At 47.7% G+C, this 243793-nt stretch overlaps 12 protein-coding genes across 40 annotated transcripts; 7 read left to right on the plus strand and 5 right to left on the minus strand.

The window, feature by feature from the left end:
* Window positions 1-23873: 23873 nt before the first annotated feature.
* On the plus strand, window positions 23874-34866 carry LOC136099953 (epoxide hydrolase 1-like). Its single transcript, XM_065834634.2, has 10 exons — window positions 23874-24002; window positions 25244-25267; window positions 26181-26394; window positions 27156-27336; window positions 28120-28350; window positions 28731-28860; window positions 30054-30268; window positions 32978-33086; window positions 33412-33537; window positions 34485-34866. The coding sequence occupies exons 1-10, from the start codon at window positions 23974-23976 to the stop codon at window positions 34684-34686; spliced, it is 1461 nt and encodes a 486-aa protein (XP_065690706.2). The 5' UTR covers window positions 23874-23973; the 3' UTR covers window positions 34687-34866.
* A 987-nt stretch (window positions 34867-35853) lies between these two features.
* MAD2L1BP (MAD2L1 binding protein) lies at window positions 35854-38363 on the minus strand. Its single transcript, XM_065834635.2, has 2 exons — window positions 37775-38363; window positions 35854-37207 (listed from the first exon to the last, which is right to left on the minus strand). The coding sequence occupies exons 1-2, from the start codon at window positions 38123-38125 to the stop codon at window positions 36677-36679; spliced, it is 882 nt and encodes a 293-aa protein (XP_065690707.2). The 5' UTR covers window positions 38126-38363; the 3' UTR covers window positions 35854-36676.
* A 124-nt stretch (window positions 38364-38487) lies between these two features.
* On the plus strand, window positions 38488-50526 carry GTPBP2 (GTP binding protein 2). Of its 2 annotated transcripts, none has more exons than XM_065835032.2 (12): window positions 38488-38604; window positions 41990-42016; window positions 42663-42847; window positions 43153-43261; window positions 43783-43980; window positions 44259-44433; window positions 45063-45282; window positions 45732-45867; window positions 46283-46341; window positions 47248-47419; window positions 47698-47862; window positions 48273-50526. In XM_065835032.2, the coding sequence occupies exons 3-12, from the start codon at window positions 42714-42716 to the stop codon at window positions 48468-48470; spliced, it is 1566 nt and encodes a 521-aa protein (XP_065691104.1). In that variant the 5' UTR covers window positions 38488-38604; window positions 41990-42016; window positions 42663-42713; the 3' UTR covers window positions 48471-50526. The 2 variants fall into 2 exon arrangements, with proteins under 2 accessions (XP_065691104.1, XP_065691103.1); XM_065835031.2 differs by lacking the exon at window positions 38488-38604 and adding an exon at window positions 39396-39658.
* A 2127-nt stretch (window positions 50527-52653) lies between these two features.
* POLH (DNA polymerase eta) lies at window positions 52654-62393 on the minus strand. 2 transcript variants are annotated; one of them, XM_065835873.2, is made up of 10 exons: window positions 62197-62392; window positions 61979-62113; window positions 61685-61896; window positions 61147-61316; window positions 57831-57934; window positions 56692-56811; window positions 55948-56071; window positions 55228-55293; window positions 54406-54569; window positions 52654-53624 (listed from the first exon to the last, which is right to left on the minus strand). In XM_065835873.2, exons 1-10 carry the CDS (start codon window positions 62331-62333, stop codon window positions 52787-52789), a joined length of 2070 nt encoding a protein of 689 aa, XP_065691945.2. In that variant the 5' UTR covers window positions 62334-62392; the 3' UTR covers window positions 52654-52786. The 2 variants fall into 2 exon arrangements, with proteins under 2 accessions (XP_065691945.2, XP_071662242.1); XM_071806141.1 differs by lacking the exon at window positions 55228-55293 and having other exon boundaries at window positions 62197-62393.
* A 146-nt stretch (window positions 62394-62539) lies between these two features.
* XPO5 (exportin 5) lies at window positions 62540-92214 on the plus strand. Of its 5 annotated transcripts, none has more exons than XM_065834054.2 (33): window positions 62540-62720; window positions 63037-63158; window positions 63742-63814; window positions 64398-64535; window positions 64855-65037; window positions 66058-66099; window positions 66966-66992; window positions 67291-67476; window positions 68156-68232; window positions 68653-68752; window positions 70097-70180; window positions 70592-70717; window positions 70956-71046; window positions 72494-72622; window positions 73380-73495; window positions 74428-74583; window positions 75032-75073; window positions 75665-75772; window positions 77106-77305; window positions 77900-77999; window positions 78827-79008; window positions 83833-83933; window positions 85004-85100; window positions 85634-85770; window positions 86390-86487; window positions 86987-87033; window positions 87232-87326; window positions 88183-88245; window positions 88721-88803; window positions 89425-89532; window positions 89713-89850; window positions 90011-90175; window positions 90507-92214. In XM_065834054.2, exons 1-33 carry the CDS (start codon window positions 62616-62618, stop codon window positions 90645-90647), a joined length of 3660 nt encoding a protein of 1219 aa, XP_065690126.1. In that variant the 5' UTR covers window positions 62540-62615; the 3' UTR covers window positions 90648-92214. The 5 variants fall into 5 exon arrangements, with proteins under 5 accessions (XP_065690126.1, XP_071662265.1, XP_071662267.1 ...); XM_065834056.2 differs by having other exon boundaries at window positions 62541-62720; window positions 75683-75772; XM_071806164.1 differs by lacking the exon at window positions 66058-66099.
* Window positions 92215-92431: 217 nt separating this feature from the next.
* POLR1C (RNA polymerase I and III subunit C) lies at window positions 92432-97565 on the minus strand. Of its 3 annotated transcripts, XR_010651159.2 has the most exons (10): window positions 97300-97563; window positions 97140-97211; window positions 96941-97048; window positions 96310-96442; window positions 96079-96198; window positions 95716-95868; window positions 95385-95534; window positions 94718-94834; window positions 94137-94401; window positions 92432-93294 (listed from the first exon to the last, which is right to left on the minus strand). XR_010651159.2 is itself a non-coding variant. In XM_065835068.2 (9 exons), the coding sequence occupies exons 1-9, from the start codon at window positions 97366-97368 to the stop codon at window positions 94283-94285; spliced, it is 1041 nt and encodes a 346-aa protein (XP_065691140.1). In that variant the 5' UTR covers window positions 97369-97522; the 3' UTR covers window positions 94089-94282. The 3 variants fall into 3 exon arrangements, 2 of the variants coding, with proteins under 2 accessions (XP_065691140.1, XP_071662269.1); XM_065835068.2 differs by lacking the exon at window positions 92432-93294 and having other exon boundaries at window positions 94089-94401; window positions 97300-97522; XM_071806168.1 differs by lacking the exons at window positions 92432-93294; window positions 96941-97048 and having other exon boundaries at window positions 94089-94401; window positions 97300-97565.
* Window positions 97566-97665: 100 nt separating this feature from the next.
* Window positions 97666-103529, plus strand: YIPF3 (Yip1 domain family member 3). The gene is made up of 9 exons (XM_065835069.2): window positions 97666-97813; window positions 97909-98115; window positions 98194-98300; window positions 99502-99547; window positions 99964-100056; window positions 100383-100514; window positions 101065-101178; window positions 101643-101766; window positions 103044-103529. The coding sequence occupies exons 1-9, from the start codon at window positions 97739-97741 to the stop codon at window positions 103163-103165; spliced, it is 1020 nt and encodes a 339-aa protein (XP_065691141.1). The 5' UTR covers window positions 97666-97738; the 3' UTR covers window positions 103166-103529.
* Window positions 103530-108069: 4540 nt separating this feature from the next.
* Window positions 108070-114736, plus strand: LRRC73 (leucine rich repeat containing 73). Its single transcript, XM_065834537.2, has 6 exons — window positions 108070-108732; window positions 109215-109375; window positions 110372-110494; window positions 111700-111800; window positions 112456-112639; window positions 114282-114736. The coding sequence occupies exons 1-6, from the start codon at window positions 108461-108463 to the stop codon at window positions 114350-114352; spliced, it is 912 nt and encodes a 303-aa protein (XP_065690609.1). The 5' UTR covers window positions 108070-108460; the 3' UTR covers window positions 114353-114736.
* A 1572-nt stretch (window positions 114737-116308) lies between these two features.
* On the minus strand, window positions 116309-157321 carry TJAP1 (tight junction associated protein 1). Of its 7 annotated transcripts, XM_071806142.1 has the most exons (12): window positions 157162-157321; window positions 156093-156167; window positions 133621-133719; window positions 131984-132037; window positions 129915-130073; window positions 126632-126660; window positions 125334-125495; window positions 124621-124687; window positions 124119-124148; window positions 122789-122896; window positions 121994-122077; window positions 116309-120300 (listed from the first exon to the last, which is right to left on the minus strand). In XM_071806142.1, the coding sequence occupies exons 5-12, from the start codon at window positions 130038-130040 to the stop codon at window positions 118984-118986; spliced, it is 1923 nt and encodes a 640-aa protein (XP_071662243.1). In that variant the 5' UTR covers window positions 130041-130073; window positions 131984-132037; window positions 133621-133719; window positions 156093-156167; window positions 157162-157321; the 3' UTR covers window positions 116309-118983. The 7 variants fall into 7 exon arrangements, with proteins under 7 accessions (XP_071662243.1, XP_071662245.1, XP_071662247.1 ...); XM_071806144.1 differs by lacking the exon at window positions 156093-156167; XM_071806146.1 differs by lacking the exon at window positions 131984-132037.
* An 8441-nt stretch (window positions 157322-165762) lies between these two features.
* Window positions 165763-178598, plus strand: DLK2 (delta like non-canonical Notch ligand 2). 2 transcript variants are annotated; one of them, XM_071806148.1, is made up of 6 exons: window positions 165763-165884; window positions 171117-171218; window positions 172796-172859; window positions 174803-174933; window positions 175611-175755; window positions 176294-178598. In XM_071806148.1, the coding sequence occupies exons 1-6, from the start codon at window positions 165812-165814 to the stop codon at window positions 177069-177071; spliced, it is 1293 nt and encodes a 430-aa protein (XP_071662249.1). In that variant the 5' UTR covers window positions 165763-165811; the 3' UTR covers window positions 177072-178598. The 2 variants fall into 2 exon arrangements, with proteins under 2 accessions (XP_071662249.1, XP_065690617.1); XM_065834545.2 differs by lacking the exon at window positions 165763-165884 and adding an exon at window positions 168811-168951.
* Window positions 178599-179276: 678 nt separating this feature from the next.
* ABCC10 (ATP binding cassette subfamily C member 10) lies at window positions 179277-203282 on the minus strand. Of its 11 annotated transcripts, none has more exons than XM_071806158.1 (22): window positions 203188-203282; window positions 194948-195144; window positions 192635-194003; window positions 191222-191449; window positions 190855-191011; window positions 190005-190144; window positions 189445-189524; window positions 189125-189296; window positions 188045-188143; window positions 187622-187811; window positions 187160-187237; window positions 186577-186768; window positions 186023-186158; window positions 185486-185681; window positions 184358-184701; window positions 184030-184199; window positions 183567-183727; window positions 182894-183147; window positions 182428-182573; window positions 181870-181967; window positions 181580-181692; window positions 179277-179773 (listed from the first exon to the last, which is right to left on the minus strand). In XM_071806158.1, the coding sequence occupies exons 2-22, from the start codon at window positions 195106-195108 to the stop codon at window positions 179638-179640; spliced, it is 4620 nt and encodes a 1539-aa protein (XP_071662259.1). In that variant the 5' UTR covers window positions 195109-195144; window positions 203188-203282; the 3' UTR covers window positions 179277-179637. The 11 variants fall into 11 exon arrangements, with proteins under 11 accessions (XP_071662259.1, XP_071662257.1, XP_071662255.1 ...); XM_071806156.1 differs by lacking the exon at window positions 203188-203282 and adding an exon at window positions 202776-202905; XM_071806154.1 differs by lacking the exon at window positions 203188-203282 and adding an exon at window positions 196417-196801 and having other exon boundaries at window positions 183567-183646.
* Window positions 202699-243232, plus strand: ZNF318 (zinc finger protein 318). 4 transcript variants are annotated; one of them, XR_010651101.2, is made up of 11 exons: window positions 202699-203141; window positions 208254-208399; window positions 226078-226711; window positions 227318-228742; window positions 232357-232456; window positions 233287-233573; window positions 236398-236601; window positions 237084-237183; window positions 238238-238356; window positions 238792-242872; window positions 242989-243232. XR_010651101.2 is itself a non-coding variant. In XM_065833960.2 (10 exons), exons 1-10 carry the CDS (start codon window positions 202770-202772, stop codon window positions 242203-242205), a joined length of 6801 nt encoding a protein of 2266 aa, XP_065690032.2. In that variant the 5' UTR covers window positions 202699-202769; the 3' UTR covers window positions 242206-243232. The 4 variants fall into 4 exon arrangements, 3 of the variants coding, with proteins under 3 accessions (XP_065690032.2, XP_071662250.1, XP_065690033.2); XM_065833960.2 differs by having other exon boundaries at window positions 238792-243232; XM_071806149.1 differs by lacking the exon at window positions 202699-203141 and adding an exon at window positions 209477-209550 and having other exon boundaries at window positions 208319-208399; window positions 238792-243232.
* Window positions 243233-243793: the final 561 nt, after the last annotated feature.

The following is a 243793-nucleotide window of genomic DNA, read 5'->3' on the forward strand; positions in this document are numbered from 1 at the left end:
CATTCCAAGCTGCCCATCATCCTAGTGTCTTGGCACTAGGAGTTAATATGTTCACAAATAACAAATACAGCTTTTTTTTAGACATCCTAAGCAAGGACAGGCACTGCATGAAAGATTGCCAAATTGTTTTGGTGGTTCCCTGGAAGTAGCTTGGTGACAATGATCCCCAGTTTTTGCAAGTTCAGTTTTTAGGACTGACAATCATCTTGTCTCCACAAGCTGCAGTTGCTACAGTGAAATGGTGGTGATGGGATGAGTGTTTCTGGCCAACCGCTTGAGAGCCCAGAGCAGAAGCGAAGAAGTGGATCCAGGGGAACTCTGGGATCAGAACAATTGGCAGATCTCATTATTCTCATTAATTAAAGATTACATTTTCAGAAACATCCTTCTTCTAGTAAGTTTTGCTCTTACCTAGGCAGAGCTTACTCTTGTTGGAGAGATCCGAGTCTCTCCCTTTGCCAGATAGAGATCACTGGCCTCTTCTCATGTCACTTTCCGTAGTGATTGCTGTTTCCAATGCCTTTTTTTTTTAACTTGGGAAAATACTTCCCAGTCTGAAATTTCTGCTCAATCTTAAGCACCTGCTTAGAACTATTAACCTCTAAAAAAGTACAGGAGCCAGAGACCAACTCTGGTGGGGTGGGCAGCTTCAAATGACTGTCTGTGCCCTCAAAGCATCAAACACCCAGAGAGGTGTTCCTCATCTCTGGGGCACTGACTCTTGTCAGCAGAGCTCAGCCATCCACTCAGCAAGCTTTTGGCCTTTGTGTAGATTCACTCTTCCCACCTGCTGCTGAATTACTTTGTTTGAACAACCCAGCTGCGTCATGCTGACACTTACGTGTGCTTTATTTTCCCAGTGATAGAGTGGAGCCAGGTAAAGTAAATCTGAAAACGAGAGAGAAAAAAGGCTCCCTGCACAGCATCTGCTTCAGAGTCTGTCCCTCCACATGCATCGTGTGGCCCTTGCCCAGCCAGCCTTGCAGTTGCACTAACAAAGGAGTTTTCCTCATTTTTACTGCAAAACTGAAAAATATGTTCTTTCTAGTTCTGGAGAAAATGTTACTCCTCTGAAATTTCCAGCCTTTCATTCCTGCCTGCACTCAGTTCTGGGCAGAGATTGACGAAATCTGAGATGACCCAGGAGAGAGAACAGCAGAGACCTCTGCCTAAACTGTTTGAATAGCTAATACCCTTTCCAAATACTGGCACCTGGGAATCCTTTAATGACTTGGATGGTGCTTCGGGTAGACTGAATATCTCCTTTCAGAAACAAAGATTATTATTATTATTTATTTATCTGCCTTAAATCTTACAAGCAGTTAGAAAGTAGGCCTTTCTTGTATTATATTCCCACCCCTATGCTGGATATCGTGAGGCCAAAGTGTGCTCTCATTTACTCTGATTTAACAACAAATGAAAGTCTACGTTGGGGCAGATACTTCAGAATTACATCAAATTTTCAAAGAGCAAAATTTATCCCTATTCATTTAGTAAAATCCTGAAAACACACACACTACCCATTCAGGAAGGAATTATATGTGAAAAAATTGAAATATTAAATGGATGTGTGTATCCAACATACGTATTGAAAAGTTCAGTAATCATTTGTAACTGAGAGAAGGGTTGTCACTGAAAGAAGTAATAGACCACCCTGTAAAATTTATTTTATCCTGTGTTGGGAAATTATTTTATTCAACTGAAACTTTATTGACATTTCTTTATTGACAGAGCCCCAGTAGGATAAATTTTTCCTTGTCTGCTTAGACACTCCTCCTTGATCTAAAGAGAGAATGCAGTCTGTGGTTTCATGGGCATGCATGAAGACTTTTCTTAATAACCTGAAACAGAGTCATAATCCTTTGAAATTCATTTCCTACCTCTCTCCATCTTGCCTTGATTTGTTTATCATTGTCTGCATCACTCCCAAAACCTGATTAACTCTATAAAATCATAATTTGTAGGCTTGAGACACACAGTTCCTTGCAGACTCCAGCCTTTCTTGGTTTGATCTTTTTTCCAGTTCTCTGATCTTTAAAAATGAAATAATTTATAGCAAAAAAAATGAACAAGTAAATGCTGCAACTTTTGGGATTTTCCTTTACATGAGACTGGCTTACAACTGTAAATGGCAATGGTGGAGGGTCACTCCGGATTTGTTCAGCACATAGCAGAGTTAATCCTCACTCCAGTCTCGCTTGTGGTCTTTAGTCTGTGCAGGAACACAAGTAATGTAACATATAATAACGATAATAATGACTAACAGCTTGCTTTCCTGCAATAACTGTTATTTTTGCTTCTACCAGCCTCTACCTCAGAATTTCTTTCAGCCCAGTGGCCCAGCAAGGTCTGGAGGTCATTGTAGATCTGAGACAGGGAAGTTTCCACAACAGCGATAAAAGACACCACATGCCCAAGCCTCCACTGTGAGTTTGTCAATGCAGCAGCACAGTACTATGCCAAAGGAAAATGGGGTGTGTCTCCCACAGTCAGTTGCTTGGGCATTATAGCCACCCACAGGGCAGTTTCATGCTCACAACCTTTGAGATATAGAGGTGCATCTGAACGGCGAGGTCTGGGCCTGCTTTCCAGCTCAGAGACCCAAATGTGCAAGGCAATCATATCCTGCTTGCTTGTCAGGATGCAACCCTGGTGTGTAACTGTCTGTCCTCTCTTCCCTTCCCTCCCCTCCATGCCAGGCTTCCTGGTTTCCATTGGAAAGATAACAGGATTGAGGTCAGGGAAATGGGTGTTGTTGTGGACAGCACAACGTGTGTCTCTTATGGTTCACTTCAGACTAATAGCAACACATCACAAAGCTTGACTTGGGACAGTAGAATCACTGTGGGATGGGCTGTTGCCAACTTCTATACACCTGAGACATGCAGACTTGGACTGCAGTGGTGCTTTTGAACCAAATTGCCTTTCCCAGAGAACCACCACAAGGCAACCTCAAGCACTGTTAGTTTTACAGCTACCACTACCTGCGGGGATGAGTTAAGGTGTAATTCTTTTGGGAGAGAGCTGCTCAGGTCAGTACTGACTGATCTGCATGTCTCACTTTAGGACTTCAGTGAGTGTCTGTGTGTAAAAGCTTAATCAGTTTCAAAATACAAAACAATTTAATATTTCCTTTTCATTTGACCACAGCTTTGGTTTTGCTCCTGTTAACCCAGAATCACACCTTGGCAGCTTGAGATCATTTGTCTTTGAAATTATGGGCCACAGCTGTATGAACTTTGCTAAGGATAGGTGAAAGCTGCAGCCTATTTCAAAACATTATGTACCTGATGTAAGCAGAAATAGGAGTTCAGGTAGGTTGTTAGATGTGTGTATCACTGAGTAGTTAGAAGCATCATGGTGGGAAAAAAAGCTGAAACTGGATCAGGATCTCATCTGTAGAGTATAAATGAGGAGCCAATGGGACAGCAGTTGCAGGAATGGCAGTAGAACAGTTGTGGTAAGGTTGGGTATGATGCTTGATGTTTTGCATGGAGAGGCAAAATTATAAACCAACAATATGAACTTGATGAAAAAGTTAAAGTAGTTGTGAGGTGGCTACATGATCTGAAGAAAATCTGTAAGATAATATCATGGGAGATGATTAGAGAATGACCTGGGCTCTGGTCATTGGGAGTACCTCTCTCCCAAAGAAAGCTCACAGCTGCTCCACATTACTGACTAATGTGGACTCCTAAGGGGAGAGATGCCTCACAAATTACTTGTTGTGAGGCCACAACAGCACAGTTCAAACTCCCAAAGGACTTCTGGTTACAATTATATAACAATGCTGAAGTCTATTGAACTGATTGCTTAAGCCAGAAGTAATCTTGGCTGATGACTAGCTCCCTTGTATGCTGTGGAAATCCTATCTTGTAAACAGTCATAGACTTTCTATGCACCAGAGCAGCCCCTCTGCTCCCTCAGTAGTAAGAACATCAAGGCACTCAGCCCTACCCTAAAAGAATTGGTTTGGGAGAAGGCAGCGTGCAATAAATCCCTTTTCTGTTTAAACAGTATCTCCTTTGGGTGCTATGAACAACTCCTGAATAGTAACACCATCATTTCTCCTCTCTTCCACTGTTTTTAAACTGAGAGATTTAATGCTAGTAGAACCTGAAAGTAGCAAGGGAAGCTTTTGTTTGTGCGTTTAGTAAATATATCTCTTCTAAAAATCGTATTTTACAAGTATTCCTTCTTTACAGGGTAATGAGTGTAGAAAAGACCCAAGGTGAATGAGGAAATCTATCTCTTTCCTAGGTGCTGTGTTCCAGAAACAGATGTGAATTGTGCTCTATGGGTAACTCATGTTGATTTATTTTATCGTTACAGTGGTTGGGGTCAAAAAAATAATGGGTCTAGTGAAGGCAGTTGAGAAAGCAGGCCTGTGAAAGTAGGGAGCAGGCAAGCAGCAAATGAGAATTTCACTGAAATGATTTTGTACAGCAAAAGCTTAGTAAACAGTGCCCTCTATGTTCCACAAAGAAGAATGCATCCCTCTGAACCTTGCTGTTGCAAGAAGTAAGCAAAATTCTGGCTAAGAAGTATGCTGAAGAGATGCCAGCTGTTCAGCCTGGCCTGCCTAATCTTTGTCTGTTTGGAAATCCTGTGCAAGTCAGGACTCCTCCAGCGCAAAATGGAGACCGCAACAAATATTTGAGCATAGACTTTTGTGTCCCTCCAGGGAGATGTAGCAGACATGGACATGCAAGCCTTTGCCAGCAGAAATAAAGAAGGGCTTTGACCATCTGTAGGAGCATCAGAACTGTATCTGCTTCAGATGCTCTTTCTGTTGAAAGGCTTTTGGAATTTGGAGCCTTTACAGGACCCAAATACATCCAGTGAGATCTTCTTTCATTGTACTCCCTATGCCTCTACTAGAATTCAGCCAGCCTTGTCACCAGCTGGAACTGTCTCTCCTAATTTTGGTAGCTACAAGAAGATGGGTCTTTTTGGGGAGCGCTCATGATGGAAAGAAATGCAAAATGCAGAGGTGCCAGGGGCTAAGAGCAGAGTTTTCACACTCCAGGAAAACAGGAGGTTACTGGCCTTGGAAACAACCCTGCCTGGGAAGGATCTGGAGGTAGCCTATTGCCCGATGGTGTGGAGATGTGTGTGGTGGACAGGCTGCTCTCGGCATCGGGGATGGGGCAGCTGCTCTGCCTGGTGCACCCACACAGGTGCTATAGGGGCCTCAGCTCCTCACAGTTCCAGGAACTGGAGGAAGAGGCAGCCAGGAGGAGCAAAGAAAACACAGACTGAATAATCAGGAAAAGAAGATAAACTGTTCTGAGTGGCAGCTGGCCTTTAGAGATCAGGCTGTGTAAATACCCCAAGAGCCTTCTGCATCATCCCTGGGAAGCCAGTCCCCAGAGAGGGACTCAGCTGGATCACCACACCACTCCACACTGGAGGTATGTTTACTTCTGCACAGCCTTCAGTGTTTCCTGTGAGAACATTCCCCTGCTCATAACCAATATATGCTGACCTTTCAACAAGCAATGTTTCCTTTCTGTGTCTATACACATCTGTCCATGCCAGAAAAAGCCTCCAAATAAATTATTTACTGCTCATCCTCTTCCAGGCCCAGAAGACAGAGGTGCAGTCCAGTCCCACTTTTCCCCACTGTCGAGTGGGAAGACAAGCCATCAAGTAACAAGAGTCTTCATTTTGTCTTCCATGCTTAGGTGACATACAATATAGTTTCCATATCTGTCTGTTCTTATACCGGAAGCAGTTTGTATGAAAAACTTACCTGGCGTAATTTTCAGCACCTTATGTACTTACATATCCACACTGATACTGTTGCAGTGGTCAGGATGCATGAGTTTTGGAAGAGGAATGCAGCTTGGCAGCACAGGAACATTTCAGTGCCTGCTGCTGTTAATGTTGCTTCTGGCTGTAGTTGTGCAAACCGTCAGTCAATGAATATTTAACAAAAGATGTCACCAATTTGCCCTTCTAATTGACCCTTGGGTCACTTTTGTGTCTACTATGTCCCTTTCTTTTTGTCCTTTGCTGTGTCTCCCTCTTCTCTCTTTGTCCCTCCCCTGGGTCCCCAGCAATGTGCCTTGTTATCTTCATTCCTGCAATTCAGTTGTACTGGTAGACTTGTCAGTGCTGGAGGCACACACTAGTTTTGGTACTGGCTTTGACATGATTTACAGTGATCTTGGCAAAAGAACTGACCCCAGCCTGGAGCTGTGGGTTTCTTCATGAGGCTCTATACAGGCCCCATGGGGCAGAGATGGCCCAAGGAGAGGAACTCACTATCAAACAGCTGCTTTGTAGAAGCTAAGGTTGAAGCAACACTTAGGTGTCTTCCAGTCCTGCTTGGCGCTTGGGTTGTAGTTGTAGCAGTGAGACCTTTGGTCTTGCGCCAACCAAACCCTTGGGCTCTCTTCCACTGTCCCTAGGCTGCAGTTTTTACCCTCTTCTCCCAGGCTTTTGGTACCTGTCATCACCTAACACCTGGCTCAGCAAAGGACCTGTCTGACAGAAAAACTTTCAGTTACTGATTTACTCTAGGAAATCAATAAATAAGAAACTCTTTCTAGTACAGTCTACACCAACAACTTGTTGAGTGTACTGCAGTGCTATAGGTACACTGGGCTTGCTCCCTGGCACAGCCAACATCCCCGCTCTCAAGAAACAAAATGAAAAATGAGAAGAGACAGCAAGGAAGAAGAGAGAAGTGCTCCATGGCAGGGATCTCCTGTCTCTCCAAAGCACACACATTACTTAGAGTGTTTATTTCATGCAGGCGAAAGGAGGTGGGGATTAACTGTTGTCTTTACAAGCAAGAGACAGGTAGTAGAAACAAACCAGAGAGTGGAAAGCAAGTGTAAAGAAAGAACTTGAATGTTCAGAGAAATAGGCAAAAGGGATGAATCACATGGTGAGTCCTGAGATCTACTTCTGACCTTACTGTCCCACTCCTTAGTTCTCAGTGTCAGTTAAGGATCTGAGTCATCCTCTTGTTTATTGGTTGTTGATGGTGCCCCCAGGCTCTAAATGAGAACAGATAATTATTTGCGTTTACTGCAGTACCAGAGAACTTCTGCTGTGGATCAGAATCTAATTGTTCTAGGAATACAAATAAACACAAAACACAGGAGCAAAGAAAAAAAAAAAGGGGGGGGGGCAAAATCGCTTTCAGTTTAAGTAGTTAAAAGAAAGAGCTGGAGAGAGAAAGCATTATCACCCCCTTTTCATGGATGGGAACTAGAGCATTAAGAGATCAAATAACTTGCCCAAAGTCACAGTGAGGGTGGGCCAGGAAGTGAACCCAATCCCAATCCATCACGACTCCTTGCTTGCAATCCCATCTCTTCTTTGCGTAAGGACTTTGTTTCACCTATGCAGGGAATGTGCTCATTTAGCTACCAGGCAATAGTCTGAAAGGGGGCATAAAACTCCCATTTTTGGATGTAAGCTGTAGTTTTTATGGGGTACAAGAACTAAACTTTGGGATTTCTTTAATAACTGATGCTGCTAATGACTGGCTACTCAAATCTGTGGACCTATGAGAAGGACTCAATCAAATTATTCCTGTGTTTATACTCACTTGCACCTGTGGCTTGCCTAAATCTGACAATTTACAGGAGGCACAATAACGATCTAAATACTAAGGGCAATGTTTTAGGACAGGAAAGCAGGGGAATTAAATACTTGGAACAAAATTCTGATTCGTGGTGTCTATTTTTAATGGAGGGATGGAAAAGACAGCTTGTTTTTCCAGTGGCTGAAGTGGTCATAGCCACTTGTTGTATTGCAGGTGGGCAGCAGGCACACAGCTGGTGGCTCCTGTGAGCCCATCAATTTGCCATTGTCATCACAGCTGCTGGAGATCCATTCCTGCATCCTGCCCTCTGTAAACAGCAGCTCATAACCACAAAGCACTGATCATCTCTGGTCCAGCATCAGCTTAGGGAGCCAGATAGCTGCTTGCTGAAAGCTGCCTCCTGTTTGCTTGCAGACATGTCAATATTTACTGAGTGAGGCTCTACTTTTGCCCAGCTGGAGCATGACAGCTTTGCCACTCTTGCACTCAGTGGCCCTATCTTCCAGCATTAACATCAGGAGGTGATGAGTGACCACGCTGGACTGATACATGAGAAGAGATCTGCAAACAGAGAAGAGCAAACACTTCCTGGGGGGGCTCAGGACACCTGCTGAGAAAAACGTTCCTTTTTTTTGCAAGGATCAGGTAGCATATGATGCTGTGTCAGGTGAGACATGGGAAAGGTGCTGTTGGTGGTGTTGGGGAAGGCCCAGCTGCGAGCAGGGGTGCGCAGGGAGCTGTTAAGGTGTCCCTGCAGGGAAGGCTGGGTGCAATCTCAGAGCTGTAGCTATGTTGCTGGGCTTTCAGCCCAGCCCTGTGAGCGCAACAGCCTGGAGCATGTGGCACAGAGGGAGAAAGGACAGTCCCTGAGATGCAACAGCAGGTCTGACCCCCCCCCTCTCCTGTTTCTGACTCTATAGGAGTTGGGGAAGGCAGGACACAGGATACACATGCAAAGAAGGTACCGTCACAGGCTGCAAGGCGATGAGCTCCATTGCACCGTGACAGCTGCAGTTCCTCAGTTACCAAATGTGTATGAGTGAGCCATTATATGCAAATAGAAATTGAGAGGCCAGTTTCTGCCATTAAGTCTTCAAGCTTAATTCACTGGGATTTCACAGGTGTTTGTGGATACTGTAGTGGTAGGTACATTACAAATAATGGTTTGAATTTGGCTGGAGCTTGCTGGCGTGTTCTGCTCTACATTAGGCAGACAATAGCTCCCAGTGGTGGGGACTGGCTGAAGGGAGAGATCAGTAAACAGTAGAAAGGGCTTAGAGATACTGAGGGAGAATATTCAAAAAAAAGGATAAGCTGTTCAGTTTGGGCTATTTCTTCTTGGTTAGGTTTTTTTCATCCCTCTCCTTCAGGGATGATGGAGAAAGGGGAAAGAGAGTAGATGACTGAAGAGTGAGCCTGTTTGTACTAAGGGACACAGGAGCATAAGTTCTCTAGAAGTTGCCTGAAGCACCTTCAAAAATCCTTCGTAGGTGTCAATATGGGTGGGAGCATTTCTCTGAGCATTTATGAAAAAAGAGTGTGAGCAAGGAGGATGTGAGGAGAGGAAGACCAGCCATTATATGAGCAAGTCGTGGCTTGATACAGCAGTGTGCAGAATAAGAGAGGCAAGGATAGACAGAATATTGAAGAAAAGGCTATGGACAATGAAAGGAAGGCAGGAAAAAGATACAAAAATGGGGAATAATGTGGTTTATGTGCTGAGGAAAACGAGATTTGGCAGCTGAGTTGTGTACAGGGTCAGGCGGTGGCAGTAGCCTGTTCTGGCTTTTCTGATGGCAAGCTTTGTATCACAAATGGTTTAAAGTGGCTTGGGACTAATGACCCAGTGGTTCAGATCTCCTTTCCCATTATGGATTGGATGGTTCATCTCAGTGGGGCTCAGCATCCCACAGTGAAATGTTTATGTCTTATGATCACAGGGAATCATTTAAATGTATTTTTACAGAAAGGTCTCCCCATGAAACAAGCTGCCACAGCAGAAAAGGGTACAAGCAGGGCCATACTCAGTACTATCCTCTGCAGAGCAGTGTAAGGCTGCAAGGATCCCTACCCTGCTACCCTGAGCTAGTAGAGCCTGGGACAGACAGCAGCTGCACCAGGCCACATCCCAGGAGAAGGGTGAACAAGATCAGCCAACATCTGTTCTCCTTTAATCTCTTGTTCATTTATGTTTTGGTATAGTGCTTTTGTGCGTAATGAGTTGCATGCTCTGGCACATCCCCAGCCGCTCTCCTGGATGGTTGTTCCTCAGGCAGACAGTGCTGCTGGGACTGAAGGTTTCTCCAAGGCTGGGATACATCAGGAGATGGTGCAAGCTACAGACTCAAGTGGGTTTCTGATTGCTCAGCTCCTCCTGTCCTAGCAGACTCATCAGGATTCCCAGAGCTCACCAGACCCCATCAGGAAGAGGCTGAACTGTGCAAGTTGGTTCCCCCTCATGTCACTGCTTCCAGTTGTTTTGATTACAGGGGGTTCCTGTCAGGACAACCTCCAGGGCTTCCTTTCACCCACGTCCCATTACACAGTTGGTGTCTGCACCTGCAGGGCCTGTTTGCCTGGAGCCACCAATGCTTTTAACCTCGTGTGTATGCCATTGAACATGCCCAGCTGTGTTAGGCAAAATGGATAGAGGGCAATAATGTAGTAACAGTCTTCCACAAAGGCCTTATGCTTTCTCAGCTTCCACCACTGCATCCAGAAGATCACTGCAGTCCTGGATAGGAGCCCAAGATGGTCTCCTGCTGAAGGAAAGTTGTCAGAGATACTCTGTGGCATCTTTCTCCATTTAACCCTCTGCTGAAGGAACTCATAAAACAGCATCTAGGCCAGCAACATGGAGGGTGAATGCTCCTTGTAATACACAGGATTCAGACAGATTTCAGGAGGGGAGGTGCTTTTCTTGCCAAACAATGTATGAAGTTCTATAAAACTTCCTTCTGCCTTGCTGTCTGATGACCTCCCTGCAACTTCTCTAGGTCAGGAAGCACAGGAGGATAATATTAACGGCCTTCCACCACTGATCCTTTTGAAACATGAGGACCAGGATCCATGCAGATGTTTGTCATCCAGGAAATCACCATCAAGAGGACAGAACTTAGCTGAAGTAGTAGGGCACCAGCTTCTGCATGACAGCACACTGCAATCAGGAACAGTAAGACTGGCAGTATTGCACATGGTAGAGCAGTTCATATGGGAAGGGGATGTCAGGAATATGCAATGGGACAGATACTGGAGGCCCCTGAACTGAGAGCAGCTCCAAAGGATTGTGAAATGACCCTTCTCCATGTCCAGCTGTAAGACAAAGCTGGCTGGATCTATATTCCCAAAACTCAGAGCAAGAGAGGATGAATAAAGTGTGAGGCCCTAAGTGGAGCAGGCTGCTGGCTTCCAGATTTCTCAGACCAACAGCATTTCACGCTGGCTGGTGTGTCTCTGCTTTGGTGCACACATTCTCCTCCTCTTTAAGTCAAAAGAGGAAAAGGTAGGATAATGGCACCCTGCAGCTAAAGTAAAAGAGTGAGAAAACACCTGGAAAGCTGAGCTGCCGCCCTGCTCACACATCCAAGAGGCAGGAGTCAGCCATGGCTGTGACCTCTCAGTGATGCACCAGCAGGTATTTGGTCACTTTTTCCTCTTCCCATCTCTGTGCTAGGGGGACAACGCTGGATTTTCTCACATCTCCTCTCTTAGGCTCTGTGCAACAAGAAGATGCTGTCATGACAGGAGAGCACATATAGCTGTGGAAACCATTGCTGTTCCACAGGTCGCTGTTGAAGGGCTCAACCCTTTTTTTCTGTCACGTTCATAACAGCTTTATTTTCCAGAAGCCAGTGAAAACAGAATATGATGAAATCAAGTAAACCTCTCTGCTTCTCACAGGAAAACAGCCTATGGGCAAGGAAGGATCTTACAAAGCCAAGAAGTAACTGCCAGGAAAAACAAACCAGTTTGCTAGAGGTGACTTCCCCTCCAGCTAGGGGGACCTCTGCCATCAGAGAACAGTTTGTATCTCCCTCTTCATGTCACTGCACAGGTCAAGTACTTGAAGGCATTGCCAAATACCCTTTGCATGTTGCTTTGCAACAGTGAAACCCAAGGGTAGGAGGTCAGTACTGGTCTCCTTTCGCCTTCTTATCCTCAGTTTGGGAACCTGCAGAGGACGCTGGTAAAGAACAGATACATTGCTGGAAAAGCCATGGGTTAATGCCCTCTATAGGAAAGTCACTTTGCTTTTTTTTTTTTCCTAACAATTTCATTTAAGTTTGCAGGATAGAAGCCTGTCTTACAGGCTTACATGCTCTGGATCCCAGCCATTGTGCCATGGAGGCATGAAAGCCTTTTGGGCACAGAGCTGCCCACACCAACTACCCAGAATACAAGAAATTTGTCCTCTTTCCTGGGAACCAGTGGTTCTCAAAACAAGTGAACACTCGCTTGGTTTGCTTTTGCTTGAACAGAGATCCAGGCTTGAATTGGTATTAGAGTGAAAACAAAAAGCTGTTTGCTCTTTGATTATTAATCTTCAACAGGAACCTGGAAACAGCAGGCTGTGAGGATAACACTCTAGCAGGGATGGTGCACTAGTCTGCCTCCAGGTTTGAGGTAGGCTGATGTATTTGAGTGTTGACTTCTTGATCTCAGGGAAAAAATATTGCTGTGAACAGTAGGAAAGGGATCTGGTTAGCCATATTTGCAAACAAGCCCTCAGACAGGAAACAGTAGATTTGCCCTTTTTTTTTTTTTTAAGACCTGCCATCATTGGTACAGTTCAGTCCTATAACAGGACTGTCAGAAGGTTAGGATTTTCTTTCTTAAATAAGAAATCTGGGAAGAGAAGGAGGGGTTTCTGTCTTTCATTTTTTTCTGTTTGGAGTCTGGAGTCAGTTTAGTTATTTGAGCTCATTCTGCTTCCCAAATTTTCAGGCTCCATCACACTTAGGGCATGCCTACCACAGCATCAGTGTTTAATTGCAGCATAGCAACTGAATATAAATTCTAACAATGATGAAGTAACAGCAAGACAGGCTTCCAGGAAGGCCAGTTAAGTCTAGTCAGGGGCTTGAGCAAGCTTGTTGGACCCCGCTGCTGCAGCTTCACTGCTGTTGACATCCCAACTACTTGGAGCTATATGAGTCTCCCTGTGCAGCATTCCCTTCTCCAATTGCATTTTAAATAAGCAACATCTTGTGGATCCTTCTGCAAAGTCCTGGTGTAACTGGGTGCTCTGCACATTGGACAGGTCAAAAATTGCTCCTTTTCCAGGGCTCTCCAGTGGCCCCAAATCACCCTGAAGCCTGCAGCTCCAAACTTTTTAAGAAAATGAGTGCCAAATCCCATGCCACTGAGATGCAAGTCTACAGCTGCTAATCATTTCCCTTCAGGATTAGCTGAGCTTGCTCCATGTCTGCCTAGGGGCCAGGCACGTACAAAAATTCTGGGCGGCTTTCTGCAGTTGCAGGAAGCTCTGTGCAAGGAGCTGATTTTCATGCTGGCATGTTCCAAGGGCTGTTGTGGCCCCATCAGTGGCTAAAGGAGAAACAGAAAGGGAAGAAAGGGAGAATCTGGCATGGAGATGTTTGAATTTGGGTGCCAGGCAGATGATTAACAGCTGACTGAGGGAGAAGTGGGGAAAGAGATGGCTGTCAGCTAGATCAGTGTCACTCAGACTTCACCAGCAAGGGATACTAAGAAGGGAATAGGGCAGGAGAGCTGGGGGTGGTGAGGATTAGTAACTCCAAGACCTGCTCACTCAGTGCCACCAGGGAGGTGGATACCGGGCAGAAGTGCAGACTGGGCTTAGACAAGCAGACAGGAGATGCCACCCCTGTACTGTTCTAGTTTGTAACACCTGCTTTACATGCACTGCTAACCCCAGGCAGGCAAGCAGCTCCTATTAAATGATGGGCCGTGCCTCCACCTTAGCACCATTTTCTTGTGTTGTGCTGACAGGGGTACTTGGAGCCCTTTGAGAGCACTGCCGAAGCTTTTCCCTTCCTGACTAGAGGACAGTTGCTAACCTACCCTTGAATGCCACAGCTTTAGCTCTGCAGCTTAGTTCTGCCTTCAGCACTGGCACAGCATGATCCTGCCAACTATGTATGTTCCCAGGTTGCTAAATCCGCTCTTTGTCCTGAAAAGGCTCGGGCAGCACCAGCACTTGTGGTCCCACAGCTCTGATAGCTTGCTCCATGTATCCAGCTCACCCTGTCCTGTCCTTCTTGGCCCCTTACCAGAATCATAGAATCAATTTGGTTGGAAAAGCCCCTCAGGATCATGGAGTTCAAGCATTAACATAACACTGTCACTAAACCATGTCCCGAAGAACCTCATGTACACATCTTTTAAACACCTCCAGGGATGGTGACTCCACCACTTCCCTGGGCAGCCTGTTCCAATGCCTGACAACCCTTTCCATGAATAAATTTTTCCTAATATCCAATCTAAGGACTCCTTAAACCTCTCTCCCACCTTGTCAGGCAGCTGGGGAGGGCTGTCTGCCCCTCTTCCATCATGGCCATCCCACAGGCCATTAGAGTTGCTCAGTTGTGTCCACACTGCATGGTGCCCAGTTCTCAGTCCCCTTGAGTCCCTCTGGCACAACCATCCCAGCCCACAGCTCACTACTGGTTCATCAGCATGGCCAACACCTCATCCCCCATCATCATAAGGCTCTGCTCTTGTGCTACAGTAGAAAAACCCATGCAGTGAGGAAGCCAAATCTGGACTGCAGAGCATGCAGGACTTCCGTGTCCCTTCTCCAGACCTGTCTAGACGTGTAGGTGGCAGTTCGTGTCAATACTGTAATTCAGTGTTCCCTTCCATGCCTTGTTCTGGACACCAGCTCAGCATTTGCAGGAAGCCTGCCCTCCCCCACCCCACCCAAAAAATAATTCTCCAGAATCAGGGAAAGTGGTGATGTGTCCCATGGGCTGCCTCCAACCACTGTCATGCCTGGTCAAGGGCCCAAACTCCTGATTCCTTGGAAAGGCATGGGAAGGTGGAAAAGCAGCCCTGCTTGAAATCAGTGTTGTTCTAGAGCACCCCAAAAATATGTCATAGGACAGCAGAGAAGAAAGATTCTCTTTGAGACCATATATATTTTGAAAGTTGTGGATGGTGGAGAATAGTTTGAATTTCTTGGGAATTTTGACGCTTTTCCTGGAGGAATGACTTCTCTTTTTCAAAGGATTTCTTACTTCCTGGTACCCCTGTCTTCCTGCCCCCACAACACTCGTATATTTTACTCACTAGTGATCTCCTGATGGTCACATAGACTGAGCTGCTCTTCTTGATCAGAAGTCTCTAATTCTGGCCTGTACTATACTTACCCTGACAGAGCCTTGACCTTTCATTAGAGGATGAGAATATTAATACCTCCAATTCACAGCCCAGTATCTCACAGGTAGGAAAAATACAAGAAGACCAGGCACATTTTCCTTGCCTCATTTCCACCAATTACTCATAGTTCTATCTTCCTTTATTATGCTGAATAATTTCTCTTCACTCTTCAAATATTTGGAGGCCTGGATCCTGCTCCTAATCAATCATCCCTTAGGCAAACTAGATTTTGCTTTTGCAGTGTTTTTCTGCATAGTAACTCCAGCCTCCTAGTCATCTTTGTTTCTGTTCTTTGAGCTGTGTCTCGTTTGTCATGATTTTTCTGGTAATGCGGTTCCTGGAACAGAGTGCAATATTCCAGGTACAGGAGCCCTGCCTGTCCCAATGCATGTGTGATGTTGCCCTCAGGTGGTAACTCCAGAGAGAAGATGCAGCTTTAAAAAAACCTCAGATATCTTCGGGACAGAGATTTGGATCTGCATGGAAGCTGCAGTCTACTCTAACTCTGCATTTTAAGTGTATTTCCCTATTTGGATGCTGCTGGGCTTAAAGAACAGCAGGAAGAATCTCAGCTTGAGTGAGCAACACACAGCTGAATGGGAATCCTAAAACCAGAGGCACAGGAACTAATAGACTTTAATCATCAGCAACTTTATGAATACTAATTTTATTACTACACCTACTTGGTCACATTTTTCACCAATTCTTTGGTCTCAAAATTATATGCATCATAAAATAAGATTTGCTTTCTTTATTACACCAGGTGTTCTGTAACTTCTAAGTTATAATTCATATAAAGTCATGAAAGGTGCTCAGAAAGTGACAAGAGTCTTTATTAAAGGTCAAAATAGAATTTCATTGTGCTTATCTCTCCTTTAACTCAACTATTGACAAAGCTAAGCCATCCTGCTCACTCATTCCCTTTTCCTATCACAGTCTCCACTGTCCCAATGATTATAGTGCTGTTTTATTTTCTGCCTCTTCTACTCTTCTCTGTCCCTTTGTTGTGGAAGTGATCACACCTAACACCAATTTCAAGGTGGAGATACACAGCTGAGGTATTTAGGAATTATTATTAGTATTATTATTATTATTATTATTGTTGTTGTTGTTGTTGTTGTTGTTGTATATACGTTCCTCACCTATTTAATATGTGACATTTTATTTTGGCTTTGCTTTGTTCTGCATTGAACTTCCTCTCTCAACACTGTGCTGTCTACAGAGATGCCTGGAGCTTCCCCCTGAGATCAGCTCTAATTCTGGTGTTTTCTTTTAAATATTAGGTAACGGAAATATTTTTTTCCAGCTTCCCTTAACTTATACTGGCATACAGAAAGCTCCTGCCGCGTATGTAACTTCTGGTTCATTTCTGCTACCACCAAATGCAAACACCCAAATATGCATTTGGTTTAAAAGGAGCAGCCTTTACTAGGGCCTTTTGAAGTTTTTCCCAGTCATTTTGTATCTTACATAGATTTGGCGACCTCACAGAATGCTTCATCCTCTGGATGTGGTGCAGAAGGAAGCTGTGGTCTCACTGATGGCGCTGAAGATTTTGCTATTGAAACCAAAGAAGCTGGACTGGATCATTCTTGTCTGCTGTACATCTCAGCGCTGATCATGTGGGATGCCTTGCAACTCTTGTCAATGCAATACTGCTAAGAAATTGATGTTTTCCTGTGGCTTTTTTCACAATTTCACTTTGGTTCCTTGCTTCCCACAGAACCAATGCTTGTACAATCACTTGGTGTGTCTGTAAGTGTGTTCTCCCAGTTACTTTTTGGTCTGTTTGCTTATTTCAACAACTTCAGCAAGCAGAGATTACAAAAATAGTTCTGAAAGGTGTTTCTACAGGTTTCATGAGAACTGATTGCCTTGGGAAGTGCAGGGGGGGAGTTAATAAACATACCTAAAGAAAACAAAGTCCTAGAACAGTTCAGTTAGAAAGTTTCTGTGTTTGTACTTGCAAAATACAAATTCTTTGTCTTTGCAAATAGTAGCTGTATTTTGCAAATACATGTAGGAGATCAGGCTTTATTAGTTCTACTGCTTGTGGAGCTGCTTTTTAATCTCTGGCAAGGATTCATCCTGCAAGCTGTTGTTGCCAAGTTTTCTTAATAGCCACTTGCAAAGGGCTTTATCCTTGTACCTTTGGGAAGAACCAGTCAGTTACATATGCTGGGATTTTGCTTAGATAAGTCTTTCCAAGAATGCTGTAAAGCTGGAGGAGAAAAAAAAATACACTTACAGATTTGTTGATAGAGTCTTGTTTACCATATTCAGACTGATACCTTAAAATACAATAGCTAATTATTTTCCCAGCTGTATTTGTGGGTCCTCTTATAAGGTTCAAGATGCATAGTAGTATTTTATTTAGAAGAGATGTCTGAAGTGCTGGTATTACGTTATACCCAAATATCCCTGGTTTTCCAGACTAGCTGTTTTTAACGAAAAAAAGAAAATCATATCCTTATGTTAGAAGTTCAGCTGATTCAGTCTTCATTTTCTTAATGCCTCTGGACCTGAGGAGCTTCTTCATGTTACTGTTGTTGTTGTTGTTATACAATGTAGGCATAACAACTAATAATGGACAGTAGGAAAAAGCAGAGAATATTTATTTAGAAAGGAGGCCACAGAATTATTTCCAAATAGCTAGCACAGCTCCCAAAGAGGAAGGAAATAACGCATAAGACCGAGCAGAAAATTTTCCAAATTTTCCAGTGAACTGAACACATAATGAGCCTGATTTCTCAAAAACTATGTGCCCTCTTGCACGTCTCCTCAGGCCTGCAAAGCGGAGCTCACCTGCTGCAGTAGCCCCTTGGCTGCCTCCTGCGCCCATCGCGGGAGCCCTGCGAGTGGCTGATGTCTCTGCAAAACCCATGCTCAGATTTGGGCTTCTCCTTTTGCCTCGGAAGCCCTTCTTTGTCAGAGGTTTGCTCGGCTTCAGGAAGTGGCTATGCAAATGTATGGCAGAGCAACAGGTCAGAGACAACTTGCTCCCCTCCCGCAACGCACCCACCCCTGCAGCCGCTGAGCACTGATGTCCACCAAAAGCAAGCCCAGGAGTTTGCCAGGGTAAGGATGGCCAAAAAGAACTTGGGATCTGGCCCCTGATAACGGTCAGCATTACGGGATCCTCAGCAGTGGTCATTGCTACTGAGAAGGATGGAGATCATTCTCTGCCATTTCTTTTTGCCTCATCCAAACACCATAATTGCTTTTTTAGTTATACTAAATAAATTATCGAGAACAGACACCCCCACACATGCATACTGATTTATCTTCATCCTTTTGTTGAAGATAAGGCCTTTGTTTCTGCCTCCAATGCTTCTGTCACTACACTAATGACAAATGACCCAGGATATTCTTTTCCATAAGATATTTACATCTATATTATCTTAAGACTACTCTCTCCCTCATGTGCCTTTGCTCAGTTGCATCCTTTTTTTTAAATGGTTCTTGCTTTCTTTGTAAAATGATTATTTTACATGTCTTGGAGCAACAGTTGTGGGAATACACACCATGTTCCTAAGACTTTAAGTCAACAAAAACTGCATAACTGTTAGGGTTTTAAAACTGTATCTATACTGATTGTATGGAGTTTCCTTTTGTATAAGAAATTCCTCCTGTCCAGGCTGCTGGGACTTGGGTTAGCAAAGCAAAGTCTGCAAGCCTCTGCCACACTCACCAAAATGCCAGTGATGTGCACAAGCCTGACAGGGCCTTGTCTCCAGGATGAACAGATGAACACTCTTAGTGTGCAGCACAGCAGGAGCTGTATCCCAGAACCCAGAAAGGACCCATACACCCACTTTCCTGTGTGCAGCTGGGTGCACATGTGGGGATCGTCACGTTTTGTGCATCTGGGCTCTGAGCACCCGTTCCCCTTGCCTGCTGTCTGCCTCCTCTCACCGACATCCCCGAGATTATCCCTGGGGTATCAGCGACCTAAATACACTGTTTGGGACTTGAGAGTTGCTTTTGTCTTTTAATGTTGCTGAGTCTCTAAAACCGGCACAGGTAACAAGCTGCCTGTTTCCAAGCAGCTGTTGTGTAACTTTGCTCCCCACCCCCAAAGATGTTGCCTGCCATTTAGTTAATGAGCTCGGTTTCACTGGGAAGTGCCTGAGGGAACCTCTTAGCTCCCTAATTAGCAACAGAAGGGGCCAGTTCTTGCTGGAGGTAGCCCTGAAACATTTGTGAGGTCTCCTGAGAATAAGCGAGGCAGACAAGGGGCCACTTCCAGCTCAGAAAACACTGGTTTTTATTCAGGGTACAGTACAGAGGACTAAAGAGAAGGTGTGTGGGGGAAGGTACTTGGAGAAGAGGATGATGATGGGTTTTCTAGGTAAGAAAAGAGCATTTGTGAAGGGCGAGGAGGAGATTGGAGAGACTGGCCCTGGCCCTCCCAAGCTGTTCATGGCTCCTTGCAGTCTGAGTTTTATATAAGATATGGTGGAGCAGCACAGAAGCCTCGTGGGGTGGTTGCCCGTGGAGGCAAGAGCAAGGTGCTGCTGCCATCTGCTCTCAGGAGTCTGAGCTGGCTCTCGTTAATAAGATTCAAGAATTAACAGCTTGGAAGCTCTTAGGAGCTCAGTGTTTCCTCCAAGGTCATGATCGCTGAGGCTGAGCACAGAGCCTGCCATTCAGGGCTGGAGTAAACTTTGGTGGAAAACAAATCTGCCATCAAACAGCTGGATGTCCTGAGACCTCACCGGGAAGGTGAAAACTTTGCTTACACGTTGCAGGTAGGGTGATGTGCTTGGAGCTATTCCTTAATGTCCAGGACACAGACACACCTGGTAAGACCTCGGTTTTTTCCCATACAATCCCGTTTCTGGGGAGGGCTTTTTTCATACGAAACCTATTGAGAAGAGGTCTTGGCTTGGACCTGTTGGGCCATGGGGACCATTCACCTTCAGAAGTCATGGAGTGAAATACAGCATTCAATACCTTGGGCCTGCAGGACCAAAGATTCAGTCAGGCAGAGGAAAGTCTCTGTAGCCTCAAGGACCTTCCTTAAAAGCAAAGGGAGAATATGGAGTTCAAAGACAAAGACCATGGAGCAAGCAGGAGCCTGAAGAAACACAGGGGAGATCTGAAGCTTCCAGATTTTGCCCTGCCCTGCAACATTACCTGCCAGCATCACATAGGTGGTGGCCACCGACCAAATAAAAAGGAGAAAGCTGATCCCTGATATAAATCAGGAGGCCATATTAGTGAAGATCTGTTACTGAGCACAATTTGCTCTCTAGTAATATTCTTAAGACAGTGACTCTGATTTTGTTCATGAAAAACGAAAATTATGCAGCAAAGCCGTCACACTGTAAGATGAATGGCAGAGCATTGCAGCTGGGCCATAAATCCCAGCAAGGGGCTTGCAATAGCTCTAAAGGCCAGAATAATATTTTCTAAGTTGCTGCAGCATCTCAAGCTGTAAAGGAGCTGTGTTCAAAGTTTTTGTGCTCCACTCTTATGGACCATGAGCCAGCACTGTGCCCTTGTGGCCAGGAAGGCCAATGGCATCCTGGGGTGTATTAAAAGGGGGGTGGTCAGTAGATCGAGAGAGGTCCTCCTTCCCCTCTACTCTGCCCTGGTGAGACCCCATCTGGAGTATTGTGTCCAGTTCTGAGCCCCTCAGTTCAAGAAGGACAGGGAACTGCTGGAGAGGGTCCAGCGTAGGGCAACAAAGATGATGAAGGGAGTGGAGCATCTCCCTTATGAAGAAAGGCTGAGGGAGCTGGGTCTCTTTAGTTTGGAGAAGAGGAGACTAAGGGGGGACCTTATTAATGTCTATAAGTAAATATATATAAAGGGTGAGTGCCATGAGGATGGAGCCAGGCTCTTCTCGGTGGCAAACAATGACAGGACAAGGGGTAATGGGATCAAGCTGGAACAAAAGAGGTTGCACTTAAATTTGAGAAGAAACAACTTCTCAGTGAGGGTGACAGAGCACTGGAACAGGCTGCCCAGGGGGGTTGTGGAGTCTCCTTTCCTGGAGACATTCAGAACCCGCCTGGACATGTTCCTGTGTGACCTCATCTGGGTGTTCCTGCTCCAGCAGGGGGATTGGACTAGATGATCTTCTGAGGTACCTTCCAATCTCAAACATACTGTGATACTGTGATTTCATAACCAGAAGTCACCAGCTTTCCTCCCCATGTCTCAGGTTTCAGTATGAATGGTATTTCTGAGGCTTGGATTATGATTACATGCAATGGGCAGTGAGAAAAAAAAAAAAGAACACAACAACAACAAAACCACAAAAAACATGCAGAAAGTCCAAAGTAGAAGGGGAAAAAAAAAAAAAAGCCCAAATAGAGGGAGAAAAAAGCAAGTATACTGTGAGCGCCTCTTTCCCACTAGAGGGTATCCAGGGTTTGCAGAACTGCTGCTTGGCCTTTGGGTGCTTTGTCCAGCAGCAGGTCAAACTACACCAGAATTAGGGAATGGGCCTGGGAGAGCTGGCAGGTTATGTTGTATTTGGCTCTTCTTGCTCATATCCAGCTGCTAAACAAGCTGAAAAAATACATCATGGTAACATTTCCATGTGCACATTTTGTGTCATTGCTGTAGGGGTGGTCCTGCAGATCAGTGACAAGAGCAAGAAAAAAACACAGGAAAAAAGCTCTCTGTTAATATGTGATTTGTGCAATGGAAACATATGAAATCCTTTTATAAAATGATGCCAGTCATAATGGACTGCAGGATGACAGCAATTGGAAGTTTAGACAGAGAGACAATAGTGAAATATGGTATATGAAATGTTTTCCTCTCTCTTTATTTTTCTTTTTTTTTTCCACATGCCAGAATAGCAGCAGCAAAATCACAGCACTATGACAGAGGCAGAAAACTTTCTAATGGTGCTCTGAGGAGACTTTTTGAAAACAGCTTTGCTAAAACATCTGTCATTAAGGGAACCTGCCCCACTGCAGGGAGATACTATGGGACACTTTTGTAGGTCCTTTCCTGTGGGATTCCCCTTTCCATTTATGTCATATGCATCAAAATCCCGTGGGAGGCAGCCTTGTTGTCTTCGGCAAGCAGTTTCTGCCTGGATTTGTGCATTTTGGCCACTAGAGGTTGTAAGAGACAGAGGGGAAAAAAGCTTGTTTGCCACGGGCAAACAAATCCCAGGGCAGGATTTCCTCTGGGATCCTTTGGTCTCTGTCCGCCAGCAACTCGCACAAAACTCCTGCACATACCCTGCATTTCAGCAGATGGGATCGTGGTATCTCAGCTCTTTCAGATTTATCAGTGGGGTTTTGTTGCCTTTTAGCCCCAGTGTCTTAACGGCCTTGGTGTCCCCTTATATCTTAAGCAAAAGCTGTTCTGATTCTCTCAAGTCTTCTAGACAGAGAGCAGCAATTTGTATCTTTTCTCTGCAGCTTTAACTATCTCTGCTGGCTCTTTTTCCACATTCCTAGTACAGATAATTTCACTCTTAGATGTTTAAGCCAAATTTTCTGCTGCCAGCCTTTGTGCTTTTTCCCAGTGCTTGGTAAGAAATACAGTATTCTCAAGGACTCTTTTATCTGCTGGAGACATCACAACCTGGCATCTTACGGGAGTTCCTGCTACCTTCTGAGTGGGTTGTAATTATTTCTTTTTGTTGCTAATAATTCTCTAGTCTTCTGACTACAGTCCCTCTGCAATCAGGGATACCATCTTCCAAGAGGCCTCAAGAGAGATGTTTTTCTTTGGGAAATAGGACCTTAAAGTTAAGTAACCCCAGACAGACATAACCAGAAATAGCTATGGTGGAGCAATAAATGGAATTTTGACCAAATGAAGGATTTACAAGCTTTTCTTCTTGATGGCTCTTTGCAATAGCGTAGTAGTTGCATATGAACTCATGGAGTGTGAGACCTGGTCACCACAGATCTCACTGGTGATGATACTTCACTTTGGGCGTTGCATGGAGATAGGAATCATTTGCTCTGGCAGTAAAAATGCAGCTGTTTCTGGAGTGAAGCACAGCAAGGACATTGTGCAACCATTTAGGAAGAAGAAACCTTCATCCAGTAAGATTTTACTGACCATGGGGGAAATGCAATCTGCTTCCCTGAATTAAAACAAAGCATTGATTTATGTGTAAAATGAAAAACTTAACTTTTCCTTTTTGTTTTGATTGCTGCAAATCGCAGGTACACATGCAATAGGACCATACCATACAGAGGCTGGAAAGGGCACCTAGAGGTCAGCTCATCCCTTCTGCTGCTCAGAGCAGGTCCAGGTAGGTCAGGTTGCTCAGTGCCTTGTTCCTGTCAAATTTTGAATGCCTCTGAAAATAGAGAACCCACATCCTCTCTGGGCTCCTGGCCCACTGTCTGAATACCTCCATGGTGAACTAATTTATCCTCATATCTAACCAGAATTTCCCTGTTGCAATTTGTATCCTTTTGTCCTTCAGCTCTTGCTCCTCCAGGCTGAGTCTGGGTCCATTTTTCCAGCACTCTCTACTAGGCAGCTGTAGACAGCAGTAAGACCCCAGCCTTTGCCTTCTCCAGGCTGAGCAAGCCCAGGTCCCTCTGTCTCTCCTCATACACCACATGCCCTAGTCCCCTGGCAGATTGGTGGCGCTACACCACCAAGGGTGGGCTCACTCCAGTCTTTAGCAGCAAGGCCAGAACTGGAGATAACACTTCAGATGTGGTCTCACAAGTGCTGAACAGAGCGAAGGATCACTTCATTCAGCCTGCTGGATAACATGCGTGCTATATAGCCCTGTAGGCAGCTGGTCTTTGCTGCAAGGGCACCTTGTTGACTCAGGCTCAGCAGAACACCTCAGGCCGTCTCCCCAGAGTTGCTTTCTTTGCATGGGGCATCCAGCCTGTGCTGGCACACAGGGCTATTCCCGCCCCATGCAGGACTTTGCATTGGCCTTTAACTTAGTTTGCAAGTGCAAACTTAGGCAATAGGTGGCACTAATTGGACGATGTAGCTTGCATTGTCACCAGGAGAGCGTCACTGCCAAAGAGAAAGCCAGAGGAGGAGACACCTGGGTTGCTTTGCTCAGAGCAGCGGCCATTCAAGGAGGAGCAGGCATGTGGCAGGAGTTCCTTCCAAATGCCTGGTGAGATCTCAGCGTGGGGAAGAGGGACTCTGAAAAGAGCTCCCTGGGGCTGGGGTGGGAGAAAGCCCCTCTGGGGTCAACAAGCCGTTGGAGGGTGGCTGCATGTGGCTGAGTTCTCCTGAGCATGAGTGGGGAGGAGGTTTTATTAGGCTGAGCCTTGTTAGCCTTGTTTTGTGTTGCTCAGAGAGCTGCTTCTGGGACATGCTTGCTTTGTTAGCCGTGCAGAGTTTATGTTACTGCCATGATAACTGGTCACTAAACTCCAGGATATAAGTGCAGGGGGATCTTATTTCCTGTTGCATAAGCTGCTCAGTCACCAGAGACCTGGAGCCTGACACTGCTCTTAGAAGCCCTGTTCTTCCTTGTCTGGGAGGGCTTTAAGGAGATACCTCCTTAAAAATCACACATAGGCTGTTTCAGAGATCTTACCAAATTTCCTTGGTGACTGCTGGGGTCTCCAATAGAGGCACTGGGTTCTGCACCACAGGCAGCAATGGAAACCATACTAGGTAAAAAGAGACAGCCAGCAGATGTCATTTTTCATGGAGTTTCGTGTCCTTTTTTTTTTTTTTTTTTTTTTTGCTAGACTTGAGACTGTGCTTTTCTTGCAAGAGAATGTATCAGGCTAAAAAATAACCAAGGGGGATGTTTCATTTATCTTGCAGCCAGATGGGATCTAGAAACTTCGGTATCCAGTCAGGAGTAGTTAGGGGGAGCAAAGGTACAGCAGATCATTGAACTCCGCACAAGGAAAGGTTCCATCGGCCTCTCTTCTGGCCAGCACAACTGCACAACAAGTGTCAACCATGTGGCTGGCAGCAGAATAACCCTTGAGCTTCGAAGTCCCCTGCCAAGGCTGCGCACCTATCGCTGCACAGAAGTCACAATAAACTATTCTCTTGGCTGAAGCAACACAGCTGGTTGTAGTATGAAACACTACAAGGACACCTACCCAGTTGTTTAGTGCCTTTTATCTAAATTGTACGGAAGGAGGGAATATTATGGCAACAAATTATCTAGCTAAAACACAGCTCAGAAACACTGTCTCTTTGTGCAGAGGCACTTGTTCTAAGCCCCTCTCTTTCTGTCGCATCCAAAAAGTAGGAAAAATAATAGCAGATGTTGGGTGCCTCAACAGCTTGTGGTCCATGGCTGCTGGCAGGTGACATTCTTTGCATCGTCGCCTAGACAACACTATCAGACTCTAAGGATCTTCTTTTTTTTTGTTTTCCCTTTTCTAGGGAGAGCCTGTTGTCCAGGATCAGGTGAGTAAAACAGCTCTTCTGGGCTGAATTATCCACTTTTTATTAGCACTTTGGTTGGGGCACAGCATAATCTCTTCCCTATGCTGTATGACAACAACAACCAAATCTTCATTCATGGACCCCTTGCAGCCCACCTGAAATAGCCCCAGACATCTCTACTAATCCCCAAGAGCAGCTGGAGAGCTTGAGGCACAGATCAGAGGGATGGGAAGGTATTTTGGACTGATTGCTCAAGCATTTGAATGGTTTTGAAACATGCTGCATGTCTGTTAAAACCAGCTCGGGTGTCTTAGCTCCCATGCCTCAAGGAAGTCTGAAACTTTGCTGTCTAGAACAGAAATAGGGGCACTCAACAGACAAAGGTGAGACACCCATGGAAAGCTACAGTGGAGGAACAATGTTGCCCTAAAAGATGACTGAATCTATAGAGGAGCTATATATAAAGCACTGCCAAGAAAGGCATGCCCAGCACATCCAGCTCTCCCCAGCAGCTGAAGACCCTTGTCTCTGCTCCTGCTCCTCAACCCATTCTGTCTGTGCAATTTTTATTCCTGGAGGAGTTCAGAGGAGTTCAGCTACTACTATTGCATTCCCTCCAGTACCTGCCTTAAAATAGACCGGCCCATATCTTATTGACCCTTGTACCCCAGGTCACCCTGCTTCACAAATAGAGTGACAAAGAATCCTTGTGATCAGCAAGTCCTTATCATCAAGGACTTGAGGTCTCTAGGAAGCACCGTTAGATGTAACCCTACCCCAGATCTTGTCTGTGACCTCCAAAAATAACAGAAAACCCCATACCCTGCTGACTCTATGGGATTTGTAGGCATTTGTTACTGCTCAGGCCCAACTGATGTGAATACATGCCTCAGCCCTTCTGTTGTTGAACACAAAGAATTTTATGCCTCCCTAGGTCTTTTGAATTTTTTCAGAAGAATGCAGTCCTGGTCCCTGTGGCTGCCCTGGGGGTCGGAGGGATGCTGGTTTGCTGGCTGAGGTCTAGACACAAGACCAAGACTCTTGAAATGGGGGATGGATGGTGGGGCTCAGGTGAAAGACCCCTGAAAGGGAAAGAAGATGAAAGTATCCGTCCCTTCAAGATTGAAACATCTGACAAAGAAATTGAGGTACTGGTGGCTGGGATGTTGGGAGGGGCAGAAAGCTGTGAGATGGAGCTAGTCCATCACCCACCTTACTGCTTCAAGGTGATGCCCTGGGAGCACTTATATACACCAGTGCAGCTACCTAGCACTGATAGATGATGCTCTGGCTTACCGCCCTTTATGAACAGGATTTGAGCTCAGATTCATGATAATGCCCCGTAAAGGCTTTCTGAGACCACAGACCCTCCATGCAACCTGGGGCTGCTCCTGCAGAAATGTCACGCTTTGAGCAGCAGACTTTGACAGTGGGTATGAATGGTGGAGAGTGGTGGAAGGGTGTCAGGACAGCAGTGGCACCAGTGGGGCATGACTCAGTGACTTCCACAGGGGGAAGGGTTGGAAGGGTGAAGGGGGATAGGATCTTGACGGAATTGCATGCCTGTCCCTAATTATCTGGCTAACTAGCAGTGAGCAGCTCAAGTTGAGCTTCATACTCTTCTCCCAGCTAGTGGTGCTGGCAAGTTCCTAGCACCAAAAACCCTAAGGTGAGTTGGCAGCAGGCAGGAGTAGGATCCAATACTCCTGGGTGCTCTAGAGGAATTGGTAACCTATAGAAAAATATATTGCCCTTATAAAGAATTTAGGGGGTCATGCAGAGCACACCACTGCTTCAGGAGGGCTCCTGGTGTCCCAGATAGTGGCACAAAAGCTGGCAGAGCCAGGAGGGCCCGTCCATGCCTGCCCTGGCAGCTGGCCAGCCTCACAAGAAGGGCTCTCCTCCACAGGACCTGCACCATCGCCTGGACCAGGCCCGCTACGCTCCACCACTGGAAGGGGCTGCCTTCCACTATGGCTTCAACTCTAACTACCTGCAGAAGGTGGTGGCCTACTGGAGGAACCAGTTTGACTGGCACAAGCAAGTGGAAATCCTGAACAAATACCCCCATTTCCTAACCACCATTGAAGGTGAGGGGGTCTTTGTATCTTGAGCAGGTCTTGATCTGAAACGCACAGGGAGAAGCAGGGGATTTAAGAGTTCAGTATATTTAAGACAACAGTATGCATAACAGCTTAGTGATACGAGTGAAATATCACTAGTGGAGGCTATATTATTAACAACCTTCTATAGATTAAGACCATTACACAGTGGCAATGAGATTAGGTCTTCTTCAAGATGGGCTGGCTCTGAACCTGTGCTAACTAATTATGAGGATTTCTTCTGCTATTGTCTTGAAGCCACCTTTGAAAATAGCAAAACTTTCCCTGACTCTGAGGCTAGAATTTCCACCACCTCCACCCACTTTATCCAGGTGAGGTTAGCCAGACTTTAGATAAGTGATCTGCAGGTTAAACTTCTATCTTGCACTTACTTTTTCATGTTTGTCTTTTTATCACCCGTGTACTTTGTAATTTTGTCATGTTTTTGCATGTGTCTTACCTGCATTATGCCATTCATTTAAGCACAGCTCTACTCACATGCTGTGAGACTGGTTTCTCAGGATATGGATGCTCAGTGTCCTGTGACCCCAGTATCTGGGGCTGGGATCAATATCTCTGTCTGTATGAACAAGAGGAGACATAGATACAATGCCGGGCTTCCCCTTTTAGCTAGACATCTTCTTGCCATGGGCTGATTGTGTAACTTCTGCTATGAATGCTAATTACAGTTTTGCCACCCTCCTTCAGAGTCCAGAGCAGAAACTGTGATGAAACCAGAGCTTTAATTTATCTGTCTTGGATGTGTGGCAGGGATCAATATCCATTTTATCCACGTGAAGCCCTCCTACGTCCCTCACGGTCGAGCTGTTCAACCTCTGCTGATGGTCCATGGCTGGCCTGGCTCCTTCTATGAGTTCTACAAGATCATCCCTCTGCTCACAGAGCCAGCCAAGCATGGCCTGGCAGAGGGTGACGTGGTATTTGAGGTCATCTGCCCATCCATTCCAGGCTATGGCTTCTCGGAGGCACCACACCAGAAAGGTAAAGATGAAAAAACTCTGTTGGAACCACAAGGTTTTTGGAGAAACACCTCAGCCACCCCAGGTCCCCTGGGCAGTGCAGTTTGTGAATGCAGATGCTTGGCTCTGCACTAACACCCACGTGGCTGAGGCTCTGGGGCTGGCTGTGGAGATTTGGAAGGCAATGGTAACTGGAAGCCAGTTCTGCTTTCCACTTTCTCCACTTTTCACTGGATTTCCACCATCTTGTGTTCACTTTATTACCAAGGAGTTAGGCAGAGCAGCATAGCACACTGTGCCTTAACACAGCAGCATACTCACGTGCCTCTGCCAGGCCATGATCCTTGGTCAGGGGATGAACACTAGGACAAACAGTTCCTCTGTATTTATCTTTACCTACAGGCTTTACCACTGTAGCAGCTGCTCGGATATTTCATAAACTGATGAACAGATTGGGCTTCAAGGAATACTACCTACAAGGAGGAGACTGGGGATCTCCTATTACCATAAACATGGCCCAGATGCTGCCACAGTGAGTAGCAAAGGGAATCAGTGCAGAAAAGCTGCCTCTAGTTCTAGTCTTCTAGTTGCATGGTCTCGGTCCTGCCTTCTGTTTGCCCTGCCTCTCATCTCCTTCTGCTTTGCTTCCTCCAGGGACATCCCCACTCCTGTGCATTCAGTTGTATTCATATGCTTTGCATTGATATTAGCACAGTTCTCACGTGTCCTAAATTTCAGTGCTGTGTGGCTTCTCTTTCATTAGCTGTGGAAGTTAATTCTGCTGCAATTTCATTTGAGACCTCAAGGAGACAGATCATCATTCTAAATCAGGAAGGAGAAAAATTTTAAATTGGCAGGGAGAAAAAAGAGCTCAGCCCTTCAGCAGGTAAATAGTATAACAGAGCATAGGGCTTTCCTACCTAAAATACAGAGTTGAGACTGATCAGAAAAGAAACACAATACCTTCCTTAGAAGATGGCATCACAGATCATTGTTTAGCATTTAATGAAAAGTGGGCATTGCAACCATGCTTAGGTTGGAGAACAGATAAAGTGGAAAGCTCTGAAAGCAGTTAGATTGCAGGCTGAGCAGCTAACTGTTCCCAGTTGCAGTTGTGCTTCATGGCACCCAGAGCACTGTGGCCACATGTGGTACACTCAAGCCTTTCAGAAAATAACCAATGCAGCCTGTTCTCTGCAGAACAGAACAACACAAAATCAACAGCCGGAGCTACCAGGATGGATATGCCACGTGCAGAAACTGCGTACCTAAAGCTAACAGTCTGCCAGTGGTACAGCTGGATGGAGATGGCACCAGTTGTACCATTTCAAACTCCCATAATTTTTTTTTAATCATGATGAACCTAGGGCCTATATGTATTTGGCTCAGTGAAATGCTTCTATCATAGCTCCAGTCAGACTTAAAGAGGGAAAATTCACGCTACAGATGAGGAAGAAAATTTATTATAATGAGGGTGGTAAAATACCAGAACAGGAGGTTGCCCAGAGAGGTGGTAGATGCCCCATCCCTGGAGACATTCAAGGCCAGGCTGGATGGGGCTCTGACCAACCTGATCTAGTTGAAGATGTCCCTGCTCATGGCAGGGGGCGTGGACTGGATGATCTTTGAAGGTCCCTTCCAACCCAAACTATTCTATGATTTTCTAGGAAATTTGGGGACAGAAAATTGCTTGATTAAACCTTCTGTTCATTAACTTAATTTTAGATCCGTGAAAGGGCTTCACCTGAATATGGTCTTCATCGCCATACGAGGTTTGGGAAGGATGATTTCTGTGATGCTTGGGGCTTATGTACCATGGCTCGTAGGCCTCACTAGGGAAGATGTTCGACGTGTGTACCCTTTCGCCCAGAAGAACATATATAATATTCTGCGAGAGTCTGGATACTTACACATCCAAGCCACCAAACCAGACACTGCAGGTAATGAACCTTCTCTATATTGCTTTATGAACATTGTATACTAACTTCTTATGGTATATAAAAACTTATAATTGCACAAAGGCCAACCGTGTTTGAAAACCAATGAGTACTGGTGACTGACTGCAAAACATGGGGACAAAGAACAGGGAAAAAGGTAGTTAAAAGGAACAGGTTAAAAATTATGGAGACTACAAATATCACTTTTCAAGGTCTTTTCAAACAGCATGCCACTTTTATCATGCTCTTGGGGAAAGAACCTCTTTGCAAAACGCCTTTTAAAGTGAAGCACAGGGTCTTGAAATTGAATCTTCTAGACATAAATATGAGTGAAAACAAGAAAAATATAATAAGCAAGTGCAATGTGAAACAGGTAGACAAAGCTTTAACACCTGAAAAGCCAGAAGGCAGATACAGTTAGTGAAGCCAGTAGATAAGGAGTCTGAAGAAAGACATGGCCATCTCAGAAAAATTAATTATTTGCATCAGTCCCCACTAGTGAGGATTATGGAGTGATCCTTTATTGAAATAATCCGTCATCAGGAAAGACAGTGGAGTTGTCTCTGTCTGGTGTCAGATGTGGAGACCATAGAATGAATAGTACCTCATCCTGGCAATTCAGTGAAAAAGAAGAAACTCAAACTGAAATGTCAACTGATGCCTAGTCTGTTGCTTGAACTGACCACAATACCAAAGAAATAAAAGGAGACAAACGAAATACCAGGCTGGGACTTTTGTTATTGTTTTGTTTGGTTTTCTAAGAGCCAAACAGTGAAGGTAGCCCCAGAAAGACAAAGACCAGTATGTTTAGTCTTTGATCAGAAAACCAGAAGAACTGTTTTAAAGAGGAGAATTGATTTACAGGTGGTAAGATCGCAGGGAAATCATTCTTCAAAAGTCAGAGCTCAGGCAGAATCAAAGAGCTGTGGATCCAGTAATGGAACATATTTCAAAAAAAGTTTTGTTGAGGTTCTTCCCCCAGTGTTCTTAAAGAAATTGAACTGCTTCAAGAAAAAAGAAATTAAGTTCATGGATTAATAACTAGTCAACATGAGAATCCAAGCACAGAAATAAGTAAGCAGGTTCCAGGGGAGGGACAGTATGACAAAAATCTGTGCTCACACCTGTACATTTCAACATGGTTCAAATTTCTCAACAGATGAAAGTTAATGTTTAAGTGAAAATTTGGCAGCTTTCCAGGGTTTGGTTTAACCTAGAGATAAGTGCAGAGAGTTGCAAAAACATTTAAGTGACTGTTTGATTAAATGGACCAATAAAAACTGATGTCAACCAAGTCCAAAGCAATTTTTGTAGAGGAATAAAATAACAATGGGCTGTAGTTTGGCTGCTGCCGTATGAGAGAATCCATGAGTCATGGATAGCAATTTGAAATGTCAGCCAGCTCAGAGTTTAAGACAATCTTAGAAACTCTTAAAAAAAGCAAAAAGAGACCAAGACAGAACACTAAATACATTATATTCAGAATCTGTTGCACTCCCATTCACCCTGTTTCATAAATATATTTTAGAATCAGAAGAATACAGGAAGGGGAGAAAAGGAAGACTGAAGTGACCATGCAGCTTCCATACAAGCACTATACATAGCCTAAGACCCTTTAACCTGGAAAAATAAGAGCAGGAATTGTATAGCGCACAAAAATTGTGACATGTAGAAAATGAATGGGGAAAAAATGTTTTCCCTACTCAAGAAATACCTACATTATCAGTTTAAGTTCTCATTAGGCAGGCTTAAAGCAAAGCTAAAGTATTTTTACTCACCACAGGTTGTTGCACCTAAGATGTGGTACAGGTTGAATGACTAATAAGCTACAAACAAGACTGGTATTTCTGAGCATCTAATCTGTGGACATTGAATACAGTGGTTCAGAGGCAGCTTTCAGCCCAGAAAACACTCATCTCCAGACAAGTCATGTGCCATCTGGCACATCTTAGTCTGTCCTGCCATTGCTGGTCAAAGCATTTACATGACTTCGATCTGCAGCGAATCACTCCAGGCTTGCCAGTGCAGGGAAATTATTGTGCCAGTGCACAAACCTACTTTGCGTTAGCTACATCCACTATTAAATTGAGACTGTGTTGCGATCATCTTCTACAAAGTCACTCAGCACTCAAGTCACACTAAAATACACTGGAAAGCAGGCAACACTGACTGTACTGTAAAACTACAGCCTAGGTTTCCCAAGGCAAACCTCTATCCCTACTGAAGTAATCCGTATCCCTGTTGTACTGGTAAGAACACAAATGTGATGTGCCACATACCTGCTGTGTTTATAATGTTAGTGTTCGCCAAAGGTAGGAAGAGATAACAGATACACAACGCTCCACTACTTAAATTAGATTAAAAGTGATGCACAGCACTCAGGGTCCTCGTTATCCATAGTTTATCTGAAATTTATTTTCAGAGTGTAATCCCTTTAGACCTGAATTTGCTCCCTCTGCCACACATTACCAAAAAGCCAACAGGACTTTCCCAGGTTTTTTTTGTATACGAATTGCCTGAGTTTGTAGTGCTGTCAGTTACAGCTGGAATTCCATTGGGGTACAATTTGTCAAGAATAAAATACTACCAGATCTAGTAGAAAACATACAGACCCTCTACAGAACTCTATTTGAAAACTCTGAAAGTTCAGTTTAACTTCTCCCAAGTATTTCAGGCAACTGCAGTCTCTCTCCTGTTCTTCCCCCAAATTAGGTTGTGGGCTGAATGACTCCCCCGTGGGTCTTGCTGCATATATTTTGGAGAAATTCTCTACCTGGACAGATGATTCATTTCTGGATAAAGATGATGGAGCCTTGGAAAGGTAAGAAAACAGATGCTCTTCCACAAGAAGACTCATTAAAAGAGTGAGTAATGATAACTAATGAGGAGACAAGTAAATGACTGGCCAGTCAAGGCTGAATTTTAAGGATGAAAGATTACACATGACAAGTAGTAGTTCAAACTTACAGCAACTGTCTGCAAACTACTGCTTCAGTACTGGCAGTTTTGCTCTGGGCACACGGGTGCTGATTAATTTGCTGCTTCTCTGTGGAGAAAAGAAGGAACAACGGTTCTTCAGGACATGAGGCCAATACAGTATATTGAGAAACCACTTCCAATGAAATTTCTTCTTTCTCTCTCAACAGCAAATACTCTCTTGATGAGCTTTTGACCAATGTGATGATTTATTGGGTGACATCCTCCATTGTGTCCTCAATGCGATTCTACAAGGAGAACATGTCCAAATTCCCTGGTCCAGCTGCTGATCCCAGGTAATGAAGTGGTGGGTGCGAGACAGATTTTCAAATGAGATTGAACAACATTTGTCTGTATAAACATTTAAATCACCTAAACCAGCAAATTTAACTAGTTAAAAAAACAAAACAAGTTCTTATTTTCTTTTGATAAATATAGTTAAGGGTCGCTTTTGTTTTGAACCTATAATTCACTCAAGGTATCTTGTGGCCAATACAATGCAGAAGACTTATCAAAGTATGTTCAGTCTTGTTTGTGTTCAAAATACAGGTCTATATACACTTGTTTAGTGATAAAGTAATCTGCAGCTCAGTTTGGTAAAAACAAAACAGAAAATCATGAGCATCTCTAAGAGAGAAGCTTAAACTGAATTAGGAAGTATATGGCTTACTGGTGGATAAACTAAGAACTATAAATGTAAGCACAAACTTGGGGAAGAAATTTGGAGAGCAGTACTTGAAAGCACCTTCTAACAGCTGCTGGCTTTAAGATCACTATAGGAGAGGCTGACCAGGAAAATGCTACTGAGCATTCTCCAAGTGATTGATTGTACAAATACGAGTCTCTTTCTTTGTAGACTGAATCAGCTTACCTTTTCTCTTGAGAGAGTCATTTCTTACACTGGCACCGTAAATTCTAAAGTAAACATGAGCTAGCTCATTTCTGAATTTCACAAAAAGGTGTGGCATCTTGCCACATATCACAAAACCAGGTAAGCTTAAAAATCTGAGACACTTCAAGATTGAACAGTGGGCAAAAGTGTCTCTAATCTACATATATTCGGGTATAACATTCTTAAATTGAAGGAGATCCAAATACAAGTGAAGCTCTTCACCAGAGTACAGACCACAAAATAGGTTGCTGTGGTGAAACTTTTCCAACTCTGACAGTTATCAAACCCAGAAGGCTTTTGTAGACTTTCCCCAGACTTCTTTCAAAAATGCAGTTAACTTGTATCTTCTAGGCTTGGAGTACATGTTCCTACAGGGATTGCAGCTTTTCCTCAGGAGCTAACACATACACCACGGACCTGGGCAAAGGATGTCTTCAAGAACATAGTCACTTACTCCTACATGCCACGGGGAGGTCATTTTGCTGCCTTTCAGGAACCAAAGCTTCTGGCACAAGACATCATGCACTTTGTCAGAAAGGTGGAACAGCTGTGAACCTGCAGTTTAAATACATAGAAGTTGTTCTGCCACCAACAGAACCTTTACTTTGAGGCATTAAATAAACCCAGTGTAATCACATACAAAAGCCAACATTTTATTTTGATAATGATTATAGTACCAAATTTGTTAATTAAGCTCTAAAGAAAATAAAAAGAGGCATCTTGTCTTCTTTCATTCCTGGCACCATATCATTGCTGCATTCGTAGTTCAAGTATAACAGAATGTGTAAACAGTTTAATGCAGTAACATTGCACTCATTTGGGGAAGAGAGTAGAAAGGAATTGGCCCCCTGTTCCTCAGAACTAAGGCCTCTGTTCAAAAGCTTCTTTAAATACTTGGCTGCCAGCATCTTTAAATATGCATTACAAGCACCTTTGGTGGAAGTGTAAAGGGATTTGATCTCCTGAGCACAAACACTCCTACGTTCAAGTTATACTTCATTCAATGGAGCTGTGATTACATATTCAAGTGTGCAGCTGCACACAAGGCAGCTTTCTTCATTCTAGCAGTTTTTCCCCCCTAGAGCTACCTTTAGCAGTTACCACAGATTGTAAACAGTTGTTAACGGATAATAAGACAGAGACAGCACTCCTAGTGTTCTTCAAGCTCAAAAATATCAATTTCCTCGTAGTTCTATAGTCTCATTCCATTCCAACAGATCAAAGTTAAAATACACACCAAGTGTAGAGGGTTACTTCAACCTTTGACCCATCTTTCAAAGGATTTTTACCACCCCATCATGCAATTTTTGCTAGCAAGAAACTGCAAGCAACCTCACCACTAGTAGGTTCAAGTTTCTCTTCAAGTGGGATAGAGCTATTTGGAGCCATTAAGCTCCTTGCATTACAGACACATACCCAGCTGACTGAAGATAACTACAGCAGATATCTATTTCTCACACACTGCGCTCTAAGGGTGTCTCTCCCTCCTTCCCTCTCCCATTCTGCATTAGACACCAGGCCAGAAGAAAGGGCTCAAGCTCTGCTTTCAAGTAGTACATTCTTACTGAGAACAGGAATTTGACAGGTAGAGATAGTGCTGAACTTGAACACACTCCCCTCACCTCTTCTTCACATTTCAGAAATATTTAGAGTCTAAGACCTTAAGACTTCTAAGAGGTAAAAGTAAGCAAGAATGAAACTTTGTTGTTGTTTTAAGTGAGAGTAAGCTAGCATATCGGGGCAGAAGTCCTAACTTCCTCTGAAGAGGGTTAGAGCAGAAACTGCTTATTTTTCATTTTAACTGTATATCTGATTGTCAGGGCTGTTGGACTAAACGTTAGTGAAAAAGGAATATAGGAGGAAGTGCTTGCCTGTCTCTGCAGGACTGCTCAACCTCTTTTCATCACCACTACAAGACAGTGCTGGGTGCAAGGCCTCCCAGCTGCTGAGAGGTCCCACTGTTTGGATTACTAAGTGACTGAAACTGAGTTATGGGGAAGTCTAATGTTATCAAATAGACAGGCAAACACTTCAGTACTCAAGCCTGATCAGACTGAAGGGAAAGGTCTCCTTTCACAGGAAAAGGGTAGGTAAGAATGGTTATGTCCTTTATACTGAAGGCCAAGCTTATTAATAATCACAAATTATCTAGAGTCCCAAACAAGCAGCCAATACTAGTAATGATTAGCAAAGAAGCAGCCACATTAAAACTCAGGAGAGAGAAGAGCATATCCAGTATTCGCCAGTTCAGTGAATATATGGCAGGAAAGCTTTACTCCCACCACACTAATTCATTTCCTGTGCCACAACTCTGGTCCCTAAAGAATCACTGTGTCTGTGTGCAACTGTGCCTTAAAGGGTATTTGCTTTCAACAACTGAGGAGGTGAAGAGAGGTGAACATGGTTGAGCTATGGGAAGGCAGCAGATGCCCTGAAGACATCCAGATAGAAAAGAATATGCAGTTACATTTGATAAAGTTATTATCACTTAAAGCAGCACCAAAGGTTATTCAATATTCCATTGAAGTTCTACAGAGCACAGGTCATTCATGAAAGCCTTTGAGTGTGACTGGTGCTTGAAACCAGACATAGTCCTCCCAAGTAGAAGTTGCAGGCTGAGGAGGTGAGGCACTTAGGTTGATGCCTCCATCACAGGACAAGTTAACAGTTAGTTTCCTTCCTCGGGTCGGCACTTTATAGTTGAGCTTGGGCCGGAACCAATCAACACCACAATCACGGTGTCCTTGGAGCATCACAACAGTGTCTGTGACAGGGAGAGCCTTAAGTTCGCTGAAGACATCCGCAACGAAGAGCGAGTGAAAGAGCTTGCGAACACAGGATGCAGTTTTCAGGCTCTCCTCAGCACTGCCCTCATAAATACCCTCCAAGTTGAGCTCATAGAGCTCCTTGGGGCTCATGACATTGCCTCCAAGTAGAATTAGAACCCGAGGAACCAGCGTCAAACTAAACATTACTTCCAAGTGCTGGAGCACTCCCTCCAGATCCATCAGCATCTGCTGGCACTTCTTGCTTGCCAGGTCCACAGAGGATGACTTCTTAATCATATCACCACCCTGTAAAACAAAATGAAAAAAGATTAGGACATTTAATTATTGGGACAGTGTTCAGAAATTCAATGAATGCCCAGAGGGTTTTATGATCCTTTTAAGAGATAAAGGTATCCACATACAGAATAAGGAGATCCAAGAGGAACACAAAATGTTTCTCTATAGCTATTCAGTTTGAATATGAATTGCAGCACTGATTAATTACCACAAGAATCAGAAGCCCCATCTTTTAAACATCAGCTATCCCTCCAAAACAACCTAACATTTATTTTTTCTTAGAGTTGTTTGCATAACAAACAAAAGTGACACACTTTGAGCAGAGAGTAGGTCAACAAGAGATAAATAGTAACTTCCTGAGACTCTCAACCACCTGACCTAAAGCTACTAAAGCTATTTTTTTAAGTGAAGTTCTGATAACACTTAAGGCTACAGCTACAAGCCCTTCACTGCAGACCCAGTTAACAGGTTAAAACACGAATCACTGAGCTAAAGTAGTGAGCTGACTGGCAAAACTCCAGCGGCGCGGCCGCCTCCGGACCCAGGGCTCTCCCGGCTCCCTCCCGGCTCCCTCACCTGCGCCGCCCGCCGGCAGAAGTAGACGAGCTGCTCGTAGGGCAGCGGGAGCTGGTGACGCTGGTGCAGAACGTGCTTGAGGAGCTCGCAGGCGAAGCGGCAGCAGCTCTCCCGGTTGACAGCGCCCGGGAACACCACGGACACCGAGGGGCAGGCCGCCGCCAGCCCGCTCCGCCGAGGCCTCATCCCGCCGCCGCGATCGAGAGTTGGCGGCGCCTCAACTATGAGGAGCGGGGACGCGGGAGAGACCGCTCGGGTGGGAGCGGGAACCACCGTAACTTCAAGAGCCGCCATTTTCTGGCCAACGGTAGGTGACCAGCTGGGATTTGAATGGCCGCCGCGGGGCACCATGGGAGTGGGCCCGTGTGGCGCAGCTTCCGGCGGCGCAGGCGCCGTGTTTGGTGATGGGGAGCGGGGTGTTCGCCCTGCCGTTCGCCCCGCCCCGAGGAGGTGCTGCGGGCAGCCCGGTCTTGGGGTGTGGAGCGTGCTGACACCACCCTGCCGCTGCTCCTGCCCCAGGCTTGGTAGCCTGGAAGCGCAGGAGCCGTTGCTCCGGTGCTCGGTGGTGTTAACGGCCGCCGCAAGTCCGGGTGCCTTGAGCTGCGGCTGCCTCCTTGTAGGGCTGCCCAGGGGGCTCCGGAAAACAGGTCAACTGGTTCCCCCCAGCTACGTGCTGGGGCCCGGCCAGCGCACTCCCGCGAAGTCCGCGGTAGTGAGGAGGCAAAGCCTAGCCGGCCGCCGCTGAGCTTCCTCCGCCCGGTAGCCCTGTTGGCTCCGGTCCCTGGCAGAGGAACCGCCTTCGCCCCGCGGCGGGGAGGCGGGGGCGTGCGGTGAGTGGGAGCTGCTGTGTTTGGAAACAACGTGGACGCAGCCCCATTGGGTGCAGCCTCCAAAACACGGCGAGGGGCGGGCGGTCCCTGCCGGCGGGTGGCGGGAGGAGCCGCTCCCCGGCGAGCTGACTTTACAACAGCCTCGGCTGCCTGTTGAAAGCGCCAGACAGTGTAAAAGCTTTACAAACACTAGTCGAGCGTAGCCCCCTTCCCCGGGGGTGCGGCGGAGAAAAACGAGGCTTCGTGATGGTGGTACTGGAGACTGGCAAAGCACTCGGTGGGGGGCGCGGGGCACGGCAGGAGAGGCTTTTGCTGTTGCCCCCCGTCAGCAGGAGCGTAAGGCGTCCTTGGGGACAGCTACGCACCGGGCTGCTGCCGCCGTGTAGTTACGAGGTGCCTCCAATGCCAAACACCTTTACAAACACTCCGGCTCCCCGACGCCAGTCAGAACGGGTGCAGATAGTTCGCTGTCACTGAACAGGGGACCTGGAGCTCTGCTCCGTCGCAAAGCCTGTGAGGCGCCCAAGGAGAAGCCCGCGGGCACCGGCAGATCCCGGAGGGCAGGGCCGGGAGTGCGGCGTTAGTCGCCGCGGCCGCCAGGCGGCGCTCCACCCACCGGACTCCAACTCCCGCCCACCCTCGCGGAGGGAGCCCGTACGGAGCGAGCGGGTTGCGCCGCGGGGCACGCCGGGAGCGATAGTTCCGGGCGGGCGCGCTGGGAGCTGTAGGCGGGCGGGACTCGGTTTCCCGTGGCGCCGCGCGGCGGTTTCTGACGCGGGTGCCGGGGCAGCGGGGCCGGGGAGGGGAGCCCGGGCAGGGAGCGGGTGCCGAGCGGGCGCCGCACCGGGGCGGCGGGGCCGCGCCGCTCGCCATGGACTCCCGGGTGTCGGAGCTGTTCGGGGGCTGCTGCCGGCCGGCGGGCGGCGGGGCGGGCGGGGCGCTGCGGGGTCGCGGGGGGCCCGCGCCCAGCGGTGGCGGCGGCTCGAAAGCGAAGAAGAAGAACGGGCGGAGTCGGGGGGGGAAGGCCAACAACCCGCCGTACCTGCCACCCGAGGTGAGCTTCCCCCGGCCGGGCCCATGGTCGCTGCGTCCCGTCAGCCGCGGAGGGGGGGGTCCCCGCGCCGCGGAGGCCCGAGTCGCTCCTGTCAGGGCCCGGGGACGGGGGCGCCGCCGTTGCGGGGCTGGAGGGGGCGGAGGGAAGGTCGCCCCCGAGCGGCTCAGTGAGACGTGGGCTCGCTGCCCCGCACCCTGGCAGGTTTGGTCGCGGGTCAGACTGGGGAGGCTTGTGAAAAGGCTCCGTCGAGGGTCCGGGCGATGTTGCTGCAGGGCCGAGCCAGGGTCGGGCTGCCTGGCAGGGGGCTCTGCAGCCGGCAGCCCCGGGAGTGGGGTGCCCTCCTGCCCCGGTCTCTGTACTCGGGTTTGACGTGGCAGCGCTCAGTGTTTGTGCCCCCAGTGCCAGAGAACTCCCTGCACGGTCCACCAAACCCTGCCCATCAGTAGCATCTCACTGCCTGGCATTCATCTGTGGGTGCTTTACTGTCAGGGAACTAAAGAGCTTTGGAAATAAAGCTTTGCTCAACTTGTAGTCGCAAGCGTCCTGTTCGCATCTCTCCCTGAGAGCTGATCTGGTGGGTATAAGTCCCTTCCCAGCTGCCAAACTCATTGACATAGCTCAGCAGGTTCTAGTGATTCCCTTCCCAGCTAATTTGGCAATTGTTTTCTTACATAGAAATGCAGACGGTACTGACGGAGTGCAACACGTTTGCCTCTTGAAGCAGGAAAAAATGTCATTGGTAGTAAGTGGGTTTGTTGATCAGGCAGTTGGCACCATTCTAATACGGCTTCCACTATGGGGCATTACATTGCCCCGGAGTCGATTGCTTGGCTCCACTCGGTGAGCTTTCTGTAAAATGTATAATAATCTGTGCTGGAGGGAGCAATTCCTCCACAAGGTAGGGCTGCGACACTTGGCAAGAAGGGAAAACAGTGCTTTGTTACTGTTAGATCTCCATGAGCAGGATTGTCGCTGGCAGCTGCCATTTAGTTTTTGTTCCTTTCAGCTGGAGGCTGGACAGCCCCCTGTGGTTTCAGCACAGCTTCCTCTCCCCAGCTACCCTGTGCAGTATGTGGCCTGGCAAGTCTAGTCTTGTTGCTTCTCTAGTCTCAGCTGACTTGAAAGAGACCCACCCCCTTATTTAGAGGACAGTGAAATATGTGAATGCAGTGTTCCTCCTAGAGCTGAAAAGCTGGCAGATGGTAAGAGAGGAAAGCCTTCTGCAAGTACCCTTTTCTCATTGCATAGCTCTGGTGCCTGAGAGCTGAGCTGACAATTCAGAACTTCCCTCTGTTGGCCTTTTGCCACCCTAAACACTGCTGTGGTTAGGAGCTGAGCTGTAAGGCAAGGAGAAGGCTGTTGCCTCTCCTGACATGCAAACTGGTGTCTGGAGGAATAGGAAGTGCTTAGTGTTGGTAGCTCGATTTAGTCTGTCACAGTACTTGGCTTCCTGCAGGCTCCAGCCCTTTCTCAGTGGTCCTTAGACTGAATCAGTGGGAAAGTTATTTCAATATGTTCTCTTCAGAAGCTGAAGCCTGTTGTAGTTGGAGTGGGCTTGACGAGTACCTGGGCCTTTCTGGTTTGGGCTGTGACAATCCGTTCTGGCTCCAGCCCTTCCTGGCAAAGTTCTCCTGAGCACGTTGTGCACAGCCAGCCACAATCAGGTCTGGGTCTCCAGAACTGCCAAGCCAGTGACCAGCTTACTGGACTTGAAAGAAGTCAGTAGCTTGCTTCTTTATGTTTGTAGTCCTTCTCTCTTGCAGAGAGAAGATATGCAAGTATATTAGAAGATGTCAATGAAAAAATAATTGAGTGAGGGTATCAATGTGTGGGAGAGGAGACAGCAACTTTTGATCCCTGTCCCCTGATTCTGTGCACATTAAGTGGATGGAAGCTGCTGGATAGGGTGGGAGTAGGATGCTGTGGGTGACAGTATAGGTCATGGATGGGTGACGGGGGAGACTTCTGATCATCTGCTGGCCTGTGCCTTTTTGAAACTGGAACTCTCTCTCTGTGACTGTTAGATGGCCCTATTCTTTACTGACAGTAAAACCCCCAAAAGCAGTATTACCCCTTGTGTCTCTCTCTAGTTTTATCCTCTGGTTTTCATCATGTGAGATGCAAACAGCAGAAACAAACCTAAAGTAAGTTCCAGTTGAGCATAGGAATGAATGGCAGAAGAGGCTGTGACCTAACACAGTGTATTTCTGCCATTTTTCCTCTCTCTGAAACTGCCAGCATGAGCTGTAGAGTATCTGGGCAGCTGATGCCTATAGCAGTTCCTGCTGGCACAACATCTAACCTTTCTGTCTTGTTTAATTCTCTGACCAGGCAGAAGATGGAAACATCGAGTACAAGGTGAGCCTTTTGAGGTTGCAAAAGGAGGTCTTCCTCCCAGAGGGTTATTTTGCAGTGAGTAACTTCACTGTCACAAGACAGCACATGGGGAGCATGTCCGAGGAAGGTACAGAAATGTGGACACTGTACTAAGGAACTCTTGGTCATCTTTCATGCCTCTGTGCCTAGTAATACCCCATATGATGAGCTGCAAGAGTTTCATCACAGTACTCATTTTTAGGAAACTGTTTTAGGAGACGAGACCTACTGTGTTTTTACTGAAATCTTCTTCCTTTCAAAAGAGAGCTGCACGTGTCCCTGATAATAATTTTTCACTTTCTTGTGGCTGTTCTGCCCTTTGCAGTTACTTGGCTCCTGTGTCACAGATAGGTCCCACAGCACTTTCTTTACCCCCCCAGCAGGCAGCGTACAGATCCCTTTGGCAAGGTGCAGACAAGTTCTGCTACAATATGTATGCACATTTGTGAAACCCTTTCTCACCTGTCCTGCGGCTTCTGTGCAGACACTGACTTGGGCTGTGTTTTCTAGAGGTGGGTCAGAGTTGGGGGCATTGCTTCATGGTGTGGGGTTAGGGAGTTGCTGGCTTGAGCAATGGGATTCCCTCAGCATCCAGGCTGTGGCTATAACTACCGCCTCTGTTAAACAGCTAAAGCTAGTGAATCCCTCACAATATCGCTTTGAGCACCTGGTGACACAGATGAAGTGGCGACTACAAGAAGGCCGAGGTGAAGCCGTCTATCAGATCGGCGTGGAGGACAATGGGCTGCTGGTGGGCCTCTCAGAGGAAGAGATGCGTGCCTCGCTCAAGACACTGCGCCGTATGGCAGAGAAGTACGTGTTCCCTTTCATCTGCAGGACCCAAAGGCATAAACAGCCTCCAGTAGAGAGGCTCGGCCCCAGGATTTCCCTGAGGAGCCAGTGGCTCCATTCTACAAGCCCTTGTATGACTGAAATTCCCTCATTGTGAGGCTCTGGAAATAGGAAGGCAATTATAGGGCTTTTGGCTGGAAACTGGAGGCTCCTTCCCTGCTATCCCCAGCTTTCATCCCATTCACTTTGCCAGCTGTTATTCTAGAGGCACAAGAGCTGCTGAGTACAGGCGTGTGTCTCACTCCTTCCTTTTGTGTTTTTGGCAGGGTTGGAGCTGACATTACAGTGCTACGGGAGAGGGAAGTCGATTACGACAGTGACGTTCCAAGGAAGATAACGGAGGTGCTTGTCCGAAAGGTGCCTGACAACCAGCAGGTAGGGACCTGTGACTTGGCTGTCCTTTCCTGCTGGAGACTTGGAGGCTTCATACAAGCAGCTTCCTTTGGGGATGGGAGCCCAAACCCTAGAGGCACTTTGTCATCTGCCCATAGCAGATGCTTTAAAGAGATGCCAGAGGGAGACTTGATAATGCTTTTCATCTCCAAGATTGTGGTTGAGGAAGATACCAGTAGGGCAGATTGCCTGGATTAGAGGTGAAAAATTATTTCACTTCTACAGCAACAGTTCTGATGCAGGCCAGCGTGCAAACAAGGAAGGATTTAGAGTTCTTGCTGCAGCAAATCACCTTTTTTTCTGTTATCAAAGCCTGATGTGTCACATCACAACTCCTGGGCAGTGTTTTGATGGTAGTAAGAGCAGAATCTAAGCAAGATTACACTGCACAGTGTCCATCATGGAGAAAAGCTCTCTGAGGCACATCTCCACTGCTATGTAGTTTTCATGCACACCCAGCACAGCAATGGTTAAGTTTTGTGATTTCTCTGTTCTTCCTGTAGTTCTTAGACCTGCGAGTAGCTGTGCTGGGGAATGTGGACTCAGGGAAGTCAACCCTGTTGGGTGTCCTAACACAAGGAGAGCTGGACAATGGGCGGGGCAGAGCACGCCTCAACCTCTTCCGGCACCTCCATGAAATCCAATCAGGAAGAACATCAAGCATCAGCTTTGAGATCCTCGGCTTCAACAGCAAAGGAGAGGTGAGAGAGTGCGCTGCTGAACTCAAAAAGCTGGAGAACAGGACTGCCTTCCTGTTACAACTGTGGGTGGGACACAAGGCAAGAGAGGTGGTACAGCTCAGTGTCCCTTTAGCTGAACCTGAATGCTATTTGCCTGTTTGCAACAGAAGTTGTTTCTTGCACCCATGGTGAATGATCTCTCCTCACTAATTCTGAGGTCAAAGTGGATAGGTAAGAGCTGGCTTTTCTTCACTTGCCTGCTGGGGCTCCTTCTCTCACCAAGTCCTTATGTTCTTCAGGTGGTGAATTACAGTGACTCCCGAACAGCAGAAGAGATCTGTGAGAGTTCTTCCAAAATGATCACTTTCATTGACCTGGCTGGTCACCACAAGTATCTGAAAACAACCATCTTTGGCCTCACCAGCTACTGCCCAGACTTTGCTATGCTGGTGGTTAGTGCCAACACTGGCATTGGTGAGTGTTGCCTTGTCTGTGTGGATTGACAGCAGTGGAGAATGGAGGGAGTGGGTCCTTGTTAGTTGGGAACAGTTGTCAGAAAAAAAATATTAGTTTGGAAGCATCTTTCAAGTTTTTGTAAGCCTTTGAGTGCCTGGGAGGGGAACAGAGCTGGGATCCTCTTACCAGCTGTAGACCTCATTAAACTGTACCCTGGGCAGAGAGGCTTCGTTTGGAATTTGAGGCAGTGCTAGGAAAAACAAAACTAAACTAAACAAAAACTTTGACATATTCTTAGGGATGCTGAATCCTAAAGCCTTGTAAGAAGGCAGTTGGAGTTCTCCCACATCTTTCCTTGACATTTTTGTGGCTGTTTTCTGGCAAACTCTTGCCCAAGAATGAAAACTACTGCATCTTTCTGAAGCAAACAGATCAGTCACAAAAATTCTTGGTGGTTTTTGTTTTTCTGGACTGATGTTTGGTTTTGTTTAAAGTAATAATTTTGCTTTTTCATTACCTGATGAACTATGCAGTTAGGGTAAAATCTCTTGAGTGGGCGTGTGGGAGAGCCAGGAGACATAGCTGTGCCAAATACAAGCAACAGTGGTGACTGCGAGTGCACCTACACTCTCACTTGTCTCCTGCAGCAGGCACAACGCGAGAGCACTTGGGCTTGGCCATGGCCCTCAAGGTCCCCTTCTTCATTGTCATCAGCAAAGTTGACTTGTGTTCAAAAGCCACTGTGGAACGGACAGTGAAGCAGCTGGAAAGAATCCTGAAGCAGCCAGGCTGCAACAAGCTCCCCCTGCTTGTGAACTCAGATGACGATGCTGTTACAGCAGCACAGCAGTTTGCACAGTCTCCCAAGTAAGGGACCACTCCTTTCTTCTGCTGGGAGCAGGCAATTCAGATGGGGCTGCTGTGTGGAGCTGGGGAAGGTGGACCATGGTGGGGGCAACCACATCTTGAACATCTTGGATTCTCATGAGGTTTCCTACCCTTGCTTTGTCCGAGAAGGCATTTTCACCTCCCAGGCCTTTTTCTGTGCTCTAGGAGCAGAAGATGCCCAAGGCTGCACTGGAGTTACTTCTCCATGATAGAAGTGTGGGTTGGCAGGGGACTGGTGCCTTGACCAACCACGGAGCCATGGGTTACTGCAGAGCTGTACCTAGCCCTAGTACCTGTGCACTCCTGCTCTGGAAATTTATCTTTGTAGTCTCTTTCTTCTTGCTGGATTGGGTCGATCCAGAGTTCCAGCTACATTATGCAGCTCTGCTCTGGCCTTCTGCTTATTTCTGTCTATTTCTCTCTGACAGCATCACCCCAATCTTCACACTGTCCAGTGTTTCTGGGGAGAACCTGGATCTCTTAAAAGTCTTCCTCAACATCCTCCCTCCGCTTACCAACAGTAAAGAGCAGGAAGAACTAATGCAGCAACTCACAGAGTTTCAGGTACGTAAGTATAGTTTGCTTCTAGTTCTGGTACTGCACTCATTGCTGTGACGTGTGACAAACATCCTAGGGCTCTAGAAACTGTGGGAAGGGATGTGGTGACTCTGGGAGACTATTGGGAGACATTAAAGAGAGGACTCACTCCTTGTAAAAAGCCTCTTAGGCTGGGCTCTCTCCTAACCAAGGGATGCCCATGTCAGAGATAAGATTGTTTCTCTGGTTGCCACTTAAAAGGCAGAGGTTCCTCTAATGGGCAGATAGTGGGAGCTGGCAAAACCTCTGAGATGGTGTCAACACCATCTGATGACCAGCAGAGAGCTCACCTCCCTCCACACAAGTGGCAAGCACCTTGTTCTCATTCTGGAGTGCTGTTTCACAGCGGTCTGAGCAGGTTCTTCTTGTTGCTTTGCTGCAGGTCGATGAAATTTATACTGTGCCAGAGGTGGGGACTGTTGTGGGAGGAACTCTGTCGAGGTAAGTGAGGCCACAAGAGTGGGTGTGAATGGTGGCTGGAGTTGCCACAAGGTTAGAGTCACCAACCGCAGATGGACGCAGTGCGAGGCTCAGTCCTGACTGCTGCCAGGTGACTGACCAGGTGAGGGCAAAGCCCTCCAGGGTATTGAGTGGTGCCATAAGCAAACCATTGGCCATGTGGTAGCAAGCAGGGACTCTGCTCTAAATTTGCTGGATTAGGAATGGGACCTGTAGCGTGCTGAAGGAAGGCGTGCTGGCACCCAGAGTTGGCAGAGGTTATCCATGATCCCAAGGCGTTGCTTTCCTCCTTGCTTAAGCAGGGGTAGGAAATGTAAAGACCAAGTCCTCTGATGCCAGCAGAGGTTAACTGCATGCTACCCCACGAGAAGGCATGTCATAGAATCATAGAATGGATTGATGTGGTAGGGACCTTAAACATCATCTAGTTCCAATCCCCCTGCCATGGGCAAGGACACCTTCCACTAGATCAGGTTGCTCAAAGCCCCATCCAGCCTGGCCTTGAACACTTCCAGAGATGGGGCATCCACATATGTCCCTCAGTGTTTGGGAGTGATCAGAGCAGTTTGGCTACCAGCACATGCACACAAAGCAGGTGTCAGCTGCAGTCTCTCCAGCAGAAACAATGCAGTGTGGCAGAGCACTGGTGACAGAATGGCCCCTGTCTGAGGGATACCCAGTGTTCTTAGGAGTGATAGTGTGACTTTTGCTCCTGCTGTAGGAAATCCCTCTTCCCACCAGCTATGCATACCTGTTAGTTAATCCTGAGTAAAAGTCCAAGGACACTCAGCTCCTTGGCCCTAGGGAGCTTGTGCAGGTTGATATTGGAGGGTGAAATTTCTTCCTTGTCTCTTGATGAACTCTGTCCTGCTCCTCTGCCCTGGGCAGTGGGATCTGCCGAGAAGGGGAGAACCTGGTGGTTGGTCCCACTGACGATGGGAAGTTCCTTCGGCTGAAAGTGTGCAGTATCCAACGCAACCGCTCAGCCTGCCGTGTGCTGCGGGCTGGGCAGGCAGCCACACTGGCCCTCGGACCCTTCGACCGCTCCCTGCTGCGCAAGGTGAGTCCTGCTGTTGGCAGGTTGCTTGCTGGTCTGATGGGCAAGACTGGAGGCTTCCCTGGAGATCCCCAATTGATAGGGTGGGAACAAAGTAGAGACTTTTGCAGGAAACTTACTGGAAGGAGAGGAAACAGCCAGGCTATGAAGTGGGATGAGTACAAGGCTGAGAATGGGATGCAAGCCCAAGTCGCAGAGTGGAGATGTGTTTGTGGTTTGGGGGGCTGTGCAGAAGCAAGGGCACTGGCCCTAACTGGTCTGAGCTTTGGGTTGTTGTGCAGGGCATGGTCATGGTGAGCCCAGAAATGAACCCCACCATCTGCTCAGTGTTTGAAGCCGAGATCGTGCTTTTGTTCCATGCCACGACTTTCCGGAAGGGGTTTCAAGTGACGGTGCACGTGGGGAATGTGCGACAGACTGCTATTGTAGAGAAGATCCATGGAAAGGTAGGCATAGGAATAAAGGGGAGGAGGGTGGACCTCCCTGTGGGGCCCGTTGGGTAAAGCTAGGGGCTACTAGTACCTTGAGTAGCTCTGTCCCTTCCTAGGAGCATGCTCCACCCCTTTATCCTGCCCATTTGGTTGTTTTTCCTCCGAACATGTTAAAGAATTCCCTCATCACAAAACAAGCTGCATGATGGACTACAGCAAACCTGTGAAGGGAGGTGAACTCTCCATTCTCCAGATCTTGTGTCTTCCTGTCTGCCCCTATGCATACAATAATGGGAAGAGCTCAAGGAACACAGTCTGAGGGAGGCAACCTGCTCATTTGCCTCATCTTCTTAGCATCCACATGTACCTCCCCTGCATGCATCAATATGGTAGATCGGTCTAAGCTCTCCTCTTTTTCTCTTCAGGACAAGCTGCGGACAGGAGAGAAGGCAGTCGTCCGTTTCAGGTTCATCAAGCATCCTGAATACTTGAAGATCGGAGCCAAGCTGCTTTTCCGTGAAGGAGTCACCAAAGGCATTGGGCACGTCACTGACCTCCAAGCCATCACCACCAAAGAAAACGGCCTGGAGGAGTCCCTGGGGCCTGGACAGCTGAGCTTCTGACTACGACTAGGTCAGAGAGATCTCCACTTACCAGCAACCTGGGAGAAGGATGGAAGCTCCCATGGCTCTCTGAACAATGCCTGGAGCTGCTGCTTTCCCATTCTAGCATGGGTGTCCCTCCTCCACGTTGTGAGATGGAGCCTGAGAGAGTTTCTTGCATTCAGTGCCGTACATGGAGCGAGTTAAGCATGTTCTCCGCATTGCCTGCAGCTTTTGTTACCCTGCCCTCTTTCAGAAGAGAGCAGAGGCACCTGCAGACCTGGGCAGGCAACTTCTGGCTTTGTTTACTGTTTGAAAATTACTGGTTGGGAGGAGCAGAACCCTTGAAGACTAGCAGTGAAGGGATGTTTTGCCATCTCCGACGCAAGATCTGGTTCCATTTCTGCTCTCTGAGCACTGGGTTGATAACAGTCCTTTCTTGAGTTATCCTGCAGCACATCCCTCTGGGCAGGGGATGGAAGAGGCCCTGCTACCCACAGCAGGAACTTGGTTGAAACTCTCAAAATGCATTCAGGATGCTTTTTAACCATTTTAATCTTGGTTTGTGTGTTGGTTTTGCATTACTCCAATCTGAGTGTCTTACTGTTGGACAAGTGTCCTGTTCCCCACTCACACATACACACTCCTTCAGCACCCCGCTTTCTGACTCCTCGGAAGCTGTGGCTGCTCCGAGTGGCACAGCTTCCCACTGTAACGGCACAAAGGCAGAGTTTGTACTCGCATCTGTTCCTTGCAGCACCTGGTCAGGTGGCTGTTCTGTGGAGCAGAGTGGGGCCTGGGCCTGTGCTGGCCTGGGCAGGTTGTTTCCATGGATGTTTGGCTGACAGTGTCACCTGCATGGTAGCAGCAGTGGTTTGCAGTAGGCTCCCTGCTGTGGCTGTCCCAGGGCCCAGCCCAGCTTGCACCTCGCACGCTTGCCTTAACGTGTGAGGAGGACAGTCTGCGTTACTGACACAACACCAGGCGACTTCTGATGTTTAGATGTGATTTGACAGTGGCGTGATTTTATTTCTGTTTCTCCTTGAGGAAGACTTATTTTTCTTTCCCATGCCACTGGGGTTTGTTGTCAGCGGAAAACTGATTTTGCCGGCAAGGACTCTGTGCACAAAGAGCGGAGCACATTTGTCTCCTGCTCACTGTCATGCAGCTCCCCTGTGGGACTGTTACTCCAGGCCGCTCATATCCTGGAGTGTGCAGCAGGGGCTATACAGCTGTACATACGCTTTTGTTTGTATTGTTGACTGTTAGACCAAATGTGTCTGCTCTGTGCAACATGGCATGGTGGCCTGCCAGCCCTAACCAAAGAAAAGGGCAAGGGCCTGTGATAGCACTTGGACACCCAAACAGCCCTTCTGCTGTCCTGAAAGCAAGTTCTGCTTCTGGGTAGCTGACGCGGGCAGTGCCTGTGGGGCCGCGCAGCCTGTGCTCATCTGCGAATGTCTCGAAGCAGTGCCACTCCACTGCGCTGGGCTCCAGTAGCTGCACCCTGCGAAGAGCATGCTAAGGTGTGGGGAAGGCTGTGAAATGGTGGTGTATATGAAGGGATTCAGAGGCAGCTCAGGAGTGACCTGTCTCTTGTGGGAAGCATTGACCCAGCTGAAAATTGAAAATCTGTTTCTTCCGTATTGTCCCAGCAGTGAAAAGGAGCCATTGGCTCAGGGTCGCTGTTCAAGCAGGATCACTCTTTCTTTCCATCCTGACAGTGGTCTGGGTGTTACAGTGACATTTTCTTTCACCCATGCCTGCAAGAGCGACAGGCCCAGCTGCCAGCAAGCTCTTCCCTTTGGTGCTAGTGGGTCACAAAGCAAGCTGTCTGGGGGGTGCAAACTGCAGCAGCCCTGGTGTTTTGTGCCCCAAAATGGGCATGGGGTTCTGTGACCTCTGAAATAGCTGATGGCTGGTCTCACCTCATCCCTGCCATCTGTGGCATGACTGTTCTTGGTGCCATGCTCTTCATAATTGCTGTTTTGTTGTCTTTAATTTTTCTAGTGCTTGGGGTTGTCCATGTTCCCCAAGCATCTATATATAAATGTACAGAATAAAGATGTTTTATTGAGCTTGCTGGCTGAGTTGTACAATGAGTGAAGGCAGAGCTGTGCTCTTACCCTGCTGCCCTTGGAGCAGGGTCATGGTTAGAGATGGCTGCCCTTCACCCCCTTCCTAAGCTTCCTGCATTCAGCGCTATAAATACCATCCTCTGGTGTGGAAGGAATGCATGCACGCGGCTGTTTACAACAGGGCTCTCCCGGCTTATCTGAGCAAGCCTGAGTGTGCAGCCTGGGGTGACAGGCAGCCACGTCACCCTGAGCACAGCACTTGGGGCTGTTGTAGGCAGAACAGGCTGTGGTGAGTGCTTCCTCACAGCCACAAATTCCCCCAGGCCTAATTAAAGGGATGCTTTTTAGGGCACACATCTAAGTGGTGGTTTGGTTTTAAAATAGCTTCAACCTTATCAAGGGGTCTGCAACTGCCTTCTCTCCCTGAGAACAGGTCATTCCCTTGGGACAAGCAGAGGCAGAACAGCTTCCCTGTGGAGGTGACTTGTGCCACTGAAGGGATTTGCTTGTTCTCAACTTGGTTTTGTGTCAGGTAGTGGCATCTGCAGGGTCCAGTCCTGCCAGACACCTAGGAAATGAGACATGCTGCTGTCACAGGAGCATGAGGCAACCCTGCCAGACTGGTTTCTATTTCTCTTTACGTGAGGACTTTGGGAAATTTGTCACTTTACAACATGAAGACTGTCATTAATGGGAGTGACTCTGTAATTTCTTCCTCTGCTGATTACCAGCAGAGCTGCATGCACCAGAATGAGCTTCTTGTGCTTCCTGGAATCTCACAACAACTGTGTTGTCAAGTACTAGATGCCGCCTGACAGCAACATAGCAGCTTCCCAGCACAGCTTGTCTGCTGACAGGAGAGCAACTCAACACCTACAAGGAGGATGGCACAGTTCAGGAAAGAAGGGGAAACAGCACATGCAAATGCAACTGCATTTTGCATCATTATTTGTTGCCTGAAAGGCTCTCACCCCCCTGCTCAGGGAGGGGAAGTGTGCAGCTGATGAAACACTCTGTAAAGCACGTTTCCAAACTCCACCCAGCGCTGCCTTGACGTGGCAGGTTCCTCCACACACATACACCACCCACACCACTCCCCCAGTCCTAAAGCTGAGTTCAAATCTTTGGCAGCAGCACTTCTGGAAAGAGGCCAGCAGGTTGCAGGCAGTGGTGTATTAGGGAGCTGAGCCCTGCCAGGCAGCTGAGGGCAAGCTCCTCTCTTGCCCTGGAGCCAGTCTCATACCTCTATGATATTCTGCTTTGTTGGCTCTGTTGAACATTGTGGAGCACTGGGGTAGTGACTCTGATGTCAACTGTGGCCCAGAGAGCTGAAGAAGTTATTCAGCAGAGCACAATCAAAACAGATACCTGTCATCAAGTTGCATGCTGTATCACCAGGAGTCTGGGAAGGAGGAAAAATGTGGTTGTACATGCTGTAATAGAGTAAAGCTTTCACAGAGGGCTGTGTGACATCCCTTCTCTAAGGACTCCAGCAGTAGACTGTTTATGTATCAATAGCAATTATCAGGAACTAGTGTTGCAATTTCAATAAGCCCACCAACAAGCATGCTGCTGCAGCTCCAGCTTCCTCAGATCTCATTTGACAGGAGCAGCCTTTTGCATGCACTCCAGAGCTGTTGATAAGCATCATGCTAAAACCTGCTACACAGAGGGAACTGCCAGACTGTCTGTAACAAAAACCTTGAGGCCAAGAGTGGGATAAAAATCAGTGTCTACCAGGTAGAGTGGGGAGAAGAAACCACAGGGCCTGTAAGTTATACAGTAAGGGCAAGGCCTGCAATTGCAGCCAGAGGAGAACCACCATGAGATGAAGTCTTCATACTGAGTGACTGGATAGGGGTTCAAGCCTAGACTTGGCTGGAGATTCCCTTGGATAAGCCACATACATAAAAAGCAGGATACACTGCCCATTTTTACAGCAGAAACAGAAAGCTGTAGGAACAGAATTACTATATGCTATAGAAATATCCATGGCAGGAGCTATAGGCAAGAGTACGATGCAGCTGCTGGTAGCATCAAGCAGGCAAAGGCAGGCTCGCTGCCAGCAGCTAAACTGAGTACATCCCACATCGCATGCAATTCAAGACTTCCACTTCTTCTTAGACTTGGGGTAAAGATAATTTATTTGTTTTTTCTGCATTAAAACCTGACAGGCAGTATAAAAACTTCTGAATGTATTTAAAAACACTGATTCTTTAAAAACACTGATTATCTAAAAACTCCTAGCATGGCTGGGAGTTAAGGAGGTAAACGCTTAAAGAAAAAATCTAAAGTTCTTGTCACACCTTCTCCAGGGCATTTTGCACTAGATCCTGCTGGAGTCTTGGGCTTGTTCTTTGCCTTGGCAGGAGACCTGAGAGCTGCTGCTGAAGCTGTGGGAGCACTGGGCTCCAGGAAGGAGCTTTGCAGCTCCAGAGCGAAGTGGTAGTCCATGTGCTCTGGGAACTCCCACACCAGCACGAGCTGGCCGCACTTCTCACAGTGCTGCTGGTCCCCTGGAGAGGCAGGAGGGAGCAGGGCAAGTTCTGGAGAGGGTGGTAAATTCTGGTCACTTCCCTCCATAGCTGGCTCTAATTTCAGAAAGGTCATGGAGCCGGGTGGAGTTGAGGGTGTTTGCACAGCGTCAGACAGCAACTTCTCACAGGGAAGCCTCTTGTAAGGAGAAGTAGGGCTCCCATCTCTGGGACTCTGCTTCACAGGGGATTCCAGGTCATGCTGCACAGAGGTAAGTCCAATGCCATCTGTCTCTTGGTGCTCTGGTGAGCTGGGCACAGGTGGCTCTGCAGCAGTAGCGGCAGGTAGGCTGGTTGCTGCCACTGTCTGTGACTGCTGCCTTTCTGCCGCCTTTTGGAAGAATGACTCAATAGCGTTAGCTGGCTTCTGCCTAAGCTCTTTGCTTGGACTCCTGAAGAACTTGACCCTGGGCCTCTTAGAAGATGTGCTGTTTTGGCTGGCAGTGGCAGTGCCATCAGGCTGGGCATCACTTGTCAGGAAGGTGGCGATGCCTGCAGAGAGGAGCGTGGCAGGCTCTGAGAACTTGTTTGCTGAGAGAAGCACTGATATGAGCGGTGGAGACCTGCAAAGAACACACCAACATCAACTCAGACACCAGCCTGGGAAGCAAGAAGTCTTTCAAGGTAAGACTTTAAGCAACATAAAATGTTAACAGATAGGGGAATTGCACTCTGGGTATCTGGCAAGGGATGAGAGAGATGCTTCCTCTGACAAAATGTTAGTATTGCTATCTCCAGAACAGTCTCACCAACACAGCAGGCTGCATTCGGCAGAGCAGAAAACCTCTTCACAGAACAGCATTTCCCAAAGGAATGGGCGCTGGAGCAGGGGCAGCCAGCTGCCAGCCTGGACTTTGAGTCCACCACAGGCTGGAGCTACTGTGAGACTCCCAGGCAAGGTGAGAGGGCCTTAGGGGAGCAGCAGCCTTGTCAGAGCCTAACAGACAGGACTTCCATGCCTTAGCTATGTCTCAGCCTCACTGCAGAGCAGGAGGAAGGAAGTAACATTGAGTACAGGAGCTGTGCACCTTAGTGATCCTTCCTGCCCCAATGGCCTCCTCCCAAAAAGCACCTTTGTCCTTAGGGGAGGAGAACAAGGTGTCACTAGTTTCTCCAGCCCAGGAAGGCAAAGACTGCCTCGCTCCACCTGGGCACCCCGCTGCCAGTAGTAATCAGCTCCAAGTATGGAACTGAGAAGGGTCTGGCCAGATGTGGGACGAGGTGGCTTTTCTTAACAGTCAGCATAACACTATCATTCCTTTCTGTGAGGTCCCTTGGCTCATCCTGCACCCCCTGCAGCAGAGCAACCCCCAATCATGACACAAACACCCCTTCTACACTCACCAGGCTGCCTGGTGAGCCCCAGCCATGTTGCAGGTTTGGATGAGGGCAAAGGCATCACTGCAAATCTTCTGGGCATCATAGCGCGTCAGAGCACAAAGGCGTGACACCCGGGTGTCTCCCTCCATGCGGATGACCACCATTAGCTGCTTGGCCACTCGGTGGTTCTGCAGAGAGAAGAGGTAGTTGTGTTTCAAGCTACACGAGCAGGAAGGGCCAAGGAGATGGTCTTGCTGCCCAGAACCTTGTGCTATCAGCTACCACCTCCCAATGATGCTATGTGACAAGTGGCAGCTTGTCCTGCCTGGCCTGATGACATACAGGACAGCAAGTGCTTGTGCCACGCAGGATGGAAAGCAGTTAGTCCTTGTTTTCCTCAAAAGACAGCTGTGCACCTTTTTATGCCCTCCCTGCAGTGATGAAGCTTGCAGACAAACCTCACCCTGGTCTGCAGTCTGCTATCTGGATTTGAGCATATCGCTTCCTCTCCTAGCCCACAGCACAGGCAGAGCTACATCAGCAAAGGGCTTGCAAGAGAGATGAAGGTGTGGTGGCTTTCAGGTCCCTGCATCCTAAAGCATGGGACAAGGACCACCCTTAGCCCTGCTGTGTTCTGGGACAAAACCATCCTTCCTGGCCAGGCTCCTGCACACCTCTTTTTTGAGGTACCTCAACACTAAGGCACACATCTCAGGGCAAGCAGATTTTCTTCCCAACCACACTCCACCCTCAGCTTCCTGCAAACAGCTCTCAGTGCAAACATGCTGTGTGGTTTCCTGAAGGCCAGTGGGGAAAAGGCTGTCCCCCTGCCACCCTCCTCCTTACCTGGCTCCTGTCCTTGATCAGTCTGGATTCCAGTTCCAAGGCCAGCTGCAGGAGCCAGTGTTGCACCTGGACAAGACAGTGGTAACGGACAGGTTGGGCCTCTGCTCCCAGTACTGCCCCCAGCCCAGAGCAACACTCAGTGCATGGGGCAATGCTAGAGAGGGATCAGACTGGAATGGACACAGACTATCACAAGGCCTCATGTCTTGAGTACTCCTGGAGAAATTGGCCCAGGTGAGGATTCAACACTGGAGGGAGGGCACTGTAGATACCACACAAGTCCTGCAGCATTAGTGCTAGATTTTGCCAAGTAATCTGGGCCCCCTGCCCTGGATCTCTCTTGGTGTCTCCCTACAGCTCTGTGGGAACCTCTCCCAAGCTAACAGGTAAGGTGCACTCTCCCTCTTTCTTTGGGTTAGCTAACTTCTTTCTAGCAACCAAGCCCCTGAATCTTGGCACCATGAATACCTTTTGAACAATACAAGCCCACAGTTTCCCTCATGGAAATTACACCAAGGTTGGACCTCTTTGTGCAGGAGTTTGTCAATGCATTTCTGTCAAACGGGGATTTCCCCAAATCACCTCCTTGCACTGAGCCCCTAGGCTGAATTTCAGGACACCGTGGCACAGAAAATCAGCAGTTCTGCAAGCTAGTCTCAGCTTCTAGTGTTCTCTTCAGTGGAAAGGCCAAGCCTTGTGCTAGATGTAGGCTTCTTCTACCTCCTTCTGTGTGGCCAGGGCTGTCCTCCCAGGGAAGTTCTTGCTGCAGCCAATGGACTGAGGCAGGTACCGGTTTTTGACAGGTTCATCTTCAATTCCTCTGCACAAGTCATACAGCCAAGACCTGAAAGCCACAGAGGAAGCAGGAGGTGAAGGCAGCCGCAGACAGGCAGGCATAACTGGGCAGCAAGTCAGCCTTCTGCTGAGCCATGCTTTCAGCTCTGTGCACGCTGTGACTCTTCCTCTCATCCCCAGCTCTGCAGTTGCAGCCGCAGCTGAACAGGCAGGCTTCCTTCAGGCCACAACTGCCTGTCAGCGCAACTCCTCTGCCTCTTCTCCTGAAGTGGCAAGAGTTCAGCAGTCTGCAGGGCACCTCAGACGCTGCCCTGGGCCCAGAAGTGGTGTTTCAGGCTCCAGTCCAGCCTTATAATTTCCCCTGTAATGAGGCTGGCTGGCCTGCCTGCTTCCGAGCCTGCAGGGAGCCCTTCCACGGCTTGGCCCATCTTTACGCACTGTGGAGGAAGGCAGAGGAGCTGGCTGACAGACAAAACATTATCCTGTGGAGGGTGCCTGGCAGCAGACAAGACTGGAAACCTGTTTGTGGGCCTGCCAGACCAATGCTTCTCAAAGATGTCACTCAAGCTTTACCTTCCAGCCATCCTAATCACAGCAGAACAACCTGTGACCAAAAGGAAGTCTTAGTTCCTGCCAAGAGCCAAGTTGTGGTGAGTGGTTTATCATTACCCAGTTTTGTCTCCAAAGTGAGTCTGGAGCTCTGTCTCACTGAACCGTGTCAGCTCCCCGATGTATTCCACTCCCAGGATGTCTGTGATGGCAGTGCCAAGCTTGCCTCCCAGGTTACGGCTACAGCAGAGAAAGAGAGAAAAATAGAGAACACAAATGAAGTATCACGTGGAGATTATGCCAAATTTTTATGCAGCAGCTCCCCCTAGTTCAGGAGTGCTAGAAGCAGTCAGAAAATAGTAGGACAAAAGGGAGCACCTGGTGGTACATAACAGCTCTTTTGCTTGTGGTAAGGCACATAGGAGTTGCAGTGGGAACTGCTCCTTGGCTCACTCAGTTTCAGTGCATCTCCCTCAGCTCCATCTTGATCTCAAGCCACGCTCTGAAAAATGGCTCACAGGCTCCCTGCTTCCTCCTACACAGACAGGACCATTCTCCACCCATCTCCTCATCCTGAGAGAGACACTGAAGGCAGAGAGCAGGACCAGGGATCCATTCCTCTGGAGCAGCGGTGCTGGCAACTCTTCCTCACACCAGGGAAAGTACTTGGGCACAGTGCAGATGTTCAAAACCAAAGTACATCTGCTGTCTGAGAGCACAGCTCTGCCGCTCACACTGGGGCACAGCTGCAGCCTCCTTCCCCACAGTTACTCCAGCTTACACCTGCGGACCCCAGCGGTCATCCTGAGCACAGCTCTACTGAGGGAAGGGCTGCCCAGAGGATGTTAGTGGCCTCTTCCATGGGGGTCCCTTCACTGGCAGGCTGCAGCTCACCCTGAACTGCCACTCACAGCTGTGAGGGATTACTGGCAGGACTTCCTCTCCCTTTCTTGCAAGCATTGATGAGCAGTTACCTGTGGAGCTGAAAGCCTTTACTGGCTGCTATCAATTAGCATCAAATTGCTCTCTGCTGAGTTGGCCAGGAGCAGTTTCCTACCCCCAAGTCACTTTAGTTCTGCTCACACAAGCAATGATGACAAACCAAGAGATGCAAGTACCACAACAAACAGGGCTCTCTTCCTGATAAAAATCTGGATTGCAGAAGCACAGCACCAGCACTTCAAATATGTGCTCTTGCCACAGAGCAGCTCAGCCTGAGCCCCAAGCTGCACAAAAGCTGGCAGCTCCCCAGTACTTACATGCTGCTGACGGGCAGTTGGCTGAAGAGCTGCGGGACAAATCGTGAAGATATGAGTGTCTGGCGGTTGGGCTTGTTTAACCCACAGGCCAGTTTTGCCAGTGTCTGTAACACAGAGGAGAGCGGAAACCCATTATTACAAACTCTGCACCGACTCTATTGTGGCTCAACCTAACAGCTCATGCTATATCACCTCTAAAGGCTGCCTTTGGAATAGCTGCAAGAAAGGACATGCAGGTTGCACCATTGCTTGCCCCCAGGTACCACCCACCTTGGGACCTGGCACAGACTGGCTGGGTGCTCTGAAAGCACTGCTGCTTCCAGACTTCTGGTTCTGCAATGGGCTGGACTCCCACTCCAGGCAGCTTGGGGGTCTATCACCTGCTCTGGTTGGATTAGTTTTCATCAGGCAAGCATGCTAGAGCTTCCTGTAATCCTCCCCAGGCTACTTCTCTCACTATGTCTTGCTCCTTCATCTTCTGTGTTTGTCTTGCTTTTCTCTATGTCACTATTTTAATCTTCTCTCCTCCACAGCAGGATAAAGCTGCAAAAGCGAATCTGCAAAATACAGAAATGCTGGCCTGGAAGGAATTCTCTAGCCTATCTGCTATATAGCCTCCCCTTCCACTCTAATCTACAGTATCAAGAATACACAGATCAGTGTGAAATAAATTTAGCTGTGTGTTTTGTTCTTTTTTAAACAAATCTAATAACTCCCTCTTTCACTGCTTTACCTCCCATAACTAAGGAAAATTTCCTTCCTGCCTGTTGAGCTATGATCTTTATTAACAGCCTGTTTTACAGGCTTACATGCATTCCCACTCTTTTCTACATAAAGTAGATACCTTTCCTTCAACTTTTCATATCTAGCCATTTTCCGGATGTCTAGTTATTGTTGCTCTTGTTTCACTGGAGATTTTTCTAAGTTTACCCACACTGTTCATAAAGTCAAGTGCTGCAAGCTCAACCAATCACTGATTTCACAGGGAGAAATAATTTACTTTTTCTGACACCTTCTCCAATTTGCACATGCTGAAACAGGACTGGCTATTTTTACCAGAGCACTCACATTACTGACTCATCCTGCTGCTTGGCCACAAGTAACTCCAGGCTACATCTTGACTTACTGTGACTTAGCCAAAAGCCTGCTGGTTGCTTTTTTCCTATAAACCACTAAAACAGTCAGTGAGGAGCATAAGAAGCACTGCTTAGTGATTTTAGTCTGTTTCTGGGCTTCTGTAAGCCCAGAGTTTTCATCTCCAGTTTCACCTCCCAGAACTCTCACAGCCTGAGCCCTTAGCCCCATCTGTGCTTAGCATCACCTGAATACCTATAGCTGTTCCCTCTCTATAGGCTTCCTTGAAAATATTGGCTTTAAATGCATCTCAGACAGACTCCCCCAGGATCCCACTCTAAACATCCCGATTTCAGTGTAAGCCACTGAGCAAAATTATTATGGAAAACAATAATGTTTTCTTCAGCTAGACACACACCTTTCAGACAACCTCAATCATGTCGTGTTTTGCTAGGGTTTCATCTTCAGCTTATGCAACTCAGAGTGAAGTGCATTAGAAACCTTAAGGTAAATACCTCACATCTGCAGTTTCCTGTGTACATTAGGCCACTCACACTGTCAAGGGGTGACATAAATGAGCTGGGCACAAGTGGTTCTTGATAAAACCATGGTGTTGTCTGATTTATTTAGTCTCATTTATCAGCTGGGTTCCTGGTGGACTCTGAACAAGTTAGCTCACTAGGAAGAAAAGTCCCTCAGGAGAGTTTTCTTAAGGAAAAAAATAGAGCTCAAATCAGGTAACTTCCACCTTGAGTTTTAGGCAACGGTGGCTGTAGCAAGAGAATGGTTTTTAATTCCCAGTGACTTGGAGGAAGAATACCAGTTTGGTGCACCGAGGTGAGTTGGGTTGCTTTTCCTCTTTCTGGTCAGTCAGTCTTTACCCCCGTTTGCTATATTTTGGGTGATGCTCAGCCAGCTGCTGAGAGCAGCCACAGGAGCACTTCGTGCATGACAACAGCTGCAGAAACAAATGGACTTTGATGCTGCAGCTATATAGAGTGGTTTGCTGAGAGCACCTTACTACCTGTTTTGTTCTTTGCAAAAGGGGCTCATCTGCACAGTTATGACTTCAAAAATGCAGGCTCTGACCAAAACAGGAATAGGATAAAGACTAAATGGATGCTTTGGATCTTAAGGGAGACACATTTCATCTTAGATTGCTGCAGAAACAACTGCAATGATTACCAGCAATACACCGGTACCAGAGCTAGTTCTGCACAGGATCACCTTGAGCAGACTGTGATGCAGAGACAGCTGAGGAAGATCACTGGTATAGAAATTTCGAGTGAAAGGGATGTTCAACTTGCTTTTTTGTCCCTCTAACCAATAATAACAGAGAACATTCCTGCTATCCCTACAGCTTCTCCCAGCTTCCATTAAGTTTCTATGCCAGCATTCTTAATTCTTTGTTTTAAAAGAAGCAAGGAAATTATGATGTACTGTGCTATCCCTGAAGAACTGTATATCTATACTAGCAAGCACAATGCAGAGATTACCACATCAGAAGCCTACATATGGCTGTGCAGAACATACTACAGTGCTTCCACAGCCAGTTAACCTCTATAGGTACCAATCTTTTCTGCAAAGGTTGAAATAAGTGCTAGGTGCTCTCAGTAAACCACTCTGCATTTCACCCAGCAGGAAACCCTCTATAGCTGCAGCATCAAAGTCCGTTTGTTTCTGCAGCTGCTGTCATGCACGAAGTGCTCCTGTGGCTGCTCTCAGCAGCTGGCTGAGCATCACCCCAAATATAGCAAACAGGGGGGTAAAGACTGATCACAAAGCGGAAAAGCAACCCAACTCACTTCAGTGCCACCAAACTAGTATTCTTTTTGTCCAATTTGCTGGGAATTTTTGTCACTAAAACTATTCCCTGGCTACAGCCACCGTTGCCTAAAACTTGGGGTAGTGGTGATCTGTTTTAAGTTCTATTTTTTCCCTGAAGAAAACTGTCTGCAGGGACTTAAAACCTTTATCTTCCTAGTGAGCTAACTTGTTAGAGTACACCAGGAACCCAGATAGTAAATTAATTAAACACTGACTGCATAAGTCACATCTCTGGGAAAAGATTTCTTCCCCTTCCCAGATGTCCTATAATTTCCTTGAAAGTGTGCTCACATATGGATGCATTCCCTGCTCAGCTCATCTTGCATAGGACATAGAAGAGTACATGGAAGACCATCTACAGCACGTTCTGATTCTGCTGCTCAGAAGAAGTCAAGCTGATATATTGCACACATACCTTATTGTGTGAAATCCCAGCTGAACACCTGAATCCAGTGGCTGCTTCCACAGCCACCCTAATTTCTTCCACAATTACTGCACCCATAGTGAGCTGCAGGTCAGGACAGTTGGGGTTATCAAAAGACAATGACGCCAGCCACTCCTGCAGGCCACGTTGCCGCAGCTCCTCTGGAAAAGGGACACAAAGGGGATCAACATTGGCATTTCTCGCTGAGCCCAGCAAAGGGACTCGCAGCATCAGGGAGCCACGGGAAACAGCCACATGCTGCTCTATCTGCATGCCAACAGCCAGGATGAAAAGCAGGAACCCTAAAAGCCATTCAGCAGGAAAAACAGAGACCCCATTTACTGCGCTTTCACTTCAGGGGACACACAGCACCCCATCATCTGTCGATGTACAGGGAGCAAGAATAACGGAGCCGGGGAAGGACGGCGTAGGGGGAGCAACACCGCCTTGTGTGGCCCCAAGCAAAAGCCGTTTGCGCCGCCGTACGTAAGGCGACCGAAGCGCCGCGGGTCGCCCGTTTGGTGCGTACCCTTTCCGCCGGGCTGGGGACCGGGGTCGTCGGGCAGCCCCTGCACGAAGGTGGTGGGCAGCAGGGCGGCCGCCAAGGGGCGCCCCCGCAGCGCCCGCAGCCGCTCCCGCGCGCTGCCCGTCAGGTCCAGGTACGCCTCGTCGATGCTGGCCCGCTCGATGGTGGCGAAGCGCGACAGCACCTGCATCACCTCCGTGCTGGCCTCCCGGTACCTGCCGGGCGGCGGGCACAGCCTTCAGGCGCCACCCCGCGCAAAGGCGACCCCCGCCGCCCCCCATCCGCCGGCCCACTCACCGGGTGAGATCAGCCTTGCCCCGCGCCTGGGGCACCCGCGCCAGCGCCAGCTCGGGGCACAGCGCCCGCGCCTCCGACGCCCACATCCCGCGGGTCACGCCGAAGGCACGCGCCTCGTAGCTCACCGCGATGATCCTGCAAAGACACGGGCGGCGGCTGCAGGGAGGGCGCGGCCGCGAGCGGAGGGGACCGCGGCCCGGGACGCCGCCGGCACCTACCCGCCGCCCTGCCACTCTTTGTACTGCACCACGGCGCAGGGGCGGCCGCGCAGCTGCGGGTCGAGGCGCTGCTCCACCTGCATGAAGAAGCAGTCCATGTCCACCAGGGCCACCACGCGCTCCCGGCCCCGCGACATGCCCCAACCAGCGCCGCCGCCACCTCCCGCCCGACTGCCCGACCATGGGCCCCGCCCCGCCGGCTCCTGGGAGCGCATCCCCGCGCGGGGCACGCCGGGAGTTGCAGTTCTCCGGGGGAAGGTTCGCCGTGGCGGCGCGCGGCGCACGCGCGCTCCCCGCCGGCTCCTTCCCCGCGGCACATGCGCAGAGGCGCCGCGGTGCCGCGCGTGCGCCGCGTGCCGGCTGCCCCCTCCTCTCACCCGTCGGTGGCCGGTGGCGCGGGCCTGGCCGGCGCCGCCGCCATGTCCGCCGAGCAGGTGAGCAGTCTCTGCGAGCAGCTGGTGAAGGCGGTGACGGTGATCATGGACCCGGCCTCCACGCAGCGATACCGCCTGGAGGCGCTAAAGGTACCCGGGCCGGGGAGGGGAGGCGAGGCGCTGGGCTCCGGCCACGCGGGTGCCCTGTCCGCACGGCCCCGGGGCCCGCTCGGGCGCGACGGGTGATGGGGGATGTCCGGGCGGCTCCCGAGGCGCTGGAAGCCGTCGGGAAGCAGGGGAGGGCGGCAGGAGCTGTTCCTGTGCGGCGCCGAGGGGGCCGGGCGAATCTCTCTGGCGGGCCCCTCAGGAGCCGGGGCTGGGTCCCCCTCCCCAGCGCCCCGTTACCGGCCGCCCCGTGCCCGCCCCATGTTTTAACCGCGTGTGCCTGTCCGCGGTTCTTTCCCAGTTCTGCGAGGAGTTCAAGGAGAAGTGTCCCATCTGCGTGCCCTGCGGGCTGAAGCTCGCGGAGAAGACGCAGACGGCCATCGTCCGGCACTTCGGCCTGCAGATCCTGGAGCATGTGGTCAAGTACGGTCCCCTGTCCCGGGGAAGGGTGCCGGCCCCTGGCCATGCAGCCCCTGGCGCGGGCTCTGTGCCCCCTCGGGGCTTTCCACTTCAGGGAGGCACGGTCAGGACACAGAGAATTTGTTCTGCAGCACAGGACGGCTGCAGTCCTACTCTGTGCTGCTTTCTAAAAATGATTGGGAAGGTTAATTCACTGAGCTCCAGGACACATTGACATCGCAACATGTAAATAAGCACACAGGGTTATCAGTAGGTCTTTGCAGCATTCTCCATCGTTAGCCTCATGCTAACAAAGAGGCTTTGTAGTAGTTCAGTTCTGAGACTCTGCTCTCTCTGCCGCCTCTATAGACCTGGTGCTTTGTGCTTTTGCTGCTGCTTCTCATGTCTGTTGGCCTCAGTGGTGCATGCTGGTTTGCCATCAGCAGTTTTTTAACTCAACCCTTTCATTAAAGGATTGGGCACTGGCAAAGTCAGTGAGCTATAGTGTTTCTAGTGTAGGTGAAGAAGTGATAATTCATTGGGAAGTCAAGAGATCTTTATGAATGTTTTGACTTGGTGTCTTTTTTTTTTTTTAACTTTTGAGCAGGTTCCGCTGGAACAATATGCCTCGCCTAGAAAAAGTTTATCTAAAGAACAATGTTATGGGCCTCATATCCAATGTAAGTACCTATTACCCCATACTGTTTTCTGAAGCACAGTTCTTTCACTTGGAGTTAGAAAGAAGGAGTGAAAAAGAAAAAACGACTCCAGTTAGTTAGCAGAGAGGACCTAAATTCAATTCTGCATTTCATTACTTTCTTGCTATGCATCCCTGGTTGTTCCAGTGCCTTTCTCTGTCTTGTAGTCAGGTTGATGACCATGTCGTCTCACAGGGAAGGAAGTTGTGGGGCTTGTATAACATATATAAGGTACTTTTGCTTTTCTTAGGAGGAAATTCAGTAAATATGGATGTTCTTGTCTTTTGCAAGAATACTGAAGTCATTATATTAGTTGTGTTTTCTCTGTCATTGTGCTTGTGACCAAGTAACCTTTTGAGGAAAATCCTTTTAGTTCCTGGAGTTTGCTGGCTACGGGTGCTTGGGAGGATAGGACTGTCATCCCAGGTAGCTGGGATGAACTACCCAATGTTGGTTCTGTTTTTTATGTTGTATTTGGAATATTTGCAACCACTGTGCCTCCTGGGTGAGAATTATAAATGTCTGATGTCTGTGGGTTTGTGTAACTGCCCCTTTCTTATCACAGGGAACTCAAAGTATTCTAGAGGAGGAAAGTCACATTAAGGGTGTTCTGTCTCGCATTGTGGTGGAGATGATCAAGCGTGAATGGCCTCAGCACTGGCCTGACATGCTAAAGGAGCTGGATACTCTCTCCAAGCAAGGGGTATGAAACATGTCTGTCTGTTCTCTTCTGCTTGCACATATTGTGGGTTTCAGTGTTCCATCATCCTGAGGAAAGCCTGGCTGACTGATTCATGGTCAGCTGAAACAGGCTGATGATGGACTCAAAAATCCTTGTAAAATTAAGTTACTCTAGCAGATTATTTTAGCAGAGAGAGAATGCCATGCTCTTGTCTTGTTTTCCCAAGATGTGACCTGTATCTTCATGCATGCTCATTTTCTCTCTGCACCTCTGAGCTGTCCTCTAGTGATTTTAATGTTTGAACTGTGCTGATGGAGTGTATTTCATTCTGGAACATCAGGAAACTCAGACAGAACTGGTGATGTTCATCCTCCTACGTTTGGCGGAGGATGTGGTGACTTTTCAAACTCTGCCTACCCAGCGGCGACGAGATATCCAGCAAACCCTCACCCAGAACATGGAGAAGATCTTCAGCTTCCTACTAACTACCCTGCAGCAGAACGTAAATAAGTACAGACGCATGGTAAGAGCCCCCTTTCCTTGGGTTCAGTGAGTGCTGGAGGTGTTTAGGAACTGGGGTATGACTCGTGAGTTGTTGGGGAAGCAAGTACAGAAACTGTGTGAAATCCGTCGCTGTTGCAGGGAGGCGGGGATTTGCTGTGGCTTGGGGAGCTGGTGCTGATCAGAGAGACTGATCACACCAGGTTGGCAGGGTTAGTGTTGATAGTTTGGATTTGCTAGTGTAAATGGCTTGCGTGGGTGCGTGACTTGTCTGTGCTGTTGGAATGCTCCACTGACACTAGGGGTGTACGGCTCAGCAAAAGAAGGGTGTGGTTGTGGCAGAAATGGGTAGATTTGGGGTCATTTATGCAGCACTCAGCAGTAAAGAGATGCCGTCCTGGGGTCGCATCTGCTCTCTTACGCTGCCGTAGTGTCTTTGTCGTGATGCACCGAAACACATGAGATTTTGATGTCTCAGCATTGCATCTGGGCCTCTCTGGTCGTTTTCTCCAAGAGCTCAGGTCAGGAAACCCTTTTTTGTCAAGTTGTGGTAAGGAATGCTCTTCCTTTTTGTGTAAAGAGACTTCTTTCCTGAATTCTTACAGAGAGTCAGAGATGTGCGGGTTGGTCAAGGTGGAAGGTGAAGGCAAGTCGCTACCCCCTCTCTTCCTGTGCGAAGGAAGTGGATTTGAGAGTGAACCAAAACTGAGAAATCAATGTAGAAATAAGTTGCTTAGGTGTATCTCTTGTTCCTTTTTTTCTGTGAATTAAAATCCAGATTTAGACTAAATGTGAAACTGGGAGGCAAAAAAAAAAACATCTCCTGCCTGACTTCTGTTCATTTTCCTGACGCACTGGCAGGCTGAACAAAGCCACCTGTAGAGCAGACAGTTCTCTGTGCAGTTTATGGTGGTGGGTGGGAGACCCTAGTGCATTTTGTAGTCTGGTTGAAATGCATTTCCAGGTAAGGTTTGAATTGCAATGCTTGAGGCTCTGAAGTGTGGCTGCTTCTGCTAACAGTGGAATCTTTCTGATTGGCAAGGTTGGAGCACCCCAGGAACAAGAAGCCCTCACCACTCCACAGGTTAGCGGATCTTTGGGATGTTTGTGCACAGGGTAAATTCTGAGGGTTGGGTGTTCAGTTACCTGTCTGCACACTGAGACTGGGGGAGATGATGGACACTTCCCCAAGACCACGATAGTCTGCAGTGCTAATAAGTATGCAGTTCTGGTGTGCTGGCTCAGTTATTAGATGTCTGGGACACAACCAGATCAACTTTAAACTACTGTACTGATACACTGATGCACAGAATTTCCAAACCAAAGCCTTGCAACAGAAAGAAACACTTGCGATGTCTTTGCATCTGAAAAACAAATCAAACCTGAGTGTCTGAGGACTTTTTTTATAATACCAGCAATGCACTGCTTGCACCAAGTGTTTGGAGCTGGGAGTCAAGCTGTAAGCTCTTGCCTCGGCTCTCGCTCCAGCTGCCTTTCTGAACATGGACAAACCATTTTCAGACATCAATCTCAGGACATAAAAGCCACCAGCATCTTTCACAGTCTGGCTTTTGGATGCAAGATGCTTTTTAAGGTCAAAACCTTCTTCCCTGGAAGCTTCCAGGAAGCAAAGAAATGGCTTTCCTTCTCGTCGCCTGTCTCCCTGGTGTCTGCTGACTGAAGTGTCATCTTTTGGATGAGAAGGAAATTGTGGCTTAACTTGCAATTCCAAGTCCTGGTGTCTTACCTGTCAGGGTGCTGCTGAGGTGGTTATGATGGCTGCAGCAATGTCATGAGCAGCAGACTCTGTTGCAGCCTCTGTCACTAGGGAGCTACTCTGTGAAGCTGCTGCTTTCTGCCTGCATTCTGGAGAATAAGCATGTCCAGCAGTGGCTGGGTGCAAGTGTGTGCTGCAGCTGCTCACCCACCATCTCTTGTTTTCTTTTGCAGAAAACTGATCTGGCTCAGGAGACAAAGGTGAGTGGAGCTATGCGGGACTTAGTGCATTAATGATTCGTAAGACTAAGACTGCTTAGAATTAGGCTTTTCCCAGGCTTCGGAGTCTATTACCTGCAGTTCTCATTTACAGATGGATTTGTTCACCCATAATACAAACTCCTTGAGAAGAGAGAAGTGAGAGGTGGCAGCAGAAGGGTCCAAGTCTCTCACTCTCTCAGGGTGGTTCCTGGTACTGTTCTCCTAGGGAGTGGATGGCTTTAGATGGGAATTTGTGTTTCTCTGTGGCTCTGACCTCTTGCCTCCTCTCTGTTTGCAGGCCCAGGCAAACTGCCGCGTGGGTATAGCAGCACTCAACACATTGGCTGGCTACATTGACTGGGTGGCCCTGAGCCACGTCACAGCAGACAACTGCAAGCTCTTGGAGATGTTGTGTCTGCTCCTAAATGAGCCTGAGCTCCAAATAGGAGCAGCAGAGTGTCTTCTGATTGCTGTCAGCAGGAAAGTGAGTTCCTCCTCAGCTCCTCTGGCTCCTCTTTGTTTTCCTCCTATTCTCCTGTATAAATCTTCAGATCAAGCAGTGATATATTTGCACTTTTATTTAAGAAACAAAATTCAAATTTGACCACTTATGTGAATGATGTTGAGCATGAATGTCATGCCAGCACAATACATACAGCAGTTGTTGGAACCTTCTCCAACTTCTGTGCTCACTTCTCCTCGCAGTTTCGAAGTTGGAGGTGCCCATTGACTTTTTCCCCCACTTTCTACAACTGTGAAGTGGCAAATATTGTCACCAGCTGTGTCATCTGGCAGCTCAGAGAAATGACAGCACAATCTAAACAGGTGATTTCACCATTATGTTCACAAGCAGCTTAGTGTCAAAGCTGAGTATTTAGCAGCTGGCTTTAACTAGCCACTGTGCTCTGAAGAAGAGTTATTGTCTCAGGGTCAGTTTTTTGGTTTAAAGTTTCTGTGTTGAGATTGCTTGGGGAAATTTCTTGAGATCAGGAATACCTTAGATTTTTTTTGACAAGTTTTTTCTGAAATGATTTGTGGACTGTAAGCCGCTCCCCAGATGTAAGGACAACTGGAGATCTCCTGATTTCACTTGCAGATGGAAATAAATAGTTATGTAGGTGGGAATAAATAGTTGTGTTCTAATTGGCGTATTTTGCATGTAGGGTAAGCTGGAGGATCGAAAGCCTCTGATGGTCTTGTTTGGAGACGTTGCCATGCACTACATTCTCTCCGCTGCCCAGTGAGTACCATCCTGCTGCTGTAATTTCACACACAACTGCATACAAATGTCTTCACAGATGTGATTTGCAGAAGATATTGCTGCTTAACTGCAGGAAGCTGGGGCTGGGTTAGGAGAGAACAAAACCACCATGTATTTTGTAAAACCTGAAAAACTGCAAGTTTTTTCAAATTCCTTAATTAAAGGACAAGGTGGTGTAAATATCCCAGCTTCCCCAGCTTTCTTTTTAGCCTGAAACTGATCAGGAGGGACTCTTCCAGAGATTTTAGATGCTAGTAAAGCAGTACTACTTGATAATAGCAAAGAAAATTCCACTGCAATAAAATCAAATTGCTCTAGTCTCTTTTTATCTACAAGATAGATAGCAGTGTGCCTACAGCGTAACTGTGATCCTGTTTTTTTCTTTCCCCTCGCTCCCAGGACAGCAGATGGAGAAGGCCTGGTGGAGAAGCACTATGTTTTCTTGAAGAGACTTTGCCAAGTTTTGTGCGCATTGGGCAGCCAGCTATGTGCGTTGCTAGTAAGTCTGTGCTAATACCAGCAGCAACCCTGACAAGGCTAGTTTTTAGGGCTTGGGGATGAGGCAACCCTGATTTAGGGTAGGACCAGGGTTCTCTCTGCACATTTGGTAGCTACGAGGTTCTCTCCACACATTTGGGAAAGGCAGAAATGTCTCTGCTTGCAAGTGGGGTAACGGTATCTTGCCAGCTCATAAGAATGTAGAATGGAGGGACCCTGACTGATTTCAGACCTCCACTGTCATCAAGAATTATCTCCTATGACCTCTGTAAAATGCTGACGCTTCATTGAAAATTGCTCAAGTTGATTGCTGTCTGCTGCTACAGAAAAACTACTTCAGGAAATTCCTGCTGTGTTGGAAGCCTTTAAATTTCCCTGTTAAAAATAACATAAAGAGTATACCTGTTTGTTCTACCAAGATTCCTTCAAGCTGAAGGAAGGAACAGGATTTGTTCTGCTGTTGATTTTTCCAATGCTTTGTATCAATGCTGAGGTGAAGATGCACACTGATACTTTGCATACTGTGCTGGTTGCTGAATTCCCGCTCCCTCCATTCAGCACAGTGCTTCTGCCAGGCGAGGTTTAGGTTGAACATTGGGAAAAGGTTCTTCCCCCAGAGGGTGGTGGAGCACTGGAACAGGCTCCCCAGGGAGGTGTCATGGCCCCAAGCCTCACAGTGTTCAAGAAGAGACTGGACAACACCTTCAGACACATGGTGTGAACTGTGGGGTTGTCCTGTGCAGGGACAGGAGTTGGACTCGATGATCCTTGTGGGTCCCTTCCGACTCAGGACATTCTATGATTCAATTATATGGTTACTGAAGTGCAGTAAAACCTTGAATTTATGGCTCCAGGCAAGACCTGTTTTCCTAACAAACTTCCCAGAAAGTTATTAGTAAGAGATATCCATGCATTAAATGCACAGAACATTTGGAGGAATAGGAGTGAAATAATCTGGGTGTACTTGTGAAATTCTGCAGTCATTGATTCTTCCACTTCGATACTGCTGAGTGGACTTGACCCAGTAGGAGTAAAATTGTGCCTCATGGCAGCAGCAGCAGTTACTAGTTTTATTTTAATGGAACTCCAGTGTCTGAGAAGTCACCCTTTTCAATGAGGATGTGCTGTCTCCAGCACCCCCAGGCTGATCACCAGACTTGTTACTCCTTAGGCTATACTGCTGTGAGGAAAAAATCAGTTTTTCGCTTTTTTTTTTTTTTTTTTGTCTTGGCTCCTTTATCATCTGTGGCCTTGGATGTAGTGTTCCTGCGTTACCCAGAAACACACAAGTTGTGAACACAGCATGACGTGGTTTGTATTTTGTCTGAAATTGTCTTCCTAACAGGGCTCAGAGTGTGATGTGGAAACCCCAGCCAACTTTGGAAAATACCTCGATGCATTTTTAGCCTTCACAACTCATCCCAGCCAGGTATGTAAAGGACTGGAAGTCTCATGTATGTCTATGTAAGAATGTGCGTATGCAGAATTGCGCTAACCTGCCAGAGACTGCAGAACTTCAGCTGCCTAATATTGCTCTCCAGGCTCTCCATTTCAGCTGAAGACGTGGAAAGCAAAGTGTTTTTTCCTCCATTATCGCCCCATTAGGAACTGTGCCTGATACATAGGTGCTGAGTAGAAAGTGCAGAATTTGTGATCAGCCCTAGTATTTAGCCTGAGACTTTTGGCATTCTGGAAGTTTAGCTTGTGCCTGCAGGGTGCCTTGGCCTGGCCTGAACAGTTGGTGTGGTTTGCTATTGCCTTCTGGTAGAAAAACTTAGTGGTGGAGATTCCAGTACTGAAATCCTTCTCTGTTCCCCTGTTTTTCCTCTTCTCTCCCCAGTTTCTGCGCTCTTCCACCCAGATCACATGGGGAGCCCTCTTTCGGCATGAAGTTCTGTCTCACAACCCCTTGTTGCTGGCCATGATCCCCAAGTACCTCCGTGCGTCTATGACCAACCTAGTGAAGGTATGGGGTTGCTGCAGCCAGGGGAGTGTGAGAAGGGGCCAAGGTGAACATGGCCTGTGGATCATGGGGGAGAAACTACATTTTTATTGTGTCTGCCAGAGAAATGATCCCCAGGCTGCTGAGCAAACAGCTCTGTCACAGCACTGTCTGCTCCTTGCCATCAATCTTCATCTCCTTGGAGCTGGTGTTAGGTGTGATAGGTGACCTCCCTTCCTGACCTTGTCTGCTCTGTCTCCAGGTGGGCTTTCCCTCTAAAACAGACAGCCCCAGTTGTGAATACTCCCGCTTTGATTTTGACAGTGATGAGGACTTCAATGCCTTCTTCAACTGTAAGTTCCCGTGACCCTGCGTGGAAGCTGTTGTCTGTGCCTTTTCTCTTATTTTCACTTGCTGCCTGAGCATGGAGCCTACCATGTTGGCTTGCAGCTTCCATTTCTGTCTTGGCTCTTTCAGTCTGGATCTTGGAGTTAAATTACTTCAGGATTTTCCTGTGATAGCTCAGGAGTTTCATTTTACTTACATTTGCTATTATTTTCCTTGCTGGCCAGGTAGGTGGCCAAGTAGCATTTGCTACCTAGTGTCGAAGAAAATGCTCCTTTTGGTCACGTAGGGGAGGAAATTAAACAGCCTGGAGTTCTGCTCAGGTTAGGAGAGGAAGGCAGCTTACAAGACTTCAAGTGTCATTCCAGAAATCTGTGTTGGCCCTGCTAAGAAGCCCCAGTACCAACAGTAAAAGTTGAGCAATTCAAATAGACAAATTTAACCATGGTCTTAAACCAGCAAACTAGGAAACCCTGAGTATTAAGTTTTTTTTTCTTTCTTTTTGTATTTTACTTCTCAAAAACTGAGGTGGCTTCTCAGTGGGTGGCATAGTTTAGTACTCACTTGGTGGCTGAGAGGATATATTTAATAAATTACTGAAATTATTAGTTTTTGCATTTATGTTTGAAGATATTAGGTGTTACTTTGTTATTGCTTATTAGGTAGTTAATTTTTTACTTATTGTAATGAATCTATTTGAATGGAAATAGAAAAGTAGCTAAATGCATAAAGCCAGAATTTGAAATAGTTTTAGGGAGTTAAATGATATGGAAATCATTACAGATATCAGAAAATAAAATGGTTTTGAAACACAAAATAAAATTACTTGATAAAACAACTTTTTTAAAGAATGCAGGTTGTATCTGTAGTCAGCAGAGCTGATTATTTTGTATGATCACGTACTGGAATATTTTAGAACAAAGGAAATTCCTGTTCTGTCCTTCGCGCTTCGTATCTTTGAAATTGAATACAACACTTTTGGGTTTTTTGAGTTCACTTTAGTTAGTTAGTCTAGAATCTGAACTAGGTTAAGTTGAATAATCCAGAAGAAGTGTATTTAGCTGAAGGAAGTGGTAGTTATACTGTTTTTCTGTCTCAGTATCTCAAGATGCTTTGTAAGCAGCAAACATATAGTTTGAAGAATTTCTAAAATGATAAATAGAGGTTTAATTGTAGTAAATCTGGCTTTACCGTAGATTTTCATAATTTATATTGCATTTTAATTGCACTTCTTTTTATGTTAATCCATAATTTTTTAGTCAATTTAAATTGCTTTTAAAAGTTGCCCATCCTGTTACACCTAGTTTACTGACTGTATGTCTGAGCTTACTACACAGCTATTGCCAGAGCAACAGTCCATAATGTTCCCAGGTCTGCAAAGCTGCAGGTGAGCTTTTGGAAAAGGAGCTTTTGTAACACCAGCTTGTTGCATGGTGTCTGATTTTTTCACTGCAGCTTTCCGAGCCCAGCAAGGAGAGGTGATGAGGATGGCTTGTCGTCTGGACCCTCGAACGGGCTTCCAAATGGCTGGTGAATGGCTGAAGTACCAGCTGACAACTCCTGTTGATACTGGACCTATGAACTGTAAGTTACCTGAAAAAAAAAAAAGCATATGAGGCTTGTTCTTTAATTCAAGCCAACAAGAAACTTTTTTGCCTTTTTTTTTTTTTTTTTTTTTTTTTTTAAGGGGGAGCCAGGACTCAACACTAAGTTTTCAGGCTTTTAAGGTCTTTGCAAATTAAAAGCAAATCAAACCCACCCCACCCCAAATTTAACCCTTTGCAGTCTATATATGGAATAACCAAGGTAAAGCCACTGGCTCCTCTTTTCCCTCTCCCAGATCTCTGCAAAACAGATGGAGCTGTCACTCTGATGCAATTTTACAATTATCTGGGCTTTGTTATCTCCATAACGTAGTTTCTTTTTGTCCGGGGAAGTCTGCCAGTCTGACAAATCCCTTTGTCAGTGACCTTCCTTTCCTCCCATGAAGGAAGGCCACTTGGAGCTCTGCAGAGTCACACTGAGGGCAGTCTTGCCTGCAGTGCTGAGTCTGGGCATGTGGTATCCCTCCTTTTCTTTTCTGTTCTGTGATTTGCTGATATTACTCCCCGTAGTATCTCAAAGATCAGACGTATGTCTCAGGAGCCCTCACTTGAATGAGGCAAATCACACAGGAGTACTTTAGTTGCTCCCAGGGCATCCCTGCTAGGCATTTGCAGGGAGAGCTGCCTGACCAGAACACTTGTGAATGCTGAGGTGTTACAGTGCGGGTGCTTGTCAGACGGGTGTTGTGCATGCAAGGAGGAGCATGGTGAGAGCTCCAGTGTTCTCTTCCTTTCAGCTAGGACAGGCGAAGGTCTCTGCTCCATCTTCTCTCCATCCTTTGCACAGTGGGATGCCATGACCTTCTTCTCAGAGAGTGTCATCAGCCAGATGTTTCGAACCCTGGATAAAGACGTATGTGTACCAGATGCTCATGCCTGCTCTCCTGGCTTATTCTGGGTTGACACGAGTGGGTTTTTTCAGCTATGTTGTCCTTGAAAAGGCTGTAATAACTGGTTACCTCCATGCAAAAACCCAGATGGTTTGTTGAGTGATTCTTACGAGGAGTAGTGACCCTTCTTTAGAGGGGACCAAACTCATACTGGCTTACTCTGTCAGGCATGTCTTGGTTCTGGATGCTATGCCATGAGAAGTCACAGGAGAGCACTCAGGTGGCATGCTTTGACATAGTGCCTTGCTAGAGGACAAGAGGACAGCTTAAGCACCCATTTCCTAAGTTTATACTTCAAATTTTATTTTTAACTTTTAACTAAATGAAAGAAACTCATGCTCAGGGAGTGCAAGGTCAGAAGTTATTTCCTTCTGCTTTTTGTTCAGCAACAGGCAAATCAGAAGGAAAGCATTTTCTTTCTCAGCCTAATGCAGACTAGCTTGATTATTTTTATTAGATTAGGCTGCTCATGCACTTGAGTTCATCATTCTAATCACAGTAAAATAATTGTGTGGATTGATACAGTTGGCTAAGCATAGAATCTGTTGGACAGAGTCAAGAGAATTGGGAGCCAAACTGAGAGGAAAATGGCCTTTCCCAGAGGTGCAAGCAATATTATGGGGGCTTGAGACTGGCATCTCAAAATCACCCTACCAAACAATGACAATGCTGATGTCCTTTTTCCCTTCAGCAAGTGCACGTAGCGCACAGTTAAACCGAGGTTTCTACTGCTTTTCTTTCTCTTTGAGAACAGCTGTGTTCAGCTGAGAGGCCTGATATGAGCAGCAGCTCTGTGGCCTGGCTCTAGGAGCTGGAGGATGAGTACTATAGGCTGAAGTACTGAGTGTTGCGTCCTTTCTTCTTTCCTTCTGCTTTCCCTTTTCTGCATCTGTAGGACATCCCAGTGAATGATGGCATAGATCTGCTGCAGCTTGTCCTTAATTTTGAAACAAAGGATCCTCTCATCCTGTCCTGTGTGCTCACCAATGTCTCTGCTCTCTTCCCATTTGTCACTTACCGACCAGAATACTTACCACAAGTGCTTTCCAAGGTAGGTACTTGCAGACCATGCAAAAATCAAGGAGGCATTGTATCAATCAATCAAGGCCCATGTATTACACTGAACTTCAGGAGTTAATCCTCTAGGTGTTACTGTCAGGGAAGGACTATTCTTCATTGGAATGACTCTTTTTTCATGATGGGGAAAACTGAGACTGAGTCTGGTTCAAGAAGAAACCATGTCAAATAACACAAATTTTGCAGTTCCTAGCCTTAAATCTGAACATTAAGTGCACACTCTGGCCAGTAAACACCATGTTTTGTTTCAGGGCCTCACTGTGTTGATGATTCATCTGTCAACTTAGTCAATGGTTCTTCACTGACTTTAATGAAATTGCACTAAAGTCTTATGATCTGTTCCTTGAGCTCAGAACACATAGGAGTGCTAGATATTTACAAATGACATGTGGTTTTTGATTTTTCCTCACTTTTTTTCACAGCTGTTTGCTTCAGTTACCTTTGAAGTTATAGAAGAAAGTAAGGTATGTCTGAATTACTCTCTACTAATAAGCTGTAATAATTGGATCAAATCCTATTCTGTTTGAGAGCATGCTGAGTCTGAAGACTCCGATGTAGTAGTGTTCTCAAGTATAGGGCTGGGAAGTCTAGATAGAACTGATCTATTCTTGGCTGACATAACCTAAAAAGCTTTGGCTCACATACTTAGGCAGCCACAGATGTGGTGTAAGGCCAGTTCACTTAGTCCCAAAGTTTATGCTGGCCTTCTTGAGAGTGAAATCCCTTTGCTATCTTTGGGTGCTCTTCAGTGGGTGGTATATGTGGCTGTGAAGGATGGCTGTAAAGCTGCCAGCTACCTAGGGAGTGCTTGGAGTCTTGAAATAGGGAGTAAGCTCCATGGCATCCACTCCCTTTGAACACAGCTTGCTTGAACGTGGGTTGCTTGGGTTGGCTACTGCTCCAGAGGAAATTTGATTATTGCATGTTTTTTTGGGGTGAGGGGTGTGGAAATGCATTTTTGATCTGTACTCAACAGTGCAGAAAACTGTGTTTAATGCATTTGTTTCTTGAAGATACCCTGCGCTTGTCTGAACTTTTGTTTTATTGCATTGAAGTTTGTTATGTCTGTCCAGGCTCCTAGAACTCGAGCAGTGAAGAATGTAAGAAGGCATGCATGCTCCTCAATCATAAAGATGTGTCGGGATTACCCTCAGCTTGTCCTGGTATGTAAATTCAACTCCATCATGAAGAGTCTTGCCTCAGTTTCAGCTAGATTTTGTGGGATCTTCAGCTTCCTTGGCTACAGCCTCTTTTTCTTCCAAGAAATATTCCTGCTGTGTAAATGGCAGCATTTTATTCCATGCACCTCCCTTCTTTTCCCCTGCCCCTGAAAAATTTTTTTTCTCATGATTTGAATTGTAAAGTGCTGAGTTAAATTCAAAAGGGATGAGGAGGAGGATACAAGCAGCACTAGATTTGTTTTATTGGAATGTTTGCTGCATTTCCAGTTTGTCACTTGTGGTGGTCTCAACTGATTCCTAAGCTGTAGACATTAGCAATGACTAATCTCCAGATGTTCTTCTGTTACTTAACAGAATGTAGGAGCAAGGGAAGAGTATCTGTTTTCTGGATTAGCTTGAGAAAATCAGAAAAAAAACAAACACATTTTAAATCCATGAGTCGGTGTTTTGTTTGGTTTTGCCGAACTGAACAATCTGCATGCAACATGTGTAGCTCTGAACTGCTTTCTTTAGTGGTGCTTATGTGGAGAGGCTCTAGGATTATTGGAGCACCATTGGACATTGCTAGTTTAAACAAAGACATTTTTTGAGGATACTAATTAAGGTAATTTAGTGCTTCCAGTCTGCATTCTGCAATAGCTGCTAAGAACTAGCGTGTTTGTCTCTGTCCGACTCTACTTGTCCTTGAGCTACAGTTCTCTCTTTCCCATGGGCAGCCAGACATCTTCACTGGAAGAGCCAGGGGCCCAGATCTGCCCCAAAATATGTTCAGATGACTTTGCTGAATGATGATTGCTAATGCTTATACAAAGTTAAAGAAAAACATTGTTGCAGCTAGAGTGGGGAGAAATTCAGCTGTTCCTGTGGAGATAATGATAACCATAGGAATCGTTATTAACATAGTTGTGAGCAAAGAGGTGGAACAGTCCTAAGTCTGGCACTTGAGAGCTAAATGAGCAAGGTCCTTTCTGTGGGCAAATAAAAGCACCAGCACTATTTTGAAGTGTGACACTGCCGTAAGGGATATGACTGCCTAGAAGAGAGGGATTTCCTCTGCTTATTTCAGTCACTCTGCAGGCTAAAGTAAACTGGATGCAGGATGATGATAGAGGGGTGGGGAAGAAAAGCAGTTCTTTTAGACTGAACTTTCACAGAAACTTGAGACTGAGAAGGCAATGGCTATGTAGAGAAAAGGTAACTTAGACATGCTCCTCCAGCTGTTCCATGTAGTACAGTACTCCCTACCTCTGCTTCCCCCGGTGGCCCTCCTCCACACCAAATGCATGACATTCTTCCACCTGGATGTGTTTTCTAGCCAAACTTTGAGATGTTGTACAACCACGTGAAGCAGCTGCTCTCCAATGAGCTACTTCTGACACAGATGGAGAAATGTGCTCTTATGGAGGCCCTTGTCCTCATCAGCAACCAGTTCAAGGACTATGAGCGGCAAAAAGCTTTCCTGGAGGAGCTCATGGCTCCTGTTGCTGGCTTGTGGCTCTCCCCAGAGATGCAAAGGTATGGGTCATTGTTCTGAGCTTTGAACTGGAGATGTTGCAGAGGTAATATTGTGCCCAATAAGGAAACATGCAAACCAAATGAGGGTGATGGGGCACCTCGTCACCTCCTGTGCTCTGGGCAGTCATGGTAATAGCTCTCCTGCATTTCAGAAACTGCCAACTGAGTTTAAATGCTGTTTGTTGAAAATCGCTGGGTAGGAGTTGTTTAAGATGATAGAGGAACACTTCCAATAATCGTCAAAGCATTTGCAGAAAATTAGAAATAAAAGATGTTTTAGCTCATCTTCAGGACCAGCTAGGAAGCTGACCTCTCCTTACTAAAGCTGAGGTGTCCTGCAGCATGCACAAGAGTTTTACCAGCAAGGCTGTCTTCATAAGAGATTCAAAGGTTTTAGGTCCCCCTGGCCCAAGAGAACTGGAGAGGTTTGGAGAGCGCACATGTCTCTCTTTTATTATGTTCCCATGTATAGTGTAGACTAGCTTGTCTCTCTAGCCTGCTGTACTTGTTAAGATGTTTAATGCCAGTGCAACGCTCTACTCAAATTCCCTGGTACAAACAATATTCTTTGTTGCTGTCTTTTGCTGCTGCCAGAGTCCTCTCGGATCCTGAAGCCTTTATCTCCTATGTGGGTGCAGACAACAAAATTGCCGATCCAGTCTTGGAAGATCCTAGTGGCCTGAACCGCTCTAGAGTGAGTATCATTACTAGAAGAGGTGTAATCCTTAGCGAGAATACACTTCCCTTCTTCCATCCCACATTGCTGTTGTGGTTACACACAAGATCTCTTCTGAACATCTGCTTCTTCAGGGTGCGGATCAGCAGAATAACAGGATGGCTTTTGCCTCTTTAAGCTATAGTAGTGAGCATGTAGGCCATGCAAAACCATATTATTCAGCAGAGTGAAGCACACTGTTCCCTACTCTTGATGTGGCAAAGTTTAGTTTTGGAGAAGCAATTGGTTCACATGATTTTTGGAAACAGGTGCAGTGAATTGTGCTTTTTGAGCCAGGCGGTAGTGAAAGCGTCATGCTGAGACTACAGCATGGAGTATAATTAAAATTAATCCTAGGAGATTTGTGTTGTTCAAGTTGTTAGTGAAATGTCTTCGCTTCTTGGGCAGACTGCAAATGGAGTTGCTATCTTTAGGTCTCTAAAAGACACTGAAATGCAGTCCACAGAGCTGCACTTGTAATTTGGAGCTAATGCAGTTTGACCACTGTGTCATCACAGATCTCTGTATCTGTCCAGTGCATGAAGGACATGAGGAACTGATGGTGCAGACCCTTCCTCTTTGGAGGGTAACCTGCATGGTTGCTTGCGTACTCATGAGACAGTATGCATTGATTGTTTGCTGTATTTTATTGGCAGCAAACCTGCCAGAGTTTGTTCCTATCACCAGATTAGGCTCAGTGTAGAGCGTTCTCTTTGAGATGGGATGATGATGGGGTTTCTCTGACAACCTGTTTATTAAAGTTTTGCTCTGGCTGAGAAGCACTCTCTCCACATCTCTTGCTGCAGATAAGCTTTTGTGTGTACACCATTCTGGGAGTTGTGAAACGAGCTCGTTGGCCTGCTGATACTGAAGAGGCGAAAGCTGGAGGATTCCTGGTGGGATACACACCCAGTGGAAATCCAATCTACCGTAATCCCTGCACTGAGCAGGTCCTGAAGCTTTTTGACAATTTACTCGCACTTATAAGGTGGGTCAAGTTGACTTGAAATCATTTATGTTGACTTAAGAATCTCTGAAAGCCAAACTGTGATAATGCTCAGAGCATGTTCTCCCAGTGGAGCCAGAGGGAACACAGGCTGGTGCAGGTGCCCAAGTACTGTTCTTGACTGTTCACAGTGGGGAATGGCACTGGGCAAACTGAAGCCTTCTGAATGTTCGTTGGCCTGGCCTACAGGAGGCCATAAAAGCCAATGGGAGTTTGGGCTGGGGTTGTCTCCTCCACCTCCACTGCTATAAATCTGCCACCCAGTTAATCGTTTCTCAACTAACATCTCTGCTCTGCCTTCAGCCCCCTGCAAGGCCACCGCTCCAGTCACCACCAGGGCAGTCCCAGCTCTCATTGCATCCTGTTTGCATTGTTCTGTCGTCAGTGTTAAATTAGGCTGGTTTTGCTGGACATGAACACCCCTTACTGAAGCGCTGTCTGCTACTGAAATCTGTGGATGCATACTCTCAGGCTGTCGCTACCTTGCAGTGCCTCTCTGCACATCACTGGTGTTGTGTACATGTGGGGCAGCCAGAGGAGGGAGCAAGAGAAGGCGGGAAAAGGGAATCCTGAATAACTCAGTTCCTAGAATTATTATGGAGAAATCTGTCTCATGGTAACTGCTGGCACTGAGATGTTGCCAGGCTGATGGGGCAATTTTGTAAGATAATGCTACATGTTAAGTACGTGAAAGCTTGAGGCTCTGTCCTTGGCAGGAGCCAAGGAGCTGTTGGGATAGAGCATTGTCAGACCCACTTAGACTTTTCAGCTCCCAGGTCTGTGAGGAAAAGCACCCTGTTACTCAAGCTCTGTACAGTCAGGTATGTTTGGTAGTCACTGAGCTCAGGACTATGCTGCTTCTAGTGAGAAGCAACATGCTGGACTGTTACGACAAGCACATGCTGTCTTGCCCACTGTCACTGTGCTTCTCATTGCCAAGCTCTGTAGCACACCAGGTGGTACTCTGACCCGTGAGCAGGGTTGGACCATCTTGTTATGGCTCTGGACCTGTGCTTGAAGTGGTTTTGCCTTTTATCCTGGAAGGCTGAAGGTCCTGTTGATGAGGTTTTGAGAGAGGTTGGGTCGAGAAGAGTTGGCTGAGTAGAGGTAGCCTCATGTCATTTCTTCCAGAGCCTGGAATGTGCTCCATATTGTGGAAGAGCAACTAAACCAGTTCCCAAGGTCTGAACAGGCTGTAACGGATACACTTGTTGCTTGTGCAATTGCTGTTCTTGCCAGAACTTACGCTTTCTTAAAAACACTTGGGATTTCTGTTATAACAAGCCTAGGAAACTATTGTCAAACTGTCACTACCTGTAAAGACGCAGAAATTCTGTGTCTGCTTGTTTACCACCTCCAGGAAAATGCATGAGCTGTGTTCTGTTGCCAGTTCTTCCTCATCTACATAAAGGAAGCGTCTTCCTGGCTGGTTTTGGAGATAATGTGTCCGTGGTGTTTGAGCATCTCCCCTGCAGAACAGAATATTTTCTGATAATGTGGTAGTAACATACATGGAGTGGCCTGTACTTCACTCAGAGGCATCCAGACTTTTCTTAAGGCTGGATGCTCCAACAAGAACCAATGAATGATGTATTAAGAGCAGTAGATCGTCCACTTCATACCTTTCTTGGCTGCTGCTGTAGAGGCCTCTTTGTCTGACAACTGCAGGCTCATAGTCTTTCAGTGCAAACGTTGATGCTTATGTCTTTCTGGAGAAGTTGGACCTTGTGCTATGGAGCTTCTGGTGTGGTTTTTTGCTGGCTTTTAGTGCCTTTTCCATGTGCTGCTTCCTCAGGTCCTCTTTAATATGGATTACACAAGAGAATATGGAATCTGTAGCAGCTTGTCAGCAGGCAGGAAAACTGCCTGTGTTGAGGATGCCTTTAGCAACATAGTTGTGTTACTGTGCGGAGAGGATGCTTTTCTTAGCCCTGTGCCATTAGGCAGCTTTCTGTGGGGTTGAGCAAGGTCCATTGCTGCTCATGTGCTTATGCAGAAAGCAGATGTGGAAGTCCCCCCAGATGGTGTTACTGTGTGAGCAGATCTGCAAGCAGCAGCCACATGGGTCTTACTGAGCAGCTGAACTGAACACCAAGTCAGGCACCAGTATGCAAAAAAAACAAAGGGTGTTAGCAGTTAAGCTGGATGTTGTGTGGTGACATTCTGCTGTGTTTGCAGACAGAAGCAGTGGAAATTGCTAAGCCACTGGGTCTTTGCCAGGTTAAGTAGCTCGAGGGTGCGTTGTGGATGAGACCAAAGAGCTGAGAGGAATGAGAAGGAGTCGAGGTAAGAAGGAAAAATAAGGTAGTTTTGAGTGGCATAGACTGCATGGTGTTTTCCCTGCCAGCCTATATTTTTGTGCCTACCCATGTTTGTGTTGGTAGCTATATGTACTGAATGATTTTGAGGTTGCTTTGTTAACCACTGCTTGGAGTTTTTGAGTGATGATACTTCTGTCCTCTGCGGTACCTCATTTCATCTAGGTGCTTTCTAGGTTCTGGCTTAAATTGTTGTGTCCTGAATTCAAACCCAAGTCACAGTCTCCTGCCACCTTTAGATTAAGGCACATTTCTAGAGTCAGTAGCTGCATGAATTGATTAGCACAGCACCTTTATTGTGCTGGGATTTACTCATGTTTTGTTAGAAATGGACTGGTCAGGCTCAGCAAATGCTTTGCACAGACAAAGGCCTTATTGGAACTCCTCTTGATGAGAAGCTGACATTACCAAGGCATTAATGCCAGTGAAAGAATTGTTGGATAGACATGGATGCTGTAGACATTTTCAGGGTAGATGGCTCCAGCTTTAGGTCAAGATTCTTTAAGCTATCCTAAAGGACTCATCTTCTGGCTTTCAAGCCTATCTCTTCAGGCATCAGACACTCCTTCCAGCAGAGCTGTGACCGTCACTGAAAAATACACTCCCCCAAGTTCTGCCATATCCTTTGCTTGTCTGTTCTAAGGCATAAATGTCTCTTGAATTTGATTTTTCCATGTTCTCCAGTGCGTGGGTTGCCCAGGCGTGCTGTTCACTGCTGAGAGTCTCAGCTGGAACGTGCCTAGGGGCTACATCTTCATCATATATGAGAGCTCTTGGATACTTTTTTAACTCCTGTGGGGTGCAGCTGATTAGCCATTTTCCCTTCATTACCACTGGGACTTTGCTACAGGATTAAGGGAGATCAGCCTGTGATTGAACATCTGTTCTCCCAGCTGTCAAACTTGAGAAAATGCTTCAAGGGCTCTGAAACAATGAAGGACAGGACCGCAGCTTCAAGGTGTGACTGTCTGACCCAGCCTGCTGGGATTAGAGCAGTGGGATTTCAAGGTTCACCCCTGCAATTGCACGGTCCCCATTGGCTCCATTGCCCTTCTGCCCAGCATGAGGCAAACCCAGCATTGGCATGGAGCAGGCAGGAGACATGCAAGAGGAGATTATTTTAGTAGCTAGGTTTCAGGATAGCTTCAAGCAGAAATACAGTTTTTTGAGTCAGTGGAACAAACTTTTGTGGTGGATGGGCTGCTCCTCAGCCCTGCTTGGAAAAGTGAAACCAGTTTATGCCCCTTTTGAGGCCTGTTGCACAGTGTTAGATCCAGCCCAGAATGAGAGTATGAGTCATTAAGAAGTCATTTGTGTAGCTTTTTCTTATGAAACTTATATACTTGCCTTCCTCACGTGCAGTGAGCAGGGAAGTATTTAACACTTGCAGAGAGGAATGGGATAGTTGCTGTTTTGGAGCTCACCCAAACTCTCTGCAAACTCAGGCAGACATCACTGCATCAGGGTTGCCAGGACTGTGAACAGAGGCCATAAAAAAAAAAAAAGAAAACAAGAAAAATTAATAAATCATTAAGACATGAGTGAAAGCTGAGACTCTGGAGAACATACCGAGGTCTTTCCATGCTCCCTTCCCCCAGCCATTCCCATGTACCCCCCTGCTTTGGGAAACGCTGCTTTAGGGGGAGATACTGAGTTGCCCTTGATCACCTCTAGCAGCAGGTACAATGGCATTGCAGTTTTGGAGGAGGCTGCAGGATTTGTGCTGAGTGCAGCTGGCGACACCCAGAGTGGAGGTCTGAGGTCTCAAAGGAGAGAGGTAGGTGAGAGAGACACCCCCTGCGAAGTCCAGCTCTGAGTGTCACTACCCTGGCTTAGAGGGGACCCATTTTGGCCTGGATGGCAAGAACCGGCCACCCGTGGCTGAATTGGTATCCCTGGTGGAGAGCTGACCGTGGTTGTCCAGGGGGCACATGTGTCTGCCATGAGTAACATCTGATTGGACTGATGTTCTCCCTAGAGTCCCTCCAATGCCACCTGCCATTCTGGGGACTGTGACCCATCCCTGGGGAGCAGTGTGTGCATTTTGGAGCTGAAACAGCCCCTCCCTCTGCAGGCGCCTTAGGTGCAGAAGATCTTTTGAGATTACACAATCCTCATCTTGTCAGTTTTTTAAATACATTCTCTGATCCCTTTGGCCAAGCTAATAAGCTGTTGCCAGCATCAACTGGAGAACTGCTGGGAGTTTTTACTGCCAGTACTTGCAAGGGGTGGGGTGAACCTCGAATACGTGGAAGGGGCAGCCAGGAAATTCAGGACATGAGATGGAGTCACTCCATGTCTCTGTCACGTCAGCTTCCCCAATATTTTTGCAGGTGGGGAAGGGGGATCCCATGCACACGTGCTTGGTCTCACCTTCCTTATCATCTGCCTCAGAGGAGCTGTTCACAAGCTGAAGGAGAGGATCCCACTGTCAAGGGCAAAAGGAATTGACCCACATGAGTATAAACCAAGTGCTCTTCTGTTTCAGGACTCACAACAATCTCTACATGCCAGAGATGGTGGCTAGGCTGGGGGAAACATTTGCAAAGGCCTTAGACATGCTGGAGGTGGAGAAGAATGCCATCCTAGGTAAGGGGCTTCTCTTCAGGAGGAATGTGTGGGTGGATTCTCAGAGGTATTTGAGGTGTAGTGGTCTATCAGTAGCAGTGGAAGTGAAGAAGGGTTGGAGAGCCAGCTTCTTCATAGTATTTGCAGTTCAGCTGTGATTTGAAAAGAAGGGTAAATAAGTTATTGGTCTCAGACAAATTGGTTTCTTCTGCATTAAATGAAGGGTACCATACCAAACTGCCTATCCCAGCTGGGTGGTGTTCTCTGCTGCGTGGCATTTCAGGCTGGAGAGACGGGGGGGTGGTGTAGAATTAGTGCTCAGCAGGATTCCTGAGTGCTGGTACAGAGACCTGTGCTGGAGATCAAGAGCCAAGTCCTCCAGTATGGCCCTGTCATTTGTTTCCACATGGTTATTAGAAAGGCTTTTGGAACCATCTTAGAACAGCTTTGAGCTTGTGAACACAGAAGCCTTTCCAGCCAAAGCAGAAGTGTGTGGCCTTGTGGATGAAGTGTGGACCGTGACTCTGGAAACTGGGGTTTAATTACAGGTTCTGACAGGCAGTGAAGTATTTCAGGGAAGTTGCTTTGTCTTTCTGATCTCCATTTCCTATCGGTCAGTGCTTTCTTTATCTGTTTCCTGGGACCTATAAACTCTCTGAACCACTTGTATACAGCAGCAGGGCCTTTATCTCTGCTCTACAATTTCAAATATCATAGTTCAGCAGTAGCATGTGTCCTGAAAGAGGTGAATACAAATCTGAAGGGGTGGGCTACTAGAGGAGCTGTGCAACTGTCAGCTTTGCCTCTGACTAGATTCTGATAGCTCCAGTAAGTTTTGCTTTGGAGAAATGAGGGGACTGTAACAACCTTAGTGGGAACACCTCTGCTCTGGCTACAACCAACCTGAACTTGGTTGACCTCTGAGGGGAGGTTCTGCCCCAGGGTTGCTGCACCTCTTCCCATCTGGCTGCATGTTGCTCTTGCCAGGCACTTCCCTCTCTGCCATCAGGCTGGCTGGTGCCTGCCCAGCACATTCTGAAGGTGCACTATGCTTTCTCATTAATATAGCTGAAGCTTATTCCTTCCCACAGGTCTCCCTCAGCCTCTGCTGGAGCTTTACGACTCTCCTGTTTACAAAACGGTCTTAGAAAGGATGCAGGGCTTCTTTTGTACCCTCTACGACAACTGGTAAGAGCACCAGATATGCCCCACACAATCCAGCATTGCACAGCTGGGGCAGTAGGCTGTTGCTGGTTGCTGACTTCTTCTAGAGTTAGACTTTTCTGTGAGCTGTGTCCTGTAATATCCAAGTATGAATTGCAGTGGTGAACTATAATCAGTTGTTGTAACCTACCACATACACATGTAACACAGTCACTGGGAAAAGGACCTCAAAATGTGGATCTGATTTTAGCTCTTCTGCAGTTAGGTAGTCAGATTGGAGCACTTACCTGATATCCTGACCTAATTTGTCTATTTGCCAGTTTTAATTATGTGTTAGGATACATAAGCACTTGAAAATGCATTTTAGTGCTTGAATACTTAATTCATTGTCCAGGTATCCCAAAAAAAAAAAAAAGAGAGATTGTTTAAATTCCTCTGTATATTTAAGAACATGGCAACCATCTAATCTCAAGATGATAGTGCTTGCAGCCTTTGCAGGCCAGAGGCATGGTACCTGTTATCTAGCAGACTTGCAACTAACTTGTTTTTTGTTAAAGTTTCCATATCCTGGGAAATGCAGGCCCCTCCATGCAACAAGATTTCTACACCGTTGATTGTCTCGCCACCCAGCTCCTCAGCTCAGCTTTCACCAACCTCAACAACATTCCTGATTACAGACTGCGTCCCATGCTCCGTATCCTTCCATCACCAACTCAGGCCAGCTAGGGAGGTTTTGAGCATGTAAACTGAAAATGCAGTGTCTTCTGAGCATCATTTTCAGTATGGCCAAGCCAAAGAAGGGTGATTGAGGAGGTGAACAAATGAATACACCTGGTGTGGATGAGGTGTGAGTCTAAGATGGCATGAGCAGAAACAACAGTGCATGGATCAGAGAGAATAAATGCGAGGATTTATGTGGTCCTGAAGGCACCAGGAGAGATGGGTAGTACCTACTAGGGGGCAAAGGGGCTTGGATAGTGTAGGAGCTTGGCAGTACGGTGTCTGACTAGACTTTGTGTTTGTGTAGGAGACCATCTAGGGTTTCCAGCCTGCTTTCCAGAGCTGGACATTCAGCTTCATAGCTAGAAAATGGGCACTAAGCGCCCTCAGCTGAACTGCCAGGGGAAGGGGTTGAATATCTTCTCTGCTTGCTATGTAGAGATGCCAGTAGTTAATTTAGGGCTGTGAGAAAATGGGCTTTGAGGTGTCTGTTGCTTGACTTCCCAGTGGATCAGCTGGTTTGGGCGGTGTGCTGCAGTCTCCCTAGCAGCTGGCCATATGTGGTGGGTCTCTTCCTTAGCTGGTCTGTGCAGGTGTGTTTGTGAAGCCCTTGGTACTCTCTTGCCCTCCGGAATACTACGAAACCTTTGTCTGCCCCATGCTGGGACCACTCTTTACCTATCTGCACATGGTAAGAAAACAGCTTGTTTCATGCCTGTTCCTTGGCAGCCCAGACTCCATGTAGCAACTGGCAGCAACATGTGAGAACATCTGTCTCTCCAAAGCCAGCGGAGACAAGTGCAGAGCCTCGATGCTTAATCATTTTGATGTTGTTTAGGAGGCTTTTGCGGTGTATGGAACCCTGGCTGTTGCACAGCACTCCTTGCTGTGAATTCAGACCTGTGGATATCAGCTCCTCAACCTTCAGCCCTGAGAATTTTTGTGGTTTTTTTTTTTTGCCAGTGTTCCCTCATTTTCCTGACAGCTCACTCCGATTTCTGCAGCCAGCACAGTCACAGCATCTTTAGCACAGTTGGTAGCAGTTTTTGTCCTATTCAAAATGGGGCTTGGCAAGCACTGTATTTAAAGTTCTTGCGCTTCTATCAGCAGCCATCGCTTGGTCATCTTTACATGGGTGTCCAGCATGGCTCCTTAGGAAGGTATTGAATCTTCCCTTTTGTCTTGAACAGAGGTTGTCTCAGAAATGGCAGGTGATCAACCAGCGAAGCACGCTCTGGTAAGCTTTCACCCCTTGATATGAAAGAGGGAAATGAGGAGTGGGATAGAGCTCAGGCCCTTTGCCCAGGGAACAGCCCTGCCAGCAGAAGTCTGGAAAAGACTGTGTTTACCCTGATTGTGACTCACTCCCTGTGCTCGGGCAGAGGGGATACTTTAACACACTGACTCCCTTCACATTAAAACCTGTTCTCCTCAGTGAGGATGATGCTGCAGATGACAACCCCGAGTCTCAGGAGATGCTTGAGGAACAGCTGGTCAGGCTGCTGACTCGAGAAGTCATGGATCTCATCAGTAAGTGAAATCAAGCTAGGTCCCCTGGGATGTTTGGGAAGTTTGCCTGGAGAGGACAACAGGAATTTCCAATATGCAGTAAAATTTTACTATAATGGCCAGTAGTATTTAACATAATCCTTAGAAACCAGGTGTGAAACAGTTAAGCTTGCCAAAATCTTAGCTAAAACCTAGTAAAAGATCAATTAAAAACCTTCAAAAGGGTGTTTTCTTTCTTTCCTTTAGCACTCCACGGTTTTGGTACTTTACTTTTAGGAGTCCCGTCCTCCTTTGGAATCTGGGCTCTCCTTTTCCATGCCCTGGAGTGCAGTACGGGACATTGATTTGTGGACAACCTCAGTGTAGAGCAGTTTAGGTGCTGGCAATTGCCATGTCTCTAGTGAGACAGAAGGGAAGAGTCCCCTCCCCCAGGCAATCTCTTTGTGTTCCCTTTCTCCAACATAGTGTTTTTACCAGTGTTGCATTGAGCAGAGAGGCTGGGAAAATTGACTCTTCATAGAGATTACAGGTCCTCAACCTTCTATCTCCTTTCTTGATTTGCCTCGTTGCCTTAAGATGCTGCTCTTCTCAGGTCCTAGGCTTCAAACGGGTTTGCATGTTCATGGTTCTCAGTAGTCTGAAGCAGCCATCATGCAGCAGGTTCAACTGTGGGAGGATGCTGTGGGTGGGGTGTTTCAGCCTTCCAGGTAGTGCAGTATTTGGCTTTTTTACGGGGCTTTCAGATTCTTCATATACTGGGTAAGAGCTGGGGGAGCTTGAAGCAGCTGTGAGCCCATCAGAGTCTGTAGGATAATCTGCATGTTCTGAAGTAGCATCTTCCCTTTTCTGCTCTTCTGACCTGCAACTGTTTTTGCAGCTGTTTGCTGTGTTTCCAAGAAAGGTGTTGACCATAACACTACTGCTGCTGTAGATGGAGATGGTGAGTAAATGCCCACCTTTGCCTCTCCTCCTCCCCTTGGTGTGTGCAAGCACTTTCCCATTTCTTAAGAGGGCGAGGCTGGTCTCTTGTTGGAAGTTCTGTGTGAGGGGTATAGGTGTGGTACAAAACTTTCAGCTTTGTTCTGGCCAGTGTGTCTGGGGGCCACAGAAAAGCCACGTCTAGCCTAGGAACAAATGTGCTGTAGGGTTCACAGGTAGCATGTTGGAGCAGCTGATTCCTCAGGTATCAAGAAGAGGGGGATGTGCAGAGTCTTCCTGAGAGCTTGGAGGAAGCTACTTGGGTGCCCTTCCTGCGCCCACAAAGGGTGGGGGCTTTCTGCATGGAGAGAGAGATGTTCCAGCAAGCTGTGCCAGCATACTTATTCTGTGTGCTGTCTCCTCGCTGCCAGCTTAGTTCTCGCTGTGTCTCCCTCAGGATGCTGTGTTCACAGTGCTGCCTTTTCTCTGCTCTGCAGATGATGAGGCGATGGTCACAGAGGTGACTCCCCCTGCCAGTGCAGAGCTCACCGAGCTTGGAAAGTGTCTGACGAAGCAGGAGGTAAGAGCACACACTCTGACTTCTTCCATCCTTTCTTTGTACTCCTTATCACACCAGCCAGCTGCCGCTACAAAGATGCAGGCCGCTGGGGCATCACCAGTGTGACAATCTTCTCTCATGAACATACATGATTTTTAAGGACAGCCCTGCACATTCAGCCCCCAAGGTGCTCCCTGGCTCTGCCTCCATCCTGGGTGCCCATCTTCATGAGGAAGAACTTCACTCAGCAGCTTTTTTTTTTCTGTAAAATCTGCCAGATTTAACACAACCCACTATGCACAGTACCTTCATCCTGATATCTCTGTACTCCTCCTCTCCTGTGGGCACCTCAGCAGCTCTGGCATAAGCTTTTGCACTGACTTGAGAGTAGCAGCTGATGGGAGTCCCTGGGTAATGAAGAGAGCGGGTTTGCCTGATGTTGGTTCCTTATGGCTATGATGGTGCCCACTGGGTGCCTTTGAGCACCTTCATCTGGGGCAGCAGCAGCATGCAGGATTCTCAGAAGACAGCCCTGAGGAGCTGCTGCAGCGTCCCTGGATTGCTGCTTGGCTCCCTTCAGGTATGAACCTTGGAGATGGGCAATAGTTCCTCTGACTGGTTTCCCTCTCTACTCTTTTTCAGGATGTTTGCACTGCAGTGCTGATCACTGCCTTCACATCCCTCTCCTGGAAGGACACCTTGTCCTGCCAAAGAACCACAACACAGCTTTGCTGGCCTCTGCTCAAACAGGTACCTCTGGGAGGAAAAAGGGATTAGTTCCGACAGGGTTGGGAGAGGAAGCTCTGAATGTTGTGAGAAGCACAACTGCTTCACTCCTGGGCACCTTCTCTCTCAGGAAGACCGAGCTGCTGCAGAAGGGCAGTCAGGCATCAGTATCCTGCCTCCATGCTGACACTGCCTCTTCCCCAGGTGCTTCCAGGAAACCTCCTGCCTGATGCTGTGTCCTGGTTTTTCATAAGTGTGCTGAAGGGCTTACAGATACACGGGCAGCACGATGGCTGCATGGCAGCTCTTGTCCACCTGGCTTTCCAGATCTACGAGGCCTTGGTGAGAAATTCTGCTCTTTGTCCAGATGCCAGGTTGGCTGGGGAGTGGTAGAAAACTAATCTCATGCCTGCTTGGGTAGGGGCAGAAGATCTGATGGCCCCCCAGGGAGGGCAGGGCTGCTCTTCCAGCAGAGCCTTTTGAACTGTATTTCTCCTTGCAGCGCCCTCGCTACACTGAGCTGAAGGCAGTGATGGAGCAGATCCCAGACATCCACAGGGACTCTTTGGAGCAGTTTGATTCAAAGCTTCTCAACCCAACACCACAAAAGGTGGCAGACAAGCGCCGGAAGGATCATTTCAAGCGCCTCATCGCAGGTTGCATCGAGGTAGGTGATAGGAAAATGAACTTGTTTCATTTCACACCTCTATCCTGCAGAAGTCTGCTAGGTGGCTGCTGGACTGTTGTGAGGATGGTGGCATTGGAGTCTGGTACACTAAGTTAAAAGCTGGGGAGCTGGTGCACAGGTGGTTACCCCAATGCCCTAGCACTTGGGAAGGACCAGGCCTGAGATTTCCAAAAATGCATGTAAGGGGTGTGGGCCTCAGGATTGCTCAGAATCTGAGGTCTGCCTCTGATCTGCAACCAGGCTGCCTCTGAGCTGAGTCTGGAGGTATGAAGGCAGTAATGACTGATGCCCATCTGTCTGTCCCCTGCAGAAGCCCCTTGGGGAGCAGTTCCGCAAGGAAGTTCATATCCGGAACCTCCCATCTCTCTTCAAAAAGGTGAAGCCATTACTGGGGACGGATATGCTAGAAAATGAAGATGGAGAGGGCCTCACTGCACTCTTTGAGCCCTGAGCCTGGGATGCTGCAACCATCTCCTCACCTACCTTATATTTTGTCTCTCCTGGTAGTAAGCACATTAGATTCTCCTTGTCATTGCCTCCACAAGCGTTCATCTGAATAAAGACCCTTACGGGTCCTGTCCCGTTCTCCTCCCTACACTGGGACGGGGCCTGTGGTGGCATTTGAACCAGTCTATTAAGCTTTCCCTGATTCCTTCCCCTGCCCTCCATTGGATGAGCGTCTTCAGACCTCTGCTTCTCTGCAAGGTGGGAGCTGAGCCCATAGACTCTGTTAGGTAAAGCCTGGTCATCCTGCAGCCTTGGGTCACTCTTGCTCCACTTCTTCATCCCTTGAGGTTTAGGATTAACTCAAAAGGCAGAGTAGTGCACCAGGTGAAAAGGGGCTACTCTAATCTTCCTCTGGGTGCTAGTAGCCAGGCTTTGCAGGGAACGCATCAGACACTCCTGTCATGCCTATCAACACCAGTCCCCAGCGGACTGGTATTCTGATGAATCTGTTTCCCTCCAGGATGCTGAGCCTTGGGCTGAGGGCTGTGTGCCAGGTAGCCTAGTAGTGCTCTAGGATCTCCCTTGAGATCAGCCTTTTTAAGGTGCAGCTGCTCTCTAGAAGGAGGCAGACACTGTCATACCTATATATACATATATATGTATATATAAATGATCATACAGCTTGTTCTACCCAGAGCCAAATGGAAGGCTTTTACTTAATGCCAGCCTTTCTTGGACATCTCTCAGGGGGAGCAGGACAGATTTTTTTTTTTTTTTTTTAATTATTTTTTCTTTTTGCCATGCCCTGTAGACTAGAATGTCGCCAGCACAGGGTACACAAAATCTGGACCAATATCTGAAGCACCTGCAAACCAAAAGGGATCTCCTCACCCTGTTGCTGTGGAGGTGACAGTAGCCCATGTTTTTACCCAGTCTGGTACTCCTTGGAGAATTGCATGGTGGGGCAGGAGGGGTGGGGTTTATACTGCAGTTTACAGCGGGGAGCCAGGTCAGAAACCGGGTTTTAGATGAGGTGGGACTCTACCAAACCACTCCAGTCTGCAAAGCTGGTTCTTACATGACAACTGGTTCGCTCACTCTATCTTAGTGTTAGTCCAGGAGCTGGGAGGGTCTGTCCAGAGCTAGCTGGCAGTTTTGCCATCCAGGAGACAGAGCAAGTAATAAATGGTGGCAGGTGGAGAAGGTGGTATCTCCACTTGGACAGACTGGACAGAAAAGCTGGGGTTGGGAGGGGTGGGAGTGCAGAAAGGAAGAGCAGGCCTTGAGAATCCACTCACCCTCCTGCCCCTGCTGTTCCACCAGCACCCTCCACTTTCCTCCTGGCCTAAACTTTTTTAACCTCTGAGCTAACATGGCTCCTGGCTCTAGCACAGGCTGGGTGTATTTATTGTGTTGTGAGATTTTTAACATTCTGTGACTTCATGCTAGACACAAGGGGGTTTTTTTAAATGGTTTTTAGAACCTTTTTTTGTAGGAATGTTTAAATCCGAAGCTGTCTCTGAACTGGTTGTTACACCTCTGAATGTCAGTAAAGCTATTCCAGTTTCATACCCATGGTGTCATGTTTAATTTTTATTATTTGTTGCAGTAAGATCTGAGACCTCTGCTGTGCCCAGGCTGGCGTCCTAAGGATTGTTCAGCTCTTTAGAAATCCTAAGGATTCCAGCTACCAAAAAAAGAGCACCTTTGCTGGTAGTCAACATACATGATCAGGGAGGGTATGAACTGTTCCAGGCTACATAATTAAATCCAACAGCAAGGGGGAAATGGCATTTTAAAGTGTTTATATGTCACTCACAGCTGGTTTATATTAATTCCACAACAGCAGCTAGATTCCAGTTTACAGCCTGCCAGGTACATGTTGTCAAAGCAAAAAGGCATGTCTATTCCAGGGTCTGACCCATAAGCAATACAGGAAATATGCAAAGCCATAGCACAGAAAGGTGCATATGCTACTAAAGTAGTCTCCAAGCACAACCCCAACTACTGCTAGGAGGAACAATGTCCTGTGATAGTACTGGAGTTCAGCCGTACCTCCCTCACCTGACTTTTTCATTAACACAGGTAGGTGATGTAGTGATTGCCTTCTGTCTGTCCCCCTCACCTGATAAAGGTTGCACAAAAGGTCTCTCTTACAACAACAGCAGAAGCCTTTAAAGAGGTGGGCCTGAGCAACAAGGTTTTTGTTACAAAACCTTTCTCCAAGGCCCCAGCTGTAATCCAGCTCAGCACAGAAGCTGCTTCAGCTTGTTTAAACTGAAAGGATCCAGTCAGAAGTTTCTATCTCTCAAATGGGATTAACACCTAAAGGATGTTTACAGTATAAATAAATATAGCCTGGTGAAACAGATAGAGAACAAGTATGATTTGCTGCACTATATTCAAGCACTGTAGTGAGGATTGACTTAAGCAACTGGGACGCACCAGTACTCCCAGTCATTCTCTGAAGTTCCAGTTCCTTCATCAGTTTGTCCAGGGACTTTCACAAGCCAAGACGTACCCAGTGCTAACAGAAGTGCTCATCACTGAGACTAACTTCCAAGTTCTCCCAGGCTTCCCAAGCCTTTGATTGTCACTTGCCCTCCACCATTCAGTTCTGCTTCAAGGTCAGCCCAAAGTACATTCAGTCACTGAAAGGGAGAACAGAGCAGTCACATCTAACACCTGGGAAGACATCGCTTACCTTCAGCTATTTTAAAACGGACAGTCAGTCCTTACAGAGTATGTTTTTAAACTCCACCTTTGTTCAGAGAAGCCTAGTAGTGTATCGTAGAATCATCAAATGGTTTGGGCTGGAAGGGACGAAGCCCATCTAGTCCAACCCCCTGCCGTAGGCAGCAACATCTTTCAGTAGGTCAGGTTGCTCAAAGCCCCATCCAACCTGACCTGCAATACTTCCAGGGGTGGTGCATCCACAACTTCTTTAGGCATCCTGTTCCACCATCTCACTACCACCCTCATTGTAAAAGAAGGCTTATGTCCAATTTAAGTCTTCAGTTTAAAACCATTGCCCCTTGTCTTGTTACTACAGGCCCTGGGAAGAAGTCTTTCTCCATGCTCTCTTTCTATATTGAAAGGCCACAGTAAGGTCTCCTGGAGCCTTCTCCAGGCTGAACAACCCCAACTCTCAGCCTTTCTTTGTAGGAGAGGTGTCCCAGCCCTCCAACAGTACAGCCTTTTATCTACCACATAAACTACCCCAGAGCTGGTTTGAGACACCTGTAATTCAGTCCTACAGTGATACCGACTTGTTAAATCTCCCTGACCTGCTGCAAAGTGCTCTACTACGCTGCCATATCAGTCCTTTTCCACATATCGCATGCAATCTAAAATAAATGCTATTATTCATCTTTGGACCTGCTGCCACTTTGTTCTCTGTGTACAATGGTCTCACAATTGTGAACAGCACAGAAGGAAACAGCTGTAAAGAAAAGTTTTTATTTTAGTGCATCTCCTCATTGAGGCTCCTTACCAAGAGAAAACAAATTCAGAGATGGTCCTAGGACTTTTAACAAGCCCATCTCAAACCTCTTGCCTTTGGAAGAGGCATCACCCCTGCAGGCAGTGCAGGAAGCCCAGAACAGCAGTGCGGGGATATGCTTCCCAGCTACAGCCTGGTCACTCCAGAGGCACAGAGTCCAGCTCATTCAGGAAGCGCTGACACTTTCCCATCAGGATCTTGATGGCTTCACTCACCAGCACATCAGGAGGCAAGATGCCCGTCGACTCCACTGAAACTGCACAGAGACACCAGTCAGCACAGCCACTATGCAGCTTCAGCCTACAGCTGGCTCCAGCATTCCTGTCCCTTGTTTTCCCTTACACCACACTTCTGACAAGCTAGATCTTCACAGCCAGAGGAGAAGTTACATTTGCCAGCAGGAAGCACAAACACATTCAATCCCAAAGCAAGAGCAAGCCACAACCTCAGTAGCTACCCACTGGAACACAAATGTATGAAGGCTGATGATGCGAATGGAAAGAGGGAGGCAGAGACCCAGTTTGCACAAACCACTGCAGGGCTCTATGTTCTGTGGAAAATGGGGCACTCACAGATGTAATGGTTTCGCACTCTTGCCAGGCGCACAAGGTTTTTCAGATTCTCGTGACGGAAAACTTCTCTGCTGAACGTGTCTAACCGTGCATTGGCTACTCTTGCCACCTTTTTTCCTAAAGGAAAAAAAGATGAAACGAGAAGGGTTCCTGCAGCAGCAGGTGCTGTTACCCTTCAAACATGCACTCCCCATCAGCAAAGGCAGCAAAACCACAAATACAGAGAATTAGCACATCCCCAATGTGAAAATCCAACCGGTCAGAACTGGTCTTCTTGAATAGTTCCAACCAAAACACAAAGCTTGTACGTATCCTTGGGCAGGACACAAGAAGCCTTCTCCACACTTAGCTGCTGTAAAGAGCAAGCTCACCACCCAACCGCACAGACAACTGAACAGTACTGGAAGCTACAGTCAGCAGCTGCAGGGCTCTGCAGACAGGCACCCGGTGCCTCAGCATTTCAGGGAGAACTCAGTTCAGCCCCCAACACATCTGCATGTGACAGCCGCTCATCCGTAAAACCAGGCTCAGAATAGCATGAATGGTTTCCGATCGGCCAGACAACATCACAACGTGGTTTTGTCTCTAGAAGGTTTGGCTCTACTCTCTAATCAGTCTCTGCTAAGGCTTGTAAGGAAAAAGGCACTTCTGAGCAGGAAAAAAGTACCCTTGATTTTCTGGATCTCAATGACTCCAGGGGAAAAGCATTTCTGCAATGTCTCAGCTGCTTCATCCTCAATAGGCTGCAGAAGAGTAATGTCAGGAAGCAGTCGATAACTAGCCGTGGCCACAGGAGAAAACTTGGCATGATCTTTACCTGCGTGAAGAGTTAAAAGTTAAGGATGAGGGCAGACCGCGGGGAATGAGAGTGCAAGGATGCGGGGGCCTAAAGTTTCAGGGGGAAAGCCAGTTCTCCACCCTTCACCTTCTTCATACAGCTGTGCCCTAGTCCACGCACTCACACTCCTCCTCCCGCTGCCCCAGGACCCATAACTCACCTATACCCTTGACACAGTGCATAAGCACATCTATTTCCTGGCCAGGTCGCAACAGTGCAATGAGGATGTCATCATGAACAGGTCGGAAGTCAGCATCTGGAAAGAGGTCTGTCTGATTCCCCAGGGGCACCCACGTCATATGTTTACTGTACACTGCAAAGAGAATCCACAAGCATCAGCCAACTGCTGGCTCAAAACAGGTTGCTGACCTGTACAGGACTGAAGATGGCAAACAGTAAGTTTAGCAGAATGAGGTAACTGGCTTCCTCTGCTCAAAGGGCTGAGAGAACACACCAAATCCTGTCTCTCAAGACCAAAAAAAGAAAAAAAAACCACAGTGCTTATTTTTAGGAGAGACCTTACCTTTGTGATTGAAATATAATTCATTAGGATCAGATGATTCCTTGGCTGCCTGAGGGTTTCGGCTGCATTTTATTTTCAGCTGGAACTGCAAAGTATCAATTTCTGTGCCTTCTTCATCTCCTGGGAAGGGGAGAACAGCATGAGGCTCTACAGAATCACATTTCTGCTCAGTCTACATGACCCTGCTTTGCAGGAAACCTTCAATATTTCTGTTTGATCCAAAACTCTTACCTTGATTTCTATATTCAAAAAGTCGAGGGTCAGCCCGAATAGGGATGAGACCCAAGCGATGAGCCAGAATTTCATCCTGTACAATAGATGTGTTGTTGTACACAAAGACTTTCTCTACAGCCATCGTTGGTACCTCAGAGAGACAACGGATCAAGTCAGTATAAGATGACATTTGAACTAATGCCAACAGAATATCCATCTAGAGTGTCCCTTCTATCCCATAATCACCTTACAGACTCTTCAGTGGTATTTCTAACAAACCAGGATACCCAATATACCCTTGCAACCCATAATATACCCCATTCCCTGTGGGTTTTTTTTAAACAAATGATCACGAGGACTGAAGGGCAGGCTGATCCACACACACCACCAAGAGCACCTTTAAGAGCAACCAGCACTACCGCTCACGCTAAGTCCTCAGCGCTCTCTGAGCTCCCGGCACACCTGCTGAACCAATTCGCATTTCTCTTCTAAACACAGACACTACCTGGAAGGGCTGACACAGGTCAGACCCTCCCCGTTCTCCACCACTCAAGCACCCCCGCTCCTAGGCCAGCACCCCAAGGCCTTCCCCTCAGCTCCCCGGCGAGCCGTGGTCCCTCTGTCCCCGCCCGGCCGCCCGCAGCGGTACCTCGGCCAGCAGGATGCGGCGGAAAGCGTTGGCGATGGCGGCGTCGATGCCCACCATGTCGAACTCCAGCGCGCCCTCCTCCTCGCGGATTATGTCCACGCGGAACGCCTGCACGGGCCACGCGCCGCGGGTCACGCCGGGCGCCACACGTGGGACCCGAGTCCCCCCCCACCGCCACGCGCCGGCAGCGCTCACCCACCTCTTCGAAGCGCCGCTGGTCCCAGGCGTCCTCGTAGCCAGGGTAGTTGCCGGGGAAGTCGGTGGTGTGGACCTGCGAGGAGGCGAACAGGTGGGGCCGTGATGGGGGTCGGGGCCGCGAGTGGGGAGCCAGGCGCTCTCCCGCATCCCGCCCCACTCACGTTGCGGACGCCGAACTCGCCCAGCACCACGCGGTCCCGCATCGTGTCCGTGATCCCCTCAGCCGCCATGGCCGCCACCACCGCCCGCGGGGCGTGACGGGGGCGGTGCTCCCCGCCACGTGACGGGCTTCCGCCAGCCCACGCGTGGCAGTCACCGCGCCCGGGGAGGGTGGCGCTCCCCCGCTGCCACCGGCCGGCCCGGAGCGCCTGCCCCAGCGCATTGCTCACAACTGCCTCGCCATCCCCTCTCGCTGGCCACCCGTCCGCCTATCCCGCCGTGCCCTTCCCCGTCCTGCGCCACACACAAGATGGCGGCGGCACCCATCCGCCCTCACGCAGCCTCGCGAGAGTTGGGAACCCTCCGCCGGAACGTCACATCCGGTTGCTCCGCCGCTGGGGAGCGGTGGCGGCCAGCGCGGCGCGGCCCGGACCGGGCAACATGTCTGCGCCGGCGGCGGGCGGCGGCAGGAGCGGCGCCGCCGCCGACTGGGGCGGCTTCGAGGACAATATGCAGGTGGGGCCAGGCCGGGCCAAGGGTGGTGGCGGTGGTGCTGCGGCGCCGGGCCGGGCCGAGCCGAGTGGGCGCTGACGCTGTCTGCCCCGGTGCAGGGTGGCGGCTCCGCCGTCATTGACATGGAGAACATGGACGACACGTCGGGCTCCAGCTTCGAGGACATGGGGGAGATGCACCAGCGCATGAAGGAGGAGGAGGAAGACGAGGCGGAGGGCGAGGCGGGGGCCGCCGAGGAGGAGGACGGGGAGTTCCTGGGCATGAAGGGGTTGCGGGGGCAGCTGGGCCGGCAGGTGGCTGACCAGGTGAGTGAGGCCTCCGGCCGCCCCAGCCCTGGGGGGCCCCCACCGGCACTCCCGCTGCCAGCTCCCTTCTCTCTGCAGATGTGGCAGGTGGGGAAGAGACAAGCTTCCCGGGCCTTCAGCCTCTACGCCAACATCGACATCCTCAGGCCCTACTTTGACGTGGAGCCTGTCCAAGTTCGTGCCAGGTGAGCAGGGTCTGGCTCGGTACAACCGTGTCCTGGGTGCATCATGCACAGCATTGCCAGAGGGCAAGGGAGGTGGTTGTCCCGCTCTGCTCCACACTGATGTGGCCTCACCTGGAGCACTGTGTACAGTTCTGGGTGCCACAGTATAAAAAAATAAAGCTACTGGGGAGTGTCTAGAGGAGGGCCAAGTAGTTGGTGAAGGGTTTGGAGAGGAAGCCGTATGAGTAGCAGCTAAGGTCACTTGGTTTGTTCAGCCTGGAGGAGATGGAGGGAGACCTCATCGTGGTCTACAGCTTCCTCACAAGGGGAGGAGAAGGGGCAGGCACCGAACTCTTCTCCTTAGTCACCAATGACAGAATCCAAGGGAATGGCAGGAAGATGTGCCAGGGGAGGTTTAGGTTGGATGTTAGGAAAATGTTCTTTCTCTAGAGGGTGGTGGAGCACTGGAGCAGGCTTCCCAGGGACATGTCACAGCCCCAGCCCTGACAGTGTTCAAGAAGAAACTGGACAACACCCTCAGACACATGGTGTGAACTGTGGAGTTGTCCTGTGCAGGGACAGGAGTTGCACTCAGTGAGCCTTGTGGGTCCCTTCCAACTTGGAACGCTGTATGGTTCTGTGATCTCCACCACGGAGCATGGGGGAACAGGGAGCTGGCCGCTTCTTGCTGGTGAGAGACTGGCTGTCTCCCCAAAGCGAGCAAGCTGGGGTGTGCTGCTTTGTTGCAGTGTCTTCAATGATGTCCCCCTGGTGGACTGGCCACCCTGTTACCCAGCATTGCTGCTCTGGGCAGAAAAAAGGGCTTTGGGGCATCTTCAGCCTTTTACTAGTCAGCCATGTTATGGAGTTTCTGTTGGGTTTGCAATAGAGTTGCATATGAAAAGGCAAAGTTTTGTCAGGCTGGAAGAAGAAAGGTGCCTTTCCTTCCTGCTGTTCTGTCAACGGTCTGTTATCCCTGAGTGGGTCTCTAAATGTTTTAATTTAATCCCCCCTGGCAAAGTTAACCTGTTGACAGTAATGTTTTTCTACTTTAGTTACCTTATGTGACCCTTTAGAAGGAATCTCTGTCCCCCAAGGCCTGTGGTCTCAGCAGAAAACGGTGATCACAGGCATATGGGATGTTTTACTTCTGAAGCATTTTGTTAACCATCCTTTTGTCCTCCCTACTGCTGATGTCATTCCTTGCTTTGCTGTGATGCAGATTGCTGGAGTCTATGATTCCTGTGAAGATGATTAATTTTCCACAGGTGAGTTCCCATTTGCTGAATCAGACTTTGTGGCCCAAGTGAGTGTCCCACAGATACTTTGTAAAACTTAAGTTCTTACTAACATGATTTAATTGAGTTTGTTAGGCGTTCATCTCCCTGAACATGTCAGTAAACCCTTTTCTGTGGTTGTTCCAAACCCCATTCTGCTACCTTTAGTACTGGTACAGTTCTAGACCTCTAGATTTCACTTATCCCATTTCTGCATCCTGTTTAACACCAGTTTGACTCCTCATCATGCAAACCCTATTCTGCCTGGCTTCTGCCAGCAATGGCTGTTACTTCTCAGGTGGACAGTTGATAAACATAATCCAAAGCACTTCTCATATTGCTTGGGGAGGGCAGCCTGGTGTTCAGGAGCACTAACCAAACCTTCCCTGATCTGTCTTCTCTTGTAGAAGATTGCAGGCGAGCTTTATGGACCCCTCATGCTGGTTTTCACGCTGGTGGCCATCCTTTTGCATGGGATGAAGACCTCAGACACCATCATTGTACGTCAGGTCTCAGTGATAAATTGTGGTTTGACTGGGGCTCTGGATTGCTATAAGAATTCTAGGAAGAGAGAGGAAACCTCTTCCATGACTGAATAGTATCTTGCTGAAAAAAAGATTGATTTGAGGAAGAGCCTGTTTGTTTGGGGGTGGGAGGAAGCATGCTCCAGAAAGTCTTGATGGTGGGGTGAAGGTCACATGGCACCCTGGATGCTGCTAGCCGTGTATTTGATAATGCCTGGAAAGGCTCTTGGAACTCTCCGTGGTGGAATTTGGGTGCCAAGTCACTTCTTTGAGTCTTCCTCATCCTGATGCTATCTTCACAGAGGGAAGGCACACTGATGGGCACGGCAATTGGCACCTGCTTCGGCTACTGGCTGGGCGTCTCCTCTTTCATGTATTTCCTGGCATATCTGTGCAATGCCCAAATCACAATGGTGCAGATGCTGTCGCTGTTGGTATGTACAGATGGGGTTGTCCCAAGGTGTGGGTTGGCTTCATGAGGTGTTCCAGCATGAGGGTGTCCTGTGATCTTTTCCCAGAGAATAGGAAAAGTCCTTGTAAATCGGTGTTCCCAGGTGGACAGCACTGGGACAGCCTGGAATTCCAGGATGCTCTCCTGACCTGCCTCAGCTCAGGCACAGCAGTAGCTAAAGGAGGCAGTTCTTTTGTGCAGGTCTCCTACTTTGCACTCCCTGATTTGAGAACGTGATGTTAAAAAAAAACCAAAACAGAAGATTCCAATCTCTCTGGCGTCAGAAGCTCTTTCCACTGTTTCCCAAGTTGTTGCAATCTCTGATATCCCTGTGAATCCTTCAGACAGATTATCTGGGTGTGAGCTGCTGCTACAATTGCTGTGCCAGTTGACTTCTGGGCATCGAATGAGTGGTGTGTGAAATGTTGCCTTAGTGAAGCGTTGAAGGAATATGCTGCTTGTGCTCTGATCAATGTCCCTTTGTGTGGGGTGTCTGCATGTCCCTTGTGACATGAAGATTTTTGTTTTGTCAGGGCTATGGCCTTTTTGGACACTGCATCACTCTCTTTGTCACCTATAATATCCACTTCCACTCCCTCTTCTACATCTTCTGGTTGGGTGTTGGTGGACTCTCTACACTACGAATGGTAAGAGACAGGCAGCCCGGGGCCCTCCTATTCTGGGGACAAAAAGGGAGGGAAGCATTGTTTGCTTTCTGTTCCTTGAGCTAGGCAGTGCATTTCACAAAGAGTCAGGCTGCCGTGAAGAGCAGCCTGATACTCTGGGGTCATTTGGCCACTGGTGTGTGGAGGTGACACTTGGCTTAATATCTTCACACATTCTGACAGCTGCAGGTTTGCTCCTTTGCAGCACCAGCTGCTGTGGAAAGCCATGCCTGAGGATCCAGAACTCTTGACAAGACTGGGCAAGGCTCACCTACATGAAACAAAGTCAGATTACTCTGAATTTGGTGATGCAAACTGCAAGAAAGGGTCTGAGCAGTGTTTCCCCTGGCTCTTGCTACTTGGCCCATCCTCGTGTGTGCTCCTGACTGCAATGCCAGTGGCACAGGTAGCAGCTACCTTGTCTCTAATTTCCACCTCTCTCCTAGGTTGCTGTGTTGGTGTCACGCACCGTGGGGCACACCCAGCGGCTCATCCTGTGTGGGACCCTTGCTGCTCTGCATATGCTTTTCCTCCTCTATCTGCACTTTGCTTATCACAAGGTGGTAGAAGGTAAGCAAGGGAGATATGAAGACATATTCTGTTCTTTCTGAAAGGATGGACAGTTTGGATCTGATCTGAGCGCATCTGTGCCATTTGCAACCCAAGTGAGACCAGCACTAGCTTTATTAGAAGAAGCTGTCAAAGTATGGCAGCAGGTAGATGTGGGGTAGTCTCTGTGCACTGAGTTTTAGTACTTACAGTACTTAAGACCTAAGTTGTGAGGTAGAAAGCTTGTTCTTTCCCCACAAATTAAGTGTTACAGCACTGGCTGTTCTTGCATGCAGATTTCCAGTCCCTTCCTGAATCTTGCTGAAGTCAGATTGCTTTTCTCTGATCAGGAAATACGTCATAAGTCTTTCGCCTACTTTGTGTAACATGTTTGTAACATTTTTTTTTAATCTTGTCTTGTACAACACTGATAGCAGAAGCTGCATCTTCCCCAGTTGGTGCTGTTTACCAGGCTCTACATATTCAGGTCCCCTTTTTTTAAAAAAAAAAGCAAGCCCTTTTCTAAGTTTAGGCAGCCAGATCTGTTCATGGTATTGCAGCTGGGGTTACAGCACAGCAAGAAGTCCTTTTAGATGTAAATACTGTTCTTTCCTGGATCTGTTCTTATGGTGGAGATTCTGAGCCCTGAGTTGCATCTTTTCAGCAGATTAAATAGAAAATTGCTTGGAGTATATATTATCCTTCAAGGATCTCCAAGACTAATTATCAGTCTTAAGAAGGTCATTGACAGGAACTACAAGACACTTTCATCAGTACGCGTGTTTCCTGACAAACGGGCTATGCTCCCATTGCAGTGACAAAAATTCCACATTGCACCCCAAGCTGCAGTTCCTGATGTGAGTCTGCAAGTGTATCTCGGGATTGAAGCAAAGAGTTTGTCTAAGAGCAGGGTCTGTGCTGGGATGAGGTGGGAAGATAATTTTATCAAGCTGCCCCAGCAGAGCAGCATCCCTACCAATGTCTGCATTTGCATCAGAGGGCAGGGGCCTGGATTTGGTACCCTCAAAGTGAAAGGGTCTGTGTTCCTCTCGAGAACATGCAGTTTCCCTGCCCCAAGGACAAGCTCTGATCTATATCATGTAGTCTGTGGATGGAGGTGTTTATTGCTATTCATTTTTTGGGCCTAGATGTCTCCTCCCATTGGCTCCAAATGCTTTACATATCTTGGGTCCTGCCACCATCACCCATTACCTGACCAGAAAGAAAAGCAAGCAGAGACATGCCATCTGCATCTGAACTAACCCTTGCCACTTTCCCCTTTTCTCTGTTCCTTGCAGGCATCCTGGACACATTGGAAGGACCCAACATGCCACCCTTTCAGAGAGTTGCCAGAGACATTCCAGTTGTTTCCAATGCTGTACTGAACACAACGGCCAAAGCTGTTGCATTGACCCTGTAGTTTCACAGGCTTGGACTTGCTTCCTTCACTACTTTTGGGGCTGCATAGGGCCATCATAGCCTGCTGCCTCTTAGGAACTGGACAGCACAGCAGGAAGAAGACTTAGTTTTGTTTTTCTGGACCTGTCCTTTGGGTTGCAGTTTTGGGCAGCTGAGTGGACTGCACGTCACTCAGAAGAACCACGCTCATCTCCCACCCAGGTTGGGGCTGTCAGGAGTAGAGTGGTTCTGTTGCCTGCATGTTTAGCTGGGATTTCCCAGCACAGTTGTCCCTTACCCGTATTTCCGCTTGCTGATGTAACCCCAGGGCTATCTGCCCTGTTCCTGTCCTGAAGAGGGAAGAAGTAAATTGATGTTGGTGCTGAGTGATGTCTTATGTTTGAGCCTACTTGAGTAATGGGAAAGTGGTGTTTGGTCTCTATGCCTTTATCTGATCTGTTCTAGACTCAAAGCAGGATTCTTTGTAATCTTCTGCTGTCCTACTTCAAATGTTTTGTAATATGTGGCCTGTCTTGGGCCCCTTTTCCATAGCCCAAAAGGTACAGAACTTTGATTTCTCTGGAGATTTCCAGGACCAGCATGATGTTTAACTACATTCTCTTCCTTGTCACGTTCCAGATGGATCACACTCTTTCCACTTGGTCCAAGCTGCTACCTCACCTCACTGTCTCTTCTCCTGTCCCATGCTTCCACAACACCTATTGTTCTTATCACTCTTCTGCCTGTGTTGCACTGTGGGACAGTAGTTCTGACTGCAGGGACAGTGTGTTTGTGCATGGTCTTCTGTGGATATTTCTGCTGAAGAGGCCAGTTCACCTCAGCTCGCCCTCATGCAGCTTGCTCTCATGTCTCCCAGCTGTGGGTCTGTCGCCCCCTTACTCTGAGCAGGAATGGCATCCTGCTCCCCCAGACACACAGGCTGTTGTGTACTGTCTGGCTTTTCAAGCTGAGTCTAGACCTTATTTCTGAAAGGACTCCTGGAGCCTTGGGAGTCTCTGGCAAACTTTTCTCCAGTGTTTCCCTTAAACAAGAGGAGAAACAAGGGAATGTACACAATAACAGAGTTGACACATTTCTCTCCAGCATACTGATGCAGGAAAGCTCCAGCAAGGATGGGGCAGCAGAGCAGCCCAGCCTAGGTTTACTTGCACTGCAGTAACTCACAGGTGTGTAGTGCAGATGGAGCCTTCCCTCGCTGCTCTAACTTGTACTGGTCCAATAATGGAAAGCTGTGAGCTAGTATTTCGCTTTCACCTTCTTTCTCTTCTCGCTATAGTTCTGGATGACTGGGGGAGAGGAACCATTCCTCATAGAAGTTCATCCTTAAGCTCAGACTGGAAAAAAATAGTTTCCTGTCTTGATGTACCCACAAGTTATCTGTGCACGAGGCAGAGAGCATGTCAGAACAACACTCTTTGGCCCCTTGATTATGTTAGTGGGGGAGGATGCAGCTGTAGTGGCATTAGGACTAGAGCCAAGGTGCAATGAAAGATAGTGCCAGCTACTGTCAGCAGGCGGGACATCTGCTTCAGTTAAAACAAAAATGTCCCTGGATGGGACTTGCACATTTTCACAGACCTACTTTCCACTGCTTATCCCTCAGTTCATAATTTCTTCCCCTTCCAAAAGCAAGAAGCTTGTCTGCTAACAAACACATATGTAGTAGACATGTTCTTTCTTCTCCTACCCACAGCCACTTGCACCTTGGGAAGCTTATTTTGGCTAAAGAACACCACTCAGAGCAATTTGGGAGAATCATTTTGAGCTGGTAGTCTCTCACATTTTTTGGACCAAATGAATCACTTTAAGCTCCCAAAATTTCCATTACTTTCCAGCTTGGCAAAATGGAAGTGTTAGTTTGTAATGCTGCACAACTCTGGTATTTCCCTCTTTATAACGCCACGGGAGGTTGGTTTCTAATTTTCGCGTCTTGCCCTGGCAGCCTAGAATGGGTTTGTTTCTCTTGGTGCAAATTTTCCAAGCACAGGCAGAGGGAAAGGGAAGGAGAAAGAGACAATTGTCACTAGAATTAGTCCAGCCAAGAAGAAATGTCATTCTGTGCCAAACACCATCACTGCTGCTCTACAGACACTGCAAGAGAAGGGCTGTACTCCCCTCCCACACCTAGCTAAATCAGAGGGATGAAGCTGCACCCTGTGTTTTCACCCAAAGCATGGGAGAGAGCAGTAAGCAAATGCTTCATGCTTCCCCTCTGCAGCTTGTGTGTCATGTCAGCTGGGGACAGATGACCAGGGTGACAACCAACCACCCCCTTGGGAGCTGTGGGGCTTGCTCTGCTCTGGTTCTTCAGCACTGATTAATTCTCTGTGCAGCAGCAGCTGGAAGCTGAATTGCTCTGTACTGCCAGAAATTCAGCACTTGGCTGAGAGCTTCAGCATCCCTTTTGCTGACAGAGAGGGATGCACTTTTGCAGGGGAATGCATGCATGCTGCAGTTCCAGAGAGCATGATAATCACACAGCCCTAGTAAAGTCCTTGTGGAAGGGCACCTCTCAGTGCTTACTCAAGTCCTCTAGTTATCAGGACAAATCTTACAGCCCTATCATGCCAGACTATCTCTGCCTTTGTTTCCTGCCATGGCTCTTGCAGCAAATCTAAATTAATTTTCTCCCTCCTCCCTTGCAGCAGATCTGAAATAATTCCCCCCACCACCTCCCCCTTTTGAGGAAGGGTAGATTTGTGAGAACTGTGTAAGCCCCTTTTTATTAAAGCTGAAATAAACATATGAAGCTATCAGATTGAAAAGAGGAAGATAAAATGTATATTGAAGTATCTATGACCTCCTTTTCTCCTCTGCAGTAACTGGGAGTCCAACCCTACTTACAGTCCATCCTTGTTGCACTGTCACCTTAGTTGTGTTTTCGATTCCAGGCAGGCTGTTTCTTCTCCCATTCCTGTGTCTAGTCTCACTCGAGCTGCTCCTCATCCACTGTTTTTCTCTGTTTATGTGTTTGCTCTTGACAGCACCAGTCTAGAGTCAAGTCTCATTCCTTGTACCCCCAGCAGGTAAGCAATAAACTACCTTCCTCATACCTGCTGGGTAACTACACATGGCAAGGAAGCAATATCTAGTTCTCCATAAAATACCACTGCCAAATTCCCCTCTGCATAGCTCTTAATTAGGTTTAGTGAATCAAAGCTCTAACCATTAGCTCCTGTGCCACTTTTCCCAACATATTTGAGCATAAAGCAAGGTAAGATGCTTGTCTCCTCAATGTGCTCTTGCTCCTTACGACAGGCAGTGAAGATTCCAGCACCATGGCATCTTCATCAGCGCTTCAGGGCTGCTGCTGCTGTCAATTGAAGTGGGACATGTCCCAGGGGGTCTTCACTAAACACCTCTCTAAAAATAGCCTGTTTAATGAAGCATGGGTTTATTAGTGCCTGGAGGTAACTGTGAGGTGAAACTGAGTGCAGTCTTACTGTCAACCTATACAAATCAGCAGCTGGTATTTCCTTGGTCACTCCCTTGCCTACCACTCTGACATCCAGCCTCTGCCCCTCGCAGCCTTGCAATAAGTAAGATCCAGTTCTCACCTGTACCATGTAACCTGACCTTAGAGATCAGTTGTTCCTCTGTTGAAAGCCATCACCTGTACTACTGCTCATTGCACACAGCTGCTGCTCACATCCCAGTGCAGATGTGTTGCCAGGGCAGTGGTCTGGTCTTGGCACTGCTTGAAGGTACAGTATCAAGCCCATGCATCCCTGTGCAACAGGGAAACAGAGAGGTGTGTAGACAGCTCTAGAGAACAGTAAAGGATTACTCAGAGGGCATGGTGACGCCTACACTATAAATAGATGATGCAGCCAAAGTCTTAAAGCTGACATGTGAGTACAGCTTCTTCTCTGTAGCTCCCTTTGTCTCTTCCAGGACCTAACATGCAGCCCTGAGCTCAGGTGACCTGCTCCTCCATTTCAGTGGAGGAGAATTGCTTCACATCCCCCCGCTCCATCCTATTTTTCCCCTCAGTTTCCATCACCTCTCTCCTACCCGGCCTGCAAACCAAGCAGAGGAGCCTGCGTTTGACCCTGAGTTACCCACTGGACTGGAATTCACTTCAGCACTGCTATATGCAGCAGCTAGATTAGTTACGTGCAGAAAGCTGCCTACTTAGGCGGTTTAACCTAATTTCCACTTCACTGGCTTTGTTTTTCAGCTCAGTGGAGTTGAAAATGCAGAGGCCCTGCTTCCTATTTCTCTCCAAGTACAGGATTACCCAACAGGGGGAGAGAGGGGACAATTCCCTCTGATCCATACCCACGATTAAGCGAGGCAAACCCCTCTTGCCGCAGGTCAGGCTGAGAGTGAAGCCTGCAGCACTTCCCCACTCTCCTCCACCTTTCACCAGCTGCGTTCCAGCACCAGGTCCACAAGCCCTGGGCCATGAGTAGCAGTTACACTGACCTCAGCTGAAAGCCATAGGTCCAGGCTTGAGGTGTTGTGGGTTCAAGCACAGTTATCACCTAAGCTGGCGGAAGACTGCTGCCCCTCACACCAAGAACGCCATGGACCAGTGGCTTCAGCCCCTTCCCCAGGCAGGAGTGGGGTGGCAAGGACAGCCCTTCCCAGGGGCTTCTCCCACCCACCCACCCTCTCCTCCTGTAATCCTCAATGTCAGGGATGCAGCTGCCACCAGCCTTGCCTCGCCATCGCCTCAGGGTGCCGGGCAGGACACAGCGAACACCGGCTTCACCCCTCACGGGCTTCGAGCGGCACCGGAGCCCAATATGGCGAGAGGGGAGGCCGGGTGGGGTGGGAAGTCCGTCCCCGCACGCAACATTCCGTGAAGAGGCGGCCCCGCCCGGCGGGAGGCCGAGGGGAGGGTGGCGGCGGAGCCCGCCCCGGGCGGGAGGAGGGCCTGGAGCGGTGCCGGGGAGGAGGCGGGGCGGCCCGGCAGGTGCGGGCGGGGCGGGGAGCGGCGGCGCTGCCCGGCACCCGCCTGGCGCTGCTGGTGCGGCGCGGCCCCGCGGAGCTCAGAGCCCGGCGCCGGACTGGATTAGCCCCCACCAATGACTCCCCCAGGTCTCCCCGCCCGCGGAGGGGCGGTGGCCCCGCCGGGTGAAGCGGGGCGGCCCGGCGACTGCCGGTGAGGCTGGGCGGTGACGCCCCCGGGACCACAGCGGGCCGGGACTGCCCGGCGGCAGCGGCGGCGGCGGCGGCGTTGGCGCCCGCCCCGGCCCGCAGCGCTCAGCGCGGCTTCCCCCCCGGCGTCCAGCCGCCGCGACGGGATCGGCGGACGGCGGCAGGCGGCTGCTCCCCGAACGGGGGGAAGATGCTGCCGGGGTCCATCCAGATCTCTGGGGAGACGCTGTCGGGGGCGGAGATCCGGGACATCTGCGAGAGCCTGCGGGAGAACTCGGTGCGGCTGCTGTCCCTGCGCGGCTGCCAGCTCTCTGAGCGCGACTTCGGGCACGTCTGCCGGGGGGCGGCCGAGTCTCGCTCCCTGGCCCAGCTCAACCTCAACCTGGGCATCGTCTCCAACATCAACCGCGTCAAGCAGCTGGCCGAGGCCCTGAAGACAAACCGCTCCGTCCAGTCCCTATTGTGAGTACAGCAGGGCATGAGGCTGCGGGGGTGCCTGTCCGTCCGTCTCCCCCGCCCCCCCGGGCGGGGACGGGTCTTTTGGGGGTTTGCAGGTCCGGGCCAGCCCCTGAATTTAAATCTTGTCGGAGGAAAAACGCCCTTGAGGCTGCAGAGAGTCATCCCTCGCCCTTCACCCGGCTCGGGGGAGCCACCTCTGCCCCCACCACCTGGGCACGGCCATGGCTTTCCCTCCTGACCTCTCCAACCGGGGCTCCTCCGGTGGCAGGGGCTGCCCCTGCCCCGCTGGCATCCCCTGCACCCCCTCACCCGGCTGGGAGAGAAGGGCTTCTGTAGCAGCCGGGTGACCCTCACAGCGGAGGCTTCCCAGCGCTTTTTCCCCTCATGATTTGTCATACACCCCATTTTTTCTCCTCCCTCCCTGCTGGGTTGGTTTAGCCACCAGGAAGAAGGCTGCTCGGTAATTTTCCCTTTTACCTGCACAGCCTCCATGGGAGCCCCCTGACAGATGCAGGCTTGGCCCTCCTCAACCCTGCTCTCTCCATCCACCCCTCGCTGGTGGCTCTGGATCTAGGAGACTGCATGCTGGGCGATGAAGGCATCAACCTTATCTGTGGGCTCCTGCCACCTGATGGGGCCAAGTCTGGTAAGCACCAGGGGCTGTGGGCTGCACAATGACCAGTGAAGCTTCACGTGGAGCAAATGCATGCAGCATAAATCCTCAGCCCTAGAGGAGGCAGGCTTTCTAGCTTGTCTGGGCTGAGGAATTTCTTTCCCCGACTTAGTTAAGCAGAAATCCAAGCAACAGAGGAGTGCTTCTCTTGAGCAGGCATGGGTTTTACGCTATTGATCTGTCCTGCTGGCAGTTTAGAGCTCAGGGACCAACAGGTTGCTTCTGTTTCATGACAGGAGCATTTGAAACTGGAGGAGGGGACTGCTTGGACTTTGAATTTATTATTTTGCATTTGTGTGTTGATAATGGCAGTGGATAAATACATGGTGTGTCCCCACCTTAGCACTTTGCTTTATTGTCGGTCCCTGCTTGTGGGTGCTCTGAGTGTGGAGTTGCAGATGATCTTTGCAGATGATCTTTGGTGGTCAGAGGCCAATGGGCCAGTTAAGCTGAGAGATGGCATGTGCTGAGGTAACACCACCCATCTCTCCTGACTCTCCAAGTGCTTTCCACCTCTCCCCAGCACCTTCTCCTCCGTGTGCACACAGTGACACTGATGCTGTTATCTCTGCCGGCCCACCCCCCCACCCAGGTGCAGGCTGCAGAGCCTACTGTCCCCATTATCCTCCCTCCAACCTGTCACTGTCTGCCACCCCATTCTCCTGGTCAGTCACCTTGCATACCACTTACTTGTTTCCATTGTGTTTGCTATTTAGAGTAAGCAGGACATCATAGGCTAGGAGAGCAGAGAAAAGGGGTAGTCACAGCATGGGCAAATGAAGGGCTACTGCTGAATACTGAAATATTTCATTGATGAGTGAAAGATGTTGACAGTTGTCAGAGCAAACCAAACCTTTTAAGCCTTCAGAGTACAGGGGATATGACTCAAAACTGCTCTGATTAGCTGGACTAGTTCCCCTGGGACTGCTTTGGTGACCCTAAGGCTCTGGTTTGGCTTCTCTCCTCCAGGCCTCAAAGAGCTGACGCTGAGCGCCAACCCAGGCGTCACAAGCAAAGGCTGGGGACGCCTGGCCATTGCAGTGGCTCACAGCTCACAGCTCCGTGTGCTGAACCTGGACTACAACCCCCTAGGTAAGCTGGGGGGCCAGGGAGCAGGAGCAGGGGATGCTGCACTCCTGCCTCTCAGTGTTTGTGCAATTTGTGTTTATAGGTGGCTGGGGGCTGAGCTCTAGAGAGGCAGTAAAGCTTCACCAGTAGGATGGGGCAGTTTCTTGCATGGGTCCCTTCTGATCCCCAGCAGTGAGTTTGTCCTGCCAGGTGCCTTCGGATGTGGGGAAAGCCAGCCTTCCCACGCGCCCTGATGGGGAGGTGCAGAAAGGAGGTTGTACCTTGCCCACTCCATCGCCTTTGTTGTCACATTTGGCCCTCCATGTCTCCCCTGTTCCTGAAGCCCTGGGCACCCATGCTGGCTTGGCAGATGCAGTGTGTCCCTACGCTCCCTCCTTCCTCTTCCTGATGGAGCAGGGAGGAGGAGGAGAAGAGCCTGGCACTGGTTGTCATGGAAACCAACTCTCTCCAGCTCTGCTGCAAGGTGGTGAGGAGACCAGGCCATGCCTCCCCTGAGCATCAGCTGGGCGCTCCCTTCTTCACCCAGTCTGGAAACGGAGCCTCCCCCAAGCCCTGTCTGTCTGACCAGGTACCTCCTCTTGGGCACAAAAGACCTCAGAGTGTTACCTGACAGTAGTCTGTATTTTTCCAAAAAAGAGGTGTCACAGTTATACAGTATCTTGGCATTCTCTGGGGAATGTCAGGTGAACATGGTGGAGTTCTGCCTCTTCACCAGCATCTCTCTTTAATGCTCCTGGTCCTGCTGCATCCATCCCCAAACGTCTGCCCCCTTTCCAGGGTGGCAGTCTGTCAGCTGGTGCGAGGTCCTCTTTCTGGCTCCAAGCTTCCCCTAGAGTGGTGTATTTGGCTCCTTATTCTGTGTCTGTGATGTCTTACAGGGACTGTTTAAAGGCCCCCACATCCTTGAGTAGGAAGGAGATTTGCGAACACATAATTCCTCGGGGAATAAAATCAATTTCACTGTGTTCCTTCATGTTCCCCCTGATTATTAGTGACTGCTCCCATAACCACAAAATGGTGCACCTTTACCTTGTCTCACTTCTCAGTTAACAGCTTCCCTCCCCCTCCAGGTAACTGAGATCTGGAGGTTGCCTCATGGCAGAAATACTGAGAGGATGTTTCTGTGACAGCCGCAGGCCCCTGAGGGCATGTGGTATTACATGGAGGAAGGCAAGCACTGTTGACAGCCCTGGTTGCTTCTCCCACAGGTGACCAGGTAGCAGGGATGCTTGCTGTGGCTGTGGCCTCCAGTCGAACCCTTGAAGTTCTGGACTTGGAGGGAACAGGACTTACCAACCAGTCAGCCCAGGTATGAGAGCCTACAATTATGTTGCAGCATCACTGACGTTGAGGTCCTGGCTGTCTATAGAGGCCCTAGGACGTGTACCTGCTTCTATCTCCATCCCTGGATCCGCATGGACCTGCTCCTCTCCCTGCACCCAGGGGTGCTGTTGTTTTTCTCTGGCCCATTGCATTCAGCCACAGGAGGAGCTCGTAAGCCACAGTTCTGACGCAGGGCTCCTGGATCTCTCTAAAGTCAGAAGGGAGAAACGTGGATCTAGTTGTAGTTTGGTTTCCTTGGGAGAAGTAAGAGGTCAGGCTCGCGATTGAGGATCAGAGCTCTGTGGACAGGGAGGGGCCAAGGCTTGATAGCACAGGGTCTCTTCTCAGAGCTCCAGAGCTCAGAGGTAAAGAGGGGACTAGCCTGGGTACGTGGAAGCAACAGGGTGGAGAGCAGTCTCCTCCTTAGATAGAGCCAGGAAATCCAGGCTCAGCTCTTCCCATAGAAAGATGGGAAGCCCTCAGACTCTCAGCCTGGCCAAGGGAGGTAAAAGCCAAGGGAAAGCAGAAGTAAGAAGAGGAGGGCTTGAGTTTTCAGGGAGACAGAGCTTTGACCCTCTTACTGCTCAACCTAGCTGCTGTTTGTGCTGCTTGTCAGCCCATTTATCTCACTCTCTGCCCAGACCTTGCTGGACATGGTAGAGAATTACCCCACAGCCCTACGGACACTCATCCTGGCGGAGAACAACATTAGTCCTGAGCTGCAGCAGCAGATCTCTGACCTGCTCTCAGAGGGTGAAGAAGAGGAGGAGACAGAAGCTCGCGAAGTCACAGCCAGGGAGAAGAACCCTTGGATCTGCCAGAACAGTAAGGACCTGGGCTGCTGGTGGGGACTGACAGGCAGGAATAGCGGTGTTTGGGGTGTTTCCAGTGCCACTAGTCTCTCATGGTGTGGTTGGTGAATGGTTTCTGTCCCTCCTCATGATCCAGACAGCCTCCAGACGCGACCTTCACATTGCCGTGGAATAGTGTTGGGCTGAGCTGCGTTTGGAAAGGCAGCCTCCAAGGGCAATGCAGCTGCTGCAGGGTGGAAGCGGTACCTCAGAGGCCTTTTCCCTGATGCTGCAGGAACAAAATCTTTGTCCAAAGTCTTAAAACTCAAGGGCAAGAGCGGTAAAGATCTCTGGGGCCTTTGCCAGATATCCTAGCCAAAACTCATGTCATTCCTCACTGCTTCCAGAAAATCCTGCAATCTGCACAGCATCAGCTATTCCTCTCTCTGTCACAAACATGTGAGGGATTAGCCAGGTACCAAAGCCTGTGTAGGCAGGAAAAGCAAAAACAAAAAAGGTATATTATGGAGATAGCAGTAGCCTGTTGTGTATTGTTGGTATTTATGATGTTGTATATTGTCATACCCACCTTGTGATTCTGCTGGTTTGGGGATTTGGTTTGTGGTTTGTTTATTTTGTTTGTTGGTTGTTTTTTTTTTGTTTGTTTGGTTTGTTTGTGTTTTTGTTTTGTTTGGTTTGTTTGTGGTTTTTTTTGTTTTGTTTTTTTTTTTTTAGTTGTCCTTCCCTTTTTCCAGTTCCAATATCAGACTAGCAGCAAAGAAGCACAACCACTGCCTGGGCCTCAAAACATCTGGATCCTTATTTATTAGAGTCATAAAAATCCTTTACTGACATCTCTGGCTAAGTTTCGGATCCAGTTCCGAGAAATTGGTCCCCAAAATAGAGATCCCACTCAGCAGTTTTGAGTACGTAGGACTCTGGCTCTGAAGCATGCAGACACTAAAGATCTCCCCCACTCACATCCAGGAAAAAGCAAATTTTTCTCTGTTTACAAAGGCTTCTGAATGGGAAACTGGTACCCTGCTGAGTTTACTTGCTATGCATGGCCATCCTCCTTGCAGCTGATTCACTTGGTGTGGGGAAGCTCGCAGCATTCCTGGCCAGTTCTCTGTGCTGTTGCAGAGCAAGCAAGCTGCCCTCACCTTCCTGAGGCAGGCAGGGGAGGGCTGCACAAACCCTCTATTCATGCAGCACAGAAAGTCAGGATTTCCAGGCCTCCTCTGCCCTAAAATGGCTGCTTGCCCCCTGTGTTCCCTGCTCTGGGGTTTGGTTGGCTTGCAGCCTGCCAGCCCATCCCACCTGGACACTGTGGCTGTAGCTGAAAACGCTTCGTGAATGCAGATTTAAAGGTGTGCGCAGGGCTGGGTAAGGGCAGCACAACCACTGTCACCTGCAAGTGTACATGGGGAGGGTTCAGAGCTGATGCTGTTCTTGACAGCCAAGATAACAAGCACAGAACCCCACTCTGGCCTCTTGCTGCTGTCTCTGCCTTCCCTCCTCCCCAAACATCAATTCTGTTCTGCTACGTGGCCAGAGTAGACCTCGTTACTGTTTAATCTCACAACCACCCTGCAGTGCTCACCTCTGGATCTGCAGCACAGCTCCATGCTCTCTGCCAGCCCGAACAGCTCATGGTTTTCTTCCTCTCACCACAGATTCCAGCTCCCAGATGGTCCTGATGACGTCAGGTCTCGGTGACAGCCTCTTAGCAGAAACAGAAATGTAGCTGGGCTACCCCCTGCTTCTGCCGAGAAGAGGACCATGCTCGCTGGGGGAGCGTGAGTCTGCCAGCCCCCCTGCCTTTGGCGGGCTGCTCCAGTCACCTTCTCACGCATTTCACGTCCCGTTGATGCCTCCCTTGGCTGAGTGCTGGAGCCTGGTCTGAGCGAATCTCTACACGCGTCTCTGTGTTTGTCACACGCCCTGTCAGCCGCTTGTGATTGTCCAGTCGCTGCATGTGTCGCTCACGCTGCCCTGCCTCCCCCCACACCCGGCTGTGCCCACAGGGCACAGGCTGTATTTATTCAGATGTGTATAAGAGATGTTCTTTCTATGGCTTGTACTGCTGGCGCGATGAGAGTTTTATAAACGTCACAGACGCTGCACCACTCGTGGCAGCGTGAGCCTCCCTCACTCCCCTCCCGCGATGGGGCAGGCGCCGCTGGGTAGAGGCAGCTGCCTGGAGCAGGCAGGAGCTGTGCTGGGGCTCGGGTCCCGGCAGAGGGCAGCAGCCCCCTGCTTTGCTGCCCGCCCGCATCTTGCGGGGGCAGGTTCTCCCTGGTCCTGGAGGTTGGTCGGTCATAGCCAAATGTGTTGGTCTCCAGGCCTCCACCCTGCCCAGGAGGGAGAGGGCTGCACTAGGGCCCATCTGCAGGGACCTTGGCACCAGCCCTGCACCCTCGAGTGAAGGCTTCAGCCCGCACCAGTGCTGCAGGTTTCACTGCTCGGCCAAGCGCCCTTTGCCAGAGGTAGGCAAGAAGATCGTGTTTCAAGGCTTGGATTAGGCTGGAAAATTAAATTGCGGCAGCAGCTGCTACTCAAGGGAACACAGAATAAAATCTTTAATTATGGGAACAATGAAACAAGAAACTCTTCCTGTGCTACACTTTGTATACACCTAGGTCAGAAGGGCAGAGGCAGCATAACTTGGGAGATGGAGGGAATTTCATCACAGCCCTCTGACCTTTGCAGCATCACTCAACATGATAAGGAAACACTTCCAAGTGTCCATATTGATATCCTACAGGAACTCCCTCTCTCATACTTGGAAGACTTCCTGTCAGGGGTGTCTTATCAACCTGTTCTCCCTCCTTACACAAATTAAAAAACCACAAAATACTGACACTAGAATTGTAAAACTCTTATAGACTCCAGAGAGGAGCAATGTTACGTGTTCCTACATAACTCAGTTTCTGAAATGGAGAACTAAAACTCTCACACACTTGTGAGAGCTGGGGCTTCAAGAAAACCAACAACTATTAAAGGGATTAGCTACATCTCATCCTAGATCAGCACATGGAGGTCTGTGCCAAGGCAGGCCAGCCAGCAAAATACTTGAAATGAGGTAGGCAGCATTTACGATGTAACACAGAGTGGTTATAGCACAACAGGCTCCACTGTAGAGGTTTTCACAGAACAAGCCTCGCCTTTACAGCCTTAAATTAACATGAAAATTGCACGCAGGATTTAATCAGGCAACTCCAGGAAACATTAATAAACAATCTGCCTGATTTTTAAGCCCCTGTCAGCTTGAGTCAAAAGTGCCACAAGTGCTCCTATGAATGGCAGATTCTGGTGTGCAGGCTTGGTCTGAGCTGACCATCTGCATTCAGACCCAGAGGGCAGTTTCCAGAGCTTGGATACAATTACAGATGTAAAACACCGCTCATCCCACATATCACTCCATGACTGCGCCTCTTCTCCAACACAGACGACTTAATTCACACAAACACCTTGAACCAGGCTGCTGCTAAAGTGGGCACTCGCGATCACCAGTGAATTCAGAGCCCCCTGGAAAGCTTAGAGGGCACAAGACCACTCTCCCTGGAAGAGTTAATGGGTGGCACATGCAGTTCAGCAAACTTGGGACATTGTACCATGAGAGGCTCTGCTCCCTGACATGCTCGGGATTGCTCTGGTCTGGGTCCTAACCAACTGAGAGAACACTATAGCCACTGCCACATACTTTTAAAATAGTTTATTTCTGCTCTTAAAATATACATCAGTTTGAAAATTTCAGAAAAAAAACACCTTAGTTACAGATTAACAGTCTGGAGTTGGGACACTGAAAGTAGGGTCAGCTCAAGGCCCCAGAGCCAACACTGCTGGAGGTGAGCAGGAGTGCAGAGGGCAGGCACCGTGCCCATCAGGAGGCAGCTCTGCTCCTCTTGAGGCCACCACTCCCCCTGAGCCTCTGCCAGCAGCCTGATGCTGTGAAGCAGAAGCATCTGGTGAGGCACTGGGCACGCCTCTACCACCCCTCCATTTCTCCACGGTTTTACTTTTAAGCCTACCTTGACCAAAAGCAGATGGAAGCTGGCTCTGCCCAGCACCATCAGCACCAGCTACTCCAGCAAGAGAAAGTCTTGTCCCCTGACCAGCACACCAGATTCAGGGGAGATGGGGTGGAGCCCTGAGGGGCAATGCCTCTCCCACTGCCCAAGTGGCTGTGCTGTCCCACAGGCAGCCCACCAGCAGCCTCAGAGCCAGAGCACCTCACTCAGTGAGCATCTGCTCCCAGGTGATGTCCATGAGGCAGGAGCGGGCAGCTGCTGCAGATGCAAGCCCTCAGCAACACTGCAGAACAGAAGAAATGCAGCAGTGGAGTGGCTGATGAAAGCAAATGCAGGGACCCCACCACCATGCTCAGGACAGGGGAGACAAACATCCTGCAGGCTCAGAGGTGGCTCCTGCTCTCAGCACCAGCCTGTTTGCAAAGGTATCAAGCAAAATACTGTAGTGAAATACTGAGTCCCACCTTGCTGCCAGAAGGTGGCAACCAGCTCCACAACTGTTTGAGGTGGGAAACAAGGCAAGCGTGTAGGTGGCAGCTCCAGCCACAGTACATAAAGCTACCTACACAGCCACCAGAAAGGCCTGCAGCTCCCTTTCATGGGCCCTGCAGCCTCCAGGCTCGAGCTGAAGCCCCAGCTGCAAGCCCTGTGCAGAGATGGGTTTGGAGAGGGAAGCAGGGCCCCCAGGCAGCTCTTGGCTGCACATCTTGCTGTAAGCACATGAACGGGAGCTCCCTCCCAGACAGGGGGCTGCTCTCCTACAGCCCAGTGAAGAGCCCTCATTGAGAAAGGTGGGAGGACAATACAAACCCAACTCAAAAACCAGACAGCAGGCTAGGGACAGCCAGTGGGGCTTGAGGGGGGCACGGCGCAGGGAACTAGGCTATTCTCTGCCTTGCATCCCCACAGGAGCCAAGAAACACCAGACAGACAAGGGCACAGGACAAAACTAAAACAGGACACTTGGGCTTTTTAAGCCCTCAAAAAAAATACCTACATCTACAGACCTCTGCCCATCCCTCCCCCCTAAGACACCAAGCACACAAGACTGAGAAGAAAAGTCACACAATAGCACACTACACTAGGAAAAACACACAGAGAGGACCTACCCAGGTGGGGAGGCCCCAGAGCGAGCCTGGAGCTCCCCAAGAGAAGGGGGTGTGAGGAGACCCTGGCAAAGGGCTGCTGCCAAGCCGTGAGGTAGTGCGTCTGGAGGGAGCAGCGCCTCAACGCGCTGCCCTTGCATCCCTGCCGGCCCTGCACAGAAAAGCCCAGCAGCATCCTTCACACCTTGCTCGCCTGAGGTGAGACCTTGTTCTTGAGTCTGGAGGGGTTGCTGCAGGCAGGAGGGCCAGGATCAGAGGTAAGTGCAGCTCTGAGAGCTGAACCACCTCAACACACCCTCAACGCAGGCATCAGACTGGCTGCCAACAGCTGTGTCTGTTTATGCAGGGTGGGGAGAAAGAAAACACAATACACCCCAAAACCAAAGGCTTGGAAAGAAGAAAGAAGCCCACCCAAGAGCAAAGCATCAGCACCGTTCAAACAAAACAACAGCACAGGGAGCAGGGGAAGAGGTGTGAGGGAGGAGACACACAAACACAAATCCCAGTGCCTCACAGGCAGTGCCTCCCCAAACCACATCATCAGATGGCACCTGTGCCCCATGCCACAGCACCCCTGCGTTGCCTCAGTGGGGGCTGGGAGCAGGAACGAAGCAATGGGGACCTGCAGAGGCAGATTTTGGAGAACCACCCAGAGGGCAACTGGGGAAAACAAAACCCAGCAGGAAAATGAGACATCAGCAATTCCGGCACATCCCCAGAGCCATGCAGCCATCCCCTGGGAGAGTCCTCCTGCCCCACTAACAGCCCCTGGGGGCTCCCAGGGAATCAGACACCACCATGCAGGCATGCTGCTCTGTTGGCACATGTTAAAAGAGAGCAGAGCAGCTACGGGCAATCATTGTGAGAGCACCCAGGGCCTCAGGTACCTGAGTGGGAAGGGGGAAGGAAGATGCGAGCGTAAAGAGGCACAGGCACCAGGACGAGGGGTACCAAGAACGAGCTCTGGTACAGGCACCACTGTGAGGCTGTGAAGAGAGCTGCAAGTGTGCTGGGGCAGTGGGCATGCTTCTGCACAGTGTGTATGCTAGTACTGTGGGTCTGAGGTGCCAGAGAAGGGGGACCCCAGCTCTTTCAGGTAGCAAAAGAAGAGAATAAATATAAAATTTTAGAGCAGAGCCCCCCCCAGAAGAGGGTACTAAGGGAGGTTTCTCCCTCAGAAGGTGGAGAGATGGAGGCATTCCACAGCTCTGCAGTGTGTGGCTGCTTCTTGCCCTGCCTCAGCTGAGAAGGTTGCCCTGCTCCTGGGCCTGCGTCAGACTGTCCTTGCGATGTAAGTGGTGGACCCCCATCCTCTTGGGGCTGCGGTGTGGCCGACTGAAGGGAGGCTTGACCCTGCCTTCTCCACTTTCCTCTTGGGCACCTCCTTGGTTGCTCTCCTTGCTTCCCTGGAGCAACATTTCTCTCTCCTCGGCTGGGCTCTCAGGCAAGCCAAGGTCCACATAGTCCTTGTGCTTCTCTGGTGAGGGGGTTCCAGGCTCAGCAGCGCCTCCACCACTTTCCTGCAACAGCTTCTGGGCTTCATCCTGGGAGAAATCTGTACCATAGTCTGAGGAGAAATGGCTCCTGCGGGCTCTAGACTCTGTGCTGTCTGTGTCCACACTTGACTCCCGGCTCACAGTCCAGCTGCAGCTCTGCGCAGACTCCTCACCATCGGAGTAAGCCGAGGCTGCCCTACCCAGCTCCTGCATGGAGCGGCTGAACCTCTTCTGGAGGTCGGGGGCTGTGTCACGGCTGAAAGCCGTGCGGTTCATCAGCACCCGCTCTGAGGTGGGAGGTGCCTTGTCCACAAACATACGCTGCCAGTTGGCCAGCAGGTCCTCCTCAGAGCTAGCAGAGCTGGCGAAGGCGCTCGGGATTTGGGGAGGGCTGCTGAAGGGGCTGCTCTGTGAAGAGCCGTGAGCCCTGGCTGTTTTGGGGGACTGCTGACAGGAACAGCTGGAGGTCGAATGGCGCCCTTCCGAGGCGGGGCTGTTGGGGAGCGTCCGGTGCTTGTCGCAGCTCTCATCTTCGCTCTGTACCAGGCTGAGGGAGATGGCCTGGCGCGTAGCATATGTACAGTTGGGCAGGGGGCTGTTCTTTGGGATCCTTACCTTGTCCTCAGAGAACTCAATCACTTTGCGCCCAGGGTACATAGGATGGGGAGGCGAGGGTGTAGGATATGGGCTTAGCTTCTCGAAGGCAGGCACCTCCTCTGCCACACTTTCCACGCTGCTCTGCGGCTTGCAACCACCATTCTGCTGTTTCCCCACATCTCCTCCCTCCTTCCTCACCTGTCCTGCGCTGTTGCAGGCATCAGGAGGGGCTCCACTCATGTCCACATGCACAAAGACATCCTCAGCCATGGGACAGCTGCCGCTGCTAGACTTGGCTGAATTCAGAACCAGAGATTCTGGTTTCTCCAAGACTCTGGCAATGACTGAGGTGGGTACAACATCAGATGGAGCCAAGGTGTGGGTTGCCTCTTGACCAGGGCCTGCAGACTCCTGTGTGCTGTGCAAATGCTTATTGACCATGTCCTGCAGCTCATAGGGAAGCTAAGGAGAAGAAAAGAGACATTAGAATGGTGGTGCACACAAGCCATCTAGTTCCAAATAATCTGCCTTTTCCAATCAACCTTCATGGTTACACTTTGTACTCCTTATCTTGACCCTAACATTCACCTACCTTGCCTGAGAAGGGTTTATCTTTCCAAAGCAAACCTGCCCCACGAGGGACTAACAAGGCTCTCTAGCTGTCACAGCACTCATGTTCCTAGGCGGTGGCTCAGAGGCCACGTTTCACGAAGAAAACAAGAAAAGACAACACACATGCTCAGTCCCCCATGCCTGTGAGCTGAGAGACAAGGACCAGCCAGCGCGAGCTAGGAAGGGGTCTATTGATCTGTGGAAAATTAGCTGGTGGTTGCACTGAAGTGACTCAACAGCCCTCAGTGCTGGGATCAGCAGTGCTCCCCAAATGTGGTAATTGCAGCCGTGCTGCCTTGGCAGCTTGCCTGCTGACCAGAATCGATGCTTTCCCTTTTTCCCACCAACTCCACCACCTCATCCCACTTCCTTGCTCTGTCCATTTCAGAGAGGCAAACAAGGGCTTTACTACCATAGCCCCAGGACTGAGGTCTCAACAGAGGGTAAGCACTGTTCCTTGTCCTGCAAATGGGCACTCCTGCTCTCCTCATCACCCTGCCAAGCTGCCCTCACCATGGTCACCACACCCATGCACGGCACGAAGTAGAGAACAGAGCTCCACAAGCCACTCAGTGGCACAGCAAAGTCTGTCCCACCACAACCAGAAGGAAACTGCATCCAAGGCTGGGGACACAAGCCAACCTGCACGACAACAGCTGGCTGTGAGGCAGACTGCACAGCTGCTCAGCACCACCCCCCTCCAGTGACAGCTACATGGGACGCGGCGCTCTGGGGGGCAGAATTCAAAGCTCCAGGGAGGGGAGACAGCTGGGAGGGAGGTCAAGGTTACCCCAGCAGTAACTGATACACGGACCTCAAGAGTGCTAATTTGAGACACAATGGGGGAGGGTGACATATTGGTCATCTGCTAAGTTAAAAAAGAAAAGTACATGGTTTTGCTTAGAGGAACATTAGGCAGGATGGAGACTAAGGGTATGGCAAAGAGAGAGCTGGGGTAAGGACCTGAAGGACACTTCCAACCAAAGAAGTGATTCACTGATGTGAAAAACTAAACTCCATCTTTGCTCATCCTGAAGGCAGGATGAGCTGAACATACCCCACAAGGGGGAGTATGAGATGGTACCAACTTCTCCCATTCAAGAAGCCTAAAATACATCCTGAATGCTGCCTCCCACATTTCTCCTCAAAGTAAGAAGTGAAGCAAGGCCAGACTACTGCTGTTTGACTCCTTATCAGGCAGCATGGCCCTTCTATGTGGCCAGGTGAGGAATAGAAGAGGACAGAGCAGGGTAAGAGAGAGGTCTGTCTTCCTGCCAGCTCCCATCAGGCACCCAGCAGGCTATCAAATTCAAGGTTATTGTGCTTTTTATAACAGCTCCTGGCTGAGCTGTGAAATAGAGCTGGCGTGAAAGAGGAGATGGCAGAGGCTCTGTGCTGCCTTCTCAGTGGGAGTGGGAACAGGAGCCCCCCCAGACCTCTATCTGAGGCTGAAGGATGAGAGGCCGACAGCCCTGTAGAGAATGCAAGATGCAGGCAGAGACTATAAGCCCTTCTTCCCCACCTCAGCAGGACTGCTACTCACATCGGCAAATTTGTGGTTCCTGAAGTGGGACTTGTTACACTTGAGCAGCTGTACCGCAAGGTTACAGTCCTGTCGATAGCGTTCCTGCAAGAAAGGGCACAGGTGTGCAACAGTGTCAGACTGGCCTGGTCTCTTACTCGAAAAGGTGCCACCTGACCGAACAGAAGCAGGAGGAGACATCTAATGAATCACTCATGAATGCACCTGCTATTCCCTTCTCCCCACATCCCAGTGTATTTTCTTACAACTCAGCCAAGGTCTCTCTTTCAAATCCAGCCCTTGCTCCAGACATATACCCTGTCAGGGTATCACCCCTTCTCCCTCTGGGGATTTTAATACTCTCCAACAGTCCCACCATATTTGCCATCCCATCCCAGAGCTCTCAGACACACCTGAAGACACTGCCTGATGTCAGGCATCTTGCAGACAGACAGGCTGGAGGGAGTTGAGAGCAGTTAACAGAAACAAGCACTGGATCCAAGAACTTCTACAGTAATGGTGTAGAAAAGGCATCAGCTCCCTCTCAGCTCTAGAGTAAATGACCCCTTGTTGCTACAGCCTGGACTCAGGTCAGACTCTAAGCTCAAAAGAGCAAATACATCAAACTTGAAGATCAGGTCTTCCTTGCTCAACCCCTCAGACCCTTTTCTGTTTGTCTGTCCCTACTGTTGTGTACAGCTCCCATACTTTCATACACACTGAAGTCATTCACATGTTCCTTTACACTAATGACTTTGAACAAGAGGGAAAGCCCATACCTCACACTTCCACAGACATTTTCAGACTGACACTTACATTGAGTTCCTCCAGCTTATTGATGGTGGTTTTGGCATCAAGCAATTTATTAGTGAGCTCTACAATCTCCCAGTCCAGCGTCTTGCGGTCCATCTCTGCCTTTTTAATCTGGGATGCAAGAACACCAGGTGTAAACCTCTGCAGCCCAGAAGAACCTGGCTTCCCCACCCACCTCAGCCCAAGCATAGCACAATGACATGTTTAGCTGGGATACAAAAACTTTCAGACAGACAGACGAGGGGGACAGCCTGGTTCTTCACCAAGTGAGTGACTCCAAAGGCCAAATGGAGCCAGTCACTCTGCGAGTTAGAGACAACAGGTTGAGTTTGAACCTCCTTAAAGAAGTACCTCTTCTTGCAGCAGAACAATGTTTCCTCTCTACCCTGGTTCACATAGTGCCAGGTGGAAAGCTAGTGGGTTTCAGTGATCAGTTCCATCCTGTCACTGGCAGAAAAGATCTCTGAGCTTGCCCTGCTTCTCTGAGGCAACAGAACGAGAACACTGCCCATAAAGATCCAGCAGTCAACACTGAATGGACAAAATGTTATATTGGCAGGGAGAAGCACCATCCTAAAAGAGTTTAAGCCTTGCTCTAGTAAGAAAAAGGACCTGTGTATATTTATCTGGAGCTCAGTTAATGCTCTCTCTAAAGCAGGCAATCTTGCCTCTTTAGACTCTGTAACAGTTCAGGTATAGGGCCAACAGAGACCCAGATGTAACAACAGAGAGGGAAACAGCTCAGAAGAACCAAGCCACTCCCGTCTCAAGAAGTTCTTCCAACACTGCCCAAGGGTGCTCTGAGGCTGTGGCCATCAGGGCCCAGCTGTGCATCAGGGGTACAGCACAGCAACACACAAAGGGTTAGCAAAGGACAACGCTTCCCACATACATAGTCTCTTCAGGCACCAGCACAATAGTATTAACCCAAGAAATTCAAGCACTAGAACCAAAGAAATCTCATCCTGGGCTTCATGGAGGTAATCAGCATCTCAGCTGTTCAACTTGCCTGCTCACAGCCCAGAAGGGGAAGGAAAGGGAGCAAACAAGGCTCACAGCCATCCACATCTTGTGCAGTGCCACAGCTTATGGGCACCACTTCCCAACACACCATGCTCCGGCAGGCCCAGAGTCAAGCACTCTTGAGCTGGAGCACTGCAAGCTGCGACCTGCTGCATCTGCGGGCAGCTGCTGGATACCAGGTGAGCCCTTGGCTGGACGAGGGCTGGGGCCCCTCCATCTGGGATAGTGTGTGTGGGGCTGACAATGAAACCAACAGGCTGAAACATGTAAAGAGGAGAAAGAAAAAAACACACAAACGAAAAGACGCAACTGCAAAAATCCAGCTTTGGCTGAGAGAGGCCTGAGAGGTGAGTGCGCCCAGCGTGTGCCAGCAGCAGCGTGGGGAGGAGAAAGAGAAAGAGGGGGGGGGGGGGAGGGAGAGAAAAGAAACAGCCATGAGTGTTATGAATGCACACAACAGACATACACGCACATTGGCTCTGCTCTGACCGCCCCCATCCTCCCAGGATGACCACCCCAAGACCAGCTGACACATCCCTGGCACTTTGAGAGGGACTGAAGCAACACGACGGAATACCATGCAGTTATGTTGTGGGGAACCAAAGCTCATGTGCACGACCAAGTAGGGGCTCAGTAAATCAGGAAAACACTTAATGACATCAGCTGGAACAGCGAGTAGATGGCCATGGCCAGAATCTCACGCCTCACCCACTGCCACTTCTGCTGGGTAAAGCCAGGGCCCCTTCCCCCATCTGTTAGGACACATGGGTCTCTTCCACCTCTTCTCTGTAGTGACATAATAGGCCACTTACCAGGGCGTGCAGCTTCTCCTCCAGGTCTTGGTTGGTTCTCTGGGAAGCAGTGTAGCTGTTCTGCAACCTACAGAAACAAGATTGTATACAAGGGAATGGATCTCAGGCATCTACTCAAGTCCCCTTCATAGGTGCCAAGCAAATCACAAACTCCACAACTCCAGAAAGACCGGTACTAAGACAACCAGCCATACCAGCTATGCCTCACCTCTGCCACATAATGGCCTTCAGATCCCAGGTTACTGGAGGCAAGATGAGGTTGGCTGCATGAAAGGATCTTGCAGGGAAGGGTGTGAATGACTTTGGAGGACTCCTCTGAGCTATGGCACATACAAGCATGTGACCAGTGACTGGCACTGGTTTTTAACTGAGGTACTTCTCAAGTAAAGTGGTGATGTATTTTCTTACAGTCATCAGTGGCTCTTTTTGCACATATGGGGTAACCATCTCAGCTCAATCCTGCCTTACACCCAACAGGTGAAAAATCCCCTGCTGTTGTCAGCCCCTCACGCTGACAGCATTCCTACACCATACCCTGGAAGAACTAATGGCTGCAGAGACTGTAACTCCCCTACAGTCTGGGGGTGCACCTTTCTGAGGATGCAGCATGCCTTTGATTTACACAACAGGGCACGGCCTGCTCATGCCAGCTGAGGGAGTCCTTGGTGAGAAGGATCTCTCCAACTCTACCCCTCTCATTTTCTTTTTCATACCTACGGAACTTGTCCTTGAATTTCTCCAGCTCCTCACGGTTCTGGCCCAGCTCCATCTCCAGGTAGTCCTGACCTGACTCCAGCTCTCTCTCCATTGCCTCCATTTTGTTAGTCACATACGTCAGCCGTCGGCGCAGCTCCTCATTCTCATGCTGCAGTAGCCTGGGGCACACGGGAACAAGGTACCACTGAGTGCACAAGGGGTGCTCCACACCAGCACCCCCACCTCACTACCCTGCTCTCAGGCCCAAGACCCCACACAGGGAACCCAGGGAGTTAGGAACCAAAATGGCAGGAGACTCCGGCACAGGCAGCGAGAGGTAGATCTATGTCAGGAGAGGGAGACTCAAAGTCTCCTGGAGCAGGGGCAGAGCAGCACAAGCCAGCTGGCCAGCCATGGCTCCCAGCACCCTCTCAGGTTACAGTGCCTGGATAAAGCCCGCTTGCCAGATGAGATGCGCATCTACAGTGTCCCTCACTGGTGAATGAAACTCACTCAATAATTTATACCAGTCCAGGTTAGAAGAGTTGAAGGCAAAAAGTGTAAAATCATCTTCTCCTCCCCTGAAACTGTTCAAAAGCCCTCACGCCTTTAATACATGGTGGAAAGAGGATTTGATAAAGCCTTAAGCCCAGAAGCAGAGGTGGTGGGGTGCATTTACAGATGTGATCACAGCTGCCAGTCAACACCATTCCAACACAAACTGCTCCATTACTCCCCAGCCAGGACATGCCTGGTGGTCAGAGGGATTTCCTGTTTTTTTTCATTCCTTTGTACTCAGTTGTTCAGAGAAAGCTGGGGACACAGCTTCCCTCTGGCAGTGTAAGCTTTCTCCTCACTCTGGCTTGGACCTCAGTGCTAGCAGCTGTCTGTGTCCTGCACCACCACTGGCAAAGGGCTCAGCTCTCACCCTCAGTCAGCAGCAGCCCTCTGCACACTGCTTCTGGTGGCTTACACTGAAATAGTGGCAACAACAAGAAGGGTTTAAAAAAAGCACTCCTCTCTCCACCTGCATTAGACTTCATCTCCTACTTTCTTTCACACCCACCAACTCCTCTGCTTGCAACTGCACCGGGGGCCTATGTTTCCTCCTGCTCCAGAGGGAGAGACATGCAAGGCAGAGATTAGCAAGGCCCAGAGTAAATCTCTGCCCACACGGTCCCAAAAAGATTGAAGATCTAAGAGAAGCCTGCAGGGCCAGTCAGCTTTGCTCTGCAGGTGGCACAGGTAGGATGTGAGGAATCAGCACCCACACAGTTGCAGTATGACAGGCAAAAAGGGGGAGGAGGACACTTACTTCATCCTTTCTGCATCCGTCAAGGGTTCCTGCACAGGGAAGAAAACAGCTGTGAGATACTTTCAGAGGAGGAGCTGGTCTCTCACACTGTCCTAAAGGGCAGATTCGTGTTTGCTAGACCCTACCTGTGACTGCTCCTCACCCGCTATGACAGGTCATATTAGGCAAGGTTAGGGCTGCTAGAATCTGTACACAGTGCACAGCTGTCTGATACCAAGGCAGACTGTGTGCTCTGCTTCAGGGCAGAAGAGCTAGACTAGAAACCATCACACAAGTTAGCTAACTTTACTTTCCCACAGTGCAATCTCAGCATCTCTTGTTAACACTGTCACCTCAACTGGTGTTTCAGCTTCCTCCACATGCAGAGTTAGTGGGTAGCAGGAATCTCACAGGCCAGAGACACTGAGGTTTAAATTGTCACCACAGCAATCAAAACACCCATGAAGCCCCACAAAAGAACAAGAGAGAATAATTTGGGAGCTGAAAAATGTGTCTACCATTTACACCACCCACATTGTGCTGTGAAAAAGGTTTCTTTCTGCTGACCTGAAACCAGCCACTGCAACTATTCTAGGACACCAGAAGAAACACCAAAGGTCAGAAAAGCCTGGAAAAGAAATGAATGTTCTGGGCAAGATCCCCAGAGACGGCTAGAGCAGGGACCTGCAGAACAAGGAGACACAGCACAGTGACAAGAGCACACAGCTCAGCTATCCTTACTGCCTTTGCAATCTCCACGTTTAACCTGTGAGATGGCTGCCACCTGCCAGCATGGCTGGGAGAGATTTAATTAGCACTACAAGCAACTGTATTTTCAGTGAAAGCCCAAGACTGTGATCATTCTCACAAAGTCCAAGCTGCCCATGGGTTATTTTTGGTGCTTGGTACCAGCAGCACTGCACAAACCCGAAGTGCTCCCATGCTTCAGATTAGGGGTGTCAGACTCATTTTCACCGGGGGCCACATCAGCCTCACGGTTGCCTTCAAAGGGCCAAACATAATTTTTTTTACGTTTATACAGTACAGTCCTAAAATTCAGCTGAATGGACCTGTACTGTAAAAAAAAAAAATTACATTTGGCCCTTTGAAGGCAACCACGAGGCTGATGTGGTGCCCGGTTAAAATGAGTCCAACACCCCTGCTTTAGGCTGTCCATTAGGTGTCACAGCCAGCTCTGGGCTAAGAAGCCATGCCACAGACAGTTGTGGATGAGGCAACCAACCACCCCAGAGTTGGCCCTAAGACGTCACAGCGCTGCTTGCTTCATCAATTCACACTTTAAAGGAATGGTCCTTATCACCTGCATACATCTGCCTGTGCCTAAAGGCAAAGCATCAATCCATTCTTTCTTACATCCTGACCTCACATGGCAATCGGCTAATTCATGCAGAATTATCTAGCAACTGCCTCCTCTAACCCCACAAATACACATTCAGCAGACACTAGGGACCAGGCAAAGGGGATAATGACATTCCTATCAAAACGAGGCGATGGCCCCAAATCAGGCTGGAGAAAAGAGAAGAAGGCTTACAAAGACCTTAAACAGCCATCATACAAAGATCCTGTATCCCAAGACAGACAGGCACAGGGCACACACAAAGTCCAGGGAGCATCCCAACACCTCCTGACAACACAACAGAGCTGTCTGCTTGCTGCCTCACAGCCTGGAGGGTCTCCAACCTGCCTGGGAAGTCTGCAGTGGGGAGAACAGCACCAGCTCCTGCCGTCCTAACTCCTGGAGCCAATGGGAAGCTGATTTCTCCCAGGAAGATACACCAAACTTGTAGCATAGCCATGAGTGGCGCCCACAAGAGAGCAGCTTCTGGCGACTAAACACCCACAGCATCAGGTCTGGGGGCCTGCTCTCACTCTCCCCACTGGCATTACAGACTAGATGAGATCCAGGTGGGGGCTTTGGCCTTTGTGAGACCCCTGTCTGCAAGCCGGCAGCCCTGGCACCTACCTTGTTGAGTGCCAGGCTGAAGGAAGGGGAGGATCTAGGTGGGGCAGGCCCCTCCTCCCGACTCCTGCGTGTTGGAGTGGAGAAGGATCCTTTCTCTGGGTAGTTCAGCTCCACTGTACGCTTCTGCCCACGTTTAGCACACAGATGGTGTGGCTGTAATAGCCGTGAACAGGGACTGCTTTCATCCCTTCTGCCCTCTGCACTGCTTTTCCATGGAGACAGTGAGTGCTGCTGCCCAGAGGATGTCCCTGCAAACCCCAGCTCTGTCAGCTGCTGCAGCTCATACTGATCTACTACTCTCCTCTCCGAGGAAAGGAGTTTTTCCTTACTGTCCTTCCTCCCAAGGACAGGTTTCTTTCTTAGTCTGGAAGCTCTGTCAGCCTCCCCAGCACACTTTCTCTGGCACGAAGCCACTCCCTGTCCCTCACATTTCTTTTCTGCTTTTCTTCTGCTTGAGCAGGAGGATCTTTCAGTTGCATGCTTGGTTTTGACCCCTTGCAGGTGACCTTTCCCTTGGCCTTCTGGCATGGAGCTCCTGGACAAGACGGGAGAGTTCTGGTCTTGTTCTGCTCCCCTGGTCTCTCCCAGTGAGCGCAAGCGGATGGGACTCAGCACCCGCCGGGTAATCTCATCCAAGAATTTGGAGAACTGCAGTTTTTCCTCTGTGATCTTCTCCCTGCGCTTGACAGAGTCAGCGGCACTGCTGTTGCTGTGCTCTAGTGAGTGCTTCTCCCTGTGGTTGAGGCAGAGCTGAGGATCACTTTCCTTGCATGAGCCACGGCCACGGGGAAGTGTCTCTACTGAGCGGGACTTGCGTAAGCTCTCGGGGCATGGGCCTGTCATGTTGGTCTGCTTCAGGATCCCTTTGAGAGGTAGGTGTGGAGAGGATGCCCGAAACTTCCTTGGTGTCAGGACTTCAGGAGGCTCTTTAAACATAAGTGAACGTTCCAGGCTTCTGCTCTTGAAAGAGCAAGTGGGATGGTGTCTTTCATCTTCAGACACCACAACTGTATCCATGCTACGGCTCACAAATTTGCTGAGGTGCCCACGACCGCGGTTTGGGCATCGCTTCCCACTTCGCTGCCCCATCTTCCCACCACGTGGAAGTGCTGGTGAGACAGTCTGGCTCTTGACGTTCAACTCTGCTCTGCACCCTGTCACTTCCTTCTCACTGCTGGACTCCAGGGACCACGATGAGGAGAAGTTCAGGTTGCAAACCTCAAACCCCTCTGCCTGCTTGAGCTGGCCTGCCTTGGTGTAACTAAACCCTGTTTGCAGCTGCAATGGTGTTAAGCCCTTTGCCACCCGGCAAGCCGTTACCTGACTCTGCTCGGCCAAGATCACTCCGTCCTGGTCGTCACGAATGATGGGTACCTCATGGCGGATCTCGCGATGCTGCGGGGGTGCCTTGCGGTAAGGCTTCTTCGATGGAGCTGTGCTCGACATCCTCCCACCTGCGTGGCTCTGAAAGCGGGTTACCTACCAACAGCAGAAAGTGCACAGAAGAGAGAGTCACGGGTGCTCCATTGAACCCTAGCAGTGACCCAGCAGGAATTCGGCTCCTCTGGAGTCTCAGAGCAGGTCCCCATGCAGAGTGATAATAGAGCAGGGAAAGGATGTGGCCACAAGCCTTGAGTGGTAGCTGCAGGAGAGGGAGCAAAGTAAGAGGTAGCTGTGTCCTTCTCCCAGCCAGTGAGAGCAGAGGGCTGGCACATCCTCTCCCCCCCTCTACACACGCTCACTCACGTAGTTCGTGTGTGTCCAGATTATATATAGCAAACGAGAACAGATCTCACAGCAGCATATTGATTAGGCTCTTTAGGAAAGGCCTTTTCCAATATGGAAACTGCAAGCCTCACAGGCACCAGTGACAGCTGGAGCAGGAGTTATTGATCATGTGCTGTCACTGTCAGCAGGGACTATGTGGGAGGAGACTCCAGCCATTAAAGAGCTCAAACCCAGAAGTTTCTGGCTTACACTGGAATCGCAATGGAGCAGACCACAGGAGGATTGTCAGAAGGAGGTACCATACCATTACAACTGCTCAGTCTGTCACAAAAGACAAATACCACCCACAAGTCACAGGTGGCATCAAATTAGGGAGCAATGCCATTGAGTTTGGTCTGTAAGGCCAGATTTTGCAACATGTAGCAGTAACGCCAGCAGGAAGACCAGACTAGTCCCTTTACCCCAGCTGTGCTAGGCAGGATTCTTCCTGCTGCAGGAGCAGTAGCGGTACAAGAGCAGAAAACAAGGCAGAAGGAAAGCAGTTATCTTGTACAAATGGAATAATCTCCTTCCTTTCCACCACTTTGGGACTGCAGCAGAGGGCAGAAAGACTTCTTCCCAGGCAGCCAGTTTTTCAGCCGCCTCATTGTACATAGGACAAGAAGTCTCGCAGATGCCACGTAGTCCCTGCAGAGCCCGACACCAGACTTCCCCCAATGACAACATATGCATCATTCATAGTCCCCCTATAGTTGGGGTAAGCAGCCATTTCTCATTCGCCTTTCCTTTCCTGGATCCTAACACTGATCAAACTCAGCATCTCTGCAATCCTCAGTGCCTGACCTGCAGCACTTCCAAGTGCAGGACCTGCATTAACTCAGATCACCCTCTCCCCTCTTCTATAGGCAGAGCCATTTGACTCCCATTCACTTACCTTCAAGGTAGTCAATGGATATCACTGGGCTGGTGACCTAGCAGACTTCATTTGCTTTGTGTTTTGGCCAGTGGAGTTTTGCATGTTGTCTAAATGGAGCTCCAAGAATTCTCTCCAACTCTTATCCACTCTTTCCTAGCTGCATCGTTTTGACACTTAAAACTGAGTCGCCTGGGAGGACTGGCAAGTGTGAGGTGTCTGCACCAAGCACAGAGTGCCTCCAAGCAACACCAGACTTTGCACTTCACAGGAACATTTGCAAGCTGTCCTCCACTCTGCTGAAAACACAAGCTCACAAAAGTTTCTCATGCCTTTCCACAGACATGAACAACTTCCTAGGACTAACCTGTAAATCTCCACCATCAGAATGCTGGAAACTTCTCCCAGCTGCAGTCATTCCCTCAAGGTCCCTTCTCCTAAGAAGACTCAAGTAGGTGAAGAGATCCCTAATACTTCAGAAAAATCACATCCAGCATAACAAATGCACATTTCCACTGCATCCCCAAGCAAAACAGATGGGTTTGACTTGCTGGAAAGACATTTCTCTACTTCAAAGAGGAATGCTGAAATCCTGACCAGAAGCAGCTTTGTCAACACCCCACTAAACAACAGGTGATCTAGGGGACCCTTTTGTCAATTCCAGCCAGGCTAAGGACAGGAGATGCATGTGGTTATATCCCAAGCTGAAATGATGATTTCTCTAGCCCATGAAGAGCTGAGCACTTACCAGCTTGGGCTCAAATTCGAAGCCTCATGAAGCAGGGACACTCACTCAGATGCCCTGAAGAAGAGAAACAAATAGCTTAGCATCCACCAAAACAGCCAGTTTGAAATCTCACCCCATAAATATGTAAGGCATAGGGAATGTTTATAACCAAAGACAACTGGATGGTACTCTCACTCTAGGTACCTGCCTCAACCCACATCAGATCTTCTGAAAGTAAATGAAATTAGCTTGGGATAGTTGGGCCACATAGCCCGGCAAGAGCTGGAAAGGCACCTGGCAAGGACATGTTCAAGGCACTGAGGCAACTGAGACCACACACTCAAAATTCATGAAGCAATAGCATCAAGGGAACCTTGGTTCCAGGAAGGACTAAACAAACCTCCTGTGAAATGGGAGCCTCCCAACAAATCTTCCCTGCTACCACCACGGGATGCTAACTGTGAAGCCTTTGGTACAGAAGCTTGGTAATGCTAACAATTACCTCATCCATTCTTTTAAGTCTATGCTTCTCACCTACAAATGAGCTGGCAATTATCAGACTCTTGTTTGAGCCAAAACATTCCACCCTTGTACCTACAGCTGTGATAACCCATACCTCTACAAGAGGAAGGCAAGCTACTCTCTGACTTCCAGCAAGCAGCATACCATGCTCTACCTTGCCGCTCATATGTTTCTTTGAAATAGTGTCCAGCCAACTAGGGATCCAACACAAGTTCAGAAACAACCTTCCTCTCTGTCCAAAGCCTAGGGTACCCATCACTACAAGAAGAGAGCTGAGCTGATCTGGGAGCCAGCTGTTAGAGCGTAGCTCTGTGGCCACCACTGCCACTGGCATGAGAGACCACAGTGGAGCCTCCCCTTCCCTGGTGCACTTTTGCTGCTGTGCTGCTTTTTCCCAGTCAATGGCACCAAGCCCTGGGAGGTGGGACAGGCCTGCAGGGTGTGGAGCAGTTGTACACACACAGGGAGAGCCAGATTGAAGGTGAATGGAACAGGTAGGCAACCAGGGCCACGCAAACTCAAGGTTTGCCAAAACAAACTGAAGAGGTGCCCTAGCGCTGGCCCTGCCCCAACAAGCTGTCTGGCCCCTTTCCTTACTACAACGCTACAGTCGGGTCTCAACTAGCACAGGAAAAAACAGCTTCATAACAGCATAACTGCTCTGCGGGGCAAACTGTAAAGTATGGGGGGAGAAAGAGAAAGAAAGGGAGAGTGTACGCCTCCAGGAAGGACCAGACCAGGACCAGACCAGCATAGTTTGAATCTGCTTTTCCATCAACTCCTATCAGGAGCTGGTTCAGCGTCAAGGCAAAACCACCAGCCATATGGCCTGGCAGACAAGCAGAGGCTTCCAGGAACAGCTGCATCCATGGGTCCACACATGTTTCCATTGCAGAGGTGTTCAAAACAAACACGCCAAAGGCCTCCCTCTTTCTCACCACACAGTTCCTCAGGCTCAGACAGGACTGTCCTGCTTCCTACCCCAGAGCCAGGAATTATGCTACCCGCCATCTCATCCCCACCTACCTGGAAAAGATACCAGGATTTGAAACCTACCCTCAAGATCTGAGAATTTCCAGAAACACTTAAATAATCACAGTGCCTCCAGGCAATTTTCCCCTCAAACAAGGACTTACAGATTCAAACTGACGACGTGTCCAAACATTTCTGGCCGCTCGCTCGTCTGCAAATCAGCTTCCTCTTGTCAGCATCCAGCAGCATCTGGCCAACAGCTCCTGAAACATGAGAAAGGAAACTTGATGTCAGTCACCTATCAGCACAACACATGGAAACAGCCTGGCTTGCGCAAAGCAACCCACAGCCAGGAGTCAGCAGCAAACTGCTGCACCATGAGGCTACTACCTCATGCCAGGACCCCCCATTGAAATAAGCTCCTTGTCTTCACTGTCTCCCTGAAAAGGAAGGTCTTTTAACCATCTCTCCACTGAGCAGGATGCCTGTGCAGACCAGTAACTGACCTCTGAAAGGCAGCTGTTTTTTCTAGTTGGCTCCAGGGGTCACTGCTTCCCCACCTGCATTCCTGTCCAACATCGGGAATCCAGCTTCTGTCATTCTGCTCCAACCACCATGCCACAGCAAAGTTGGTTATTTTTTCTACAGAATTCCCTGTCCTGATCAGCACAGTTAAGCCTTCCTTGCCTAGAATACCTGAGCATCCTTTGCTACCACAGAGAGAGAATTCCAAGGTGGCTCAATTCACCTCTGTTCAGAGCACTCTCTGCAGGCACTCTCTGCAGGACAGACCTTGTGCTCCAAGGCAGAAAAGGATATAGGTAATATCCAGAAATAGAATCAGGCACTAATTCTGCTCACCATGCTATTCACAAGCCTGTCTTTGAAGGAGCTTGCTCTAGAGTCCACATTCTGACTACCCTGGAGAAGCTCAGCTTTAGCCTGAAGCTACAAGTAGGAGGTAGCTCTTGAGCTATTCTAATTAGCACTGTAATACAAGAGGAAACTTAACCTCCTGGTTCCTTTTATCTACTCTTTCCATCTCTCATCAGTAATGTTCCTTAACATTTACAGTCCTCTTCCTTGCAGGCTAGTGTCTGCAGTAGCTCCAATTCTACTGTCTTCTGGCTACTACCCACTGTAGTTCCAGCTTCATTTCTGAGCTCAGTGACAGTTACAGCTTCACTGGAATGGCTCATTGACAGCTACGAGGCTTGGGCTGACACTCATCAGCATCAGCAACAGTCACATCTTCCAGTCAAACAGACATGAACACACAAAGGGTCAGAAGGCTGCAGTGTAAACATAAGAATTTGTCTTGTTAATGAAAAAAGCTGAGGATTCCTCCACCCCTTCACAAAGATGAAACACACACAACCTCTTTCCTCTTCACTGTGAGAGTGCAGTGACAGTGACAGAGCACAGCTGCACAGGCAGCATGGAAGCTTGACTCTAGCTGTTTTTTACCAGAGAGCATCCCTCAGTGCAAAACCCACTTGCAGAGTAGCTATGTTTCTATGAGAGCCAAGAAACGCAAAACCTTCACCATACACCAAAACAGACGTGATTTAGCACAGAATTGCTTAAGACTATTCTGTACAGGGCCACACAACTAACAGTCACTTGGCACGCATGCAAAACCACAACACTCCCTGTTAGCATCACTTTGTCTCCAGTAACAAGAAGGAGGTCCATAGCATACAAAAAAAGGTCCCAAAAGGAACCCTTTGGAAAAAAAGAGGGAAAGCACTGAATAAAAAAAAAAAATTAAAAAACACAAAACAATAACATTTGTAGGCACCTACTGTCTTTCTGATACTTGGCAAGTCCCTTGAGGCCTGAGGTACCTAATACTTAGCTTTGGTTCTAGGATGCACCCAGTCCCTGCCTGCTTGCTGTTGCAGGGCATGTTCAGCTGCTGCAAAGAGGGAGAAGACTTGCAGGGTTTTCCTCATCATCACCTTCTCTTGCATTGCCGTTTCTGACCTTACAAAGCAGCCTGCTCACCAGAATTCACAGTCAGCAGTCTCCCCTCCTCAGCAGAGATGTGGTAATTATGTTGCAGAGAATGTTTCTTATTTCAGGCACTGTGTCATCTTTCCATCCTTTTCCTCTTAAAAGCAGCATTTCTTTAACCTTGCTTTTAATTCAGAAAGATAAACTTGTATGACATGGAAATGACATTCCATAACACAATCACCATCACATTTGTTTCTAATGCGACACTACAGAAACATTCATTGGCTATCACAGAGTCAACATACTCCAAAAAACTCCAAATGCAATACTGACATGTAAAAAAAAAAAAAAACACGCTGCTGCTACTGTCCTGTGCCCCATATCTGATCACCACAGCTAACCTAGGGTTTTCAGTCTGTATGGGCCAACCTATACTCCAAATGCACATCCAACATAAGACATTGGCACATCCCACTTTAGGAGGCAACAATGTCTCTTCTCTAGCATCATGAGAAGCAAACACAAGACAGACTTGTCCAGTTGCCTTCCCGTGCTAATGGACAGAGGCACCTTCAGCCTCCACATGTCTTAAACCAGACTACATGAGGAGTTGCTGCAGTAAACCCAATCAAGACAACTGACCAGCAAGATGGATGATGCAATAACTGCATCAAGAGGTCTTGTCCAGGGCAGACCAGCAAACTGTGTGAAGCTAAAAGCAGCACCTGTAGACTGCTGACACTGATTACTATGGAAAAGGACTGCAAGGCTATTAAAGGACATTTTAACATTTAATGAGATCTTTTCATTCAGAGAAGGCATCTCAATTAAAAGCACATTTAGATCCATTATGCTGCTGGTTACTTTGAAGCTCATTTTAAAATAAAAAGATGACAGCTCCTAGTGCAGAAACTCACATCTCAGTTCTGCTTGTATGTTAACGCTCACAATTCAGATCTGAGTAATAGCATTATAGTGACTCTTGGATTAAAATTGAGTTTCAGGAGGATTATTGCTCATTCCTGATTTTCCATACCAATTAACCTTGACTGTTAGGCAAAAACCTCTGTTCCCTGCATGGGAACAATTCCAAGAGCTATCAAGAAAAAGGGATCACGCTATAGCTGTTGAACAAGAGTCCCTGTAACAAGCCCTACTTAACACCTAATATATTTCCAAAGAAAATGAAATGCCTACACTTTACAGTCTTACATAGTTCTTGTTGAATGTAAATACCACCGGACATATCATGTGTTTGTCATACCCATCACGCCCTGTGGAAGTCTCTTAAAAGCAATCAGAATTGCACTTCTCTTGCAGTCCTGCTCCCTCCTTTCACAATACAAAGATCTCAGTCCCCCTAATTCTGTTGCATTCCATATCCTTAAGTATGCATTTTATTCTCTAGTTTCTTTGCTGTGTTAAAAGTGGCTTAGTTTCCATAACTCTTTTATAAAAGCCAGGACAGATTGGCATTGCCCAAGAAACATAACCATTGCTAACGTGTAACTGGAATAGAATACAACAGCTGATTAACATCTGAACAGGAACAGGACAGGAAGCAAAGGACCCAAATCCAATCCCCAGAAGGAATGTTAATGGAGAATAAAAATACCCAGGGGAGATTTGATCAGGAAATGAACACTCGTTTTCTAATGCATATAAAAGCATAGAACCACCTTTAATGGCTACATCTGAAATTGCACAAGGACCAGATCAGCAAAAGGTCATTTGCCAAGTTACCTTTAGCACTGACAGCTACACTGGGGACTAATGACAGCTTCTTATCCAGAAACACTGATACATCAAAAGCCTGTTTAATTTGTTCAGTGATCCTGTTAGCTTGATCTCTTCAATTTGTTCAGTGATCCTTTCAACTCTCACAAGGTGGTTTAGGCTACAAGCTTCTAGAGCCTGCTTGTCTTTGCAACTTGGGTTTCATGTCCTTCCTCAAACTGTCTTCTTACCTGTGTACTTTTAAGATCTTTCATTGGAAGAATTTTGGAGCATGTTTCTCAGATACTTAAAGAAGTATACAAAGCCATTAGAAAACAACTCATGGAGATTAGAAGAACTCTCAAAAGTTCTTGAAAATAACTGTCAGGGCTCTGCTAGAAAAAGCAAATCTTGATGCTCTAACAACATGTGTCTGGCAAAAAGCTGGTAGATCATGAAGAAAATTGGGAGCCATGGCCTTAAACTTTCACAAACACAAGGTAGGGAATGGCTACAGCAAACAAACATTTGAAGAGAAGGAGAAGGAGAAGGAGAAGGAGAAGGAGAAGGAGAAGGAGAAGGAGAAGGAGAAGGAGAAGGAGAAGGAGAAGGAGAAGGAGAAGGAGAAGGAGAAGGAGAAGGAGAAGGAGAAGGAGAAGGAGAAGGAGAAGGAGAAGGAGAAGGAGAAGGAGAAGGAGAAGGAGAAGGAGAAGGAGAAGGAGAAGGAGAAGGAGAAGGAGAAGGAGAAGGAGAAGGAGGAAGTGGGTGAACGTTTCTGTATAAAATCAACATGTAGGAATTCCCTTCCCAGACTACTGTCAGCTCCTGCGCTATGTAGGAGGGGAAGGAAAAAAAAAAATCATACATTACCTTCCTAGAGCATAAAATCAAAAGGCTTTAACTAGGACAAGATAGAAACAGCTTAAATTCTTCAAACACTGAAAAGCAAACTCTCAGCCCCGTAAGTATTCCCTAAGTTACATATAAACCCCAGCAATTCATATCAACAGTCCTCTTGTTTCAGCAAACTACAGCCTCCACTTCCTCAGTGCCAGGGACTGAGTGTCACTAAGCCGTCTCTCTAGCAGAGAATATAGCACTGCTAGAGAATGCTCCATTACTGCAACCTATATACTTGCCTCAATACGCCCTACAAAATATCCCCTCTGTCTGTGAATTGCAGTGATGCACAGATGGCTAACACACTATGCAGTACCTACACAGCCAGACAATGGAGCAGAGCACATTATTTGCATTATTTACAGAGGACAGATGGACAAGTTGTTGCAGTGACCCAGCCTACAGAGCATCTGCAATGCTGAGGAGGGGCAAAGTCAAGCCCTGATGCTTGCAGGTGCTGGCAAAAGCAAATTTCAAGAAATGAAATGGCTGTTTACAGCAGCCAGCTTTATTCTGAAATGCTACCACACCAACCATGCTTGCAGAGTAATTCACGTGCCAGCTTTGTTCCCACAGAGCCTTCACCCACAAGCAGAAAACACAAGATGTATTGACTAGATTTATCCTTTTCGACAAGAAAGAGAGTGGACATCTGCAGTACTTACATAGTAACTCCTCCTTACTTGGCCATGAGTTTTGTAAGTATGTAAGTCACCGTACAAACTGAGGTACATACTGGAGGGAGACACTAACTGGGAAACTATCAAAATTGGGTGAAATTTCTTTCAAGATCTGCCTATCTGTAGAAAAGTCCAGCTCAAACCTCTTCAGCCATCTGAATCTTTTGAAACATTAAACATTTGCAAAAGTTTTGAGATGTTGCTTTCACTGCTTACACAGCACTTTTATTGGCAGGTTGAGGAGGAACTTTAACATTTCAGGGGTCTCACATCTGTTTTATACAAGAAAAAGCCTAATTTACAAGGAGGAGTAATCTACTTCAATCAAACATGATGACTAAGAACGACCTAGTTGTACAAAGGCTTGCGATGATCAGTTTGCCCATCCTCCACCAACATGCACCACAAGAGGCTCTTTCATCCCATGATCACATGGCTACAGCCAAACATGACATACTGTTCAGCAAGTAATAAAATGGATCAGCTTTTTCCCCAAGGTCTTGTCTACATATACACTGTACAAAATTAAATTGACTTAGAAAATAATATAAAGCAGTATAACCCTCCCGGGTAAATGTTCCTAATTCAGTTTAAGAGCACTTTACATTGAATCAACTTAAGTTAAATAGATAGATACAAGACAGAAACTAAATTAAGGATGCCTATACAAGAATGCTGCACTAATATAATCACAGCTGTTTCTAATCCGATTAAGTTAAATCAGTACAACTTCCCTGCAATGGCAAAATCCTTACCAATATTGAAGTTAACCCTTTTTTACTCTTTTCTACTTTCAAATAAGGTTTTGCTGGGTTTTGTGTTTGTGGTTTTTTTCTTTCCAAAAAACCCAGAGTGACATCTCTCTCTCAGATTCTATATAAGCTAACCACAGTACACAAAGTATAATAAGGTATTAAAGGTACTGATATTTATGTGACTTTAAAGTTCACTACTCCTATGCCAATTAAACATAATAATAATAATAATAATGCTCAGACTAGCATGGCATAACATTTTCTCTACTCTCCCCAAGCAAGGGCAGAAGGGTGACCACAAATGCTTGTGCTGTATCCTGTTTTCCATACACCCATACAGCTTTTGTTTGCTGATGTCCAACACACCTGCAACAGTTGGGACACCAGGAAGGCAATGTTCCACACTCACTCATTCCTAAGGGTATGGCTCACCAACAGCTTATCTGAGCAAACTGGAGTGTGGAGTTACAACACATTATCTAACTGTCCCCAGGCATGGCCTTACTACTGCCCTTCTTCCACCAAAATATGAAGTCTTCTTGCTAACTGTGGGGTAAGCACATACACAAAACAAACCTGAGGTCACAGACCTAACATGCTACAAATCCACACTCTAAAATCACATTTCACCTCCTCACAGTTCCCAAATCATTTCCCCTTGAAATGTATTTGTCAAAATTAAATTCCAGCAATTCCAAAATTACTGTTTTTTCCCCATTCCTCATTCAAAACTATTTGAACTGTTCCTCCCAAATATCAAGACTTAATTTATCTTCATTCTTTTAGCACTCTCACTTTAATCTCTACCTGCTTCTTCAATCAGGTCTCTTCATGCTCACTCCAACCTTCCTCACATACACTCCAGCAACACAACCATCACCTTCTCCTCACCGTTGCCTTCTACTGCCATCTCTGCATTACCATATACAGAACTAACTTCCTCTTCAGTACAAGTTTTCCATGCTCAGCACAGAAAGACAATAGCAAGAATCTTCTCAGAGCCCCCTGCAGAGAACTAAATCCTTCACACTCAATTGTGCCACAACTCTGAACACATTGGTGAGCTGTTACTTTTGCTGAGCACCAGGAGCAGCCACAAAATCAACCAGAGTTGTAAGTCCTTTTAATTTAGTACTTTTTGGAAAGAGCTATTTTGAAGACCTGATAACATGGACTGTAGGTACACACAAAAGTTCAGTTGCTAAGGGAGCCACACATCCACATTTTCTATTTTACGAGATTTAAATTTCAATTCTCAAAGGGCTGCAGGCACACTTTTGTAATAAACTGTTCGGTCTTGAGTCTCAGATTCACACTGGTAGCTTCCAGCAATTATAAGGTTATGTGGCCCCACACCAACTCTAGGATTCATGCTCACCACAAATACATGCAAGGAGGAAGGCAGGAACAATTTCCATTCCATGGGTAAAGAAACTGAGGCACTAGGGAGAAAAAAAACCACAACAGTTTTGTGCACTGTTTTTGCATGAAACTTCATGTTAAAGAGCCTCAGCTGTCATAAGAAAGGAACTGCAGGACAATTCAGCAAGACACAAGACTTATTTCTTGTACCTAAAACAAGAGTGACCTGGGATAGAAAAGAGAAGAAAAGTGTGCATGAGCTAAACACCTACCTGACAGCAACTGAGGTGAATAGCCTGCAATTCTTTACAAGTACAAATAAAGCAGCAACCCTGATCCAGTAGTAGGAGAACAATATTTGTACTATACTCAATTCTCTCTGCTTTAATCCCAGCAAGAATCGTTTTGGTTTAATTAGCTTTTCCCTAGCAGATGGTCAGATGTGAGAGGCAGAGAATGGTACAGGCTTAACTGTCGGGTGATTGTGCAGCTGCATCTGTAGCTGAACAGTTAAGCATGTCCAGGAGTCCAGCTGTAGTTTGCACGACACAGTCCGTCTCTGCCATTAGACAAATGTCAGCTTTCTCTTTCTCCAGATTATATATCAGTCAGAGGCACTACCCAAAGGCAGGCAAACAACTAACATGCAGTCTCACCACCATCCCCTTTCTCAGACAAAACCCCCAAACCTTAATCAACTGAAAGTCCCTCTTTCTTTGGTGACAGAAGCACATTCAGAAGCATTGCCATGGAAACCTGAGCCATGCTCTGTGCTATTCATCAGAGATTTTCTAGCACAGAAATATTTTATGATCTTTATAGCACTCAACACAGACTTACAGACTCCAGTATTGTGCGAGGACAGCAGTGGGTCATTCTTCAACCAAGTTGCCTGATCCTCGCTTCACCTACAGTGAGCAATAGTTTGTTATAAGCTGGCAGGGAAAAGCAGTGTAGCACTGAGAGAAACAGAAGTGATCTCAGAGGAACAAACCTGTCCAGCCAAAGGGAGAAAATTGAAAAGGGTTCACAGGTTCATGGTCTTTTCCCAAAGCTGACCAAATCCCACCACTTTCCCTTCCTGGAAGTTACAAGTGATGTTGCTACTGACTCCTTTGCAAAGCAGGATCCCTACCAGGCACAGATGTCTTCTGCTTAAGTCACAGCCCTTGCTTACTCTGGAGACCACATCAAATATTCCCCATCAACTTCCACTCAGCCTCTGCACCCAGGCATAATGTGGAGTGTTAGAGCACCCACACCTACACGCTAGCAGCAGTTGTCTCAACAGGCCACAAAGGCAGAACAAGGAAAGGAGACAGCTTTCAAAAACATGCTTTGGGCCCAGCAGATGCAGAGCCTGAGCCAAGGGCAGGAACAGGCACAAAACTTGTCTGAACTCTGTAAACAATAGAGAAGCATGGCTCCTGAAGCAGAATGTAACCCTGGAGCTTCTTCTCTCTTTTTTGTGGTGTGGCCCTGTAGTTGATCTGGCCTCAGTTTACCTCATTGGTGGTGGTGTTTTTTTTTTTTGTTGCGTTCTTTTTTAGTTTAGTTTTGGTTTGGTTTTTTGTTTTTAATGATTTTCTTAGTCTTCAGCACCACTGAACTGCCAAGAGATTTTATTCTGAGAGTTCAGTAACAGAAATACAACGCAGTTTAATCCAGTTTAGGAAAAGCAAACAGATCCACCCACCTGTCTTTCACTGGTGACTTGTATAAAGCACGCAACTGGCTATGGCTCTTCTCTCCCCATTCACCTGGGCACCAGTCAGTCCTTTTAACAGCAGGATCCTACCCACAGCAGAGGGGACCCACACCTCCAGCCCCTGCCCTACAAGCTGTACATGAGGAGGCTGCCTGTCACCAGCAGTCACAGGCTGGACTGCTTGTCCTTCTGTATGTGCTGTATTGTACCTCCCAGGTTCACCTTCCTCCTTTGGGGGGGATAACCAAAGACATTCCACCTGAGACCAAGCAGGGTTGTTTCAGCTCTTCCCTCAGATACAACATCTCCTCAGACAGAGTCAGAGCTCTCACCAACCATCTCCTTCCACATTTGTCATTATTGCTAGACCCACTGGTTTTCTTCAGCTGGAGCTAATAATGAGAATAAGTTGTCTCAAGGGGCAATTGCAGCGAAGGCTCAGCACTTTAGTGTTACCACAAGGTCAGGCTGTCCAGACTAGTACTACATCCCCTGCCTGCCATTGCTCTCGTAAAACTGAAATGCCAGGCCTTTATCACTGTTATCCTTTGAGACACCATAAGGCCGTTAATTATTCTGAAGTTAAGGAAAAACAACTCCTTTTTAGCAGTGAAGACAAGCTCCTCAACTCCACACGGTTCCTCCCTGCAGACCCCCTGTAAGTAAGCTCTGTGCAGCTCCTTCAGAGCACAAGCTAGGAATGAGAGATAGTCCACCCACAAGTGAAGTCACCTATCCTCAAAGGAGCTCTAACCGAGAGCAGAGGATGATCGGACCCAGATATTCTAAAGAAAGCAAGCCATCACATTCCAGGTACTTTTTTTTTTTAAATTCTTTTTTGGTCAAGTGTCAGATTAAACCACTCAAAGAGCTAGCAGATCACTGCTCATCTAAGGGCAAAAAGACTATGGAGAAATGCCAGCGTATAGGCAGGCAGATGTTGCAAACAGAGGGTGTTTGTCCAGTGCCGGCAGCAAGCTGTTCGCTCACGCCTTCAGCTTCATGCAGCTGCATGAGCTCAGCTCTACAGAGCCTGTGACTCTGACATAAGGAATGTCTCAACTGGAGAAACACCACATCTGCTGCAGGCTCAAGGTGCCCCGGGAGCAGGGCAATTCCAAATTTCACTGTCCAGCCATAGCCCCTGCTTTCTGCTCCCTGTCCCACCAGGGGGAGATCTAGCTGCTCGGTGAGGGTTACTGCTCTTAGCTGGAGGAGCACGTCTCCCTGGCTGAGGTGTTTGGGACCGAACACAGAAGCACATCGACCTTGGTTTCTACACAGTCCTGAAGGCCAGCAATAAATCAAAACAAGGAACTGGTCATTTTCCCTCCACAACATATTAACACTCACTGACAGGATAGAAACAGGCCAAGAATCAGCCCTCCTTACTCCTCAGCCAATGTCACACCAGTTTCATTCCAGCTCCCTTACTCCCTTCCTGGCAATCAGAAAGTGACAGCAGAAGCAGCATTTAATCCTAAACAAGAACTCCATTTTTGCAGCCGTAGCCTGTATCGCATGACAAAGTTGGAACACCGAATGATTATACACGCTTAGATGTTCTATCAGTAACATTCCACATAACCCATTTTTAGACTTACTTATATTTTGCTACACCTCATGTTGCCACAGGGCATATTCTTCACTTTGGCACTGCAGAACAGAGGAAGGAAAATGAAGGTTCAGGTAACACACTTTCTTGTCAACACCCAAGCCCTAAAAGTCAGGTACGGAGTCAGTGGCAACGAGTTTGAAACAAAATGCACATTTTACATGAAACCGATACAGAAGAGAGCCCAAATAGAGTAATTTCCAACCATCTCACAATGGTAAGAGTCTCTTGCAACAAGTAACATTTCCCAATCACGTATCAATGAAATCCTGCTTTGTAAGAGAGTGTGGCATGGACCAGTCTGGTAACAGCAGCTCTGCAGCAACTGATCCAGAGACTGTGGCAAGAGCTAAAAGGCAAAAACTATGCTCTAAAGACAGAGCACTTCCGAAAGCCAAATCTTTCATGCCTGCTACTGTCTAAAGATGGCAGTAAGGAGGTCTTCTGCAGAAGACTAACTTTAAAATGGAAATGACTGGCAGGTCACAGAATTTCAGGCTACTAGAAATTGCCAGAAGGGAAAGTTCAAGCCCCAAATATCAAAGTAAACTGGGTAATGGAGTGAACAGCCCAGGACTTACCCAAGACACAGAAGATGTTCTCCCTCAAGCCTTGCCTATGGGCTGCCCGTACCGACACGGTCAAAACGGACCACATTTCCCTGCGCCAGGCAAATGAAGGACTTACATAAAGAGGACAAGGATGGCTTGCATAATAGGGACACAGAAAACTAGTGACCATTTCTCACAGACATCATGTCAAGGATCCCAAAATAATGCATCTGCATCCTGATCTGCCATCCTTCACCAAGCTTCATGCCCTCATCTCTTGAGGTACCAGCCAGAAAAAGGAAGCTTTTCCAGAAGAAGCTGGAGCAGTTCAGCTGCAGCACATACAGGTAAAAACATTTGCCCACTGTGCTGGTTTTGGCTGGGACAGCTGACCCCAACTGATCAAAGGGATATTCCATACTGTATGACATCACACTCAGCATATAAAGCAGGGGGAAGAAGAAGGATGTTCAGACTTATGGTGTTTGTCTTCCCAAGTAACCGTTACGCAAGACAGAGCCCGGCTTTCCTAGAGATGGCTGAACACCCACCTGCTGATGGGAAGGAAGGAATGAATGAATCCCTTGTTTTGCTTTGCTCATGTGTGTAGCTTTTGCTTTTAAACTGTACTTATCTCAACCCACGAGTTTTCTCACTTTTACTCTTCTGATTCTCTCCCCCAGCCCACCAGGGGGAGTGAGTGAGCAGCTGCATGGTGCTTAGTTACCAGCTGGGGTTAAACCACGACACCCACCAACTGCGGGCAACACTCCTGCCCGGGTTATATCCAGGTTCCATTCCATCTCCAGGCAGACATCTCATGTACTGAGCAGAGCTTGATGGCAAGAGCCACTCAATCACCTACTGATTGCCAAGGTCACAAATGCTGCAGGGGGGGGATGAGCCAACCTTAATTGTCCTTATCGGTGTAAATTAAACCCTACAACACACCCAAGCAAACAACCAGTTCCTTTGGAGGAGCAAGCATGAGTTATTTTGCTGCAGCTATAAAGGAAACATTGCTGCTAGGACATGCCCCTGGAGTGACTGTGCTGCTCAGCTCTCCCGCTGCATTCCTGGGGTTGTTTAGCATGGACTCAGCTCCAGCCTTTCCACAAGTAAGAAGTCTGAACCCTGAATGCCATCTGCAAACCCAGCCAGACTCCACCTCCTGCATGCCTGCAGGCCACCAGGTGTGGCCAGGAATGGCACAAGCTACACACTAAACACACCTTTGATGTGGAGCTGAAAGCATGTAGCTCGGGGGCATGAACAGCACGCCGCCCGCCGCCGTGCTGACTCCCAGTGCAGGAATGTGGCTGCAACCACAGGCCAAGGAAGGCAAACACATTGCATTCCTCACGAGGCAGGGAAGGAAAACAAGCAGCAAGCCCGCACACCCACAGTGCTGACACCCGCCACGCTCCCCATGCACGCCAGCTCTGCCACTGCCAGGACCCCAACAACAGCTTCAGCCTCAAACTCAGTTGTGGGAGAGTCCTCGAGTTCTCCAGGCAACTACCTGGGCTATAGGGCAAGAGAAACAGAGCGAGGCAGGAGAGTTATCAACTGGGCATGCAAGCTACAGGGAGGAGAAGAGCTACCACAATGGCTGGGAAGTAACCATGTCCCAAGGCAGGAACAGCTCTGTGCAGTAGCCTGGGAAGGGAATTTCCCCAATTTTTCCTGTAAGACAAGGGGCAAATGTGTCACTGAGATGACTTGAGCTAAGGGGGCAGAGCTGAATAAGAAGCTGACTTTGGGCATCAGGGTGCTTGGAAGGATCCAGGCCTTTTTCCAGCCCCAGGAAACCACTCTACCTTGAGTCAAGCAACTGCTCTGAGATGCAGGCACTTCCTCATTACGCAAAAATCCTTCTGTAAACACTGTCCCCACTGCCCACAGAAACAGATCTGATCTTCATTATACATTATTCTCCCCCTACAGCACTGACATCTGGTCACTTACATGATCAAGAGAAGAGAGACTCAATGTACAAAAACGCAAGACATCACATAACCTCTCACCTCAGAATCTCGCTATTCTAGTCTCACAGAGATTCTGTGCTCTAGTCAGAAAAAAACACTACTCCTCCTTCATGCGGAACTCCTTCAAATCCCAAAGCTCTTCAAAGAATTCACAGTTCTGAAACACAAAGTTACTCTGAAGGGAAAAAGATGAGGATGTGTCTGGAGGTGAAGTTGTCAGCGGCATTCTCAAGCCCATGAAAAGACGGTTGTATTGCAAACCCCCCACATTCTGAAACTGCGCTTACTTTGTGCAATACAACTAAACATCAACCCACTCCTAAAAACACATTGTCCAGTGCTAAGGGCCAGCTGTGAGACTTGATAGCCAGTGTTCTCTCAGAGCCAAGCAGGAAACCAATACTGTCACTAACAGAATATACTGCACTTGAATCTACACCAATGCCCCCAAGGCGGCCAAAAAAAGAGCTTCTATCTGCTGTGCTTCACGGAGTAGCTTCCGAACTTCAGCAAAGCACAGAGATGTCAGAAAGGAACACAAATTCATAAGGCAAAACACATATTTCCTTCTACTTTCCAAGAAGCAAACAGCACACACACGGAGGGAGCCCTGTGCTGTCACCACACAAAACAGTGTCAGCAAATTCTGAGAGCACTGTCGAAGGGCTGAAGTGCTGTCATCTCTACGAAACCTGAAAGGGGAAAGGTCAGTGTAGCTACAAGCTCAGAAACGTGCCAACGTATCTAGCAAGCTGCCGGAGCAGGGATGGTTTATAAGGCCCAGCTGTTCCACACCCCACATGTGCATTTCAAAGCCCTCACTGAGGGGAATGGTCTGGTATTAGGTAACAAAACCAGACCAGATTAGGTCCAGTAGACTTTCCCATGCTCATTAAAATTCAAGGCCTCAAGCTACCTATTCCCCTCTTAGCCAGTAAGGTGAACTGCTGCAGTAGCTCCAGTACTTGGAGGAAAGAGGCGTGAAAGGCCAGATTTACCAACAGATTTATATCCAAATACATAAATAGAAGCCTGACAGGATTTACAAAAGCACCCAAACAGATTAGGTGCCTAAATCACTGCATGCAGGAAAAATGGCTTCTCCAGTTCTAACCACTCCATACCTCTCCAACCCCAGCCACCACAAGAAAACACATCTCAGAGGGGATGGAAGCCCCTGCTGCTCTACAGGTTGCCAAGGGCCATCACTGTGTAACCCACCTCAATGGTGACAGCACCCAAGCTCCCACAAGTCTCAAGTGTGCAACCTGCAATGGCTGCGGCTCTCACAGAACACAAGTCTGCCCGTTTCCCGGAACAGGAGCTGTCCCTTCAGCCTCTCCTCTCCCTTCCCCCACTACATCTTTATTTTTCATAGACTTAATACCGTTTCAAGGCACAACCCTCATCCTGCCACCGGTGGGCGGGTGAGTGGGGGAAAGGGGCCCTTTATAATTGTAGTGTTGCAATCTGCCAGCCCGTCCAGGCAGCCTGTTCCCGCCTGCACTGTATTAAATACCTTATAACTGATTACACCCCCATGGGGCATGATTAGCAGTCTTCAGAGAACAAAGTCTACTTTCATAAGAATAAGAACAGACACGTACTGCTAACCTACTACACAGCTGGGCAGGTGAGGGAACAGGGGAAAAAAGGAGGGGCAGTGTAGAAGAGTTAACTGTACTGCTAACTCTCTTATTTCCTTCTCTTCCCTATTCCAGCGTTTCTGAGTTGAGATTTCCACTGCTCTGGCTTGTTGCCTTCAGACCTACCCCAGGAGATTCGGGTAACATAAGCTCATGAACAAACTGCCGCCCATGGAAGTTGGGCAAAGTCCTAACCTGGAGAGGTAAGACCCTGAGGCAAGCAGAGCAAGCTTTGCTCTGGGTGACAGCAATTCCTTAACACAGTTCCCAGGAAAAGGGAAGGGTGAATTCCAACAGTGGCATCAAAAACAAGGAAAAGGAGGGAAAGCTCAAAATACAGTCACATACCTATGCCCCTCTCTAACCTTCATTTGTATCTGGAAAAGCCTATGTATAAGCAGCAAATCATCTAATATTCAATCTGGAGGTTGACAGCTCTCCAGAACACAGTGATTTTTTTTTTCTTGTGGGGAGAGAGGCAGCGAACAGGAGGAAAGCCCTCCCCCTCTGAGATAGATAATAGGGATCCCCAAGCATACACAGTCCATATGCATTGCCGCAACAAAGAACCAGCCTGATGGAAACTTAGCCAATCTGACATGACCTAAAACTCATTAGCAGGTGCCTTCCAAATCTCAAATGCCCACACAAACAGCCACAAACATATTTGGTGCTATCTGGCCTCCACCTCAGCAAAGCACAAGGAATCAAACAGAATGTACAGCCTTTCACCAAAAGTAATAAGAAAAATGGAGGCAACTGCTAGGCTCAAAAAAGCCAAGGATGAGTCCTTCCTCTCCCCCAGTCTACAACAGAGGAGAGCTGAGCAGAACAGGAAGCTCCAGGAAAACAGTCTTATATCAGAGCGATGCCTATGCAGCAGCTTCAAAAACATAGTAAGATCCCTTCTAATAGTGTCATTTTGGAAATAAGTCACTTGCTTTACCCAGAGCCTACCAGCTTTGCCCATGGCCCTATGGATGCTCGTGGTATGGTCCGGAAGGACTTGTGTTGAGCTGATGCATGTAGAAGGGGGTGCCTTGCTGACACATTCCACCCAGATTCTTACCCAACCCACCCAATAAAGGACTAGTTGATGGAGGCACCAATCCAGCTAAAAATGGTCTACTTGTATTACTTGTATCTGCTTTCCCCAGCAGCGTATAGGAGGTATCTGAACTGTACTGTCTAGTCTCATTTGTACAGCAAAATCTGTATATTCTCTATATTACAGAAAGACCTGAAGGTACCAACTGACTTTAGGCTCTGATGTACTCGGCACCAGTGTAAAAGCATCAATACATTTAGAGTTATCAAACAGATTGTGCTTCCAGGGTTTGGGCAAATAGGACATTTCACTATAAACACAAGTTAGTCATTAGAAGCTCACAGAGGTAATTTAAATTATCGCAGCTAGCACAAAAATAATTTTACTTTGGGAGCTGAAGTTGCAAAGCTCTAGTAAATCCAAGTGACACAGTACAACTTTTTATAAAAGCTGAAAATTAGCTGTGAAGCCCCAGATGGCCTTGTATATAATTTGATTCTGCTACCCTGATTCTGCTAGCAAAAGGGAAACCACTCTTCATACTGTAAAAAAAAAAAAAAAAACAGACCCAAAACCTGTCAGCCTTCGGCTCCTAGGAGACAGGAGTACTCTGCTTGAATTTTGTGCGTATATATGTCCACATGTAAAATATATCGAAATAATAAATATATAATATTAAAAAAAAAAAAAACCCAAAACGTACAGCTAACAATGAATGGTTCAACCCCCACCCCATGCTGAGCAGCTACCCATCAGGCATCTGAGCTCAAGTTGGAGCACTGCAATCCAATGCTCTCCCCCGGCTGCTGTACCCTCACAGATACCCTGCACCCGCCTCCCATTCCCAGAGTAAATTGCCTTCCAATGCAGAGAAGCACTCGCGCTATGCCAATACCGGTATTCACCACCAGGACAAGGGACCCTAATTTAGCCCCGCACGGGCCCTCTGCAAACTGCTAATCCCCAATACGCAGCTGTTTTTCAAATGTATGGGCATGAGCAAACCGTAAACGATTTATGGCGCGTGGCAGGAAGGCTCCTGGCTCCCTGTGTAGGCAGGGTTTTGGGACAAGATCATGCTTGGACTAATGTTTATATTGCAAGTTGTCAGTCAGATAGTAAATCATCCTTGGAGCTGCATAGTAATACAGCTCTCCCCATCCAGCTGGAGCCTTGATGACAATGAATTCTGTTGTAGCCATTTCAGATACACCTGGGGACCTATTTACGAAGGCATCATCTAATCAAGCTAAAATGGATACACTTATAAGTAGACTCTACAGAAATTATGCAGCCCAGCAAAGGTGATTTGCCTCTAGAAAAATCAATCCAACTGGTGCAAGAAGTTTCCCAAAAATGTCACTCTGTACTAGCCCTAGAAGAATTGGATTCAGTGTCTACACAGACAACTATCCAAGTGTACTGCTAGTAAAATGCAGTTACCTGAGAAAATTCTTCCGAGCATAGTATTTACATAACCATAGTGCAAGCAGAGCTTTGAAATTCAATTCTAAAAGTTCAGTTAATATATTTTGCACACTTCAGTGCATGAGATGCTTTCTGCTCAGAAAATTAAAGCCACTTAAAGGTAGGATGTGAATTTGAAGTCCATTCTCAAAAAAGTTCCTTAAAACAACTTTAAACAAATAACCTGCCATTTTTCATTATTTTATTTTCCCCCATTTGGAAGGGCTGTGTACAATACATTGGGTATGGATCTTCTACAGGTAATAGAAAAGTGGGAAGAGTTTTCAATAACAACAACAAAAAAGATTAAAAAAAACCACACAAGAAAAAAACAGAACAGTAGAATTAACTGCAACCACTTTTCAGTCGTGTGAGCCAGACCAGACTTCAACCCATCTCCCTAGAATATTTGTAACCTTCCCATTGGACAGCAGCAGAGTCCTCACTAACAAAGAGCAAAGCTGCAGGATGAAATTATTTAAGAAACAATGAGGCAAGGCATCTTTGGGAATTGTACAGAGCTTGTGCAGCAAGACGTAACCAGGTCTAAATGCAGTTACCCTAAGTAGCATACGCTAAAATAATGGTCAAAAACCTTACTGCCACAACGATTATCTAATTATTGTCTCAGGAAAATAACTTATATTACTTTGAAACAAATGCTATAAAGTAAAACTTGCCTAAGGCTTTCTATGAGCCTAAGTGTAATTCCCCAATAGTCAGTGAAACTACCTCATCTGTCCCTTTTGATTTGAGAGCCATTAATGCATGAGTGTTACGCTAATGCACTGCACAACCAAGACTTTAAACACAAAAGAAAATCCAGTTACAACTCCTATAACATTGCGAAAGCCAGTTTTATCTCAGAGTCAAAATACAAATATAGAACACAACCAAAGACACAGTGGTCACTGTTGGACTTTCAGTTCTGAATTTTTTGACCCCTAGTAATTAGAAATTTAAACCAGTTCTCCTGTCACTAGCAGCAAGTCAGATCCTCTGTGCCTAAAAGCCAGCCTAAGCCTCGCAGGAAACCTTACTTTCCAATCCTGACCCATTTTACTTTCACAGCATCACAAAACTTCTATGAGAGTCAGTAACCCTTTACTCAAAGCCATTACGCCTGCCACAAGAGTTATGTTGTGCCCTAAAGCACATGTTGTTCCCAGAACAGCCCATAGGGAGGGTATCCCTACAGATGTCTTGAGATTGATATGAGCTCCTCCTAGCTCTGAAAATCTCCCCCCTAACTTTCCCTCAGGAGTTCCCCTTGCATTTAGGCAAATGTATACATTTTCTATGTATCTCCATACCACTGCCACTTACCTTTATTAGCCTATCCATTAAACCACGTTTATGCCTACTTGACCAAGCAGCACTGATGACTCTTTTGATCCTCAACACAGACTGGACCTGACCTCAGGACACAGACTATGTCTCCCCAGACATTAGGATGTTGAGATTCACATGACAACATACTGGATCTCACTTGAACAGCCTTAAAGCCCTTCCTTTAAGCCACCTTCCAGACTAAAGTCCACTACAAGGCTGCAACGTGGAGAGGTCAAACTCCACACGTTCTTTTCCCTCTTACAAGCAAAGGCGAGAAGCACAAACAGCTTTGTCTGACCACTCAGCATGAAGAGACAATACTTTTATGTCTTTGCATTCATGAATAAGACAGTCCTTGTCTATGGACTGCATTACCTTTCCTCTCCACCAGCTTTAAACCCTCAACTACCAGGCCTAATCAGAGCAGCTGGAGTGCTTTGTGGGTTTGTGTTCTGGTTGGTGGTTTTCATTTTTTTTTTCCCCTAATGCAGTTCTCACAAAAAGAAAGGTTAATGGGGAACCCAATATAGCAAATAAGAGTGATTCAACACCTTGCTTCTAACACAGGCCAGTGCAAGGTGGTTTAGAAGACGGAACAAGAAGCCTCAGTGGACAATTATGGAACAAACTGCCCTTTCGTCAAACCTTTACCTGTTAAGAGATTGGGTTATGTCTGAAAAATACACCTTCTAAAACAAGTTCTTTAGCTAAAGCAAGTCTGAACATTTCCACTCATCAGTGCTTGATCTTTTCTGAATCCCGCTCAGTTCTTAGCCTCAGTGCTATTATGTGGTAGTGAATTTCCACAGATTAGACATCATGTGAAAATACTTTAAAATCATTATTCAGGTTGATGCCTATCAGTTTCACTGAATTGCGTTCACCTCAACTGAAGAACACATTCCAGTTCCTTCATCTCTATACAACAGTCTTCCTCAGGCTTGGCACCCAGCATTGTTAAAAAGCAGAGGAAAACTGAGCTCACCCAAATGATGCTTATCCTGCATTCCAACCATCGCAATGCTGTTCTCACGCTCCTACATGGTCTTCCACGCCATTTCCTTCCTAAGCACAGCTCCCAGGAGGACACTCCAGAGAGGATGACTCATGTCATTCTAAATATGAGACAGCCTGCAAGCTGCTACTCTTTGTCCTCTCTGTCCGAGCATATTAGCTATAAGTTAGGAACATTCTGACAACAAAAAGAACAATTTCCAAGTCTGGAACAAACGAGGGTGCAAAAAGGAGAAAATATTAATTTAAGTCAAAAAGGTTCAGCCAGATGAGGCGTTACAAGCTGTAGAAACAAGCAAACAGCACCTGGGAAGGGAAAAAAAGGGGGGGAGCGGGTCCCAAAGTTTCCACTTGCCTTAAACAAGACTTGCACTCTATAGCAAATTTACCATGCTACAGAATACACAGGACACTGGATCACACACGTGCTTGCTTTATTTTGAAGTCACCGCTTGCAATATCCTTTTCACCTCTCCTCCACCAAGTGTTACCAAAGCATTCAACATCACAGTATCCAAGCATCTTATAGACACTTATGGGCTATTCCTCAAATCCCAAATAAGATGGGCATTAATCGTATTTTGCAACCAAAGAAGAGCAACAGTAGTGATCTGAGCATGTTCACACAATACAATTGTGGCAGAAATTAGGCACCCTACATTGCAGATCAGAATTGACTGCAGTGTCATCCTTCCTTTCCAACCAGCTGTAAAAGTACTTCAGTTTTAAAAAGTAACATTCTTCATACTACAGTTACAGATCCAGCCAATCTAGACCTAAGGAAAAGCCCTCAGGTAGGGGAACTGGCAGGGAAACAGGATGGATGATTTTGTGTCCTAAGGCATCAGCCCTGTTTGCACAGATTACGCACATATTTCCTTTGCAGTCCCGTGTAAAATGAAATTCAGAGAGCATGATATTCACTCAGTTACTAGTGACTTGGAGTACACACAGCTAGCACAAATGCCACAGAACTCACTCTCTCCATAACTTAAGGCATCATACAAAAAGGGGATTCTTCACAATCAAAGCCTTCAAGCAAGGAGATGAACAGACTCAGCTTCAGGACCTTGAATTTACTCTCAAAGCATCAACCAAGCCGAACAGCCAAGAAAATCTGCTCTATTATGACAATTCCAGTTCCTGACAGCCCAAATCAAAAGAGCAAAGATGAGTCAAAAGGTGTCAAGCTAGATCTCCATTTCTTCGTGAAGGAAGAAATGTATCACATGCAGACTCATTTGAGACTTCTACACATCGTATTTCTCCCAGCAACATGAAAAGTGGAGAGCTATTAGCCACTACTGCATTACTCTTGTCACACTGTGCTGTAAAAGCTAGGCCCCTGAAAATAAGTACACAACACGGTTAATTCTTTATGATCTAACCTCCAGAACTATTTGACAGCACTATGCTGTACCAGTTTTCAGTGGATCCTCCATAAAATATAGCAGATATTTTAGCAGGTTAGGGAGCTCACCTTCAGAAAAATCATCAGTCTCCATGACTCACAAGCATCAAGTCTACTTCAACAACTACAAAAGAATACAGTCGCATTTTACTGAAACTTGTTTATCTTGCTATTGTTCAAATAGTTTGGCTTTCTTCACCTTTTTAAAAGCACTTTATATGCTACACCAGCTGCCACAAGTTCTTTCTCCAAGCCAGCTCTGGTACCATTAACGTCAACAAAATGACCAAAAATCAGTCATTCCATCTGACTTTATTTGTCCTGTTCTGGTACAAAATGGGACAGATCTGCAAAGGGCTATACCTCTTTCAAAGCTCCAGTCTATTTTCCCTGCATACTATGCCACATGATTGTACTTAGAGTGGATGGCAGAGGTAAGATTTCTGGGTCTGAAAGCTGCAAAGCAAGTAACTTCACAGCAGCCAACATCTTAAAACAGACTGGAAAAGAATGTAAGGTCATCTTTGGTTCAGAAGGCTGGTTTGAGGACGCAACGTGTCTTGGCATGTAACTCACCCCCTCCTGACCCAATGCCTTGTTAATATTAAAGATTAAGATAGCCATGGGCTGCACTTTGGAACTCTGCTGGCCCTGCTAAAATGCATTCCCATGATTTCAAGAGCACTGGCTGCCTGGGAAGGAATGAAAAGCCAAAACCTCCTGATATCACAGCTAAGGCCTGCTAGCTTAAATGTTGATTTAACATCCAGAAGCTGAAACACACTGTATGCAAAGCACTGTTGGGATGCATATGCTTTCTGCAGTGATTCAGTAAGAAGTGAAGAAAAGAGAAAGAAGTTTTACTAGAAGTGATCTGACAAGTAAAAGAAAGGCATGACCAAATCACCAGCTGCTGGGTACCAAATGGCTGTCCCCCTAACTGGATCTCCACAGTGAGTTCAGGAGAGGACAGAAACACCAGCAGTACACTTGCACTGCCCATCAGGGGATCAGTTAAAATACAGGTGGAAAAAACAACGCGGTAGAAGAAATAACAGAACAGAGAATCACTAGAATTACCTAACTTTGGCACCCCCATTCTTGCAAAAGCTGGATCATCAGAAAAGATTTCATTGGAATCCTGGCTACATAGACCTCTTGTAATCACACAGAGAACACAGCTACTTCAGCACTGACATAACAGACTTTAGACTGCTTCTCTGGATGGCATGTAAAGAGCACTGGCTTACATTTTTAACTGAACTTTTCTTTCCAGGAGCTCTTACTGAATTTTTCAGGGTCACTTCCATTTCACTGATGCCCCTGGCCTCTCAATTTAGGCAACACAGGTATGTGACAATGCAGAGAACAGCACAGAGAGGGACAGTTTTTCAGGTATGTGGTTCACATATTCTCAAAAAATACAAGTGTGGGGACCAGAAGAACAATCTGACTCAGCATCAGCTCATTCTTGGCTTCCTTACCTGTCATCTGACGCTTCAACAAGGATTCATTGCTTCCCTTTATATAGGCCCTTTATCCCAGTTCCTTCTCTGAATCTGTAAAACAGAGATGCATACCTCTGAAAAGCTTTCGCTGGCACAGAACTACCTATATTTGATGGATGATTCTTTTCAGCGGACAACATCCACCTGGCATCTCTCAGATCTAGGTCATTCCCAGCCTTGCCAGACTCGCATATCATTTGCATACCCTGATGCCTACCAATGCAACCTCCTGCCCATCTGAAAATCTGCTTATTAGCACTCAGTCTTTTACTCTGCTCCATACAGTATGCTGAGGCCCAGAGCCAGTTCAGTATTTATTGTTCACCATTTTTTCTTTAAAGTCCCCTCATGTGTCCCAGGGATCACTCACTAATTCTATAGTATGAAGCATCTCTTGCACTAGTGAGGGTCTCAAGGCTGGTAGAGAATTTCCCATTCCCCGGGCCAGGTTTGGCACCAGGGGAGTGCTGCTCCCTCCCTTCCAACTCTGCCTCTGTCAGTCATACTCTGGTTCTTTAACACACGCATGCCGGCCCAGACTTGTTCCACTTTGCAGCTCCTACTCCAGCATCGCTCCCTGCACAGATCCTGCTTTCTCATCCCCCACACCACCAACCTCTCCACCACACAAGGCTACACCCTGAGTGGACCAAGCTCAGCCTGCTGCTTCCGTGCCCACTCTGCTCCACAGGGAGGGAGAGCTCCCTAACGCCTTGATGGCCGAGGCGGTGGCATTATCACCCTCCCGCACGGGGACGGCCCCTTCCTCGGGACCGAGGCTGTGGTTCCCCCACGCTCACGCACCCAGCCTCCCGCCCCGCCTGGCTGAATCCCCCTGCCCACGGTGCGACTCGCCCGGACCCGCTGTCCTCCGGGGACGCGACACGTTTCGGCCTTGGGCCACACAGGGGGACAGGGAAACCCTCCGCTCGAAGCCCGCCCAGGAAGGCCCGGGAGCGCAGGGGGCCCCGCCCGGGCCCGGGCTCAGTCCCCAGTCGATCGCGTTCCCCGCTCCCCACCCCCGGGGCCCCAGCCCGGCTCTGACCCGGTCGGGCTCGGCTCCACCCGGGGTCCCAGTGACTTTGCGGCCGGTTCTGCCCCGGTTCGGCCCCGCCTTGGGCCCGCCCCAAACTTTGCCCCCGCTCGGCCCGGCCCCACGCTCTCGCTTCAGGCCGCCATTTTGCCGCGGGGCACGCCGGGTAATCCGGCGGAATCCCCACGCCGCAGCGCCGCTACGTCACCGGGCAGCACGGGAGGGGGCGGGGCCAGACGCATGGCGGGCGCACGACGCGTCTCCCGGTCACCGCGGCAACGCGAGGGGAGGGCCGGGGCGGGGCGAGCCGTTGGGGACAGGGGCAACTGGACGAGACCAACGGGACTGCGCGGGGGGGGGTCAGGACGAGCGAACCCGAGTGTCGTCGGGAAGTGGGGGATGAGGACAGGAGGGGTCGAAGCGGGTGGTGCTTCTCCGGCGGCGCTGCCGACCGGGCGCGGTTAACGCCTGCGGTCTGGTGGGTTTCGGGGCCGTGGTAGCAAGGGATGGGTGGCAGCTTCGGGCAGGTCCGCGTTTATCTGGGAAAACCTTGCCGACCTGTTTCGGGTACTTCCTTGACAGGCCCCATGGCGAGGCCTCCCCCCGTGCTCCCCGGGAACAGGGGGTTCCCCCGAGGCTCTGCCGGTGGAGATGCGGTCAGTCTATGAGGCTTTGTGTGGACGCTCGTGTTCAATAAATCTCCCTGAGGAGACAAGCCAGCTCAAAAAGTGCCACCGAGGGCACAGCACAATGATCATCGAGTCCAACTCCTGTCCCTGCACAGGACAACCCCACAGTTCACACTATGTGTCTGAAAGTGTTCTCCAGTCTCTTCTTGAACACTGTCAGGCTTGGGGCTGTGACACCTCCCTGGGAGCCTGTTCCAGTGCTCCAGCACCTTCTGGGTGAAGAACCTTTTCCTAATGTCCAACCTAAACCTCCCCTGGCACATCTTCCTGACATTCCCTCGAGATCTGTCATTGGTTGCCAAAGAGAAGGGTTTGGCACCTACCCTTCTTCCTGCCCTTGTGAGGAAGCTGTAGCTGCTATGCAGTCTCCCCTCTGTCTCCTCCAGGCTAAACAAACCAAGTGACGTTAGCCGCTCCTAGAATCATAGAATCATTTTTGTTGGAAGAGACCCTCAGGATCATCAAGTCCAACCTTAACCTAACTCTAGCACTATACCATGTCCCTAAGAACCTCGTCTAAACGCCTTTTAAACCCCTCCAGGGATGGTTACTCCACAACTTCCCTGGGCAGCCTGTTCCAATGCCTGACAAACCTTTCTGTGAATAATTTTTTCTAATCCAATCTGAACCTTCTAATATCCAGTCTGAACCTTATACAGCTTCCACTCTAAAGCCTTCACCAACTTCATGGCCTTTCTCTGGACACAGGGTGAGTCAGCAGGCTGTTAGCTGCCTTTCACTGCATGGCTCTGGCAGAGGCCTCTCGGCTGGCTGGGCAAGGATGTGGAACCCACCCCTGCTCCTGCCCATGCATTTGCTTCTGGAGGCTCCATCAGAACAGCCAAGCTACAGCCCTTGGTCACCTCGCAGGCTACCTCCGAGGTTACACAGTTGAGAGCAGACCTTGAAAAGAGGCAGCTCAACCCATGGGTTGATGAAGAGGACAGAAAATAAATAGTACAGACTGGTCATGGCAATTAGAACCTCTAAGTGTGCTCAGGACCCCGGGATGGGCTCACAGTAACTGCCTTCTTCAGGTCTTTGCCAACCAGGATAATTCACTGGGGGCCAATGTCCGGGATCAGCTCCTTCCCCTTGTTATGTACCTGAGTTTCTGAGAAACATCCTGACAGGCTGGGGCATATCACAGCCTGTCGCTAGGAAAGTACAACCCCATCCATGGGGCCAGGTGGAGAAGGAGAGGGGAAGAGTAGCAAATGGAAAAATCCACCTAAAAACCCCAAGGACAACTTCCAGCTTCTTAAAGGAGCCAAATTGCCCCTTTATTCCACTCTGCACTCACATGAGTACTTTGTCCATTGCCTCTCATGTCTGGTGCATAGACTTACCCTCTGCTCCCCTTCGCTATTATAGTTTCCTTCACAAACTTCTGAGTTGATTATTCACATGATAAATAATGAAGCCTAGTCCAGAGGAAATTTACATAGTCGAGAAAAGTCCTGATAGCATTTGGATGATGTTCCTTGCTGTACTACATTTATGAAGCATCCAGGTAATAGCAGGCTCACAGCTCTGCAAACTCTGCCCAAATGGTCCCCTCTCTTACACAATAAAAGACAGGTGCTCAGCAGGACCCCACTTCTGCGACCTTGGGAATATTGTGCAAAAACGTCTGCTGCGCACCCAACAAGTGCTGTCTGCACCATGCCACGCATCAGCCAGGGATATTTCAAGAAAGCCTTTGGTACTTGTGCCCCCATAAATTCTCCAAATCCTCCCTGTGCTGGAGTCAGATAACAAGCAGAAGGACAATGGCTCCAAGAATCCAGGCTGCCCATCTGCTCTGCACTTCCAGATTCTTGCTTCCACAGAGTCAGCTGATGAAATTTTCATAGCAGATGAGGTTTCTCATTTCCACCAGGCCCTGGTGCCTTGGAGCTTGCACAGTTGTGGTCTGTTCAGGTTTCCGTGGGTGTGCACTGATGGCAGCAATGATTAGAGTTCTTGCTTTCTTTTGGTGACCTGTCAGTGTAGAATCTTCATGCTTTTTGCAAGTCTAGGTGAAATAAGCCCCAAAGGAGGGAGGAAATTTGATTTTCAGATATCAGCATTTACTGCTTCCATTAAACTCAACTCTTGTTCAAATCTGATCTCAAGGTCAGACAGTCAAAGGGAGACAGGAACTGAACTCAGGATGCATGAACACCAGTCACCTGTTCTGAGCACCAAAACCCACTCTTCCCTCAGATCTCAAAGACCTTAATTCCCAGTCCCTCTCCCTTTCCACACACATCCACCCTGCCTTTTCCTGTATCCAGTATGCTTGTGAGCTGGACTCACCACTGCCATGAGCCCAGAGATGTGACCTGATGCAGAAGCATGACGTTAGGTTACATTATATTCATTTATATAACACCATTAATACCAAAGTGCTGCTCCCTGCTAGAGCCAGTTGCTCGCTAAAGCCTCTGTAGTTCAATTAACAAACACCAGGTAATCTAACACTTGACTCCCAATAATCCTTTTATTTTAAGGGGCCTCTGGCGGATGTAAAGCCCTCAACAAACAGTCCTGGAAGTACATTTGAGATTCTCTCAAATACCAGCTGAATTTATGACCCTTAGTGAAGAGCAGGGAAGAATCTCTTCAAAATACTTTCCAGCTGGCAGCACTTTATATAGACCCCTGTAACTGTATAAAAGGAACCCCCGGAGGGGCAGGTGCCACCCTGTGGAGGGACCAATCCCTTCAAAGTGCTTGCAGTCTTGGCTAGCGAAGTAGATGCCAGAAATAATGTCTTCCCACCAGAAGAAGGCAGTGCAGGCTTGGTTGTCTCCCAGGTCAAGCAAGGAAGATGGCAAATGCCAGACCACCCTTTGGTGGCTGACTCAGAAGCTGTCACCTGTGAGAGTTGTGTGAAATACCATTCCCCCAGCTTGGATGCCACAGTCCTGAAGGGACTCTTAGCAAACACTCGCTACCTCTGCTACTTCTCTGACTGCAGCTGCACAGAGGATTCCCCAGTAGACCTCAGCCAGGAAACCCTCAGAGGCAGAAGAGGTTTCATGTATGGGCTGAGCCCATCAAAACCAAAAAAGCTGAGACATATTTTGAGCAGAGCTTGCACTCTGGGATATGCTGGTACAAGAGGGCCCAAAACCAACAGCATCTCAGGAACAATAAGATTAGAGAAGCACAGCCAACCAGGGACAGCCAAGCAAGTCTGCAGATGCAGAATTGGACAGCCAAACACATCCTGCCAGAATGCCTGGAGCATGCACCTATGAGAAAAATACAACCCATCAGTAAAGCAGTTGCTAACAACACGCATGTGTACAATTCAGTCCATCTCGCCACACAAGAGTGAGTGTTGGGGCTCAATTTTAACATGAAGATGCAACCGTCAAAAAACTCCTGGAGTTTTTTCACAGGGAAACATTCTGCTGTCAGGATCCCCAGCAACAACAGCTGAATAAGAGAGCTGTACTGACCCATGCCAACCCAAAGTGCTGTTTGATGGGGCTGCCTAAAGGCACCCATTGCATTTGGGATATAATTTTGCTGGGTACTGCACAGAAAGACAAGCAGATACAATATCCTGCCCCCGAGGCTTGAATCTCTGAATCTCTTCAATCTGTCTGCCAATACAGGATGGAGGATGAGGGCAGAACTGGAGAACAATGACAGAAACCCACTGTTGCAGTACCCTGGTGCTTGGCACGGCTCTGAGGTTTCACGCCATCGTGGGGTTTGAGCAGAAAGGGATGCACAGCTCACAGTGGTATTTCAGATGTACATAGAGGCACTTGCGCCCAACCTGTATACTTGTTTAATACATTGCATATCAACACTTCCCCATTACAACTGCTGCTTATGCATGTTTTTTATATGTATAAAATTAGAATAAAATAAATAGATATCAGTGACCCCTACTGGCCATTTCTAACTGGTCATAAAAGAGTACAGCAACACCTGAATCTCGCCTCTTGCCCTGTCCCTGGTGCAGTGTTTTCTTGTGGGGCAGGGAACACAGAGCCTAGCAGCACTGAAGTTATACTCTCTGCACTTGCTTTGTGCCAGCTGCATCACTCCCAGGGGCAGGCAGCAGAAATTGGGTCCTTCTGGCCTCAAATATTTGGTTGTGGCATCCCACTCATCTCTCTGCTCACCGCCAGCTCCATGACACACCCAGTGAACCGATCCCACCTCCTGCACTGAGCCCTGCACAGGTGCCTCTCAATCTTACTCTGCTTGGCTCCAGGGCTCTCCAAGGGACCAGGTACTGGGCTGTGACCTTAAACAGGGTGTTCTGGCAGAAAAAGCCAGTTCCTGGTTGACACCCACACCGCGGTTACCACTGCTCCCCAGGGTGAGCTCCTTGTAGCAGTTGCACTCCAGCACTGCACAGCTTCTCCTCCCAGCAGCCTCGCCCAAGCCCCACCGATGCTTCCTTTTAAAGCCTTCCCCCAAAACGGGTGCTAAATCCAGCATGGGTGCTGCTGTGCAACAGAGTCCCATGCCGGCAGTTTAGCCTGGTGAAGGAGCGGAGAGACGTGGCACATGCGCCTGATGGGCAGGACGGCTGCTCTGATGCACAGCAAAAGCCCACGGGAGACAAAGGCTGGAGGCACGTTTTCAGCCTCAGACTGAGTCTCCAGGGGATCTGCCTCCCTTCCCCTTTGTCAAAACTTGTTTAGCTTGTCATGCTAATGAAGCGTTTGAAATGAACCGAGTTAAAAGTATGTGGAGAGGAAGGGGGAGGATGTCTCCACTGAGGACATGGAGAGGTGGCAGAGGGGTTAAGCATGATGCTGGTAGATAGGGCTTCATCCAGGTGTGGGGCAGAGTGCTCACCCACACATGAGAGGAGGACACTGCACACCAGGGTGTCAGGGACAGCATTTCACCAGGGTGCACAAATGGAGGAAGGTAGGACCTGATTCCCCAAGCTCACCGAGGGCAGAGCAAGGATTCGCAGGCTCTTTCAGGTACAGGCACGTGACGGTGTGTTGTCTCTCGAGGAGCCTTTCTGCGTGCCTGGCGCGTGTTTCCAGCTCTCAGAGACTTTTTTTGTGTGTGAAATTTGCCGCACTGCTCTCTCTGTGCAGCTCTCATTGTTTATAGGGATGGGTCCAGGCAGGCTGGGAAGGAATTACCTTTCCCTAGGACACACTTGGTGCTTGGCTGAGCACACTGCTTCCCTGCTTCACGGGAGCTGCTGAAGGCCAAGGAGCCAGTCAGTCTGCAATTAGCCTCCCCCGCCAACTCTGGTCCACAGCCCCTGGGGCTACTAATTACAGACTCCTCTGCGCCCAGGGTTCAAGCCTTTCTAAGCACAGGCCATAGTTTCTTAAAATGACCTTGAAATTCACTGCAACAGGCTATCCTGCCAGGTTTCTCTGCAAACGCCAAGATATGTCAACCTCTGTAAATACCCAGGAGCAAGCTCAGAGGCAAGCACCGAGGAAGTGCAAAACATTTGCTTCAGGAGGCTCCCATTAAATGCTTGCATGCTCCCAGTGAAATGAGGAGGTTTCATTGCTAGAGCTGCCAGCTGGAAAGGGAAAGGGAGAGGAGCATGGCTGAAGGTGGGTTTCGAAGCAACCCCAGGTGTGTGCCAGCAAACGGAAAGCCTGGCAGACATCTTCCCGCTCCAGTCCTTCCAGACCTCTTCCCGGCAGCAGGAGGTGGGAGGGGGAATGGGTACAACCCCTGAAGTCTGTGCCCTTGGGAGAGCCCTGACATTAGCTGTCAAGCACGTAAGGGGAAGCCAGAAATCACAGGGCAAAACAAGATCCTACACCTTCTTAATGAACTCATGGTGGTTTTTTGAAGGGGAATTACTCAATTTTTTTGAGTTGTGGGGACACAAGGTAAAACATCTTTTCTCTAGCCACCTTCCATATGTACTTCTGTCTCTTTCCCTCTCTCTTCAAGTCTGATTCCTCTTGCCTCCAGTATTTAAAATTTATTTTGTTCTGGTTTGTTTTTTTCCTGATGGCTCTGTCCTGTCTTGGATAGAAGTACTGAAGGTGAACTCAGCAAATCTGTATCTGAAAATAATGTGCAACTTAGGCTTACTTTTCCAGCTCCTTGCAGCAGGTTTGGAAGCTGCCAGGTACTGAACTCAAATCCACTACAACGACACATGCACTCTCCTGCACCCGAAGGATCTGTTTTAGTGGAGCAGCCCAGCAGACAGATTTTAGGTAATCCAACAGAATAGCTGCCTGGAGCCCAGCGCAGATAGCAGCAGCCCAGATGGTGAGGGACTCCCCACAGCTGGCTTGGAGTGGAGGAGCTGGCAGTCAGGGGCATGGATGGAAGCAAACACTTGGCTCTCAACACATGGGAATCACCTCTCCAGGACATCTCACAGGCACCATTGGAGCATCCATACAGTCCATCCCCTCTTGGTCTTGGTGATGAGAAATATGTCAGGCCACCCCTCTGTCCAGTGGGTATATGTGGATGATGCCTCCTTGTGCCCAGCATCCTCCTCTCCCAGAGCCAGGTCTGCGTGGCTCAACCGAAGGTACAAACATTGCTTTGCAGAAAATTACTGAAGAATCTGCCCTTGTGGAAAGCTGTTCCTTACTCCATGGCTCATCTTCAGTGCCCTGGAGCAAGAGGGTTTACAGCTCTTTGGAGTTTGTTCCTATCTACATAAATGTCTTGTCATTTTTTAAATGAATGCCTTTTCTTGTTACCCAGTGGCAATGAGTCCCCTGGATCATCAGTGTTCAGGATAAATATGATCCTTCCTGTCATTCTTTTTGACTGCACTTATTTCTGATTTTGCTCTGTGTCTTGGCAGACTGCAAAGGATGCAAATAAAGGAGGCTCGTACCAAGCCTAGACAGTGTTCCCAGGGACGCCAGGGTCATGGGGAATGTGACACTGGGCTTGGGCAGCATTCCTGGAGGCTTTGGGAAAACACAAAACACATCCTGGGATAGCCCAGGGTAGCTACCCTTAATGCATTACTGCAACAGAGGAGGGTGAAGCCCAGAGCAGCTCCCACTGAGGCACCCCTTGCAGAGCCACCAGGCTAAGGGAATTAGGTACTTCCCTCCCCAGTGCCATCTCTGGTGGCCTTAACCACCAGACCTAGGAAGGTTTGAAGGACTTTTAGAGGCTAAACTGTACTTTTGCCATCAGAGAGTGAAACGTACGGCAGGGCGACACAGGATGGATTCATCCAGACCACATCTTGGCCTTTTCTCCATCAGTCCCCAGATCTGCTACCAGTCCCGCTGTTGAGTGTATGAATTGTTGTCTCTCAACCCAGCCACGCTCCACAGAGTGGCAGATCATCAAGAGGGTGCAAACTGGGAGGGAAGAGCCAAGAGGTTTTCCACCTTCGACCTTCACCCTCTCCCTTACTTCTCTTTCGCCCACCCCCTCCACTTCCCCACTGCAGGCACAAACACCTACTGCCCATGGAAGCTATTTCTAAGCAATCCCGGGCATCTGGGGAATGAAGCTTTGAACAAATATCGGAGCGTGCGTGTGTAGTGAGCACACACACACACACATACGCACAGCCACGGTGCTGCCGCAGAGTCAAATATAGACCTTGGGGAAGGGGAAACAATGGCCGGGGTTGGGTTACATGGCTGCAGGGCCAGCGAGCTGCTGATGTTTGTTGTGGGCTGGGGTGGAATGGGAAAAGCAAGGGGGGTTGGTATGGGGGAGAACATTTGTTTTAACACAGAGCCCCTGGGCTGGTGGCATGCGTAAGGCAGAGAGGATGACCTGAAGTGAGAGCTGTGGGAGAGGGTGATCATTTGAGTTGGCAGCTCAGAGGTGTTTGAGGTCTTTCTCCAGCTGGTTTGTGCGGCTCCTCTGCCTCCCTCAAGGGATTAGAGTGGGCAGGAAGGGGTGAGTTTCTCCAGGCTTCTGCACAGGGAAGAGTTTCTCTCTCTCCTTGCTCTGGGGAAGGCTCCTCTGTGGAGGAGAAGAGGCAACATCACCTGTTACCTCAGCCCAGCATCTGCTCCTTGCCCCTGATGTCCGGCTGCCTCCAAGGTGCAGGTTCCAGACATCGGAAGAAAGGGAAGCAGCTCCAGCTGGTTTTGACAGGTAATTCCTCCCTCTGGCTGGGAGCGGTGATGGTGCATTGGGAGGAGGGCAGGGGAGGGAGCCTGCGGCTGCCACACATTGAGGGGGAGACTGTGGTGACAGGTCATTCTTGTTCTCACTCCAGGTCCCTGCTTTGTGGGATTTCCTTCAGTAGACAGAAAAGCAGTGGAGGGACTCTTATGGCTAGGAAAATATCCTTCCTAATTCTGACCCAGCAGCTGTTCCATCCGAGACGCCTCTAGGGATGGTATGGCAGGGATCAGAGCCCAGTAGAGCAGGGTCTAAGCCAAGTCCAGGAATCTCCTCCCCAATGCCTATTTCTTGGGTCTGCAAGTACATCTCCTCTGCTTGAATCACCCTGGGCACCTCAGGGACTGCCAGGGCAAGCCTGGGAGTCAGGAATGTGCCCAGGGACAGGACAGGAGCCCTTTAGTGCTGAGGAAGGAGCACACCCAAGGTCTGCAGTGCTTGGGGTTCCCTTCTGGTCCATTCTCCCTCCTCTGTACCCACCTTTTTTACTCCATTCCATCCCTGCCTGCTTCTGTCTGTGATACTCACATGCAAAACCAAACCTCAAACTCCAAACCTCATTTCCTCAAATATGCCCATTTCACCCCCTGTGAAATCCCAGCCTGGTTTCCATTCCACATTCCACTGCCTCAGTGTTCAAATCTCCAGCAACCAACTTTACCTCCTCTGCCCTGACAGCCCTCACTCCACGCCATGGGTCTCACTTCTGAGAAAAGCGGCACTCAGAGAACCGTGTGTCCTGCTCCACTGACTGCAACCTAATCCTGTGTCCCTCTGCCACAGCGCTCATGTTGTGGATACAGATACTTACAGATATCAACATGTGCAGGGACCACTCTGCAAGCATTCTTTTACCTGCTCATTAAAATGCACACACAGCATCCAGGGGGTTTTCTTAAGCATGTTTAACCAAGTGAGGGTTAAGAGCACCCAGGCACTGTTGTACAATGGCGTTGCAGAACAGTATGGTCAGGACCAGGGCAGATCCCACAGAAGAATGCGAGAGCAGGTGAGGGTGTTGCAGGAGTTAATGTTGTATCTGAGACAGTTGGTGTAAGCAGTAGGATTGCAAGGTGGAGGTGAGGGTGAGGCTGTGCAGCCTACGCTCAATGTTGGAGGTGTCACCAGTAAAATATCGGCCTTCAATCATGTCTGGCAGGGCAAAGAGTGCAAGACAGGGTGTTTGTGCGGGTCAGAGGAGAAAGGTGGATTCTCCCAGGTCCTGGAGCAGCAGTGGCTGAAGGAGGGGCTGTCTGCTTTTTATACAAGCACCAGGAGCTTTACCCTCAGCCTCCTTCTCTCCCTTTTGCTGCAAGCCCTGGATATGATATGAACTAAGACCTCAGAAGCAGGCTGAACTTGACATGAAGGAATGGGGGGACAAATAGATGGGACCGCAGGAAGCATCTCAGAACAGAGCTGGTGCATACCTGTCCCATAAGTATCCAAGAAGCTGACAAAGCAGCCTGAGCAGCAGGAGGTTTGGACCTCTCTGGCCCTCAGGGACCCTGGAGCAGTTGTGTAGGGTGATGGAGGTAGAGGGAGGCAGGCAAGGAAAGGAACGGTGCTCCTGGCCAACAGGAGAGCAGGAAAGAGGCAGGAAGAAGGCAGCTCCTGCAACAGTGGGCATGGTGGGAGGCTCCCATCTTATTGCTCAGTAGGGTTGTGTTGTCCAGACCTGCCGAGGACGGAGCAAGCAGGGGTCCACAGCCAGAGCCAGCAGAGAGCTGGGCTTTGATGGGGATGCTAGTTGTTGAGCTGTCCTGGGACACCGGGGCCTGCAGTGCCACCCACAGCTGCTGCAGGGTGCATGGTGCTGATGGGGCTGTCAGGAATCACAGTGGGCCAGGGGGACTGGAGAAGGTGAGAATAGGAATGGGGTGAGCTTTGTCTGGTGAGATGAGGAGATAGAATGTGGAAGCATCCCATATAAGTGCCAGGAGCATGTAGTTCTTCTTCATTCCTAGCAAAACTTGTGGGGAACAGGGATAGAAGACAGCTGGCTGAACTGAATTTGTAATCCCATTAAGGATTGCTGGGACCTTTGAAGGTGACAGATACGGTCTTGTTAAGTAGCAGAAAGTCTGTGCAGGATGAGGAGTGGGCAGATGTTGCTCCTGATGACATGACAGCCTAGCACCTCTCCCAGGGTCATCTTGCTGTTCACCAAGGTGCTGATGTCCACGGCTATGAGCAGCAGCGAGAGAGATGCTGGGGACCACAGCTTCACTGGATGGCTTATTTCTTGTGGGATTACTGCCCCACGTTGCACCTCTGCTTTAGGATGGGGCTTCTTAACCCTACAGTTTGCCAGAAGAGGTGTGTTAAGTGGCCCCTTAAGCTGTCAGGGAGGGGCTGCAGGAGGCGTTTTTGCTTATTTTGGGTGATCTGAGCCAAGTGAGGGCTTGGATCATCCCGCATCTATTTCTGAGAGAGGACTGGGCTGTGAGGTGTAGGTGCCTCACGGGAGGCCCCCAGCAGCGGGCGGGGGCCGAGCCTTGCCCCTACCCACGCGTGTGTGTGCAACCGCGAGGGGGTCGAGTGCTGCAGCCCCCCGAGCCCTGGATGGGAGTCTCCCCAGCAGGGCCGCGCCCCGAGGGGGCACCCCCAGTACGGGGCTCCCCTCCGACTCTACGAACCGATCGTGGGGGACTGGACCGGTGACCCCTCGCAAATGCAGCCCCCGCGGAGCGGGCGGGCCCGCGTGGGGCTGTGCCGCGCCCCCCCCCGCCCCCCGGCGGCGGGAGCAGGGCAGGGGTGAGCGGGCAGGGCGGGCCGGGCCGGGGGCTGCCTGCGGTTTGGGGCGGCGGGAGGCGGGATGTCCCGGGGAGGGAGCGGGGATGTGCAGGCACACGCAGCCGCTGGCAGGCGGCCGGGGCTGCACGGCGGCGGCGGCGGGCGGAGCGGCGCGGCACACGCGGCGGCGGCAGCTCCCTCCGCAGCCCCGCGCCTCCCAGCCCCGCCGCCGCCGCGCCGGGCATGGCCGCCCCCCGCCGCCGCGCCTCGCGATAGCCTCACGACCCGCCGCGTCGCCGAGGTGAGCAGGGGGACTGGAGAATGGGAACAGAGCGCAGCGGGGACCCGCAGCCCCCTCCGGGGCCCCCCTCCGCCGCCGCAGCCGCCCTGGCCGCAGGGGGACCGGCGGGGCCGTGGCGGTGCGGGGCTCCGTGGAGCGTCCTCTCCTGCCGGTCGGGAGGTGGGGGAAAGGCGGGCACCCCCTCGGCCGTGTCTCTCTGGGTTTTGGGGTGGTCTCGGCGCCGCGGGAAGGGTGCGGGCAGGAGGGGCGAGCCGCAGCGGCGCGACATCCTCTGTGTCCCCACCCCTGCCCCTAGACCCCCAGTCTGATGGGGTCCCTGCTAGCCCCAAGTCTAGAGAGCAGTGCCCGATAGCTCCCCTTCTGAGGTTGTCCCTGGTAGCCCCCAGCTGTACGAAGGTGCCTCATACCTCCGAGGGCAGGTTAATAGCTCCTACGGAGGTCCCTAACGTCCCGCAGCCGGGGTAGGTTGGTAGCCCCCAGCCCGGCCAAGCCGTAGAGAAGGAGTAGGACAGACTGAGCTCCCTCCCCTGTGTCTCTGTGACCCAGAGCCAGGCCTGCCCTGGTGCTGGTCACACCTCCCTTGGACACCAGCTGCCCCCCAGGATGCGTCCTGCACATTTCCAGGGTCCAAGGTGACCCCTGGGTGAGCGCTGGGAGCAGCACCCCTGAAACGGCTACACCAGGAGGTCTGAGAGCCTGCACCTCAAGTGAGGGGGCTGTGAGGAGCTGTGAGGGAAACAACCTTTGCAATGACATGTGGTCAGAGGCTGAGCTTCTCACAGCCCTGAAAGAACAGAACACTGACCTCTCAGCCCTAAATTATTTCATAAGTTTCATAGGAATTGCTTCACTCTCCCCTGAAATGCAGCAGCTCTTTGCCACTGCCCAGCATTTTGGGACAGGAGGCGAAGGAGGGTCCTGTGAGCATGGTGACAAGGGGGCCATGTGGAGGGAGTTTGCAGCGGTTCACACTGAGGTTTGGCTGGAGCGGTGACAGTAACACCCGGTAGCCCCTCTGAAAATGCTGCATCCTTTTGAAGATCATGGTTTGTTTGCTGGAGAGATGCTTTGAGATACATCATTTCTTTTTGTGGGATATTTTGTCTGGTCCATGCAGGTGAAGTCCTTAGCAGGGACCCCAAAACCTCTTCCTGCAATGCATGACTACATGTGGGTGGTAGGACTTCTCTCTCCATCTGAGTAGTCTTTCATGCAACTATTGACTCAATGCTACCTTCCCAAGCTAAAGAGTCAAGCTGAGCATGGAATGGACCCTGTCCATTACACCCACGCAGATTAATGGAGTCTGCCCCATACCTTCATCACTCTTGTAGCAGAACTGTTTAACCCCTCCCATCTCATTATAGTAATATATTTATGATATCACCCTCGAATTTCCTGCCCTTAATAACCCCAGAAGGCTGGGAGGGAATTAAGTGTTTTTAGAAAGCATTTGATGTTACTTCAAGAGGGCAGGAGGCGGTCGGAAAATAGATGGGTGCAGGAACCCTGGGCTGACAGGGCTCTCTGCAGGACAGCCGAGGAAAAGGACCGTACCTAGCGAGAGGTACATGTTTGCCTTTCCTAGCTGGGGCTACAGCTGAGGTTTAGTGCCTATCACTTCACTCCCTTAGAGTGAAAGCTGCTGCCATTTACCACCTGCTCATCTGCTAGATCTACTGGACTCCTTGCCCTCCTGAAGGGCTTGAAAAGCAGCCCAGGTGCTGTAAAAAGACTCAGCCCATCTATTTCTTTGAACAGACACTGCAGGGATCTGAAAGATTAATCTTCTCAGACCTAGGGAGAAAAAATGAAGGTCCCCACAGCTGGATTGGTGTTTCTAGAGGCTTCTGCTCTCTTGACAGCAGCTAGCAGGGTCAGGGGCTCTGAGATGCAGAGTAACAGCCTGAGCTATTACACACTCAGGATTGAGTGTGCTCTGTTCTCCTGTAGGTGCATTTTAAAGGGCTTTTTGATTCTTAGTGCTCCAACGTTGCCTTAGAGGACGGAGCCTGGAAGGACAGAGAAGAGTGAGGTGACAAGTCCGTACAAAACTGAATGTTTAAACTCAAAACTGCCAGGTAGCAGAGAGGAAGGGATGCGTGAAATGAAGCTGCTGTGTGAGCCAGGGGATTTTTCTGAGCTTGCTCTTTTTCAATCTGTAGGTGTTCATCTCGGTGGGGCCACACTGACCATGCTCAGGAGCTTGTGTCTCCAGCTCATGTCCTTGGTTTGGATCCTCTTGGCCCATCACCAGCTTGCCCAAGGTGAGTCTTTGTAGACATGGGTCCTTCTGTCTTAATCCATCTTTCCAAACCTGTCCTTGGCACTGCTGAAGTCTCCTCAGTTCTCCATGCAAAATAGAGCTGGACTTATCTGGAAGACCAGAAAATGCTGCTCAATCATCTGGCAGCTGCAGAAACCCCTGCTTTGGTGCCCATGGGGGTGGTGGTGCCTGAGCAGACTGAAAGTTAGGGGCCCTGCTGCTCTATCTCTTGCAGTTAGGGCGAATGAGTCACTGAGCTGATGAGCCCGTTCAAAGGGACATAGTGAGGGGGAAAAAAGATCCCAAAACTGAATAGCTAATCCTGGATCTTGTGAGACAAAATCTCTTCCCAAAGATTAGTTTGCTCTCCCCCTGCTCTGGATAAGCAATTAATTCCCAAAGCCATCTGCCAGGAGAGACGGTTACAAATAGGAAAAATGACAATATCCAGGCTTGGGCTGAGCAGTCCCAGGATCCTGCTCTAGCTCTGTCATGGCTTGTTTTGGGAGGCCCTTATCCCAAGCTGCCTCACTGCAGCAAAAACATGTGCATGTAGATGAGGGATTTCTCCCCCTGCTTGCTCCCTAGGCAGTGCATTGCACGATTTGGGTAAAGCCTGAGCACACCTCTGGGCACAAAGGCTTTAACCTACCCTGATCCAGGATGGAGGATCTCAGGAAAGAGCGTTGATCTCTTGAGCCTGGCCTGGGATCATGCTGGACTGCTAGAGAAACCCCTTGTCTCCTGACATTTGCCCTGGCTCTTCTGCCCATGCAGCTGGAGCAAGCCAGCTCCCTGTGGGGCTAAGATGCAAGCCGGTGATGGGGGAGAGGGGAAGATGGAGATGAATGGGGGTACCTGGCTGGAGAAAGCAAGCCAGTACTGAGAGAGGTATGAGAAGTGGCACGATGAGGCCGTGGCTCAGTTACAGCTTCTGCAGCCTTTAAATAAATAAACAGAACTGGATACTTGGCCCTTTGTGATGCCCATTCCTGCCTCCCCGTGATGGAGGGGGAGTGCTGGCAGCTGGGTCCTGGTGGAGGGCAGGACCCCCACCAGAACTCTCCATGCCAATAGCTGTCCCTGGGCCTGAGGGCATCTTGGGAGATAAAGAGGGTCCATCCTCAGTCCCTTTCTGCCACTTGCAGTAGCTGGTCTTGAGCTTTCCCACTGTGCTTGTCACACAGTCATGGGATTAGGGTCCCAGGTGAGTCAGGCCCTATTGCACAGGTTGCCTTAATGCACAGGCAACCCCAGCTTTTGCCCAGAAGGGCCCAAAGTCTAAAGGAGGCTGCAGGAGAAGGGGTGGGAGGGATGATCAGAGACCAGGTAGTTTTAAAGTGGGGTCCCATTTCTCAAAAAGGGCAGTGTTATCATTGCTTGGGTGACTGCAAAATCTTCATCTTGTGTGGCAACCAGCCATTGAAAGGAAGGTCCCCCACCTTACAGTTCTGGGGCATGGCAGGCTGAGTGCTTAGGAAGGAAAAAATAAAGCCGTGAGCCAGCAGGACTGTGTGCAGATCTGGAGTCATTTACGGTCTCTGCTTAACCTAACTCCGCCTGTCTCCTGCCTTGTAGGTGATGACTGCAGCGAGCGCTGTAATCTCGCCCATGGCGGCTGTGACCAGGATGGGAAGTGCAGGTACTTGTCTGTGGCTCCCGGCTCCTGCTGCCCCTGGCCATAGCTGCTCTCCCTCCCTTGATGCTGCATCCTCAGTGCCTGCATCCCTGCCCCAAGCTGAAGCACCGGGAGTTGACTCTGCTCCCTTTTTACCCAGTGGGAGATTTTGATCACTCAGCCCCTTGCAGATCCCCTCCAGCCTTTGCTCCAGTGCTTCCAGGGTCCGCCCCACTGTGCACTGACCAATGTCATTCTGCTGAGCCCTTTTTGTCTAGAAGGGAGCATGGGACAGCCCTGCCATGCCTGACTGATGGAAGGGAGCCTTCAGGCTCAGATATGATGGAGAAAGTCATCAGGCAGCAGTGCGGGCCTGGGGGACAGCCAGCATGCTTGGCCTCCTTGCTGTTTAAGGTGGGGATGTTCTCCCTGGGGGTGTGGAAAAGAACTGCTGATGTGCATGTAGATGTCTGAGGGCATCTAGGGTCCTCTCTGAGAAGCCTGGGCTGCATGGGGATCTCCATGTGTTTTCATAAAGGGTTTGCCAGCAAGTTGGGGCCACCTCTGTCCCACAGCAGGAGTGCACACGTGTTCCCACGTGTCCCATCTCCAGCTGGTGCCCAGTTCCTGCAGGGGCAAGGCTCAGAGCCTGACCTTGTACTTCAGCCCAAGAAGCAGCCCTGTGGCTGCCCTGGGATGCCACAGCCCTGGACGCTGCCTCTTGTCCCACCACAGGGCTGCCCAGAGTCACTGTCCCACAGGGCGGCCCTGGGAGGAGCAGGCTGCTACGGGCTGGCCTGGACACCTGTGTTGTAAGGGGACAAACTGCCCACCACTGCCCTGTCCCCCACTGGGACATGCTCAGTCCCCTTTCATAGCACAGCCCCCAGCATCACACCACGCCTGGGCCATTCGTTCTTGCCTAATGGAGCAGACATGACAGTGGTGACCATAACCACATTGACTGCTGCATCAGGAGCATTCAGCTCTGTTTTTGCTGGGTCCTTGGTTGCAGCTGCAAGGAGCTTGCTCCTCCCTGAGCCCTTTCAGTGGCTGTGGCTGGTTGGGGGAGCTGAGTGCTGCAAAGTCCTGGCCAGAGTTGCTACACCTCCCTATGGGGCAGACAGCCCAGCTGCAGGTTTCTCTGGTGAAGGCATATGTGAGTTGCGGCTCCAGATTTCAGATGTTCAGCCGCTTGGCAGTACCCCATTGAAATAATCTCCAACTCAGGGAGACTTGGCTGTTCTCACCTTGCTGTCACTTGCTTTCCCCCTTGGAGCTGGCAGGTCTGAGGGAAGCCTCTAGACCAACACGGTTTGGCTTTACTTGGCCATCAACACTGCCCTGCTCTTCTGCGGCCAGGAGGCATGGTGTCCACTGCGGATTTTCCCACCACACTGCCCTTGTGAGCTGGCTGATAAGCCTGCTCCATATGCCAGCCACAGCAAGCAAGGTTTTGCAGCTGGATTATGGTTCACTTCAGACAAAAAAAGACACACGTTATAATGCAAAGGGGTGCAATGAAACATGTGGGTCTTGGGGGCCTCTTGTCCCTTTCCCTCAGGGAGTTCAGAGTTAGGGATGGGGCTTTTCTCTGCCCATCAGAGTGGCTGTGCAATGGGGAAGGTGCAGCAATTGCTGAGCTATAGCAGTGGTATATACAGAGTGGTTCGTTGAGATGAGCAGTGGGATGTGGGCAGTAAAAGCAAAGCTTCTGAGCTCCGATTCTGCCCCTGACCCTCCCTGGCTGCAGAGGATGAGTCTGCTCCCGCTCTGTCCACTTGCTTCCTTGGGAAGAGGAGATACCAGCACTGACCTCTGGAGAAGGGAGCCAGTAGGTTCATGGGGGGCTTTGGGAGGGTTTCCCAGCACCACTGTACCTGTGGCAAGACTGCATGGCAAGCTTTGAGCTTTTTTGCTGCCCCTGCTTGGGTTTTATCATGCTGCCATGCCCTGTCCTCCTGCAGGTGTGATCCAGGCTGGGAGGGCGAGTACTGCGAGGACTGTGTGCGAATGCCGGGGTGTCTCCATGGGACTTGCCACCAGCCTTGGCAGTGCATCTGTCACCCTGGCTGGGCTGGGAAGTTCTGTGACAAAGGTGAGTCATGCGCAGGACACGCCAGCCTCTGGTGTTGAAGACAGAAGCTCAGTACACCCTGCATGGCTGACTGAGCCGGCACAGCCAGAAGCCACCTGGGTGATGCCTCCTGGGCCGCTCAGGAGATGAGATGTTGCCCAGCTACTGCAGCTGGGATGATCCCCTTCCTACAGAAGAGATAAGGCTGCTGGCACCCGCTCCCCGACTGCATGGCAAGAGCTGCCATGATACGGGCCAGCTTCAGGAGTTGGAGCAGATTAATTCATTGCCTTTCCACTCCGTGCCGGTGCTCCAAGCAGCACCTCCAGCTTCCCCTGGGTCTTCCTGCCCTCAGCAGGTGGCCAGTGGACTCCCCTCCTCCGGCTGCCCTCCGATGCAGCTCCTCTGTGCCACAAGGTCTGCACTGGCTGAACAGACGGTGCGCACAACATCTTCACACTGAGCAAATTTGCAGGACAATTTGCTTTCTCTGCACCCCCTAGTCTGTGCATTTGTGGGCTGTAGCTGGGAGGCACCAAGTAGGTGCTGCACTTCTATTGCTGCAAGTGCCCATTGGCAGGGAAGCAGAAGCTCCTGCCATTTCTCCATCCCCACTGGGTTGGATGGGCTGTGTGGGAACTGAATTGGCCACATCGCCCCTCATTTTGGCTAATTCCCACCTTTTTCTTTCCCCTCAGACATACACATCTGCGAACGCCAGTCCCCATGCCAGAACGGGGCTCAGTGCATCTACGACCGAGATGGGGAATATTCCTGCCTGTGTCCAGAAGGCTTCCATGGGAAGGACTGTGGGATGAAGACAGGGCCATGTGAGAAGGCAGGGTGAGACATGGCAGTGGGACCAGTGAGATTACAGACAGCATTAGCTTTGGGTCACACGCTGCCAAGCGGTGGCTCAGCTTGGCTCATTATCCGTGGATTCCCATGTGCTAATGGATTTAAGCCAAAACCATCTTTGGCTTTGGTTTAGCTGTGTGCACTGCACAGTCCCACTGGGACAAGGTCTTTGTTGCAATTTGAACAGATTTCCATCCCTTACTGCTGTAGATGTGATGAGGTGACACCTGTCATGGCTTTGGGGAGAATCAGGAAGGCACATTTCCTCTTTAGATTTGGCTGAAGACCCTCCCTGGTGGGTGGTGGACCTGTGCAGAGCCACAGCCTTTGAGGAGGTCCCACAGCCTCTCATTAGGAGATATGGAAACTCTTGCCCAGTCTTCTCCTTGAGATAGCTGCCCCATGGTGAGAGCTGGTGCTGGACCAACTGGCCATGCGAGCAGCTGTGTATTTACCTTCCTAGGATGGGGGATCTTCTGCTCGATCTCCAGGGCCATGACCTGTCCTTGCTCTCTCCACTCAGGTCTCCATGCAAGAATGGGGGGCAGTGTCAAGATGACAACGGCTTTGCCAGCAACTTCACCTGCCGGTGCCTTGCTGGCTTTGTGGGGGCTCTCTGTGAGAACGATGTGGATGACTGTCTGATGCGTCCCTGTGCCAACGGTGCTACCTGCCACGATGGGATCAACCGCTTCACCTGCCAGTGCCAGGTGGGCTTTGAAGGACGTTTCTGCACCATCAACATCAACGACTGCGCCAGCCAGCCGTGCAAAAATGGGGCAAAGTGCTACGACCGCATCAATGACTATGACTGCTTGTGTCCCGACCGTTTTACTGGCAAAACCTGCGAGATCCCTGTCCCTGCGCCCACCTGGGCTCCCCACTACTACCCTGCGAACCATGAGAACGGTGGGGTGGTGAAAAGCACCACCAGCGAGACGCCAGGGGTGACACAGCCAGAGCCTGTCAGGACTGTGGTCACGGGGCGGCGTGTGGCCAACCACAGTGAGAAAGAGCCGGGGGGAGGGTTATTGAAAATCTCTGTGAAGGAGGTGGTGACCCAAAGGGACTCAGGACTGAGTGAAGCCCAGCTGGTGATGGTGCTGGTGTTTGGGGTGCTGACAGCAGCATTGGTCCTCATCACTGTCCTGCTAATGCTGAGGAACTGGCACAGGGGTCGTCAGAGGTCGAACTGGTGCCAAAGCCCTTCGCAGGCTGCAAGGAAACTCCAAGATCAGGAATGTCAGGTGGGCATGCTCAACACCATTCTCATTGAGCCCAGGAAGACAACGGAGCTGTGAGCTGTGGGGACTTGGAGCTGGGCCCTGGCAGGTCGTTGTGCTGGCAAACCGCTCGAACTGCACCCTGGGGAGTGGCGCCGGCACAAGCCGGGCGGCGGAGAACGGCTCCCAGGGCAGCAAAAACATCAAAGAAAGTCCAGGGTGTCAAGCATTGGTGCAGTGGCCCCACCTGGGTCTGAGCTGTCTCCTGCCTAGCCGGTGCAGCCGGCACCCATGGGCATCCAAAATCAGGGCTGCATTGGGCCAGCCATGCAGGGGAGCGGCCATTGTGGCAGCCCACACCGTGCAGAATCAGCACTACCTGACACGCGCTGACGTGAGCTCTCAAAACGGGACGGGTGGTGCTGGAGGAGGGCAGAGCCTTTGTGCAAGCCCATATTCTGCCAGGCCCTGTGTAACTCCTCTCTGTGACTACTGGAAGGGTCTTTGTCCTCATTTCCACTGGTGTTGGGATGTTTCTTCTGGGGCCTTCAAAACGGTTGTGGCCACAGGGGTCTCTGTGCCCTGGTACTGGATGGAGTGGCTCCTGGCTGTTTCTAGAGGCTGCAGTTTCAGATGCCATGTCCTTAAGGAGCAAGGAGATACCTTCACTCCCTGGCCTTGTGATTCTGTGAGCCAGTTTGAAGAGACTCTGGAGATCATTTGGGGTCTCCTCATGCCCTTCTTCTGCCCTGGTTGATGCCCCCTCCTCTTACTGTCAAACTTGGCATTACAAACACATTCTGTACTTTCCTCCTGATGATCCAGGGGTCTTCTCCCCCAGCTTACCGAGCCATCCTTTCTGGCCTGGTCACAAATGACAAAGCTCTTTCCCCTCTCCAGTGTGCACTTCTGCTTCGTTGTTTGCTGATGGGGAGGAGCACAGCCTGCTCCCCTCTGGGGTCCTCAGGGCTTTAGCTGGTTGTTCTCATATGTGAAACTGGAGATGGACAAGACTGGAGATGTGCTGCAGCTGGTTCAGGAGCAATACAAGATCCAGATGCTCCTTTCCTCTCCCAGTCACTTCGAGGCAGACAGCTGGGACTAACCTCAAATCAACCATTCTAGTGTTTCTTGATAAAACAAAGGCTGAGCTCCGCACAGTGGATGTGAGGAAAGGCTACCGAGCCTGGGATGACCATAGGAAGCAGACCTGGTACTGCCTGCTCCAGCATTTCTAAAACACAGCTACGAGGCAGTAGATGGCCAAGTCACCTCACCTTTGTACTAGGTCTGCTCCTGCCTGTGCTGGCCCAGTGTGCAGCAATCAGTGTGTCTCTGCCAGGGCCAGGGTTTTCTATGCCTCCTTCTGGGCACAGAGGGCTAAGCAGTGGGGTAAAAACCCTGCAACCCAACCCCTGCTACTGGCCTGTAGGGTTGCGGAGCTGAGTTCAAGATGGTGTGAAGGGAGCAGACAGAGAGAGGAGTGAGCACTCAGCCAGGAGGGAGAACTGGGAGAGGGGACTGGGGCTTCATCAGAAAGATTATTTTTTTAAATACATGGATGATGTACCTTTATCAAATAAAACAAATATAAGCCGAGAAAAAGTGTATCAGAGAATCATAAAATAACTTAGTTTGGAAGGGACCTCTGGACACCAACCTCCTGCTCTCAGCAGTTCCAATTAGATCAGGTTGCTCAGCTACTTGTTCTGGATGAGTATCTCCATCACTTCCCTCAAAAATACAAAGCCAGACTGTGGCTCAGGACTTGTTCTGCCCCATGCTCTGGCTGCAGGGGTGGAGATGGCTCTCGCAGCCTCAAGGAGGAGTGGGACCTGCCTCAGGACAGTATAGCAAAGGTATGCACCTGCTAGGTGTTGCCTCAGTGCTGGGGAGAAGGAGAAAGTCCAAGACTGTGTCCAAGGGTGCCCATGGGAAGAGCAATCTGATCCTAAAACTGAAAGCAGCTGTGGGTTTGTGCAGCTGGGTGCAGGGCGGGAGGCACAGAGAATTTCCCTTGTAAAAGTGGTCTTAAACTAGCCTTAGAGGCCTTTAGTGTAACCACATTCTGGCCCTTCAGGGGAAGGCCTTCTCCACTGTAAAGTGGAGGAAAAGTAGCAAGGTCCCTGGGTGCAACCTCCTGGGCTTGGAAAGGTCACTGCCCTCTGAAAGCAGGACAGAGCATCTAGGGGTTGTCTTTGTGCAGAGAGGGCACCACTCTTGTATCTCACAATGAAGTCTGTGTCTGGGGGAAAAAGGGGACAGAAATCTGAATAACAGAACTTCACAAGGATGTTTACACTTTATTTTAAATTGCATATGTGACACTAAGTCAGGAGTCACTGATTCTTCAGTGAGCAGAAAAGCCCTCTGTAATCTCAAAGGGCAGCCTTGGAGGGCAGCAGTATCCTACCAGCCAGGCTTGCATGGCCCTAAACACCAGGTCCCATCTTCCCTACTGAAGGAAGGGCCACAGTGCCATGCTCCTGTCCCTGAAGACACACAATTGATGGTGCAGGCAGGTATAACCCCTGCCCTCACCTCAGCTGCTCCTGGCCCTGCAGGGACAGTGCTGGCAGCTGGGGCAAGAGGAAGGCCAGCCACAGAGCTAGGAGAGCTGCCTGGGCTCAGCCTAGGAGGGAGGTCACTGCTGTGCACTGTGCAGGAGGTGCTGGAACAAAGAGCCATCTTTCTGGCTTAGACGAGTGGGTGAATCCAGCTCTGCCACTCTCCCAGCTTGCATCACTAGCACACGGTCTGAGTCCAAGATGGTGTTCAGCCTGTGGAGAGCAAACAGCAGGACACACATTAATGGATCTGAGGAGAAACCCAGATACTGCTTCCCCTGCTGTCAAGGGGAGGCCCAAGACATGCCCAGCAGCAGGATTTGCAGAACTTCTCCCTGTGCACTTGTAACACACTGCAGTCCAGCTCCCCAGACTCTTGTCTCTGCACACTGCTGAAACATACCACACCTCTTAGGAGAGCACAGTGATGCCTTCCAGTTGCTGGGCATGGCATGGCACCAGCACAGAGGGAAGCTCTGTGGTGGGAGAGCTCAGGGCACACCAGTTTCTGGGGTTGCACAAGATGTCTCCATTCACACAGGAGAGTTGTTGAGTTGCTTCTGTTTGCCCTGACATTTTCCCACTTGCCACCTTCTGAGGGCAGCAGAAATGGACTTATCATCAGCTGCCATTCCCCAGCAGTCTGGCATCTTTGTTTATGCTGCCACCACTAGTGGATTTGTAGTTTCCAGAATGCCAACCACAGCAGCCACAGCACATGTATATGCCCAGTTCTGCCCAGACTGCTAGCATTCATCCCCAAAAGAGCGCCAGACTGCAGCACTGGAAGTGACTTGGTGGGGCAAGGGACAAGTACTGAGTCACTTGCCATCCTAGAATTCACCCATCCAATTAAAGGTTCAGCTGAAGCTGGGTAGCATGGAAGAAGCATGGGTACAAAACAACCTCATCACCACCTCTCCCTCCATCCCAGTGGAAGAGGGGCTGGGACAATCTCCAACTCAGTTTTGCTGTCTTGCCTTCTGCCACTCCTTCCTCTGCTGGCTCTCCAGTCTAATTACTCCTGCATCACAGGTGGCCTACCCCACCCAATGCAAACACACACCTCAGCCCACACTGCCCTTACCTTTCTACTCTATTTATGCATAACATCCCTAGTGCAGGAACCACATTCCCTTCACCCTCCTGCCTCACTCCTATCTGATGTATTTAAAAGACCCACTGGATTCACTTGCCTGCCTGTCATCCATCACTCCCACTTCTGTGCAGGACAGCGGCCCCTGCCATCTGCTCATTTTTGTGGTAACCTTTGTGCTTTGAAAACACCCTCCATACAACTGCATAACCCTCCTCAAAATTCTCTTCCACTCAGCAAGAGTGGGAGTACTGCCTAATACTAACCCGTCCCTTCTCAGTGTTTTTCTCTCCTCCCTCTGCCTGTACCCATCTACTGCCTCCACTCTTACAATAAATCACTCAGCTGTGGGGTGAACACTGCTGCCCTGTCCTGCCTGGGCCATGTCTAGCATGCCAGCATTGGGTGCAGGCTGGGACCAAAACTCAAGAGTTTTGGAAAACAACCGTTGTGCGTTCTTCCTCCCCTGGCCAAGAGCTGGCTGCAGCCCCTTGCTGCTGGCTGTCCTGCAGTGCCCTCTACTGAGGCAGAGATACCCACTCCTCCCCAGTCTCCATGCTGCTCTTTCCCGTAGGATAGTTCTCCATTGCTCTTTGCCCTAATTGGGCAGAACCACATGGTCTGATTCAATCCCCTGGTCCCAGTAGACAGTGCCCAGGAAGAGCCATCTGCCATAGAATATGGTGTCTTGCCCTTTGCTGTCCTCCAGTTTCTAGGTACAATGTTTTCACAGCCTTCCTCCCAGCACCCAGGGGCTAATAAAACAGGAAAGGCAAATAGGCAAGATCCAGCCTTTTGCACTTGAAAAGCCTCATCACAGAGACCTCCCTTGCTCAGCTCAAGGCCAAGGCATGGCAGGCACAGCCACTACTCATTGTGAGTGATGGGATGAATTTGGGCACAGAGTGCTGCTTCCTCTGTACCTGTGAGCAATTGTCAAAACGGTTTTGTCAGCAAAGCGCTGGCGGATGGTTTGCTGCAGCAGCTGGTCTGTCTTCTGATCCACGCTGGCTGTGGCCTCATCGATGCACAGCACCTGCCAGTGACAGAAAGTGAAGGGAGCTCCCACGAACCACAGGGGAGACCCCAATTCCTGCCTACGGACAGCTGGAGATGGTAGCACAGGTTTGTCTGTTCCCACTACACCCCAACTCTGGAGCACGACCATCAGAAGTTCACCTCCCCCTCGGTCTGATGGAGGCAGCGCACTCACCTTGGCCCGCGTCAGGAGGGCTCTTGCCAGACACACCAGCTGCCTCTGTCCCACGGACAGGCTCTTTCCCCTTTCTCCCAGCTTGCTGTCCAGTCCACCTGCAGAAGTAAAGCTCAGAAGTCATCCCACCTGGCTCTGCACAGAGTCCCCAAATGTCCTCCCCAGTCTGGGGTTTTTCCAGTAGCACTCAAAATCCTAATCCTGCTCAGGCCCAGGCCTTGGGAGCTGGAGCGTTTCTGCTCAGAGACAATGAGTGGCACAGAGATGACACACTCCCCTAGGACTAGAGGTTGGCTTCTCTCTCAGGCTCTGCTCTAACATCTACCAGGGTCTGGTCTCATCAGCAAGATCCCACCACTCAATCCACCACCTGCCAGTCTCATGCCACTAAAACTCAGGGAATCCCACTGACCTGTTCCCACCCTAGTCCTAGCATGGCTTCACCTAATCAACTCCCTGCTGCATCCACCTGGTCCTTCTTCCTCAGCTCCCTGACTGAGCTGAGGCCTCTCCCAATACCAGGGACCACCACTTTCTCTTCACTGGGTTCAGACTCACCCATCTGAGTAACGGCATCCCGCAGGTGGCACTGCTCTAACACCTCATGGAGCTCAGCATCTGTCCATTTTCCCTGGGGGTCCAGGTTGTCTCGGATTGAGCCACTGAACAAAAATGGATCCTGCGGGATGATGGCCAGCCTAGATCTGCAAGAAACGAGAGCTGACTGCTCCTGGGGTTTGTGCTGCAGAAAAGTAAAAGCCTTTTCTTTTTCCCTGGGGTGGGGTGTCTTGGCTTGTTGCTTATCTTGGAGGCACAGAGCCATGGGTCACATATCCAATCTGTTTTCCTTAGCACAGCTGTTCAGAAACAACTGACCACCTTGTAAGAAGCTGCCACAATAAAACAAGAGGGTGCCATGACAGTAAGTCCTTTACTCCTCACTCTTCCCTTTGACATCCAACCACTGACAGTTCTCAGCCTCCAGGACCCCCAGTGGCCCTCCACTCTGTCTGGCTCTCCGTACCTCAGCTCCTCCAAGCCCACCAGCTGGCTGTCAACACCATCCAGGAGAATTCGGCCTGATTTCAGCTCCAGCATGCGGAAAAGGGCCAAGAAAAGAGTAGATTTTCCAGATCCTGTGCGACCCACAATCCCCACCTTCTCTCCAGGGTAAACAGTGAAGCTCACGCCATCGAGTGCATTGGGCAGGCCTGCTCGGTAGACCAGGACCACCTGCTGGAACTCCACAAGTCCCTGGCTTGGCCAGTCTACAGCAACCTAAGAGGGATACCAGGATAAGACATGGTATGACCGTGACCCACTGTCATCTTCAGCCTCACCTTCCCACACACCAAGTCCCATCCATCCCTTCTGATGGTTGCTTGGCTTCTGAACAGACCCAGTGCACAGCCCAGCTCCATCTGCAGCCCACTTGTAGGCTTATTTTTCTCTCACACCTTGGACACAGGACCTGTTCTGCACTCTCACCCTTTCACACTATTCCAGACTTCACTGACTCCTGCCAGAGTTTCATCCCCTGCAGGGGAGGTACTGGTAAAGGATGAGTGATTAAGGTCGTTTCTGTGGGTGAGGGTCCTCCACCCATCCACTGGAACCCTGTGATCTCCCCAGGAAGCAAGTGCAGGGCACAGATCCAGAAGATGGGCCAGTTCTGGAGAATATATTTGAGCTTTTACCTGGATCAGTTTATTCTGGGACTCCATGGGGATGTCTGTGGTGTATTCCTCTGTCCGCTCCACACTCACCATCATGGTCTCTGTCAGAGTGAAGCTGGAAATGAGGCCTGAGAGCAGGTTTGTGAAAGACAGAGCATATGAGAGTGCAAGGCCCACTACTCCTGTGAGGACAAAAGTATAAGCAAGAACATTACTGGCAGAGAAGGAGATGGGATCTTGGAGGCAGGACAAACTAACAAGGGAGAAGTCAGCACTCCGGAATCTGGGATCCCACTCTAGGATGGGACACACAGGAAAAGAGACAGGAGCCGAAGTACTACACTGTGTGTGACTTGCAGAGGGAGAGGAGCAGGAGCCCTGGATCCCACCCTGGTGTAGGGAGATGTGCAGCCCTGGACTAGGAGAGGAGGGGCCCCTAGGCCACAGCCTAAGAGCAGGCATATAACAATCCCTGGCAGCCCACCTGGATTTCCCAGTTGCTTCTGGTGCTGGATGATGGCAAATCCTGCGATAGTGGTAATCACAGCAACCCCAATCATCTGCAGGCGGATGTCCAGCCACTGCACCGCTGTGTTGCTGGCAAACAGGCAGCGCTGGTTCTGCTCCAGACGCAGCTGATTCTCCAACTCAAACCTGGCAGGTGTACAACAGAGGTTCGCACCACTCAACCTCCATTCCTGCTGCCCCACACCAGAGGCATTCCTGCCACCCTATAGCAGCCTCATATCAGGAAGATCCCGGTCTATAAAGCCAAAGCTCTGGCTCTGTGGGTGCCCTTTCTTTCCACTCACCTCTGTGTTGCCCGCATGGCTCTGATGCTGCTCAGTCCCGAGAGAGTCTCTGAGAAGTGAGTGTAAATGGGAGACAGGGTGACACTGTGAAGGCGCTTGAGCTCCCGGGATGTGTGACGGTAATAGCGCTGGATGGAGAAGTAGAGGGCAGCCAGAGGGAGTAAGACCAGACCAGTCCAAGGGAGGCCGTAGGTGATTATCACCAGCATGCCCAGGAGCCCGTACATGTTGGCCAGGAAGATGTTGAGGACAAATGGCAGGCTGTCATCCACGCAGTACAGGTCTGAGGAGAAGCGGTTCAGGATCCGGCCTGCTGGTGTGGTGTCAAAGAAGGTGACTGTGGCCTGGCAACAAGGGAACCAGAAAGTAAGAGCCAGTCAGTTGTGACAAGATCCAGCCACAGAACAGTGCCCAGGAGAGTAGCACTAATGTGAACAGATAAGGCCACAAAGGGGTGGCCACCAGAACCCCCTTCCTTTCCTCATCTGGAGAAGAAATCTCAGACTCCAAAGCCAGCATCCACTCACAGCCAAACAACTCGTGCTATTCTCATGGTAAAAGGAATAAGCCCTTCTGTGGCAAATGGCAGGCAGCTAACAAGACACCAGTCACTCAGATTCCATACTAGCCCACCAGCACGATCCTCTAATCCTAGCCTCCAATCCTATCTTCTAACCCTCTAATCCTAACTCTAGGACCCAAGGAAGCCCAAATCCTAAAGAAAGTTAACTGATACATGCCAGCATTGGCCCTAAATCTTGCTGAATGACTCCTTTCCGTCTCATCTGAATCTGAGCTCATGACCCTACAAAAGCTACTTTGATTCAATAGGCCTTCATCTTGGCTATATATCTAAGCCTAATGAGTGAACAGATGCAGACAGCAGCTGTAAAAGACCCCTCCATGGAATGAAACAAGCCTTACAGGACACAGTTTAAACCCCTGTTCACTGTCCCCTTGTGCTGGCTATGGTGCAGTCCTTTCTGGATGTAGTCCTACAGGGAGCTCATCAGCTAATACAAACAGAAACCCTAATCCACCTCGTGAACCCTTACTCCCAACTGTAAGAACGTCAGGGCAGAGTGACTCACAGGAGCCCCAGCCTGCCCTGGACTTTCTGACTTTTACCTTTAGAGCCCTCTGGAGCAGTCGGTTGTGAATGACAGTGGCAGCACGGATAGTGCCGTAAGCAAAGAGAAAGGCTCGAAGAATGGTGAAGAGGGAGTTGGCCACTGCAATGCTCCCATAAACTGTCAGGTAGAAATTCACATCTAGTGAGCCATTGGAAGGGACTGGGGTGGTGTCCAGAGCTTGCATGGGGGAGCTGGAACACAGAAGGAGAGAGGTCGTGAATCTGCCGAGGTCTCCATGACAGTAAACTCACAGGTCATGAGAACTCAGGAGCCTATTCAAGGGGAAACTAGGACACTTCAACTTGATACTCCCATGAGAGACACCCCTTTGGCATACTGGGACAAACACTGATCACTATGCAGCTAGGAGTTTTCCATCAGCCCTTTAGGCACCTCATCAGGTCAGATCCCCTGCAGCATGGTCGTCAGTTTACCTTGCTTTCAACAAAGATCTTCACAGGAAATACACTAAGGGCAAAATGGAAGTGTGTCTCCACCTTCCTTTGGCATCTTCTGACCAGCATTCACTTACACAAGCCCAACAATGGAGAAGAGAAGCAGCTCTGGTGAAGGTGAGGAAGCTGAGCAGACCATCATAGAGCTATTTGCTGTCTGGGATATGCTGGAGATCCAATGTGACAGCCACCAATCTGAGACATTTCTGGATGCTACAGAGAAAGACAGACTGCATAAAGAGGGATTCAAGTTTTGAATCAGCAAATATGAAGCAGAAAAGCTGGAGGGGAAGCTGCTAGACAGGCTTTGTTATTGTGTCACTGTCCAGTCTCGTCTTCCCCTGCCTTCATTCTCCACTGTTAGTCCTAGGGCAGGAGCAACAACACCCTTGAGCTGCAGCAGTGACAGGGCACTGCTAGAGAAGCAGACACGTGACTGCAGCAGTGAGACACCAGATCCTGTTCCCACACATGCCCCCTCCCAACAGCACTACTTTGGGGATGAGAAAAGGCATCTTCCTGCTGCAGGGAGAGCTATTAAGCCCAGTCTCTTCCCCTGGACTCCACACAACCAGGGAACGAGAGAACAGGAATGGCTAAAGGGAGATGTGCTGCTGGGCCGCTGCCTCACCTTGCATCAGGAGCAGTGAGAAGAGGATGGATAATGCCAAGCAGCTGCCCACTGACAGCCAATATGTCTTGTACACCTGAAAAGCCACTGCCCCTTCTTTCTTCTCTTCCTCCTTGTGGATGAGATGATTGCTTTGGGTTGATTCTTCTGCCTCTGTCTCTACAGCCTCTTCTTGGCCCTGTTCATCAGGGGCTGTGGGAATGGAGGCAAAAGCAAAGGTCAGTGAAATGTAAGTTCCGCCTGCAGCTGTTCCTTGTGAATTGAGCAAGCCTAGGCTATGAAGGAGACTTTTCTTCCTTCCTCTCTCCAGTTTCAAGTCAGGTGCACCAATCCTGGCATACCTTCATCCAAAGCTGAACCAGAAGTGGAACAAAAGATTCAAATACTGCTCCAGACCAATACCCAACAATATATGAGTCTCCTCTCCCTCTGTGCACACGCTACCCACAGATCAGCACTGCCACAGCAGAGCAAGGTGGTGGGAGCTCTGCTCTGAGGCCTGCAGCCATCAGGTACAGGTTCTGTCTGGGTGCTCAGCTGGGCTGTGCTGCCCCAAACACCCTCAAGCTTGCCAGATATGGACCTTTATCCTTCTGCCTCTTGTCCATATTCTTGAACTTGGGGAAGGCTTCCACGAGTGGTAGGATATCAGCTGGTGTGCCTGTGAAGAGAGACATGCAAATGCTTCAGAGCACGTGAGGAACAGATGCCACTACTCACTGCCTCTTGCTATGAAATGGTCCAGTTTTGTTCTCATAACATCCCCTATTTTCTCTCACAGCACCTGCACTCTTGAAGGACCTGCTCCAAACAACCAGCTATGGCCTTCTGCCTTAACAGCTCCCAGCCTCAAGGTCTGTCCTGTTTCATCTGTGCATCTGCATATTCCCTTCCAATGCATCTTTGCCCACATCCAATGTCCTCAAGCTCTTTATCATCAGCTTTGCTGCTAGTTAATCCTACTCCCTTATGTTTATCTTTGCTCAAGCCATTCCAAAACTGGCACACAGGCACAAATGAATGCCTGAGAAGACAGCCAGTGTACCTGTCTTAATTATCCTGCCATTGTCTATCAACAACAAGGCATCAGCCTTATCCAAAAACTCCGTCCTGTGGGTGCAAAGGATCCTGGTCTTGTGTTTGAGAACTCCAAGAATGCATTTCCGCATAAGATGGTTGGCTACATCTGCATCGACAGCAGCCAGGGGATCATCAAGGAGGTAAAGCTCTTTCTCCTGAGAGGGAGACAAAAGAGAAGGATACAGGTGCTGGCCCTGCCACAGCACACAGTGCTGCAGAGAAAAGTGCAAGTGCCTCTGTATGGCACACCACCAGCACCTTTAGGCCAGCATGACATGGTTTAAGACATGCTGCCAGAGCACACTGTACATCTGGAGGCTTCCAGCTTCTTTACATCTGACTTGGCAGTGGGCACAATCTGCCACAGCATGACTGCTTTGCTATTTACCTGGTATATGGCTCTGGCAAGGGCTATTCGAGCCTTCTGTCCCGCACTGAGTGTGACACCGTTTTCACCCACCTCTGTCTGGTCACCTGCTGGTAAAATCTGAAACATTGAAGAAAATCCATTCAGAAGGGACAGGAAACTACTGGGGACTCAAAACCAGAGCACTGGGGCCCCTCTCCTTCCTCTGGCAGTAATTCCTTAGGGTCACACTACCAAAAATTAAACAATGCAACAGTCTATACACTAGTTCTGCAGGCAAGTGGCAAGCTTGGCATTTATGCAACTGAACTTTCCTGCACTCCAGAACAGGGTGGCCACATCTGAACTACCCACTGAGAGCAACTTCTGGTCTAACTCTGAAATTGCACTGGGGAATTTTCTGGAAGAGCAAGAGCTGTGCCTGCACCAAAGTCATGCCAGGGCCCATCCAAGCAGTTTAGCAGTAAAAACTACAAAGTTCCAGTCGCTGGAGTTTCCTCTTGATTTGATAGCATAGGCATAGTCTACTACTACTCAAATAATATCTTGCCTTTACAGAGTATTCATAGCTCCTGCCAAAACAAACAAGAGCTCCTAGTGCTTGGCACTTCAAAGAATCAGGCATCAGGTTATAAACTGGTAGGAGGCAGCTGGCTTCCTACCATATGTAACAGTCAGGTTTACTGGTTAATACAGCCATAAGCCTCAAAGCCAGAATATCTGTATTACTGACAGGACAACCATAGATTAAGCCCTTCCGAATCCCAGGGATGTTCCTTCTGATCAAAAAAAGCATCAGCTGCTGATGGGTTCTGCTTGAAAAGCTCAGCAGTCATCAGCTCTGGAAGAACATCTCCTTTCCCCAGGATCAAGAACTTTTGGCTCAGCAGCGGAAGAAACCACCCAAAGTGCTACCAGAGTGACTTCACACCTTGAAGAACCATGGAGCCAGGTATGGTCTGGGACTGGTAATCAGAGTAATGCTGCGTGATTGGGACATTGGACAAGCAATCTGTAGCCTCAAAGAATGAGAACTGCTACCTGGCTGGATACAAAAGCCAGCCAAGAAGGCCCAGGTAGGTTTACACTTTAAGCACTCACATTCAGGTCCTCAGTGAGGGCACAGGCCTCCACCACCTCCTTGTACAGCCTGGCATCATATTCCCGCCCAAAAAGGATGTTCTCACGGACAGTGGTAAACTGTATCCAAGGCTCCTGAGTGGCCAGACCAAATCCTTGCTCCAGATCACAAACATACACTCGTCCACCTTGTCTGCAAGCACACCAGAAGTGGGTGGAAAGTGCAACAAAGGAGAACTGTTGGCAGACCAAAATGGCCTACAAATAGTGATAATACTGGATAGCCCCTGCCTGCTGTGGCATGGAAGGACCAGGCAGGGAGAAGTCTTTGGGGTACTTACTTAATGAGCTCTCCAGTGATGGCTGAAATCAGGGAACTTTTGCCAGAGCCCACCTTGCCAACAACCCCCAGGAGCATCCCCTGCAAAGCGAAATGAAAAGGAGCAACCTGATGCGCTAATACTGTATGGTTTGTCCAGATTTTTGGAGCCACTCACAGCCTGTAAGAAAGCTGACTGCTGTCTTAAACTAGGGCTATCTCACAGGTTCAGCAGCAGAGCTGGGTACAGTAGTTGTGTAAACCAGACTCCTGATGTGGCAGGACACAAGTCTGTAAGAAGTGTTAACTCTGGAGCCCAGCTGTGTTCCCTGCCCAGCCCTCTGCCGCAACAGTGGTGAAAAGCAGCGGGTGCTGGTTCACCTCGTCTGCAAGCCATGCCTTGACCTCCTCCAGTATCCTTCAGCTGTGAGAGATGTGATGGGTGCCCTGTGCCCCTTGACCAAGACAAGATTTTGATGCAGGGCTCATAAGACAAGGAAAACATGAAAACATGCCACCCTTGGTCCATTATTTGGTTTCTCTAGTGCCATTCTTCTCCATTACTCCTGCGTCCTTGCTCACCTTTCTCACTGACAGGTTCTCAATATGCAGTTCCAGAGTGCCTGTGGGTAAGGGCTGCTTGGTGCTTTCCTCCTCAACTGGAGCCCATGAGAAGGCTGCACATTGCATCTCCACGGCAGCAGCAGCACCTGAAGGGCTATCTGCAAGGGAAAAGCCGCACAGCATTGTACTACTATGAGAAGGACATCAAATGAAAGGCATCTGGCAGCACAAGTACTATCAGCTTTGTTCCCAAATGGATGAGACATGGACAGGACACCACTATGATGCCCTGGACCCAAGTATAGAATAAGATGCTTGCCTTCTGACTTGCTCCAAAACTTATATCTCCTTTCCTCCAACCCTTCTGTCTCTAGCTCCCACCAGACACACATGGTGACCTGCTGGCTGTCAGGGAGACACTATCAAGATAACCTGGTTTTATTATTGCTGAAGGTGAAAGAATGGCAGGGAGCTAGCAAAAGGCAAGGGGAGAAGGGAGCCCTGATGGCCCAGGAGAGAGGCACCCGCTCAAGCCTTTCTGCCAGACAAAACCAAGGCTGTTGATGGCTTCAGTGTCAGAGGAACTTTGGATAGAGGAGGGAGCAGTTTCTTCTAAAGGGACACTAATGGCAAGGCTCTGTGGTGACAAGCAATGGCCTATGGTTGATAAAGAGGAATGTTATTGTCTTGTCTCCTGTTTTCCACAGAAATGAAGTGCCTTCACTCTGCCTCTGACAATCAAATGTCTTGAAGCATGGGGTGACAGCCACCTGCCCTCCAGTACTGCCCCTAGGCCTCATGCCTCAGCTCTCTGCTCTCAGTGCCCCCTGCCCAGGGTCTGAAGCCCAGCAGCATCCTTCTCCATTACCTAGGGCATAATAAGCTTCCAGGTCCTGGTCCATGAGTTCAAGGAAACGCTGAATTCGATCCAAGGAAACTTTGGCTTCCAAGGTCCCATTCAACACCCATGGGAAGCTGTTGAGGGGAAGAATGAGCATCCCAACAAGGGCCAATGCCGTGAACACCTGCATGGTTAAGGAAACAGCCATGAACTGGAGGCAGTAACTCCCTTGCACCTTGTATTCTACAAACAGCTTCACCAGTGAGAGCCCGAAGAGCTGTGGGGAAACACAGGTTGGGTTCATTTCTCAGAGAAAATGCCTCAGGACTGCAGCCCCAATGCAACTTGTCCTTGGCAAAAGACAAGGCTGAAGCTCTCCCTACTACCTACTTACCTTTGTGGCAGTGAGCTGGTGACCCAACAGGACATAGGTGATGAAGATGGCAATGGAGACAACAACAGGCAGTGCTGCCCACAGATAAACACACACAGCATCCAAATACTTGATGGCTCGTAACTTCCGCAGCTCTTTCACCCGGCAGGCATTTATCCTGGTGCTGAAGTGTTTTTCCCAGGTGTAAAACTTAATCACACGAATGCCACGCAGGAACTCTGCCATTAGCTGCAGGCAAAGAGGAAAAGCACACAAAGCAAACAGTGACTGCCTAGTTTGCAGCTACCTCCTGCTAAGGGCCAGGCTAGAGGTACCAGGAACCATTTACTGCTAACAAAGACATACAATCAAGTGGTAGCTACTGGGAACTTCGCTCTTACTCATCCCATCAGCTTCCTCAGCCATGTGTGACATGTATGGCTCAGGAAAAGGCAAAATATTATACTACTTCCCAAATGAAGGATGTGCAACACAGATGAAGGCATGTGTGGAATTACTAACTCCAGCCTGGATGTCATTTACCTGATTTGGTCTGGCAGCGCCTTGAGATAATAACACCTGAGTCTCAGGCCTGGTGCTGCCAAGACACAACTAGTCTGTGTCCAGATCCTGGTTGGCTCACAGCCAGCAGCTCCGGTGTCCCTGCATCATGCTGCTCTCTCCTTCCTGCTCTCAGATCAGCATGTGCAGAGGAAGCCAAGATGTGTCTGTATCCAACATGAAAGAAAACTAACAAGAGGCAGTTCACTCAGCAAATGAGCCTTACAATAGTTGGAGAAAGTCCAGCATACCCCATACAACTAGATACCCCATACACAAGACACATTTTCTGTTGCAAAATGTTTTTAAAGCTCTTAACACTTCTGACATGGAGTTGGTGAAGGAAAGTGGTATCCCCTCACCAAGGCTAAAAGGTGGGAATCAAATGTTTGACACATGGCAAGGAGAGAGATGGCACTGCCAATACGCAAAAGGCAGTGGAAAAGACGACTGAGGGTGCCAAGCCTGGAATGATATAAAACCACTATGTCCGTGGTCATTACCTTTGTCCAGACTGCAAGCCATCCCACTACTGATAGTACTACTGGAGCAATAGGATGGAAGCATCTCTAGACGGAGTCATCAGGAGTCCTACCTTAACTACTACACACAGAAATGCGCAAGGGAACCTAAATTAGTCCAAGGGACAAGACAAGCACTAGAGGTTCACTATCTTGTGGGTAATGAAACTGCATCACCCTGAGACACTTTTGAACTCTGTGTGTGTCTGTGTGCCCCCTCTAGTATTCTTCCCAACAGCTGTAATTCAATGAATCTGCTTTGGATAATGACAAGCAGCCAAAAAGCCAATATTGTAGGGACAAATGGGGAGAAAATACAGTGACAAACTCAGAACCACCAGCTGCCCCTCACCTTGACTCGTGAGTCCTTGTGCTTCAGCATCTCCTTGTTGTTCATCATGATGCAGTTAGCTACGACCTTGTTGATGGGCACAAGCAGCAGTGTTAGGACCAAGCCTCCCAACGAGGCAATCCCCACTTGCTGGTAGAGCAGGTAGAAGGTAATGGCAAACTGGAAAGGCAGGCTCCACACCTCATGGAAGCTGAGGCAGAAGTTGACCAGTCTACTGGTGTCCATGCTCATGAAGTTGACAATTTCCCCCACAGTGAAGCGGGAAAGGCTGGAGCTGCTGACACGCAGAGCCTTGCGGTAGATGGCAGAGATGACAGCTGCCCGCACCATCAGTGCCACTTTGTTCACCTCGTAGCTGAACTGGTTCCGCAAAAGAGCACCCAGGAAGGAGCCAGCGAAGAGCCCAAGGGCATAGAGCACCCCATGGCTCAGGGGCTCCTGCCGTGACTCCATGAAGTTTACCAGCAGGTTGAGAAGAAGAGGACCTGAGAAACCCAACAGGTTGCCAGCCAGCTTGAGAAGTCCAAGGGAGTAGAAATGAAGCCCAAAGACTGCATGAAGGACTGATGAGAGTCGCACGGCCTCCTGGGCACGGTGTGAGCTGTCTGGGGCATCACTACCCACATCGCTTCCAGCAATGATTGGGCTAGTAAGGGACACTGTCTCTTCCTCTGCTTGGTGCTGAGCTGCCTTCTTGTACCAGCAAGCATAGAACTGATCACAGACCCTGGCAGCCTGGAGCTGACGAGGAAGGACATAGACATCCTGTGGCTGCTTCAGCTTCCATTGATAGCCACGTTTCATAAGAGGGTTCATCCAAACATAAAAGAAGCGTGAGAGCCAGCTCTCACCATCTTCTGCCACTCTCTGCTGATCAGGCACTGGGATCCCTGTCTCTGAGACAACCTGGTCTTCTTGCCAGGAGCGACTGATGGAGAGGAAGTCTTGCCTGCCAGTGGTGGGTAAGAAGTAGCCAATCATATACACGAGCAGACAGGCCAGCTGCAGACAGAGAATGGCAAACCTGGAGGAGGCAGCAGGGTGGGCAGGGGACCAAGCTGTCCCACTTTGGCAGTACCACATCAGTGTGATAATGAAGGAAGGTAGGGATAAGAGAACGAGGAGAGCCAGGGCCACAGGACCCCTGGTAGAGCTGTGAATGGACCTGAAGAGAATGAGAAGTGCGAGGCCATGCACAAGCCACGTCAGGGCAGCAGTGCCATTTGCCAGCACTTCCAGGTATACAGGGCCCAGCTCCTGCTGAGAAATTGTGGCTGGGATGGTATCAGCAAGGAACAGACCAGCAAGTACGAAGGAGGCAGTGATTCTGCATCCCCAGCCTGGCCTGCAAGGCACCCCGGAGCCAGATCTAGAGGAGGAAAGAGCAGAGAAGAAATTTACACCTGAAATTCCATCAGCTCTCAGTCAGTACTCTCCTTTCTTCCTCCCCTCTTCACCACTTTATCTGTTCACGCTTACTTAACCTCCTGGATTCACCTCCCTAGATCTGTAACCTCTTCAGACTGCAGGCATTGCTAAAATACATCAGGTCAATATAGCCCAGTTTCTGATCAAAACCAGAGATTCAGATACCACCAAATGATAGCATTTCTCTACAGAAATTTGTTTGCAAACTGTGGTATTTGTGGTCAAATCAGACTCCAATCCTTGAGGATTTAAAAAAAAAAAAGAAAAAGAAATTAACCTCTTCAGCATGAATTCTGCAGGATCAAATTCTGTGTGTCACATCTCTTATCCTTGATTTCTCTTATTTTGTGATATTTTGTCCAGAAATATTATCTTTATCGCTGTTGGTTCTAGTGATGCTGTGTAGGTAAAGTCCATAGTCTATTGCCCAACAAAGTATTTCATTATCACTCGATTCATTATCATTTGTGGCTTTCAGTATTACTGAACACTGCCATGTTTACAAATTTCAGAAGAGGGTAAACAGAAAAACAATTTTTGGTTTCTCTGAACCCTTTACTTCCTTGTATACATCTTCCATGCCACTTTGGATTGATATTCTCTCCCAGAAGATTCCCAGTTTTCCCAATCCCCATTCACTGAAATCTTTTGCATGATTTTATGTGATTCTCTGTTCTTTCTGGATTCCTTTCTGCAATGGATGGACCAGGGCTATACACCCTACTCCGAATTAGGATGGATGCTGACAAATATAACAGCATTATATTATTGTGTCCTTCTTTAATTACATATTTAGCACATTAGAGGAAGATCTAATTTCCAACCTTTCCAGCCCACCTCCAGTCCTGCACAATTATCAAGAGCTAGACAAGTTAGTTGCCATACCTTGGAGTGCCAAGGAAGCAGGCACTGACCACTGCAAGGATCATATGAGGAATCACATTTAATGTCAGCTGATTAAAGCAATGGCCAACACCGCCATGAACCCACACAGGGAGTGGATCTTCTGGGCTGGTCCCACACAAGTCAGCCAGGATGTTCTCCATCTTTTGCTGGTAACTGAATGTGAGAGATGGGAGCTCCTATGGTAGAAAAGAAAAAAACAGCATGAGGTACAAAGCAAAAAATCTACAGCCCCAGTCTGACAGGAACCGCGAAAAGAAGTGAATACAGGGCTAGAACCAACTGCCTGGGTCACATAGTCCAGGCCCTGCTGTTATGCACCTGCTGTCACATCATCTACTTTACAAAATTATCAAGATCCACCTTAAAAGAAATAGTTGTTTGTCCTTTTTAAGCCACCCTGAGACCTCGATGCTCTGGGCATTTGAAGCTTTCTGCTTATTTCCAGGATGATATCTTCTCAGGCCAGTTTATCCTTTGAAACTAACATCAGGAAGCATTTGACTTTCTAATGATCGTTCTGAAAAATATTTCGAGTTGCTTCGACAATAATCTACCACATGTACTTCCATCTTCAAAACAGTTCTCCCAGTGGTACTCGTTCAGACAGCGTGCAGGACTAACACTCCTAAGCAAAGCTGGGGGCACCCCCAATCCACATGGCAGCGGGGAACCGGCAGGGCTCAGTCCTTGCCTGCGAAGGCCTCGGCTTTACAGACACTTGTTCACAACAGCTGCTCCCATCTCCAGCCCAGGGCCGGCTGAGAGCCACAGGAGCCGGAGGGAATGGGCCCTAGCATGGCGGCCCGCGCCGGTCCAGCGCTGGGTGCCGGGCAGCCCTGGCTGCGGCCCAGCGCGCGAACCGCCCCGCGGGGCCACGGGGCAGGCAGAGGGGCCGAGACACGGCCCGCAGCGGGCGGGACCCCCCCGGCCACGCCCAACGGGGCGACAGACAGCGGCTCCATCACCCCCCCAGGACGAATCTTGGCCCCTGCCCCCCGCCGTACCTCGGCTCGCTCCGCCCGCCGCCTCCGCGCCCCTCCCCCCCCGCAGAAGGAGGCGGGCGCAGGGCCGACCCCTGCAGGGCGGGAGGACGCGTTGCAGCTCTGGCACCGGGACGGGAGGGTTCGGCGGGCAGCGCGGTGCTCAGGGGCCTGGGGCCAAGCATCAGCCGGCGGGCCGCGAAACTGGGAGACCGCTCAGACCAGGCCATGTGGATCAGGGAGGCGGCTCGGAGGCGGGAGCACCCAGGGCCCGGTCGCTTTTATGGGTACAACATTCATTGCTTGTTGATACTCCTACACGAGCACTTTGCCAACAATAGATGAGTAAAGGCAAAGCACCAGAACTCTCCCAACACAGTAACACTAAAACCACATAAAAGCAACATAATTGTTAACCAAATACAACCATCTGAGTAACACAAGCTAAACAAATCCACTGAGTTTTACCTGTATTGTGCTCAGTGACTGTGTTTGTCTGGAGTGTGAACATACATGTATGCACAGCATCTCCAAGTGTGACACTCAGTCTTTACTCCAAGAGCATGTTTCATTGGGTGGTGAGTAAATGTTCAACTTCCCAGCTGAGAGGACACGAACCCGAGAGGACATCCAGCCTCATCCCCACCACACTGCCTGGCAAATTTAGTTGCTACTTGATTTTATAGCAGATGATCCAGATACTTCAGTATGTTCTCTTGCCAGGCAAAATCAGCATATCCCTGTAAATAATTGATCACAGATAGAAAACTTTACTTTCAACACACAGCTCCTCAGAGATACAATAAAGCTTTCTCTGAGCTTGGAAGTGTTATCAGTGGGGTGCTGAGGAAGGAAAATACCAGTAACATTCCTGTCTGGGAAAACAGAGCTATGTGGCTCAGGGAAACAGCAAAGATAAGAGCAATAGCTTGGAGGCCACAGCACCCTCACAATTACAGCTTCCTTGAAAGGTCCAGGAGGATAGAGTGGCTTTCCTAAATCTATATATGAATACATATATATATTTCTCCTTGTTTAAATCTTATCTCTGAGGATTCTGTTTTCTCACAGCCCTGAAAGTAATCTTTCTCTGTGTCAGAGCTGCAAGGCTGCCTTTTCCAGACCAAGTAGCTACTCATAGTGTATACTGTGTATTTGGCCAGCCTGCTCTTTCTCCAAAGGTCATCCAAAGGTTACTAGAATAAACTTTCCCATAGAGGCCGTGATAAAAAGTTTTATGTCCTGTCTGGTCAAGGAAACTTCCCTTCAAAAAATGCTGTGTAAGCTGCAAACTATTAAGACAGAAAGTAAGGGATATGTGAGGCTGGAGCATGGGCTGTACACACGTGAAACTTTAATATTTCATGGTTCTGATGTCTTATTTACTCCCAATGAAAACAAAAAACAAACAAGCAACTACTTCTCCTGACTTATTAAGACACCAGAGAAGTTCTCAGATATCAGGACAAAGATCATCCTCTCTCCCTTGAGTGAATCTCTCTCAGAGCTTTTCTGTTTCAGCCATATTGCATTCTAACATTCTCCTTTTCCATGTGCTGCATTCTCCTTGCTCATCTCTCCAAACCTCTTCATGTTGAAAATCCCAAACTTTTCTGCTTCAGCTGAAAGACGGATAGCTTACATATGCCACAAATCCCTTTTTGCTCCAGGTAGCATTATCCACACTCTCATAGGGAAAAAAAAAAAACAACAAACCAAAACCCAACATAAAAGGTATTAAAAAAGGGAACCCTAGGAGAATACACATCCATGCTAACCGATCTGAAACCACTGGTGCCTGTTCTGCATAAGTACATTTAAATAGGAGCAAGGCAAGAATCTAAATAGGTGTTTTGCCTTTTTGTGCTTCCTTTTGGCTATTTCCCTTCTCTCTGAATATTGCTGCCTGTGACATTTACTGTTATGTATTTGACTGATTTAAGATGTGCGACACATGGAGTACAGGCTCATGGGTATATTGCTTACAAAGTACCTAATGTACTATAAATAATCATACACCTGACATTTATCAAAAAATCAGAGCACTCAACATGGAAAAAAAAAACACATCAGGTTTAATTTAATCCACCCCCACAGGCCAATGCAGGCCAGATTTTATTCACTGTCTATTATCCAGAGTTGTTTAATGCTCTAGATTGATCTACCCACAGGAAGGAAGAGCTATCTGGCAAAGGGAAATGGCCTCCCCCTCTTCTTACCAGTTTATTTTGTAACAGATTACTTAATACCCCTCCCAGGACTCTGAATGAGTGTAGGCAGCATGCCTATTCCACTTCTCAGCTAAAAGTAAATATTGAGCTAAAACAGAAGCCAGCCTAGGCAAGCCTTAAATTCAGTAATATCAACCTTGTAATTATAGATGTAAAATCTCTGAAAGCAATTGTGTGTTTGGATGCATTTTCTGTGGTCCCAGCCAGGGCTCTGCTATCAGCTGAACCATCCTCAAATTCCATGACATCATGACCAAGGAAGGCTTGATTACTTGGCTCAGTCCAAAATTCTTCATGAACAGGCTGCTTTGCCTGGACCTGAAGACACAACATTATGCTCCGTTTTCCAGGAAAAAATTAACGCAAAGTTCAGAAGATAGAGGAATATCTTCCATTGCACCTTCTCACAAGAACAGTCATTTTGGCACAAAAACCACAGGAATTGTCTTTGTTCTTACTAGCAGCCTAGCCATTTAACATTAGGAGTGCTGCATGGCTGTCACATGTTCCCTGTGATGGTTGCAATCTGCCCTGGGCCACTGGAGCACCTGGACAGCCTGGCAAACAGGGCATGTGGGGGAAAACAATCCCCATTGTGCAAGTGTAGTGAGACGAGAAGCTAAAGGCACTCCCTGAGTGCTCTTGGAGCTCCTACTGTATGGGAAAAGATGCCCTTCCGCATGAGAAAGGTAACAACAATCCACTCCTGCTGGCAACCTAATGCACCTGCTACCTGGATTGTAGCCTAAGTGGGATGGTGCAGAACCAGATGATCTGGAAGTTCTAGACATAGATAAATGGTGGAAAACACCATAAATTAACTCATCCTAAGCATGGCCAGAGCGGAAATGTACTGACTAAAGTCAATGATCTCATGACCCTATAAACAGTGATCCCAAGTGAGACTTGTTGAGCTCTCTAGGGTGGCAGCAGGCTGTCACCTCCCATCTCCTTCTGGGTGGGACACCCCCAGAGTCACCACATGATGAAATGATGCCACAAAGCCTTCAGGCAAAGACAGATTTATTGAGACCCAAAAATCACACATTGAGAATGCCAAGGCATTAAAGTAAATAATTTGCTTATTTCAAAAGGGAAATTTTTACACCGGTACACCTCCACATATATTTAATTATCCATGGATTAATGTGCCATGTGTGTTCACATATATTCAAGTATCCATGGATTAATGTGCACAAGCATGCATGTTTTATACATCTGTATGTATTTTTATTCATATATCTGTGTCCATGTCTACATGATCTGATTTCTCTCCTTGTAAGTATACTGTGACCCTTGTCATTTTCAAATCTGTAATCATGTTGCTGTTTCATTATAACAAATCCCACTGAACTGTTTTAAATCACTTTGTCAATCAGTTGTTGATTAGGAGTTATTAGAAATCATATCTTAAACTTGTGATCTACTTCAATAAATCCTAAACTGTTGCTAAATCAAAGCCATGTAAAAATTCATTCTGCACCATTCCTTGGATCTAGTCTCAAGTCAGATGTAAGAAGGTAAAAACTTATAATTAAGGTATTATGTTCTTCTCTGTTACTGTACTGCTTTTTAACCTAACAATCCAACCTGAATAAACTTCAATTCTGATTTCTGTTTACTTGTTCATGTTGAGCTACTGCTAACTTCTTCCGTTCTTTCCCAATGTAATTTGCTCCTACGACCTTCTTACTTAGGCCTAATGAGAATTCAGAGACACCTTATTAGCCCAGCATTGCCTTCAGCATCCAATTAGCTAAAATCTCTCCAAGCAGCAGCTAATTGCAAGTTCAAAGATGAGCTCAGGAATTCCAAGGAGGAGTCTGGGAGCTGAACTTGCAGCAGAGCAGACTGACTGGCACCTCCTTTGTCCAGTGAGAGTCTGGATCACCAGTCGCAGGAGTATTACAAAAACCTCTGCAAGGCAGGTAAGGACTCTGCCTGACTTTTTCAATCCCTAAGACAAACTGTAGCACTTCCTCTTGAAAAGGCATGAAAACTCTCAACTTGCTCTACACCACTGGGCCCAACTTTCAGTACTGATTTTAGGAATACTTTAACTGAATACCAGTATGGGTGCTCAGTCCCTTTAAAACCAGGCCTGTGATTGAAAGATGACACTACAGCTAGCACAGCATGAGTTTATAAACTGCAATTGTAAAGAAATGCTCAGTAAGATGACAGGGTGCCACAAAATGCTAATGAACACTCATCAGCCAAGTATTTCTCTCCAACAAATGGAATTTTTCTCTTCTGAACTCAATACCACAGCATGTTTGTTGTGTGATTTGTTTTTACCATTCCTCCCTTGAGCAGTTTACTTACTTGTGTGCAGATACATGTTTTAATGAACTTGCTGATTAGTTATTGGTATCTGGATTCCTCCACCTTCCAAATGCCACTGAAACCTACCACCAGAATGTCTCCTATAGACCTCTTTGGGATACAAGGCAATAAGAACTTTAAAAATATTTTCATGTCCTGGCATTTTGCAGAGCTTTTACACATTCTGTGCATACCTTCATATAAAACTCTGACAGAAGAAAAATTGCTGGGTTTCTTGGATTTCTGGCTTTGTACTCTTGACTGTTTTGAAACCAAACTGTGGTTTAAAACTATTTTTTTAAACTGAAGTAAAGAAAGCAACAGCATGAAAGAGATGTCGCAAACCAAAACAAGTCCATTCTCTTCCTCTTGCTAGGCTGTTTTTGCTTATTTCACTTGGTGAAACTGAGCACTTGATACAGATGCCTGACACTAATGCATGAAAATGTTTTTCCTTTTAATGAAAAACACATTATAGTATACTCCTTATAGTGATAAAATACTTGGATGTGACCTACAATACAAAACTAGAGAGGAAACTCCTAGATACACGTCAGTTTTGGAGTTATCGTAAAGCTCAACTCTGCCTGAGTGTCACCAAGTCTACTGCTTAGGGTAGCTAGCTGGAACAGGTTGAGTATCCATTGCCTCCACCGTCACTAGATTTTGCTCCCACCACAAGCAGATCCACAGTCTGCTGCGAATCTTCAAAGATGAAATTCTTATCCCATGATACCTGTAATTGAATTAAGGTCACTGATGAACATTATCAGCCTTAGGAGAGAAGGGGAGGAGTGGACAATGGTAACAGAAAATCAGATAGTCTTTATATAGCTTGTGCTTATTTTGATTATTGGTATAACTGAGCATGTTTCCTGAGCCTGTGTAGCAGTGCACTCAAAAAATGTCAAGGTGGGGCAGTTAGTTTTAATACACAATTGTACCCAACCACTCTCAGCAGAAATACCTTATTATAGTATCACATGGACCCCAACCCATCAGCCTGCTGCTCTTTGTTGCCACCGCTATACGTAGTATGCTTCAAATAGTGTGTTATGTTCCAGCAAATACATTCGCAAAAAAGGCAACCTTTCATCTAACTCCACAAAAATGGACTCTTTCTTCAAATACAAGACCTCAGATGTCATCTAGCTAGTAAAAAAAATTTATATATCTAACACATGAAACTTCTCCCAGTTCCTAAACAAGACATAAAGGCTCAGGAATTTGTGAAATGAAGAATTTTATCAGAACCTTCATTTCTCTGCATTCATTTCTTCCTACTGCTAGCCCATTTCAACAAATTGAAAACACTCCTTCTCCTCCTCTCTGGAGAGAGCCCCCAGCATGAAGTAAACACAAAGTTTCATGCTTCACCCTTGAGAATTGAAACTGTCATCCCCACCTGCCTGCACTAAGCACGGTCACTAGCAGGTGCTGAGGTGAAGGGAGGAAAGAGTTGGGAAGAGACTCCTCTCTTAGCATGGCATCGCAGTTCCTGGCAGCCACGGCAATGAAATTTTTTCAGAAATTCCCAGAGCTGGGGTCTGGGGCTCAAAGCATCACCTCACCGAGCAGCCAAGGACTACGTTTGAACACGCCGCTGCTTAAGGACAACACCCAAACCAAATAACCTCCACAGAATAGTGCGGGAAAAACAACCACCAAACCCACAAAGCACTGTTGCTTTTGGCTTCAACTTGGAGGCTGCTGGCACACGAAGCTGCGGCAAAGCTGCAAGGCCCCACTGCCTCGGTGTCTCCCCTCGGCCTCTCAGGCGAAGCCCCTTCTCTCCCTCCCCACCGCCTTCGCCCCGCGCCCGCTGTCCCGACCGCAAGGGCTCCCGTTGAGGCGGGACGGCGCTGCGGAAAACCCTGGTGGAGAGGCGAACGGGATGGAGGAGCAGTCGCCTCCGCGCACCCGAGCGTGTCCCCCTCAGTGCCATGGGGGACCCAGATGGGGGAGCGGCAGCAGTACCATCCACCTCCCGCTGGGCTGCGGGCCGCCCCGCCGCACGTGACCGCAGCCCGGCAGCCGCCATTTTGTGCGGGCGTCCCCAAGCAACGCCTCCCGCCCCCCGGCCCCCCTCACCCCGCCCCTTCGCCGGGCCGGGGGTGCCGCGCTCGGGAGCGCGCATAGGGAGAGTCGGCGGCGCGCAGGCGCGGGGCGCCGAGGAGGGGGTGTGTGGGGGGAGCAGTCGCGGGGGGGGGCCGGGTCAGACGAGCTGGGGCGCCCGCGCAGGCCGCCGGGACCCCCGGCGCCATCATGTACCGCTCCAGCAGCGGCCGCTCCGGCCCCTCGTCCTCCTCTTACTCCCACCGGCTGAAAGACGGCAGCTCGTCGGGGTCCCGCGCCTCCCGCTCCAGCACATCGGGGCCGGGGCCAGGCCGCGGCCGGCTTCCCCCGCCGCTGCCCGCCGCCGCCGCCTCGCCGCCGCGCTCCGCTTCGCCCCGTCCCCCGCCGCGTCGCCACCGCTCTCCGTCAGGCCACCGCTCCCCGTCTGGTCACCGCGGCGTCTCCCGCAGATCCCCGTCACCGCACCGCAGCAGGAGGTTGCCATCGCCGCCGGGAGGACCGGGGCCCGGGGGGACACGGGGCCGCTCGGGGAGCGAGCACGGAGACGGCAGCAGCAGCTGGGTAACTACCGCCGGGCGCTACCGGGGGCTCGGTGCGGGGCTCTCACCCTCCCGTAGGGGCTGTCAGATCGCAGGGGGGTCCCGGCCGCCTCCGCGGCTCCCGGCGACGGCGGCCACCAGCCCCCGCGCCTTGACTGGGGTGTCTGTCCCGGCAGCGGCCGCCCCTCGGCGGTGCCCCAGATCCCGGCGGTGCCTTGGGGACAGCGGGGCCCGGGCCCCAAACTTGGCGCGGTGGGGGGCTGGCAGAACTGCAGGGGTCCCGGGGTCTCCCTGTGCGGAGAGAGGAGGACAGTTCCTACCCCCAGCCCCTTGAGCAAATGGAAATAAATCCATCGATTTCCATTGAAGTAATTTATTTTCTTAAGTTTCCGTTACATTTTTATTTCTTTCTTATCAGCTAGAGCCATTTTAGATAAGGCTCAAAGACGATGCTATCTTTTGGTAAGGCAAAGGATGTAGCTAGTCATTTTCCTCCATTTAACACAGATTTGTGTTATTGTACAAATATCGTTTAATTCATGGGAACTTTTTTTCATAGGGTGTTGAATGAGTACTTTGTCTGAGTTCTTCCTGCTGTCATGGGCATACAAAAGAGACTCTGTTACAGATTTATATCTTTGAGAGGTATTATTTGATAGGTGCTGCTTTGTAGTTGGAACTGTGCACAAGGTGTTCCAGTCTTCTCACTCAGGCTTGGCAAAATCTCATTTGGGCACATGAAACTCTGGTTTGGCGTCTAGAGGGATATCGTCTTGGAGACACCTTCATACTAAATCAAAGTGTATGGACATTCGCTCACCTAGGGTTTCTCTTGTTAATCCTTGGTGCAGTGATTATCTTGTCTGATAACAGTTACCTGTGGTATGTAATAGGTTCATTGTGCGATTGTATTGTGCTGAAAGAAGAGATTTTCATACGGGGGTATTATTTTAAGCTATGGTTCCATGGTCACTCAATCCAGCATGTGTACAATTAAAAAGAATGGTACACTCACTTTTTCCTCTCACTTTGCAGTATGTTCTGCCCCCCTCCCTTGTGCTCACACTTGGATTTGTGAAGTTGCACGGTGTGCTGATTTGAGGACACGATGTGACTGAAAGTCAATCCAACAAAAATATTTTGTCTGCTGTGATTTATTGCATGATGGGTCCCCAAGAGAGAATGAGGATTGCCCTTTCTCATGGCAATACAGGTTGTTATTCGATTTTGTTGGAGTTGTAGCTGTAGAAGAGATCACAGGTGATTGTAGTGAAGGTAAAATTTCAAGTATTGTTGGTGATTGTTATTTAAAGGTGAGGTGTCCTGAAGATCTGGTACGATAATGTTATATTTGACAGTTAAGCCAAGCCAGGGTGACAAGTTTGCCTCTGGCCATTTGTTTTTAGGCTATACTTCACTGTTCTCTCAGTCCTGCAAGTTGTCTGTGGAGTAGCCTTGTAAATTGCATTGCTAGTAAGAACCCGATTGAAAATCAGTAATTTTTTAAAAGGAGATAATTTTAAATTTGATTAATGTCAGTTTGTGTTGTGGCTCAATAGACAGTTAAATGGTCACAACTGAGGGGATGACAAACTGGGATGCAGGAGCAGAACTTTCTTAAACCGACTTCACCATCACTCAATCTGTTCTTTCACTAAATCCATGATAGGCTGTGAACCTGTGCCGGCTGTAACAAAACTTCCAGTGCTGAATGTGTTGGTGGTTCAGACTTGGAGAAATTTGAACTAGGAGTTTTTGACTGGAAGCCTCCCACTTGTCCTGAAGGGTGGGGAGGACACCACCAAAACCCCCCACTTTACACAAACATTATTCTTGACAAATGCTATTCTTCCAGTATTATTTTGCACCCTTCTGGCTCAAGTTACAGGAGTCCTCTCAGCAAATTGTTGCAGATTCTTGATGTTTTTCTTGCCTATTCTAATTTCAGAGGATTGAAAAATTAATAATGAAATAAATTAGACTTTAGCAAGTTAGCTAGCGCTGAACTGTTGGGCCAAATAGGTTGTTTGTTTATTTACGAGAATATTACTGTATTTAAGGAAAAACGTTCTCTAGGAAGTAGCTCTTACAATAAGAGGGATCTTGAGACAGTGTGTTGTGCTGTCTCTTGCATGTGCTGAAGGCCATTATAAGCAAGTCTTGGAGTGTATATTGTGCACATTTTTTCCATGGAAGTTTTTATCCATGAAAAAGTGTTTGACCAACACTAGTTCTCCTTTAAAAGTGATGTTATAAAGCATACAATGCATATACAGGTTAATTTTACTTTTAAAAGTACTGTTTACAAAATTAGCATAAATTAGAAAAATATAAAAGGTGGGATTATGCTGGTGTTTTCCAAACAGTGGAACTAAGTGTGATCAAAACAAAGCAAACAGCAGATATGTTGGATCAACATGATTGGGTGAAGTTTTAATGAAGTTTTCAGATTAATTTGATTTTAAGGTCTTCTCTTCAGCAGTTTGAAGATATAAAGTGTGGAAGTATGGGGACTTACACAAATGTGTTATTAGTGGCATTTTGGAGCTGTGACTGAAAGGAGATGAATTAAACAGAAGATTCGGGAAGGGGAATGTAAGCTGCAAGAAGGAAGGAGGACTTGGAAGAGTCGAGTTTATATATAACGATGGAAGATGTAGGATGTGGAATGAAAACACTGATTGGACGGGCGCATGTGGTTGAAATGCAGAAAAGTTTTGAGTACGAGCTCTAAGTTATTGTCTCTACCCTTCATATGAATTGGAGTATGGAAGGAACAGACTTAGAGGTTTCTTACTACCTTTTCTTGATTCTGGGAGCTGTGAGTATTTGTATGGGGTTTTGTGTTTGTTTGTGGTTTTGTTGTTGGTTTGGTTTGGTGTTTGTTTGTGAGATGGAGTGCGTGCTTTCCCAGGTTATTTCCATTGTTGCCCGTTTTTTTGATGCATAACTGGGATGCTGACTGCTCGCGGAGCTGTGTATTGGACATTGTAAGTATGGATGGTGTTAGTTTCTTAGTAGCTGGGGAAAACAGCGGGAATTGGAAGAGCATGTAGTGACAGCAAAGGTTTGGGATGAGTATTGAAAAATGTAATGGAGTAGAGGAAGGCCAGGGCTGTAAAGTGAGAGATTTTGACGGACTTTATTTGTTCTTGCAAGGCTGACACCTGCTGCTTTTATTTGTCCCTGATGACCTGCATGCTTGTGCTTTTCGTAGTTTCTCTCAGCTTCCTTGCTTCCTTGTAAGAAAATTGGCTGAAATTAGACGACTGGAGTATGTTGAGTCAACAGATAAAGAAGAAAAGAAAAGCTGCTATGCAACCTGTGCATTAATATGGCAGTGATAACTGCAGTTTAGGCACGAGAACAGGAAGGGAGTAATATGCAGTGTGGTGCATAGATAGGAATGACTAGCGGTGGTGTTCTGTGCTCCAAATGAAAAAGCTGTTAAAACTGGAATTGCTCAAACTGAAAAAAAGGAAAAAAAAATGAAGATCAATTATGTACTGCTGTTCAATTATGTACTGCTGTCTCTAGCTAATCTGTGTGTTAGTCATAGGCAATTCTAACATCCTAAACTTTCTAAATGTAAAGTATTTCTTTCCTTTGCCCAGAAGTTTGTTCTGAGATGTAATCATCACTTCTCTGTCTCCAACTCCTGGAGATGATTGTCATGTATGTGCCCAACTTGCCAACAGTCTTGATGGCAAGAAGATGCCCTTCAAGAGGCAGCCCTCAAAAGTCAATGTTACACTGGGCACATGTGAGCCTTCAGAGTGTTTGTATGAGGCATATGCACCTTGTATATGCTGGATGTCAGCCAGGCTGTTGCAGGACTGGATTGTGCTATTCAGCACAGTTGGTCTTAGAAGTAATTAAAATGTGTTCTGATAAATGCCAGTATTCAGATTAATGGAGCAAAACAGAAATCACTAATATTTGACCTTAGGACAAGGTTATGTGCATCATGAATTCTAGTGCAAGTTTGTTTTGCGATTAGATTTTGTTCAGGCAAATTTGTGAGGTAATTCTTTTGCTTTCTTGTTGGAGATTACGTACTGCTCTTGTGGACTGAGTTGAATGTGCTGCATCTTCTCAGGATGGATGCAGTCAACATAGTGCACCTGCTGCTTGCTACTGCAGATTTCAGCAGTGAAAGCAGTATGCAGTGCATGACTGGTTTGACAGAACTGAAGCTGGTTCATTGCTTCCTGTTAGGCAGAATCTAAACTATGTTGGTTTAAAAAAGTAAATCAGATATCTCTGTCTTCAGGTAGTCTCATCTGTTTCTTATGGAACTCCTCTTACTTTGATCGTTCCTGTACTTTAGTGCCATATTCTGGAATGATGTGAGGCATAACTAGTTAAGCATAACTTACACTAATGACATTTCCTGTGTTGAGTGTGTGTCCAGAGGAAGGTCTGTGCAGAGGCAGTTAGCTCAGGCCTTCTCTGCTATAGTCTTTTCAAAGGTGACTTTATTTAGCTCTGATTTAGCTCTACCAGTACTAACAACAGTGGGAATTCTATTATAGGAGGTGTTTCTATAGTCACTGGCATTTTTAGTATTATCTTGTGTTTATCTGCTGGAAGCAGCGCAAGGTGAGGAAAACTGTTGTGACCACGACTGCTTGAAAAATTTTGTTTACACTGGTTTACACTTTGGTTCGTGTTGTTACTGAAGCTGGAAAGGGCCAGAAATTGAGACACTTTTATTAATAAATTTCTGGCACCGTTTTTAAAGCAATGTTTGTTTAGCTGCTTGTGCTCTGTAAAGAAAGGAAGACAGCAGCAAATCTGGGACTTATTAAGCTTCTCTCTGTTTTTCCACCTTCCAAAATGGTGCTTTATGAAGTTTATTTTTGAGTTGGAAATTTCCCTTCTAGATAATGTAAATATAGAGTGTGGTTTTGGCAGCTGAGATAAGGAAGAAAATGCAGTCAATCCCCTTCCCTTTCTTTAGTAACTGAAGACAATTGAAATATTTGGAGCAATTGTTCTTCTAGTTTGATTTTTTTAATTAAGCTGTCCACCCCAAGTCTCATATGGTAAACAGAACATAGTCATTTGACTTTCTGTAGCTGAGTTTAAAGTTCGGTGATTGATGGGCTTGCACTCTTTCTTCAATTTACAGAGACGTTCACCGAGTCTCCGCTTTGAGTCTTCACTGGAACAGAGTTTGCGGATTACTGTTGGTAATGACCGGTATTGCATTGGCACACCAGAACGAAGGAGGCTGCCTGATAGACTGGGCTCACCAATTGATAACCTGAGTGACAGGTATGGTCTTCTGCAGATGGGGATTCAAGTGTGTGAAACAGTAAGAATGTGGGAATGGTGGTACTGGGTGAGACCAAACATCTAATTAGCCCAGTGAGTTCCTAAGAAATGAGGGTAAGAGGGCAAGCATGTAGTGATGCTTCCCTGGAATATATCCCCAGCCTCCAGCAACTTGTGGTGCAGTGGATTCCTGAACAAAAATCACTGCCTGTGTTCATAGTAACTCTAAACAGATTTTTCTTCTCTAATTTTTGTCAACTGCTTCTGAAACTCTCATAAGCTGAAAGTGCCCAGAGGCAGCTGCTTCATTTGACATTTCACAGCTTCAGCCACCTTCTTCTGTTTCCTGTGAACCTACCTAGTCCTGAATGAAAGGAAGGTTATGGATAGCATAAGGCTTTAGCTTCATTTATTGGGATGAATAATCTACTTTCCCAATTTTTGAGAATAGTCCAGAAGAAAACTCTACTGTAGCTTGGAGAAAAGAAAAACTACTGTAAAAACACTGCAGAAGAGAGGTGAACATAGTCAGACATCAGACAACATCAGTCTCTCATACATGATAAAATAAGAATTATTAGAATTAGAATTCTTAGGGTCTCTTGATGGAATTTGGTGAGAAGTAAGTACTAGTAAATACTGTTTGGGAATCTTTGTTTTCAGGAGGAGAACAGGTATAATCTGACAAAAGAAGTAAAATCGGAAGACTTAGTGCAAAGAAAATTATTTTCTTTGTCTGGAATTGCAAAGTTAAAGATGGCCATAGTTTGTGCCCCAGCGCAGACAATTGCAGTTTCAGGTCAGGGATAGGCATCCAGCACAAAAAAAACCCCACCCTGTCATGACTTCAATTTTTTATGCAAATATCCCCAACAGTTTAAAAAAAAAAAAAAGAAAAATAAAATAAAAAGAGAGAAGTGAGCAGAACAAGTCAATTTCCTGTCTTTCTCAAGTGTAAGGTTAAGTTTCAGCAGGTGCGGAAAACCAACCGAATGTTTAGTTTTCAGTACTGTCATTTTTAGGGCTTTACCTCAGTTCTCCTGGGATGAATGTTCGATTTGTAAATCCCCTGTGCAGCTTACCGTCGTCTGAATGAAATGAGTGCGTGTGCCCAGGGAGAGTACAGTGGTTGGAGGAGAAGGAAATGGCAGGTAGGTGAACTGGCATGCTCTGGCAAATTAAGAACACGCAGCGCAGGGGGTGTGTTTCTCCCATTACTTCCTTTTCTCCAGTGGGGTTTTATATTTAACCTGTTTTGTGGTTATGATACATGGTTAGAAGTAACATCAGGCACAGTGGAGTTTATTTTAACCTAAGTGTGGAGATGATGAAAAACTTTCACTTTATCTCAGTTACAGGACCCAAAGATGTAAAAAAATGGTCAGAATAGGATCCTGAGAAGGTGTAAAAAACAACAAATGAATCAGAATGAGAATAAGAGAAAGTGAGACCATGTAGACTTCAGATTTTAAGTGACTTCCCATATATTTGTAGTGTGGGTATGCCAGAACTCCATGTGGTTACCTTTACTTTTTTTTTCTTTGGGTCTAATCTGTTTGTGCTGACTGGACTTGTCTGAGTGGTGCCCACTGCCCACTTATTGTGAATCATCACTGGGTTTTATATTTAGCATATCACATTCTTATTTAGCATATGGTATATTCTCATTCTCATTTTTAAGAAAAGTAAGAAATAGAGTGTTTTCTGAAGATGGCTCTTCAAATTTCAAAGTAATTGGAGCAAATAATTCTTAATGTTGTTGTTCTCAGCTACTTTCACTAACTACTCAGAGATTTCAAGCAATCACTTTTTCAAATTATTCTCTGTAATTTCATGGAATCATAGAATGGTTTGAATTACAAGGGACCTCAAAGATCTTCAAGTTCCACCCCCACTGCCATGAGCAGGGACACCTTCCACTAGACCAGGTTGCTCAAAGCCCCATTCAGCCTGGCCTTGAACACTTCCAGGGATGGGGCATCCACAGCTTCTCTGGGCAGCCTGTTCCAGTGCCTCCCCACCCTCATGGTGAAGAATTTCTTCCTTATATCTAATCTAAATCTACCCTCTTTCAGTTTAAAGCCATTAGCCCTTGTCCTATCCCTGTATGCCTTTGTAAAAAGTCCCTTTCCAGCTTTCTTGTAGGTCCCCTTTAGGCACTGAAAGGCTGCTCTAAGGTCTCCCTGGAGCCTTCTCTTCTCCAAGCTGAACAGCCCCAACTCTCTCAACCTGTCTTCACGGGAGAAGTGCTCCAACCCTCTGACCATCTTAGCCTTCCTCTGGACTCGTTTCAGCAGGTCCGTGTCTTTCTTGTACTGGGGACCCCAGAGCTGAATGCAAAACTCTTGGTGGGGTCTCATGAAAGTGGAGCAGAAGGGGAGAATTACCTCCCTTGATCTGCTGGTCACACTTCTTTTGATGCAGCCCAGGATACAGTTGGCTTTTGGGGCTGCAAGCACACATTGCCGGATTATGTTGAGCTCATCAACCAAAACCCCCAAGTCTTTCTCCTCAGTGCTGCTTTCAGTCCGTTTTCTGCCCAGCCTGTATTTGTGTTTGGGATTGCCCTGGCCCATGTGCAGGACCGTGCACTTAAGCTATCAAGCCTGTCAGCGTCCCTCTGAATAACATCCCTTCTCTCCAGTATGTCGACCACACCACACAGCTTGGTGTCATTGACAAACCTGGTGAGGGTGCACTCAGTCCCACTGTCCATGTTGGTGACAAAGATGTTAAACAGTGCCAGTCCCAATACAGATGCCTGAGGAATGCCTCTTGTCGCTGGTCTCCACATGAACGTGAAGCCTTTGACTGCAACTCTGAGTGCAATCATCCAGCCAATTTCTTATTGACTAAGTGGTCCATCTGTCAAATCCATGTCTCTCCGATTTAGAGACAAAGATGTCAGGCAGGGCAGTGTCAATGCTTTGCACAAGTTCAGGTAGATGATGTCTCTTGCTCTTCCCTTACATACCAGTGCTGTAACTTCATCATAGAAGGCCACCAGATTTGTCAGGCATGATTTGCCCTTGGTGAAGCCATGTTGGATGTCACCCATCACCTCCTTATGTTCTGTGTGCCTTAGCATAGTTTCCAGGAGAATCTGCTACATTATCTTGCTGGGCACAGAAGTCAGACTGACGGGACTGTAGTTCATTGCTTTTTTCCTTTTTAAAAAGTGGGGTTTATGTTTCCCCTTTTCCAGTTGGTGGGAACTTCACTGGACTGCTGTAACTTCTCAAATCTGCTGAATAGTGGCTTAGCAACTTCATCTGTCTGTTTGCTCAGGACTCACAGTGCATCTCATCAAGTCCCATGGGCTTGTGCACCTTCAGGTTCCTTAGATGGTCTCAACCTGATCTTCTTCTACAGTGGATGGTTCTTTATTCTCCCAGTCCCTGCCTTTGCCTTCTGCAACTTGGGTGATGTGGCTAAAGCACTTGGAGCTTGGGGCAAAAGCTTGGAACAAAAAAAGTCATTGAGTACCTCCATCTTCTACATATCCTGGGTAACCAGGTCCCTTGTTTCCTTCTGAGAGGGCCCACATTTTCCTTAGTCTTCCTTTTATCATCAGTGTACCTATAGAAACTTGTCTTTTTGCTCTTGATGTCCCTGGCCAGATTTAATTCTATCAGGGCTTTAGCTTTCCTAACCTGATCCCTGGCTGCTCAGACAGTTTGTCTGTATTCCTCACAGATTAATTGTCCTTGCTTCCACCCTCTGTAGGCTTCCCTTTTGTGTTTGACTTTGTCCAGGAGCACCTTGTTCATCCATGCAGGCCTCCTAGTGTTTTTGCCTGACTTCCTCTTTGTTGGCATGCATCGATCCTGAGGTTGGAGGAGATGATCCTGGAATATAAACCAGCTTTCTTGGGCGCTCTTGCCGCCAGGGCTTTATCCTATGGTACTCTACAAAGCAGATCCCCGGAGGGGCCAGAGTCTGCTCTCCTGAAGTCCAGGGTAATGAGCTTGCCGGGTACCCTCCTTGCTGCCCTAAGGATCTTGAAATCCACCATTTCATATTCGCTGCAGCCTGAGCTGCTCTTGAGCTTCACATTCCTCACCAACTCCTCCTCCTTGAGAATGAAGTTATCATCAAGGCATTCCAGGAACCTCCTGGATTGCTTATGCCCTGCTGTGTTGTCCCTCCAACAGATAGCAAGGTGGATCAGGGGTTGTGAATGAGAGGCTGCTCCTGTCTGTCTATAGAAGGCCTCATCCACTTGCTTTTCCTGGTTGGGTGGAAGACCACCACTGTAATGTCATTTGTCCCTGCCCTCTCTTTAATCCTGACCCATAAACTCTCGGTTGACTCCTCATCCATCCCCAGGCAGGGAGCATCATGCACTCCAGCCGGTCATTGACATAGAGGGAGACACATCCTCCTTGTTTCTCTTGCCTGTCCTTCCTAAAGAGCCTTTATCCTTCCATTCCAGCACTCCGGTCATAGCAGTTATCCCACCACATCTCCAAGATGCCAACGAGATCATAGCCCTGCAGGCATGCACACGTCTCTAACTCCTCTTGATTATTCCCTGTCCTGTGTGAGTTTGCATAGAGGCATTTCAGTTGGGCCCCAGATGAAGCTGACTTACTGACTGGAGTGGCTGGAATTCCTTTGTGCTGCTCTTCAGGTGCTCTCCTGCTGACCTGTTTTTTTGCAGGACCATGGGATGGTAGAGAGATTCATTAGCCTATAAAGGAAATAAAATACCAAAGGATGGAAATCAAGGATGCTTTTGGATTCTCCTGCAGCAATGGATTTTCAGGATGTCCCAGGAGGATTTCTTAAGGTCTGTGTCCACATTCAGATCCATCCTAAAGCATCTGTAAGAATTTGCCCCGAGTTTCTAGGGCAGCTGGCCTCCTGCACATGTTTAAGTAAGCATACTGAATACTTCTGGTCTGTGACTTCAAAGTCACCTAAGCAGCTTCGGTCTTCAACAGATAGTATTTTTTTGTCTTCCAGAATCTCAGTCTGTCAATATATCTTATGCCTCTCCCTGTCTTCCATCTCTCCTTCTGTCAGTATTTTTAGGACATTCTACTACTATCTGAGTTGGCATAAGCTATACAGAGCATCCCACTAATTCTTCTGAGGTTAATGCAAAAGGTTAGAGCACATCACTGCACAGACCTCCGTCTGTGTTAAGCTGAGCTCTGAAATAGGTTTTTTTTGGCATAATATCAAGAGTGACAGTTGGCTTGAGCATGAGCGGCTCATCTGACTTCCTATTCAAAGACTGTCTGTTAAGGTGGAGTCCTATTGGTTGCTGACAGTAAAATACCTTTTTTTTTTTTTCTGTTTCTGTGTATGTGAAGAAAGTGCCAAGTAAGTAAACTTACTTTAAACTAGTTGTAGTTCTCTGAGGCATTATGTGTATGTAATCTATGGTCTGTTCTCCTGTGAAACTGCAGATTCCAGTAAATCATGGATTCTGTGTTGGTGAAGGAACTGGGATGGTCACAGTGGTACCACCTTGTGTCCTCTCTCATGGATGCAATAGCCTGTAGTGGACATTGCTGACTAAAAGCACCCAGACCAGTTAAGAGGGATGTATCTCTGTTGGACTGTATTTACAGAAAACATATTTCAAAGAATCCTAGTTTATGTAAGGCAAATAATCCTTTTCCTCACACCTATATTTAATCTTTGGGTTTAAAATCTGCATCTTAGCTGTTCAGAGTGTATTTGGAACATCTTTCTAGTTTTAAGTATAGTAGGTTTGCTGTTCCTTTCTTTCCAAAGTATAATTAAATATTCCTGTTGCTTTGTTACTGCAGTCAGAGCATTTGAATTGTAAATGACACCTGGCAAGCATGCATACACATTATTTGCCAAAAAATCAGCTGAAAGTGTATGGTGAAATACATCTGTTACCCGCCAGGTGTGTTCATGCAGTTTGTACAGGTTTAACAGGCTCTCATAAGAGGTGACACTGAGTTACATGTACCCTTATGTAGGCTGTTAACAGCAACATTAATGTATGAATTTTAATTCTAGCTACTTTTTAGATATTTTGGTGCTTTTGGACAAGGTGGATATGTGTAGTTTGCTGGAAACTGGAAAGATGCCATCTAATACTGTGGGTACTGGTGTATGCCGTGCTTGTCTTATAAGATGCGTTGGACTCATAAAGCATCTAATAACATATGAAATGCTTTGCAACGATGCTGGTTAGAGGTAAAGTGAAGTTTTGTGTTGGTTTTGTTCTTAAATATGTGTATGTAAATTATGAAAATACCCAAGAAAAAGATGCTGTCTGTTTATGTCTGTTATTCTTTAGTCTGGTGAGTTTAAAAACTCGGGCTACAATTTATCTGCAAATTTTTTTGAACATGTCATCTGGCTTGACTTGTTTTGTCCCATCTCAGATCTATGGAGGGACTTTTCTCCATAGGAGGAGGTGATTTTTGAGGATTCAGGCAACAATACATAGTTTATCTAAGGTTGATGTCTCAATCACTTGGGCAAGGCATTTCTCTAGTGTTTCCGTCCCATTGATTTAACTTAAGGAGCATATTTGCTTCCAGTTCCTGGAGGATCTTGTGGTATTTTTGAAATACCTGTGAGTAAAAACAGGGGCTGGTGTGGTTTGTTTCTGCCTGATCTAAAGAACAGTCCCAGAGAAGTTTTTAGGGGTGAGGAAAAAGGCCTTAGTTAAAATGGTGGTTGTAATTGGAGATGTGTACAGGAATCGGTCCAAAAGAAGATACTCCAAGAGATGTAGCTAGTTATTCTGGTGGTGTGCCAGTTGCACATCCACTGTATGTAATAATGCAGAGGCTGGCACAAAGGAATTATACTGTGAGGTTGATGCAAAAGGAATTGTGGTTTTTGCATTGTTGAAATTTGCTGTTTGATATTGGAATACATTCTTAAATAAATGTGGTTATGATATACATCATTTTAATGCATTTTTCTCGCTTTATGGTTTTTTGCTATTCACCTGTTGCTGTTTATTTTATATTTATGTTAGACTATGGGAAAGATGTTAGACAAAAAGCAAATTCGAGTGATTTTCTTATGTTTTAAAATGGGTTGTAAAGCAGTGAAGACAACTCACAACATCAACACCACATTTGGCCCAGGAACTGCTAACGAACATAGAGTGCAATGGTGGGTCAAGAAGTTTTGCAAAGGAGACGAGAACCTTGAAGATAAGGAGCGTAGTGACCGGCCAGCGGAAGTTGCCAACAACCAGTGGAGAGCAATCTTACAACTACATGAGAAGTTGCTGAAGAACCCCGTATCGACCATTCTATGGTCGTTCAGCAATTAAAACACATTGGAAAGGTGAAAAAGCTCAATGACTGTGTGCCTCATGAGCCAACCAAAAATAAAAAAAAATCATCATTTTGAATTGTCGTCTTCTCTTACTCTACACAACAACAATGAATCATTTCTCGATCGGATTGTGACATGCGACAAAAAGTGGATTTTATGTGACAACCAACAATGACCAGCTCAGTGTCTGGACTGAGAACCTCCAAAGCACTTCCCAAAGCCAAACTTGCACTAAAAAAAGGTCATGGTTAGTGTTTGGTAGTCTGCTGCTGGTCTCATCCACTACAGCTCTCCAAATCCCAGTGAAACCATTTCATCTGAGAAGTCTGCTCAGGAAATCAATGAGATACACCAAAAACTGCAACACCTGCAGGTGGCATTGGTCAGCAGAAAGGGCCAAATTCTTCTCCACGACAGCACCCGACTGCACATCACACAACCAACGCTCCAAAAGTCAAACAAATTGGACTACAAAGTTTTCCCCCAACCACCATATTCAGCTGACCTCTTACCAACTGACTACCACTTCTTCAAGCTCTTCAACAACTTTTTGCAGAGAAAACGCTTCCACAACTAGGAGGAGGCAGAAAACGCTTTCCAAGAGTTCGTCAAATTCCGAAACATGAATTTTTTTGCTACAGGAATAAGGAAACTTATTTCTCATTGGCAAAAATGTGTTGATTGTAGTGGTTCCTGTTTTGATTAATGAAGATGTGTCTGAGCCTAGTTACAATTATTTCAAATTCACACTGCAAAACCGCAGTTACTTTTGCACCAACTTGTATTACATTTACTATCCCTGGTTCATAGATACTCTATAAAAAAGTAGTAGTAGTTCATATGATTAGTGACAGTCCTGTCTACAGATCTGTTGCAATAGAAAATGTTGCTAGAATTTGTGATCCTTGTTCACAGCTGAAGATAAAAAGATGCAAAGGTGGTTGCATTTACCAGTGTGAAACTGAATTATACCGTGAATAATTCAAGTGGAAGAGGAGAGTTTATAGATCATGGAAGGAGGGGCTGGTCACTTGGGGAGAATATAAGGCTGTTGGCAGAGGGTGTAGGGAGGGAATTAGGAAAGCTAAGGCCTCCTTAGAAGTAAACCTGTTGAGAGGGGTCAAGGACAACAGAAAGAACTTTTTCAAATATGTGACAGATAAAACTAACACCGGAGGCAATGTAGGCCCACTGATGAACGAGGTGGGTGCCCTGGTGACAGAAGATACAGAGAAGGCAGAGTTACTGAATGCCGTCTTTGTCTCTCTATACTCTGCCGGAGGCTGTCCTGAGGAGCCCCGTACTGCTGAGGCCCCAGAGGAAGGCAGGACAATGTAGGAGTTTGCCTCGGTTGATGAGGACTGGGTTAGGGAGCAATTAGGCAATCTGGACATCCATAAATCCATGGGTCCAGATGGGATGCACCCGTGGGTGCTGAGGGAGCTGGCTGAGGTCATTGCTAGACCGCTCTCCATCATCTTTGCCAAGTCTTGGGAAACGGGAGAGGTGCCTGAGGACTGGAGGAAAGCAACTGTCACTCCAGTCTTCAAAAAGTTCAGGAAGGAGGACCTGGGTAACTATAGACCGGTCAGCCTCACCTCCATCCCTGGGAAACTGGTAGAACGAGTTATCCTTGGTGCCATCTCAAGGCATATCAGGGATAAGAGGGTCATTAGGGGCTGGCAACATGGCTTCACCAAGGGGAAGTCATGCTTGACCAACCTCATTGACTTTGATGAAGACATAACAAGATGGATGGATGATGGCAGAGTGGTGGATGTGGTCTACGTTGTCTTCGGTAAGGCATTTGACACGGTCTCCCACAGCATCCTTAGAGCTAAATTGAGGGAGTGCGGTCTGGATGACTGAGTAGTGAGGTGGACTGCGAACTGGCAGAAGGAAAGAAGCCAGAGAGTCGTGGTCAATGGGGTGGAGTCTGGTTGGACTCAGGGGTCAGTCCTGGGGCCTGTATTATTCAATATATTCATCAATGATTTGGATGAGGGAATAGAGTGCACTATCAGCAAGTTTGCTGATGACACCAAGCTAGGAGGAGTGGCTGACACTCCAGAAGGCTGTGCTACCATCCAGCGAGACCCGGACAGGCTGGAGATTTGGGCGGGGAAAAATGCGGCGATTAGGAATGACGCATACCAGGACGCAGACAGAAATTCACGCAGAGGCAGAGATCTTGTTCAGGAAGGAGCGCAGAGCCTGGCCAAGCAGAGAGCTGACTTAGGCCTAGGCTTAGGCTAACTTATTTATTCACCATTTACAATTTTATAGGACTAAGATGTTTACAAAAGGTGTTTTTCCACTAATTGTTTTTAAAAACACACTAAACTCATGTGATGTTTGTCTCACTTGTTTTTCCACTCATTCACAGACCAGGCCCAAGGACATTCACACATCCCAGACACTTGGGGGCGGTTATCCGGCCCGAGATACCATTCTCACGAGTCTGGGCTATAACTTTTTACAATTATGAGAAAGATACTTCTAAGTAATCTGTCGAAGGCCTTTTATATATTATTATGTTAGTATTATGTCTTTGACCGTCCGGAGGGTCATGTTAGTACTGATCTTCCTTTATCATCCAGGTGGCTGGAACCACACATCTTGTTTTCCCACATTTTACTTTCTAACATTTCCCCCTTTTTTGTTTTAAACATCAGGTGCAGTAAGGACCCTGGCTTTGTTCTTTTTTGCATTCTGTATCATTCTCCAGATGATTCGGAGGACTACAAGAAAAAACATCACACAAGCATATCCAATTCCCACAAAAAACGCATATAATGATACTACACATATTTAGCACTTTGATAACAGAAAATACATTTTTAGATGCATGTGCATGTAGTCACTCACAAGAAACAAAACTAGAGGCCTTTTACTTCAGGGTACTCACGAGAAATAGTCACTCACTCAAATAAAGAAGTGAGGTGTCATTAATCCCAGGAAGGTTCCTTAGGTGGTGTTCCTGTCTAAGGAAAGGACTCCAGTTCACAGACCTGCAGCTCCGAGAAGACCACTCAAAGGGGGTCTTCGGTGGGAGCCCCGTTTCATTGTTTGGCCAGATATGGCTGTGGGCATTACAACATAGTCCAGAAGCTTCTCAGCTAGTCTGGGCACCTGCTTTGTTAAGGACCCTGTCAACTGACTGAGGGTCCCACCCCTCCTGACCTATCAGTTGGTAGAGGTGAATTTTATTGACAACACCTTGGTACCATTCTAGGTGTATATATGTGGAGACAGGCACAGTGGGGCACAGAAGGTGCTAAAGAGCCATCAACCTCCTCATTGAAAGCTCCAGATTTCAGGGGAGTGTGTACTGCCTCACAATCCAGCCTGTGACCACAGTCATCTGACAAACTACTTTGGAGTGGTGGTACAGTCACCTCTTGCCTCCAAAGTCAAAAGGGGGCATTCTGTTGGTGAGTTTTAATGCCCACTGTGGATCGTCATACCTTATGTGTCATTTTCTTGTTGCAAATCAACCTACAATAGAACAGAATAATACAAAATACAACAATTACAGTTATTAACAAATATTGGAGAAAGTTGGTTAGCCATACTAATAAGGAAAACAAATGCATTGAAAGTTTTTCACCAGTTAGTCCCTCGTCCAAATAATGTAAATCTGTGTCATTCTGATACGCTAGTGACTCTTCCTTTGGTCTCTTCTGTTTCTTTGTTGCCCTCTCCTACAGGGACAGATGCTGTATCGCTGGCATTAGGTCCTGCATCATGTTTGTCCAACTCGTAGAAAGGTTTAACATATTTTGCAGGAAGCCACTTTGATCCTGTTGGAAGAAGAACACAAGCATACCCCTTTCCCCAGGTGATTAGTTCTACAGGCCCTTGCCACTGACTGTTGTGCGGGGGATCCTGGTATAAAACCTTTGGTCTCTGAGGTAGTGAATCTGGAACACAGAAGTGTTTTTCCACTGCTGCGATAGAGGAGGGAGGCATAGTACGATTCAAAAAAATTCAAAGTATATGTTGCATTGTCTAATTGTTCTTGAGGTGTCATATTCCCCCTTTTTTGTTTTAGTAACATCTGTTTCAATGTGGAATGTGCTCGTTCAATGATAGCCTGTCCAGTGGGAGAATGTGGATACCTGTGACATGTGAAACACCCCATTGCTGTAAAAAATATTGTGTGGATCTAGCGGTATCCAGGACTGTTGTCAGTTTTAATCTGTTGTGGCACTCCCAGCACAGCAAAACAGTGGGTCCAGTGACACTGAACATCTCTGCTTTTCTCACTTGTATGCGCAGATGCACAAAGCATGCCTGAAAAAGTATCTATAGAAACATGTACATATTTCAAATGGCCAAAAAATGAAACATGTATAACCTCAGACTGCCAGATGTCATTAACTGAGAGTCCGCGAGGGTTAACTCCAAGGGAGGGCGAGCTTGTAATCAGACCTTGACATTCCGGGCAAGAGCGCACTATGTCTCTCACTTGCTCGAGGGTGAGACCAAACACCATTTTTAAGACAGCAGCATTCTGATGGCAGAAAGCATGTGAAGCCCTGGCAGACTGGAAATGGACTGTAGCTACAGTATAAGAATCCGCAATTGTATTGCCTTCAGTTATGGGACCTGGTAAAGTTGTATGAGAGCATATATGAGTAAAAAACAGTGGGTGTTTGCGAAGCTGTAATGCAGTTTGCAATGATACAAACGTATAAAAAAGTTGCTGTTGTGAGATTTCTTTAAGAAAAGTGGAGGGGATACGCTGTAGAACCTTGACTACGTACTCAGAACCACAAACCAAATTTAGAGGTTCCTCCCTAAAAAGCTCTAAGGCATGCAAAACTGCACCAAGTTCCACTAATTGGGTTGAGCCTTCAACAATTTTAACAGAATAATGCCAATCATTACCTTCACGCCAGACCACTACAGCTTTATGAGACTTCCCTGAACCATCAACAAAAACTGTGCGAGCATTTGGAATAGGACCGAATACAAGTACGGTCTGTGGTCTGATATCGAAGACATGCAGATTTTAAAGCAATTTACATTTAGGCATGCTAAAAGCTATGCTGTTAAGAAAATCAGCTAGCACAATTTGCAAGGACAGAGATTGTGAATAAAAGAGTCGAAATCTGCTTTCACAAGAGGTGCATATATGACAGATGGATCACGGCCTACTAAAGCCTGAATCCATTCTCTGCCTTTTTTGATCAGAGTAACAATCAATTCCAGGGGCTCAGTAATAGTTTTACGAAAAGAATTGGGAAAAAAAATCCATTCCAAGTGTATCAGTCTGTTTGTATTCTCATCATGCTGTCCTGCAATAGCCACAGGCTGTTTCTATGTTGTAGCTATAAATAGACAAATCTGCAAGTCCAATCGAATACAGCCAGTTTGTAAGGTTGTCAAATTTATTCCTCAAAGTTTCTAACTCCATTTTGACTGTCATATTTATTGGATATTGTTTTCCCTTACCGGATCGAAGTCCTGTTTCAGTTCTGTCAGTGTAGTGTTTGCTTTACCGATACTTTGGTTGCCCATACTAGTGGAAATACAGCATCCAAAATTTCCTTGGAGATTTCTCACTTGCAGCAAGCACATCTGCACCATCCAAGCAGCTTCTTGTGGGACACGCAACTAAACAGAATTCTCAGAAAACGTTATTTGAGATTACAATTTACTTAACAAATCTTGACCCAAAAGAGGTATAGGGCTTTCTGGCAAATAGAAGAATTCAGCTGTTAAAACCTTGTTCCAAATTTAGCATTCAATTGATTTCAAAAAATGGTCTTTCTTTCTTTCCCACATTCTCTAAAACTATCACGGTGAATTTACTAAGAAGTCATTTACAACTAGTTACCACAGAATAAGGCTATTAACAAATTTTTGGTTTAATTTCCCAGTTACATTAGAACTATGAATCCGCTAGGGATGCCTTTAAATTTCACCCTCAGACTGCTCCATTCAGCATTACAACATTGCTGCAGGGAGGGGGGAGAGGAAACCCCCCCCTTTCACGTTTTAAAAGTGGGCAGCCAGGTTTTTCTTTTTTTTTTTTTTTTTCTTCTTGCTGCAGTTTAGATACAGGCAAGGCCACGCAGGTGGCGTTAATTGCTGGTGCTAAGTGGGAGCTACCAGGCAGCTAAGTTTATCTTGCAGCTAAGACACAGGCCTGGAATGTTCAAAACAGTACAGCACAGGCCTGGGATATTTTGCTTTTTTTATTTTCCCATTTCATTCCAGCCATAATACACTCTATATACAATTCTAATTAGCTGAGCAATAGTTACATTCCTCAGCCCCATTTACTGTTTGCAATGTCTTACAGATGTCAATAAACAGCATATTAATTATCAATCGGTTACTTTAATTTTCCTAGATCCAAATCAGGTCATGTTCTAGCAACTTTTAAATACAACCTCCTCTGAGTTCGCATTCATCATAGCATTTAGTTTTCTTTCCCATACTTCCAACAAACACACAAATTCAATGCAAATCAGAGTTTAACAACTTCAGTTCTTTTCTGGTCTCAAAGTTATTAAATAACAATAAGAGCAATTACTCTAATGTATAAGGATGCATCCTAAGGGGGAGCAAGGTGGTATTTTACTAGCGGAACTGGTTCCCATTTGTAATTATCTCCGCAAACAAAATTCTTTTGGTACCAAATATAAATATGCAAATTAAAATGCTGAGCTCAGATATGAAAACCAAATACCAAGTTCAAATATGCAGATAGATCACAGTTACACTTATTCAAGACAATATTTCAATTTTAGCATTGCACCTTTGGGCCGCCTACTGCTCAGCCAGGTGGAGGTACTGCTGGGTCTCCCTGACAAAACCGGTCAGTGCGCGCACCCACCCCCCCGCTGCTGCAGCAAGCCGGACGGGGCAAGGCTCTTATTAGTGTCTCATCTGGTGCACTACAACTGTTATTCCAAAACCAGGATTCTTTACTTGGTGTGCATACAAAAGAGCCAAATCCAGCACATCGAGATGAGACACAGCCTATCACAGAGTCGCGCAAGTCTGGATATTGGAATAAAGCTAACGTGCTAGAAAGAAAAATAACAGCTGTCACACACGAAATCTTATCATCACATTCACGCAGTAAAGAACTGAATTACGATCTCCTGTATTATCACAAAGCGCACATTTTGAGTCCATAGATTCTCATTATTTAACAGTCTATGAACTTACTGTACTATATAACAGACAAAGATCTATTAAACTGTAATATCCTCAAACAGATACCTACAAAGAAAACAGGTTAATAAGGAAAAGTATCTCGCAGATTCCAGCAAGTTTCTATGACTTGTGTGTTATTAGTTAATTCTCTCCCAGCCTGTTGAAGTTCAAACCATTCCGCCTGTAAAATTGTCTGAAATGATTCAATGATCTCTTGCAGAGTTTTATTTTTGTCCTGCTCTTCTCACTTTAGAAACAACAGAGTGTTATACTTCAAGGTTCTATTCTCTGGACACTTTTCCCAATCATTGAACTTACACAGCAGACACCATTTATTACAATATTTCACAAGATCTTCCTTCCCCATATTTCTAAGCGCTTTCCTATGTTCTAAAACACCTCCCAATACTGATTTCGTAGGAACATGACTGAAAACAGTCGTTCCCGACCCCATCTTGTAAGTAAAAACCATGAGAAGAGGGAGGCGGGCGGGAGGCACGGAGCAGCTTGCGGCGTGAGTGGGAAAAGTGGGGAGAAGGCTTACAGTGCACTTATACAAACAATATCACAAAGAAACAACTATAACGACAACCAATAAAACAATTAACTCACATTCCTGACATGCTGCTTGATTTTCAGAAAGGCAATACACAGGAGCAGGTATTCTGTTATGTTCTGGTGGTTGTTATGATTTGTAAGTAACTGGAAAGGCGGAAGAAAAATCGCTGTGCTCCATAGCCTTTTCACAGCATTTTGCATCACCCCTTTGTGTTCTGCTGTCTTAGTCATGAAGGGGTTACTGTGTGCTGTATAAGCATCATTAAAATCAGGCAAAGGAGGTGCTGAGGGCAGAGTTTTAGACTCCTGACCCAGCTCCACACAAATTCTGGCCTTATCTGTGATAGCATTAATGATGGATATAAAACTGACTCTTTTTCGAGATCTACAGAGCCTGACTCAAAAGGATGAGTGCTGTTAAGACTCAGATAATTAGCAACATGCTCATCTGTGTTTTTCTGACCAACCTCCCCTGTTTGTCCTTTCAGTATGTACTCTGCCAACTGCAACTGCGATAGTGCAGAGTTTACGAATCTCCAAGTAATATCTAAACTATTGGGAACTGAATTCTTTTGTGCATGTAGCTGTTCCCCAACCTGTTTCCAAATTTTACTGTCAAACATCCCTTCACTCAGAAACCAAGCACAATTCTCTCTCACCCATACGAGGAGCAAAGCTACCTGCTTCTCAGGAGTACGATACCCAGAAGAATGTAATAGCTGCAGTAAAACCTGCAAATACAATTTATGTTCCTGAGAAGTGGCTTGCCCTATACTAACGCAATCCTGCAGCTCTCTCGTTCAATGAGGACTACTTGTCCCTATCTATACCATAGGGATTAATGTGGCCGCAAATAAAATTTACTCACCCATCAGATTGTGTGGTCGCCGCCAAACATACTGCTCAACGAAGAGCTTCCAGGGGTCACACACTCACACGGGGCACCATTTGCGGCGATTAGGAACGACGCATACTAGGACACAGACAGAAATTCACGCAGAGGCAGAGATCTTGTTCAGGAAGGAGCGCAGAGCCTGGCCAAGCAGAGAGCTGACTTAGGCCTAGGCTTAGGCTAACTTCTTTATTCACCATTTACAATTTTATAGGACTAAGATGTTTACAAAAGGTGTTTTTCCACTAATTGTTTTTAAAAACACACTAAACTCATGTGATGTTTGTCTCACTTGTTTTTCCACTCATTCACAGACCAGGCCCAAGGACATTCACACATCCCAGACACTTGGGGGCGGTTATCCGGCCCAAGGTACCATTCTCACGAGTCTGGGCTATAACTTTTTACAATTATGAGAAAGATACTTCTAAGTAATCTGTCCAAGGCCTTTTATATATTATTATGTTAGTATTATGTCTTTGACCGTCCGGAGGGTCATGTTAGTACTGATCTTCCTTTATCATCCAGGTGGCTGGAACCACACATCTTGTTTTCCCACATTTTACTTTCCAACAAAAAATTTAATGAAATATAACAAGGGCAAGTGTAGAGTCTTGCCTCTGGGTAGGAACAACCCCAGGTTCTAGTATAAGTTGGGGGATGACCTATTAGAGAGCAATGTAGGGGAAAGGCACCTGGGGGTCCTGACAGACAGCAGGATGACCCATACTACTATATGAGCCAGCACTGTGCCCTTGTGGCCAGGAAGGCCAATGGCATTCTGGGGTGTGTTAGAAGGGGGGTGGTTAGTAGATCGAGAGAGTTTCTCCTTCCCCTCTACTCTGCCCTGATGAGACCCCATCTGGAGTATTGTGTCCAGTTCTGGGCCCCTCAGTTCAAGAAGGACAGGGAACTGCTGAAGAGAGTCCAGCACAGGGCAACAAAGATGATTAAGGGAGTGGAGCATCTCCCTTATGAGGAAAGGCTGAGGGAGCTGGTTCTCTTTAGTTTGGAGAAGAGCAGACTGAGGGATGACCTCATTAATGTTTACAAATATGTAAAGGGTGAGTGTCACAAGCATGGAGCCAGGCTCTTCTCAGTGACAACCAACAGTAGGACAAAGGGTAATGGTTTCAAACTGGAACGCAAGAGGTTCCACTTAAATTTGAGAAGAAACTTCTTCTCAGTAAGGGTACCAGAACACTGGAATAGGCTGCCTAGGGGGATTGTGGAGTCTCCTACTCTGGAGACATTCAAAACCTGCCTGGACGCCTTCCTGTGTAGCCTCATTTGGGTGTTCCTGCTCTGGCAGGGGGATTGGACTAGATGATCTTTTGAGGTCCCTTCCAATCCCTAACATTCTGTGATTCTGTGATATGAAATGTGACCTTAACGTCTTGCTGGGAGAGATGAGGAAAAAGACTGTGGTCTGAAATATGATAGTAATGGGTTTTTTTTAAACATGTAGTCTTTCTCCTTCACAAAATTAAATCCATCCTATCATTTTTTTGCAGCTCTCCGTCTGCAGTATGAGTTGTATTGTTCACATCACTGTGTTTGCAAGTGACTTCCTAGTAGGGATTTATACTACCATTCAAATAAGTCTTCCCCTTCTCCTTTGCCCTTTAAATACAGAAAGTGATGTGAAGTTTAGTGATGGAGATGTTCTGAAACTGATTTGGAAATTTCTTACTCCTGAGTAGGTGTGAGACTTAGTTTACTCTGACTCAAGTACTTATGTTTATTCTGTGCTTCTCTTACACAGGGATGATATGGCTGATGGTCCAATATTCACCAGAGGCCTCTCATGTTCTCGAGGCCTTGAGAGATACCCATCGCATGAAGATCAGCCTTCAAGTCCCTTCATCATGAGACATGATGAGGACTACCGCAACCGAGATGTTTTCCTTCATCGTTCCGATTGCAGTCCGCATTACGGTCGTCGAGAAGAGCTGCCTCGTGGATCTGACAGAGATGGTGACAAACTCAGGAAATCCTCCTACCCATTGAGGCCAGAAGAGAGGGGACGAGAAATAAAGCGTCCACGGTACGAAAAGGATGAGAAGATGCATGGTGTGAGTGGAGAGCATCAGGGTTTCTCATCAGGAACGCGAAACTATCGCAGACGAAGCCACAGCCGCAGTAGAAGCCCAAGCCCATCATACCTAAGTGAAGAATTCAGAGAGCTTGACCGTGCAAGGAGGAAAAGAGAAGAAGAAGAGCGTAGTAGAAACTTGAATCATGATGTTTCAGGCAGTGGTTATGTGATCCCTGGCTTGACTAACACACTACAGACTTCTGAGCCTCGGTATACATATAGGCCTGAGGAAATCCCATCCATGCCCAAAAAATCTATATTGAAGAAACGAGTGGAGATGGAAGTAGAGTCTTCTGTTCAGGTTTGATCTCTGTCTGTTTGTCTATGTTTCTACTCTTCAAAACAGTCACTTCATGATATAGAATGTTAGTTTGATTTGCAAAATAGAAAAGCAGTGTTGGTTTGACAGTGACATGTTTATCTCAGGAGGTACTCAAATACTGAGGATCCCATTCTGTACCTGTTATTGGAAATCCTATTTAACATGGTATTAATTAGGCATATCTGAAGAAGTGACTGGGAATAATCACAGTGTGGTTGTTTTTACCTGTCTTAAGGTGTTGAAATCCTATTTATCTGTGATTAAACTCGAAGTGTAGGCAATTTTATGTTATAGAGTTTCAATTTAAAAGTTTCAGTTCTTATGCTTGCAAAAACTACTGAAATATAGTTGCGATTTTGTGTATTATCTGAGATAAGCATTCATTGCTGGACATAACATTCCAGAATCATTAGGCCACTTGTTTTGTAGTTTTCTGTGTTCTCTTTCAATTGTATATTGTCTTTTCTGACTCTTTTCTTCAACTGTCAACTCAAGGGGAAATTAACATGTTCCTTTGTTTCTTCGGTGAGGTACATAGTCCCCTCAGAAGGTGCTGTAGTAAATAGTAACTTCTCTCTCTTTCAGCCTGAGGGATTTTCAAGCACTCCAGCTCCCAGCAAGGATCTTCCTCTTCTTTCTAGTTGTTCACCTTTGCCCCAGAGCAACAACACGGCTCCTTTTGCCTCTGAAGTGGAAAGCTTTCTCAAACGGTTTAACAAAGACTCTGTTGTGGAGTCTGCAACCAAGGAGTTGCGTGACAGTTTATATGAGTGGAGCCCACTTGCTGGGGCTCCCAAAGACACTTTCACATTTGAAGATAAGTTTGGAAGCTTCTTAAGTCACAAGGAAAAGGCAGAACCCATGTCAGAGCCTGTTGATCACCATACTGACTTCTTGCTGCCTCACGAGAGGGCTAGTCAGGATGGCAGTGGTTTCTCCCGAATTCTGGGCATGATGGCTGACTCTGTCAGTGCTCAGGAGAAAAGGCGGCGTAGTTTTCCTGACATTGAGGATGAAGAGAAATTTCTTTATGGTGATGAGGATGAAGACACCAAAACCGAATCTCACCTTGTTCAAAAGCCCCTGCTGAGTTGTGGCAATGACATAATAAGCCAGAAAGTAAGCCCACCTCCTTCTCCTGCTCCAGCTGTCAAGCTGGATCCTTTAGAAGAGCCTAACGCTGAGTATGCAAAGATCCATGACTTACTCAAAACCATTGGACTTGACATTGGTGTTGCTGAAATTGGAAAACTGGCTGTTCGTACCCAGGAACGCCTCCATGGCAAAAAATTGGCATCTCGTTCTCCTGATCGTCGCTCTTCAGATCACCGCAGACTGGAATCTTGGGACTTGCGTCGCAGCCGAAGTGACACACGTTCTCCTGAGTCAGGCCAGCAGCACTCAGCATCACCTCCAGTCTCTTTCCAGCAGTGTAAAGATGCATCCTCTCTTCAGAAATCAGAATATACTAAGAACCAGCCAGTGGGACAGGATATACCTCCATGTGCACCAGAACAGCCTCTTCCTTCTGTCTCTCTCATTCCCTCAGTTCCACCAGCTCCTGCTAGTTTGCCACCTACGCCTACTTCTGTTTCCCAGTACCAAATTCCCAGCTATTCCCAGTTCACTGCTGCCCAAGTGCCCCAAAACTATCCACCTCCCACAATGGCTCCTCCAGGATATGATGCATATGGGCACTATATGGCTTATGCAGCCTCTGGCTGGACCATGTACCCCCCTGCCCAGCAGCCCAATCCTACACTGCCAGAAGCTCATGGTCTTCTTACTGTGGCCATGTCGGCAAACCCCGCGCGTCCCAACCTTCGGGTGATTGAGACAGTCTCTATGGGAAAGGATGTCCCTGATGTAAAAAGAGATGGTTCTGCACTCATTCGTGTCCCTACCACTCCTGCTAATTCCAAAGTACCCCTTCGTCTGTCTTCACATCCTCTCAAAAATACCACAGAAAAGATGTCAGATGAAAAAAATCGGGCAGCTCAAAAGCAAAAGGTATGTTATCTATTCAAATACATCAAAATATGTTGGACTGCTTGTTGGGGTAGAAGCTTTTCTTCTTCAGGTGTGCTTTTTTTTCCTCAGTGGCTCTGCTTTAAAAGCAGTTGGACTAAATTTGGTTTTTCAAAGATTTCTAGGCATTTGTCTGAATTACTCTGTGACAATTAAAAAAAATGTGTTTAAAATCCTCCAGAGTTGTACACCCGTACTTTATGGCTGGACAGATGAAATCAAGCACACAGTTGAAGTTCTTTGGGCCAGCCAAAATCTTGCAGAAAAATTCCATGTTGGCCACAGTTTGGCATTATTCCACTAAGCCGTAGATATTGGAATACATGAAAATATCTAGATATAAATACTTGAAGGGATGGTGTAAAGAGCGTGGAGCTGGGCTTTTTTTCAGTGGTGTCCAGTAGCGGGAGAAAAGGTAATGGGCACAAACAGGAGGCTCCATCTGAACATGGTACGTGGTACAATAATACCATGGCTATACCTGTATTATGCATTCTTAAATACATACTAAAGGATGTCGTCATTCACGTCTGCATACATTTTTCCCTCTACATTTGTAGTAATTATCTCTTCTAAGAATCACAAAATCAAAAGAACTTAAAAGGAAACTGGTTTTACTTGGTTCATATGACACCAGTTTAGGTTATGGCTGTTAATGCTTTCCTCTTCTAGTTACCTTGGTTTGTATGTAATCTAAAGAGTAGTGGGGAAGAACATACAGAGTGCTTCAAAATGATGGACCCAATTTGAAATCGCTATATATCTGCAACCACAAACTGCCCATGAATGAAACTCTTACCACTTGAAAGGGTGTGGCATAGAGTTTCAAATTATTACCAATAGATGTCTTCCCCGGCACACAAACAGCCCTTGGCCTCAGTTATTTGCAAGACGGCAACTCTGCAACGCAAGGTGTTTCGGGTCCATCTTTTTGAAACACCCTGTATTTTAAAATAGGAAACTATAGTTATATGATTGTCAAAGGACTGGAAGATTCCTCAAAGTTGTTTGGGTTTTCAAACTTTATTGTTGAAATAAGGGTATAGATTCATAGAATGGTTTGAGTTGGAAGGGACCTTTAAAGCTCATCTAGTTTCAACCCCCCTGCAGTGAGCAGGGACATCTTCCACTAGATGAGAGTGCTCAGAACCCTGTCCAATCTGGCCTTGAACACTTCCAGGGATGGGGCATCCACAGCTTCTCTTGGCAAACTCTTCCGGTGTCTCAACACTCTCGTTGTAAAAAATTTGTTCTTTATGTACAATTTAATCTATCCTTATTTAATTCAAAAACATTGCCCCTTGTGCTGTCATGACGGGCCTTGGTATAAAGTCTTTCTCTATCTTTCTGATAAGCCCCCTTTATATATTGAAAGGTCACAATAAGGTCTCCTTAGATCTTTCTCTTCTGCAGGCTGAGCAAGCTCAACTGTCTCAGCCTTTGCAGGAGAGGTGTCCCAGCCATCTGATAATTTTCATGGCTCCAACACGTCCATGTCTTTCTTGTGCTGGGGGCCCCAGAGCTGGATGCAGTACTCCAGGTGAGGTCTCATGAGAGCGGAGTAGAGGCAGAGAATCACTTCCCTTGACCTGCTGGGCATGGTCCATTTTTCATCTACATATGCATATCTACATTAGAGACATTTCTTTTGGTGTAGCTGTACTAATGGTACATTGAGTTGGTAGATGTGCTAGTGGAAGAGCAGCACATGGCAGAGCCTTGAAGCTTCTTGCCTCCTCATTTATATCACGCTTCTCAGAACAAATCAGGCCATGGAAAGATGGACTGCTGAATCCAAGAGAGGCTCAAAAGAAGTCGTTTTAAATTTTTGGTCTGAGATAACCACTATGCATTTTGTTTGAAGTGACTTAAAGAGGAGTACTTACACAAAATGCTACAACAGCAGCTAAGTGAGCTTGCAGTGCTTGCAGGAATAATAATTACTTCAGCTGACATGGTTGAAATTTTGTTGTTAATGAAACTTGGCACTTCTGGAGGAGCACTGTTGACTGAAGGTGTATGGTTTTCTCCTGCTGTGACATACTCTGGTAACTCACCTGTACATCTTGGCAGAACTTCTAGGGCGTCTGCACTACAGGTTTCTTTGGCTTGGGCTTAGTCCCCCCCCTTTTTATTTTCCTGAGATGGCTTGGAGTATAAAACGTGCATGCTCCAGTTGGTGGCTCTATGCTGGCAGAAAGCCCAGAATGAGACAATGGTGTTTTGGTGATTAAAAAATAACAGCAAACCACCAACACCACCAAAAAAAAAAAGGTACAAGAAAAACCACGCTGTGGCATTTAAGATGTGGTCTGTGTTCGCAGAACTCCTTCCAGGGCTTACTCTGGGCAGGATCTAGGCATGCTGCCATCATTTACATTGCCATAGTAGCAGTGATTCTCTAGGAAAGTCAAGGTCTTGGGTCAGTTGCTGTTTGTTCAAGAGAGAAGTCAGGAGTAAACTTTAAGAGCATTGTGGATGTAAAACAAAATATATATATATTCATCCCTTGAAAAATTAAGCTGAGAAGGAAACTGAAAGAACTTTTCAGATTTTGTTTTACCACATTGCCGGGTTACCTTCTGTGAGAATCAAAGAACAATGTAGATGATTAAGGGAGTGGAGCAACTCCCTTATGAGGAAAGGCTGAGGGAGCTGGGTCTCTTTAGCTTGGAGAAGAGGAGACTGAGGGGTGACGTTGTTAATGTTTACAAATATATAAAGGGTGAGTGTCACAAGGATGGAGCCAGGCTCTTCTCAGTGACAACCAATGGTAAGACAAGAGGGGTGCAAACTGGAACACAAGAGGTTCCACTTAAATATGAGAAGAAACTTCTTCACAGTGAGGATATCAGAACACTGGAACAGGCTGCCTAGGGGGGTTGTGGAGTCTCCTACTCTGGAGACATTCAAAACCCGCCTGGACACCTTCCTGTGTAGCCTCATCTGGGTGTTCCTGCTCTGGCAGGGGGATTGGACTGGGTGATCTTTTGAGGTCCCTTCCAATCCCTAACATTTTGTGATTCTGGGAATCAATGAAAACTAGTGAAAAGTGGATTTGTGAGCTCCTTACACCAGAGTTTATCTTATTGAGCAAGAAACAAACTTCATCCAGGGGTTAAATTTCAAACAGTTATGCCTACAAAATATATTTGGTGATAGAGTTACAATCAGATTGAGGCAGGAGCCCAAATAATAGGTAAAATGGGCCAAAGTAGGAGGTAACGTGAAGGGCTGTGAAGTCTTTCGTCACTGGTGGAACATTCCAGCTGTAGAGATACTGCATGAGTTTTGAAGAGCCATTTAGCATTGATCTTGCTCACCTCTGTAGAAGACAGCTCAGCCTAAGTGCTTGGGAAATGGCGCAAAAAACAAAGCAGTTTTGGGGAATATATTGCCCAAAAGAAAAAAATTGCCCTCATATAGGGTTGAAGTGTGGGCACATGATAAAATTACCTGCAGATGCAGAGGAAGAGGTGTACATTTTCAGAGCAGTGTTTTGTGACCAGCAAACTGAGGTCATGCTGTCCTTTTTGCAAGACTGATCAGTTTGTGTTGGGAAGAGAAAAAATCCAGTCCCCTTCCAATCCATTTAGGTGATAGAAGAGAGAGAAAAACTGAAGAATGAACGAGAAGCACGGCAGAAGAAGCTTTACTATCTCAAGACTGAATTGGACAGGCTTCGTAAACAGCAAGGTACAGTGCATCCCCACATTTTTTTTTCCGTTGAGATGTGTCATAAGTCCCAGTACCTGCTAGGAGAAGTGAAGACCAAAATAGTAATAGTCTGTGGCTTAAAACTAATATTTTCATACTCCAGGCAATGCAGAACTCTTGAGAAACCAGTGACCTATTTACTATATTTCAAATTAATTATGTTAATTATGTTAAAATTTGGCTGTTACACTGAAGCAAACAGTTGCTCTTGCATATTCTTTAGCAGCTTGATAAGTTAAATAAATGACACTGTGCGTTTTAGTGCTTCTTTAGAAGAAGTGAGAAATAGTAACTGAAGACATGTCAGCATGCCTTTCAGTTTTTCAGTAATCTGATTTGGAGAAAGGAAAGTCCTCTCTAGGCAGAGCTAACTTTTTTTTTTTTTTAAACTTCCAAGTAAACACTAATACTAATTAGTAAATACTAATTAGTAAATACTAATACTAATTACAAATTAGTAAATACTAATTTCCCTCACCTTTGGAAAAGAATACTTTCAGGTTAGAATGTTTGATTAACTTTTTCTTGTTTGGTCACACAGGGAAATAGTGATTACTAAACTGATTCTCTCTCTTGAGGATTATGGTGCCTCTCTTGGGGGTGTATGCTAAGGCAATCTATACAGAGGTGGATCATGTAGATCTAGTGATGCTGTACCTGAGAGTCAGTTCCATCTTTACAATTCCCTAGTCAATATTTAGCAGTAGTATTTTGTATTAACATTTTACTTGTTGCTGAAATAGTTGTACAGATCTTAAGATAATTTTCCTGTTGCATTTCCAACTCTTCTGCTTCCTTGATTGGCTCAGGAGAAATGTTGAGGAAAAAACGTCGTGAGAAAGATGGACACAAAGACCCCCTGTTGGTTGAGGTGAACAGACTACAAGAGAATATTGTTAAAGAGATTTCAGAGCTGCATAAAGAATCTGATGCAGCTGACAAGAAACAGTCTGAGCTTGACAAAGTAGCACAAATCCTGGGGATTAACATATTTGAAAAGCCCCGGAAACCATCTGTGGAAACCAAAGATTCCTCAGAAAAGAACAGCAAGTCAGAAAATGCAAAAGGTCTGGAGAAAACATCTTCCTCCAACAAGGTAAAGTCTTCTGGCTTGTATGCTAATGATTTTCCCACTAAGAGAAGAGAGCACTGGGGAGACAGCTGCTCCCATACACTTACTAGAGGACCATTCAATATCATTTGTTATCACATCTCATATGCTGGTTTTGATGGTGCATGCAGGTGAGAGTCGAAGTATCAGTGTTCATAATTTCCCTCAGGGTTGGTGCGGTTCAGTTCCACCTACTGGTTTTGATCTTGGTTTTGCTGAGGTGTTGGTTGGATTGAACAGTGCCATGAGTGTTTGTAGCTGTTCGGTCTCAATGCCATACCAGGAGGACAAACCTTTTTCTCTACATCGTTTCTGGCACGGCCTCTCAAGGAGGAGTGTTTGTAGCAGCAAAGCTCTCTGCAAGGTTGGAGCATGTTGATCTTCTCACTGGGTGATGATATTAACAAATCGCGAGACTTATATATGATTGTCAGCCAACATGATTATTATGTACATGGTACATGTTCTCTTAAAAAATGTCAGTATGGTCTGTCTGACGTGGTCTATACTACTGAGGCTTATAGCGTTCCAGAAGATAGTTTTTACTTTGGAAATAGTGTATGATAATAACATCTGAAAGGCTATTTGTGTATTCAGGACATTAATTATTCTACTTTTCAGATGTTTATTCAAATATGTAACTGAAATAGCTGATGAGAGGTGGTAGCTGCTTTTTGTTTAGACCTTACTGTATATTTTTTGCAGAGAGGAAAATGTTAGTAGGATAAGAGGTTCCAAGATCACTCAAATCTGTGTATCCTATAAACTTTCCCTTATGCTTCATCCTGGTCTGGTTCAGAGAAGTCATTAGATGCCTTTCATTTTACTATCCACTTACTTTTACGAATAACTTGTTTCAGTCACCACATTGTAAATCTAAAGTAGGCAACAATGTCTGTTAAGTTCTTCATTGCATTAAGTTATGTTGCTTTCTTTTCTTGAGATATGGCATGTGTGAATATATTTTTCGTTATTTTAACTTTCATTGTTTATATTGTCCAAACTCACAATGACTTGATCCTCTTTTCATAGTTCCTTATTTTAACATGGAAAATTCTGAGTTCTGGCCAGGAACATTTAATATTTTCAGATATATGTAGGCACACAGGACACTGCCTTTAGTCTCTAAGATTCACCTTGTGATTCTGATTGTTAATTCTTCTTAATGAAAAGAAAGATGGTGCAGGCCTTTTGACACAGAGATTGGTTGACTCTGCCAACCTAGGGGCAAAACTGTACACCTTTCTGCATATTTGCAGGCTACCTTGTGGTCCCTTTCTGCTGAACCTGTGTCTGCGTGTTACAGTTATGTTGTCAGTGCAGAGGTTAAGCTAACCTTGTTGTACTGAACAGATGGATTGTCCCTTATGGGTTCCAAATAGCAGCAAATTATAAAGGCATCTTTGAGCTGGGGTTAAGCACAAACTGAGCTTAAGAGTTGGCTTTCATCTATCTGTGTGAGAAGCATTGTCTTTTTAAAGTTCCAATTGAGATAGCATTTTTATAAGGTATATTCAATGTGTGTGTGTAAATAACATAAACAATGATACTTTTCAGACATCATGGACGTCTTTCCATGCACTTTCTGTGGATCAGAAGTTGATCTTCTCATTAAGAGAATGTTGGCTTTGCTATGTTCTTTCAGACAGAATATATGCAAATATTCACTGGGTCACTTCTTACTCTGTTACCAAGAAATAGGTTGTACTGGGATACGGATATCTGTAGGGTGCGTGGTAGCCTGGGTGTCTCTTCATTATTTGATATGTGTTGTATGAGGTGGTGTTCATAGAAGAGCATCTATCCGCATTTATAAAAGCGAATGTCAAGTAAGGCAGATGCTATTTAATAATTTTGAATTTGCTTAAGTAAATTTGTTCAACACTGATAGTGAATGACTTGGAAATCATGCAATCAACTTGAGTCTGTTCTTTCCAGACTGCAATGCAGGTTAGAAATGATAACATAATGGGCTTTCAGCCATGGAAAATGTAACTCAAAACTCAAAATACATCTAGTACTATCATAATCTAAATTAGCACAGCTCATTCATTATCTATTCCAGGGATTATTTGTTTTGCTTCTCTTGCAGTGTTAGTGTAGTATTAATTTTGGCTGGAGTCCTGAAATGTCTGTTTATCACTGTGTGACGTCTTTCTGTACAAATCAATGTAAGTGTAAATATCACGTGCTTAAATCACAAGATACTTCATCTTATATACTTAGGTAATTAACAAAACACCATCTATTATTGCTAAGCAACGAGTCTTCTGGAGAATTCGGGAACTCTCAAATAGTCTGATAAAGCTGATTGAGTTAAATACTTGTAATCCACTAATTCTTACTTCCTTTTTAATTCTGATTTCATCCAAGCTACTTTTACAGTAACTTCTGAATGCTTCTAAGGGAACCATTTTAGGTCTCCTGGGGGCTGTTTGGCTAGTATGGTAAATTGGAACAATTAATATTCAGATCTTTATGTGAAACCCATAAAGTGGGAAGGGTGCATGCAATAGGGAGTTTGTTCATTTGGTTCCTTGATTGCCTACAACCATCCAGCCATTACATCTGGGAGCCTTATTGGAAGCTCTTCACTGTGGCCACACAGCATCTTAGTCGGCAGTACCAGCTCTCTGAAACAGTGGAATTAGCCTGGGCGCTGAAAAACAGGTGATGTTTTGTTTTTTGGTCTATTTTTCTTTTTTATTTGGTGTGTTTGTGGCTTCTGCTGGAGGCAGAGTTCTGAGTTATAGAGCATTATGTCTGTCCTTCCTTGTCTTAGAGAAGTGTTTCCTTTTGTTCAATGTAGGAATCAAAAACTACTAATGAAAAATCCAGAGGTAGAAGCCCGAAGCCAGCAGAATCCTCTTCACAGTCCTCCAAACATCCTTTCCAGTTGGCCAATATTTATGAATATTATGATGCAGGGAACCACTGGTGCAAAGACTGCAATACCATCTGCGGGACCATGTTTGACTTTTTCACACACATGCATAATAAGAAACACAGACAGGTATGTTGCAGGCTTCCTTCACTAAGTGCTTTTCATATTGCTGTAAATATTAACACGAAAACATACATCACAGAACTACATTTTACAAGAGAACCTGAAGTAATAATGAACCCAGGAAGTTGCTTACCAAATTCTTTTTCCCTAATGTGTGACTTGAGCAGTTCGTGCAGCTACCAGTGTGTTCTGACTAGTGTAAATGGGGCCTGTGTTCATTTTTCTCAGGAACTAGCATTTGGTATTTGTGTTTCCTATGTTTATCCGTCCTTTGCTATCATTTACATTTTACCCTTTTCACAGGTTGTTTTCTCACTATAAATTGCAAAATGGGAGGGGAGAGAGAGGAGAACATAGTTCTTATAAATATTTGCACGTTGATTTTAATGTTCAGTGTTCTGAAAATATGTTAAAGAGGAAAAAGACAAGTGTACTTGCCTTGCTAGTGTAATATATGAGCCTGTATACCTCTGTCACTGTGCAAATAGACCCTGGATCCTTACAACAGACCTTGGGCTTCGAAGACCCAGAGTGAGACCAAACAAGACTCCATAAAACGCATCGATAAGATAACTGTTCCTGCAAAAGGTAGGTTGATTTTTTTCTTAACTTGGATATCATCTCCCTTTGCCCTCCAGCAGGTTTCAGTTGCTCAGAGAAAGGGATTTCAAAACTTTACCTTGTTATAGAAGCACATATATATATACTGTATTATTAGGTAGAAGGCAAATTTTATTTCCTCGTTGTTTTTATGGAAGAGGTAATGAAGCAAGAGCATAGGAAGAGATAGCATGGTTCCTTCTCTTCTCTTTCAGAGTTTAGTTTTTAGTTTTAGTTTTAGTTTTAGTTTTGAATACCAGGTGACTTTTTCTCCATTGTAGTTCTGAAATGATTTTTGCTCACATATTGGAATTCAGAACACGACCACAAGAGCTTGCTGTGTTTTGGCATATCTTGTGCACTCTTCCACACAGTCTTGCAACAGACTCTTCCATTCAATACATTTTTAGTAGAGGTTCCCTGAAGAATCACTAATGAGCACTTGGTAGAGTGTGGATACAGAGAATCTGAGAAAGCCATATGGATGTGGCTGTAGGTGATACGAAAATTAATATGAGATTTAAAATCTGAATGTCTAAACAGGCCTGCCAGTGATCAGTCTCTGTTTGTTAATCTGTACATACTTTTGCCAGTGCCTGCTAAAGGAGGATCTGCAGCGTGTTAGATAACCACAGCTGGTTCTGTAGGCACAAGGGTGTAGTCTTGCTGAACTTCAATGAAAATACTTGTGTTCTTTTCATAAACCAGGTGTTTAGTGTTCAAGCAGACTATACCACAAAGATGGAAAATAGATTAAGACTGTAGGAAACACTAATCTACTTGAGTAGGGGATAGCCTTGATATGATGGAGAGCACTAAAACAATTTCTTGAAACACAGAAATCAAGCTTCTTCACTTTACATGTTTGCTCTTGGTAGTGGTGTTTCCTACACTGTAAGCGTAAGGAGAGCAGCATTAACAGTTCCTAAAGGAACATTGCTGGAGATTTTGCTGTTGTTCTTTGATATGTTTATCTGGCTTTGTTAAGAGCTTGGCATTTATTAAGTTTTGTTTCTCTGATCATTTTCTTCGGCCTTTTCAGGCTCTGAGTTTCTGATTCCCATCACTGGATATTATTGCCAGCTCTGTCATGAATTTTTTGGAGATCAAATCTCAGCAGAGCAGCATGTGAAAAGTCATCCCCACAATGAGAAATACAAGGTTGGTAACGGGTGTACCAGGAATGAGTCATTCCTTTTGTTAGCTTCTACTTGTTCTGTCTTCCTTTCCTGAACAATGACATTTGACTCCTCAGAGTATATGTATTTGGTTATCTATCTTCACTGCATTCTACTAAACTAAATAAGCAGAACTTGCCACTACATAGAGACTAATCTTTTGTCTGCATGAGGTTGAAATGGTGTTTAAGTCCTAGTATTGATTTTCAAACTTTTCTGTAAAGTGTCACCACTCAGTTCACATTAAGTTACAGAAGGTGGAGTTTGTAGCATCTCAGTTTCTTGGTAGGAAGAAGTTCTGTGCTCTCTTAGTGTTGAGGTAGCTCTTACTGATCAAGTCTAAACTGTCACAGAGCTGAATTTATTTATTTACTTTTCATGGAAAGAGTGGCTAAAATTGTGCCATTTGTTTCCACAGAAATACATAGATGAAAACCCACTCTATGAAGAGAGGAGAAATCTAGACCGTCAAGCTGGATTGGCTGTAGTTCTGGAAACAGAGCGCAGGCGGCAGAGTGAGCTGAAACGGAAACTAGTCGAGAAACAGAAGGAAGAGAAAGATGAAAAGAAGCCAAAAATAATAAAGAAAGAGGAAGGAAAGAGCATCCCAGAGCTTGGAGAAGGGACTAGTGAAACTCAAGGCAAAACAGATTCTGCTGGGCGAAAAATGGGTATCAAGCTTAAGCTGAAGAAGGAAGAGAAAAAGGAGGAGAAAAAAGAAGAAAAGAAAGAAGAGTCTAAAAAGGAATCACCAAGCCAGACTTCCTTTGGGAAATTCAGCTGGAAAAAGACTGAGAGAGAGGATAAAACCCCAGGAGGAGCTATTCCAAAGGAGGAGAGTACAGAAGGAAACAAAGAGGAGAACAAGTGTCAGTCTGGGAAGCCACATGTCAAGCCCATTGAAATCAAACTGTCTGGGAAAACTGTTATTCCACACACTAGCCCGTGGATACCAGTTGTTTCCACATCAACATCAACAAAAATTCTACCCAATCTGCCAGTCCCCACCATGATTTTCAGGAAGTCTACTACTACAACAGTTAGCAAACCAGCACCTTTGAACACTTTTTTATCCATTAAATCCTCTGGAGCTACCACCAAACCACTGCCTGTGGTAAAAGAAACCAATACAGATGTTCTACTGCCTCCAGATATCATCTCAAAAGCCTTTGGAGGAGAAGAAGTAATTTTAAAAGGTGTAGAGGAGGATTTGAAAGCAACAGAGAAGAGTGAGTCTTCTCAGACTTCTGATTTACCACCTCCACCCCCTCCTCCACCAGCAGTCCAGCAGGCAGCTGTCATCCCTGCAGATGAAGTAGCTCCAGGTGTGTCTGAAAGTGAACAGACAATGCTGGCAATGCTTGTGAGACCCCCTCCACCACCACCACCACCACCACCACCTTCAACTGCTTTCAGTGAACAGGCAAAAAAGATAGAGAAACGGAACTCTTGCTTGGCCACAGCCAATGCTAAAGATCTCTATGATATTTTCTACAGTAGTGGTGGAAAGGGTTCAGCTGACAGCAAGCTTGCAAGTTCTACAATTCCAAATGGAGAAAACTCTAACCTAACAAAACCTGCAGACTTATCTGTGAACCCTAAAACAAATAGTAACTCATCCTCCTTGAAAGAGGATTCTCAGAAGGTGGCTACTGAAGTTAACCAAGTCCACTCAGCTGAGAGAAGCTCAGAGCTAGAGAAAACTGATATTCAGGAGACTTTAATACTTCATACTGAGATGAGCCATGACATTGAAAATGGTATTCAGAAAGATGTTGATCAACAATTGCAGATGCCTGTTGTAACAGATGTTCGGACTAAATTGAAAGGAGATTCCCCACAGTGTAATAATCAAGTAACGGGGAGTTGCATTCTTGGTGAGAATCAGGCTGACAAGAAACCACATCAGCTGCAGCTGTCAGAAATGTCAGTCACAGAATTACCAGGAACAAAAACTATTTCTGGTGTCCAGATGCCTGCAGAAGTTGGACTTGTGGATATAGGAGGTAGAGAGCAGGTAGGCAGTCAGGAGTTCTGTGGTCTACAGAATACAGAGGTCCAAGAGAAAGTTGGACAGAAAGATGCAAATAAAACTGTGGTTACTAACACAAATGTGCCTGGTACCTTGAAGAAAGATGCAAAGATGAAAGACTGGGAAGTAAAAGCAGGAAAGGCTCAGTTTAGTTTACATCCAAAGACTTTGGTACCTGAAGCACAGACTGATGTTCAAAACTTGGGAAATGCCCATTTGGTAAAGGAAAAGTTAAGTGATAACTGTAGAACTCACTCAGAAACTAATAGTCCAGACTTGCTCTGTGATTCTCAAAACACTTCAAAAGAAAAAGCTTTAGTAGCAGTAATGACAGAGCAGATTGCTGTTGATGCCTCCTTACAAGATGTAAAACTGAAAAGTGTAGCTTTGGAAGTATCTCAGCCTGGACTCCTTGGCAAAGCTTCCCGAATTTCAGAAACCAAAAATAAGATTTCAGAATTGACAAGAAATCCTGGTGAATGGGACAGTTCCAGAGCTACTAATGGGGAACAGGTTATCACAACCCGTTCTTGTTCTGAAAGTGGTCAGGATCTATCAGATCCTCCAAATGTAGAAATAACTAGTTCTGATGAAGTTAGTGCTTCAGAATTGACAGACACGTGTCTTGCCAACACAGAAACTAGAAGTAGCATATTAGAAGCTCAAGAAAAAGCTCACCCTGAACCTTCAGGCCATGCAGTATTAGATAACCAGACCCAAAGGCAGGAAGCTCAATCATTGGTCAACACCTGCTCTGTAAACCCTGTTGAACTGAGATCCAGTGTAGAGTTAGTAGTTGAAGTTGGAAAAAAGTCATTAGAACACACTGGATCTCATGCAACATTAGATAATGGTTTTGTCAAGAGAGATGCAAAAAAAGTAGGGACTGGAGGCTTTTCTAGGGCTCATTCTGATCTTGCCCAAGGGTCAGTAGTTGCTTTATCAGCAGATTTCCATAGGGAGCATCTTTCAGAAGAAGCTGTCTACCCCCCAGAAACAAAGCATGAGGTTGTAAGAACCTCAGCAGCCAATGACATTCATCTGAATACCACTCACTCAGGATTGAATGCTGAGCAATCTGAAAGTCACTCTGCAAATGTGTGTGTGGATAACAAGAAAGTCACATCGGAAGATGTGAAACAGAACAAGGCCCCCTCCCAGAAAGCAGAGCTTGAGTTCAAAAGCACTGATTTCGGTTTGGGACATACAAAGGTAAAACCTGAATGCTGCAGCATCCTTACAGCAGGACTTTTAAATGAGAATATGGAAGAAGTCTCAAAACCAGAAACTACTGCATCCATTAGGCTGGAGTCCAGTAAACTTATGAAGCTGGGCATTGAAAAAACAGTGGATGAAACAGAGGTTACTGATTTTACTGCATTGACTTCTAGTAGTCGGGAAGATAAATTTTGCACACAGGTTTCTCAAACAGCTGTGCCACAGCTTGGATTGCAGTCCTCAAATAGTGACACTACAGAAGTGGTCATGCTGGTTCCAGAAATGCAAGGCATTTCTCCCACATCTGAGATCCTTCTGCAAGTGGAGGAGAGCAAAGGTGGCACTGTTGAAATGCTGTCACTGAGTTGTGACAGAGGCAGCACTGAAAGTCAGGCTGCTGGGTGCATGGAAACTTTCCCTCCTGGGCTCAAACAAACACACAAAAAGGAGAGTGGCTCAGGAGACAAGGGAGTATGCACTGTCCGGAGCAAGAAGATTGAGCAAGCAGAAACTGCTGACAGTAGTTTGGAAGCTACAAATTCAGGAATCGCTGAAAGCTTAGCAAAAAGCCCAGTGGGTTGAAGTGAACCCAGCCAGTCCCAATATTTGAGGAGCCAGAGCTGGGATTATATATATGTTTTTGGGTTTTTTTGTTTTTTTTTTTTCTTTTTGTTCCAGTTGAGGGGTTTGGGTGTATTTTGCATCCTGTGGTAGGACTTGACTGAAGTGAAACCAGACACATACTTCATTCTGTACATAATTAATTGTGTAAAATGTTTTTCATGTGGGTTTTTTGCCAATTTCTTTTCTACACTCTGCTATTAAAATGGAATCTCTCATTTATAATGCGTGCGTCTTTGTTGTTTATTTTGGGGGTTTTTATTCTTTGACCATTCTTGGATGATTTCCAGCTCACCCTGTTTGTGTCAGTAGCACCGTGAGTAGCCCAGCTACTCAAGCTCGAGAACAGCAATTTAGAACTTGAGGAAATGGAGACTTGCAGAAGAGCTAAACATGAACATTTCTTTAAACTGTAATGCATGGTTTTGTTTACTTTCATTGTTTGAAATGCAAGAATGTGATTAGAGTTGTTTTTTTGTTTATCTGTCTCTGTGATTTGTAATTACTGTTGTGTTACATCTGTACTTAAGCTGTTTCATTGTATTGTATAAGCACATGTATGGATGCCACATCACTAAGCAAGGGGAGAAAATCTGTCCGACTGGCTTTTGGAGAAGGAGACTAATCGGTAAGGCTCTGTGGCCTGACACCTGGACCAGACATATTGAGGTCACTTACATGATTTGAAATGGGCTTTCTTTCATTGTATTGTGATCCAGTAACTATTTGTGTTAAATCATTTAGCAGCTGACCAGCTCTGAAGAAGCAGAAGAAGAGAACCCTGGTGTCAGGAATTGGACTCGCTTCATGTGATACAGACACATGCATGCCTACCCTGAATGGTCCTTGAGCTATCAAAAGCTCTACTATGATGGTTTTCATTTGTATAGCTTGTTAAAGACTAAAGTATTAAATGTGTTTGCGTGGATAAATATAACATTTTTATTTGTAAATTGTTTAAAAAATAAACATATGATGGTCAACAAGACTTCCCTCTTGACTTTTTTTAAACTCAAGGAAAGTTATTTCAGTTAGTTTCTAACTCCTGTAGTAACTGATAAAATTGAGAAACTGTAGACGATGAAGGCATTAAACGTTAGCCTGCTCAATATAAAAATGATTAATTCCCAGCTGAGGTCAATGGAAGAGCTACTGTCAATGTCATCAGTGGAAGTTTGTCTGAAGTCCTGAGCCATGTGTAAAGCTCAAGGCAGGGGGCCAGGGGCAGAACCCAAGAAAAGTTTGTCTTTCTGTAATCACTACCAGCACACGGACCTCCAGACGGGGGAAAAAAAAAAATCACCATTTTCTTCCATTTCCATGACTCTGTGAAGAAGGTATGAAACATTTCTCAGAATCGTTATGGTCGTTTTTGTATTAGAAATGTAAGAACGCTCCAAGCTGAACTTGGAAATCTTGTATAAATGGTCAAGTCACCAAGAAAAAAAGGTAATTAAGGGAAGAGGGTTTTGAGAAAGGCTCTGAGCTGTTTTTATGATGTTAAGCAGTTGCATTGAATATAAGAAGTCTTCATTATTGTCATTGCCCT

Source organism: Patagioenas fasciata, chromosome 3, assembly GCF_037038585.1.
Source record: "Patagioenas fasciata isolate bPatFas1 chromosome 3, bPatFas1.hap1, whole genome shotgun sequence".
Lineage (NCBI taxonomy): Eukaryota > Metazoa > Chordata > Aves > Columbiformes > Columbidae > Patagioenas > Patagioenas fasciata.

Coding starts and splice junctions, on each gene's coding strand:
- GTPBP2 (XM_065835031.2), top strand. CDS start 39,476: ATGGACTCCCGGGTGTCGGAGCTGTTCGGGGGCTGCTGCCGGCCGGCG. Junction 39,659..41,989: donor CGCCGTACCTGCCACCCGAG/GTGAGCTTCCCC, acceptor TTCTCTGACCAG/GCAGAAGATGGAAACATCGA. Junction 47,863..48,272: donor TAGAGAAGATCCATGGAAAG/GTAGGCATAGGA, acceptor TTTTCTCTTCAG/GACAAGCTGCGGACAGGAGA.
- LRRC73 (XM_065834537.2), top strand. CDS start 108,461: ATGCTGCCGGGGTCCATCCAGATCTCTGGGGAGACGCTGTCGGGGGCG. Junction 109,376..110,371: donor ACCTGATGGGGCCAAGTCTG/GTAAGCACCAGG, acceptor TCTCTCCTCCAG/GCCTCAAAGAGCTGACGCTG. Junction 110,495..111,699: donor CCTGGACTACAACCCCCTAG/GTAAGCTGGGGG, acceptor CTTCTCCCACAG/GTGACCAGGTAGCAGGGATG.
- MAD2L1BP (XM_065834635.2), bottom strand. CDS start 38,125: ATGGTGCCCCGCGGCGGCCATTCAAATCCCAGCTGGTCACCTACCGTT. Junction 37,208..37,774: donor TCTGCCGGCGGGCGGCGCAG/GTGAGGGAGCCG, acceptor TTTGTTTTACAG/GGTGGTGATATGATTAAGAA.
- ZNF318 (XM_065833960.2), top strand. CDS start 202,770: ATGTACCGCTCCAGCAGCGGCCGCTCCGGCCCCTCGTCCTCCTCTTAC. Junction 236,602..237,083: donor ATAATAAGAAACACAGACAG/GTATGTTGCAGG, acceptor CTGTGCAAATAG/ACCCTGGATCCTTACAACAG. Junction 237,184..238,237: donor GATAACTGTTCCTGCAAAAG/GTAGGTTGATTT, acceptor CGGCCTTTTCAG/GCTCTGAGTTTCTGATTCCC.
- LOC136099953 (XM_065834634.2), top strand. CDS start 23,974: ATGTGGCAGGAGTTCCTTCCAAATGCCTG. Junction 28,861..30,053: donor ATGGCCCAGATGCTGCCACA/GTGAGTAGCAAA, acceptor ACTTAATTTTAG/ATCCGTGAAAGGGCTTCACC. Junction 33,538..34,484: donor GGTCCAGCTGCTGATCCCAG/GTAATGAAGTGG, acceptor TGTATCTTCTAG/GCTTGGAGTACATGTTCCTA.
- ABCC10 (XM_071806152.1), bottom strand. CDS start 196,476: ATGCTGTGCATACATGTATGTTCACACTCCAGACAAACACAGTCACTG. Junction 187,238..187,621: donor TGGCAGGATAATTAAGACAG/GTACACTGGCTG, acceptor CTCTCTTCACAG/GCACACCAGCTGATATCCTA. Junction 182,574..182,893: donor GTGGGCTTGGAGGAGCTGAG/GTACGGAGAGCC, acceptor CGTTTCTTGCAG/ATCTAGGCTGGCCATCATCC.
- POLH (XM_065835873.2), bottom strand. CDS start 62,333: ATGTCGCGGGGCCGGGAGCGCGTGGTGGCCCTGGTGGACATGGACTGC. Junction 62,114..62,196: donor AAAGAGTGGCAGGGCGGCGG/GTAGGTGCCGGC, acceptor GTGTCTTTGCAG/GATCATCGCGGTGAGCTACG. Junction 54,570..55,227: donor TGATCAAGGACAGGAGCCAG/GTAAGGAGGAGG, acceptor TTCTCTCTGCAG/AACCACCGAGTGGCCAAGCA.
- DLK2 (XM_071806148.1), top strand. CDS start 165,812: ATGTCCGGCTGCCTCCAAGGTGCAGGTTCCAGACATCGGAAGAAAGGG. Junction 172,860..174,802: donor GACCAGGATGGGAAGTGCAG/GTACTTGTCTGT, acceptor GTCCTCCTGCAG/GTGTGATCCAGGCTGGGAGG. Junction 174,934..175,610: donor TGGGAAGTTCTGTGACAAAG/GTGAGTCATGCG, acceptor CTTTCCCCTCAG/ACATACACATCTGCGAACGC.
- XPO5 (XM_065834054.2), top strand. CDS start 62,616: ATGTCCGCCGAGCAGGTGAGCAGTCTCTGCGAGCAGCTGGTGAAGGCG. Junction 66,993..67,290: donor ATCTGGCTCAGGAGACAAAG/GTGAGTGGAGCT, acceptor CTCTGTTTGCAG/GCCCAGGCAAACTGCCGCGT. Junction 75,074..75,664: donor AAGTTATAGAAGAAAGTAAG/GTATGTCTGAAT, acceptor ATTGCATTGAAG/TTTGTTATGTCTGTCCAGGC.
- YIPF3 (XM_065835069.2), top strand. CDS start 97,739: ATGTCTGCGCCGGCGGCGGGCGGCGGCAGGAGCGGCGCCGCCGCCGAC. Junction 97,814..97,908: donor GCTTCGAGGACAATATGCAG/GTGGGGCCAGGC, acceptor GCCCCGGTGCAG/GGTGGCGGCTCCGCCGTCAT. Junction 99,548..99,963: donor AGATGATTAATTTTCCACAG/GTGAGTTCCCAT, acceptor CTTCTCTTGTAG/AAGATTGCAGGCGAGCTTTA.
- POLR1C (XM_065835068.2), bottom strand. CDS start 97,368: ATGGCGGCTGAGGGGATCACGGACACGATGCGGGACCGCGTGGTGCTG. Junction 97,049..97,139: donor ACCAGCGGCGCTTCGAAGAG/GTGGGTGAGCGC, acceptor TGGCCCGTGCAG/GCGTTCCGCGTGGACATAAT. Junction 94,402..94,717: donor AGTGCGAAACCATTACATCT/GTGAGTGCCCCA, acceptor GTCTCTGTGCAG/TTTCAGTGGAGTCGACGGGC.
- TJAP1 (XM_071806144.1), bottom strand. CDS start 130,040: ATGTCGAGCACAGCTCCATCGAAGAAGCCTTACCGCAAGGCACCCCCG. Junction 122,897..124,118: donor GCCAAAGCTGGATTTTTGCA/GTTGCGTCTTTT, acceptor CTTGCATCCCAG/ATTAAAAAGGCAGAGATGGA. Junction 120,301..121,993: donor GGAACCACAAATTTGCCGAT/GTGAGTAGCAGT, acceptor TCTTCTCCTTAG/CTTCCCTATGAGCTGCAGGA.